At 42.3% G+C, this 266450-nt stretch overlaps 9 protein-coding genes across 14 annotated transcripts in view; 1 reads left to right on the top strand and 8 right to left on the bottom strand.

Annotated features, from left to right (window-relative positions):
- Positions 1 to 6142: 6142 nt before the first annotated feature.
- Positions 6143 to 18094, bottom strand: rhbdl2 (rhomboid, veinlet-like 2 (Drosophila)). 4 transcript variants are annotated; one of them, XM_021595363.2, is made up of 8 exons: positions 17985 to 18094; positions 16376 to 16630; positions 12857 to 13005; positions 9017 to 9129; positions 8513 to 8613; positions 8350 to 8410; positions 8161 to 8222; positions 6143 to 7400 (listed from the first exon to the last, which is right to left on the bottom strand). In XM_021595363.2, exons 2-8 carry the CDS (start codon positions 16610 to 16612, stop codon positions 7224 to 7226), a joined length of 900 nt encoding a protein of 299 aa, XP_021451038.1. In that variant the 5' UTR covers positions 16613 to 16630; positions 17985 to 18094; the 3' UTR covers positions 6143 to 7223. The 4 variants fall into 4 exon arrangements, with proteins under 4 accessions (XP_021451038.1, XP_021451021.1, XP_021451027.1 ...); XM_021595346.2 differs by having other exon boundaries at positions 17858 to 17985; XM_021595352.2 differs by lacking the exon at positions 17985 to 18094 and adding an exon at positions 17639 to 17978.
- Positions 18095 to 19703: 1609 nt separating this feature from the next.
- Positions 19704 to 36833, bottom strand: akirin1 (akirin 1(1a)). Its single transcript, NM_001195161.2, is given in 5 exon segments — positions 19704 to 19768; positions 19958 to 20029; positions 20685 to 20813; positions 22016 to 22159; positions 36606 to 36833. Coding segments are annotated over 5 exon segments (564 nt in total). The 5' UTR covers positions 36814 to 36833; the 3' UTR covers positions 19704 to 19757.
- An 8372-nt stretch (positions 36834 to 45205) lies between these two features.
- On the bottom strand, positions 45206 to 54285 carry LOC110517126 (cannabinoid receptor 2). Of its 2 annotated transcripts, XM_021595327.2 has the most exons (4): positions 54026 to 54283; positions 47962 to 48004; positions 47357 to 47459; positions 45206 to 47163 (listed from the first exon to the last, which is right to left on the bottom strand). In XM_021595327.2, exons 3-4 carry the CDS (start codon positions 47427 to 47429, stop codon positions 46064 to 46066), a joined length of 1173 nt encoding a protein of 390 aa, XP_021451002.1. In that variant the 5' UTR covers positions 47430 to 47459; positions 47962 to 48004; positions 54026 to 54283; the 3' UTR covers positions 45206 to 46063. The 2 variants fall into 2 exon arrangements, with proteins under 2 accessions (XP_021451002.1, XP_021451011.1); XM_021595336.2 differs by lacking the exon at positions 47962 to 48004 and having other exon boundaries at positions 54026 to 54285.
- A 6660-nt stretch (positions 54286 to 60945) lies between these two features.
- On the top strand, positions 60946 to 65256 carry LOC110517114 (proline-rich nuclear receptor coactivator 2). The gene is made up of 3 exons (XM_021595321.2): positions 60946 to 61100; positions 61656 to 61874; positions 62314 to 65256. The coding sequence occupies exon 3, from the start codon at positions 62340 to 62342 to the stop codon at positions 62808 to 62810; it is 471 nt and encodes a 156-aa protein (XP_021450996.1). The 5' UTR covers positions 60946 to 61100; positions 61656 to 61874; positions 62314 to 62339; the 3' UTR covers positions 62811 to 65256.
- Positions 65257 to 71180: 5924 nt separating this feature from the next.
- On the bottom strand, positions 71181 to 75432 carry LOC110517101 (serine/arginine-rich splicing factor 10). The gene is made up of 6 exons (XM_021595314.2): positions 75170 to 75432; positions 73814 to 73918; positions 72775 to 72878; positions 72316 to 72499; positions 72134 to 72184; positions 71181 to 71962 (listed from the first exon to the last, which is right to left on the bottom strand). Exons 1-6 carry the CDS (start codon positions 75232 to 75234, stop codon positions 71734 to 71736), a joined length of 738 nt encoding a protein of 245 aa, XP_021450989.1. The 5' UTR covers positions 75235 to 75432; the 3' UTR covers positions 71181 to 71733.
- A 9081-nt stretch (positions 75433 to 84513) lies between these two features.
- On the bottom strand, positions 84514 to 85872 carry LOC110517089 (fatty acid-binding protein 10-A, liver basic). The gene is made up of 4 exons (XM_021595306.1): positions 85627 to 85872; positions 85149 to 85321; positions 84833 to 84922; positions 84514 to 84629 (listed from the first exon to the last, which is right to left on the bottom strand). The coding sequence occupies exons 1-4, from the start codon at positions 85691 to 85693 to the stop codon at positions 84579 to 84581; spliced, it is 381 nt and encodes a 126-aa protein (XP_021450981.1). The 5' UTR covers positions 85694 to 85872; the 3' UTR covers positions 84514 to 84578.
- Positions 85873 to 87001: 1129 nt separating this feature from the next.
- Positions 87002 to 165183, bottom strand: myom3 (myomesin 3). Of its 2 annotated transcripts, none has more exons than XM_021595286.2 (37): positions 164899 to 165183; positions 160798 to 160924; positions 144014 to 144118; positions 133396 to 133555; positions 132623 to 132780; positions 131958 to 132050; positions 130743 to 130831; positions 129916 to 129960; positions 124152 to 124292; positions 123001 to 123162; positions 120321 to 120462; positions 113871 to 114070; positions 113424 to 113477; positions 112118 to 112245; positions 109244 to 109427; positions 108760 to 108934; positions 108331 to 108452; positions 106526 to 106713; positions 101156 to 101282; positions 100081 to 100265; positions 99837 to 99951; positions 99502 to 99658; positions 99118 to 99224; positions 98991 to 99035; positions 98587 to 98723; positions 97425 to 97569; positions 97030 to 97089; positions 94699 to 94766; positions 94450 to 94557; positions 91244 to 91331; positions 90413 to 90451; positions 89840 to 89945; positions 88716 to 88879; positions 88388 to 88424; positions 88143 to 88165; positions 87969 to 88024; positions 87002 to 87632 (listed from the first exon to the last, which is right to left on the bottom strand). In XM_021595286.2, the coding sequence occupies exons 2-37, from the start codon at positions 160902 to 160904 to the stop codon at positions 87366 to 87368; spliced, it is 4287 nt and encodes a 1428-aa protein (XP_021450961.2). In that variant the 5' UTR covers positions 160905 to 160924; positions 164899 to 165183; the 3' UTR covers positions 87002 to 87365. The 2 variants fall into 2 exon arrangements, 1 of the variants encoding a protein (XP_021450961.2); XR_005042478.1 differs by having other exon boundaries at positions 87275 to 87632; positions 88313 to 88424.
- A 12465-nt stretch (positions 165184 to 177648) lies between these two features.
- On the bottom strand, positions 177649 to 188609 carry LOC110517041. The gene is made up of 7 exons (XM_021595273.2): positions 188191 to 188609; positions 183809 to 183929; positions 182129 to 182295; positions 181646 to 181833; positions 181371 to 181515; positions 180395 to 180519; positions 177649 to 179775 (listed from the first exon to the last, which is right to left on the bottom strand). The coding sequence occupies exons 1-7, from the start codon at positions 188237 to 188239 to the stop codon at positions 178741 to 178743; spliced, it is 1830 nt and encodes a 609-aa protein (XP_021450948.2). The 5' UTR covers positions 188240 to 188609; the 3' UTR covers positions 177649 to 178740.
- Positions 188610 to 249586: 60977 nt separating this feature from the next.
- LOC110504004 (mannosyl-oligosaccharide 1,2-alpha-mannosidase IA) overlaps positions 249587 to 266450 on the bottom strand; it is a 203201-nt gene continuing 186337 nt past the window's right edge. Inside the window, exons 7-12 of the mRNA XM_036973737.1 lie at positions 266136 to 266229; positions 264635 to 264750; positions 263182 to 263401; positions 255452 to 255624; positions 253041 to 253156; positions 249587 to 251336 (exon numbers count right to left, since the gene is read on the bottom strand). Coding sequence (XP_036829632.1) covers positions 251192 to 251336; positions 253041 to 253156; positions 255452 to 255624; positions 263182 to 263401; positions 264635 to 264750; positions 266136 to 266229 — 864 coding nt within the window. The 3' untranslated portion in view covers positions 249587 to 251191. The remainder of the gene's footprint in view (positions 251337 to 253040; positions 253157 to 255451; positions 255625 to 263181; positions 263402 to 264634; positions 264751 to 266135; positions 266230 to 266450) is intronic.

Genomic DNA, 266450 nt, shown 5'->3' with positions numbered 1-266450 from the left:
AGTATTTAACAATACATCTTAAAATATGTAAATGTTATTTTCTATGCAGTTTGTTTTAAAAATATTATTCCACAGACTATTTTAATCCCACAAAGGTTGATTTACCAATTAAAATAATGCATCAGTCCTTTCAAATCAATACATATAATTAAAACTAAACATGGTTAAGTCATTGACATACAAATAATGAATTGCAACATACCTTTATCAGAAAAAAAAGGAAATGTACATCGAAGACAGATTTTAAATGTATCATGAATATGGAGCATCACATATTTGTAAAGCATATCAAAATGTACGAATAAGCAAGCAGTCGGTTAGCATCATGTTTATTATTTTCCTCTCTTGCTCCTTTCGGTAGTCCTGTTTTACCAAAAGTAAAGGCATTCCCCTCGGTGATTTAACTTATAAGCAATGAGAGAAATCAATGAGAGTCATTTCCATTTACCTTGCAGCAGCATGGGCAGACTGTCTGTGATTTAAATCCCCTTGGGTCATCCAGCCGTGATGAGGCCACCAAAAAGCTTTAAAAAAAATTGTTTGTGCCCCCTCCACATCTGTTGATGCGCATCACCTGAACTTCTGTGACCCGAATGTTACCAGGGTTGCCAGTGTCAGCAATAGGGACAGTACACTACGTACGACTGAACAGTTGAGACAGCTGCCAGTGCCAGATTCTGGTCAGTCAGCGAGATGATAAAATCAATAATCAGAGTTCCAATACAGTACAAGATAAATCATAGCCACACAGCAATTGTTTCAGCCTATTCATGCTTGCCATTTATTGATTCAGGGTTATAGGTTAGTTAAGTAATATGTCCTTAATTAAAAAGAAACAGTAGAATTAGTCCTCAAAAAATGACTTTGTTAAAAACATATTTGGCTTCTCCTAAAGGACTAGCTGAACTTAAATTTGAACAGTCTAGTATGGCTTGAATGTATAGCCAGGAATCTAAGAGTGAAGCATGGGAAGTTGCTGTACTGGACAGATGGCTTACTTACTAGGTTCCCGCTTGTCTACCGTCTGAAGATACTATAGGCTGTTGTTGGAGACTCCATAGCCCCCATGAGAGATGTTTGGTGCAGTTAATCTGATTTTTGATGATCGTGTTATATATAGGCAATGTGATGGGAGTTTATTTTGAAATCAGTTACTGGTTCTGGTATCCCCCAAACAACATAACGCCATGGCACACAACTCTTTCAGATCTATGTTTTTTTTTTACTCTTGTAATGCAATCAATGGGTCATGTCCGATTTCATACTCTGGTGCTTCCCCTCTGTAATTAAGTTATCTCTGGCAGTTGACAACATTTGTATCCATTTACAAGAAATCAATTACTCTGGCTTGTGGCAATTGAAGTCAGTCAATTCAGGAAGTGATATGAATTTTTAAAATCCAAACTTGTCACATAAATAGCGTCTCCTTTTCAGAAAATAGATTCCCTTTTTTCAATCATTCAATTGGAATTTCAGTTAACTTCTAAATTGACTGCCTCAATTTGAAATGAGCTCAAACCTGATTACCACAGATGTTAAGGGTACAGTTGAAGTCGGAAGTTTACATAAACTTAGGTTGGAGTCATTAAAACTTGTTTTTCAACCACTCCACATGTTTCTTGTTGACAAACTATAGTTTTGGCAAGTCGGTTAGGACATCTACTTTGTGCATGACACAAGTACTTATTTCAACAATTGTTTACAGAATTATTTCACTTGCAGTATAATTCACTGTATCACAAGTCCAATGGGTCAGAAGTTTACATACACTAAATTGACTGTGCCTTTAAACAGCTTGAAAAATTCCAGAAAATGATGTCATGGCTTTAGAAGCTTCTGATAGGCTAATTGAGATTATTTGAGTGAATTGGAGGTGTACCTGTGGATGTATTTCAAGGCCTACCTTCAAACTCAGTGCCTCTTTGCTTGACATTATGGGAAAATCAAAGAAATCAGCCAAGACCTCAGAAAAAACATTGTAAACCTCCAGAAGTCTGGTTCATCATTGTGAGCAATTTCCAAAGGCATGAAGGTACCACGTTCATCTGTACAAACAATAGTACGCAAGTATAAACACCATGGGACCACGCAGCCATCATACCGCTCAGGAAGGAGACGTGTTCTGTCTCCTAGATATGAACATACTTTGGAATGAAAAGTGCAAATAAATCCCACAACAACAGCAAAGGCCCTTGTGAAGATGCTGGAGGAAACAGGTTCAAAAGTATATCCACAGTAAAACGAGTCCTATATCAACATAACCTGAAAGGCCGCTCAGCAAGGAAGAAGCCACTGCTCCAAAACCGCCATAAAAAAGCCAGACTACGGTTTGCAACTACACATGGGGACAAAGATCGTACTTTTTGAAGAAATGTCCTCTGGTCTGATGAAACGAAAATAAAACTGTTGGCCATAATGACCATTGTTATGTTTGGAGGAAAAAGGGGTAGACTTGCAAGCCGAAGAACACCATTCCAACTGTGAAGCACAGGGGTGGCAGCATCATGTTGTGGGGGTGCTTTGCTGCAGGAGGGACTGGTGAACTTCAAAAAATTGATGGCATCATGAGGATGGAAAATTATGTGGATATTTTGAAGCAACAAGTTCATCAGTCAGGAAGTTAAAGCTTGGTCGCAAATGGGTCATCCAAATGGACAATGACCCCAAGCATACTTCCAAAGTTGTGGCAAAATGTCTTGGCAAAGTGGGTGGGGTTATATCCTTCCTGTTTGGCCCTGTCCGGGGGTGTCCTCGGATGGGGCCACAGTGACTCCTGACCCCTCCTGTCTCAGCCTCCAGTATTTATGCTGCAGCAGTTTGTGTCGGGGGGCTAGGGTCAATTTGTTATATCTGGAGTACTTCTCCTGTTCTATCCGGTGTCCTGTGTGAATTTAATTATGCTCTCTCTAATTCTCTCTTTCTTTCTCTCTCTCGGAGGACCTGAGCCCTAGGACCATGCCTCAAGACTACCTGACATGATGATTCCTTGCTGTCCCCAGTCCACCTGGCCGTGCTGCTGCTCCAGTTTCAACTGTTCTGTCTGTGATTAATTATTATTTGACCATGCTGGTCATTTATGAACATATGAACATCTTGGCCATGTTCTGTTATAATCTCCACCCAGCACAGCCAGAAGAGGACTGGCCACCCCACATAGCCTGGTTCCTCTCTAGGTTTCTTCCTAGGTTTTGGCCTTTCTAGGGAGTTTTTCCTAGCCACCGTGCTTCTACAACAGCATTGCTTGCTGTTTGGGGTTTTAGGGTTTCTGTACAGCACTTTGAGATATCAGCTGATGTACAAAGGGCTATATAAATTAATGTGATTTGATTAAGGACAACAAAGTCAAGGTATGGGAGTGGCTATCACAAAGTCCTGACCTCAATCCTATAGAACATTTGTGGGCAGAACTGAAAAAGCATGTGCGAGCAAGGAGGCCTACAAACCTGACTCAGTTACACCAGCTCTGTCAGGAGGAATGGGCCAAAATTCACCCAATTTATTGTGGGAAGCTTGTAGAAGGCTACCCGAAACGTTTGACCCAAGTTAAACAATTTAAAGGAAAATACTAATTGAGTGTATGTAAACTTCTGACCCACTGGGAATGTGATGAAGGAAATTAAAGCTGAAATAAATCATTCTCTCTACTATTATTCTGACATTTTACATTATTAAAATAACGTGGTGATCCTAACTGAATCAAGACAGGGAATTTTTACTAGGATTAAATGTCAGGAATTGTGAAAAACTGAGTTTAAATGTATTTGGCTATGGTGTATGTCAACTTCCGACTTAACTGTATATTCAAAACTTGCAATCTGTTTTTTTGTCCAGGAGTTGGCATAATCTGGGTCCTGTAACTCGACCCGAAAGCAGTGTTTATAAAGCAGTTACAAATTGAAATGCAGTTATGATCATTGTACGTATTAGCCTACATATAGTCTCATGTCATGATCAGAAAACACAACTTTCTTTGTGGTTTTCCTTTCACCAGATCATACTATCATTATTTCCAAAGAATATATGTCAATGAGATTTTGATAATCGACTGGTCAATGCACAGTGCAGTTACATGGGTCTGTTATTTGGTCTATCAACAAGTAGACTAACACCAATTGGAGTTGGCCAATCTGTGTGATGTGCAATTGATGTCTATTAGGGATGGGCTTGAGTACTCGATAAAAGGTTTATATTCTATTACTAATAATCAAATTCCTGTACACTAAATTTACAAAATGTAACTATACTGAACAAAAATATAAATGCAACATGTAAAGTGTTGGTCCCATCTTTCATGAGCTGAAATAACAGATCTCAAAGTTTCCGTACGCACAAAAAGCTCATTTCTCTCACATTTTGTGCACACATTTTTTTTTACATCCTTGTTTGTGAGCATTTTTCCTTTGCCAAGATAATCCATCCACCTGACAGGTGTGGCATATCAAGAAACTGATTAAACAGCATGAGGTGCACCTTGTGCTGGGGACAATAAAAGTCAGCTCTAAAATGTGCAGTTTTGTCACACAACACAATGCTACAGATGTCTCAAGTTTTGGCATGCTGACAGCAGGACTGTCCACCAGAGCTGTTGCCAGAGAATTTGATGTTCCTTTCCCTAAAATAAGCCGCCTCAACTTCGCTTTAGAGAATTTGGTATTACGTCCAACCAGCCTCACAACCGCAGACCACTTGTAACCAGGCCAGCCTAGGACCCCCCATCCGGCTTCTTCACCTAAGGGATTGTCTGATACCAGCCACCCAGAAAGCTGATGAAACTGAGGAGTATTTACATTTGTAATAAAGCCCATTTGTGGGGAAAAACCCATTCTGATTGGCAGGTCCTGGCTCCCCAGTGGGTGGGCCTGCCTCCCATTTTTGTTCAGTATATTTAGCAGGTTAAATGTATGCGCACTGCCACAATTTCAAACTCTGTTTATAGTTTGTGGTGTATCAAGTGCAGTGAAAATACATTATGTTTTGTTTTCAGAACAACCAGTAATTGGAACAACCAATAGCATACAGGATTTTTCCCCCTTCAAACTTGTTTAACTTAAAACTAATATGAAGTACTCAAAATCATTTATCAGAGTACTCGAACACAGACATTCTTTCAAATGCTATCCCTAATGTCTCTCTCAAACACTTTCTAGCTTTCCAAAGCACCTGCCACTCATTCATGTTAAATTTGGCAGAATAATCAATTACATTTACCCACTGACCCAAATTCAATTATTTTCTACTAGTATCTCCCCACGATGAGTAAACCAGATTGTCATTCTCTAACTAAGGGAAAATGTGGAAATATTGGTTCTCAGTACGAAACCTTAACCCCAAATCCTGGGTGGATTATTGCTGGGTAGACGGTGTGCCAGTCTGGTTCTGCTTTACTCTACTTTAATACAGGAGCTAACATTGTTTAGGATTGAACAGTCTGGTACCCAATATAGACGGACTATACCATTCACCTGAGATGGTCTCTCTTTAGAATACAAGTCTAATCATTTGGCAACACTAGAGGGATTGAGTCACTTTCCAAATTAGTCTGATTCAAACACATTTATAGTCAGGGGTTCACATTAGGTGAACCTTGTTTAAGGATTTTATTTAGCCTAGATTCAATCAGTTTGGTGAATGTAATACTTATTTGCAATGACAACTTGGCCATTACTAATTCATCAGTATTTCTGAAGTTCATTACCCCTCTTACCCAATAGCTTAAGTGTCCACAAAGCAAACAAGCACTAACTAGCACACAATGAAATAAATGGCACTGTATTGATGTTCCGAGTCTGGATCTATGGAATGTTCCACATAAACTGGCTAGAGTGGTGGCTGTCATTGGGGTACGATCAATTGTCTTTTTTTTTTAAAGCCACTGTCGGCTAATGAGAGCCATAGAAGCGAGGCTGCTTGGCACCCTGGTTCAGGTCAGACATCTGCCAAGCAAATATCCTGCTCCATACCCATTCACTAACCCCCATGTCTGGCTTGCTGAAGGCCAGATGAATTAAAATAGTTTTGCCAAGATTAACGTATTAGTCATATAACACCAAATAGAGTTTAAACAACAAAAACTCAATCTAATAATTTTCAGAGATTGGATTATGCATGGCTTTGTCAACACACACGATCTGAAGGGATTTTGGAAATGTATGTAAAATATTTATTTAATGTAAAAGTGATGAAGATACAGTATCAAGTCTGGTGATTTTTTTTTTAAAAAGCAGAAAAAAAAAGCTTCAAATAAAAAACAAGTAATTTACATTTGGAATGTTATGCTATCTACCTAAGATTTACTTGGAAAGTACATGGTAAAGTTGTAATTACATAAATACCTAAAGTATGTATTGTTTTTTTTAACCACCATTTGGTTTCAGATACCAACTAACAAATATCACCACAAATAAGTTTAGGAGAAACATTTGAAGATATCTTCAATAAAAATGTGCCACCCAGATGGCCTTAAATTGAGGCCTTTTCATTTTACTAAAAAGATTATGTAGACTAATACACACTGGTACAATTGAAATGATATAGAAAATGCCTAATATACAATGGAAAGTGCTGCCCTCTACTGTTCCACTGTACACAAACATCCTAAAACACCCAAAGGACTAACAGACAAATTACAAACTGCTGGCAAGTAGAAGAGGAAAGAGGAAAACAAATTAAAAATATGTGTTCAATAAATTATCATTGAAAGAGGCTTAGCCAAGGATGTGTGAGCAGATTTACATTGATATGTACTATTGGCAGACAGCGTCTCATCCTGTCAACAGGGAAGTGAAACAATAACCTGGCATTGGGCCATTGTCATGGCTTGTTTATGAATTGACACTCCAGTCACCAACAGATGTTACACTGCTCCTGATGGCTTGAAAATACTCACTTGTAGGCCAATCTAAAACTTGGAGGAAAGGACCTGCTTGGGGAAATAATGTCCTACCTCACTGACCAATCAGGACAAACATCATGAAAAAAAAAGACCTGTAACACCAACAAACAGATATATTGAGTTCAGATCATTATCAACATCACTAAAATAAACATGTAACAAAGAGAATTTGTGCTGTGTGTAATACTACACTTCAGCAACAGGGCGTCCCTCTTTCCATTTAAATCTCTTCTCTCCTGCAGTAGAGATTTACATTTTTTGGATAACCTTCCAAGTCCCTGAAATGCCCTATTTCCGTTATTCAAAACGCATTCATTCGTGTAGTGTGGAATTATGCAGGGGAAAGGAAGATGTTGAAGAGCACAGCGAACAAGAGGAAGACTACATAGCCGACTATGCAGAGCCAGAAACGCGGGTCCTTCAGGAGCTTCTGGTTGTAGGCGCTGAAGAACACGTAGCCAATGGTCATCCCAGCCACCCCTCCTCCGATGTGCGCCACAAACGAGACCTGAGGGAGACCAGGGTGGAGTCTCATTTCAGTCGCGTTTTCCCTTCAAACCAACAAAGACATGCTGTGCTGCAGCCTTACCCTCTGCCCTCTGCCCTCTCACTGTGCCCTCTGCCCTGTCACTGTGGTTAGTATGCAAAGGGTGGACAGCCAGTAAAACTAGCAGGACCAGTTTGAAAGCAGCCAGTGAATGTGAAACTGCACTTCTCACAAAGACCAAGAAAACAGGAAATAAATGCAAGATGAGAGAGGGGAAGCAGGTGATAGATTAGTAGTCTATAGGCCAGTCAGTTAGGCTGCTGGAAAGACAAACAGCTGCAACCCTTATCATGCTCTCAGCTTCTAAAGCAGAGAGAACAGAATCAAGGATCACACTCAGTTCTAGTGACAGGAATGGTTTGGGTGCAATAATTCAGGGGGAACAGACAGGTTGTGTGTGTGACACAGTGTGTGTAGAGGGCAATCTGGTTTAGATATTAGTCAGTCCTGTGTAACTGTAACCTGTATAATGCAGCTGGGTGGTACTGTTTTGTCTCTAGTTTTCTATTTGCATACACTGATAAAAGCCAGATCTATTCACAGTTATATTGGTCTAAGGGACTTCGCATAAGAGCCTCTCCAGCTGTGAACTAAAGACTGTTCTAAAAAAAAAGCATTGCTCTCTGCTGAAACAATACTTATCTGTTTGTGGGAAATATTTCAATGCCAAGCATTTTAAGAAGAGAAAGGGCATGCGAAAAAAAAAAAAAAAATGTCTTACCTTCAAGCCAACGTCGTGAGTTAGAAATCTTCTGTAAAGGGCGAATCCGACATCTGTCCCGACTTGAGAAAGAAAACATTGAACGTTTAGCTACTGAAATACAACCACAGAGGCGTGGGCGCTGCTGGAACAGTAAACCTTGAGGCACTGGTGGGCAAACAAGAAGAGTGGATCTGAGAAGAGACCTACCAATAATTACAATCACTCCAATACGAAACACTCCAAGGACAGGAATCATCTCTCTGAAGTTCTGTAGGCCAGGGTGTAACACAAGAGGAAGGAAAAAGGAAATAATGAGAGAGAGAAAAACAATCTGCTAAAATAGTAGAATCAGCAGTTAGCCAGAACTCACCACAACAGCATTCATGAAGTATCCCCCTATGAGGGCATATACCCCCCCAGAGGCCCCTACCAGAGCACTGAGAGGATCAAATATGGAGCTGGCCAGGGAGCCTGAAGAAAACATGCATGAGAAGGTCATCTATAGCATTACAGACATTTCAGCTATGAAACCCAAACAGGAAAACTAACTTTTGAGAAGCGAAAGAATTTCAGACTTAAGTGTGAAACGTGAATACCATCTACACAGCTCTGTGGCTGTGAGTTGCTAGCATTGTGCAGTCATGATCAGGAAAAATCCGGAGGTGGTATGTAAACAAGCAAGCTAATATTAACTAAGGCAACCTGTCGCGCACATTGTGTTGGTTAACCAATCTAATGCTATACTATTCATGTCACTAACCAAAACAGAGTCAACTTAAAAAGCAACTTTATTCAGTCATAACAAACCTTTGAAGACAACTGTGTCTAATTGACTGTACGTCAATGGAAAAGGTGGGTGTATGTGGATGCCCACCTGCTAGGACGCCTGCCATGTAGACCATGCCCACTTCAAAGCCTTTGTGGACCAGCTCCAGCGGGATGCCCAGCAGTAGCTGCATCACCAGGTTGCCCAGGATGTGCTCCACGCTGTGGGGGAGGATGACAGAGGGGAGATGGAGACATGGGAGTTGGGACTTGGGAGTACTTTGGTGGCGCCAGGAATTTTTCACTGGGGTAGCTTGGTCATTGCAAAGGGGTTCTTGCAATCTATGAAGTACGCACGCACACACTAGCTAAAATCCAAGCTAGTTAGATACTATTTCGACAATAGTAGCCTCTTTGCCCCAGGATACTTGTACACTGGGGCCAGTGTCAGAGAAGTTCATAAATCATTGAAGCCACAGAAATTATATCAGAAGCATTAGTGTCAGCTGGTAAACTTGCCAACCAAAGTGAAAACAACTGTGCATTCTAGCATTCAATATTTTCAAGCTAGTAGTAGCTAATAGCCTCAAGGCGGATTTCCACTATCAGCGTTAAATCAGATAGCCACGCTAGCGTCGCCCTCATGTGGCTGCTAGAAAAACTAGAAAGCAAGCATCAACAGCCAATCCAGCAGGGGCTAGAAGCTATAGTCAGCTTTTATTGGTCGAAATTGACGCGAAATCGTGGAGTATATGGATAAAGTTCAGCTTTCCACAACTTTGGTCCCGTCCTGTTCCCATGTTTGCAAGCAAAGTACATTTCAACACATCCTAAAAATATTATTTTACCTGAGAAGATACTCAAATTATTTCTGGTAAAAACTCCTTATGGGGTAAATTCCACAGCATAATTTAGCCCACTGGCAAGCTAACTAGCTAACATATTCAACTCAAGGGCAACGATTTTGAATGGACATCAAGCTAATGTCGTCAAATTCATGAAAATGGGGTCCTTTTAAGTTGCTAAATTATATTAGTAGATTTACTGTATTAACCTTTACCCAATGCCTTTTATAAAGGTTTCCAAATATGAGAAAAAATGCAATCCAAAACCTTAATTAAAAGGCATCAGGTTGAAGTAAATTAAGCCATGAATAAGAATATAATTGTACATATCTTAAATTACCACATTTTCATGAATTTGATCAAATAAGCTTGAAGCCCATTCAAATACAGTACAGGTCATGCACCAGAAGTACAGTGGCTTGCGAAAGGATTCACCCCCTTTGCAATTTGTCTATTTTATTGCCTTATAACATGGAATTAAAATTGATTTCTTGGGGGTTTGTATCATTGTATCTCCTAATATAATTTAGCAACTTACCTTCAGAAGTCACATAATTAGTTGACCCAGAAAATATTAAAAACTATCGGCCTATATCGAATCTTCCATTCTTCTCAACAAAAAAAAATGAAAAAGCTGTTGCACTGCAACTTACTGCCTTCCTGAAGACAAACAATGTATACAAAATGCTTCAGTCTGGTTTTAGACCCCCTCATAGCACTGAGACTGCACTTGTGAAGGTGGTAAATTATTTTTTAATGGCGTCAGACCGAGGCTCTGCATCTGTCCTCGTGCTCCAAGACCTCAGTGCTGCTTTTGATACCATCGATCACCACATTCTTTTGGAGAGATTGGAAATCCAAATTGGTCTACACGGACAAGTTCTGGCCTGGTTGAGATCTTTTCTGTGGGAAAGATATCAGTTTGTCTCTGTGGATGGTTTGTCCTCCGACAAATCAACTGTAAATTTCGGTGTTCCTCAAGGCTCCGTTTTAGGACCACTATTGTTTTCACTATATATTTTACCTCTTGGTGATGTCATTCAGAAAAATAATTTTAACTTACACTGCAATGCGGATAACACACAGCTGTGCATTTCGATGAAACATGGTGAAGCCCCAAAATTGTCCTCCCTGGAAGCCTGTGTTTCAGACATAAGGAAGTGGATGGCTGCAAATGTTCTACTTTTAAACTCAGACAAAACAGAAATGCTTGTTCTAGGTCCCAAGAAAGAAAGTTCTTCTGTTGAATCTGACAATTAAGCTTGATGGTTGTACAGTCATCTCAAATAAAACTGTGAAGGACCTCCGAGTTACTCTGGACCGTGATCTCTCTTTTGATGAACATATCAAGACTGTTTCAAGGACAGCTTTTTTCCATCTACGTAACATTGCAAAAATCAGAAACTTTCGGTCCAAAAACGATGCAGAAAAATGTATCCAGGCTTTTGTCACTTCTAGGTTAGACTACTGCAATGCTCTACTTTCCGGCGACCTGGATAAAGCACTAAATAATCTTCAGTTAGTGCTAAACACGGCTGCTAGAATCTTGACTAGAACCAAAAAAATCATATTACTCCAGTGCTAGCCTCTCTACACTGGCTTCCTGTTAAGGCAAGGGCTGATTACAAGGTTTTACTGCTAACCTACAAAGCATTACATGGGCTTTCTCCTACCTATCTTTTTGATTTGACCCTGCCGTACCTACATGTAAGCTACGGTCACAAGATGCAGGCCTCCTTACTGTCCCTAGAATTCCTAAGCAAACAGCTGGAGGCAGGGCTTTCTCCTATAGAGCTCCGTTTTTATGGAATGGTCTGCCTACCCATGTGAGAGACACAGACGCGGTCTCAACCTTTAAGTCTTTATTGAAGACTCATCTCCTCAGTAGGTATTATGATTGAGTGTAGTCTGGCCCAGGAGTGTGAATGTGAACGGAAAGGCACTGGAGCAAGGAACCGCCCTTGCTGTCTCTGTCTGGCCGGTTACCCTCTCTTCACTGGGATTCTCTGCCTCTAAACCTATTACAGGGGATGAGTCACTGGCTTACTGGTGCTCTTCCATGGAGGGGTGTGTCACTTGAGTGGGTTGAGTCACTGACGTGATCCTCCTATCCGGGTTGGCGCCCCCTCCCCCCTTGGGTTGTGCCGTGGCGAAGATCTTTGTGGCGAAGATCTTTATACTCAGCCTGGTCTCAGGATGGTAAGTTGGTGGTTGAAGATATCCCTCTAGTGGTGTGGGGGCTGTGCTTTGGCAAAGTGGGTGGGGTTATATCCTGCCTGTTTGGCCCTGTCCGCGGATATCGTCGGACGGGGTCACAGTGTCCCTCGACACCTCCTGTCTCAGCATCCAATATTTATGCTGCAGTAGTTTGTGTTGGGGGGGCTAGGGTCAGTCTGTTATATTTGGAGTATTTCTCCTTTCTTATTCGGTGTCCTGGGTGAATTTAAGTATGCTCTCTCTAATTATCTCTCTCTCGGAGGACCTGAGCCCTAGGACCATGCCTCAGGACTACCTGGCCTGATGACTCTTTGCTGTCCCCAGTCCACCTGGTCGTGCTGCTGCTCCAGTTTCAACTGTCCTGCCTTCGGCTATGGAACCCTGACCTGTTCACCGGACGTGCTACTTGTCCCAGACCTGCTGTTTTCAACTCTCTAGAGACAGCAGGAGCGGTAGAGATACTCTGAATGATGAAAAGGCAATTGACATTTACTCCTGAGGTGCTGACCTGTTGCACCCTTGACAACCACTGTGATTATTATTATTTGACCCTGCTGGTCATCTATGAACATTTGAACATCTTGGCCATGTTCTGTTTTAATCTCCACCTGGCACAGCCAGAAGAGGACTGGCCACCCCTCATAGCCTGGTTCCTCTCTAGGATTCTTCCTAGGTTCTAGCCTTTCTAGGGAGTTTTTCCTAGCCACCGTGCTTCTTCACCTGCATTGCTTGCAGTTTGGGATTTTAGGCTGGGTTTCTGTGCAGCACTTTGTGACATCAGCTAATGTAAGAAGGGCTTTATAAATCAATTTGATTGACTAAAAAGTTTGGCCAATGGAGAATCTCCAGTGGGCTTGGGCATCTGTGTGAGGTGAGGTGACCCTTACCCAGCGTGGACAAACATGTAGGAGACAAAGCGCCACGCCTCCTCCCGCCGGTCAGACTTGTAGGAGAGAGGGCTGTTCCAGATGCCCTCGCCCAGGGTGACCCACTGCTTCTGGGGCTTCCACACCGCATAGTAGATAAACACTGCTAACTGTCCAGACAGACACAGGGTAGATCAGTGACTAGTTACATAATGACAGGAGGGGTCCTGAAAGGCTAAAACAGTTGCTTTAAAAATGTAGCCATTCGTCAGCCTTTCATAAAGGGTTTGCAGTATGGGCAGAGCAGACCATTACAGCAGCATACAAACATGTTTCAAACTGATAAAACACAATGGAAACAAGGCACATTTTTCCACTCACTTCACCTTTAACATAAAAACCCACATCTCAAGGATTCTGCCATAACAAGCTCACCATACTACTACAATATCAGTGAAATGTCATGGACAAAGTGTACAGTTGTGTATGATTACAGTTTTTTTCGATTGCTAAACGACAGTGGACACAACTGGAGTCACATGTGCAAAACTCTAACTACAGTCTGCACAGCAGCAGTTCACGTGGACCAAACTCTAGTTCGTTTTTCATTGCTTGAACACAGTTTTCAAAACTCTACACACTTATCCCATGACTTTAACCACAACCTGCACAACACTGTGGATTTACAGCACTTTGTTCAAATGCTAACACACTGCTGTCAAAACTGTGAACCACACATTCAAAACGGAATAGATTTCAGCCTTGTGCCTTTCAAACACTGCTGATTGCAATTTCAGCTGAAAGGCTAAGCAGGTGTCTTGTTTTAGACTTGTTAGTGAACACACACATATTACAGTATATATAGGTAGAGCTCAGAAAGACTCATTTTGGAAATGGAACAAGGAAGATGGGTGCGTGGAGGAAGACAAAGAGCTGTTATTTCAGATGAAATAAGGGCTACACTTATAGACCATGTCGTGAACCATGGTCTCTCATTGAGAGAGGCAGGGTTGAGGGTGCAACCCAATCTGCAAAGATCCACAGTGGCATCTGTAATGCGAATTTTCCATCATGCAAACAGTTGAGAGTTACATCCTTACAGTAAATGAAAACATTACAGGAATCTATTTTGTATTGCAATTATAGAATATTTACACAGATATATATTACAGTAAGTTTGACCCGAAAATGTATTTTTACAACAGGACCCAAAGGCTGCCCCCAACAGGGGGAAGAGGAAAAATATTTTCAGATGCGCAGGAAAATGCTATTGTTGACATGGTTGTTGTCGACAATGCAATAAAACTGCGGGAGATTCAAGATAGAGTGCTGGCTGATAATGATATATTTGAAAATGTTAATTCTGTCAGCACAACAACTATTGCTCGAGTCCTAAAGAAACACCAAGTTACAATGAAACAGTTATACACTGTACCGTTCGAGAGAAACAGTGAACGGGTAAAAGAGCAAAGATACCAATATGTCCAGGTAAGACGACTGAGGTTACGTACACAGCTATACAAAATATTTACAGTAAAAAAAAACACTAGCATTTCTACAGTAAAACTGTGCACTTACTGTTTTACAGAGAGTAATGGAGGTGGAAGCACTGGAAAGACCACATTCATTTGTATTTATCGATGAAGCTGGATTTAACCTTGCCAAAACACAGCGCAGAGGAAGGAATGTTATAGGTCAAAGGGCCACTGTGGAGGTTCCAGGCCAAAGGGGGGGAAATATCACCATGTGTGCTGCAATGGCCAATGATGGTTTGCTTCTCAACACACCACTCATTGGCCCATACAACACAGAAAGGCTTATAGCTTTCCTAGAACAGCTCTATGCTCAGCTAGTGCCAGCAGAACAGGGGGAGCCAGTAAGAAACCCCCAAGTTTTTGTCATAGTTTGCGATAACGTTGCTTTTCACCACTCTGCAGCTGTCACAGATTGGTTTGCAGCACATCACAGATGTATGGTTTTGTACCTGCCTGCATATTCACCCTTCCTCAACCCAATAGAGGAGTTTTTCTCTGCCTGGAGGTGGAAAGTGTTTGGTCACCACCCACATGACCAAATGTCTCTTTTGGAAGCCATGCGTGCCGGATGTGAGGACACGAGTCCAGAGGACTGCCAGGGATGGATAAGGCACTCCAGAAGGTTCTTCCCCAGGTGCATGGCAAGAGAAAACATTAGATGTGATGTTGAAGAAAACCTGTGGCCTGATTGATGCTAGAGAGAGGCAGGATTAGCCCCTCAATTATTTGTTTGAATTACAGTATGTACTTTTAGTTTCTACCTTTTTTTTCTCATTACTGTAATTTCGTAAATTATTGAAGCAAACTGCTAATTTTCATTTACCTTAAATAATTGTTATGTTCTAAAAAAAATTATAAATCATGTGAAAGAATGTCACTCTTTTCTTTGAAGAAAATAGTACTTTGTATGAAGTCACTGAAATTGTTCAAACTGTAATGATGAAAAGTTTGTATTTTCTGTATTGGTGTTTGATGCTAGTGTTTTTACTCTCAGTGTGTTCTGAGTGACAGTGTGTGTTATCTCAGTGAGGGTTGTGCATAGTGTTTGGCTGCACTGAGCGTGTTTTGAGCCATGTGTTAAGAGTTGTGTTGCTTGGAATGAGTTTTGCAGGTGATGTGAACTGTTTAGCTCAGGTGACTGTTGGTAGTGCAGACTGTAGTTAGAGTTTTGCACATGTGACTCCAGTTGTGCCCACTGTCGTTTAGCAATCAAAAAAAACTGTAAAAACACATTCCTTAAACCCTGGTCCCAATGTCAATTGTGCTCACTCTATTTTCATTGAGCCAACGCATAGGTCTATGGAGTGCTCTAAGAACCTTGGATGAATTCAGACATTGAGATGGAGAAGCTGGCCGAGACCTCCCACAGCAGAAGGAGAGAGAGGAATGTCAGGTACAAGAGCTCTACAGTTCAGACCGTAGCCGCATCCAAACTCAGTGTTTGAATACACAAATACCAATGTTGAGCCATTTTAATAGAGCTCGCCAGCTTGTAGTCCTAAAAAAACAGAAATCTGTTACCTCTGGTTTGTTCAGCCATTCCTATGGGGAAAATTAATGGGGAAAGAATAGGGTTTTGGACATAAACATCGAAAATAAGGTCGGAGGTTAACACAGGCTTAGGAGAGTTTATACTTTTTGTTCTAATGAGATATCAGTCAGTTAACATGACCTTTATTACTTATAAAGCCTTTGTGCTTTATAGGCTTCAAAATTCAGACAAAAGTGGCGTTAGCGGATAAAGATTATCTCATAGAGCAAAACGTATAAGATCTCCTAAGCCTGTGTTTACCCAGACCTTATTTTCAGCATTTATTTTAAAATGAACCATGGTGGAGGTACAATATCAGCTGCACCTCTCTCTTTAAATACTACGTCCAGAGCATTTCCTAAAATTGAAAATTCACCCAGGTATAACACAATCATCATAACGTATGCAGATGCATTAGAGACTACTTGTTGTCAGTGCTGTGCTGCCATTAGTATGATGCGTATCAACCCTCACCTCTCCGATGCTGATGAGGATGATGAAGATGGGAGGGGGGCAGCAGTTGGCTCGCTCCAGGTACTGTTCGTGGAGTTCTTCCGGAAGCATCCACTTGGAGATGGAGCGATGGAACCTCTCACAGCATCCAACCTTCCTATTCCCGTCATCATCACCTCCCGTATCCCCCATCCGTCTCCCATCTCGGTCAACAGGGTCTACGGCGAGGGGGTCCTGCTCTTCAATGTCTCTGTCCATCACTCCTCAGATTGTAGCCTAGACAAATAAAGTGGATGAATCAAATGAATTGACAGGAAGAACATGCTACATTTCTCCATTTTAGATCATGCATTCCCTATGAAAGTATGTCAATGTCTTTTTAGTATGTGTCGATAGACATACAATGAGGGCTGGTTTCCTAGACACTGATTAGATTTTACTTAATCGGTGTCTGGAAAACTACACCATAGGCGGAGGATTTATTTGGACTAAAACCATAAAGGTCAGGGTTTCGCCTTTCAAAGGAACCGTAATTGATTTGTTAGAGTGTATGTTGTGTTAAATGGGTTGGGTTTACGTCAGATTAACAAAACTAAGGGTGAGATATTGGCTTCTGAATTACGGGTTGAGTAGATAAAAGGGTTAACGACACATTAGTGAGGTATTTGATACTGTGATAAACATGTAAAGTTCGGCTTTGATGTGTAAAATTGTTGTCTCTGGGGACAATTAGAGCAGTTACGCAACACAGAGCGGATGCTTTCGGGGGCCAGAAAACTTACCGCATGAATCCCAAACAGATATAGAATTTGGCAAAAACAATTTGAAACCTTGATTACATTGAGATACAATCACATATGCATCTATATGTGTGGGAATACTTGGGTTTTCCCCAAAAAAAGGTTTTACTAATATATATGTTTATTTTCTCCGAAAACTTAAGCGGGGAAATAAATTCGGACGGCTCATTAGGTAACCCTGGCCAAACACATCAATGGCTGATATATTGGGCTACTTTGGAGTCTGCCACTGTAGGGTCAATATGAATGAAATAAATAGAAGCGCGGGCAATACACGTGAATTTCCCTAAACCCCTTTTCGATTACCTGGATTTTTTTCAGTTTACCTATATATGAACCATGAGCCTATGTAAACTTAACCCACACACACTCATGTCCCATTCAGTACAGAAGTTGGTCTGCACATTTTCCATAATAACAGCGGCTTTACTCTGTAGGCCTATATAGAATGCAATGGTATTTATAAAGTTTAGAAGTAACTTACGTACGGACTGAAAGCGCTGCCGTGAAAAATTATTCAACTCAACGTTTCCACTAGCATCTTAAAATACATAAATTGTGGAAGTTCTCAAATACTTTTGTTTTTATATTTTCACGCAATTCTAAAACAGTCCGGACATTCCAAGGCGTGTAAAATCCTCACAACTGCACATTTGGGAAAATGACGGTCTATTCTGATAAATGACTTGAGATAATTATAGACCTGGCTTAGCTTTTCCTGCAGCGGAACTTCCTTTTTCCAAGCAAACCTCTGAAGCGGCACTACTTGAAAAGCAAATCTAAAAAATTGAATGTAGCGCAAACTTGGCAGGCATTTTGCAACAACTTACCTGCGCTTCCGGTAACACCTGATATAGGTGATGTCGTCATGGGCTTTGGCTGGAGGTCCCCATTTATATATATATATATATATATATATATATAAAATACCCTTATTTAACTAGGCATTTTACCTGCATAATGTCCATCAACAACTGGTCATAAAAATAGTGATATGCATCGTTGTTTCGTGAACCACAGACAATCAACGACTCTGGTGTCAACATATTTCAATTATTCCGAAGGAAAAGACTGCTGTACTGCCAAGCATCCCATTTCTGCACAATACGAGTTGTACCAGTAGAGGGTGTAAGAGACCATTACAAAAGAATACCCATAATAATGACTCGCCTCAAAAAACACGTTTTACATGTACTGAATTTATTGGTCTGCTTGTTGATTTTCACATATACAACAATCCTCTCAGATCTTCATAAGTGCCCATGGGGGGGAAGTAGTGTTAAATTAGACATTGTTACAAGAGTTAACTAGTCATTCAGAAAGAATTCAGACCTAGACTTTTTCCACTGTTACATACAATTTAATCAAATTGATTAAATTGCCCCCCCCCAGCTACACACAATAATAATAATGTAATAGTAATGACAAAGAAAATAAACAGGTAAAATCACATTTACATAAGTATTCAAACCATTTACTTAGTACTTTGTTGAAGCACCTTTGGCAGTGATTATAGCCTCAAGTCTTCTTGGGATGACATTACAAGCTTGGCACACCTATAATTGGGGAATCTCTCATTCTTCTCAAGCGCTGTAAGGTTGGATGGTGAGCTGCACAGCGATTTTCTGGTCTCTCCAGCCATGTTCGATCGGGTTCAAGTCCGGGCTCTGGCTGGGCCACTCAAGGACATTCAGAGACTTGTCCTGAAGTCACTCCTGCATTGTCTTGGCTGTGTGCTTAGGGTCATTGTCCTGTTGGAAGGCGAACCTTCACCCCAGTCTGAGGTCCTGAGCACACTGGAGCAGGTTTTCAATCAAGGAACTTCATTAAGGGAGCCGTCCCCTCGATCCAGACAGGTCTCCCATTCGCTGAAAAACATCCCCACAGCATGATGCTGCCACAACCATGCTTCAAAAATGCAAATGTCATCCATTTCAGAATAAGGCTGCAAAGTAACGAAATGTGGGAAAAGGGGTCTGAATTATTTACGGAATGCACTATAACAGTCTTAAATTTACTGAATTCAAGGGGGTTATGCAACCTTAAAGCACATGTACTGCACAAATGAACCTTCCTTTGACAAAAGACTAACTTTGTCATGCATTTACCAAAACAGTTGGTTATAACAGTTTGTTCAACTGAATGCATAACAAAAAAGTAATTGAGGGAAACCATTTTAAATCACAGAACTTTTAATTTCAAAAGAAATCCACATCCTCAGTTCGAGTTGGAAAAGATACAAATACACTGGGTGGATGAGAGGCCAGGGAGCTTTAGTAATACAGCTGCTGCAGAGGGGCAGTGCTGGCAGGTTATAATACACAAGGATCAGAGAATAGCCACTACAGCGCTGGGGAGAACGAAATAACTGCTTTCGTCAACAACAAAAAAATCCAGAGAGCAAGCATATAATCGAATCTTTACATTTCATTCCGATCCATTAGCATTTTATAGAAATCAGTTTTAGATTAAAAATGTGGATAAACCATGGTACCCAAATAGCATGAAAAAAAGAGAAATAAAAATCAAATTCTAGTGGAGGAAGGGGCAGTAGAAGAGCAGCCATCTTGTGAGAAAAGCTGGTACCTCATCCATGGGGGAATTCAAGAGACATCTGAAACAGATGGATTGAATAATGGATGAAAACAGCATGAAGACAGAAATGAGATGCCAAGGTAATGCATTAAAACTCTGAACAGAGATAAAAATCTATTATTTTATGTGGCTGTAGGGATTGCTTTGTTTACTCTTCAAAAGCAAAATGGTGTATGAACAGAATGTGAAAACTGAAACGAATACTTACAACTAGCAGGCCTGGCGCCGTATCTTCGCATGATCTGGTCTTGTGTGAATTTCACAAAAGATTCGTATTGTTCTGCAACAGACGATTAAAAAGCCAATGGATTAGTACAAAACTGTGAATGTGCAGATTCACGTACCAGATAAGACCCCAACATGTGTTGATACATTTGATGCAAAAAAAAAATGACACTTTGTGCTTCAGCCTTTACTAAACATCAGCTAAAAGGTTGATCATATTAATCATTCCAGTCAGAGCAGATGTATATTCTAGAAACATTAGCAGTCCTGGCTAGTAGTGTCTAGTACATAAATCCATATCTGCCAAGAGCAGCCCCTAAATAAACAAGAACAATCAGCAGGACATTAGGTAAGTCATTAAAAAGGTGTTCGGGGGGGGGGGGGGGGGGGGGGGGGGGGGGGGGGGGGGGGGGGGGGGGGAGAGCAGCAAATAGGCCTCTCCTATTGCACACAGGGTGCCATTTGTAGAAGTATTTCTTCATTGCTGGTGCTAAAGGGTGTGAAAACATTTAAGATTTTCTTGAGACCAAACAAACTAAAGCCATTTTCACACGATCGTGCTGACCCGAACCACTGTGCAAGCTGACATTTTCCAACTTTTTACATGGTTCCCATCATCTACAGTGGATGCATAACTATGCCAGCTCAGCTTGTTTCAGCGTGGCTCAGTAATGTGAAAAGCCCATTTGACTGAGGTTTACTGTCCGTACCTGCAAGTTTTGTGTTGAGGATCTGTTCATACTCCTCCCGGATCTTCTCCTCGTGGTCTTTGAGCAAGCGCTCGCACAGGTAGCTCACCTGCCTCAGTGTGAACGACGGCTGGTCCTTCCTCGAGGCACCTGAGACACACAGTAAAATGTTATGTAGACTGACACTGCCCATGCAATCTATACATACACTACAGGTCAGAGTTCACAATGTCCTCTCTAGGAATAAATGTCTGCGCAATAATTTATTCATTTCCGTTTGTCGCCTTAGCAGCAGCCTAGACCAATGGTTCCCAACCGATGTGCTGCGTGCCTAGAACTCAGGTGTTCACATGACTGGGCAGGGGTGCAGCTATGGGTGGGCATAGGCACACCCACTGGGGAGCCAGGACCTGCCAATCAGATAGAGTTTTTACCCACAAAAGGGCTTTACTACAGAGAGAAATACTCTTGAGTTTCATCAGCTGTCCAGATGGCTGGTCTCAGATGATCGCGCAGCTGAGAAGCCAGATGTAATTTATTTTTATTTTATTTTTATTGTCACAGAAAATGTATGGTTTGCGGAATTAATCAGATGATATGCGAGGTCATTACCACTAAATAAATTAGGGCCATTTTAGGTGTGCCGCAGAATTTAATATCCCATCAAGATGTGCCACGGTTAGAAAAAAGGCACAAAAGTGGCACTAACGAGGCCCGGTCGCCAAGTCTCCTGAGCTTGGAGCTGGATCCAGGGGAAGGCTGAATGATTCATGCCCTGAGATTTTAAGTGTACTTTGACCCATTCTGAATTTCTGACCAAAGCTTTTAAAAGCTAAATTCCAGGCAATAGTCTCAGAACTAGACGAGAAGTATAATTACTAGAAAGAAGTGACAGATATTCACATTCAAGTCAATGGTCTCCCGAGTGGCGCAACAGTTTAAGGCACTGCATCGCAGTGCTAGAGGCGTCACAACTGATCCTGGGCTGTATCACAACTGGCTGTGATCGGGAGTCCCATAGGGTGGCGCACAATTGGCCCAGCGTCGTCCGGGTTAGGGGAGGGTTTGGCTGGGGTAGGCAGTCATGTAAATAAGAACTTGTTCTTAAGGAGAGGGCACTGACTAGCTATACTTGAGCCAATGGGAGCTATAAAAACATATACCGACTCCAAGCATCCTTATGTAACGTCTATGGAGGCTGAAATGTTTGGGGTTTGTATTACCACTGCATGCTCACACTGAACACCATATGAGTGGTGACGGGGTTTGGCAGGTGACTTAGTTGGCCCACCTTGCACAACATCAACAACACCCCCCCCCCCCGTGTGCGCACACACACACACACACCTCACCTGGTGGGGAGCTGGGGGCGGTGAGGGAGGAGCTAGGGGCATCGGTGGAGCTACAGGCAGCCTCACTCTGGTTGAAGGCCCCCTCCAGCTGCCGCCGCCTCTGGTAGCGGCTGTACTCCTGACGGATGTTCTGGAAGATCTGCTCTGTAGAGGGGACAGAACACAGGGGACATGGTCATAAACAGGGCTGGAACAACCAGCACTCAGAGGACAAATAAAGCCTGGCGCACCAATATGAAGATGGTGCCCGTCTAGTTGATTTTAGAAGACAACTAGCCACAGCCTGCCTTGATTACCCAAACATTAGAAAAAGGTGACCAGTTTATTTTTAGATGGTCTCTGATCATCGCAAACCAGCCATGTCAGATAGCTAAGAACATAGGCATTTTCAGAAGCTGAATGTGTTCCAAAATTGCATGTTGTTGATCACTACAAGCTAGTCATGCTATAGGCCTAGTAGGTGTAGTGTTCAATGATAGAATGTTTTCCTCAAGCCTCAATGAAGGCCCACAGCTATGCACACAACCTGTGAGCTGCAGTGTTCAGCTGATGTGGTTTTCAAAACAAAACAAATAAAACGCACTAACAGGAAGGAGCGCTTTAAAGCTGGGCGAGACTAACGTCAGCGACAAACACACACCAGCTGTGTCAACCCCCACAGCACACTTGCGTGCACACACATACACTTCCTCAGAAAGAAACCACCCCTTCTGAGATCCCGTGAATGGCGAGAAGGGGCGAAGGAGTTCGTTTCACTTCTTCCTTCAAATCTTTCAGGAATTGTGATTCATCCATAGCTGACTAGGAGACAGTCAGGCTTAACAGGTCTTCATGTCTGTGAGAGGCCAACTAAGCCAAGACAAAAATGGTAGATTGGTTGTCTTGTACCAGCATGTCTGGCAATAACACAGCAAGAAAACTACCTGAATAGCAGTGATTTATTTAGATAGATCTGGGTGACATCTGACTGCAATGCAGAGGGCGGGAAGGAGTGTGAAACAGGGCACCGGTCTGACATGCTACAGCCTCCTTTCCAGAAAAACTGGGTTGGGTTTCATCCTCCAAGGTCTTTGATCACTGCAGAGCTGGGCTTCAGCCAGGCTGCATCCCTAATGGCACCCTATTCTCCATGTAGAGCCCTGGTCAAAAGGTAGGGCACTAGGCTTTAAAAAGGGATTATGGTGCCATTTGGGATGAGGTAATCTAACGTAGCAAGCGTAAAAGACAAAAACACCCGAGCGGAGTTCCCACATCCGGTTCTCAACGGAAAAGGAAGCTAGGTAGAATTAGCGTCAGCCCTGAAAACCGGATGCATCCGGTTGTTGGCAACACCGCTAAGCCTTGGGACGAGCCTAGAGACCTGTGGGCAGAGCTAGGCCCTACATGTGCTCAGGCAGTGGTGGTACCCACTCTTCTTAGCCTAAGCAGTGGGACTGCACCTAAAGCCTTTTGACTTCAGTTCAGGGCCTATTCCAGTATTCAGCAAGCAATCCTGGAGGAAATTGCTAGCCCCTAATTGGTAAAGACTTTTCTTGGCAAGGAGTCCATATGCCACTGGAAACCTTTTCAAATCAGAGCCACTAAGACCTGGCACCTCACTTGCAAGGTTTCTGACTAGGCCATGTTCAATAAGAGCATTAGCAAACATACAAAAGACAGCTAAACCCATCAACCTGGTACTAAATTGAAAATTCACAGATTGGGTGTAAAGTTAAAAATATATATTGGGAGCCAGTGTTGATAGCCAGAGTGTGAAAGGAGGACTTATCCTTATTCTGCCTCGAAGGGTGAAGGGCTTGTGTGCACCATTCTAGGGAGGCCTGCCTCATTTATCTTGGGTTGAGAGAGCAACAGCCATATCCAGGTAAGAGCAAACATGGGGTGTGGGGGCGGCAGGTAACCTAGTGGTTAGAGCGTTGGGCCAGTAACCGAAAGGTTGCTAGATCGAATCCCCGAGCTGACAAGCTGTCTTTCTGCCCCTGAACAAGGCAGCTCATGGAGACATGCATGTTTTACATTTTATTTAACTTGGCAAGTCAGTTAAGAACAACTTTGTATTTACAAAGACTGCCTAGGAACAGCTGTCTTTGTATGTTTGCTAATACTCTTATTGAACATGGCCTAGTCAGAAACCTTGCAAGTGAGGTGCCAGGTCTTAGTGGATCTGATTTGAAAAGGTTTCCAGTGGCATATGGACTCACTGTTCCTAGGCAGTCTTTGTAAATACAAAGTTGTTCTTAACTGACTTGCCAAGTTAAATAAAATTAAAAACATGCACGTCTCCATGAGCTGTTCTGCGGGGGAAGCTAGCTTGCCAGCCTAGATGGGCACGTTCTCAATTCAGACTTCCTCACCTTCACAAAATGCATCATAAGCAGCAGTAGTCCGCGGGGAGGGACATATGAAATATTTGCGTCCAATGCACTCTGTAGAGGCAACAAGAGAACTGAATCTAGGCAAGATCAATTGAAAACTAGCCTTTTTCAGATGTCATTTTGAGAGTGAGATTGCCAGTCAGTCACATGGCTAGCTCTGTATTATCAAGCTTCAAATTAGCAGAGTACATGACAAAAGCAGCAGAGGGGTTGATGAGCTGAAGCCTTCTTGTGTTAATGCAGCTCTAATATGACAGGCTTTGTTTATTTAGCCACTGCTAAACTTTCCTAACTTAATAAAAAGCTGTACTTATCCCAGAGACAGGAGTATATGAAGGGGGCTAGACTAGACCTGGATGGCTTCCTCCTTGAAAAGTTCAGTTGAGGCGTGACTCAAAATGTTTCACGATGCTGCATGAACGGACTAGTTGAAAGGCCACTGTGTCAGAGTGTCTGCCAAATGCTACCCCAAACAGATTGGTGCAATGAGCTATTAGCTTGAGCGTCTAATTGTTTATCTAAATAGCTTAACTACAATGAGGCTGAAGCCCAAATCATAAGTCACTCCCTAACATTAAGTAGTCAAAAGGTTTGATTCTTTATGTCGGTGCTATGACAGCAAAAGTCACCAGCATCTCAATCTCCATTCCCGTAGGCTACATTGAGACACACCATTTGATACATGGGTTTCTTCCCAGTACGGGACTTTCTATGAGTGCACGAAATTAAATAATTGAATTAATATTGGGATTCTATGTAACTAACGGATCTCTGCAGGCCTCGACGTAAAGATTCATTTAACTTTTGAGATGCAAGACCTTTTATTGTAGCATAAACATGTTGTGATATTGTCATCTGATTGTCAAACAAACCACTTCAAAAAGGGCTCCTTTACTAGGCTACACACACACACAACATATTTCCAGCATCCAAACAGTGGTGAATGGAAATAGACATCTGTTAGGAAAAAAACAGAGTGTAATGACATTTTGTCGATTGTCATTAGGCCAGAACTCAAGCATCCACTGCTGTCCGAGCGTCAGCCATTCATCTCTGCCGTGGCAAAATGTCAGTGTTCTCATCGAACCACATTGAATTTGAGCGTAGGCTATACCACCCATTTTAAAGGACGTTCTCATTTTTCATGCCTCTGACATGCAGATGGCTAATGTTAAATAATGGTGTAATAGCCTCGTGTTCTTGACATTGTTTTAATTATTGTAATAGGCAATGTTTTACCCGTATGGCATACCGCCACTATTTATTTGGCTGGGACGCCATACTGGACCTCCTTAATTTCACCGCCTGATTTGATCAAACGCATTAAGTTGACAAGAGACATCCTTTTCCAAATCAGGGCACATCTGGACTTGGGTGTCTGTGCTGAATGATCTCAGAGCTCCAGGGTAACATTTTGAGTGACAAGTGAAATCCCTCCCCTGCTGCCAGTCACTGCCAGCCAGGCCAGCACTGCCAACCACCAGAATACCAATCTTAGGGTGTTGCCTAGCAACAATGACCCTGTCACGGCCAGGCCAAAGCAATCAATCACGGAGACTTCCTGCGAGAGGGAAAAGCCTCAGCTAAAAGGCTTAGGGAGAACAAACAAAAACAGTGTATAAGGAAAGAGATTGGCCAGATAAGTTGGACGTGGGGGACAACGGTTGGCGGTGGAAAAAAAAAGGAAAAAAAGAGAAAAAAAAGTCAGTCCGACTCATTTCACCCTCCATTGCTGAAGTATAGTGGGGGGACTTACGGACTGCAAAGCCGCCAGGAAGCAGGCTGTATTGTGGGTCAGGCCAAGTTGATGTAGCAAAGACCCTGTTAAAGTATAGAGACATCATTGGTTGCTACTAGAGCATGACTATGGGTGGGAACTGGCCACAGGGCTTACTAACTGCCGGGAAGTTGGGGTATAATGAATTGAAGGAAAATTCTGGCGACAAGTACCAGGCTAGCTAGGCTCACGCTGTGCTGAACATTAGCACAGAGAAGTAGGTCAGGTTGCAGTATTCTTCAAAACACAAACCAGCTTAATATATTGCACAAGGTAAAAACCTGGAAGGTATTAAGAAATTCTGCACATAGATTTCAATCCAACATACCCCAAATCAGTGACCCACTGAAGACATCTGAGCTGATGCAGTCCGTCATGACAATACAGCACACACAAGTAGGGATGTGAACGTGTTCAGTCGTGTGTAGAATATTCTAGCCAATTCATTGATGGTAGGCCCTACTTTACTGAAGTTACGAGCCACAGCCTGTCTGGTGGTCGACCTGCCTATACTGTGTCCCACTCCGTCCCTCGCTAGGAAAGACGTGTGTGTGTGTGTGTGTGTGTGTGTTCGCAGAACTACGGCAACTAGATCAGTCTCCTCCATTCCAAAAATACTGATTCTTAGGAGTCGATTCCGAATCTTGACACTCAGAAATGGGAGTGAACTTATTGGACGGTGTCGTGAGATTGGTATTATTAATGCAATGATTGCTATTTGTTGAATTATTAACAATTTATAATTCAGTGATTAAATTAAACAGGTAACCATTAACTCAGTAAAATGTGGCAACATGGGAAAAGTTTAATGTTACCGTTTCCCAAATTACCTCAAAGAATGAGAATATCAATTTCATAGCAGTCACTAATTCATTTCCTAATAAGTCTCAATCTGAACATTGCATAATTTGTAAATCTGCACAAATCCAGGTCTCACTAAATCATTCTGTACCGCACAAATTGAGTTTATCATTTACTTACTAACAAGCTAAACGATAATATAAAGAAAGTCTAGGTTATTGGTTCGAACTTAATACAAATGGCAACAGGTCCCTAGCGGACCAGCACAATATAACACGTTACACAAGATGGAGATTTAAAGAATGAATAAGTGCATGAGAAAAACACACTTCGATACATTTGTAGACTGTTTAGTTTAACCTTAACACCTTACCATGAACTGCCACTTTTATGGGTCAGAATTATAATGAACGTATTTACTTGAAGGTCTCCGTTGGGTATCTACTTATGTAACCGAGTTCCGCTTAGTGGGATAGGCTTGGCCAACACCCTTTTCTTTCGATGGCCGCGTCTCCTTCGTTAGCCGGTTGAATTATCTGATTGTGAGATCTTGTGGCTAATTTCTTTCTCTTAGTCGTCTGCTTCCTTGCGCTCGGACTGTGAGAGTGGGTTTCTGAGGAGGCTAATCAGCAGTGTCGACGCACCCAGCTTGGGTTGGAGGGCTGTGGAGAGAACGGATGACTTGAAGAGAAATAACCGGTTGGTTCTTCTTGAATTCACTGTCTTAGATAAAGTAACCAACAATGGCCTTGATTGTTAAGAGGTTTCTTTGGTCGTCCTCCTCATGCGTTTTGGAGTCACGGCTAATCTAAATCGGTACACCTTAACCAAACACATTTAAACTCAGTTTCACAATTCCTGACATTTAATCCTAGTAAAAATTCCCTGTCTTTGGTCAGTTAGGATCACCACTTTATTTTAAGAAAGTGAAATGTCAGAATGATAGTAGAGAGAATGATTTATTTCAGCTTTAATTCCCAGTGGGTCAGAAGTTTACATACTCTCAATTAGTATTTGGTAGCATTGCTTTTAAATTGTTCAACTTGGGTCAAACGTTTCGGGTAGCCTTCTACAATAAGTTGGGTGAATTTTGGCCCATTCCTCCTGACAGAGCTGGTGTAACTGAGTCAGGTTTGTAGGCCTCCTTGCTCGCACACGCCTTTTCAGTTCTGCCCACAAATTTTCTATAGGATTGAGGTCAGGGCTTTGTGATGGCCAATTCAATACCTTGACTTTGTTGTCCTTAAGCCATTTTGCCACAACTTTGGAAGTATGCTTGGGGTCATTGTCCATTTGGAAGACCCATTTGCGACCAGGCTATAACTTCCTGACTGATGTCTTGAGATGTTGTTTCAATATATCCACGTACTTTTCCTGTCTCATGATGCCATCCGTTTTGTGAAGTGCACCACTCCCTATGACGGCTGCGTGGTCGCATGGTGTTTATACTTGCGTACAATTGTTTGTACAGATGAATGTGGTACCTTCAGACGTTTGGAAATTGCTCCCAAGGATGAACCAGACTTGTGGAGGCCTACAATTCTTTTGAGGTCTTGGCTGATTTATTTTGATTTTCCCATGAAAATCACTGAGTTTGAAGGTAGGCCTTGAAATACATCCACAGGTACACCTCAAATTGACTCCAATGATGCCAAGAAGCCTATCAGAAGCTTCTAAAGCCATGACATAATTTTCTAGAATTTCCCAAGCTGTTTAAAGGCAGAGTCAACTTAGTGTATGTAAACTTCTGACCCACTGGAATTGTGATAGTGAATTATAAGTGAAATAATCTGTCTGTAAACAGTTGTTGAAAAATGACTTGTGTCATGCACAAAGTAGATGTCCTAACCGACTTGCCAAAACTATAGTTTGTTAACGAGAAATTTGTGGAGTGGCTGAAAAACTAGTTTTAATGACTTCAACCTAAGTGTATGCAAATTTCCGACTTCAACTGTATTAAGAAAACTCTTCTTCAAGTTACAATGTTTACGTTATAATGTCATCATTTAACATAAAACGACATTCATTTTCAGATAACATCTATCATTGTTAACACCATTTTGGTTGATGAAATATAAAAGTCCATTTATTGCATGTTACAGTTCTGAGGTAGATTCTCCATAAGGCCCACACAGACATTCCAGTCCCAAACACTAACAGGACAAATGCCTTAAGATTCACAATGGGCGTGGGGCATCAGTAAACCCCCCCACACAACAACAATCCCCTCTATACCTCTCCCCCTCTGAGGGAGGGAGAGATCTCCGTAGAACTGTGATCCATTGTAACCTTATCCTCACAGGCCAGTCATGACAACAGGGAGAATACAAGTCATCCATCTATGGAAAAACAAAAAAATAAGCACTTTACAATTTGAATATACAAAATTGGTCTCTCAGCTGAAGTTGTTTAATCTTTTTTCTATACCAAGAAAACATATTTTGAGTTGTGACAAACCATATAATTACTGGCCAGACAACTTTGAAAAACAGAATGACTGAATTCAAAGTAAAAATGTATAACTAGGGAATTAAGCTCTTCTCCCAAGGACATCAATGACAGATTCAGTAAGTTTTACGAGAGACTATATAGGCACATCTAAAGCAGATCCGAACCCTTTAATCATGCAAAACTTTTGGAAAGACTGATCTCCCTGCCCTGAACCAGGAATATTCTAACTTCCAGAATAAGAAATCTGAGAAATTCGAGTAACAATTACATCTGTAAAAAGCGACAAGACCAGGCCCAGATGGATTCCCTGGTGAATTCTATAAAACATTAAGCAACATTCTCTCCCTACCTGTACAGGCCAATGAGGATGGAGCTCTCCCACCTACTTGAATGTGGTAGTTATTACAGTTATACATAAGAAGGGTAAAGATCCGGAAGAAGCAGGGTCATCCAGTCCAATATCTCACCGCAATACAGACCAGAAGATCTTTGCAAAAACTCTGGCTAACAGGCTTAGCACTTTAGTGGGCAAATTGGTCCAGCAGGACCAGACCGGTATCATGCCCGACAGAAACAAATTCTTCAATCTCAGGCGCCTCTTCAACATTATGTATTCTCAGGTTACCCAACATTGACCTTGCCTTTACATCTCAACGCTGAAAAAGCCTTTGACCAAGTTGAGTCGTCCTATTTGTGGTTCTACAGAAATCTAATATTGGAGACACGTTCATAAAAAAAAAAAAAAAAAATGGAGCCAGCTTCTATATAGGAACCCCATGTGCAAGAATAATCAACAAACCAATCAGTCACCCTGATTTAACCTTTAGAGGGACAAAACAAGGTTGTGCGCTGTCGCCTCTGCTTTTTGCTCTAGCCATTGAACCCTGCTCAAGAGGTCAGATCTCACAACAATACAAGGCTATAATACTAAAGACGTTGTAAATAAGATCTCTATACGCAGATGACGTTCTCTATGTAACAGAACCACAATCCAGTATTCCAGTTTTTTTATTAACCTGTTTGGTACCGTCTTGTGACATAGAACCAATTGGAACAAGAGCAAACTAATGCCCAGTCAGTTGCAAAACCCCTCTTGGTTAGAACATCTTCCATTTAAGTGCACTCTTCAGAAATGTTTTCCTATCTAGTAATTGTAGTTACCAAACAACACTCCTCTGTATTTAAAATAGAATTTCCCACCTATGATGCAAAAATTCAAGGCAAAACATAAATTTTAGAGAACTCTCCCAATTTCCCTGCTCAGAAGAATGAATGCCAGCAAGATGGTCTTCCTCCGGCAAATGCTTTACCTAATCCAAAACATCATGGTATTCATACCCAAGTCCTTTAACGAACAACTGGACTCGATTATAAAAAACAGAGGTTGTTTTTTTTAAACACCTTAGTAAGTCTAAGATTAGTTTCTTTTTTTTTTTTACCTTTATATAACTAGCCAAGTCAGCTAAGAACAAAATCCTATTTACAATGACGGCCTACTGACTGACTCTTCCAAATGTTATATTTTCCTATTGGGCCGCTAACCTCTGTGCTGTTACGTTTTGGCTGCTCCCTTAGTATGGATCGTGAGGATTGCCACCCCTTTATTGGTGCTGTGGTTATGTCCTGTCAATTTGTAGTAATAATCATATTATACATACCACAGTCCATATCTGGAAGCAATTATTATTATTTTTTTTTTTTACCTTCATAGGAATGATATTGGCCTACCTATAGTGCCCGCTTACCTTGATAACAACTGAGCAATGGGGAGAGCTAGGGATCAATAGCATAGGGAATCTATATATAGAAGGGACCTTTGCTTCATTTGATTTGCTGAGGGAAACCTGTAATCTACCCAAAAGTATATTTTTCAGATACCTACAGAATAGAGGCCAAGTTATAGAACATCTTCCTACATCTGGAACTGCTAAACCTTCCATATACACCATTCTTATGCGGGTTCAATAAAAACAATATTTGGGCAAAGAAATGGGAGTCAAAGTTGTAAAGGTCAAGGAATTCACTCTCAACCAATACGGCATTGGATTGACAAAGACTTCATGTTTAAAATACATGGATGAGCTAGTTAAAAATTCAAAATTTAAAGCAGGCCTCTCTTTTGGATATAGATCTCCCTAAATAGCAGAAAACAGATTGTACAGACAAATTCCCTGCCAGTTGTTGACACTATTTACCAGATTGCAGCAGCCACTACTCTTAAACCTTTGGATGCCTTCTACCATAGCACCTACCTCCGCATCCTGATTGAAAAAGGTTGTCTGGTCCTCATTAAAATCCCCGTAGATCAGTTAATTATTCCAATCAAGTGGGCTGAAGAGGGAGAAGGAGGAGAACCCGTCCATGTGCCCTGGGAACTACAACAAAGGAAACCCGACTGGTTTGTAGGGAATGCCAATAAATATGCGCGGGGGGGGGGGGGGGGGGGCTGGACAGAAGAAACTGCCTTCACTGGCAAACCAATGTCTGCAGACACACCAACATCTTACATTCCTTTCCCCTCTGCAGTATGTAATTCAGCAAGCGAGGCGGATACTGAGTAAAATGCCAGTGTACATTGAGGATAGCTGGCCTGTACATACACAAAAGCCATTAAAGTGGTGAAAGAAAACCCAACTAATCAAGAGAAAGGGGCTAAATTTCAGAAGGAGATTGTGTGCACTGCACACAAGGGAGACAAACACCTCTTCTTCCATCTGCCCGTTACACGAGCTTCTTCAGCTGTTGAAACCTGCATGCGTGTAAACCTGCCAACACCCTTGTGACGTTGCTAGATTTTCTGCTTCGTGCATCAAAAGTGCCATCAGCCTTATCTTGTGATGGATCAGGTTTTTTTCTGGATCAAAGAGGGGCTTAGGTGGGGGCTGTGGTGGGTCCGTTGGCACAGCCGAATGAGAATTCTAGAGGCCCCCTTAAAAGGGTTGCATTTTTAAGCCAATTTCTTGCAATTCTACAAAATGTCTCCATGGAGCTGAGATAAACTGGACAAATTTAAAGCTAATTTCAAAAAAATTCTAAAACATTTTGCAATTGAGTGGAGAATATTTTTGGGCAGTTTAAAGCAAATGTCCTGTGATTCCACACATTCTGCCATTGAGATGCTATTTTCAGTACAGGTGCATCAAAGCTGGGACCGAGAGACTGAAAAACAGCTTCTATCTCAAGGCCATCAGACTGTTAAACAGCCACCACTAACATTGAGTGGCTGCTGCCAACACACTGACACGGACTCAACTCCAGCCACTTTAATAATGGGAATTGATGGGAAATGATGTAAATATATCACTAGCCACTTTAAACAATGCTACCTTATATAATGTTACTTACCCTACATTATTCATCTCATATGCATACGTATATACTGTACTCTATATCATCGACTGTATCCTTATGTAATACATGTATCACTAGCCACTTTAACTATGCCACTTTGTTTACATACTCATCTCATATGTATATACTGTACTCGATACCATCTACTGTATCTGCCTATGCTGCTCTGTACCATCACTCATTCATATATCCTTATGTACATATTCTTTATCCCCTCACACTGTGTACAAGACAGTAGTTTTGGAATTGTTAGTTAGATTACTTGTTGGTTATTACTGCATTGTCGGAACTAGAAGCACAAGCATTTCGCTACACTCGCATTAACATCTGCTAACCATGTGTATGTGACAAATAAAATTTTATTTTGATTTTTTCCTGCATTTTGCCATTCCTGCATTTTGCCAAACATAATAACATGAATAAAAGGTATTGTTTTAGAATTTTCAATTCACGCCTAGACTTTATTTCAGTGATTGTTAGTTCACAAAAGACAAGATATCTACATACTTTATATCTGGTTTCAGTTGTTTAATTTTACACAAAGCGCTATTCCCCATCCAGAAAATGAATACAGCGTTTGGACTTAAGCGTCTCGAAAAAATGCTTAGGTGGAGCCCCTAATGATTTCACTGGCAGATAAACCCTGGATACACAGCTTCTCCTTTTCAAAAGAGAGAAAAAATACAAATGTAGCTATGAAACAAGTCCTTGTCCAAACAAACAGGCTTAGGACTAGCCTACATGTCAGTTGCGCAATCTGATTTGGTGCGAGGGGCTAGACTAGACAGGACCAGGCCAACTGTCTTTGTTTGGCTTTGTCCAGAACTGGGAAGCCAGTCACACAGTTCCCATTTCACTTCCACTATCAGCAAGTCATAGCTTATGTAGGAACCCACAGTTCATGCCAAGCACAAATATCTCAAGGACAGAACATTTCAAAGCTACTGCCTAATATCCGCTCACCATTTTTGATATCAGTCATTTTGGAGTAACATTGTCAGAGGACAAAAGTGGTTGGGGAATGTTAAGGTATTCACTCTGTGGGCATTCAATTAGGTACATTCCAGAGGAGCGCTCACCCCTTTCAAAAGGTCAATGGGTGCCATGAAGAAAACCAATTCCCGAGTGGTACAGCGTTCTAAAGCACTGCATCTCAGTGCAAGAGGCATCACTACAGTCCCCTGGTTCGAATCCATGCTGTACCACATCCGGCTATGAGGGCAGCACACAATTGGCCCAGCGTCGTCCGGGTTTGGCCGTCATCGTAAATAAGATTGTTCTTAACTGACTTGCCTAGTTAAATAAAGGTTAAATAAAATACAAATAAAAACCACAGGTGGGGCGCAGGAAGCCGGTGGCCATGGGAGTTCAGTGTGTGCCCAGTTCAGTGTGTGCCCATTTTCAGAGTGAGGTTGTCACAATGCCAACATATTACTAATAATGTGATACTTGGCCTTGTATCACAATACCAAGTAGTATCATGATACCACAGAGTTTGCGCCCCCCCCCCCCCCCCCGCCATTACGATACTAAGGACACCTGTTCCCATTCTATATGTTCAGCACGTGTGCTGCACAAAAACTTGTCCCTGACATTCACACCTCTACTCTATCCAACACATTAAATGCTATTTATCCCTTTTTCCAGTGCCATCCACATTTTTGCATAGCCAGTGTATGTTGTTAGCTAGCCAGCCAGGTAACATGACAAAACAAGACAGTTTGTTGCGGGATGTGGTAACTTCGGTAACATGGGGGATAACTTTTGAGTGGTTTTCAGTGATATAAAGGCATGACTGTTACTGTGGTCCGCTTTTCCTCTATGGCTGTGGCACTCTGACGCTGCGTGACAGCGATGCCTAGTCAGACGGGCCTGCTTGTTACAGGCAAAATGAAAAACATTAAATGCGAGCCACACCAATAATTAAACAAATGTAACAAAATAAAGTACTGCCTGCACACCCCAGCTAAATAACATTTTAAAAACAGAGATGCACAGAAAGAACAGATGGAGAAAAGCAGCTGAGTAGAGTAATGGCTGGTTAAGGATTGCGGCTGGCTGCTTACAGCTGCCACACGTGATATTGGATGAAGCTCTCATTCTGATATGCCATATCTGGCATCGTACTCTGAACTCTGATATTCTAGTTGTAGGACACGTAGGGATGCATTTTGCAGGCAGGCAGACAGAGAGGTAGTGATCACACCAGGGGAAGGTCTGTTTGAACTGCTCTTTTATTGCGCAGTGGGTAATATACTGAGTCTGCAAACATGGTCAACCCCCCCTACGGATCTAAACGATTCACATGGATTACCTATATTGAGATCAATCTGGAGGTGAAAGAAACACCCGTTTAGGCAAGGTGCTGGCTAGCGGAGTAGAACACTTGAAAAATAAAAAAGGAGAGCTGCACAACAGGAACTCCAATGCAATGATTTTATAAACAACATTTTGACAGAAATAGCCATCTTCATCAGGGTATAATGGTGAAGAGATCAAAACAATGAATAAGTTGGTATCCATGCAAATATGTAAAAAAAAAAGGTGCAACCACCAACTGCCTTGGTTAGGGGCTGAAGGAAAAGCAGTCAACAATTTAAAGAGACAGGCCAGACAAAGACAAACCAGGGGGGTTAACCAGTGCCCAGTCCACCCTACACTCTTAGGTTTTTGAGTCATTGAAATTATCTTTGTGACAGGAGGAGCTGCCCAGCCATTGAAACTGCAGCAGGATGCAGGGCTTGAATTAGGGTTACACTCAGCTAAATTTGAGTCTAGGAAAAGACAAATAAAACAAAATTTAAAAGACATACTGGTGTGCACCAAACTAAATTTAAAAGAAATTCTGCATGAAACAAACATGGGGTTCAAAATTAAAGATGGGGGGGGATTGTAATCCTCCAGTTAACATATTATACACACACCTCAACAAAGAAATACTATCAAATTGTGCCAAGTGGGAGCAGGGTTTTAATTAGGGTTTAGACAGCTGTGAAGATTAGATGCTGTCAAATAGCTGGCCTCTACCCCGGTGACGGCACATTCAATGAGCTTTGTTGGATTGCAGTCGAGATATCCAGGTAATTATCTTGCCACCCCTGCAGCCCCCACACTGGCTCAATTCTCACAGGGGATAACCTTTTCAGTCGGGTGGGCAGGATAGGTGCGAGCATAAAGGAGTAGAACAATGCCCTCTCAGCCCAGGGAAAAGCGAGAAGGTACAAAAAAAATTACCTGCGTTCCCACACTTCTAAACGAAAAGGCTTGGACGTTTCAATGCAGCGTTCTACTGCATAAAAATGAAGTCTGCTCATAGAATAAAGTGGGTTAAATTTACAGCACTAAGTACCTAGTTAGCTAACCTCAACTGGCCATTGCTAACGTCGCATGTTTTATTTTAGTCACACGAAAATAATCTTTGATTGTGGACAATGCAAAGAAGGCATGTAATGTTACGTTAGCTAACTAGCTGGGTTGGGGTTGTTATGCAGCTAGCTTAGCAAGCTGACTACAAAACATGCCTTTTTTTTGCTTTGTGTCATAGATAGTGCTAGCTAGCTAACATGCCAGGCAATTCAAATTCATTCCTTAATATATTAGTTAGCCAGCTATGACGTTAGGTTAGCTATCTGACTGAGTTTAGTTAACGTTACAGAGCAAATGTTAAGCTAGCTACTGTAACGTTAGGTACCTAACTAGCTAACGTTAGCTTATACACCAACCCCCATTCTCGAGAACCACCCATTCCACTCCACCCTAACCCCCTCCCCATATCACCCCCCCCCCCCCCCCCTCCCCCTGAAATGCATCTAAATCCAACTTGACAATTACTTACCTGGAGTTAGCCTGTGCTCTCCTCCCATAGCCGGGGGAGACATCGAGTGTGATGATGGGCAGTCAACTGGCGGACGGAGGTTGCACCTTTGAGGGGACGGGGTGCTTGGAGCCCCCGGTAGTGCATTGCACCTTCTTCGCTTAGGAGACTGAGGACTGAGTAGGGCCTCAAACTCCATCGAGCGCTTTAACGTAGCTCCACACGCCATGGTGCCTGCTCAAAAGAGACAACGAAGAAAAATATATTCTAAAAATGCTTTAGTCGATTTTCTCTTTTCTGTTTCCTTCTCTTCACAACAACGGTTTGCCGAAACCGGGATAGTGAGCCAACCAACTGCGGTGCCTATCGACTGAATTTCTAAAACGTCACAAGGGCCGACCGTACCATTCTACAAAAATAGGGAGAACTTAGATTTCGGAAAATAAATTACTCCCGTAAAATGTTTCGTATAGAGCATAATTGTGATATTTAGATTTTATTTTAGATTGTATCCATTCACCATACATGGGTGGTAAATTTGGTTAATGATGTACTACTTTACACGTTTATTGTTGTCATCCGCCCCTTTTCTTTTATGACGAGTATTTTCAGTTTAACTCAAATTTGAGGTTAACGAGAGCACCGGATTGTTTTTTAATCGGTTGACGAGAGTGGCTTTTCTGCTCCTTTTATCAGGTAGGCCAGTTTGTATCTGTTGTCTATCATGTAAAAACACTATATTCCCTCTTTACAGACATCAATGAAAACCAAAGTCATTTCAAATGTCCCTTCACTTCCCATCAATGATGTCTTTTTAAATTAATGTTGAGCAACTCATGCAAGAGCACCAGCATCTGTTGGTGCTCTTTCCAACTACATTGTTTATTGCCAAGCCAAACATGACAATGAGTGACGGTTAAGCATGATAGCCTGAGTGCCGGTCTGTTTTTGCTGTCTCTAGATGCTCAATTTAATTAGTTCTGGTTACTTTGCAGTCTCACCTCCCTTCTTGCTTTTTGCCCTCATATTATTTCATCCATGTTTTTTTCAATATTGCAAAGAATATCACAGGGGAAACCTTTGAACCACAAATTAATAGATTTGGCTAAGGCTCCTCATATGCCACTGTCTGCAAGAATACAGCCTAAACATTTGCTAATTGTGATGCATTTAATTAGACACTGTGAGTCCTTTGTGACACTACAGGTGAAATGCGTTGTGTACAATGTAGCCTAGAGCCCACTGCACAGGGGAGGCTTCTTTTTGCATGATGGACGTTAGCATGTCATGTCATTATAGGTCTCTCCCCATGACTTTTCTCTCTACCATTGTCTATTAGAAGTTCACACAGTCTAAGTGATCCTCAATGGTCACTGACACTGAGGCAATATGTAGTAGCTGCAAGCTTCATACTTGTCGCCAAACCCACTGTCTCCAGGTCATCTACAAGACCCTGCTAGGTAAAGTCCCGCCTTATTTCTGCTCGCTGGTCACCATAGCTACACCCACCCGTAGCACGCGTTCCAGCAGGTATATCTCACTTGTCACCCCCAAAGCCAATTCCTCCTTTGGCCGCCTCTCCTTCCAGTTCTCTGCTGCCAATGACTGAAACGAACTACAAAACTCTCTGAAACTGGAAACGCTTATCTCCCTCACTAGCTTTAAGCACCAGCTGTCAGAGCAGCTCACATATCACTGCACCTGTACATAGCCCATCTATAAATAGCCCAAACAACTACCTCTTCCCCTACTGTATTTATTTATTTATGCTCCTTTGCACCCCAGTATTTATACTTTGCACACTCATCTACTGTCAAATCTACCATTCCAGTGTTTTAATTGCTATATTGAATTTACTTCACCACCATAGTCTATTTATTGCCTTTACGTCTGTTATCTCACCTCATTTACTCACATTGTATTTTAGACTTATTTTTCTACGGTATTATTGACTGTATGTTTGTTTTACACCATGTGTAACTCTGTTGTTATGTGTCGAACTGCTTTTCTTTATCTTGGCCAGGTCACAGTTGTAAATGAGAACTTGTTCTCAACTTGCCTACCTGGTTAAATAAAGGTGAAATAAATCACATTTTTAAAAAGCTTACTGTGTGTGGATAGAAGGGGTGATACTGCAGCTCAAACCAGACACATTTATTCATGTGATGCACAGTTGAGGAGGCTCTCAGCTAAATTAATCAAGTTGACATTTTAGCACTTCACCCTCCACAAAGTGTTAGTTGGGCCTGGCACAATGTAGATCTACAGGCTTTGTGTTCTTTTTCTGCAGAGCAATTGACTCTGTCCTTTTTAGATTCATATATCCTCATATTTTTATTCAGTGTAAAATCAAATGTGTGGTTGCACATAAACATTGAAGTCAAATCATTAGCGAGTTATCCATTGTGTTTCTGGTCCCTAGTACCTGAGAGGGTCGTGCTTTATGTATTGACATGGGTTTGTTATCCGTGGTCATCTTTTCTGCCACCTTGCCTTAAAGGCCCAGTGCAGTCAAAAACTTGATTTCCCTGGGTATTTCATATATATATATTTCCACACTATGAGGTTGGAATTGTTATAATTATGATAATGCCCTTTTAGTGTAAGAGCTGTTTGAAATATATAGTTTTGGCCTGCCTGCATGGTGACATCACCAGGCAGTAAATTAGTTAATAGACCATTAAATGGGTTGGTTGTTTAGCAACGTGCAACTATGGGGCAAAACAGACGGGGTAAACTATATTTCGTCACCAAATGTTTATTGAAAACATAATTATATTTGCACAATGAGCACTTATTCTCTCTCAAATACATTGTTACAGTTGTTGGTTAGCTAGCTGGCGAATTTGAGCCATATTAACATTGACATGAAATGAGTCAAAACACTGCAACGCAAGACATGGTATCAAGAACAAGATAGAACTTGCTGAAATGAGCCACCTACGATTCCCCACATGGCAGCTTCTTGTCATTGTTGCTAGCTATCAGACCGTTCATAATCATAACAAAACAGTGCTTCAACTCAAATGTTCTTTGTAAACAACAGGGGTAGACTAACAGTGAAATGTTTGAGCTTGGAGGGGACTATGGTGTTGAATGCTGAGTTGTAATCAATGAACAGCATTCTTACATACAGTAGGTATTCCTTTTGTCCAGGTGGGTGAAGGTTGTGTGGAGTGCAATAGAGATTGCATCATCTGTGGATCTGTTGGGGTGGTATGGAAATTGGAGGTGTCTGGGAAGATGATGTTGATGTGTGTCAAACCAGCCTTTCGACGTGGCTATAGCTGTGAGTGCTATGTGGGCAGTAGTCATTTAGGTAGGTTTTCTTGGTGTTCATGGGCAAGAGGACTATTGTGGTCTGCTTGAAACAAGCAGTGCGAGATCACCCAGTCGTTTCTGCTACAGAGCGAGATCACCCAGTCGTTTCTGCTATGGAGAGCAATATCTTCCAGTCGTTCTGGCCACATCAATGCCTGCGCATAATTTGTGACATTGTCAGACAACCCATCTATAAGAAAGAGAGTTTGAAACCTCTCTGCCAATAAGAGCTAGTTTTCAGTTTTCCCCTTCCCACCCAGACAGTCGTTGCAAAAGTCTTGCTTGAGAAATTGTTCTTTGGTAAGAAGCCATTTGTTTATTTTCAATTAAAATGGTCGAAAATAATCACAGTAAGGTACTTAATTGTTTCCCAGAAATGACTCAGTATCTCTCAATCTAGTCTCTGCCATCTCACCCCCTCACATAAACCATGCTGTCTGTCCTTTTTTTCCACTGTTCTCTGACCTGAAATGGCAGACTCCCTGTCTCCAGGCTGTCATCTGTGTTCAGAAGGATTGTCCTCTTGAGGGAGGTGGGACTATAAACACACAACACTTTGTTTCAAAGGCTGCAAAGTAAACACAATTGTCTTGGCAGCAGTGCAGTTTGTCACTTTAACAGGAGACTGGGAGCTGAAGAGAAGAAATCGATTGACTATTTAAGGGATATGAAGAAAAAATATATATACGTGTATATATATACAGCGGGGAGAACAAGTATTTGATAGACTGCCGATTTTGCAGGTTTTCCTACTTACAAAGCATGTAGAGGTCTGTCATTTTTTTATCATAGGTACATTTCAACTGTGAGAGACGGAATCTAAAACAAAAATCCAGAAAATTACATTGTATGATTTTTAAGTCATTAATTAGCATTTTATTGCATGACATAAGTATTTGATACATCAGAAAAGCAGAACTTAATATTTGGTACAGAAACCTTTGTTTGCAATTACAGAGATCATACGTTTCCTGTAGTTCTTGACCAGGTTTGCACACACTGCAGCAGGGATTTTGGCCCACTCCTCCATACAGACCTTCTCCAGATCCTTCAGGTTTCGGGGCTGTCGCTGGGCAATACGGACTTTCAGCTCCCTCTAAAGATTTTCTATTGGGTTCAGGTCTGGAGACTGGCTAGGCCACTTCAGGACCTTGAGATGCTTCTTACGGAGCCACTCCTTAGTTGCCCTGGCTGTGTGTTTCGGGTCATTGTCATGCTGGAAGAACCAGCCACGACCCATCTTCAATGCTCTTACTGAGGGAAGGAGGTTGATATATGGCCCCAACCATCCTCCCCTCAATACGGTGCACTCGCCCTGTCCCCTTTGCAGAAAAGCATCCCCAAAGAATGTTTCCACCTCCATGCTTCACAGTTGGTATGGTGTTCTTGGAGTTGTACTCATCCTTCTTCTTCCTACAAACACGGCGAGTGGAGTTTAGACCAAAAAGCTCTATTTTCGTCTCATCAGACTATATGACCTTCTCCCATTCCTTCTTTGGATCATCCAGATGGTCATTGGCAAACTTCAGACGGGCCTGGACATGCGCTGGCTTGACCAGGGGGACCTTGCGTGCGCTGCAGCATTTTAATCCATGATGGCGTAGTGTGTTACTAATGGTTTTCTTTGAGGCTGTTGTCCCAGCTCTCTTCAGGTCATTGACCAGGTCCTGCCGTGTAGTTCTGGGCTGATCCCTCACCTTCCTCATGATCATTGATGCCCCACGAGGTGAGATCTTGCATGGAGCCCCAGACCGAGGGTGATTGACAGTCATCTTGAACTTCTTCCATTTTCTAATAATTGCGCCAACAGTGGTTGCCTTCTCACCAAGCTGCTTGCCTTATTGTCCTGTAGCCCATCCCAGCCTTGTGCAGGTCTACAATTTTATCCCTGATGTCCTTACACAGCTCTCTGGTCTTGGCCTTTGTGGAGAGGTTGGAGTCTGTTTGATTGAGTGTGTGGACAGGTGTCTTTTATACAGGTAACGAGTTCAAACAGGTGCAGTTAATACAGGTAATGAGTGGAGAACAGGAGAGCTTCTTAAAGAAAAACTAACAGGTCTGTGAGAGCTGGAATTCTTGCTGGTTGGTAGGGCTGTGCGGCCCCCCAAATAAATGCCACCACACACCATGACTGACCCACCGCCAAACCGGTCATGCTGGAGGATGTTGCAGGCAGCAGAACGTTCTCCACGCCATCTCCAGACTCTGTCACGTCTGTCAGGTGCTCAGTGTGAACCTGCTTTCATCTGTGAAGAGCACAGGGCGCCAGTGGCGAATTTGCCAATCTTGGTGTTCTCTGGCAAATGCCAAACGTCCTGCACGGTTTTGGGCTGTAAGCACAACCCCCACCTGTGGACGTTGGGCCCTCATACCACCCTCATGGAGTCTGTTTCTGACCGTTTGAGCAGACACATGCACATTTGTGGCCTGCTGGAGGTCATTTTGCAGGGCTCTGGCAGTGCTCCTCCTTGCACAAAGGCGGAGGTAGCAGCCCTGCTGCTGGGTTGTTGCCCTCCTACGGCCTCCTCCACGTCTCCTGATGTACTGGCCTGTCTCCTGGTAGCGCCTCCATGCTCTGGACACTACACTGACAGACACAGCAAACCTTCTTGCCACAGCTCGCATTGATGTGCCATCCTGGATGAGCTGCACTACCCGAGCCATTTGTTTGGGTTGTAGACTCCATCTCATGCTACCACTAGAGTGAAAGCACCGCCAGCATTCAAAAGTGACCAAAACATCAGCCAGGAAGCATAGGAACTGAGAAGTGGTCTATGGTCACCACCTGCAGAACCACTCCTTTATTGGGGGTGTCTTGCTAATTGCCTATAATTTCCACCTGTTGTCTATTCTATTTGCACAACAGCATGTGACATTGTCAATCAGTGTTGCTTCCTAAGTGGACAGTTTGATTTCACAGAAGTGTGATTGACTTGGAGTTGCATTGTGTTGTTTAAGTGTTCCCTTATGTTTTTGAGCAGTGTATATGTATACCCAGGCATTACTTTAAATGGCTTAGAACTTAGACTAGTACCCATGCACATTGACTCATTGTAACTCGTTATTGTTATTCACTGCGTATTTATTTCTCGTATCAATAAAATAAATACAAATAAAAAAAGAAAAGAAAGAAACTGCATTGTTGGAAAAGGACCCGTAAGTAAGCAAAAAACGTTAAAATGTTATTTTGGATTTTATTTTACTTAGACTATCTACAAGACAAAACATCTACATTTGTGTTTGATTGTTTTGTGATCGATCTACTGAAATGACTTGTGAACTGTAGTTGCCATTTGTAGTGTTCTATAGAAAAAAGTGTTCTAGTCTCTGTGTTGTGTAAATCTATCTTTCTGACCTGTGCCCCACTTATCTCAACCAGTGGCGTAGCCAGAAATTTGTTGTTGGGTGGGCCTGCAGAAATTTGTCTGGCCCCCAATTTTATTTGATACATTTTGCAATGGAACAGAGACAAATGTGCAGTTTATAGCTAATCTCATGCTATTCTACACATTTTGGCATGTTGCTGTTTTAAAGAAAATTTCCTGCAATTCTACACATTTTGCCATAGGATAGAGAGGAACATGTGCAGTTTTTTTTAGCTCATCTCATGCTATTCTACACATTTTGCCATGAAGCTGAGAGAAAATGTAGGATTTTTAAAGCTAACATATAGGTGTGTTGACTGTGATAAAGGCACTGGATTATGAGCTGTCTTGTTTGCTAAATGAACAAATGAAATACAGTGCCTTGCGAAAGTATTCGGCCCCCTTGAACTTTGCGACCTTTTGCCACATTTCAGGCTTCAAACATAAAGATATAAAACTGTATTTTTTTGTGAAGAATCAACAACAAGTGGGACACAATCATGAAGTGGAACGACATTTATTGGATATTTCAAACTTTTTTAACAAATCAAAAACTGAAAAATTGGGCGTGCAAAATTATTCAGCCCCCTTAAGTTAATACTTTGTAGCGCCACCTTTTGCTGCGATTACAGCTGTAAGTCGCTTGGGGTATGTCTATCAGTTTTGCACATCGAGAGACTGAAATGTTTTCCCATTCCTCCTTGCAAAACAGCTCGAGCTCAGTGAGGTTGGATGGAGAGCATTTGTGAACAGCAGTTTTCAGTTCTTTCCACAGATTCTCGATTGGATTCAGGTCTGGACTTTGACTTGGCCATTCTAACACCTGGATATGTTTATTTTTTAACGATTCCATTGTAGATTTTGCTTTATGTTTTGGATCATTGTCTTGTTGGAAGACAAATCTCCGTCCCAGTCTCATGTCTTTTGCAGACTCCATCAGGTTCTTCCAGAATGGTCCTGTATTTGGCTCCATCCATCTTCCCATCAATTTTAACCATCTTCCCTGTCCCTGCTGAAGAAAAGCAGGCCCAAACATGATGCTGCCACCACCATGTTTGACAGTGGGGATGGTGACAGTGGGGATGGTGTGTTCAGGGTTTTACGCCAAACATAACGTTTTGCATTGTTGCCAAAAAGTTCCATTTTGGTTTCATCTGACCAGAGCACCTTCTTCCACATGTTTGGTGTGTCTCCCAGGTGGCTTGTGGCAAACTTTAAACAACACTTTTTATGGATATCTTTAAGAAATGGCTTTCTTCTTGCCACTCTTCCATAAAGGCCAGATTTGTGCAATATACGACTGATTGTTGTCCTATGGACAGAGTCTCCCACCTCAGCTGTAGATCTCTGCAGTTCATCCAGAGTGATCATGGGCCTCTTGGCTGCATCTCTGATCAGTCTTCTCCTTGTATGAGCTGAAAGTTTAGAGGGACGGCCAGGTCTTGGTAGATTTGCAGTGGTCTGATACTCCTTCCATTTCAATATTATCGCTTGCACAGTGCTCCTTAGGATGTTTAAAGCTTGGGAAATATTTTTGTATCCAAATCCGGCTTTAAACTTCTTCACAACAGTATCTCGGACCTGCCTGGTGTGTTCCTTGTTCTTCATGATGCTCTCTGCGCTTTTAATGGACCTCTGAGACTATCACAGTGCAGGTGCATTTATACGGAGACTTGATTACACACAGGTGGTTTGTATTTATCATCATTAGTCATTTAGGTCAACATTGGATCATTCAGAGATCCTCACTGAACTTCTGGAGAGAGTTTGCTGCACTGAAAGTAAAGGGGCTGAATAATTTTGCACACCCAATTTTTCCGTTTTTGATTTGTTAAAAAAGTTTGAAATATCCAATAAATGTAGTTCCACTTCATGATTGTGTCCCACTTGTTGTTGATTCTTCACAAAAAAATACAGTTTTATATCTTTATGTTTGAAGCCTTAAATGTGGCAAAAGGTCGCAAAGTTCAAGGGGGCCGAATACTTTCGCAAGGCACTGTAGGTAGTGGCATGGTGCACGTAGCCATAAAAGCACAGTGACATATGCCTCAATGCAGTCATATTCGTTGCTCATTGGGGGTGTGGCTTTCAGTTCTTTTTGGCATGTGATGTCATTCCATGTCATCTGTTCCGTTATATTTAATCAAATCTGACTAACCCAGTGTACTGCTTGCTATGAATTCTGATTGTCTTTTTACCTAAATATGCAAACACTATGTTCCATTTGGAACACTGAGAAGTAAATAATACAAAATCTGAGTGGACTTCTTTTTTTCTGATTGGACCCACCCAGGCTCAGCCTTTCTTACACCTCTGATCTCAACACTGCTTGCAGTCACATGTGGAGGACATTGTTTACAACCCACAGGGCCTCTATTCAGGACAGGTATTTATGTGCAGATGGGAACCCGTCAGGATCCTCTTCTGGACGCTAAAGGACAGACACTCAAGCGAAAACAAGCATAGGATACACATAGCTATCTACATTTACACTGCCATCCCCAACAATGCTGTTGTTTTCCCAAAGGTGTTCATTTGGGATATTTCACATTGTTAAAAAAAAAATCTATCATGTACCTTGGACAAATAATAAAATAATATTATCTCTGATTGACTTGGCTTGTAGGTGGGTCAGCACAATTCATGGTAACATGGTCGATATCTTTGTTTTAGTCCCTGTTATCACAGTTCATTTTAGAGACATTACCTCCTTATCGCTATGAACACAACAGAAGAAACACAAGTTCACAACACTGCTATAACCCTGATATATGGTAAGCCTCTCAACCCTTCTCATATTCCAGTCATGTCCAGCTGCTGCTTGCCAACCATTTCTGAGACTGTGTTCGGTCGGCAGCTAACGAGTCTGGGCACCTCACTCTCGGAGTGAGCGCTACAGCTGTTGCTCTCGCCTAAGGGAAGGGTAGTGGTCGTGTCTCCCCCTACGTGCCTCTGGCAGCACCCCAGCCTGTCACTCAGGCCCCCCAATAGCCGCATCAGTGCCAACCTCAGCTCCCGGCAGCGCAGGGCATACAGCAGTGGGTTGACGGCTGAGTTGACCAGGCACATGGTGCTGCAGAAAGCAAAGGCCCTCTGCTGGATGCGCGTGAGCTGCACCGAGACGTCTGCCAGCATGAAGGAGAGGGTCGGCAGCCAACAGCCCACCATGATGAGCAGAATCAGGCCCAGGGTACGTGCCAACCGAATGTCCAGCCGCATGCGGGCCTGACCACGGGTAGGCGCCCCCTGGTGGCCCGTCATGGATGCCTCATGCCGATTGGCCCTCCACAGGATCAGGGCGTAGGCGCCCAGGATGAGTGACAGCAGCACCAGGATGAAGCTGACCCAGCAGGCCAGGTAGCGGTGGTCGATGTATGGGAAGAGGCGCGAGCAGGGCGGGCAGAGCCCTGTGGGGCACCTCCAGCCCATCAGAGGGAGGAAGGAGATGAGGATGGTGGCGCTCCACAGGGCAAGGAGAGCCAACAGGGCCCTGCGGCGCGTCAACACCACTTTATAACTCGACGCCTGATGTATACACAGATAGCGGTCCAGAGCAGTCAACAGAAGACTACCCACCGAGCCGGTGAAAGCCATCGTCACCCCGCCCAGCTTGAAGAGGTAGGCGTTGTGGCCGTCAAGGCGGTGGAACAGGTGGAAGTCCAGGAAGCTGGTGGTGAAGAAGCAGCTGGCAAAGACGTCGGCCAGGGCCAGGCTGCCAATGAAAAGGTAGGAGGGACGCTGGCGCAGGGTGGCGGTGGCGGCGATCACACCCAGGACCAACGCATTCTCCAGGAAAGTGAAGGGTCCGGCCAGGAAACAGATGGAGCCGATGGCTGTCTTCTCCGCCTCATGCAGAACCATATAGCACTTCCGGTCCGCACAGGACTGGTTGACTGTTGACACAGGAATACAATTCAGACATCAGTGATTGGCTTATGTTGTATGGCAGCCAATGTGAACTCACATTACCAATCATCATAATATGTCATATTTATTTTTAATATCAAAGAATATTTAAGGAGCCGCAGTTATTGTATTATAAGTTATCCTATTTAAAATATGATGACAATATTCTAATATACATACCCAGAGGTGATGTGGGGGTGCTGCCATTGTCTTCGGACATCATGGCCCCTACAGGCTTGTCCCATCCATCCATCTCTTATAGGTCAGGGGTTAGCTCTGAGATCTACTTAGAGGTGCAGAGGGGAAATGTATGAACATTGTTATCATACTGTATTTACCCATAGAAATTCAGATGGGTCACAAGTCATCAGACAGTACCACATATGACCACTTGATGGAGACATTATCTGATCTGATTATCTGGTCTCTTTATGGCGAAAATGTGCTAATAAATGGCTTGTGAATGTGTTTATTGAAAACCAATTATTGTCCTATTTTTTTATTTATTATCATTGATATTTTTTTTCTCTGCTGTAAATTGACAGAGTATTGTTTTGAGGTGATGAAACAGGTCAGTGTGTTCAAATATATTCCTATTAGAAATTGAAATCCACCAAAAACAAGCTTCAGACATTCTGTGGAAACAACCATTTAAACAGGGGGACCTGTTTGATCACCTCAAAACAATACTCTGTCTATTTACAGCAGAGAAAAATCCATCCCTTCTAGCCCACCTCAAGAGGCACGGTAAAAACAAACGCATTTATCAGTAGACATAAACAGACCTTGAGGCTCTCACTTGAAGTGAATGAATTGGGTGGTGACTTCCTGAGAAAAACAAATACATATTTTTATCATTAATGGAGACAACGATGTGATTCATAGTAAACCGCATGAGTGGGCTTGGTGGAAAGAGCCGTGCAGATGGCTTCTGGTCATCATTTCCAGCTGTTGATGGAAGTACATTAGGTTAGAAAGACAGTGTTGAGTTGGGCCTCACCAGGCCATGGTCATTAAGGTCTAGTACAGTCAGACTGAGCTTGGAAAGCATATCCTCATCCTCTCTATGCACTATAGCAAGGGTCCCCAATTACATTAAGCCATGGGCTGAATTTCTTCATGAGCGGATGGTCGGGGGTCCCGAAACACAATTATAATTCATTTGTACTCTGCAAATTGACCTCAAGTAGCCCAAATAGATACAGTATTTGACAAAAATAAAATCATTTCAAACCTTGATAACATTGGGATATGATCGCATACACTGAGTGTACAAAACATTAGGAACCCCTGCTCGTTCCATGACTTAGACTGAGTGCCATTCAGAGTGTGAGTGGGCAAGAGAACATTTCTAAGTGCCTTTGAACTGAGTATGGGGGTAAGGTGCCAGGCGCACCGGTTTGAGTGTGTCAAGAACTGCAACGCTCCAGGGTTTTTCGAGCTCAACAGTTTCCCGTGTGTATCAAGAATGTTCCCCCAGAGGACATCCAGCCAACTTGACACAACTGTGGGACACATTTGGCCAGCATCCCTGTGGAACACATTTGGCACCTTGTAGAGTCCTTGCCCCGACGAATTGAGGCTGTTCTGAGGGCAGAAGTGGGTGAAACTCAATATTAGGAAGGTCTCTATATATGCGTGGGAATACTTAGGAACATATTTCCAAAATGAAAATAACTTCGAGCTGATTTCCTAGGGATTTTACGGGTCAAAGTGGAAATATTGCAGCGTTAATCAAAGCTCAGAATGCTTATATTCTTGATCTGACTGAGTTCTAATCGCGCTTGCGTTTATGGGAACAAGTGGAATAATGTTTGCCTGCGTCACCCTGGATTTGCCTCCCTGAAGTGAAACAAACTACCCCAGCTCGCAGTCGGCTCAATAGGCAACTAGTCTAGAGATTCTGCTGACATTGTGCAAACTCACTGCACACCCCTCTACTCCTCAATGCAGAAGTGCAGAATATATCATTTGTTTCCTGTGTACACACTTTGTCTCCTGAATACAAACCTACATGCTCCCTTGAGAACCTTTAGGATCTCGAAATGAAGTCAGTCGGCGCTCTGAAGTTGAGCCAGACCAGGAGGAAGTGGGCCTACCTGCTGCGACAGGTGTGGTAGAGACTTCCAGCGTTTGCTCTGTGAATCCTGCCGGAGATGATTTTGATCCGGTCAGGAGTGAGATTTTTGGAAAAAGTGGATTCCTGCTTTTTGGCTGTTGTGCCAAGCTGGGTAAAGGACAAACTGGGAACGGTTAGATCTGTGAAAGTTGTGAGAAGTGGATATTATTATTTTGTGCATCCTCAGCACAGAGGAAGCGGGCGCAACCTGTGTAGTGCTTTGCTCTCTGGAGCAGGGCATCGCTAAAAGGAGTGATCAGTGGGGTAACGTTGATTGTAGAGGTGGATCAAATGAAAAAATTATATTCCTGGTGTTTGCGATACCTGTCATTTGGTGCGACGTAGACCCGGTGGAAATGGCGAGACTGAGAATACCTTGTCTGTCTTGTTGAGCTTTGACACATAGGTTAAGTTATAGTTGCTATTCCATGAGGGCCTATGTTACGAACCCGCTACAGTGATTTAGGTGCCAAGAATTTGGACGTGTTGTAGAAGGGAGTTCCCACGATGTGAGAAATGTTTAGGAGGACATAGTCAGAGGAAGTGTACAGTTGGGATAAAGAAGGCATCGTGTGACAACTGTGGGGGTGCCCACGCAGCAGGTGATCCAAAGTGCCCTGTGTAAGAGCGACGGGTTGAGATGGCCAGAGTTATAGTGGGGCAGAAAGTGTCCTATGTTGTGGCAGTGAAGAGAGTAGAGGAGGGTGAGTGACTCGACTGGGAGCCCGCCAGTGAGTAGGCCTGAAGAGAGGGATCCAGAGAGGATGAGTAAGGTTGGATTTCTTGCGTTTTATAGCCATGGTGATCAACTGCGCTGCGCTGATGTAGATAGATCGAGTAGTTGCAGCAGCAGATTTTAGAGCAGAAGATCTACATGAGGTTTTCAGAGAAGGGGTTCCATCCTCCCAGGTCAATGTCCCGGTGTACGATCGTTTAGGGAGAAAGCAGTAGGATGGGGTGGTGGGTTTTGGGGATAGTGTAAAGGTGCAGGGTTAGATGGTGGTGTCTTTTAAGTGTCCAATCTGCACTCTGACCTGCGAAAAGACGGAAATATGAAACACAGCATCTAGTCTGCCAGATAGCCACACAAAGATGAAAACACTATTTGCGAGATGCTGGCTGAAAGGCAATTTTGTCAACTTGACCATCCCGCTACACCTGCCGTGTCAAACAAAAAACTGACTCTTGGAGAAGAAGTGCACAACTGGTAAATACGCACTTCCAGACAAACTATACAGTTCATTTGGAAAGTATTCAGGCCCCCTGACTTTAACCATATTTTGTTACGTTAGACTTATTCTAAAATTTATTCAATTGTTGTTGTTTTCCTTCATCAATCTACACACAATACCCCATAATGACAAAGCAAAAACAGGTTAAGAGGTTTTTGCAAATGTATAATAAAAAAAAACTGGAAATATCACATTTACATAAGTATTCAGACCCTTTACTCGGTACTTTGTTTAAGCACCTTTGGCAGCGATTACAGCCTCAAGTCTTGGGTATGAAACTACTAGCTTGGAACATCTGTATTTGTGGAGTTTCTCCCATTCTTCTCTGCAGATCCTCTCAAGCTCTGTCAGGTTGGATGGGGAGCGTCGCTGCACAGCTATTTTCAGGTCTCTCCATAGATGTTCGATCAGGTTCAAGTCCGGGCTCTGCTGGGCCACTTGTCCCGAAGCCAGTCCTGCATTGTCTTGGCTGTGTGATTTGGGTCGTGGTACTTGTGGGAAGGTGAACCTTAACCCCAGTCTGAGGTCCTGAACGCTCTGGAGCAGTTTTTCATCAAGGATCTCTCTGTACATTGCTCCGTTCATCTTTCCCTCAATCCTGACTAATCTCCCATTCCCTGCCGCTGAAAAACATCCCCATAACATGATGCTGTCACCATGCTTCACCATAGGGATATGGGCCAGGTTTCCTCCATACATGACGCTTGGCATTCAGGCCAAATGCAAACAATACCGTTTTAAATATGTAATACTTTTTGGTTTCATTACTGATGCTATGTGTCAGTGTGAATCATTTCTCATATTTCTCCCTATTTTAAGGGTATAACATTACAATTGCATAGCTAATATGCTGTGTTATTCTTGTATTGTTTATTTTTATTTTAGCCAGGTAGATCAGCTTTAATATTACAGATAGATTGTGACTTCTATCAATATAACTGTCTGAATCATTTCAAATCCCCTATATACAGTGCATTCGGAAAGTATTCAGACCCCTTCACTTTTTCCACATTTTGTTACATTTTTAGAATAAGGCTGGAATGTATTTAAATTATTTTTTCCCCTCATCAAATCTACACACAATACCCCATAACAACAAAACAAAAACAGTTTTAGCAAATGTATAAAAATTAAAAACAGATACCTTATTTATATAAGTATTCAGACCCTTTGCTATGAGACTCTAAATTGAGCTCAGGTGCATCCTGTTTCCAATAATCATCCTTGAGATCTTGAGATGTTTCTATAACTTGATTTGAGTCCACCTGTGGTAAATTCCATTGATTGGATATGATTTGGAAAGGCACACACCTGTCTATATAAGGTCCCACAGTTGACAATGCATGTCAGGGCAAAAACCAAGCTATGAGATTGAAATAATTGTCCGTAGAGCTCAGAGACAGGATTTTGTCGAGGCACAGATGTGAGGAATTGTACCAAAACATTTCTGCAGCATTGAAGGTCCCCAAGAACACAGTGGCCTCCATTATTCTTACATAATGGAGGCCACCAAGACTCTTCCTAGAGCTGGCTGGCCGGCCGGCTGGCCAAACTGAACAATCTGGAAAGAAGAACCCAATGGTCACTCAGACAGAGCTCCAGAAAAATACATCCACAGGTACACCTCCAATTGACTCAAATTATGTCAATTCGCCTATCAGAAGCTTCTCAAGCCATGACATAATTTTCTGGAATTTTCCAAGCTGTTTAAAGGCACAGTCTACTTAGTGTATGTAAACTTCTGACCCACTGGAATTGTGATACAGTGAATTATAAATGAAATAATCTGTCTGTAAAAATAGTTGGGAAAATGACTTGTGTCATACACAAAGTAGATGACCTAACCGACTTGCCAAAACTATAGTTTGTTAACAAGAAATTTGTGGAGTGGATGAAAAACAAGTTTAAATGACTCCACCCTAATTGTATGTGAACTTCCGACTTCAACTGTATATATTATTGTAAATATATGTTTTATATTTTCCTGTATTAATGTTTCCCCCCTAAACCTACCACCCCTTCCCTTCTTGGAGTAAACTAATGGACAACAATACTTATGCTTCCACTTCCAGTTAATACATACTATATACATTTCAGACAGTATATTTTACATTAATTATCTTTTTGTTTTTTTCGTCCCAGCTTTCAGCATCCCATCCCTCTAACCCTCCCATCTGTCTTTGAAGACCATCCAGTTGATTTCTAGCTGCCATATATTTTTACTCTGTGCTGTGATGTTTCACAAAAGGTTATGAACCTTTCTATTCTCATAGTTTCTACAGGTTGTACATTCAAAATGATCACCTTTTGCTAAGAATATTATTATGTTATTGATCGATTGACTATGACTCATTAAATCACCCAGCAGTGCTATTTGCAGAGTTAGCTCTCAGTAAATGTTGGATTGGTGTTTTTTTGTATATCGACTTAGGTAAATGAACCTACAGCAGGTGATAATGGCTGGGTTAATTTGTGTTCGGTTTTTTTTTCTGTTCTCCAAATAGCCTTTTTAAACGTTTTTTAAATTGTACAGAAATGCAGTCAATGAGCTTCAACTTTCAAAAAGAACCTCGCTAAAACTCTAACTCTATTTACGGCCCTGCTGTGTCTATAGAAATAGGACGTTCATAACCACACAAATAGAGCACTTTTTTACGGCATTGCACCAGTGCCCCACTTTTTGCTTACAATTTGTTTTCATTTTATGAGGTTCTGAATGATCATCATTCCTATTTTTTCCCGTCACAAATATCTGCTTTATGAAAGTACATTTTGCAATATGGGGGCTGGAGAAATAGGAAGTAAATTACTTTTTACAGAGACCCTTATTGACTTTAGTGACAATATTTCTAAATCTGCTTGAGGGAGATGACGGAATATATGCACTCTGCTTATTACACCACCTTAGGCTTCCTCTCTCTGTGTGGACCTGAAATATTATTTGATTGACAGTTCACAGTAGACTACTTTTCTGTTCCTCGAAGGTACTTGGACCACTCATACATATCTTAATTAATGCAAAGTACACAATACCTGTTACTGAGTGGGTAATATCTTAGATTTACAGTATGACCACAGAGACATTTCAACACATGTTGAAATATAGTGTGTCAACTGAGTTGTGACACTGCAACAAGGCAAGAAGACTTTCACAGACTGATGTTTTAAACAGTCACTTTAAAACATGCAATGAGGTACCAATTCATAAATGCTATTAAAAACAGAACACATGGGTCACAGACTGATCTGGGTCACAGACTGAACATCAGACAGCATCATGTAACATCTGTATACATGCAAAATCCTAAGGAAGAGCATGCTTTGTGCTTCAGAACCTAACAATCATGCTCTCACGTTCAGCATTTCAGGTTTCAAACATATTGTGCAAATAATGATTTGCTCTATGATGCTCAGAAACCACAAGGTAGTGTTTTTGCCCTGTGTGGGGTGGACTGTATCGTAGTATAAAATAATACAAGAATAAAGGCAGGCGCTTACCTTGTGTGGATGCTTTTCTGTCAGTTATGTTGTGGTGTAGGAGGAAGACAGACCAAACTGGTGACCTCGGCTACAGCGCCACTGAGTTCCATCTAACTCCACTCCCCAGAACCAGTCGGTGACTGAATGAGAGTGAGTGAGGGAAAGAGAGTGAGAGAGACTGATGTCTGACCGTTTGCAGTCCCTGAAGTACTAACATGTTCATGCTTTTTGGGCTCATTCTAATGGCTGGAATGGAATCAATGGAACGGTATCAAATAGATCAAACATATGGAAACCACATGTTTGACTCCGTTCTGTTTATTCCATCCCAGCCATCCTCCTGTAGCTCCTCCCACCAGCCTCCACTGGTCCACAGAGACATTGGCATAAGTGTCAGCACAAATGTTGAAACATACTGTGCCAACTGAGTTGTGACACTGTAACAAGGCAACAAAATTTACACAGACATATACGTTCTAAACAGTCACTTTAATCACTTTAAACATGCAACGAGGTACTAATTCCGACAGCATCATCCCTTGACTTTTTCCACATTTTGTTATGTTACAGCCTTTATTCTAAAATTGATTCGTTTTTTCCCATCAATCTACACACAATGTTCCATAAAGACAAAGCAAAAACAGGTTCTTAGACATTTTTTGCAAATGTATTAAAAATAAAAACGTGAAATATCACATTTACAAAAGTATTCAGGCACTTTACTTTGTTGAAGCACCTTTGGCAGCGATAAGAGCCTCAAATCTTCTTGGGTATGACCCTAAAAGCTTGGCACACCTGTATTTGGGGAGTTTCTCCCATTCTTCTCTGCAGATAATCTCAAACTCATTGGATTGGGAGCGTCGCTGCACAGCTATTTTCAGGTCTCTCCAGAGATGTTTGATCGGGATCAAGTCCGGGCTCTGACTGGGTCACTCAAGGACATTCAGAGACTTGTCCTGAAGCCACTCTTGTGTTATCTTGTCTGTGTGCTTGGAGAAGGTGAATCTTCACCCCCAGTCTGAGGTCCTAAGCACTCTGGAGCAGGTTTTCATCAAGGATCCCTCTGTACTTTTCTCCGTTCATCTTTCCTAAATCCTAGTCTAGTCTCCCAGTCCCTGACGCTGAAAAACATCCCCACGGCATGATGCTGCCACCACCATGCTTCACTGCAGGGATGGTGCCAGGTTTCCTCCAGATGTGACGCTTGGCATTCAGGCCAAATAGTTCAATCTTGGTTTCATCAGCCCAGATAATTTTGTTTCTCATGGTCTGAGAGTCTCCATGCGGGCTTTACTGAGGAGTATCTTCGTCTGGCCGCTCTACCATAAAGGCCTGGTTGGCGGAGTGCTGAGAGATGGTTGTCCTTCTGGAAGGTTCTCCCATCTCCACAGAGGAACTCTGGAGCTCTGTCCAAGTGACCATCAGGTTCTTAGAAACCTACCTGACCAAGGCCCTTCTCCCCCGATTGCTCAGTTTGGCTGGGTGGCCAGCTCTAGGAAGAGTCTTGATTGTTCCAAACTTCTTCCATTTAAGAATGATGGAGGCCACTGTGTTCTTGGACCTTCAATGCTGCAGAAATGTTTTGGTACCCTTCCCCAGATCTGTGCCTCGACACAATCCTGTCTCGGTGCTCTATGCACAATTTCTTCGATCTCATGGCTTGGTTTTTGATCTGACATGCACTGTCAACTGTGGGACCTTAATAAGACAGGTGTGTGCCTTTCCAAATCATGTACAATCAATTGAATTTATCACAGGTGGACACCAGTCAAGTTGGAGAAAAATCTCAAGGATGATCAATGGAAACAGGATTCACCTGAGCTTAATTTCGAGTCTCATAGCAAAGGGTCTGAATACTTATGTAAATAAGGTATTTTTTTAAACCGGTTTTTGTCAGTGTAGGGTATTGTGTGCAGATTGAGGAATTATTATTATTATTTTTCATTTTAGAATAAGACTAGAATATTTTCTGAGTACGGTTGCACACCTCATTTACCTCAACTACCTCATACGCATACGCATTGACTCGTTAGCGGTATTCCTTGTATATAGCCTCATTATGATTATTTTGTGTTACTATTTCCTTTTTTTATTTAGCAAATTTTTCATACTTTTTAAACTCTACATGATCGGTGTTCCCCCCGCGGGATGGTTGAGCTAAAGTGCGCTAATGTGATTAGCATGAGGTTGGAAGTAACAAGAACATTTCCCAGGACATGAACATATCTGATATGAGCAGAAAGCTTACATTCTTGTTAGTCTAACTGCACTGTCCAATTTTCAGTAGCTATTACAGTGAACAAATACCATGCTATTGGTTGAGGAAAGTGCACAAACCAATTAGTCACATTTGGGCAGACTTGATAATTGAACATTTTGAACAGAAATGCAATGGTTCATTGGATCAGTCTAAAACTTTGCACATACACTGCTGCCATCTAGAGGCCAAAATATAAATTGTGCCTAAACTGGAATAATACATTGTGGCCTTTCTCTATGTATTTCAAAGATGATGAAAAAAAAGTTTTTTCTTTCTTTGTATTATCTTTTACCAGATCTAATGTGTTGTATTCTCCTACATTTATTTCACATTTCCACAAACTTCAAAGTGTTACATTTCAAATGGTATCAAGAATATGCATATCCTTGCTTCAGGTCCTGAGCTACAGGCAGTTGGATTTGGGTATGTCATTTTAGGCAAAAAAAAAAAAAAAAGGGTCGGTAACGCTATATTGTTGGGAATGGACTCATCATGGTCTAAAAGAATAAAGGCAGGTGTGGGTTCTTTGGTGTCAGTTCTGCTGTGGTGTAGGTGGAAGATGGACCAAACTGATGACCTCAGCCAGTGAGTTCCACCTATCTCCCCTCACCAGAAACAGTCAGTGAATGAGTGAGTGAGAGTGAGACACTGGTCTACGATGAGAACTGCTTGGGGAAGGATGAAGTCAAAAAAAAAAAGGGAAGCCATACCTGAAATAGATTCAACATTTAGGAGCTGAGCATTACATTTTACTATCCATGTTTACATTTACAAATTCCACTGGTTCTAAAGTCATACAGGCCATGATTAAAGGTCATAAGAGATTTATTTCAGGGCAGGCCATCACTCTGTAATGTCTTAAATAATGTCCTCCTAACACATACAATACTCATGAATGGAAAGGTTGGCTACCCCCCCCCCCCCCCCCCCCCCCCCCATCTTTCCAACCTCACCTTTCCATTTCTCCAATATATTTAGACATTTATGCAGTCCCTGAAGTACTAACACGTTCATGTTTTCTGCCTTTTTGTCAATCCCATTTGCGCATTAAAAGTTAAAATGGTGCCTCGGGAGGAGACCGAGCACTCACTGTGAGAGTGAGCTGTGTTTCAGGATGTGTGAGGAAACAAGGTTAAAGAACAGAAAAGACTGAGACTGTGACCTCTGGCGAGCCATAAACCAGCCAATAGTGATGCAGAAATGGCCTGTTAAGTGCAATGAAATATTGTGTTTACTCCACAGGGGTTGATAATGATAGACGTTTCACTGATTCTAAAGTACTGCAGCCTTTATTCAGTATGGTACCATTGTTTTTTTTTATACAACTGAGAGCTCGAAACCCCCAATTGAATATGATCTGTTCTTTATGCTCGTCCCTTGTGGCATGATTGGGTCAAGATTCCCTCGTTGTGCAAAAGTTGTATTTCCTGCATATTACTCAATACAGATTTTTTTTTTTTACTATGACCACATCATCTAAATGATGGTCATGCACGATGAGACAGCCAGGATGTAATGTTTTTTTTAAGCAAGAGGGGGCGACACTAACTAACAACCAGTTAGTTTTTCTTCACAATCTGTAACAACTACTATACCAACTGGGGGAACTCAAGAATGGTAAAAGTTTTGTAGGGGGAAGTGGCATGATTGAGGCAAGCAGAAGTTTGTTGCGTACTGTTGCCTAGAAATAATAAATTTTAAAAATCCCACAGGGGAGGAAATTACAATACTTTATTAGCCTATCAAAATTAAGAAACTGTCGTTTAGGACATATTAAATTAATAACGTGTTAATATATTCTAATCAGGTTCTAAGAGCTAATTTGCCCATATGCAATCTGAAATAATTAATGTTTTACTATTTTAGCTTTACAACACACACGTTATACAATACATTGAACACATTTGGATTGAAAAAGATGGTCTGGTCCGACATTGACCCACTCATTAGAGTCGACCATGTCTGATTTAAAGGCAGTATACTATCCTCCTCTTCACTGCCCTGTCGGTGACCTGACCAATTTGGCTGGGCAGAGGGAGGAAATCTGATTACAAGCAGGCAGCTAAGCTCCTCCACTTTTTCATTTCTGTCATTGTCTCAACAGGTGCACAAGCTCAGCATTTGGCACCTACTATACATTTTATGGTTATTAATTGAATGATTTTAAATGTTATACAATAAGCTAAATAACATCGGTCTCCGAACCCAGAACCAAATACAAAAAGTATCCTCTCCTTATACATTCAATGAGAAATAGCTTCAGGCCAGGTTTCATACTTTTATGGCCATAATGCTGAGTGCTGTCTCAAGATCAAATTTCCTCCCACTCTCCCACCGCCTCTCTTAAAGAGAGAAAAAAAGGCACTGATATGACCCCTCACTTAAAGTGTAGTCTGACCGTGTCCTATTCCCTCCTTTCAGATGAATGGAACAAAGTCAAAGTCATTGTGTTACAGTTAGTTATTTGCTTACAACAGATTACCTAATGTAAAACGCAATTGCAACAGCCTGTTGGTTTTCCTTTCAGCTCTTTGTATGTATCACAAAACAATATATTTGTAGTCATTATTAATTCTACACAAACACACCCAACCTCTTGCCCAAAATAGGTTGAGAGGGATTGCTTGTGTTCCCATGTCAGGAGAGTTTGACAACTTGGGTTATTTGACATCCTGCGTGTACCACCTCTATACTCCTGTGTGACCTAGTAGAGCCTCCCAATGACCTAGATTCCATACATAGCTTCTGGCCTGAGGAGGCCCAACCTTTGCAAGGACTTGTCACAGGGGTGTATAGTACATACTGGGTACTCACTCAAGGTATACGGGTTGATAGACAGGCAAAATGTTGCAACAACACTTTTTACAGTGAGAGACACAGATGAGTGTTAGACGTTGGCGAGCACAGTTGGAATTCATCCATTGTAACCATTATGCAATTGTTTTATCCCGTAGACTTGGACCTGCTATAAATATTTAACACGTAAACCCAGTCTTCAAAATCTAGAACAGTAGGTTCTATAATAAGTCACAGACTCCGTGTATACTGTCATCACTGTACTATTACCACAGATTAGAAACATGCTCTGATGTAAAACATGGAAGCTGAAATCAGACACAGGCGAGACATATTTATTGTCCTCATAAAGGTTTGTTGTTTGAGGTCTGGTCTGAGGTGCTGCTCTCGTCTCTGAAAACAGAAGATATCCTCCTATAATTGTGTAATATGATCAGATCTCCTTACGTGTTCTGAAATAAACCTCCACTGTCGGGCGGCTGGGAGAGCGCTCCATGACAATGGCAAATGCAATTACCCCAAACGAACCAGACACTGTGTACAAATGGATAGTATATTATCAGAGAGGATGCAGCACATTGACAACTAGTGGTTTATAAATCCAAGCTTTGTGGTTTCTAGTGTAACATGTTAGGACTTGCACTATTGTTGTTCTATGTTCCCAGCCAAGTTAACGTTAGGTAACATTTGCAACGGTAAAATTAGGTCAGGTTTAGGGGCATGTCATTTGAGTATCTTATTAAACAACAGAGACAAAATGGAACACACAGATACGGAGTGAGAAAATACTGTTAATAACAGACCTACATCTTGACAGTGGCTGACTACAGAGCCCCAAAACAAACAGAAAATGATATATACATATGGGCCACCATAGTGATGCAGTTAGGGGTGGGGTTTAATTGAGAGTGCAAAATTGTTTAACACAATCAAGTAAAATGTATTTCACTTTATGATCTATGGTCAATAATCCTGAACCCTAAATACACAACAACAAACATATAAAGGGAATAAGCTATGGGGACTTTTTTTTACCATCTTGAGAAAATATCTGAGAAATTACTGTGACGTAGGCCCATTGTTAGCAGGTAACTGATGACAGTAATTTGCCCAGTCTTGCAAAAGCCTGTTGCTGCTGCTCACTTCCTTTCACATGAATCACCACCCACCCACTACTACAGGAAATCCGGTTAAATGTTTTATTTTTATTATTATTATATCGTAATAAAATATAAATACAAAACCACTATAAATATATTAAGAAATGATGTTATATTCAGGAATATACATTGTCATGGCTGATATTGAGTTGGATTACATAATACTGAACCATTTTAGTAGGAATTGATCTCTGACAGATTCTCTCACAAACTAGGTTTCCGTCCAATTGGCAACAGAATTTCATGCGAATATTCTAAAACCTCCATATAAACAATATGCGCATTTCCCCACGAATCCTGTTTCCATCAGATTGACTTGTTGTTGATAAAAGGCTGTGCGTAATGACGTAGTGCACACAAATTACATTTGCTGTTCAATTCCCATGTATCGAATAAAACATATTTTAATGGGGTTCCATCGCATTTCCAACTCTACTGATGGTTTTGTCGCAACACATTTTACATTACATAGCGAATGTGCCCACTCTGGTCGTGGCAAGTGCACTCTAGCCAACAGTTTAGCATACAAATGTTGTATGGAAACCTGGTTAGTGTAGGCTACTCAAATGATCAAATGAAGCCTAGGGTGGGAGGTTTGTCTTTTCGCGTCAACTGTCTGGCAACAGACGTGAATGCGTCTGTGTATCGCCTCTCCGATTGGTCCTTCGGTCACAGAGCTGTTGTGATTGGTCAGAGCTCAGCTTGCGCAGCTACATATACCTACCCCAGCTTCCATTTTGTTGCAAATCAGACAGTCGAGAGGGAATAGAGATATACACACATTTCTAGATATAGAAATTTCTACATTCAGAGAGTTCAGACGTCAATTCAACAATCTCTGACAAAGGGTTTTTACCAACTAAGCCTGAGGAAGTCGGTAAGAGCCGGTGTTTAGCTAAGTTAATTTAGCTAGAATTTTGTGACACCATATGACTTATGAGTGGCGTTCTTTGTTTTGTTGCCAAAGAAGTGACCTAGATAGACGGCCTTTACTTACAATGATGATAACACTGAATACATCTAACTTTAGTAATGTTAACAAGCACAAATGATGGCTAATCTAGGTGTATTTAAAAAAATTATTCAGTTAAAGTGAACATCAGTCGCTCGATTTCTCCACCAAGCTAACGTAACGTTATCTTCCACGCCAGTGAAAGCATTATTCGTTGTTTACGTGGTGGCTTTACATAGCTAAACATGGACGCTAGTTGGCTACCTGCTTTATTTTCCAGTTAACCAATATGTATTATGTTGCTACCAGTGTATGAATTTTACCAGACAGTTTGTAGAACGTAGTTAGCTTTGTGAAGATGCATGTTTGTCACATGAGAACTGGGCCCATTCTCAATTTGTAACATCCAACAGTTTACATACTTGGAGCAGTGTTCTATTTTACTCGAAGTATTTCTAAAAAAAATAATGTATCGTTTAGATCGGCTTTGAGCATATTCGTGCGCTGAAGTGAATTGATGTTCTACTCGGCTTCACGGGAAAACGACGCTCATTGGCACATGACAACTCCAGATCTTGCTGGACCTAAAAGTGCAGCGAGAAGTAGACCGAAGACTATTTCGAGGACCTGGAGCCCAATTGGAAAGGAGAAATTAAGAAGGAAGCATCTCTGCACATTCAACTTTCTAATAACAAAGAGGTAGGCATTGGCTGCTACAGTATTTTTTTGCTGTCGGGTGGGGGAAGGGCTGATCTTTCGCACGTAGCCCAATTGAGCTCATTGAAGTAACTTCAGTAATGCACATTTGTTCCAGCAGTTCTGTTAATTATATTTTGCCCGTCTTAAATATAAACTACTCATATATTTTTTAAACCATATTGGTAAAGCGGTGTTGTCAACCGGGGACAATTGTCATGTTTAATTGTTGGGCAGCAGGTAACGTTAACTTAGCATTAAGAGCGTTGGAATGCCGCTGGTTCGAATCCCTGAGTTGCCTGAGTTTAATAGGTGAAACACCTCTATGCCCTTGAGCAAGCCACTTGTAAGTTCTGGATAACTACATTGTAAATGTTAGAAATGAGTTGCTTCAATTTCTTTTTTAGATTTGTTTCTTAATATAAATGTATTCCTCCTTCAGGTGACACATAGTCTAGGAAGTACAGTATGGGAGGTGGAGAGAGGTACAACATTCCAGTGTCCCACCCAGAGCGCCCATTGCCCAAGAAGAACCATCAGCTGGGCCGGGCCAAGCAGAGAGTTGTCCGCGATCAGAATGGAGTGACAACCGTAGCATCCTCGGGGGCGGCGCGAGGTCCTCACCAACATGGCCACCGCAAGGGCGCAGCCTACCCCTGGTTCCCAGAGGCGCGGCTGGCCGCGTCGGCTGAGAAGATAAACACTTCTGTCCGTTTTGCCAACGCCTACGATCAGAATTGGGAGGGCGCTGTGTCCCACCTGAACACACTTCTGGCCGCCCAGTGTGGCGGCCCGAGCTATGCAGGGGCCAAGTTCAGCGAGCCACCCTCCCCCAGTGTGCTGCCCAAGCCCCCCAGCCACTGGGTCCCCATGGGTATGCGTGACAGCAGGGAGATGATGGCCTTCCAGCTGAAGAGCCTCCTCAAGGTGCATGCCTAGAGATGGACTCTCATAACCTGACCTTTCAAAGCCAACGTGTGAACGAAGGCTCCTGCCTGCCTTGAACGCCCCAGCGCTGTAATATACTTTTGGCTATTTTAGGTTGAGGTGTTCGAAGGGTGGTAGGCATGTTGTAGGGATGTCTCTGCAGCTGTTTGTCACCCTTTTTTCTCTCTTTTTTGAGAAACACAGGTATTACAGCGCTGCAGCCTTGTTGGTGGGGGAGAATGCTCTCATTGGAGTCTGTTTCTGTCACTAACGATGAACTGGATATCATTCGTATTTGTGCTCTGTTTTGTTGTTTTTTTTGTTGGCCGTTATAGCAAGTCTGTGGGCTTTTCTTCCCAAACGGTAAGGTTGGATACAGTTAGTAATAACATGTTAATGCAGTCTCATTTACAGTCCATTTTTGTGGACCGGTAATTCTTTGGCACGTTAAGTTCTGTTAATCATTAAGGATTTCACCTCTGACAACCTGGTGCTACCTGAAGCACAATCTACAATAGTAGCATTTTCTTTCGTTTGACTTACTGTTTTCCCTCTGGTTTGGGAGGGGGGGGGGGGTGTAAAAATCCACTGTTCTGCAGGGAAACCAGAGCTATCTTTCAGGAGGGAATCCGCTGTAGTAGTGAGTACAGGTCACAAGTATAACCTCAAACTGAAGTGTAGAGGCCATGGCACACAGGCCTTGGACGTTCAACTCCTGTACTTTTTTATTGCGCTGTGCGCTCTGCACTATGGCAGTTGTTCTGGTCCAAGGCCTGCAGCTCTATCATACAATTATTTTGTCTATTTGTGATGTGGTTATTAATCAATGAGTCAGTTTTGTCTTAACCAAACGAATGTCTTTTGCTGTCATTTTTTTCACCATCTCTCCCTTGTATGTCTGACGTGGTTACCAGTGCCATATCAACCACGTTGGCTTGCGTGGCACAGAGAATTTGGTCCTCTGGGTCACTTTTTTTCCCCCAACGCAATCAGTACTGCTATTAGCCACTTTCAAACTATCTCGTTCCCTACCGAAACCCCACACAGTAAACAATGCAGAGGCGGGCCAGATTCAACAGGAACGTGGAACTAAGTTTCACAACCTCAATCTCCTGTGCCATGGCCCTGTTTGCTGTGTGGCAGTTTCTTACGAGGAAGTGCAACGTTGAGAGACGTGCGTGGCACAGAGGACGTTCGGCGCAAGGCCCGTGTGGATCTGTTTACATTTAAAGTCTCCAGCAGCAATCTCCAGATACTCACTGCTTTTGGCACCCTACTCTTCTTGCACTGCAATCAATAATTTTTTTATCTCCCTCTAGGTTCTAATTTCAAGGGAGGCAGTCTTTTCTTTTCTTTGCAGAATGGGAACTGTAATGGCCATCTTAGAGACGACAAAACGGAGCTCACAAGCTTGAAATAAGTTAAAGAAAAAGAGCCATGTAAATAATGAAATGTGTAAAAAATACTTGCAGCATATGTACATTTAGCAGTGTGTTTTTAAACCTGCTTGATAAAGTATTTTTAGTAATAACACTGAATGTATAAGTCATGCTAAGGACATGTCTTGACTTCAAATACGGAATATTTTTGTAAAAAAGAATCTGCCTATAGCATTTGTCAATACCCCTTCACTGTGTAATGTCTAATCTTGCACATGTTTTTTATTATTTTTATTATGCACAGTGGATGGCAAAAAAATGCATTGTGCAAAAGAAACTTGGCTTACATTTGACCCTTTGAGGAGACTTGGATATGTATGAATTGTTATATTATTTTAGTTTCCAGGTGTGCTACAGCCTGAAGACAGCTGCTGGGGACTGGTTTCCCAGACAGATTGACCCCAAACCTGGATTAAAACAACTATTTCAATGGATAGTCTCCATTTGAATGTTGTTTTTTCAGGACTACTTATGATCTGTCTGGAAAACGTGCCCTGAATTGAGTTGTTCTACTTGATTGTGCCTACATTTTAACCCAACATTACAAAATTATGTTGTTGATCGACATTGATTGATATTTTGTGATTAGGTAATGTGATTCATTGACCAAAAAATGTTTTATCTAAAAACCACCTTCAGTTATCTGCTGTTCTTCTGCCAGAAGATAATTGAATTTGGCCCTATGTTATTGTCAACCTGGTTTCATCTGCCTTTGTTTTGTTCTGTGTGTTTAAATGCATTGTCTTTTTTTTTTTAAGAACATGTGTTCTGTTGGTTTCTGTTAATGATTCATACATGTATAAGTCTTTGTCCTAAATTTGAAACTCAAGTGTTTCTCAACAAATTGGCTTTTAATTTGTCCCATTTTGTTTACTGTCACCAATGAATATGAAATTATGCCACATGTCCAGACTTGATTGAATTTGACTTAAAAAAAAAAAAGAACCCAAAGCACTGCTTTTATTGGTCTAATCAAAAAGTAAATCCCAAAAAATAAAATCCCTTCCCTTTCCCCCCTACTTTGTGTCTTGTCTTTTTCTGTATGCACTCATTATTCCAAATCATTTCCAACATTTTAGTACAACTTACTGTTGATGCTGCCACCACCATGCTTCACCGTAGGGATGGTGCCAGGTTTCCTCCAGATGTGATGCTAAAGTCAGTTTCGCTGAAATTTTCATGCACCGAATGCAAATCTAAAGTTCAATGGGTTTCCAGCGCATTTTCAACTCAACTGATAGTTTTGTTCAATAGCAAATGCGCCAACACTGGGCTTGGCACGGTTTGTGCGTTGTCTAGTCTACATAATGAGTTTATGGATGAGAGTGAGAATATTTTTACTTGTCAAATGGCAGTCAAGTCCGATCATCTTGTCACCAGAATAAGACCCTCCATATTTATTGGAAAGCAGCATCAAGCTCATCACCGTGCACTTTCACCACCCTGTGAAGTTCATCATTTATTTCATCTGTTGCCCAATGATATGGACCACACGTGGATCATGGATCATCACGTGAATCCAAATTTACTTCGATATGAGTTATTATAGTGATATAGTGATTCTTTGATCCACCTCTACACAAACGACACCATTCTGTATACTTCTGGCCCTTCTTTGGACACTGTGTTAACTAACCTCCAAATGAGCTTCAATGCCATACAACTCTCCTTCCGTGGCCTCCAACTGCTCTTAAATGCAATTCAAACAAAATGCATGCTCTTCAACCGATTGCTGCCCGCACCTGCCCGCCCGTCCAGCATCATTACTCTGGACGGTTCTGACTTAGAATATGTGGACAACTACAAATACCTAGGTGTCTGGTTAGACTGTAAACTCTCCTTCCAGACTCACATTAAACATTTCCAATCCAAAATTAAATCTAGAATCAGCTTCCTATTTCGCAACAAAGCATCCTTCACTCATGCTGCCAAACATACCCTCGTAAAACTGACCATCCTACCGATCCTCGCCTTCGGCGATGTCATTTACAAAATAGCCTCCAACACTCTACTCAACAAATTGGATGCAGTCTATCACAGTGCCATCCGTTTTGTCACCAAAGCCCCATATACTACCCACCACTGCAACCTGTACGCTCTCGTTGGCTGGCCCTCGCTTCATACTCGTCGCCAAACTCACTGGCTCCAGGTCATCTACAAGTCTCTGCTAGGTAAAGCCCCGCCTTATCTCAGCTCACTGGTCACCATAGCAGCACCCACCCATAGCACGTGCTCCAGCAGGTATCTCTCACTGGTTACCCCCAAAGCCAATTCTTCCTTTGGCCGCCTCTCCTTCCAGTTCTCTGCTGCCAATGACTGGAATGAACTGCAAAAATCACTAAAGCTAGAGACTCTTACCTCCCTCACTAGCTTTAAGCACCAGCTGTCAGAGCAGCTCACAGATCTCTGCACCTGTACATAGCTCATCTGTAAATTAGCCCATCCAATCTACCTCATCCCCATACTGTATTTATTATCTTGCTCCTTTGCACCCCAGTATCTCTACTTGCACATACATATTCTGCACATTCTACCATTCCAGTGTTTAATTGCTATATTGTAATTACTTCGCCACCATGGCCTATTTGACTTACCTCTCTTATCCTACCTCATTTGCACATGCTGTATATACATTTTTCTACTGTATTATTGATTGTATGTTTGTTTATTCCATGTGTAACTCTGTTGTTGTATGTGTCGAACTGCTTTGCTTGTTCTTGGCCAGGTCGCAGTTGCAAATGATAACTTTTTCTCAACTAGTCTACCTGGTTACTATCCTACCCGTTTCCCGTATAATTTATTTTACCGACACAAAAATATCCCATCATGTTGAACAAACAAATGAGCTGTCAGCGTTTATAAAATGACACACGAAACTTCCAGTTTCTACTTTACTTGCATAAAAGCTGGATGGAAACATGGTTAGTAACTTTCCATCAATATAAAAATATCCTTTGCACCTGCCTGTCTGTACAGCAGTGGAAGTCAGGGCCTTAATTCTGAACAGGGGGCCCACAACCCATATTATTTATTATTTCCGATGGGAAAACACCCAAAAGCACAAGTCAAGGCAAAATATGTAGAGGTGGCAGGTGGTTTGCTTTAAAAATACAAAATGTTCTCTGTCTCAATGCAAAATGTGTAGAAATGCACTATGACCACTGGTAGTCATTGCATAGCCAAAAAGTTAAAATTAGTGGTAGAAAATAGGGTATTTTATGCATCACACTCTCGAGGTAGTTAGGATATGCAAAAAAACTCATTTCCAATTCACACATGCGTATTAATATACACTTGTACATATGTGAAATAGGACTAATTTAAGCACCCACCCGTGCGCATTGACCAACATTTATCCATTCTAATATGGTGTCCGTTCTCCACGGATCAGTCTGGCGTCGACCTACAGTGCCTTGCGAAAGTATTCGGCCCCCTGAACTTTGCGACCTTTTTCCACATTTCAGGCTTCAAACAAAGATATAAAACTGTATTTTTTGTGAAGAATCAACAACAAGTGGGACACAATCATGAAGTGGAACGACATTTATTGGATATTTCAAACTTTTTTAACAAATCAAAAACTGAAAAATTGGGCGTGCAAAATTATTCAGCCCCCTTAAGTTAATACGTTGTAGCGCCACCTTTTGCTGCGATTACAGCTGTAAGTCGCTTGGGGTATGTCTCGATCAGTTTTGCACATCGAGAGACTGAAATGTTTTCCCATTCCTCCTTGCAAAACAGCTCGAGCTCAGTGAGGTTGGATGGAGAGCATTTGTGAACAGCAGTTTTCAGTTCTTTCCACAGATTCTCGATTGGATTCCGGTCTGGACTTTGACTTGGCCATTCTAACACCTGGATATGTTTATTTTTGAACCATTCCATTGTAGATTTTGCTTTATGTTTTGGATCATTGTCTTGTTGGAAGACAAATCTCCGTCCCAGTCTCAGGTCTTTTGCAGACTCCATCAGGTTTTCTTCCAGAATGGTCCTGTATTTGGCTCCATCCATCTTCCCATCAATTTTAACCATCTTCCCTGTCCCTGCTGAAGAAAAGCAGGCCCAAACCATGATGCTGCCACCACCATGTTTGACAGTGGGGATGGTGTGTTCAGCTGTGTTGCTTTTACGCCAAACATAACGTTTTGCATTGTTGCCAAAAAGTTCAATTTTGGTTTCATCTGACCAGAGCACCTTCTTCCACATGTTTGGTGTGTCTCCCAGGTGGCCTGTGGCAAACTTTAAACGACACTTTTTATGGATATCTTTAAGAAATAGCTTTCTTCTTGCCACTCTTCCATAAAGGCCAGATTTGTGCAATATACGACCGATTGTTGTCCTATGGACAGAGTCTCCCACCTCAGCTGTAGATCTCTGCAGTTCATCCAGAGTGATCATGGGCCTCTTGGCTGCATCTCTGATCAGTCTTCTCCTTGTATGAGCTGAAAGTTTAGAGGGACGGCCAGGTCTTGGTAGATTTGCAGTGGTCTGATACTCCTTCCATTTCAATATTATCGCTTGCACAGTGCTCCTTGGAATGTTTAAAGCTTGCGAAATCTTTTTGTATCCAAATCCGGCTTTAAACTTCATTTATACGGAGACTTGATTACACACAGGTGGATTGTATTTATCATCATTAGTCATTTAGGTCAACATTGGATCATTCAGAGATCCTCACTGAACTTCTGGAGAGAGTTGGCTGCGCTGAAAGTAAAGGGGCTGAATAATTTTGCACGCCCAATTTTTCAGTTTTTGATTTGTTAAAAAAGTTTGAAATATCCAATAAATGTCGTTCCACTTCATGATTGTGTCCCACTTGTTGTTGATTCTTCACAAAAAAAATAGTTTTATATCTTTATGTTTGAAGCCTGAAATGTGGCAAAAGGTCGCAAAGTTCAAGGGGGCCGAATACTTTCGCAAGGCACTGTAAATGATCAGTAACAATTTAACAGGGACAGTGTTTTAGACTTTTCAAACTAACAATTCGTGGTGGGCCGGGATCATAATTAATAATTTGGAATGATATATTGTTTGATATTGATGCCAGCAAGGCTTTTTAAATTGGGTTATTCTTCCTGTTAATCTATATCGCTATGTAAAGCACACGACTGTTCGTGCAGGCACAAAACTCTCACAGACCTCTTAGCAGCCTGCTGATGGGCCATCAACTGGATGTGATTTCCCATTGTATTCAAGCTGGTTGGGTAGGTTTATGCTAGAACATTCACACCTGGCCCAAAAGGCAATCCATAAGTAGTTATCTGGACTTCAGAGCCGTGGAAGTGAACAGAAAAGTTAACGTTCACTGGGTTGCAAATTGCAATGTATTTTATACAAACCGATAACAATATCAAATGGAAAAATGCAACTTATAGATTTTCCATAATGGTGCCCATCACTAGTAAATATATATAGAGAAGTATGTGGAAACCCCTTCAAATTAGTGGATTTGTTTATTTCAGCCACACCTGTTGCTGACTGGTGTATAAAATTGAGCACACATCCATGCAATCTCCATAGACAAACACTATTGTGAAGTGGAAACGTCTAGAGGTGCTGAAGCACATCTGTCCTATGTTCCAAAATCTCTGGAAGCAACGTCAGCACAAGAACTGTTCGTTGGGAGCTTCTTGAAATGGGTTTCCAGGCCGAGAAGCCACACACAAGCCTAAGATCACCATGCGCAATGCCAAGTGTCTGCTGAAATGGTAACGTTCTCTGTAGTGATGAATCATGTTTCACCATTTGGCAGTCCGGACAAATCTGGATTTGTCGGATGCGAACTGCCAACTGTAAGGTTTGGTGGAGGAATAATGGTTCTGGCTAGGTCCCCTTAACTCCAGTGATGGAAAATCTTAACGCTACAGCATACAATGGCATTCTAGACGAGTCTGTGCTTCCAACTTTGTGGCAACAGTTTGGGGAAGGCGCTTTCCCATTCCAGCATGACAATGCTCCCTTGCACAAAGCAAGATCCATACAGAAATGTTTTTTCGAGGTGTCGATGAAGAACTTGACTGGCCTGCAGAGCCCTGACCTCAACACCATTAAACCTGGGGATGAATTGCAACGCTGACCGCGATCCGGGCCTAATCACCAAACACCACGAATGCTCGCAGCTGAATGGAAGCAAGTCCCCACAGCAATCTTCCAAAATCTAGTGAAAAGTCTTCCCATAACAGTGGCGGCTGTTATAGCAGCAATGGAAGGGCGACCAACTCCATAATTCTCTAATGAGATGATCGACGAGCAGGTGTCTACATACTGTCTTATTACCAATAAGGTACATTAAAAGGTAAAAAGTCAGATGTTGAACAGAATTAAACGTGTCTACAATACCAGTTTATTAGGTACATCAGGCCACACGCATTTTTTAAAATTTATTTCTCCTACAGACCGTGAGTCACATAACTGTGGCTTGCTATATAAAGCATGCAGGCATTGAGACATTGTTATTGTTCAATTGAAAGTTAGAAGAAAACAAGAGTGACCTAAGCGACGCAGAACGGCATTTCAGAACGCACAACTCGATGATGCTTGTCACCGATGGGCTATTGCAGCAGACAACCACACCGGGTTCCACTCCTATAAGTTAAACACAAGAAGAAGCGGCTCCAGTGAGCACACAATCACCAATACTGGACAACCGAGTAGAAAAACATCACCTGGAAAAATGACCGCGAGTTCAGTTTACTCAAGAGCATCTTTGGAACGGCCGTTTGCAGTAGGAACATACCGCCCGCCGTCCAATCTGCGTGATGCCATTGCACCAGCATGGTCCATTATCGTTGTGAAACACTTGACACCATGTAGAAAAGCCCGAAGAATAATGGCTGTTCTGGAGGCGGCCCTGGTAATAGATAAGTGTACCTGACAAACTGACCGGTGTCTCGCCTGTACTTTCAAGGGAGCGATATCTTTGTGCAACCCAAATGATTGAGAAAAGTTAAAACGTAACATGTTTAATCCACAGAGAAAACACTGCTGCAAGATGAACAAACAAAATAAAAACGGATTTAAAAAAATGCAGACTTTAGTTACATCAAATGTACAAAAATAATAGCAGTAAACTTGATGGCTAGATATCACTGCAAACTCCAGATGGATAACTTATTTTCTTATAAATGGGTTTTTGCACTCAACTTCCGTAGCCAGAGGTTAATACTTGTTAGCTCAAAACAAGCAGTACCTTGACATTTCATAGTTGACCAATTCTTATGCGCTGAACTTAATTCCATTGGGTTCTCAAATAATAGAAATAAACCGATATGAAGGTAAATAAAAAAAACAGCCAATTTTCTTCAGAGGTGAATGCAACTGAACTAACAAAAATGACTATCCATCTGTAGGGACGACCAGCTCTGTTGAATGGTATCAGCCCAGAGATATCATGATAACTTAACTAATGAACCGAGGTGGGGTGTGCAATAACCACTCACTAGATACCATATTCAAAAACATTTAGCTACAGAATAACAGGGTTTGAGGGTGGTGGGGTCCTAGGATCTGGAGCGAGATCGGGACACAGATCTGGAGTAGGAGCGTCGACAGGCCTGTTTCTGGGAGCCAGAAGAGGTGTGGAAGTCCTTGACGGGGCTGGGGGATTTGGACTGGGACTTTGTGTCTTTGGGCCTGGATCTGGGATGAGAGGGGGAGCGGGAGGCGGAGCGGTTACGAGACGGGGGTGCGTGGTGCATCCTGTGGTGTTCACGTGGAGGGCCCCTGTACCTGGTAGAAAAAAGGAAGGTGGGATATGAACAGGACAATCAGTCAACACACTATTGAATACACCGACTTGACAAATGGTGTTCTGAAAAACACTATGCAGTATAAATGCAATCTTATTGCACTGTGCAGTGTTAGGTAAGTCAGAATACGGAGTCGTATACATTGGTCTACCTGTTATTTTCATGGCTTCTGCTTCGCCTGTGCCTGCCATTTGACCGAGAGCTGTAGAGAGAAAAGTGAAAGTAAGAACCAGTCTGCATACGAAGGCATTTCGGTCTGCAATGAATGCCCCTTGGGAAGATCACTTGACAAGTGAAACACAGTGGTTTCGTTTCAGTGTCAGAGGAACTCACTCTCTGGGGCTCTCCGACCTCCGAGGACGGCGGTCGCAGGAAGGGCTGCGCGACCGGTGCCTTTCGTAGCTGCGACTGCGTCTGCGTCGGCCATCGCCGCGTTCGTAGTCATCGTAGCGGGAGAAGGAGCTGCTGCGGGACCCTCTGCGAGGAGAGCTCTCCTTAGTCTTCATCTGGTTGGGGGCTGGAGGGACAAGAGTCATTCAAATTAAATACTGGGCACAAGGAGTTGAGCAAGAAGGGTTTTAATTATAATTTTGCATGCAGGTTGGCAATGACTTCACTAGTCTGAGACTCGAGTCAAGATATTACCGCTAAAAGTGATGTAGGCTTAGTTAGACTCTCCTTAGATTATTGGGTAAACTGTTCAGACAGTGAAACTTACAATTCACGTTGAATTGATTGGTAGGTAGTAAATAGTGCACTCATACAGGGCACCTAAATAAAACCCATTCTTACTTTTTCGGTCACCCTGTGCAAACTGGATCTCGATCTGTCGACCACACACCCACTTGTGGTCCAGGTTGTGGAGGGCATCCTCTGCATCTCGCACGTCCTCGAATGTGCTACAGACCATTAAGGCTTTTTACTTTTACTTGTGGAAAGGGGTGTGGGAATGGGGAGACATGTACTTTAAGTAAAGAGGCTGGGACCTTTAATTGTTCAGTCAATTGTGTGCCAACATGGGATAATAGTAACCTAAAAGATTAAAAACAACATGAAGCTGAAACTTCTTTTCAAATTTCGGGGAGGTAATGAGAACAAAGGCTATACAAATACAACATTGAAATGTTATTTCAGTAAACATATATACACTTAAAGGTATCATACAGATGTGATTTTCTTGCCCTTTTGTACAGAGAACACACAGAGCAATATATTTGGAGGTGAAGAGCAAGGGTTCTATTTGGTAGGATACAAAACATTAAGCTTGTTACCTTTAACATGCTTGACCTTTGAGCTTCACCTTGACCATAACGCTCTAACTGCTTGGCAGAAGAACTTGATTTCCGGCCTGTCTTAGCCCAATACATCCTTTTATTTTCTTCGGTAGACAAATGGAAGCCTTCGTGCCCTCTTTTCTCCTCCTTGTATCTTCATGCTTTAACTTTGCTCGGTGTTCTTTTCCCACTATTTCGTGTCGCCCGAAATCATTGTAGTCCCTTTGGCTTGAAGCTACTCTACACCAGCCTTTACATTCTTTGTTGGGGTTTCTCCAGAACTGTATGTCTAACATTTCTAGGGTAACAGAAGCAATTTATTTAAGAGAGGAGATGTTGATTAATGTCTGTACACATTTTACTATGTTTGAATGTTAATGTTCCCCTCCCATGAACCAGTATAGCCTATTTTTATGACAAATATACAATAATTACTTCAAAACAGTAGGCAAACTCAAGACGCGTGACATCGTCAACATGACCCCCACGTGTGGATAATAATAATGCCCCGAATGAAAGACAGGTTCATTAATACATTACATCAGTATAAAGGATATTGAATGTAAGCAAATCCTCTTGGTCGCCGTGTAGAGAAGTCAAGTGGAATGTAGACATCTACAATAGGCCCATAACGACCAAATTCACGGCGTAGTTCCTCTGGCCTAAAGTGTTATGAAATGACATGACATTTAGTGTAATGGCCAGTAAAGTACAACCCTTTTAGGCAAATATTAAACCAGTGTGATTCGAAGTTCAAACCTGCAACTGTGGCCAATAAGATAACCTTCAGATTCAACTAAATTGGCTTAATACTTACCATAGAAATTTGGGTATAAAATGTGACATCGGACAAGAGGTATTTCATGCACTACAAGCCAGGTAGATGGTAGCCTGAGTGCCAGTCTGTCTGTGCCATCATGCCAACTCCTGTCACTCATTGTCATGTTTGGCATGCATGCAAGTTAAGCCCAGGTACTGGTTCTCCATGATATGGAGTTGGCAAAAGAGCAGAAACAGACAGTCGTACTTTATTTTTACTTAAGTCGTTTTGGGGGGTATTTATATTTTTACGACTTTTACTTCACTACATTCTTGAAAATTAATTTTTTACTTTTTCCCCTGACACCCAAAAGTACTAGTTACATTTTGAATGCTTAAGCAGGACAAGAAAACGGTCTAATTCGCGGACCTAAAGAGAAAATCCCCGGTCATCCCTTATTGCATCTGATCTGACAGACTCACTAAACACAAATGCTTTGTAAATTACGCCTGAGTTTCTGTGCCCCCCTTGCTATCTGTAAATTAATTATTTTTTTAAATATTACAATTGTGCCGTCTGGTTTTCTTAATATAAAGATTTATATTTATACTTTTAATGCTTACTATTTATGGAATTACATTTCCTTTTGATACTTACCAATTTTTTTTTATAAAAAAAAACTTTTACTCAAGTAGGATTTTATTGGGTGACTTGAGTCGTTTTCTATTGAGGTATATTTACTTTTACTATGACAACTGGGTCATTTTTTCCACCATTGCCGGCAACCTGGCAGGTAGATGGATGGCCAGCTAAATTAGGTTATTCACAGTTGATTCAAACAACTCTCCTGTTTTTGTGCACACCACTATATTTGGTGCAAACTCATGTGCAGCCTAGCAGACATGCTAACGTTAGCTTGCTAAGCTTTGTATCAAAGCTATAAGTAGATCAGCGAACTTTTTCAGATAACGTTAGTTGGATAGCTAGTTTAATTTTGTATATGGTGAAAAACGTTAAGGCAACTAGCAACAGACAACACTTAGCTACACGTTTTCATTGTAAATGCTAGCTAGCTAAAATCAGTAAACAACAGTTTAGCCACCTAGCTAACGTAGCTGTACCTCGCACGCCCGAATGATTCGATCATAGCTACCTGGATTCGTCGGAGATGTTTCTAATGAAGAGTGATGGGTTAGGTGGTCTCATGTACCTAGCCATTGTAAAATATTGTTATTACGGTTGAAATTTCTAATCTAATTTAATATCTGTAAATTATAGGACTTGTTCTAGCTGTAGCAAAAAGCAGCGAGGTAGTCTCATCAATCGGCAAACAGAGGCCAGCGCGCAGGCTCAAATACCATTATTTTAGCCCAGCCCACCAGGGGTGGCCTGGGCATCTGGTATTTTGGGTAAGGAGTGTTTAGATGTTAAATGATGAGTAACCACGGCCAGCCCGCTAATTAGGCAAGATTATGGCGAGTGGGCACTGCAGTCCCTGGTTCGAATCCAGGCTGCATCACATCCCGCCGTGATGGGGAGTCCCATAGGGCAGCGACACTTGGCCCAGCGTCGTCCGGGTTTGGCCGTCATTCTAAATAAGAATTTGTTCTTAATTAACTGACTTCCTTAGTTAAAAAGGTTCAATAATAAAAACAACACACAACCTCACATAGGGTGTGTTCGTAAATTCAACCTGGAGTGCCAGAGGTGCTCAGAGTGCGCCCTGGGCATTTGTAAATTCAGAGTAATGTCAGATTCTCCGAATTTATGAATGGACAATTTCGCTAAGAGTGCACACTGGACTCTGTGGCCGAGGAGTAGGGTTGATCCGAGCCGTTCTGACCACTCAACCTGTTTTTGCTTTGTCATTATGGGGTATTGTGTGTAGATTGAGGGGGGAAAGGATTTAAGTCAATTTCAGAATAAGGCTGTAACGTAACAAAATGTGGAAAAAGTCAAGGGGTCTGAATACTTTCAAATACACTGTATATGAAAGTTAAGTTCCAGAGGTTTCCAAAACCGTATCACTAGGGATAATTAATAATGCTTATAAATGTTAAAACAGTGTCGATAGTTCACATGTATCCAGCTGTCCTCCATACCATCAATTGAGAACCCAAGACAGGCACTGGCTGTAAATCACCTTATGCACCCTTGGGTTCGAGAGCTAAGGTCACTGCTGAAATTATTTAGACTACTATCTAAAAAACATATAGGAAAATGACAAAATTAGAGTTTTGCATGTTTGTGGTAGGCCTGGTTTGGGAGAGTTGTGTGGAAGGGTTGAGGTATTTCTGAACTGGATTTAGCGTCCAACGTGGTCGACCGTTGTTTTCAACGTAATCTACTCACATTCGCATACTCCGTTTCGGGGTCGCTGCAATCTGCTTCACAGAGTCAATAACACCTTAGTGCACGCTGGAACAAGCATGAGCATCAACAACGTCGTCCAGAAGCATGGCAGACATTGGATGAATATTAAGTGTTCATATCTTCGGCTGTGAGTGATGGAAGGAATCAGCTTTGAAGACAATTACTGGAAAATATGGATATTTTTGGCACAAAGGTGAGAGGTTTCCACTAGATCACACAGCCCAAACAAGTTGAAATTGGCTATATCGTAAACATGTATGAAAACAAAAAAATGCTTTTTAGGGTTAAGTTTCAAATCAGATTTTAAGACGAAATGTAGAAATAGGTGGGGTGTTGTCTTTGTGCCTGTGCTAACTAGTGTTAGCCCCTGGTATCCAGTAATCTGAAGAGGTATGCAGCAGTGGCAGACTGGGACTGGAAATCGACCTTAGAATTTTTCTCAAAGCCACCAGCCCATTTTATTTAGCCTCATACGAATCATTCTGTTTTGTTATGCTGATATCCGTGTAGTGAAACAGAACGTAAGCTCGCAAGATCAGGATGACTCGTATGACGCTACCTATTTTTAGCCAAATAATGCAATGTCGACAGGCTGAAGACCTACATTTGATAGGCAGGCCCACTGGGCTAAAAATGGACCCGCCCTTGTTATGGGTGTATAATGGCACGTTGATGCCATCTGTTGGTAAATGTTCATTACTGCAACACCAGTGTTTTACCAGTGTGCTTGATATATACACCCTGATGTATTGCAATGTGTTAAACATAACTGGTTACTCGCAGGGTCGGTCCTTGCCGTTCTGCCGCCCTAGGTGAGACCAAAAAAATGAAAGTTTTTTTCCCCCCAGGACGTTGAAAATGATTATTTTCTGAATGTTGAAAAATAGGTACTGTATGTGGTAAGCCTACCATTTGCTAAACACAAAGGCTGTAACGTAACAAAATGTGGAAAAAGTCAAGGGATCTGAATACATTGTATGAAAATTATGTTCCAAGTGTTTCCAAAACTGTATCGCATGCGAGACATATTTGCGTTTAGACAGAGCATTTGGGAAGCATCGGGTCATTTGCCTCACAAGGTTAAAGGGGAGGTCCAATGGCTCATTGTAATGCAATGGAATTGGAGTCATGAATAAGGGTTACAGTAGAGATATGGATATAATAATGAGATACTTATGTCTCCTCCCTAATGATGGGATTTGTAGTCCACAGTTTCAGAAGGCGGGCCTTCCAAAAGCTTCCCATAATAAGTTGGGTGAATTTTGGCCCATTCCTCCTGACAGAGCTGGTATAACTGAGTCAGGTTTGTAGGCCTCCTTGCTCGCATATGCTTTTTCAGTTCTGCCCTCTAATTGGCTATGGGATTGAGGTCAGGGCTCTGTGATGGCCACTCCAATACCTTGACTTTGTTGTCCTTAAGCCATTTTGCCACAACCTTGGAAGTATGCTTGGGGTCATTGTCCATTTAGAAGACCCATTTACGACCAAGCTTTAACTTCCTGACTGATGTCTTGCGATGTTGCTTCAATATATCCACATAATTTTCCTCCTCGTGATGCCATCTGTTTTGTGAAGTGCACCAGTCCCTCCTGCTGCAAAGCACCCCCACAACATGATCCTGCCACCCCTGTGCTTCACGGTTGGAATGGTGTTCTTCAGCTTGCAAGCCTCCCCCTTTTTCCTCCAAACATAACGATGGTCATTATGGCCAAACAGACCAGAGGACATTTCTCCAAAAAGTACGATCTTTGTCCCCATGTGTAGTTGCAAACCGTAGTCTGGCTTTTTTATGGCGGTTTTGGAGCAGTGGCTTCATTGCTGAGCGGCCTTTCAGGTTATGTCGATATAGGACTCGTTTTACTGTGGATATAGATGCTTTTGTACCTGTTTACTCTAGCATTTTCACAAGGTCCATTGCTGTTGTTCTGGGATTGATTTGCAGATTTTGCACCAAAGTATATTCATCTCTTGGGGACAGAATGCGTCTCCTTCCTGAGCGGTATGACGGCTGCGTGGTCCCATGGTGTTTATTCTTGCATACTATTGTTTGTACAGATGAACGTGGTATCTACATGCGTTTGGAAATTGCTCCCAAGGATGAACCAGACTTGTGGAGGTCTACAATGTTTTTTTCTGAAGTCTTGGCTGATTTCTTTTGATTTTCCCATGATGTCAAGCAAAGAGGCACTGAGTTTGAAGGTAGGCCTTGAAATGCATCCACAGGTACATCTCCAATTGACTCAAATGATGTAAATTACCCTATCAGAAGCTTCTAAAGCCTTGACATAATTTTCTGGAATTTTCCAAGCTGTTAAGGCACAGTCAACTTAGTGTAGGTAAACTTCTGACCCACTGGAATTGTGATACAGTGAATTAAGTGAAATAATCTGTCTGTAAACAATTGTTAGAACACTTACTTGTCATGCACAAAGCAGATGTCCTAAACGACTTGCCAAAACTATAGTTTGTTAACAAGACATTTGTCGAGTGGTTGAAAAACGAGTTTTAATGACTCCAACGTAAACTTCTGACTTCAACTGTATTTACACAAGGATGTGTCAGAGGAAGGTCCCCCCAAAAAATAGTCAAAGACTCCAGTCACCAAAGTCATAGACTTTTCTCTACAAGCAGTACCGAAGCGCCAAGTCTAGGACCAAAAGGCTCCTTAACAGCTTCTACCTCCTAGCCATAAGATTGCTGAACAATTAATCAAATGACCACCGGACTATTTAGATTTGAGTTTGTAGTGGTAAATAGACAGCTACGAAGAACATAGAAAAACTCTCTTGGTAAAGTGTGGTTTACAGCTTATCATGAGATACTCTACCTCAGGTGAGCAAAACCTAGAGACCTCCTTACTATTAGATTTCGTGCACCAGCTGTTGTTAACAAATATACACAGACCGCCACCCCTGTTCTATCTTGCTGATGCAGCGTAAAAACCCACCAGCTGCATCTTATTCATGTTGTCGTTCAGCCACGACTCGGTGAAACATAAGATATTACAGTTTAATGTCCCGTTGGTATGACATACGTGATCGTAGTTTGTCTAAACACACAATAGCACAATTGGTTAGGGGACCGTAAAACGGCAGCCATCTTCTCCGGCGCCATTGTATAACTGTTCAGAGACTGTGAATCAGGCCTTTATGGTCTACTTGCTGCAAAGAAACCACTACTAAAGGACACCAATAAGAAGAAAAGACTTGCTTGGGCCAAGAAACATGAGCAATGGACATTAGACTGGTGGAAATCTGTTCTATGGTCTGAGTCCAAATTTGAGATTTCTGGTTCCAACCGCCGTGTCTATGTGAGATGCAGAGTAGGTGAACGGATGATCTCTCCATGTGTGGTTCCCACCTTGAAGCATGGTGACACTGTCAGTGATTTGTTTAGAATTCAAGGCACACTAAACCAGCATGGCTACCACAGCATTCTGCAGCGATATGCTATCCCATCTGGTTTGCGCTTAGTGGGACTATCATTCGTTTTTCAACAGGACATGACCTAAAACACACCTCCAGGTTGTGTAAGGGCTATTTGACCAAGGAGAGTGATGGAGTGCTGCATCAGATGACTTGGCTTCCACAATCACCCGACCTCAACCCAGTTGAGATGGTTTGGAATGAGTTTGACCGCAGAGTGAAGGACAAGCAGCCAATAAGTGCTCAGCATATGTGGGAACTCCTCCTCCTTCCAAGACTGTTGGAAAAGCATTCCAGGTGACTACCTCATGAAGCTGGTTGAGAGAATGCCAAGTATGTGCAAAGCTGTCAAAGGCAAAGGTTGGCTACTTTGAAGAATCTCAAATATATTTTGTTACTACCCGATCCCATATGTTTTTTTTCTTCATAGTTTTGATGTCTTCACTATCCTACAATGTAGAAAATAGTAAAAAAAGAAAGAAAGAAAAACCCTTGAATGAGTAGGTGTCCAAACTGTTGACTGGTACATATTATTATTATTATTATTATTATTATTATTATAATAATAATAATTTTGATTCATCAGGGGGTGCTGCAGCACCCTCACCACCAGTACTTCCCACAGCTATGAACACATCACTTAGGGTAGACAAATTACAGAAGGCTGATAAAGAACATTTATATACACCTTTCAAAATAACCGCTTTGTGCTAGTCTAATAAATTAAGAGTTGACAACACTACTCTATATGTATATAACACGTTTTAGCATGGACATTGCCTTTGAGGGCTTCAGCTATTTTAAATTAGTCATCTGGGTGGGGATTCCTATGGGTTGGGAGTGATCAGCCAATGAGCAAAGCATTGTCTTCTTCAAATTGGGTTGCACATGGTTAGTAAGTTACTTTAAACTATATCGTCGCCACCTATTGGCTGCAATAAATAAATCACAAGATTTGGTTCAGTTCTCCGGCATTGCAGGTGGCGGTAAACCAATATTAGGTATACACTTTAATCGCACAGATACAGTCCTCTATCTAACTGTATGAACCAAATACAAAAATTATGTGAGTTGTCAATGGTCGCGTTCTACTGCTCAGACGTTTCATGCGTCAACCAATGGTTGCGTACTACGTCACCAACTGTGTCATCGACTGACAGATCGCTATAACATATGTCGTTAGCGGATTCTTAAAACAACTATCCAGGCGTTGTAAGATCTGGCATGCGTCTGGGCAGAGGAACACGCCCAATCAATTACAAAAAACTTGACCAATATGTAGATTACATGTCCAATTGACCAATCACGTTGTTTAGTTGGAGAGAGTAGAAAAACCCTTCTTTGGTGATGCATGAACGGGGCAGAGAGGTATTTGGGTATACCAGATTTTACTTGAATTAGAGTTACAGGGTGTGTTGAGTGATGGTGTCCCGTCCTCCCAGGCCATTGGCATGGTGCAGGCATACAGTGCCTTGCGAAAGTATTCGGCCCCCTTGAACTTTGCGACCTTTTGCCACATTTCAGGCTTCAAACATAAAGATATAAAACTGTATTTTTTTGTGAAGAATCAACAACAAGTGGGACACAATCATGAAGTGGAACGACATTTATTGGATATTTCAAACTTTTTTAACAAATCAAAAACTGAAAAATTGGGCGTGCAAAATTATTCAGCCCCTTTACTTTCAGTGCAGCAAACTCTCTCCAGAAGTTCAGTGAGGATCTCTGAATGATCCAATGTTGACCTAAATGACTAATGATGATAAATACAATCCACCTGTGTGTAATCAAGTCTCCGTATAAATGCACCTGCACTGTGATAGTCTCAGAGGTCCGTTAAAAGCGCAGAGAGCATCATGAAGAACAAGGAACACACCAGGCAGGTCCGAGATACTGTTGTGAAGAAGTTTAAAGCCGGATTTGGATACAAAAAGATTTCCCAAGCTTTAAACATCCCAAGGAGCACTGTGCAAGCGATAATATTGAAATGGAAGGAGTATCAGACCACTGCAAATCTACCAAGACCTGGCCGTCCCTCTAAACTTTCAGCTCATACAAGGAGAAGACTGATCAGAGATGCAGCCAAGAGGCCCATGATCACTCTGGATGAACTGCAGAGATCTACAGCTGAGGTGGGAGACTCTGTCCATAGGACAACAATCAGTCGTATATTGCACAAATCTGTCCTTTATGGAAGAGTGGCAAGAAGAAAGCCATTTCTTAAAGATATCCATAAAAAGTGTTGTTTAAAGTTTGCCACAAGCCACCTGGGAGACACACCAAACATGTGGAAGAAGGTGCTCTGGTCAGATGAAACCAAAATTGAACTTTTTGGCAACAATGCAAAACGTTATGTTTGGCGTAAAAGCAACACAGCTGAACACACCATCCCCACTGTCAAACATGGTGGTGGCATCATCATGGTTTGGGCCTGCTTTTCTTCAGCAGGGACAGGGAAGATGGTTAAAATTGATGGGAAGATGGATGGAGCCAAATACAGGACCATTCTTGAAGAAAACCTGATGGAGTCTGCAAAAGACCTGAGACTGGGACGGAGATTTGACTTCCAACAAGACAATGATCCAAAACATAAAGCAAAATCTACAATGGAATGGTTCAAAAATAAACATATCCAGGTGTTAGAATGGCCAAGTCAAAGTCCAGACCTGAATCCAATCGAGAATCTGTGGAAAGAACTGAAAACTGCTGTTCACAAATGCTCTTCATCCAACATCACTGAGCTCGAGCTGTTTTGCAAGGAGGAATGGGAAAAATTTTCAGTATCTCGATGTGCAAAACTGATAGAGACATACCCCAAGCGACTTACAGCTGTAATCGCAGCAAAAGGTGGCGCTACAAAGTATTAACTTAAGGGGGCTGAATAATTTTGCACGCCCAATTTTTCAGTTTTTGATTTGTTAAAAAAGTTTGAAATATCCAATAAATGTCGTTCCACTTCATGATTGTGTCCCACTTGTTGTTGATTCTTCACAAAAAAATACAGTTTTATATCTTTATGTTTGAAGCCTGAAATGTGGCAAAAGGTCGCAAAGTTCAAGGGGGCCGAATACTTTCGCAAGGCACTGTAAATATACTTTATATTTGATATTCTTCAAATAGCCACCGTTTGCCTTGATGATAGCTTTGCCTTGATGACACACTTGGCATTCTCTCAACCAGCTTCATGAGGTAGTCACCTGGAATGCATATCTATTAACATGTGTGCCTTCTTAAACGTTAATTTGTGGAATTTCTTTCCTTAATGCGTTTGAGCCAATCATTTGTGTTGTGACAAGGTAGGGTGGTATACAGAATATATCCCTAATTTGGTAAAAGACCAAGTCCATATTATGGCAAGAACAGCTCAAATAAGCAAAGAGAAACGACAGTCCATCATTACTTTAAGACATGAAGGTCAGTTAATACGGAACATTTTCTTGAAGATTCTTCAAGTGCAGTATCAAGAACCATCAAGTGCTATGATGAAACTGGCTCTCATGAGGACCGCCACAGGAATGGAAGAACCAGAGTTACCTCTGCTGTTACCTCTGCTGAAAAGTTCATTAGAATTAGAGTCAGCCTCAGCAATTGCAGCCCAAATAAATGTAACAGACACATCTCAACATCAACTGTTCAGAGGAGACTGTGTGAATCAGACCTTCATGGTCGAATTGCTGCAAAGAAACCACTACTAAAGGACACCAATAAGAAGAAGAGACTTGCTTGGGCCAAGAAACACGAGCAATGGACATTAGACCGCTGGAAATTTGTCCTTTGGTCTGGAGTCCAAATTAGAGATTTTTGGTTCCAACCGCTGTGTCTATGTGAGATGCGGTGTGGGTGAACAGATGATCTCCCCATAGGTATTTCCCACTGTAAAGCATGGAGGAAGAGGTGGCTTGGGGGTGTTTGCTGGTGACACTGTGATTTATTTACAATTCAAAGGCACACTTAATCAGCATGGCTACCACATCATTCTGTAGCGATAAACCATCCCATCTGGTTTGTGCTTAGTGGAACAATCATTTGGTTTTCAACAGGACAATGACCCAACACACCTCCAGGCTGTGTAAGTGCTAATTGACCAGGAAAGAGAGGGATGAAGTGCTGAATCAGATGACCTGGCCTCCACAATCCCCAAAACTCAACCAAATTGAGGTGATTTGGGATGAGTTGGGCTGTAGAGTGAAGGAAAAGCAGCCAACAAGTGCTCAGCAACTCCTTCAAGACTATTGGAAAAGCAATCCAGTCGAAGCTGGTTGAGAGAATGCCAAGAGTGTGCAAAGCTGTCATCAAGGCAAATAAAATACAATAACATTGTATTGGTCTCATACACATGGTTAGCAGATGTTAATGCGAATGTAGCGAAATGCTTGTGCTTCTAGTTCCAACCCGTGCAGTAATATCGCAAAGGGTGGCTATTTGAAGAATCTCAAATATAAAATAGATTTGTATTTGTTTAACACTTTTTTGGTTACTACGTGATTCTATATGTGTTTTTTCATAGTTTTGATGTCTTCACTATTATTCTACAATGTAGAAAATTGTGAAAAGCAAGAAAAACCCTTCAATGAGTAGTTGGTAGTTGGACTTTTGACCGGTAGTGTAGATTGAATACTTTTCTGTTATCCAATCAGTGTTTACTGTGTATTAGATGATGCACAGCAGCATGTTCACAGCACACGTAATAAACCACACGTTTTACGTCAAGCAAGTTTATTTAAATAGCCAAGGACTGCCCCCCTGCCTGCCACCATTCCAGGTTTACAACTTTTTGCTCCTCCTGATGAGTGACGTAGAGCCCACTGTCAGCGTCTGAAATGGGGGAGGTAGTGAAAAGTGTTTAGTTACTGTGGTCAGGTCACTATTATACAAATAAAACCACCTAAGGAAGAAATAGCCAGCTTGTTTGACCTGTGCCCCATATGTCACAACTGTATATGCTGATATTTGACACACTGTACTGACAGATGTGTAGTGTGTTATTCTTCAGTGTTACCAACATTAGGTCAAATTACCTCAACCATCTCTCCGCCTTTGAGCTCCTGGATGTGTGTGAATTTGTCTGTGTTGCACATCAGCTTCCCTCCCGCCAGTCTGACCGTGCACTGTAGGGGCCAGAGAAGAGAGAGGCGATCAGTAATGTGTAGCAATAATGAGTGACCCCCCTCCCTCATAAGACAGAACATCCATAAGACAGAACTTTTAAACTACCAAGCATTGCTGGACTTCAATTCAAAGATGAAACCTGTCGATTTAACAATATGTCAGTGAATCAATCAATACTTTTATATGTATAGATTCACCACAGACAGGTAAATTGGGATTGCCTACCTTGAGCTTCTTGCCATCCATGGTGGTGATGTCAGCCTCTTTGCCGATGGTGAAGGAGTTAGTGATGGACTTGCCAGGAGTTTTGGAGGTGATGACGAAGTCATTGCCGTTCTGCTGGATCTCAGTCACGGGCTTGATGTCTTTGGCCAGCTTGATAACGTCTTCTGGGAGTGCTGATGGATGGGCAGGAGGTTGACTCATTAGCTTAGGATTGGACCCATGGAGGCAAACCCTACCTTTTCATTTTGGGTCATAGTTGCGAATCTATAGTCGAATCTCTCTTGTATTTCCTTGATTCCTTACATCCTCTCTCCTTTTCAAAACTCATTAGATGAGAAGGTCAGAGGGGAGGTACCATTAATCTTCTAGCCTCCAATGAGTTTTGAGAAAGAGGACACGAGGAATCAAGCACATACATTTCAGATTCAGCCCTAAACAACCCTATAGGTGCAATGTAATGAATCTTTAGGAAACTCACAGATGGCCCTGAGGAACTCCTCGTAGTTCTCCTGAGCATACACCTGCCACGTTCCACTGAAGGCCATGTCGTCTGTGTCTGTACCGGTCCGGTTTCTCCTCCTTCACCAAAATGGGCAATAGGAGCCTGAGACAGCTGTGCGAAGCTCAACACAAATGTAGAAACGGCACTGTGTCCCCCACAGCTACTTATATCAGCAGGTAGAAGGGGCTCCGCTCTGTGCCTCTGTGTCTAATCAGTAACACAGCCTCTGAAGTAATGTTCCTCATTGTTTGAACAACCCAGAGTTCACTTACATCTCTGTCTGGCATGACCCCAACTTCCAGTTGTCTTGGGATGGGGAAGAGTACGTTATGTCCGAACTGTGCTATCGTATAGCCATAAAATATAGTCATAAAATGACATATGCATGGGTTTTACTCATCCCAATAGATTCTGAAACTTCTGACACACAGATCTCAAGTTTGTTTCGGGGGAGCCCTTCTTGCAATACTGTCCTAAATGCAGACCTGGGTTAAATTGCTGTATGAAATCATTTTGAATACTTTAGCTGGGCTTTATCGAGCGTGCCTAGTACAATGGAACCGCTAAAATCGTTGCAAAATTGCAAACCAGACCATATGGCACTCCGGGCAGGCTAAAGCAAACTCTGAAACTGTTTGAATAGTATTCGAACCCAGGTCTGATGTCCTGTGGAATCTTCCTAAAAAAACAATCTACTCCACTGTTTAACCAGGCGATGGGTGAATGACACCTTGGACAAAATCTCTTCTATCAGTTCAGAAGACATGTTGTAGCTACTATTTGCTCGCATAATAATTGCCCACACTTGTACGAGATGTTTCTAATAATCATTGAATGACGAATCCCTCTGGCAGACGTCTCAAACAGTGCAAACAATAACAACATCAGAAGCATGTTGTGGTGAATGAAACTGTGTCAAGCCACCAAGATCAAATGACTTTATTAGCAGCACACAAGCGATTGCAGAGACGCATGAAATGACAAATACTGTATGTGGAGCGCTAACAGGCTAATAGACCTACTTAAGCTGCAGGTGCAGACTCTGAATGAGCGAGATTGTTGCCTCATTACACGGAGGTCAAAGCAGGAATTAGATTGATGTGGAAAAACGCACTTCACGTGTCGTTGCACCTCTGTAATCTGCTCCATGTGCATGACTAACATGACACGTCTAGTGAAGTACAACATGGGAGATAATTGGAATTCGGATCAAGTCTGCTGCTGTCAAGACATGGAATTAACATTTAATGTGTTCGCCTTGGCCAATGAATCCTACTTCCGAGCTTTCTCGTCCCTGCTCACAGGTCCTATTATTTAATTGCTCCAGAAAGAAAGGGGCGACATCATAAAATTGTAGCTGACACTCTTGGGATATTTATTGGTAGTATGATGACACAAGAATACAGGCTGTTGCAGTTTTGACTGGGCCACAAATTGACCGCATTCCCTCTTGCACATGTAACTTCTTAGTCATTGCTACATCCTAATGCCAGAAATGAACTGCTTCTTGTATTTCACTCCTCAGTAACTCTAATTTAACCCCATGAAAACTAACTGGCTGAACCACCATACAAACACAACCCACTGGGCACACACTGGTCGAATCAACGTCGTTTCCATATCATGTGGAACCAGCGTGGAAAAGACATTGAATTGACGTCTGTGCCCAGTTGGAATCCTCTCTTAGGGCAACAAAACCAACACTCCTTCCTTCCTTACATCTCCACTGCATCGGGCGGAGGCTTCTCGCCGTGCTTGTACACGCTCACGGTCACGTTGACCGTCTGAGTGCCGTACTGGTTGCGCACAAAGATGCTGTAGTTGCCCGTGTCCTCGCTAGTCACGTTGTTTACAGTCAGAGTGCTGCACTTATTCTCGTTGGCGATGTTGAACTGGCCCCCCGAGACGATGCCTTTGTCGTTCCTCAGCCAGAACATCTCTGGGGCAGGGTCACCATCAGTGAAGCAGGTCAGACACAGAGACTGAGGAGGAGAGAGGGAAATAAAGATGACATGATTCACAACAGTTAATGTAAATAGGAAAAATTACCAAATATCACTTATCACTGTTGACATGGGCAGGTAAGGTTATTTTAAAAAAAAAAAACGTATTGGAGAAGATGCTGATCTAAGATCAGTCCACCTTGTCCATTTAATTGTATTCATTATGATCTAAAAGGCTAAACTAATCCTAGATCAGCACTCCTACTCGTTGGTCTAACCGTACAATCACACAAATTGGACGTAAAAGGATAATGAAGTACTGGTGAACATGGTAACCACGTAATAGGACAGTATTATTTCCCAAAGTTAGCCTACCTTATTCTCCATGATAGCCACCACATCTGGGAGCCCCTTGGTCACCCTGGCCCGATCTAAAGCAAATGAGAAGGACATTGACTCCCTTTTAATCATCCACAGGAAGCTCATTCAATCATTCCAGTGTACAGAAAATGCAATTATTAAGAAACAATGAAAGAGTAGGCCACTCACTTTTCTCAGCAACCGCCACTTGCCTTTGTAGCAAAAAGCAAGGGTAAAAACTGGTAAATACATTTGCAAATGGTTTCATATCCATTGCCATACTATATGTCAACTCATCAATATTGAATAAAGAACCGTTTTCTGTTTGTCCATGTGAGAACAGTGATAGCAAATAGTACCTGCAATTGTTTGTGTTAGTGTTTACCACTGCAAGCCATGCTGGGCACGCACCATCAATATGGTACTGCACTTACTTCAACCTCTGGTATTCCAACAGAGCATCAGCAAAGGCTTTTTAAAGAGAGAAAGAGAGAGATAATTCAATATAGATTACTGTAAAAGTATTTAGGAAGAGTGTAATATTCATTAACTGCCTGTCTCGGAAGATGTGAATGTAGATCAAGATTGCAGACACATTGAATTATAACTGAGTAATAATAGTCCAATTCGGAAGTTTACATTCTAGCTCTGAAGACATTGACATGAATCTGAAGCAGTAAAACCCCCTGTAATGAAGCCTATTTCGCTTAACTGCTTTGAGACGATAGTGCTTTTTGAGTGAATCAGACTGGTCAGACTAACCTTGTCCAGATAGGTCTAGTGAGCGGGTGTGCTTTTCTTGACCATCAAACATCTCCAGAGTGTACTTCCCCTTATCGTTCTCCGTGGGCGCAAAGACCTCGACCCACAGCTTCTGCATACTGCTGCCAGGCTTACACCTCTCCAACTGGTCAATCCTACTCTCCCTGGTACACAATGAAATAGAATATGGTAATAAAATTCAATAGAATATAATATTGTTTTTCTAAAAATCCAACAAAAGATACTTCCATTCAAGGCCATGACTATTTATGTCTGAGGGCTTTACTTGTTCAGTTCTAAGTTTGTTTGTAAAAGCCTGTACTATGTTTGGTCTTTTTCAAAGTGGTGAGATGAGATGGATTTGGGATTAAGGGCTCAGACTGTCTCACTAAGGAAGCTGTGGGGCGATGTGAAGAAAAACACAAATGCTAAAGCAACTCGAGTTAAAATTAGACAACAAACCATGTCGCTACAGCAGTGCCCTTACAGAAAAAATCACGTGAAAAATCACGATTTCACATGTGTAGTTTTGTGTTATCACATGTCGAGTTACATGTTGTCACATTAACTTCACATAAGATCACATGTGTTTTTGGAACACTCCACCTGTGTTCAGGTGAAATTCATGTGTTTTTTCCATGTTGGGTTGTCACCAGCTCTCATAATGGAGAGGTACAGGATGTGCAGGCTCTTGCTCCAGACAGGCACCAACACAGCTGATTCAACTAATCAAAGTCTTAATGATTAGTCTATTATTTGAATCAGGTGTGTTAATGCTGGATTAGAACAAAAGCCTGCCTGCTCCGTAACTCTGTAGAACCAGGGTTGGTGGTTGGTGCTAACCATAAAAGCTGCCAGCAGATGGTGATAAAAGTCCAGTCCCTGTTCCCTGTATGATGTTTCCCATAGACACAGATTTAGGATCAACTTCCCCTCCCCCAATCCCAACCTTAACAATTAGTGGGGAAAATGCTAAACTGACCCAAGCTCAGCGCCTAGGGGCAACTTCACCCTACTCTGTATAGCATAGGCTGACTGTATAATGTAGACAAAGTGGATACAGTAGGCCTGGAGCACAGCCCGTGTGGCAGGGCAGAGTACAGAGGCCAGACCAGGGAACTCACTTGAAGTGCCAGCTGGTCTTCATGTAGCTGATATAGTACTTGAGAGAGCAGTAGAGCTTGAAGCCCATAGCAGTGCATTGAATCCTCACTGGGCCTGCAGACAGCGCTGTGCCACAGAGAGAGGAAAAAGTCAAATTCAGAGAGATGATACTCTGTGACAGAATGTCATTGTTGGGATATTGACAGTTGACAGGGCAGGCCCAGTATGGCCTTTTTCTTGCATTTGAAAGACGGTACAAAAAATACTAAATAACGGTTGTTTTTTTCTTTATTATCTTTTACCAGATCTAATGTGTTATATTCTCCTACATTCCTTTCACATTTCCACAAAATTCTAAGTGTTTCCTTTCAAATGGTACCAAGAAAATACATATCCTTGCTTCTGAGTTCCAGGCAGTTAGATTTGGGTATGTCATTTTAGGTGAAAATTGAAAAAAAGGGTCCGATCCTTCATCATTTAATGACTTCGTTGTTCCTATCCAAAAATTGTTCATAAGAATGCTTGAGAAGTCACTCCTGTTTCGGTACTGAAATGTTGCCGTAATAGTATTAGGAAATCCATGCTGAACTTACCACACTGTTTGCTCAGGAGTTGTAGGAGCTTGTCATACTCTGTAAATAAAGACAGAATAATTATGTCTCCAGACGTTGGGCTCTATTTAAGCGATAAGGTCTGTGGAGGTGTGGTACATGGCAAATATCCCACAGCCAAGGGCTGTTCGTATCAATGATGCAACGTGTGAGTGTTCCCCTATTGGCCCCTGGTTCACCTCTGACCTCTGGGCTGGGTCTCTAAGCGCTGTGATTGGTCTACAGTGTTCCTGCCGGGGCCAACAAGAGTCAACAAAAGTGTCTCCCATCCGGCTGACCAAAGTCCATATAGGACATTCTATGAACGCCTGGATGCAGCCATTAGCAGTGGTATATTGGCCATATACCACAAACACCCAAGGTCCCTTATTGCTATTATAAACTGGTTACCAACAGTAAGAAGTAATTTTTTGTCATACCCGTGATAAATGGTCTGGTATTCTACGGCTTTCAGCCAATCAGCATTCAGAGCTCCAAACACCCAGTTTATAATGTTCATTAACCTCTATGCATAATATTACACTATGTGCAGTCTCAGTTTCTGCATCTTCAGAATAATCATGAGACATAACAATAATGCACTTTGAAATTGCCTCATAACAATGTAACTTGAGAGACTAAACATTTCCCTGATATTTCGGCTAGACCGGGGCCCGTACTCACAAAGCTTCCCAGAGTACTAGTGCTGATCTAGGATCAGGTCCCCCCCAGTCCAAGTCATCATATTCATTAGGATCTATGAAGCAAAACTGATTGCTTTACAAACATGGGCCCATGTCTGTGGTTGTCCATGACAGTGCCATGACGTCTCACCTTCATCTAGTAACTCCAGTGTGCTGACATCCTGTCCTCTACCATCAGACGCCACGGCTTTGTAGTGGCCTGCCTCCTTCTTAGTCACCTGAGATTCACCAGAGAGAAAACAGTCAATCATTATGACACACACACACAGGCACGTCAGCACGCACATACACACAGGGTTTGAGAATACCCAAAACACATTTGACTTTCTGTACACAGACAATCCTACCCACAGGGCACAGACGTCAATTCAACGTCCATTCCACATTGGTTCACCGTAATTTCATTGAAATGACGTGGAAGCAACGTTGATTCAACCAGTGTGTGCCCGGTGGGTAATCATGCAATGATCTATAAACACTCATACTGTAGAGACACTCTGACACACTCTGTGTGTGTGTGATGATCACTGATCAAATCCAATTGTATTAGTCACATGCGCCGAATACAACAGGTGTAGACCTCAGTGAAATGCTTACTTACCAGCCCCTAACCAACAATGCAGTTAAAAAAATACAAATAAGAATAAGAAATAAAAATAACAAGTAGTTAAAGAGCAGCAGTAAAATAACAATAGCGAGACTATATACAGGGGGTACTGGTACAGAGACAATGTGTGGGGGAACCAGTTAGTCGAGGTAATTGAGGTAATGTAGGTAGAGTTATTAAAGTGACTATGCATAGATAATAACAGAGAGCAGCAGCTGCGTAAAAGGGGAGGGGGGGGACGCAAATAGTCTGGGTAGCCATTTGATTAGATGTTCCGGAGTCTTATGGATTGGGGGTAGAAGCTGTTTAGAAGCCTCTTGGACCTAGACTTGGCGCTCCGGTACCGCTTGTCATGCGGTAGCAGAGAGAACAGTCTATGACTAGGGGGGCTGGAGTCTGACAATTTTTAGGGCCTTCCTCTGGTATATAGCTCCTGGATGGCAGGAAGCGTGGCCCCAGTGATGTACTGGGCCGTACGCACTACCCTCTGTAGTGCCTTGTGGTCGGAGGCTGAGCAGTTGCCATACCAGGCATTGATGCAACCTGTCAGGATGCTCTCGATGGTGCAGTTGTAGAACCTTTTGAGGATCGGAGGACCCATGCCAAATATTTTCAGTCTTTTGAGGGGGAATAGGTTTTGTTGTGCCCTCTTCACGACTGTCTTGGTGTGTTTGGACCATGTTAGTTTGTTGGTGATGTGGACACCACTCTCAACCTGCTCCACTACAGGCCCGTCGATGAGAATGGGGGTGTGCTCGGTCCTCCTTTTCCTGTAGTCCACAATCATCTCCTTTGTCTTGATCACGTTGAGGGAGTGGTTGTTGTCCTGGCACCACACACGGCCAGGTCTCTAACCTCCTCCCAATAGGCTGTCTCGTCGTTGTCTGTGATCAGGCCTACCACTGTTGTGTCATCGGCAAACTTAATGATGGTGTTGGAGTTGTGCCTGGCCGTGCAGTCATGAGTGAGCAGGGAGTACAGGAGGGGACTGAGCATGAAATAATATCTGCAAAACACTTGTCTCAACGTCAACAGTGAAGTGGCGACTCCGGGATGCTGGGCAGAGTTGCAAAGAAAAAGCCATATCTCAGACTGGCCGATTAAAATAAAATATTAAGATGGGTAAAAGAACACAGACACTGGACAGAGGAACTCTGCCTAGACTGCCAGCATCCCAGAGTCGCCTCTTCACTGTTGACGTTGAGACTGGTGTTTGCGGGTACTATTTAATGGACCTGCCAGTTGAGGACTTGTGAGGCGTCTGTTTCTCAAACTAGACACTAATGTACTTGTCCTCTTGCTCAGTTGTGCACTGGGGCCTCCCACTCCTCTTTCTATTCTGGTTAGAGCCAGTTTGTGCTGTTCTGTGAAGGGAGTAGTCAAATCAAATCAAAGTTTATTTGTCACGTGCGGCGAATACAGCAGGTGTAGACCTTACAGTGAAATTCTTACTCTCAGGCTCTAACCAACAGTACAAAAAAGGTATTAGGTGAACAGTAGATAAGTAAAGAAATAAATACAACAGTAAAAAGACAGTGAAAAATAACAGTAGCGAGGCTACATACAGTAGAGAGACTATAACAGTAGCGAGGCTACATACAGGCACAGGTTAGTCTGGCTGATTGAGGTACAGTAGATCTCGTACAGCGTTGTATGAGATCTTCAGTTTCTTGGCAATTTCTCGCATGGAATAGCTTTCATTTCTCAGAACAAGAATAGACTGACTGTCACGACTTCTGCCAAAGTCGTTGCCTCTCCTTGTTCGGGCCGTGCTCGGCGGTCGATGTCACCGCTCTTCTAGCCATCATTGATCCATTTTTCATTTTCCATTGGTTTTGTCTCGTCTTCCCACACACCTGGTTTCAAATTCCATTCATTACCTGTTGTGTATTTAACCCTCTGTTTCCCTTCATGTCTTTGTCAGAGATTGTTTTATGTCAGTGTTGTTTTATTGGTTGTATAGGTGCGCGACGGGTCCTCGTACACATGTTTATTTATGTATGTACATATTAGTGTTTGGAGCATGTTAATTGGGCATTTATTAAAAGCCTCCATTTACACTCCGTTTGACTCTCCTGCGCCTGACTTCCCTGCCACCTATACACACACGACTCTGACACTGACGAGTTTCAGAAGAAGTTCTTTGCTTCTGGCCATTTTGAGCCTCTAATTGAAACCCACAAATGCTGATGCTCCAAATACTCAACTAGTCTAAAGAAGGCCAGTTGTATTGCTTCTTTAATCAGAACATCAGTTTTCAGCTGTGCTAACATAATTGCAAAAGGGTTTTCTAATGATCAATTAGCCTTAATGATAAACTTAGATTAGCTAACACAATGTGGCATTGGAACACAGGAGTGATGGTTGCTGATAATGGGCCTCTGTACACCTATGTAGATATTCCATTACATGTCAGCCGTTTACAGCTACAATAGTCATTTACAACATTAACAATGTCCACACTGTATTTCTGATCAATTTGATGTTATTTTAATAGAGAAAAAAACGTGCTTTTCTTTCAAAAACAAGGACATTTCTAAGTGACCCCAAACCTTTTGAACTGTAGTGTACATTACTATACTACAAAAATTAGGTGGTTAGGAGCTTAATAGTTAGAGGGGCGGATCTGTAGCCGGAAGGTCACCAGGTCAAATATCCAGTTGTGCGCTAAATAGTGGGGTTGATCAAAGTGACATGTGACATTATGGGACTGGATGTGGTATGTGTACCTGTTGCACAGTCATGGTGCTGACTCCAGTCTGCTGGTCATACACAGCTGGAGTCTCCACGCCGTCCTTGAACCACTTCAGAGTCGTATCCTTGCTTACGTTGGTCACCTGGACCCAGAAAGACAGAGGATTCTAATGATACAGTAACACTGTGCACGGAATACATTCATAACGATGCATATCAGAATCCAGAATCCATGTGATTATTCCATAACAAAGATAACAACATATTGGATATTTCTAAATTACCTTGCATTTGATTATAAACTCACAGTCCTCTGTCACGGTCCATGACAAAAACTCCAGGAAATAGGGTCCTTGAAAAACAGAGCGAATGATTAACTGCGTCCACTGGACCGGAGATACAGCGGCTGTCTTTGCTGGCAGTCAATCAATGAAGCTCGCCATATTCTGGTGTGTCAGCATTCTATATTATGTTCTAAAGTTATAGCTGCCTATTTGACAGGAGCATTTTACGCAGAAATCGGATCTTTATCCACTGTTGGCAGTAAATAAAAACACATCCTACATGGACTTTGGTCAGCCGGATCCGACACTTCTCAGATTTGACTTTGTTAGTTCCGCCACCTATTTGCCCGGATCCGGTACCTCTCGCGGCATGATTTATTAATTGTTTCGCTGTTCGCACTGTAGACATTCTAATAAAAACGATCAGCGTTAAATCAAGTTGCCTTCTTGTTATTTCTCCCACCCCCCCAAAAAAACACCATCACATAAAAGCGTGGTTCTGTGTAATCATCTTATCCTGCCACACTGATTCCAGACCTGCTCTCTTATTTGTACGTAGAGACATGGGGAGGGGCCTTGTGGGGTAAGTAACTGATCTTGACACAGGTCTTGGTAGTGGTGGTCAGCTGGTGAACAGGTAATCACGTTACATAGCCTAGGCTGGTCGTCTCCCTACTGAATTTGAATCGTGGGAGGCCACATAAAAAAATGGAAAAGAAAAGGCAATCGAGTTTGACGTCATTTTTTCAAGTCCAAAAATCCAGAAAAAGATGGTGAATCGAACCCAGAACGAGCCAGAGAACTATCGTTGCCGGAGGAGAGGAGTGAGGGGCAAACGGTTCCTGATGTCAATGCCTTAGCTAGCAGCGCTGCTAATCCCGCCAGTTCAGCATCACCACCGGCACCTCCACTAGCTTGTAGGCCTACTAGCGAGTCAGACTCAGCAGGAGAGTGAGACGAGGAGCTGGGGGGGAGGGGGGCAGTGCATCCACCGACGAAGTGCTCAGAGCAGGTGCAATTTGCAGTTCAAGAACAATCAAACATATAACCCCTGGCTTGTCATAGAATTAAAAGTTGGGCTGTACAACATGAAAAAAGGTAGGGAAATTGGGTCTAGAAATCACTGGGAGGGATGAAACTCGCAAAAGAGTGGGTGGGATGTACAATCATTTAACATCCTATGCCTCCGACATTAAAAAAAAATATTTTTGAACATGCCCGAACCAAGGCACATCTGGTGGCAGCAAGCCTTATAGACAAGGCTAAAGAGGATACCCAGGTAATAGTTTTTAGGGCTCCCGAGTGGCACAGCGGTCTAAGGCACTCCATCTCAGTGCTAGAGGTCTCACTACAGACCCTGGTCCACACCCGGCCGTGATTGGGAGTCCCCATAGGGCGATGCACAATTCGCCCAGCGTCGTCCGGGTTAGGCCATCATTGTAAATAAGAATTTGTTCTTAACTGACTTGCCTAGCTAAATCAAAGTTAAATAAAAAACAAATATTTAACACTCAAAATGAAGTAATAGACACTACAGCCAGAGTCTTCAGAAAATCCTTAGAAGGAAGCTAATTGTCCCAGCCACAGGCCCGCTCATGGCTTTGAGCAAGAAATGGACTCTTAGGGGTTCAATGGACATGACATGGGGAGAGTCATTGTGGGAGGTTCTGAAAACTAAGGTAGGACATTTTTTTCCCTTTACCTTCACAGTACTGGACAAGTTTGTAATCTGAATAGGTGCTTCATATTATCACACAGGAAGGCCTATATATTGTCATATGTGTGTTCTGCTGTAGCGTACACTGATTTATCTTATTTGAAGTTATATTCCAATATTGTGATATTTGTTCAACTGCTACATTTGATGTGTTGAAAATGATATGAAATGCTGGTCGTGTCAGCCCCACAGCTGAGCATGTGTGCACAATGCACAATGTGTTCTGCAGTGTAGTCTAAACATTTTGCTGTACATTGACGTCTGGAAGATGAGGCTATAATAAATTCAGACTTGTGTAGGCCCCGCAGCTATACTCAGGTATGTGGGCCTACTGCATTGACGTCTAAAATGCTTTGGAGAGTGCTGTCCGTTTCACCACCGTAGACAGTAGGCTACTTGACTGTTTACTTTGTGACACTCTGTTTGCGCTGACACTTTGTGTTTGTCACTTTTTTCTCATTGTGTTCCGGTACCTCAGAGCCCCCCGGATGCCCCCCCACCCCCACCCCTCCTGCACTCACTATGTGTTCCAGGACCTCCCGATTTACAGAATTAAGCACTGGATCCAGCCCAGAGGTCAGGGGTGAACTAGGGGCCAATGGGGGAACACTCACCTGACTTTCTCTTGTAGTCCATTCTGTTGGCTATGGACTGAGCCAGTGTCTGACGGAACTCTGTCAAAGACACAACCACAGGGTCACTTCCCTACTGGCACACCGAGGATATGTAGTAACTACCAACAATAAGACAGTAACATTGACTGCAATAACCAAATCGATTGGAACAAATCTATATATCAGGCCATGCCAAACATTTACTGATCTTTAGAGTTCACAGAAATAGTAAGCTGCCCTTTTCACACTATTGTGCCGATCTGAAGCAAACTCAGCACTTCCAGCAACTATGGTGGATGTGAAAACAGGCCAGCTCATCACAGCTTGGTTTAGCTCAGCTCGGTTCGGTAGTATGAACATCCTGGTAATGAGTTTGGGTGACCAGATGGACTCACTCTCGTCCACGAGCACCAGGGTGAACTGGTTCTTGGCACGGCCGTCGCAGAGCTGAGCTGTGTAGGAGCCCTCGTCCTCCTTAGACAGCTGGTCAAACAGGATCTCTATCAGCCCACTGGCCTTGTCAAAGTTAATCTTGTGGGCCTAGGGAGAGAGAAGAGAGAGGACACACACAAGCACATGAATGTGCACGTATGTACATACATGTGCACGCAGACACGCGCACCTCACAGAAACCACGTTTCTACAATAACTTCTACAAGTGTGACTTGCATGTTGATTTGAGCTAATCAAGGCAAGGGGCTAAAATGGGGGAAATGGGGTTTGGTTTATTCACAAAATCCTCATCTGTAGTCATTTAGTAATAAACCCTTAGCAGTGTTGACGTTCACGTGAACACACGTGCATGGATGCAATCATGCTATTCCATACCGAGTAGCAAGACACGGAGTCCAAAAACATGCAAGTTGTGTAATATTAGTTTCACCCCATGGAAAATCCACATCTGTTGCAACAACCTCTGCCGACAGTAGTCTTCCAACCTGTGGTTATTTATTTTTTAGGTACATTTCATAACAAATCAACATTGCTATGATGTTGCTACGCACATTCTGGTGAAAATCTTTATGAAGGTGATTTGTGTTTAAATGAAATTGCAAGTATGATGGTGAGGGTAAACATGTTTTATTGTGATTGTTTGTGTGATTACTTTCTCTTTCTATACAGTCAATACCTCTTACTAATGCAAACTTGAATGGGGAACTATCAAACATTTAGCTATTTTGTGGCACATCTAGATTTCGTTGATTTATGGAGATTTTCACTAGAAATGAAAATGCATCCGGGAACAAATAACCATCTGCATATATTCAGAAGTAAATGTGTGTATGCAAAATGCAGTAGCTTATGCTTTATGCACACCACCAGTAGACATGCTATAACTTGCCTGGTTCGGTCTATTTCTGTTTTAACCAACTTGTCATCGCCTTCCTATTCATACAACACTGCACCATCGATTAAAGCAGGAACATTCTGACACGCAAGCTATTTTTAGTATTCATTTGAGACATACACACTCTACCGACAGACCAGTAGGCACAAGATGTAGTTCTGGGTTCTGAGATTAGAACACATAGCCTGTGTTTTTAAAGAGCTCCTTACTGCAGTACTGGAGATCTCTCTGTCGTTGAGAATGAGGCGGAGCTCTGCAGCGTTGCTCAGGCTCTCAGTCTGCATCCAGAGACGCACGTTCCCTTTCTCTGACACCTCCACCTGCCACTTGGAGCGCAGGGCTATCACTGTAGGGGGAGAGAACAATGAAGAGGGAATAGGTTACGGGTTCAGGTGTGCCTCCAAGCTTCCGCAAACAAAATCATCTCGGAAGGGTGCTCAACAACAATGGCAGGAATTGAAAAATAGGGCTTACCCAAGAAAACATCTGAGGGAATAGCGTGTTGAAATTGGGATGTTGAACAATGTATGATGCCTGTTTCTATTTGAAAAGGAGTACTATCGACTGTTTTAGCTCGATAGAGACTTGTATTATTACAGAGACTAAGTCTTACATGGGTGGCAGATGTGCCAGCCGAGCTCAGTCAGTCTGTCCAGATCTATGGGAAAAGAGAGAGAGGGAGAATTACAGGGAACAGCTATCTTTTGCGCAGGTCTTCTTTAGCTTGGAGTATAAAGTACCTTCCGCGGTAAAGGTGAAACTGGAAGAGATGTCTGGGTTGTCACTCATCTCTGCTGTGTACAGGCCCAGGTCCTCTTTAGTGGCGTTTGTGAAGGTTAGGATGGACCTGGGGACGGACAGAAGGACAGTAGGCTTAAAGGACAGACCAGGGGACTCAGTAGGCCTGAATGGGACCATAGTGCTCAGTGAAAAGGGAGTACATTTAGCATTGTAGTGTGAGGTGAGGAAGAATCTCCACTGAGTCTGACCCTTTGGTGACCTCTTAACATTAAACAAGTCTTTCATGGGTTACATGCCCTCTCTCAACTCTACAGGTCACTTTTTTCTTTCTCTGTAAAAGACACACACACACACACACACACACACATACAACATTGCAGTACCTATTGTTCTCCCACAGTACCCTGGCTCTCCCAGCTTCAATAGCCTCTTTGTAGTTCTTGCGCCAGACAAACGTGCTCTTCTCCGTAATTTCAGTGGCCTCAAAGGCCAGGAAGATGAAGCCATCATTGTCCACACCAATCTCTATGTCTCTGGTGCCTGATGGAGAAAGAACATGAATCAAAAGTAATTCTGGTGATATTGTTAATCAGGGACCTGGTATTGCTAAAATCAAGCCTGGTCCCAGACATGCTCTTTGGCCAACTCCTATGGTCATTGTTATGTCAAACACAAACAGACCTTGAACCAGGCTAACTAAAACCCTAAAATGACTCACCTGGTTGAGTCTGGGCTCTGATAAGCTCAGAGGGCAGAGAAGGGATGCCCATTCCAGCCTTGTTGAAGGCACACACTCTGAGACGATAGGTCCGACCTGCCTGGAGACCTGACACCTGGGAACACAATCACACCAAAATGAAATATTTGATACATTTTATCATTTTATCAAAAACAAAAACATATTAACTCTATTTCAATGTATCTATATCCTTATTACAATAAACCAAGTATATCTCACCAACCTTCAAAAAGGTATCTGCAATTGGCTCGTCATTCACAGCAGTCCAGCTCTGTGATTGGTCGCCCTCGCTCAGCTCCACCAGGTACCCTGTGATTGGTCCTTGCTGTCCTTCGTAGAGAGGCACTGCCCATAGGAGGACCAGAGAGTTATGCCTCACCTCCCTGAATTCCAGGTCATACGGGCAGCCTGGGGGGGATGAGTGGGGTTAGCATAGTTAGTATAACACAAAGAGAGAAATATGGATCAAGCCATACAGTCTTTCATTCTATACAGTACATGGATTGATAAGTGTCTACTGTGTTAGAAAAATACCAACCAGACCTGGGTGCAAATACTATTTGAAATCAGTGTTTGGTTCATCCTGACTGGTGTGCTAGGTGGGCAGGGTCTGCACTTTTTGGAATGTTCTATTGGTTACATTGCAACATGCATGCTTATTCAAGCAGAGATAAAGTATTTGAAATGATTTAAAACCAGGATAAAACAAGGTGAATATTGATATTTATCTTTTTCCCGGTGTTCTATAATCACCCATAAACAGCCAAGTTGTCCGTGACAGAACAGGCCATCATAAAGAAATGAACAAACAATAATAATAACGTTTAAAAAACAAGTCAAGTGATTTTGCTTAATCTACCCCTTCGTTCTTAGTGCCAGTGCACGGTAGTTCATTTGCTTAACGATTTTTCAGTCGCATTTAAATTATTTACGACGCGGGGAGAGGCGGCTGGATTCAGCTGGATTAATGGGCTGTGTGGGATAAATGGTGTGTGGCTCTCTCCATTTCCAATATGAATATCACAACAGGCAGCGTTATATGAGAAACACAGCTGGCCACGGCTGTGCACTGAACTGCTCCATTACCGAATGGCAGAGTGAGTAGAGAGAGACAGAAAGAGAGAGAGAGAGTGTGTTTTAGAGAGCAAACGTGTGAATGTGTGTGTGTTTTAGAGAGTAAAAGTGTGTGTGTGTGTACAGAGACCATGTGTGTGTACAGTGACCATGTGTGTGCATCCGTGTGTATGTGCATGCGTAAGTGAATGTGTGTGTTTTCATGATGATTGCATCATTCTCACCTGGCTCAGGCATGGTCCACTCCTCACACAGGAAAGCCTCACTGGGCTCAGAGGGTTTACCAACACCAACCACGTTGGCAGCAAAAACACGGAACTGATAGTAATGCCCCCCATCCAGATTACAGACCTGTAAACAAGACACCATAAAATGAATACAGTTACTGCACAAATTACAACCAGGGTTGTGTTCATTCGGACACACCCAGGAAAAACATTTCAAAACATTTTTGCAACAGAAATGAGCATTTCTTATTGGTCAAGTTTTCTGCTTGGTGCCTACTGAACAATACTCTGGTCATTGAAAAAACAAGGGTCAGCTAGCTTTGAGTTTCAGTACGTCAGCTCTTGCATGGACAAACCGTGGACAAAACAAAAAAAGGTTCCTTTTAAAGATAATGCAACACAGGGTCTGGATTACCTCGGGCATATTCACAGAGATTCATCTTGAATCTGAGGTTGTGTTCTCACGTCCTAATTTAGCTTGGTTTCTCAACTCCACACATATGGACATGACGGTGGAGTTGGGTTGCGACGACTGTGGAAGGAGTGTACCTCCAACTACATCGAGGCGCTGTCAGTCGAGATGAGGAAACAGTCCGTGGTTGCATTTGATTAACGTTTTGTTAAAAAATGATGGATTTCAGCAAATTAAGAAAGGCACGGAGGTGCAGAGGACAAACATAGGTACACGGTAAGGGTTTCCGTATTTACATTCCGCAGTCCGCACACTCTCTGCACACTCTCGTCTCTACTCAACTCCATTGATTTGATGTGCACTACCGGTCAAACGTTTTAGAACGCCTACTCATTCAAGGGTTTTTATTTATTTGTACTATTTTCTACATTGTAGAATAATAGTGAAGACATCAACACTATGAAATAACACATATGGAATCATGTAGTAACCAAAAAAGTATTAAACAAAGTAGCCACCTGTTGCCTTGATGATAGCTTTGCACACTCTTGGCATTCTCTCAACCAGCTTCACCTGGAATGCTTTTCCAATAGTGTTGAAGGAGTTCCCACTTATGTTGAGCACTTGTTGGCTGCTTTTCCTTCCCTCTGCGGTCCAACTCAACCCAAACCATCTCAATTTGGTTGAGGTCAGGGGATTGTGGAGGCCAGGTCATCTGATACAGCACTCCATCACTCTCCTTCTTGGTAAAAAAAAGCCCTTACACAACCTGGAGGTGTGTTAGGTCATTGTCCTGTTGGAAAACAAATGATAGTCCTACTAAGCACAAACCAGATGGGATGGCGTATCGCTACAGAATGCTGTGGTATCCATGCTGGTTTAATGTGCCTTGAATTGTAAATAAATCACAGACAGGGTCACCAGAAAAGCCCCACCGCCATACTATAACACCTCCTCCTCCATGCTTTACGGTGGGAAATACCCATGTGGAGATCATCCTTCACCCACTCCGCGTCTCACAAAGACGCAGCGGTTGGAACCAAAAATCTCTAATTTGGACTCCAGACCTAAGGACAAATTTCCAGCGGTCTAATGTCCATTGCTCGTGTTTCTTGGCCCAAGCAAGTCTCTTCTTCTTATTGGTGTCCATTAGTAGTGGTTTCCATTAGTAGTGGTTTCTTTGCAGCAATTCTGAAGTTGAACAGCTGATGTTGAGATGTGTCTGTTACTTGAACTCTGTGAAGCATTTATTTGGCCTGCAATTTCTGAGGCTGGTAACTCTAATTAACTTATCCTCTGCAGCAGAGGTAACTCTGGGTCTTCATTTCCTATGGCAGTCCTCATGAGAGACAGTTTCATGATAGCGCTTGGTGGTTTTTGCAACTGCACTTGAAGAAACACTCAAAGTTCTTGACATTTTCTGTATTGACTGACCTTCATGTCTTAAAGTAATGATGGACTGTCGTTTTCTCTTTGCTTATTTGAGCTGTTCTTGCCATAATATGGACTTGGTCTTTTACCAAATAGGGCTATATTCTGTATACCCCCATACCTTGTCACAACACAACTGATTGGCTCAAACGCATTAAGAAGGAAATAAATTCCACAAATGAACTTTTAAGAAGGCACACCTGTTAATTGAAATGCATTCCAGGTGACTACCTCATGAAGCTGGTTGAGAGAATGCTAAGTTTGTGCAAAGCTGTCATCAAGGCAATGGGTGGCTATTTGAAGAATCTCAAATATAACATTTATTTTATTTGTTTAACACTGTTTTAGTTACTGCATGATTCCATGTGTGTTATTTCATAGTTTTGATGTCCTCACTATTATTCTACAGTGTAGAAAATAGTGGAAAAAAAAAAAAAACTTGAATGAGTAGGTGTTCTAAAACTTTTGACCGGTAGTGTACACTTGTAAGGTTGAGAACAACTCGGCTAATCCTAACTGAGCCACATACTGTAAAGCAAAGATTAAATTCTGCCAGTGTCGTTTGCATGGCTTTAGGAAGGGGATTCAGATCATTGATCCCAACCACTTTATTCACAGCCACTTAGCCTTTAAAGTCCTTATCGCCTATGAAGTTATTCTGCTTTAGGGGGACTGAGCCATGGGACAATGGCTATCAATAGACAAACCTGAGGGGCTTATTTAAGTGTGATAGGAATCACACCATCGAAAGACTATGCCTCCTTTTTTATAGATTGGTCACTAGGCTAGCCCTAATTAGGTACAACAAAAGCCTCTTCATCAAATCAATACCTAGACAGTGCTGCTTGGAGCTCTGCAGTGAAGTATAGCGGGGGTAGGGGATAAGGGGCGTTTGTCCCAAAGTGTCTGTCGATTCAACTTATTGCCACCAGATGGCATCAGTTCACCTGATTCTGAATCAGTGGAAGTAAAGGCACTGCGGTCGAAATGGAGGTGGAATTCCAAACTAAGCGAGATAACTAAAAATCCTAAGGATTCACATCTCAGACATTCTTCTAAGGAGGCTGGATAGGTGGCATGTCTGCCTGACTGCTAAACCAGTGGTGGTGGAAGGAAAGGATTCAGGGGGTAAAGTCATTTACATTGGCTTACACAAGCAGGAAGACCAAAGTGTCCCGAGCATGACGCCTCCGTTGGATCAATATTCTAATTTATCTCATTTACATGACGGCAGCAAGTGAGCAGCTTGTAAAAATAAGAGCAAAAAGCGAACTCAGAGATGGGAGGAACTATTACTGGAAGAGACTGGGCAGTGGCAGGGGCTGGAGTCGCCCAACAGAGGGCACTGCATGTGGCCACTGTTTTCATTAATGCCTGAAAGCAGATCAATGGCTTTATATGTTAAATAACTTGGACATTAGGGCGCACCGTAGCATTATGTTTTGCAATAGAAAACAAAAACAAGCGTTTCTTAATGGACATTGCATCCCTGTTTCGGTCTGCTTTCTTCTGCCTCCTGAACAAGACCCTGGTTAGTGGAAAAGCACGGTTTGCTCCAAACTTCTAAACTATTTTGCAGTATGGCAGACTTTGAATTGCTTTGTTCTGTTGAGTCTAAAAACAACATTATAAACTGGGTGGTTTGAACCCTGAATATTGATTGGTTGACAGCCGTGGAATATCAGACCGTATACCACGGGTATGACAAAACATTGTTTTTCCTGCTCTAATTACGTTGGTAACCAGTTTATATTAGCAATAAGGCACCTCGGGGGGTTGTGGTATATGGCCAATATACCATGGCTAAGGGCTTTGACCAGGCACTCTGCTTTGTGTTGTTCCTAAGAACAGCCCTTAGCCGTGGTATATTGGCCACATACCACATCCCCCCCCCCCCGGGCCTTTTTGCTTAAATATAACTCTTTTGCACTCCATAAAATTACAGGACACCTGTCATTTCCATTGCAAAAAGAGACAGGTGACAATTTCCATTAGTCTCCATTGGCACCACCACTCGTTGCCTAGTAACACAGCTAAGGTAGTAGAGGGAATGTGTTTTTTTCCTCCAGTGTCCCTCCACCGAATGAACACCGCTAATTCTGTTTTCTACGTAGATACAAAGTTCTAATGGTGTGTATTCCAGAGGAGACAAAAATGCAAGTTGTGCCCCTGTTGGTTATTACATTTTAGTTATACCACGGCATTGTTGAATAATTAGCTAGGAAGGCATTCTAGACTTGTCACACCCTGACCTTAGAGATCCTTTTTATTCTCTATGTTTGGTTAGGTCAGGGTGTGACTTGGGTGGGAAAGTCTATGTTTTTTATTTCTTTACTTTTTGCCGCGTGTGGTTCCCAATCAGAGGCAGCTGTCTATCGTTGTCTCTGATTGGGGATCACATATAAGGTGTCATTTTCCTTTTGGGTTTTGTGGGATCTTGTTTTCTGTTTAGTGTTTCTGCCTGACAGAACTGTGCGCTTTCGTTTTTGTTTGAGTGGTTTTGAACTAAAAGAATCATGAACACTTTCCATGCTGCGCTTTGGTCCACTCTTCCTACCACCAACAAGAGCCGTTACAAGAGTGGGCATTACATGTAGATATACAGGACAGTTGGAAAAGATATAGGACACCTCTGAAGTAGTTCCAACAATAGGCGCCTTTTTCCCATTTTAAACCACTGCACCATGCAGGCCATACTTGCTACAAAGTTACAGAGAGCCAAAACAACAACCATGCAAACCGAAATAGGATACAGTGTAAACGCAGGTCCAGCGAGGGAAAACTTAGCTCGCTAGATAGCATTAATTAGCTTTTGCATAGAATTTCTTTTGCAGCATCTGATGACCTAACGTGGTGAGTGATGGACATGAATTTCTCCTGTTCTTCAAGACGCAGTTGAAGCTATGATTTCAAATCCTCCCACGTGTTTGTAGTTTGACCAGCTGTTTTCAGCAACTGGTATTGTTGAATTTGTTTGTCACATTGGCAGATTTGCTAGCAACAAACTATTTAGCCACAGTAGCTTCTAGCCTAGAGTTTGATATGCAATGCGATCTCCTCTACTGTAAAGAACAGTGTCTCCTTAAGGACAAAGCTACTCTTCAATGCCAGTCAAAATTGCAAAGAATGGACAACTGGGTCATGTCTTTGGCAACCTAGCCTTAGTGGAGTTGCCAACAAGCAGATGTTCTGAAAACCGGATGTGGGAACTCTGCTCAGAAGTTTGTTCCGCCTGCTATGTTGGCTACCTAACTGATAGAACTAATGACCAGGTTTGGTGGGAGGATGAAAATAATGATTTTACTTATCAAAAATGTAAATATCAATGAAAACATGTCATTTCTACCAGTAAATATTTGCTTCTGTATTGTTTTCTCTGTCAGTTATCTACAAGATAATATACAGAGCATCAGCATTTATCCCTTACGTAACGTTACTCTGGTAGAGGGCCTTTGTAATGTCAAATGTGACCCAACATTCTAACAGCACTGACACCTGGGTACTGGCACCAGATCCTTCCTCACCTTGTGCTGCCTCTCCTTGGCAGGCTTGGTGTTGACCTTTCTCCAGGCATCCAGCTCTTTGTCCTTCTGGTCCAGGTAGTAGCCTCGTACAGGGTCTCCTCCATTGTTAGCAGGGGCTCTCCAGGTGAGAATCATCTCCGAGCCAGTGCAGAGCAGCAGGGCGATGGCAGAGGAAGGGGATGGGGCGACTGGGAAGGAGAGATGTATTTGAAAAGAAAGTTTGGGCATGCTATACTTTTCCTCAGCCTGCCCAGAGACCAACAAAAAAAGTATTGCATTTAGATAGTTTAGATGGATAGTGTTTTGAATAAATAGCTAATCAGCTTCTATTCTTCTGTATTCCATTCGATTCTATTCTATTCTGGCCACTTCCATGTATCAGGTCAGTTAATGTAAGGCCACACAGGGTTCCAGACACAAAGTCCTGGATTTCAGCCATAACATCAACTGATCCGAGTCCAGATTTGGAATCTGGCATCACTTTGAGGGGCAGCTAAAATGAGCAGTCATTACAATGTAGCAGCCTGCAGAGTGCATGTTATTATTATCAGACATGCTATTATAGAGTGAGACAGCAGTGAGAGGGGTCAGCAGTTATTGATCAGGTTCCTGCCTCATCACAAGTCTATGTATTTCACTGTGTTCGTGGACAAACCAAAATAAATCAGGAGCCTACCCATTAGATTTAATACCTGTCATCATGTAATGGGTTCATGAGGCTGTTATGAACTAATGGTGAATCGAGATCAGGAATAGATTGATGAAGCCCACCACAGGTTTTACAACGGTCATAAATTCCTAGGAGAAACTCCCTTCGCTGCCATGGAGTATTGAGGGTGTGTGAAGTGGTTTAAACTACAACTCCAGGACAAGACCAGAAACCATGGAAACTGTCGCTTCATGTTGAAACGGTTGGCAACTCTACCAAAGGACAAGACCAGAGAACATGGAGATCATTCCCACGTTGAAATGGCTAAGAAATCTACAAACTAAAGAACAATTATTCAAGCACAGCTGTTTAAATACTTTAGTCTGGTAAACACATCTGATCTGAGAACATTTCCAAATGGTACTCTGAAGTATCCATGGTAACAACCTACAACAGCCATTGATCTCTGGTGGACAAACCAGAGGCTTTTTGTCAACTGACTATCCAGCAGGTGGACCAGCGATCGCAGAGGGGGACAGCAAAGGCATACACTCGTAAATATGAAATTTGCAATTTCATTTTGAATCAGTGGTTGTTCATGTTCAAAGTATTAGCAATTTCTATGAGTGTAGTTATCAACTGTATAACAGTGAATCATCTCAGAGCTTCCCACTCTTGAACTGTTCCCACCCCTTTCCTTTGTCTACCAAGCTGCCATATCGGCTTAGCCCACTAGGGACTTATTGTGTGTGTGTGTGTGTTTATGTAATTCTGTGATTAAGTTAGTAAATAAATAATTAAGCCAATTTGTATATCGCTGATTCATGATCTATGCTAGAGTTCGTGCAGATATCCAAGGGTTTGCGACATTCAGAATATGACTGATAAGGTAATAATACATTCATTGAAGACTGTACTCGATAAGATATGATATATTCGTGAAATTGCCATTCTAAAAACAACATTTGTCCGTGGTGCCCTGACTTCCTAGTTAATTACTATTCTGTGATTCGTTGAAAACAGACGGGGGAAAAAGGTAGTGACTATCTGAACTAGTTCTATATTTGTTTCATTATTTCAGTTTGCCCTAATGACTATATCCCAGGAGCATGTCCAACATTGTGGGCCAGTCAGCAGTTTTTTGTCTGGTACTCACTGAGTGCTGCTTTCACCAGGATAGGGGGAGACTCGTTGGAGTAGATACTGTTCCCAGCTCGCCCCACAGACTTCACTCTGAACACATACTCCTTCTTCGACTTCAGACCATGGACTGTAAACCTGAGAGGAAAAAACAATACATTTAGGCCTAGGTGTTGCAATGTCAAATTCGACTATTCATATAGCCCTAATGCCTAAGCATTTCTTTTTACATTGGGATGGTTCTATGGACTAAAAAGCAATTTAACTGGAAATGTCAATGGAGCAGGACTAGGCTTAATCTGTGTCCTGGAAACTGTCCAATCATGTTCTGTTGTAGAATTAGTGGCAAGAAGAACTACAACATTTATCCAATGCACAAAATAAACAGCTTTCAAAAAAGAGGAGCTCAGTTCATTTAAATGGCACCGTGAGTTCAGTACTGTACTTGGTGTTGGTGGTTGGTTTGTTGTTGACCGTCCTCCACTCTTGCTTCCCAGCCTCGCTGTAGTACAGGTAGTATCCCAGAATGCCCTCTTTCTCCTTGGGCTCCTGCCACTGAAGCAGGACAGCAGAATCTGTGTCTCGGATGGCCAAGACGGAGGTGGCTGGAGCAGGAGCAGCTAACAGGATAACACAGTGAGCTCAGCTGAATGGCACACTCTTAGGAAAATAAAAACATTCTATCTGAAGCCATCCCTGTAGGAGAACCCTTTATGGTTCAAGGTAGAACTGTTTTAAAAAAAAAATCTTCCATAGAGAAGGTACTGAAGGAAGAACCAACCTGGATGGAAATGGTTAACTGAAGAACCACTGTCCCCGTAGAATAACCCAAGAACTGTTTTTTTTTTATTTATAAGAGAAAACACAAATCCATATCAATGGAACTAGTATAACATTAAAGAAATAATACGTTTATCCCTCTCCCTCACCTTGGGGTTGTCCCAGTGAGATTGGCGGGCTCGGCTCTGACGGTTCGCTCACGCCAAACTTGTTGACGGAGCGCACCCGGAAGCAGTAGGACTTCCCCTTCTGTAGGTTAAACATGGGGAACCTGGGAGAGCCCACCGTAATGTCCATGCTGGCCAGCTGCCAGCTGTTTTTACCTGCAATGGACTGATGGACAGAAGGAAGTACGAACAGAGAGCGAGACAGGCAGGCAGAAAGAGACACAGAGGTAGATGGAAAGAGAAGTAGGCAGAAAGACAGACATACACATAGTGATTAATCAAAATGTTTCTCACTATTATTTCTCATTTCTGCTCCATTAACTTGACTCCCATATCTTTAAGTCCTTTTTAAAATGTACATTTGAATAAAACCCAGTCTTTAAAAGGAGATCAGCGATTATATAGCGCATGCCCAAGGGCGAGCCGAGGATATTTGAATATTCCTGGGCAGAACAGAAGCGGGAGATCTTGGCAATTGCAGATGCTTTTGATGGATTGGACAGTTTTATTACAGAGTTACTTATAAAAGTCCAATAAAGCAATTTCCTGTGGCAGTTTGCCGCTTTTCTTCTCATTATTGTAATTGCAAGCTGTTGGGCATCTAGTATGCAGAGTCCTGGTTGATATTGAAGAACTGGGGCACTTTGGGGGAGATGTAAAATGAATGATCCCCCCCCCACCCCCAGGATTTTGATAAACCAGAACTTTGACAAACTTTAGTCATTGTAAGACATTCATCAAAATAGGAACACTTGTGTCCTTTATAGTTTGGTGGCCATGTACGAACACACCCACAACCTGTACTATAAATCCTCATTGACGTTAAAACTAAACCAGAACAAAACTGTGGCTAATTCACAACCGTGAACCTAGAAAACCAAGAGTTATGCTTTTAACCACCCCCAAAGCCCAGAGAGAGCTTTGACCCAGCTAACAATTATGGGGAGAGAGAACATTTTTGTAATATTACAGGTAATGTCCAGTTGTCCAGTTTTCAGTTAGTTAGAATGTTCCCCTATCTATGTTAGCTAAAACCTTGTGAGAAACGTTTTCACATGTTTTGGTGTTAAGGTTAGGAGAACATTCCCTTAATGTCAAACATTACTGTTCTAGACGTGTTTTATGGGACATTGCAAGAACATTAACGTGTCCAGTTTGAGGGTTAGGAGAGTATTCCATCAACGTTTCAATATCTTTAGGGCATGTGCTTATTGGGCCAGAGGCCCTGGCCAGACTAAACCCTAATCCCCCTCCCTAGGCACTTGTGTAGATCTCAAACAACCGGTTTGGTGAATACACTTTGAAGTAAATCTCAGCTCTGTTAAAAGTACACTCAAGAAAACATTTCATTGATCATAGTGATTCAGGGCTATCATTAAAACAGGCCATTAATATGTGAGTAGGTTAATATGCCCCACCAATATTAGACAGCTATACAGAAAGCCTTTAAATCGCTGAAATAAGTCAATAAATTCAAGGATGAGAGAATAATCAGATTAACTGACACCTGACGCGGACATGGTGGCGCATCGGGAAGATCGAAGTACTGTGAACTAAGGTTGTGAGTTCAAATCCCAGGTTAGGACATGTTGAATAATAATTACTGTATAAATGAACATGCACAATATAATCATGTGTGTTAAATGTGTCAGTTGAAAACACTAAATGTTAAAAGCACTGGTGTGAGTGAGTATCTCTAACATTGCCAACAAGAGCTATGAATGGGTCAGTGGTTCACCAATCAGGGCCTTGATTGGCTCGGCATCAATAAGTGATGTGTAATACTTTTTTTTTTTGGAGGGCACATAAATGTTCCTGCAACGTTCTCATTTAACTTGTCTAGAACGTCTTATGTTCTGTGTATTCTTGGTGGGACTTTGATGGAATATTGTCCTCACCACAGACAACGGGACACCTAAATATCTTGCAACGTTCCAATGAAATGTGTCTAGAACATACACAAAACATTAGGAACACCTTTCGTCAGGGCATGGACTGTACAAGGTGTCAAACGCGTTCCACGGGGATGCTGGCCCACGTTGACTCCAATGCTTCCCACAGTTGTGTCAAGTTGGCTGGATGTCCTTTGGGTGGTGGACCATTCTTGATACACACAGGAAATTGTTGAGTGTGAAAAACCCAGCCACGCTGCAGTTCTTGACACACTCAAGTGCACCCTGCACCTACTACCATACATCGTTGAAAGACACTCAAATATTTTGTCTTGCCCATTCAGCCGCTGAATGTCACACATACACAATCGTCTCAAGGCTTAAAAATCCTTCTTTAATCTGTCTCCTCCCCTTCCTCTACACGGATTGAAGTGGATGCAACAGGTGACATCAATAAGGGACCATAGCTTTCTCATGGATTCACCTGGTCAGTCAGTCAGGGAAAGAGCAGGTGTTCCTAATGTTTTGTACACATAATATCTTAAGTTCTGAGAACATGGTAACCGCGTTCTGGGTAAGTTCTATTTGACATTAGGGAATGGTCTCTTGGAATCACTCCTTGCACATCACAGGAACGTTTGTTGTTAGTTCATGAGAACGCAAATTAACTAGCGGCAAGAGAGCAACTTCCAGGTCTCTCAGTTTTTAATGAGTGCACCGATGCCCACCTAAACTGACACCGGCAACCGTATGAGTGTTTTTCTGCCGTCCCTTTAATCTTTAATTATCATAGTGGTCAGAGCTCTTCATTCATTTGGCTCCGAGTCTACAACAGTAAAACAGGTCAATGGGCAGCGGCGGGCTGACGCTACACACACTAAGATGGCCCGGGTTGAGGGTAGCTGGTGTGTGTGTGTGTTTCTCTGTATTGTGTGTATGAGTAGGAGCACAGGCCTTAACTCACCCGCTCCACATAGAAGGTAAGTTGCTCCTTGCCTCTGGGCTCCGGCTCAGTCCAGCTAAGCACGGCGTAGTTGTCACTCATCTCACAGGCATGGACACCAGTGGGAGGGAATGGGACTTTCATCTGACCTAAGGTCAGAGGGAAGAAGGGAGGATAGGTGTAGTAGACAGTAAAGACAACCGGGTCATGGTCAGAAGGAGAAAACATTTTGAGACGGGGAGACGGGGACTATTTTCCATTGCAAATAGTTTTGCTACGGTGTACCCTGCTAAACAAGACCCAGAGCATTGTATCACATGACCAAGCAAGGGTCAGATATAAAATGTTTTTTTTTATGAGAAAAGCACAGACTGTCATGACACACACACACACACACACACACACACACACAGTTATTGATTCATTGAAACCTAAAGTTGTACCAGGGTGCCTCGAAAAAGAGAGAGTGCTTTATTTTTCATAATAGTACACCATTCCCTGGTGTTTCCATGGTGTTTGCCTCCTCCTCCATCTTTGAGCTACATCAGGGTCATGTTATGATCCCTGTTCAGAGAGAAGCACGCTGACTACCCTGGGCCATAATAGGCATTTACTAGGACACCATGGAGAATAGTCCACCTAATGGAACAAAGTACATTGCTTTCACAAAGCTATTACATGATGGAAGATATGAAGAAACATGACGTTGTTATATTGAGTATCATTGGCAAAATTGCCACTGGGGTTTTGTAGTAAAAAAAGATAGTGAAAGATAAGTGTTTCCAATGACAACAGTGTCCACTGTGTGATTTTGACCAATTGTTAGTAGGCATTCCCTGTCCGCTAATTGGTTGATGATGTCATTGGAAACGCAAATCTTTTTTTACTACAAAACATAGAAACGCGCCATTTTCATATATGTTGATGTCGGGGTGGTGCTGGAGATGAATATTTAAAATGTTAAACTGCAACGTTTTCTTTCTGCCCCATGATTAAAGTGTTGAAGTTAATTGTTTCCACACCACACCAAAAAAAATGTTTTTACCAAAACAAAAAAATCACTTTCCACTTCCACTTATACTGTGTTTCCAAAATACCCCCCCCCCCCCCAAAAAAAAAGTAATGTTAAACTGTATAGAATTGCAGAACATGTGTCTTCAAATGTCAAAAGAATACAAAGGGAAAAGCAGAAATATGCAGTGGCACTGTATCGTAAGTATTCTGTCTAGGGTAAGCCGCTGGGGGATACCATTGAAAAGGCTGTAGTGCCATAGCTACGAACACTGTTAGTAATAGTAATACAACGATGATGTATGTGGTTTCTCACTTTCCAGCTGGTCTTTGGTGATGGTGATCTCTCTACCTCTGTCCACCTTGATAACTGATTGAGAAGAAAAAGAGAGAGAGAGAAAGAAGGAAATGAAATGCATGATAGCACAATGAGTAGATAACATGGAAGAAACCGTCTATACGATGCCAGCATGCCAGGGCTCGGCAGAGAGAGAGAGAGAGAGAGAGAGCTGGGGGAAACAGTCAGAGGCAAGCCAACCTCCTGGCCGTACTTCATCTGTGCCTAATGATCCACAGCATCTGACCAGCGCACCCATCTGTCCTCTCTGCTCCTCTCTCTCTCTCTCTCTCTCTCTCTCTCTCTCTCTCATAGCCCCCACCACACACACAATGTATTCTATTTAGCCTATGTTATGTCTCTCTCTATCTAATGACCTCTACCCAGAGTGTGTTCGGTGTGTGTAAATCTGAGTGTGCAGATTACCCATAGTTCTGGTGTGTTCTAAAGGGTCGGTGGTGATGACAGGCTCGGTGGCCTTAGAGGGGCGTCCTACACCTGCCTGGTTGACGGCACACACCCTGAACTGGTAGATGGTGCTGTCACTCAGACCTCTCACAGGGTAGTGACATGCCTTCTGAATGGTGTCATTACAACGCACCCACTGCCCACTACCAATGTCACACCTAGGATTAGGGAGAGAGAGAGAGCGAGGGAGAGCGAGAGAGAAAGAGACCATATGAGAAGGGAAAGGAAAATAAAAATTGATTTCACTTTATGACTTTCAAAATAGTTTTTAGCTCAACATTCCCCAATTTTGTTATTTCTCCATGAATATAATTTTGTCACTATAAAATACATTTTCGATTGTATAAAAGAGAAACACATTTCGGCCAACAAAGGACAATCATTTTTCCACCCAAGTACATCACCTCAAAATAACAAGTCTCACTACTAATTCATAAGAAAATGTGAAGAAAAGCAGCCGTTGAATGCTGATAAATCAATACTGAACAAGAAGCCACCTGGGAAAGCAAACAAAGAAAGCAAATAGCTTGAGGGAACATTAAGCTGTGTATGTGTTGCTAGGCGACTGGAAGGCTAGGTGTCTCTGATGTTAGGTCTTTCTCTGATGCATGTAATATATATATCATATAATACATCAGAGTGAGACCTAACATTAGTATTTTAATGTGCCCTCTGCATGCTAAATAGAGAAGATGTGTAAGTATGATGAAAGTACACACACACACGCGCGCATCGATCAGCTTCAGTGATTAGTGAGCACCTGTTACCCATGGGAGGGCTTTGATTGAGTTAACGTTGTGTTCCATGTTGAATTATTATCACGCAGATCATCCATCTTCTTTGGGCTTTGCCAAATGGATATTACATCAAAGTTGGCAGGGGTTTTATCTCCCCGATCCAATTTGCTCACACTCATCTGAGTAAGTTGTGGCCCAACAGTTTAGTTTGGTTTGCTGTGTGTTGTTGATTTGGAGTCAACAAAGATAGCTTATGTCTAAGATAGCTCTTATCGTTTAGACTGAACGTACAGGTAAGCAGGCCAGGTTCAAATCAAATCAAATGTTATTAGTCACATGCGCCGAATACAACAGGTGTAGACTTTACAGTGAAATGCTTACTTACGAGCCTCCAACCAACAATGCAGTTTTAAAAAATACGGACAAGAATAAGAGATAAAAGTAACAAGTAATTAAAGAGCAGCAGTAAAACAACAATAGCCAGACTATATACAGGGGGGTACAGAGTTAGGGGGGTACAGGGAGCAAAAGTCAGGGGGGGTACAGGGGGCACAGAGTCAGGGGGGTACAGAGTCAATGTGTGGGGGCACCGGTTAGTTGAGGTAGTATGTACACGTAGGTAGAGTTATTGAAGTGACTATGCATAGATGACAACAACAGAGTGTAGCAGAGGTGTAAAGAGGGGGAGGTGGGGGGGCAATGCAAATAGTCTGGGTAGCCATTTGATTAGATGTTCAGGAGTCTTATGGTTTGGCGGTAGAAGCTTTTTAGAAGACTGTGATGACACTATGGTGTTGAAGGCTGAGCTGTTGTCAATTAATAACATTCTCACATAGGTGTTCCTTTTGTCCAGGTGGGAAAGGGCAGTGTGGAGTGCAATAGAGATTGCATCATCTGTGGATCTGTTGGGGCGGTATGCAAATTGGAGTGGGTCTAGGGTTTCTGGGATGATGGTGTTGATGTGAGCCATGACCAGCCTTTCAAAGCACTTCATGGCTACAGACGTGAGTGCTATGGGTCGGTAGTCATTTAGGCAGGTTACCTTAGTGTTCTTGGGCACAGGCACTATGGTGGTCTGCATGTTGGTATTACAGACTCAGACAGGGAGAGGTTGAAAATGTCAGTGAAGACACTGGCCAGTTGGTCAGCTCATGCTCGCAGTACACGTCCTGGTAATCTGTCTGGCCCTGCGGCCTTGTGAATGTTGACCTGTTTAAAGGTCTTACTCACATCGGCTGTGGAGAGAGTGATCACAGTCCTCCGGAACAGCTGGTGCCTCTAAGCAAGCATAGAAGAAGTTTAGCTTGTCTGATAGGCTCATGTCACTGGGCAGCTCTCGGCTGTGCTTCCCTTTGTAGTCTGTAATGGTTTGCAAGCGCTGCCACATCCAGTGCTGCCACATCCAACGAGTGTCAGAGCCGGTGCAGTATGATTTGATCTTAATCCTATATTGACGCTTTGACTATTTGATGGTTCGTCAGAGGGCATTGCAGGATTTCTTATAAGCTTCTGGGTTAGAGTCCCACTCCTTGAAAGTTGCAGCTCTACTCTTTAGCTCAGTGCGGATGCTGCCTGTAATCCATGACTTCTGGTTGGGGTATGTACGTACGGCGAGGGAGAGCTTTGTATGCGTCTTTGTGTGTGGAGTAAACGTTGTCCAGAGTTTTTTTTTTCTTCTTTTTTTTTCTTCCCCTGGTTGCACATGTAACATGCTGATAGAAATTTGGTAAAACGGATATAAGTTTCCCTGCATTAAAGTCCCAGGCTAGTAGGAGCGCCGCCTCTGGGTGAGTGTTTTCTTGTTTGCTTATGGTGGAATACAGCTCATTCAATGCTGTCTTAGTGCCAGCTTCTGACTGTGGTGGTATGTTAATAACAGCTACGAAAAATACAGATGAAAACTCTCTAGGTAGATAGTGTGTTTATCATGAGACACTCTACCTCAGCTGAGCAATGGCTCGAGACTTCCTTATATATTGTACACCAGCCGTTATTTACAAAAATACATAGTACGCCGCGCTTTGCCTTACCAGACGCAGCTGTTCTATCCTGTCAGTATAGCGTGTAACCAGCCAGCTGTATGTTGACAGTGTCATCGTTCAGCCACGACTCCATGAAGCATAAAATGTTACCGTTTTTAATGTCCTGTTGGTAGTTTAATCTTTTGCGTAGCTCGTCGATTTTATTCTCCAAAGATTGCACGTTTGCTAGCAGAATAGAGGGAAGTGGGGGTTTATTCGATCGCCTATGAATTCTCAGAAGGCAGCCCGCACTTTGGCCCCTTTTTCTCCACCTCCTCATTACGCAAATCGCGGGGCCTGTTCCCGAGGAAGCAATATATCCTTTGCGTCAGGCTCGTCAGAGTCGTGAAAGGAAAAAACTATTCTGCTAGTCCGTGGTGAGTAATCACAGTCCTGACATCTTATTTTTGGTCATAAGAGACGGTAGCGGCAACATTATGTACAAAATAAAGAAAACAATAAGTTACAAACAACGCAAATAAACAAACAAAAAAACACAATCGGTCCGGGACGCATTAAACGTCTGCCTTCCTCTCCGATGCCATCAAAATGACGCCAACAGAGATGGTCGCCTCGCTTCGCGTTCTTCTATGCAGTATTTGTTTTTTTATGTATTATTTCTTACATTGTTACCTCAGGAAATCTGAAGTATTATTACATACAGCCTGGAATAACTATTGGATATAAGAGCAACGTCAACTTACCAACATTACGACCAGGAATACAACTTTCCCGAAGCGGATCCTCTGTTCGGACCACCACCCAGGACAATGGATCTGATCCCAGTAGGCGACCCAAAACAACGGCACCACATAAGGGGCAGACGGAGCGGTCTTCTGGTCAGGCTCCGTAGACGGGCACATTGCTCACTGCTCCTGAGTATACTACTTGCCAATGTCCAGTCTCTTGACAACAAGGTAGATGAAATTCGAGCAAGGGTTGCCTTCCAGAGAGACAGATTGTAACATTCTCTGTTTCATGGAAACATGGCTCACTTGGGATATGTTATCAGAGTCGGTACAGCCACCCGGTTTCTTCACGCATCGCACCAACAGAAACAAACATCTCTCTGGTAAGAAGAAGGGCATGGGGTATATGCCTTATGATTAACGACTCGTGGTGTCATCATAACAACATACTTGAACTCAAGTCCTTTTGTTCATCTGACCTAGAATTCCTTACAATCAAATGCCAACCATGTAATCTACCAAGAGAATCGATTCTAATCACAGCTGTGTCAGACAGAAACTAAAAGAGGAAACGCCCGTACTCATGTCTGTTCAACCCTGGTCCGACCAATCGGATTCCACGCTTCAAGATTGCTTCGATCACGTGGACTGGGATTTGCTCCGGATAGCCTCAGACAACAACATTGACGCATATGCTGACTCGGTGAGTGAGTGACTATTAAAACCGTCCCTTACCAGAAACCGTGGATTGATGGCAGCATTCGCGCAAAACTGAAAGCGCGTACCACTGTATTTAATCGTGGCAAGGCAACCGGAAACATAACCGAATACAAACAGTGTAGCTATTCCCTCCGCAAGGCAATCAAACAAGCTAAGCATCCGAATAGAGACAAAGTAGAGTCGCAATTCAACGGCTCAAACACGAGACGTATGTGACAGGGTCTAAAGTCAATCACGGATTACGAAAGAAAACCAGCCCAGTCGCAGACACCAACTTCTTGCTCCCAGACAAATTAAACAGCTTCTTTGCTCGCTTTTAGGACAATTCAGTGCCACTGACACGGTCCGCTACCAAAACGTGTGGGTTCTCCTTCACTGTGGCCAACGTGAGTAAAACATTAAAACGTGTTAACCCTCGCAAGGCTGCTGGCCCAGACGGCATCCGTAGCCGTGTCCCCAGAGCATGCGTAGACCAGCTGGCTGGTGTGTTCACGGACATATTCAATCAATCCCTATCCCAGTCTGCTGTGCCCACATGCTTCAAGAGGGCCACCATTGTTCCTGTCTCCAAGAAAGCTAAGGTAACTCAGCTAAACGACTCTCACCCCGTAGCACTCACTTCTGTCATCATGAAGTGCTTTGAAAGGCTAGTCAAGGATCATATCACCACCATCCTACCTGATACCCTAGACCCACTCCAATTTGCCTACCGCTCCAATAGGTCCACAGATGACGCAATCGCAATCATACTGCCCTAATCCATCTGGAAAAGAGGAATACCGATGTAAGAATGCTGTTCATTGACTACAGCTCAGCATTTAACACCATAGTACCCTCCAAACGCGTCATTAAGCTCGAGACCCTGGGTCTCGACCCCGCCCTGTGCAACTGGGTCCTGGACATTCTGACGGGCAGCCCCCAGATGGTGAGGGTAGGAAGCAACATCTCCACCCTGCTGATCCTCAACAATGGGGCCCCACAAGGGTGCGTTCTCAGCCCCCTCCTGTGCTCCCTGTTCACCCACGACTGCGTGGCCATGCATGCCTCCAACTCAATCATCAAGTTTGCAGACGACACTACAGTAATAGGCTTGATTAGCAACAACGACAAGACAGCCTACAGGGAGGAGGTGAGGGCCCTCAGAGTGTGGTGTCAGGAAAATAACATCACACTCAACGTCAACAAAACAAAGGAGATGATCGTGTACTTCAGGAAACAGCAGAGTGAGCACCCCCTTATCCACATCGACGGGACAGTAGTGGAGAAGGTGGAAAGTTTTAAGTTCCTCGGCGTACACATCACGGACAATCTGAAATGGTCCACCCACACAGACAGTGTGGTGAAGAAGACGCAACAGTGCCTCTTCAACCTCAGGAGACTGAAGAAATTTGGCATGTCACCGAAAACACGCAAACTTTTACAGATGCACAATTGAGAACATCCTGTTGGGCTGTATCACCACCTGGTACGGCAACTGCTCCTCCCACAACCATAAGGCTCTCCAGAGGTTAGTGCGGTCTGCACAACGCATCACCGGGGGTGAACTACCTGCCCTCCATGACACCTACACCACCCGATGTCACAGGAAGGCCAAAAATATTATTTAGGACAACAACCACCCGAGCCACTGCCTATTCACCCCGCAATCATCCAGAAGGCGAGGTCAGTACAGGTGCATCAAAGCTGGGACCGAGAGACTGAAAACAGCTTCTATATCAAGGCCATCAGACTGTTAAACAGCCATCACTAACATTGAGTGGCTGCTGCCAACATACTGACTCAAATCTCTAGCCACTTTAATAATTAATAATTGGATGTAATACATGAATCACCAGTCACTTTAAACAATGCCACTTTATATATTGATTGCATACCCAACATTACTCATCTCATATGTATATACTGTGCTCTATACCATCTACTGCATCTTGCCTATGCCGCACGGCCATCACTCATCCATATGACTATTTGATCTTACAGCTTGGCTCAGTAGTGTGAAAAGGTTATACGAGTCCTCAACCTATGTCCTTGTTACGGTATTCATACGAAGCCCTAAAGGCCTCTTCACATTTAAATAACAATGGCTAACTGAACGTTAACACCTTCTCACAGAGTAATTGTTTTGATTATGCAGTGGCTCTTCACAAGTCCTGTCAGCCCTAGCTATGGAAACACAATTTCCCTAGTATAACATAACGGTGTATACACTAGTGAAACACTGGTGTTACAGTCGAAAAGTACCTCTCCACAAAGTAACCCTCCACCTGGTAGGCTCCATCAGCACTGGGAGGCTCCCAGGTGAGGAAGACATAGTCCTTTTGTACATCAGAAACCTTCAGGCCCAGAGGAGAGCCTGGACCACCGGACACTACTGCAGACGCATCTGAGTAGGGGAGGGAATGGGGAAGGCGTGAGAAGAGGGGAGGAAGGGGGAGAGAGACAGCAACACAATTAGACCAAACCAAATCATGAGAAAACAGAAAGATAATTACTTGGAAATTGGAAAGAATTTATTTTAAAAAACAGAACAAACTAGAATGCTATCTGGCCCTAAACAGAATACCTGACTACTGTGACTGACACAAAATTAAGGAAATCTTTGACTATGTACAGACTCAGTGAGCATAGCCTTGCTATTGAGAAAGGCCGCCGAAGGCAGACCTAGCTCTCAAGAGAAGACAGACCATGTACACTGCCCACAAAATGAGGTGGAAACTGAGCTGCCAAATGTATGACCATATTAGAGACACATTTCCCTCAGATTACACAGACCCGCAAAGATTTAGCAAAAAACGACTCCAATTTTGATAAATTCCTGTATCTATTGGGTGAAATACCACAGTGTACAATCACAGCAGCAATATTTGTGACCTGTTGCCACAAGAAAAGGTCAACCAGTGAAGAACAAACACCATTTAACAGCCAAACCTATATTTACTATTTTCTCTTTTGTACTTTAACAATTTGAACATCATTACAAAACTGCATATATATATAATACGACATTTGAAATGTCTTTATTATTTTGGAACTAGTGTGTAATGTTTACTGTTTTGTTTATTTCGCTTTAGTTTATTATTTATTTCACTTGGTTTGGCAATATAAACATATGTTTCCCATGCAAATAAAGCCCCTTAAATTGAAATTGAATGAAAAGGCTGGAGAGGGAGAGGACACGGAGAGAAGGAGAGGGAGACAGGGACATGGAGAGAAACGCAGAGGGAAATAGAGATGGGAAAAAGGAGAGGGAGAGAGGGACACGGAGAGAAGGAGAGAGAGACAGGGACATGGAGAGAAACGCAGAGGGAAATAGAGATGGAAAAAAAGGAGAGGGAGAGAGGGAGGATTAAAAGCCAGCAAGGTAATGTAATCCACAGCAGTTCAATTAAACCCTCCCACGATGTCTGTCTGGGGCAGCCATGTGAAAGCAAGGTGCGTTGTCTGGAGGTAAGATTAACAGGTCCTCAAATCTGCATTAGTTATAAAGACAGCACAAAGGAGAGCACTAAACAGAGACTCAGAAAAATAGAGAGAGAGAGATAGAGACAGAGAGATAGGAGAGAGAGAGAAGGAACGAGGGAATTATGTTAAGAGGATTAAAGAGATAAGATGTGACATGTTTTAGACCCGCTTTCTATTCTCTGAGGCTTGAGAGACTGTTGCTTTGGCACCAACACAAGAGTAGGGAAATGTCAGGCAAAATGTCTTTCCAACCTTCTTACAGTTTATGCATGCAGGTGTGAGACATTGAAGTTGGAATCCATTGCGGTGAAACTGCCGTTTGCGATATTACAACAACCAAATACATCATTGCACGTGCCATAGAACAGCGGAGTAGGTACTGTGATTTTATTTTAACACGCCGCTGGATGGGCATCTCTTCCGTTTGTTAAACAAAACAATAACAAATGTGCCGTGGGCGACCAGTGGCGCTATTTCACTTTTCCTAGATCTCAGCTTTAAGGCCGTGACCAATTGCCTAGGTATCAGTATGACTGTTCATAAATGTCCTTGCGGTCAAATGTCAGACATCTCACTATTTTGACGTATTCTATTGAGACCATGTTGAACTAGTAAACACCCTCAGTCTGTCATTTTACTTTGCTGTACTCGGTGGTGAAGAGGTCCCTCTGTGTGTCTCTCTCCCTCTGCCCTCCCTCCCTCCCTCCCTCCCTCCATCTCTCCCTCTGATAAGCTAAAAGACTTAACCAAACATGGCCCTTGTCTCTTCTCTCTTACCACCCATTTGTAATGCAAATTCAGAAAGAAAAAATCCACTTCCACTTCCACTCCCTAATGACTCTAACTCCAGCAGGAGTTAAGGACCAAGATTTTTTAATAAGACAGAAAATACAATGCAGTGCAATGGTTGTTAATTATATTGAGGTCTTACTCTGGCTGGGAGTTTGCAGTGGTGGGGATGAGGGAGAGAGGAGGGACAAGGGGGTGGGGAGGTGTGGGTGACTGGAGTCATGAGACATTCAGTGGACGTGACTGTGAAGTGATTGTGAATCTGGTGGGTTTCAAGTAAGTGTGGAAGTGTTAGGTTTGTTTCGAAACACACTACTGCTAAACCCAACCACAGACACCTGTGGGACCCAGACGTATCTCAAGGCCTCCAGGCAACTTTGGGAAGAAGCGACTTGTAATTGTAGTGTTGGCTAGTTGCTTGAAGATCATAACATGTCAGCTGGCAGCTGCCTTGCTCTTGGCATTGTGTTTTCTTATTATTGCCTTAATGTTGGTATAGTGCCCCTGCTGGCACCAAAATCCCACCACTGCCACCGAAGTAATGGTGGCCACATTTTCACCAGAAAAACTAGAAACACTCCAAACTCAAGAGCTGCTATTGTGAATGTTATAGGGAATATGCAACCTCACACCAGACCCACAGATACACACAAAACATCCCAGAACCTACCTTTGACAAAAATGTAGGCTTTATGCTCTTTGACCCCCTCCCAGGTACGCAGACGCACCATGTACATGCCCTCCTGCTCCTTGTGCACGCCCTTCAGGGTGAGGGAAGTGGAGCGAAGGGCGGTCTGAAGCTCCACCCTGCTGGACTGGCGCAGTTGAACTCCTGTGGGAGGGAGGTGGCATTCCTGTGTGCGGGTCCTACTTCATTTATACCAGTTTTCTTGGGCCCAGCACCCTCTCGCAAGTGACGTGCATCAGAATAATACAAAGAAGCTGAGGCAACAAAAAACAGCCCACTGGGCACACATTGGTTCAATCAATGTCATTTCCACGTCATTTCTGTTGAACGAACGTGGAATAGATGTTGAATTGACATCTGTGCCCAGTGGGAAGGCTCTTGGAGATTCACCTGAATTAACACTGAGTGTACAAAGCATTAGGAACACTTGCTCTATCCATGACATAGACTGAGGTAAATCCAGGTGAAAGCTATGATCCCTAATTGGTGTCACTTGTTAAATACACTTCAATCAGTGTAGATGAAGGGCAGGAGACAGGTTAAAGAAATATTTTTAACCCTTGAGACAATTGAAACATGGATTGTGTATGTTTGCCATTCAGATAGTCAATGGGCAAGACAAAAGATTTAAGTGCCTTTGAAAGGGGTATGGTAGTAGTTGCCAGGCACACCGATTTGAGTGTGTCAAGAACTGCAACGCTGCTGGGTTTTTCACGCTCAACATTTTCCCATGTGTAGCAAGAATGGTCCACCACCCAAAGGACATCCAGCCAACTTGACGCAAATGTGGGAAACATTGGAGTCAACATGGGCCAGCGTCCCTGTGGAACGCTTTCGACACCTTGTAGAGTTTATGCCACGACGAATTAAGGCTGTTCTGAGGGTGAAAGGGGAACTAAATTTAAGGAAGGTGTTCTTAATGTTTTGTACACTCAGTGTATAAAGTATGGCATGTATACAGTTCAGATGATACAACCAACAATGCCAATGCCAGTTGATATTGGGTAAGGATTCATACTAGCCTGGTCCCAGATCTGTTTGTAGTGTCTTGCCAACTCCTGTAGTCATTGTCCATAAGAGTTGACAAGACCGCACAAACGTAACAGACAAAGCTAATATCCACTTCCACTCACCATCTCTGAACCAGGCCACGTCCTGTTGGAAGGGCAGCAGGGCCGAAGAGAAGGCACACTGCAGGGTCAGATTCTCCCCCTCTTTCGCCCAGGTCGGAGGGAAGCTGAACTCAAACAGAGCCTCCCGCTCCATCATTGCAACTACAGAGAAAAGAGGAGGAAGATGGGTGGGGGGAGGAGGAGGAAGAGTAAGACGAAAAGAAAGAGGGAAAGGGAGGTGGAGGTGGGAACGTTGGGGCGAAGAAGAGGAGGAGAAGGCAAAAAGAAGAAGAGAAATAAGCAAGAACAAACATATAGATGGGGAAATAATCTCGTTTTCCCAACATCTCCAGCCTCATGATGACGTTATGTCAGATGAAGTTGAGATTTGCCATCAGCGTACTATGGAGGACACTAGTGTGATCCCATTATTCTCAGCAAGCAATGAGTAAGTAACAAGCTTTGCTCTCCCTCAGATTCTCTCACTTGTGGCAGCAGAGTGAAAATGCACAAAGCAAAGAGGAACCTTAATTAACTGGACGAAGGCCCAGATACGCCAACTGGCCTGTATTAGTAATGGAAGGGGGGATATTTTTCATCTTCAGGAATGCATGCACGCACGCACACAAGCACAAAGGACACACACACAGACTTACTCCCTCTCTCGCACACATGCACCCTTGTTCCTGAAAAGGCCTCCCTCACAAGGGGGTAAACATGGGATTAATGAGAGACATGCGATTGAGAGAAACATTTGACAATTTCTGAAAAGGTTTTGAGAGACATTATATGTATTTAGACCCCTTGACTTTTTCCACATTTTGTGATGTTACAGCCTTATTCTAAAATAGATTAAATGCATTGTTTTACTCATCAATCTACACACAACACCCCATAATGAAAACAGGTTTACATTTATTTTTTTAAATACGTATTTACACAAGTATTCAGACCCTTTGCTATTAGACACAGGTGCATCCTGTTTCCATTGATCATCCTTGAAATGTTCCTACAACAAGACTGGAATCGACCTGTGGCAAATTCAATTGATTGGACATGATTTGGAAAGGCATACACCTGTTCATATAAGGTCCCACAGTTGGCAGTGCATGTCAGAGCAAAAACCAAGCCACAAGGTCGAAAGAATTGTCCGTAGAGCACCAAGACAGAATTGTGTCAAGGCACAGATCTGGGGAAGGCTACCAAACAATTTCTGCAGCATTGACGGTCCCCAAGAACACAGTGGCCTCCATCATTCTTAAATGGAAGAAGTTTGGAAACACCAAGACCCTTCCTAGAGCTGGCCGCCCAGCCAAACTGAGCAATCGGGGGAGAAGGGCCTTGGTCAGGGAGGTGACCAAGAATGCGATGGTCATTCTGACAGAGCTCTGGAGTTCCTCTGTGGAAATGGGAGAACCTTCCAGAAGGACAACCATCTCTGCAGCACTCCACTAATCAGGCCTTTATGGTAGAGTGGCCAGACAGAAGCCACTCCTCAGTAAAAGGCACATGACAGCCCGATTGGAGTTTACCAAAAGGCACCTAAAGACTCTCAGACCATGAGAAACAAGATTCTCTGGTCTGATGAAACCAAGATTGAACTCATTGGCCTGAATGCCAAGCTTCATATCTGGAAGAAACCTGGCACCCTCCCCATGGTGAAGCATGGTGGTGCCAGCATTATGCTGTGGGCATGTTTTTCAGTGGTAGGGACTGGGAAACTAGTCAGGATCGAGACGAAGATGAACGGAACAAAGTACAGAGAGATCCTTGATGAAAACCTGCTCCAGAACGCTCAGGACCTCAGACTGGGGTGAAAGTTCACCTTCCAACAGGTCAACGACCCTAAGCACACAGCCAAGACAACGCAGGAGTGGCTTCGGGACAAGTCTCTGAATGTCCTTGAGTGGCCCAGCCAGAGCCCGGTCTTGAACCCGATCGAACATCTCTGAAGAGACCTGAAAGTAGCTGTGGAGCGACGCTCCCCATCCCACCTGACAGAGGTTCAGAGGATCTGAAGAGAAGAATGTGTGCCAAGCTTATACCGTCATACCCAAGAAGACTCAAGGCTGTAATCGCTGCCAAAGGTGCTTCAACAAAGTACTGATTAAAGGGTCTGAATACTTACAGTGCCTTGCGAAAGTATTCGGCCCCCTTGAACTTTGCGACCTTTTGCCACATTTCAGGCTTCAAACATAAAGATATAAAACTGTATTTTTTTGTGAAGAATCAACAACAAGTGGGACACAATCATGAAGTGGAACGACATTTATTGGATATTTCAAACTTTTTTAACAAATCAAAAACTGAAAAATTGGGCGTGCAAAATTATTCAGCCCCTTTAAGTTAATACTTTGTAGCGCCACCTTTTGCTGCGATTACAGCTGTAAGTCGCTTGGGGTATGTCTCTATCAGTTTTGCACATCGAGAGACTGAAATGTTTTCCCATTCCTCCTTGCAAAACAGCTCGAGCTCAGTGAGGTTGGATGGAGAGCATTTGTGAACAGCAGTTTTCAGTTCTTTCCACAGATTCTCGATTGGATTCAGGTCTGGACTTTGACTTGGCCATTCTAACACCTGGATATGTTTATTTTTGAACCATTCCATTGTAGATTTTGCTTTATGTTTTGGATCATTGTCTTGTTGGAAGACAAATCTCCGTCCCAGTCTCAGGTCTTTTGCAAACTCCATCAGGTTTTCTTCCAGAATGGTCCTGTATTTGGCTCCATCCATCTTCCCATCAATTTTAACCATCTTCCCTGTCCCTGCTGAAGAAAAGCAGGCCCAAACCATGATGCTGCCACCACCATGTTTGACAGTGGTGATGGTGTGTTCAGGGTGATGAGCTGTGTTGCTTTTACGCCAAACATAACGTCTTGCAAGTTCAATTTTGGTTTCATCTGACCAGAGCACCTTCTTCCACATGTTTGGTGTGTCTCCCAGGTGGCTTGTGGCAAACTTTAAACAACACTTTTTATGGATATCTTTAAGAAATGGCTTTCTTCTTGCCACTCTTCCATAAAGGCCAGATTTGTGCAATATACGACTGATTGTTGTCCTATGGACAGAGTCTCCCACCTCAGCTGTAGATCTCTGCAGTTCATCCAGAGTGATCATGGGCCTCTTGGCTGCATCTCTGATCAGTCTTCTCCTTGTATGAGCTGAACGTTTAGAGGGACGGCCAGGTCTTGGTAGATTTGCAGTGGTCTGATACTCCTTCCATTTCAATATTATCGATTGCACAGTGCTCCTTGGGATGTTTAAAGCTTGGGAAATCTTTTTGTATCCAAATCCGGCTTTAAACTTCTTCACAACAGTATCTCGGACCTGCCTGGTGTGTTCCTTGTTCTTCATGATGCTCTCTGCGCTTTTAACGGACCTCTGAGACTATCACAGTGCAGGTGCATTTATACGGAGACTTGATTACACACAGGTGGATTGTATTTATCATCATTAGTCATTTAGGTCAACATTGGATCATTCAGAGATCCTCACTGAACTTCTGGAGAGAGTTTGCTGCACTGAAAGTAAAGGGGCTGAATAATTTTGCACGCCCAATTTTTCAGTTTTTGATTTGTTAAAAAAGTTTGAAATATCCAATAAATGTCGTTCCACTTCATGATTGTGTCCCACTTGTTGTTGATTCTTCACAAAAAAATACAATTTTATATCTTTATGTTTGAAGCCTGAAATGTGGCAAAAGGTCGCAAAGTTCAAGGGGGCCGAATACTTTCGCAAGGCACTGTATGTAAATGTGATATTTCCATTTTTTTATGTTTTTGCTTTGTTATTGTGGGGTATTATTTATTTATAATCAATTTTAAATAACAAATCAAAATGTGGAAAAAGTTGAGGGGTCTGAATACTTTCCGAATGCACTACATGAATTATTAACTATTTTCAAAACGCTATATCCACAATTGTTTCACATTTGTGTTTTTTCGTCCTAAATGATTGCTTATGGGTACCTTCATATGTGTGTAAAATATTACTGTTCTCAGATTTTAGATGAGTATGAATGTTTTTATTGTTTTGCAAAACGCTATACATCCACTTTGTAGCTTGAATGGAATGTTTGTATCCTGTATAGTTTACTGTGATATGTAGTTGTCTCACCTAGCTATCTTAAGATAAATGCACTTACTCTAAGTCACTCTGGATACGAGCATATGCTAAATGACTAAAATGTCAAATGTAAATGTTTTATATACAGATCTCATATTACTGTATTGATTAATGTTTTTAAAAACATGTTTTGAATATTGTATGTGTCATATGTACAGTAATTTAGAAACAATTGAGTTTTTTTGTTACATTTGACTGTGTAAAACCTATCAGTACTAATTACATATCTTGAGAGTGAGACGGATGTATAGCATTTAGCAAAAAAAACATGATTATTTGTCTCTTTGAAACAAAACAATCAAGTGATAGATTTGAAACAAATACATGTCTGTCACTGAACAACCCCATGCCGTGCTTAAATAGTGAAAAACACACCAATCTCTTTCACAATGTATTTTAAACAACAAAAGCTCATTTACAAACATGAAACTCTTCCTTTTCGGAGCTCCCCTTTTCCGTCGACAGATAAGACTGAAAACTACCAGGCCTTGTCAGATCCCATTCCCACCAACAGATCTGAAAGGTTGCCGACGTGTTTCCATAATGATCTTTGTCTAAATAACAGACCAGGACAGTCACTTGGATGCGCATCAATTTAATAACTCCCCATCTCTCCCCATCAATCTCTCTGTTTCAGTCATTCCCTGCATGTCTCCGTCATGATTATGATAAATGTGCTGGGGTTGCCCTTTGTTCTAGGGAGTAATCCACATCGGCTAATAGTATCCGTCTCCCTGCTCCACATGACAAAATGAGGTCTCAGCACCACACTAATGTCATTCTGCTATTCAAATCCCATTTTCTCCTCAGCCAGTGTGTATGGATGGCATTACATGCTGATAAAGCTTCATTTGGAATGATTGCTATTTCGTTTCAAACATGCAGAGGACACCACTGTCTGAGTCCATTGATTGTGACTTGCACACCACTTTAAACAGTCTGTGATACAGCGAGTTTGTTATTGTCAATAACAGTTTGATCCAGTTGTGTGTGATGCTGACACGATCTAGGAAGAGCAAGTCATTTACTAAGGCAACAGAGCAGTGCTAAACAATCTATATAAATAAGCTGTTGGTTATTAGTCAGTGTCTAATCACTACTCTGCATGGTCTCCCTGTGGGTGCAACCAGCCTCTCTACTTGCTCAAACTCTGGAGAATGGCTTAGGAGCATTATACATATAGGCCAAGCTGCCAGCAAAAGTGAACAAATTGCACACTCTCTCTCTGTGCTGAAATATACATGACTCTGACTGGCGCTGAAATGGCAGCGATTTGTTCACCTACCCCTCCCATTCAACCTCTTCATATACAGGCACACACACACACACACACACACACACACACACACGACACACACACACGACACACACACACACACACACACGACACACACACACACACACAAACGACACACACACACGACACACACACACACACACACACACGACACACACTCCGATGAACCATAAGCATCCCCTTGCCATTCAATCCATCCTTGTATCCAGTCAGCCAAACCATTTCAGAGCACATGCAGCAGAGCCTCAGAGTTGTCAGTGTCTTCAAAGGCTCAGTCTTAGCGGAAGAGACGAGAGTGAACTTCAAAAGGCGGCAGAGAAATTAAAAAGGACATTTTTTCATTAGATGCTGCATGAAACTTACTTGGGGTCCAGGATTGCTTGATTGCGGCCTCAGCTCCTTGATATGCTGAATCGTGGAGTGGGGGGACAAGGAGGAGAGCGAGGGGGGTGTGGAGAGTGCAGAGAGATGGAGGGAGAAAGAGAGACAAATCAATCCTGGTAAAGCCACTTTTATACACGTCACAACTAATATTCCCTTGAGCCTATTTCAAACAATCGAAAGGAGAACGTGAGCAGGTGAAATATGGACGATAGGTGAATAGGAGTGCTTGCCCCCCTATTATAGGGGCAGTGAAGTGTGTTGTTTTACAGTGTCAGCCATAGCAGTACAGCGACCCTGGAGCAAATTAGGGTTAAGTGCCTTGCTCAAGGGCACATCGGCAGATTTCTGACCTTGTCTGGTAGGGTATTCAAACCAGTGACCTTCCAGTTACTGGCCCAAAGCTCTAAGTGCTAAGCTACACATGGTTTTTCACTCGTAATGGCATGTAATGTATTGCACTAATCAGTTTAGATTGAAGGTGTAGGCTATTGATATGGTATAGAACGCCAGTCATCTAGGTGCAAACCATCACAGCAGATGGAACTGGATCAAGATGAATTGGAAATAATTGGTACGGATGAATGGTGATTTATATCCCATAGAAGTATGAATGAGCATCCCCTTAGGTTGTCTCACTTGAGTAAAACAAGTATGGACTAGTATGGAGCAGGAAAGGGGGAAATGTGACATGGTTACCAATTTAACATGATCTATCTGAATTTGAGGCAGAGGAGCAATCTGTCTGTACGGTGTCCATATTAGGAATACCATGTCCATGACAGTTGTCAGAATCAGCAGCTACTTACAGTTGACCACCAGAGTGGCAATGGTAGTAGCTTCACCCAGAGAACTCCTGGCAACCACCTTGTACTCCCCAGCATCCTCAACAGAGCACCTGGGGATGGGGAAGGGTGATGACTCATGTGTTTGTGCCACCATCTTGGCTCCAGGCTGAGCCCAAAGCTAAATCACAAGACATGCCAACATTCTCATGTACAGTGCCTTCAGAAAGTATTGTTACAACCTGAATTTAAAATGGATTAAACATAAATGTTTTGTCACTAGCCAACACACAATACCCCATAATGTCATAGTGGAATTATGTTTTTAGAAATGTGTACAAATTGATTAAAAATGAAAAGCTTAAACGTCTTGAGTCAATAAATACTCAACCCCTTTGTTATGGCAAACCTAAATAAGTTCAGTAGTAAAATATGTGCTTAACAAGTCACATATAAGTTGCATGGACTTACTCTGTGTGCAACAATAGTGTTTAACATTCTTTTTGACTACTTCATCTCTGTACACCACCCATACAATTATCTGTACGGTCCCTCAGTTGAGCAATGCATTTCAAACACAGATTCAACCACAAAGTCCAGGGAGGTTTTCCAGTGCCTTGCAATGAAGGGCACCTATTGGTAGATGGGTAAAAATAAAAAACAGACATTGAATAACCCTTTGAGCATGGTGAAGTTATTAATTACACTTTGAATGGTGTATCAATACACCCAGTCACTACAAAGATACAGGTGTCCTTCCAAACTCAGTTGCTGGAGAGGAAGGAAACCGCTCAGGAATTTCACCATGAGGCCAATTGTGACTTTAAAGCAGTTACAGAGTTTAATGGCTGTGATAGGAGAAAACTGAGGATGGATCAACAACATTGTAGTTACTCCACAACACTAACCTAATTTACAGAGTGAAAATAAGGAAGCCTGTACATAATAAACAATATTCCACAACATGCATCCTGTTTGCAGCAAGGCACTAAAATACAAGGTATTGTGTGTAGATGGGTGAGAAAAAAAAAACATATTTAATCCATGTTAAATTCAGGCTGTAACACAACAAAATGTGGACTAAGTCAAGGGGTGTGAATACTTTCTGAGGACACTGTAGTTCACTCTCATATTCACTCAGAAGGAAGGAGGAGGAAATGGAAGAGGGGAGTGGAAGTAACTACAACGTCTTGAACAGCAGGGTGCTAAAGGCACACATATGAAAATCCTTTCGGTTACCTTCTGATTTCCAGCGTGTTGAGGCCAAACTTCTGCTTCAGACTGTGGTTCCAAGCCTGGCCAAAGGCACTCAGGGGTACCCCGTCCTTATACCTGGGAAGGAGAGAGTTAATAACAGTCCAAATGTCTAGGTATAAACTAACAAAAATCCCAATTAAATGTAAACATGACCACTGTTATGCTTTCAATGTTCATGCCCGGTGCTAATTATGCTAATCTATGCTACGCAACAGTTAACATGACTCCTTTAGCATATAGATGGCTTTTGATCTCACATTTCTTCTTGAGCTCCGTCTCAGTCGAGTCAAGACTCTCGGAGCTCATTGGGATGCATGCGTCCCATCTGGGATTGTTCAACTCATAAGCCGCTGGTCATCTGGTCCACAGCTCTGACTGTGCTCAGGCATGAATACTGAACACATATTCTTTTCATCCGCTAGTCTTTTAGTGCATCTGCTTATCAAGGGTGACGGTTACACACATTGCCAAGGCTAATATCGAGGCAAATTAGGTAATTTCACCCACAAATATGAGAGTGATATTCCAATTCAGGAATCAAAGGTTGACATGGCAAAACCTGTGTAGCTACATAATAAGCATACTGTAACCTATCCGTCTTCAGAGATTTTCAATGGAGGTCATTAGCCTTAAGTGTGAGTGCTTACCAGGTGGCCCTAGGAGGTGGGCATCCCTGGATGGTGCAGGAGATTTTGACCCCCATGCCCTCCCACACCATGTGGGCTCTCAGTGGGATAGGGAAGTCTGGGGCCTTTTGACTCAGGTCCTCCAGATACTTCAAATGGATGGAAGCCTTCTGCTCAGCCTGGAACACGGATAGACACAGCTGGTATTCAAATACACTTACAGCTGGTATTCAAATGCACCCCCCTCCATTTGTTTTGTACACTGCTGCTACTTGCTGTTCATTATCTATGCATAGTCACTTCCCCCCCTAATTACCTCAACTAACCTGTACACTGACTCGGAACCGGTACCCCCTGTACATAGCCTCGTTACTGTTATTTTATTATGTTACTTTTTATTCCATTTTTTTTCCTTACTTTAGTTTATTTGGAAAATATTTTCTTAACTCTTCTTGAACTGCACTGTTGGTTAAGGGCTTGTAAGTAAGCAGTTCACGGTAAGGTCTACACTTGTTGTATTCTGTGCATGTGACAAATAAAGTTAGATTTGATTTGATTACTGGTCAACTGACATAAGGCAAAGAAACTTAATTCTCAGTAAGCCATGGGGAAATGTAGGGATGTCAGCGTTGGCGACATAAAACCTCAATGGTTAAATGAGACCATGTTGATTTTCAACTGGGCAACTGTTTTTATACATTTGGCCCTACTGAATTCACAATACCGTAGGCCTATAATTCAGTGTCCGGAGTGTCCGTGTATCCGTGTGGGATGAGATCAGAGCAGACTCTTACCTGCCTACGCAAGGCCATGCGGTCACAGCGTTGGCGGACATAGCGCTGTTCCCTGAGCACCTCCACCTCTACTTTCTCAGCCTCATTTCCAAACAGGGTCCACTTCTCTCCAGTTCTCAGACCCTGTTCATCCGCTGCCATGGTCTCCTTCAGGACATCCCTATTGGACCAGAGAACCAAAAGATTCCCTGTTAGAAAGCTACTGAGAAAAGGCCTATTGGAAAACGTGCATACAGTACATACACCAACTCCTTGTGACACTGAGGCTGTCCTAATCATAGAAATAGAATTAAGCAATAAGGCCCGGGGGTTTGTGGTATATGGCCAATATACCACGGCTAAGGGCTGTTCTTAAGCGCGACGCAACGCGGAGTGCCTGGATACAGCCTTTAGCCGTGGTATATTGGCCATATACCACAAAACCCCGAGGTGCCTTATAGCTATTTTAAACTGGTTACCAATGTAATTAGAACAGAAAAAATAAACGGTTTGTCATACCAATGGTATATGGTCTGATATAGCACGACTTTCAACCAATCAGCATTCAGTGTTCGAACCAACCAGTTTATAATGATATTTTTATGGTCCTAACATGGCTTGGCATTTTTCCAATTTTGTTGACTTACAACCTGGACTAAAAATAGATTTTTGGGGTATTTTGTATCATTTTACTTACACAGCATGCCTACAACTTTGAAGATGCAAAATATTTTTTATTGTGAAACAAACAAGAAATAAGACAATTTAAAAAAAACCTGACCGTGCATAACTATTCACCCCCCGAAATCAATACTTTGTGGAGCCACCTTTTGCAGCAATTATGGTATGTCTCTATAAGCTTGGCACATCTAGCCACTGGGACTGTTGCCCATTCTTCAAGGCGAAACTGCTCCAACTCTTTCAAGTTGGATGGGTTCCGCTGGTGTACAGCAATCTTTAAGTCATACCACAGATTCTCAATTGGATAGAGGTATGGGCTTTGACTAGGCCATTCCAAGACATTTAAATGTCTCCCCTTAAACCACTCAAGTGTTGCTTTGGCAGTATGCTTAGGGTCATTGTCCTGCTGGAAGGTGAACCTCCGTCCCAGTCTCAAATCTCTGGACGACTGAAACAGGTTCCCCTCAAGAATTCCCTGTATTTAGCACCATCCACCATTCCTTCAATTCTGACCAGTTTCCCAGTCCCTGCCTATGAAAAACATTCCACTGCACGATGCTGCCACCACCATGCTTCACTGTGGGGATGGTGTTCTCTCTGATTAATGTCCTCCTTGCCTGGTCCGTGAGTTTTGGTGGGCGGCCCTCTCTTCGCAGGTTTGTTGTGGTGCCATATTCTTTCCATTTATTTTAATAATGTATTTAATGGTGCTCTGTGGGATGTTCAACGTTTTTAATATTTTTGTTATAACCCAACACTGATCTGTACTTCTCCACAACTTTGTCCCTGACCTGTTTGGAGAGCTCCTTGGTCTTCATGGTGCCACTTGCTTGGTGGTGCCCCTTGCTTAGTGGTGTTGCAGACTCTGGGGCCTGTCGGAACAGGTGTATATGTACTGACATAATGTTACACTTAGATTGCACACAGGTGGACTTTGTTTAACTAATTATGTGACTTCTGAAGGTAATTCTGAAGGTAATCGGTTGCACCAGATCTTATTTAGGGGCTTCATGGCAAAGGGGGTGAATACATATGCACGCAACACTTTTCTGTTTTTTATTTTTTTGAATTTTTTGAAAGAACTACTCCACTACTACCACATGTCTACAATACAAAACCATGTGTACATGTGTGTGTATACATGTGTCTGTGCCTATGTTTGTGTTGCTTCACAGTCTCCGCTCTTCCATAAGGTCTATTTTTAACAGTTGTTTAATCTAATTGTACTTCTTGCATTAGTTACTTGATGTATAATAGAGTTTCATGTAGTCATGGCTCTATGTAGTACTGTGCGCACCCCATAGTCTGTTCTGGACTTGGAGACTGTGAAGAGACCTCTTGTGGCATGTCTTGTAGGGTATGCATGTGTGTCAGTAGTTCAAACAGACAGCTCGGTGCATTTAACATGTCAATACCTCTCATAAATACAAGTAGTGATGAAGTCAATTGTTCCTTTACTTTGTGCCAGGAGAGATTGACATGCATATTATTCATGTTAGCTCTCTTTGTACGTCCAAGGGCCAGCTGCGCTGCCCTGTTCTAAGCCAATTGCAATTTTTTTGCAAGTCCCTTTTTGTGGCTGAACAACTGAACAGTAGTCCAGGTGCGACAAAACTAGGGCCTGTAGGACCTGCCTTGTTGATAGTGCTGTTAAGAAGGCAGAACAGCGCTTTATTATGGACAGACTTCTCACCATCTTAGCTACTGTTGTACCAATATGTTTTTACCATGACAGTTTACAATTCAGGGTTACTCCAAGCAGTTTAGTCACCTCAACTTGCTCAATTTCCACATGATTTATTACAAGGTTTAGTTGAGGTTAAGAGTTTAGTGAATGATTTGTCCCAAATACAATTATTTTAGTTTTAGAAATACTTAGGACTAACTTATTCCTTGCCACCCAGTCTGAAACTTTGTTAAGTGTTGCAGTCATTTCATTCGCTGTAGTAGCTGACGTGTATAGTGTTGAGTCATCCGCATACATAGACACACTGGCTTTACTGAAAGTAAATAATCTATGTATGTACCTAGGCATGTAGTTAGTAAAGATTGAAAAAAGTAAGGGGCCTAGACAGCTGCCCTGGGGGATTCCTGATTCCCCAGCCTGCTGGAGAGGCTTCCATTAAAGAACACACTGTGTGTTCTGTTAGACAAGTAACTATTTATCCACAATATAGCAGGGGGTGTAAAGCCATAGCTTTCAGCAGCAGACTATGATCGATAATGTCAAAAGCCGCACTGAATTGTAACAAAACAGCCCCCACAATTTTACCTTTATTTAACTAGGCAAGTCAGTTAAGAACAAATTCTTATTTTCAATGACAGCCTATGAACAGTGGGTTAACTGCCTTGTTCATGGGCAGAACAACAGATGTTTACCTTGTCTGCTCAGGGATTCGATCTTGCATCATTTCAGTTACTAGTTCAACGCTCTAACCACTAGGATACCTGCCACCCCAATCTTTCTATTATCAATTTCTCTCAGCCAATCATCAGTCATTTGTGTAAGCACTGTGCTTGTTGAATGTCCTTCCCAATTAGCGTGCTGATAGTCTGTTGTCAATTTGTTTACTGTAAAAAAGCATTCTATCTGGTCAAGCACAATTTTTTTCCAAAAGTTTACTAAGGGTTGGTAACAAAATGTACAATTAGTAATTGGTCGGCTATTTGAGCCAGTAAAGGGGGCTTTACTATTCTTACTGTAGGTTGCGGAATGACTTTTGCTTTCCTCCTGGCCTGTGGGCACACACTTTCTAGTAGGATTAAATGGAAAATATGGCAAATAGGAGTGGCAATATCATCCACTATTATCCTCAGTAATTTTCCATCCATGTTCTCAGACCCCGGTGGCTTGTCATTGTTGATAGACAACAATATTTTTTTCACCTCTTCCAAACTCACTTTATGGAATTCAAACTTGCAATGCTTGTCTTTCATAATTTGGTCAGGCATACTTGGATGTGTGATGTCAGCATTTGTTGCTGACATGTCATGCCTAAATTTGCTAATCTTGCCAATGAAAAGATCACGAAGGTAGTAGGCAATATCAGTCAGGTTTGTGATGAATGAGCCATCTGATTCAATGAATGATGGAGCTGAGTTTGCCTTTTTTCTCTCTCCAAAATGTAATTTAAGATGCTCCAAAGCTTTTACTATCATTCTTCATGTCATTTATCTTTGTTTCATCGTGTAGCTTCTTCTTTTTATTCAGTTTAGTCACGTAATTTCTCAATTTGCAATACGTTTGCCAATCGGTTGTGCAACCCAGATTTATTTGCCATTCCTTTTGCCTCATCCCTCTCAACCATACAAGTTTACATTTCTCATCAATCCACACAGATGGAATTGTTTTTACAGTCATTTTCTTAATGGGTTCGTGCTTATTAGTAACTGGAATAAGACATTTCATAAATGTGTCAAGTGCAGCGTCTGTTTGCTCCTCATTACATACCACGGACCAACAATGAAAACCACAACACACATGAAACAAAAACAATAGCAGCAATGCATATATAAATGCATCATTGCAGAAGTACTACAAAAGCATGTTTCGACTCAACAGTAGCCTGGGAAAATATCCTGGGGTTGAATAAAAAAAAATCTGACAAACTCTATTTCTGCTTATGATCAGTTTTTTTTTAGATAGCATATGTCAGATCCTGGAGATTCAGCGAGAGATTGGCCTCTAAAAATCAAGCTCAATAAGAAAATTATGCTCAACGTCCTGGATGTACACTGAGTGTACAAAACATCATGAACAGCTGCTCTTTCCTTGACATAGACTGACCAGGTGAATCCAGTTGAAAGCTATGATCCCTTATTAATGTCAATTGTTAAATCCACTTCAGTAATTGTAGTTGAAGGGGAGGAGACAGGTTAAAGAAGGATTTTAAGCCTAGAGGCAATTGAGACATGGATTGTGTACGTGTGCCATTCAGAGGGTGAATGGGCAAGACAAAATATTTAAGTGCCTTTGAACGGGGTATAGCAGTAGGTGCCAGGCGCACCAGGTAGTGTCAAGAACTGCAACGGTGCCATGTTTTTCAAGCTCAACAGTTTCCCGTGTGTATCAAGAACGGTCCACCACCCAAAGGATATCTAGCCAACTTGACACAACCGTGGGAAGCATTCGAGTCAACATTGGCCAGAATCCCAGTGGAATGCTTTTGACACCTTGTAGAGTCCATGCCCCGACGGATTGAGGCTGTTCTGAGGGCAAAAGGGGTGCAACTCAATATTAGGAAGGTGTTCTTAATGTTTTGTACACTCAGTGTATAGCCTTTAGGTCTATAGCTTTAGTTCAAGAAAATCACTACTGAGCTGTGCTGCAGTACAGTCAAGACGACAAGTAACATATAAAAGCCCCCAATATCTAACAGATACCGTACACTTGCACAGTATAGTGGTTAGAGCTTTGGGGATCAAATCCCTGTGCTGGCAAGGTAAAAATCTGCCACTCTGCCCCTGAGCAAGGCAGTGAACCCACTGTTCCCCAGGTACCGAAGATGTGGATCCCCCCCCCGGTTCAGAGGGGTTGGGTTAAATGTGGAAGACACATTTCAGATGAAGGCATTCAGTTGTATAACTGCTGTGTCATTGCCCTGGTTCTTATGCAATGTTGATATTCTTTGATTGGTGGCCCATCCCGCCCCACACATGCCCCAATCATGGTCTCCATCTGCCTTTTATTACACTCCTAGGCTCTCTCTGATCTATAGAGGGGTTTCCATCCCGGTGTCCCATTGCCTGGCCGACTGACTGACAGTGATAGTCCTCTGAAATTGGTAGTGTGAACACACACACACACACATTGCTAGACTTCACTTATTCTCACATGCATGATTAGAGAAGTGGTCATTTATGCATGCATGCATATACACTGAGTGTACAAAACATTAAGGACACCTTCCTAATATTGAGTTGCACCCGCACCCCTCACCATTTTGCCCTCAGGACAGCCTCAATTTGTCAGGGCATGGGCTCTACAAGGTGTTGAAAGCATTCCACAGGGATGTTGTTCCATGTTGACACCAATACTTCCCACAGTTGGGTGGATGTCCTTTGGGTGGTGGACTTTTCTTGATACACACGGGAAACTGTTGAGCGCGAAAAACCCAGCAGCGTTGCAGTTCTTGACACAAACCGGTGTGCACACACGTGCCACACACCCACGTGCCACACACCCACACGTGCCACACACACCCACGTGCCACACACCCACGTGGCATACACACTCAGTGCTGCAGGAATGATTTTGTGTGGTTGTCAGTCAGGGCTGGGCTTACTCTGCTTCAAATGGACATTTCAAGATCATTTCACACTGTTGGAAGTGTATTGAGCTCCCCACAAAAGAGCTAAGTCCTATGAGTCATCCAGTGAATTTGCATACTGTCCTGAATTTACACTATCCTCCCTGATAGGAGGGTGGGATTTGTAGGAAAGAGCGAGGGAGCGAGGGAAATAGAGAGAGGTGAAACAAGAATAAACAAGAATCTCACACCTCTAATTGGGGGTTAGAGACTGAGAGATAGAGAGAGAGAGCATCGTGTTCACATTGTTATCGAATCAAAACAAAATGTCATGCCAATCCCATATCCCCGGGGTGTTCGTTCAGGTGTCCCAGAAATAGACTCAACGAATCCATGAAGGGGTTTAGAATCCATCCCACATATCCTTCCAAATTCACTCAAGGAGGATTTCATCAGTCTCTACTCTCTCCTCCCAAAAATATCCCCTTTCTATCCGGCTCCTCTCCTGGGTGGAACGGCTTTAGGTTTCCATGCAGCAAATATACTTCGGAAGGGAGAAAGACCTTGTTAATGTATGAGCGAAAGGGATTACTAGGCAGAGAAATAAAAAGGTGAGCCCGGGCCTTGGAATTAGAGCTAAGCACGTTAGCAGGCTGAGGTCTGGTTGGCACTCCAGTTGATGGGAGGACAAGAGGGCGTGAAAGAGCCACTCAGATGACAACGAGATGCAGGCACGTCTGCACAGCTGAGGCTTATTACTGCTGTCAGATGCATGGGCTTTCTCTCAAGTGATCCACAACTTTCCTTTCTTTTTAACTCTTCCTCTCAGTCCGCATATCTTCCTGCTGCCAAACACTTGTCCTCTTTTCTAAAGGAGAAAAGGTCCTCTTCACTCGATCTCTCTATTCATCACTGCCAGTGACTGGCAGATTGCTTCTTAATCTTTCTTGGCTTTCCTGTTAGAGAGGAACCAGAGTTCATAGCACATTGTAAGAGTTCATTTCAGTGCGTTTACTTTTCATGGTTCGTACTGCTTTGACATGCTTTGAATAGATCAAACAAGCATTTTTATGTTGTCACAGATCAGTTATTTCATACTCTTAACTTTGTACTGTGATTGCATGTTGTGTCTTTGGCTATGCCGGATTAAGTGATATGACATGCTATTCTATAAAATCCTTCCTCCGTAATTAATATTACCTGATTGAGCTAATCATGTAAATGTAATTAACTAGAGAGTTGGGGCACCACGAAATAATATTTATAGAGCTGTTATCTTCCGGATAAACTCTTAAAGACCTAGTAATATTATACATCAATAGAAGTCAATATTAATCGTCACCTTAATTCAGTCTCATCTGAAAGTTGTAAACTCTTGGTTATCTTCCGAACCCTGGCTAACAAGTTGAATCAGCAATACAAGATTGGGTTTAATTATTTATTTACTAAATACCTAACTAATCACACAGAATTACATATACACAGAATTAATTATACCTTGATTACATATTATGTCATAAAGGAAAACGTCCCTAGCGGGCGGAACAGATATGACAGCTGGTTACACAAAAGAAAAGGGGCTGGGTTTGAGTGAAAGAGCGGGAAGACTGAGGGACAAAGGGAGAAGCTGTGCTATCGTAAATACAGTATCTTTTGCATTCTAAATTTCCGCCCATTTGGAAAAGAAAAATGCAATAAATATTTACTCTAAGCTGCGCTTCGGTAGGTTGGTGGTAGATGGAAGACCGTGTTGCCAAACCGAGTCCTTTGTCCTTTGAAGAATGTCTCTGGTGGTCAATTGGATACGTTGTAGTAACGTCGTTGTGTGGTAGACGGGATACTCTGTCTGTTCTTTCCTAGCCCGCGTTTGCAGCTGCTGTGGCTAACTCAACGGCTAGGAGGTATCACTTCTGTAGTGAATAAGATTTCAAAGTTCATACCATTCGCAACCAAAGCTCATGCTGAGGTTGGCTTAGTTCTGTAGTTGACATGTTAGTCCTTTCAACGCAGAGGCTGCAGACCTCACGTACTTGGAACAGGAAGATACATTTTCGTCAAGGCTTGATATAGCTTTTGGGCTATATATAGGCTTTTTCCAGAAGCATACCACCCTGCATACCACTGCTGGCTTGCTTCTGAAGCTAAGCAGGGTTGGTCCTGGTCAGTTCCTGGATGGGAGACCAGATGCTGCTGGAAGTGGTGTTGGAGGGCCAGTGGGAGGCACTCTTTCTTCTGGTCTAAAAAAATATCCCAATGCCCCAGGGCAGTGATTGGGGACACTGCCCTGTGTAGGGTGCCCTCTTTCGGATGGCACCCGAAAGACGGCACAAGTGTCCTGGCTCTCTGAAGTCATTAAAGATCCCAAGGGACTTATCGTAAGAGTAGGGGTGTTAACCCAGGTGTCCTGACTAAATTCCCAATCTGGCCCTCAAACCATCACGGTCACCTAATAATCCCCAGTTTACAATTGGCTCATTAATCCCCCTCCTCTCCCCTGTAACTATTCCCCAGGTCGTTGCTGCAAATGAGAACGTGTTCTCAGTCAACTTACCTGGTAAAATAACAGATAAATAAAAATAAATAAAAATATAGTGGAGCGAGAAGGGTGTGTCTGAAAAGTTTCATAACCCATGCCTCTTCACAGGGGCGGGCCACTGATTGAGCAGAGCCCTAACATTATGAAAACCCAAATCTCAAATTTGGAAGCTAAACTTACGTTTCATCTCTTCACCAATAATTTTATATTCAAACATTTAAATTGAACAACAATTCCATGTGAATCCGATAACTCTGATGTGTAGACTTTCCACTGTAGAGTTTATGTCATCCAATCATTGAGGAGAATGTCTCAGATGACAACCAAACTGACATCATATTCATTAAGTAACACCGCATATGTTATTTAATTGGTCGGATTACAAGAATATAGTTCATTTTCGCCCCACCTTCTGATGTTCCCAGACTCTCTATGTTAACCAAGGGGTTTTCAAATTTCACATCAGTAGGGTAGAGAGAGGAAAAAGGGGGGAAGAGGTATTTATGACCGTCATAAACCTACCCCCAGGCCAACGTCATGACAGGCATGACCTGATTGGTTTTTAGGGTTGAGGTGCCTCAATGACCGAAAAGGTCTTGATGTTTTGTTTCAACCATTTTTTTCCAGTTACATTATACTTGGAGATGTCAAATCTAACTCCTTTTGGATTGGCTTAGCAAAACCCCCAGCTTCAAGCTGAAGTAAAATAGTTGAGAACAAATTCTATTTACAATGACGGCCTACATTGAATCACATTATCAGCCACATGAACAATAGGGACAGGGCAAGGTGTCCCTGGATAAGGGTGTTATGAGATGCCACTTTTCCCCCTTCCCATCATGTTTACTGTGACCTAAACCTTCCAGTCTGGAGCCCTATTTATTTTGAGATGTATAACACTCTCTACAATGACAGCTGGTTATGAAATCCCCAAGCTTGTGATATAATCTTTAAACAAAAGATGCACCCTACTTCATCACATTCACCTCCTCCGCAGCCCTTTTCTCTTCCCTCCCTCCTCTATAACGTCTTTGCTCGTTAATAAGCTTGTGTCATCAATGATTACTGTTTAGTTTATTGGCATCACATATAAACTTATTGAGCCAGTATATGAGGTCATAGAGCAGCTGGAGTTTTAAATGACAGTGAAAAAGAAGAGTGAAAATCCAAAAAGAGACATGAATGGAATCTTTGTTTTAACGTCAATCTCTGATGCTTCAGAAGGATGGCCCTTGAACTAAGGGCCAGCACCAGTGGAACTTGATCTCATCTTGTCGTGGATGGTGGAGTGGGAGGATGCAGAGATTGCTTTGGCTTTGGCGTTTCATGTCGTCCCCATTGATATTTATAGCTGACGTTGCTGACGTTGCTATGTTTCATACAGATAGCTCTCCACAGAGAGTCAGAGACTGTGCTGACTGCAGAGTCATGTTCTGAGTCTATTCTCTATTTGATTGGATGTATATTTTTTTATTTAACCTTTATTTAACTAGGCAAGTCTGTTAAGAACAAATTCTTATTTACAATGACGGCCTACCAAAAGGCAAAAGGCCTCCTGCGGGGATGGGGGCTGGGATTTAAATATAGAAGTGATTGCAACAGGAAAAGTCGAATGAAAGAGTGTGCAGTGGGTCAGATTCAAACCCATGTGAGCAACGGTACATGTATTCTGAAGGCAGTGACCTAAACTGCTGGACTACCCCCACGCCTCACTCTGGGTGTGCTCTACACAGGAGAGATAAGCCTGGAAGCACTACCAGGCAGGGATGAATTAGTCAGGAGAAGATGCAGCAGAGATGTCTTTGCTTTGTGCTTCGCTGAGGCGTTGCAGATTGTAGACAGTTCAGTTTGAACGTTGCCTCAACTCTGACTTTGCCATCAATTTGACACATTGTTTCACAATAACATTCATTGATCTTACCTCAGGGTGCTCCTGTTACAACGGGCCGTTGCTGGTGCGTGAATGCATTTTAGAAGCATAATTTAGTTACGAATTGTACCAATCGTATTGTATTGACTATGCAGGGGGGGTGTGCTTGTACATGAAGCTACCTCACGCTACAGAAATAGGACATAGAACCATGCCCTATGGGCCATTCTGGTTCGGACAAGGCTTACTGTATTACTGTATATATCAGACACCCTAACACCTGAGTAACTCTTCTCAACATACCATGTCCTGTGCCGTGGGAATTTGCCGATGTTCAGGATCTCCTTGACCGACATCACATCACCGGGAATGATGGGATAGAACTCAGAGTAGGAAGCCTCCTCATCACTGGTGCATCACAGGGACATAGAACAAACAACAACATATTAGATTCATTGGGTATTTTAATCAAAGTAGAAATCAGATAATTCAATAAATGATCAATTAATCATGAGGAGGTTGTTTTGTCCGACAAGAGTTGTGGGACAGGGCTTGTGTATCTGAAGCTAGATGGTGTCATTTCTACGAGGGTGTCAGACATCTACAGGAAATCTCAGCCCCAAGTCAAGTGTAGTTACAACTGTCCTGCTATTCTGAATCTGACCACCAGGGGAGGCCACACAACCTGAGGGAGTTCCGCTCATAGGTGACCTTTAAAGAACAAAACTAAATTACAAGCACAGTGTTTTATTCAACCATTTTTACTGGGGACATGGCTTTGGCTTTTAAAATGACAATGTCAAATGAAATGCGGAAACATTGCTTACATTTGCCTTTATTATTTCCAATTCCTGTGACACTCAGCAATTGTCAAAGTGCTCTGGAGTCTGATTTACTTACCAACAGAACAAGCTGTTGAGAATAACAACTGAATAGAAACAAAGGCAATATTAACAGCTGAGATAGAGCTGGAGTTCAGCATGATAATAGAGACGGATAACCTCTGTGAATAACGATGTCAATGTCGCTGTCCAAACTAAGACTACTTGACTAGCTCTACAGCTTAGAGTGGACTACAGGCCTTTATTTGGATCAGCGACTAGATACAGGATAAAGGTAGAGAGGGAATTAAGAGGCAGCATTGTATTCACTAGTCAGCAGTCACTATTGAATGGTTTGTAAAATAATTTGTGATATCACCTCCGGATGCATTGTGTAAGTCTGTTCAATGTAAGATTTGAAGTCGTTATCTCTTGCTTTTAAGTAACACGTACAAGGCCTTTCGTCATATCAATTTTAAGGGAACACAGCAGTGCAACACCTGGGAACCTCCAAACCAATGTAAAACGGGTGTAAAGATAAGAGCAATAAATCAGTTGTGTGATGAATTATTACCATGTTAACATTCTAACGAGATTATACAATATTCGTTTTTTGCAATTATCCCCCATTTTCTTGGGGGGTAATAGTCACTTTACCCCTGCCTGCAGTGCATTACATAATACCTCAATTACCTCGATTAACCGGTACCCCCTGTATATAGCTTTGTTATTGTTATTTTATTGTGTTACTTTCTTTTTACTTTAGTTAATTTAGTAAATATTTTTTTAACTCTTATTTTTCTTAAAACTGCATTGTTGGTTAAGGGCTTGTAAGTAAGCATTTAATGGTAAGGTTTACACCTGTTGTGTAGACCTTACAATTGGATTTGATTTGATTTAGCATGGCAGCTGTAGCAATTGTGCATAAATCTTCTCTGTGGCCTTTTCAGTTATGACAAATGAGCATTATGTTGAATCTTTAAACATCCCTGCGAGTTCATCCTGTTTTTATGGATCGTGAATTAAAAAAGTCCCACAAAACACCCACCCAGCCAGTAACTGCAGCTGACGTGATATCTGGTTGAGATAGGTGCTCCCATGTGGGGTCCTAACCGAGCTGAAATCTAGTCAGGCAATGCTGTGGCTGACCTGTTTTCTCTCAACTGAGAGTAATGTTATAATCACCTGCTGCCTTCTGTTCTGCTAGTTCTAACCGGCTTTGTTCCTCTTTTTCAGTGGTGCATAAAGCCATGTTGTTTTGTTGTGGGGAGGTTGTAGAGCCAGGAGGAACGAACGGCCAATGTTTTGACCCCAGGGTCATATTCATTTGGCAATTAACAAAAAAAATAAAAAAATGAAACAGGAAGGGACAACCAGAACTTGTCCAATAGGAAAAGCTTTTTTTTTTTAGTTTTCTGTTTCAAAACACTTTGATACGGTGTGGACTAATGAATACAACCCAGCTCTTAACAATTGCAACAGGGTCACTAATCATAAGGATTGTTTGTTGACCTCTGGCTATGAATCCAGTGCATGTTGTGTAGACATGTGCTTAATTAAGACGCAGCAGCATTGTATTCATTTGCTGTTGCATGATCACATGCCATCATTTCCCATGTAACAATTTTTTCTTTAAAAAACAAATGGTGTCATGGACCTTCAGGGGACGCACCAGTAGCCATGGCTCTGTGCCTGTTTGTGACAGAAGCACGCAGTAGTGGTTCTAATTCAAAAGTGCATCTCTTGTGCCTCTCAGCTATCTCGAGCTAGGCCAATGTCATTCTCACACACACACACAAACACACACACACAAGGACCAATACAGTGAGGGAAAAAAGTATTTGATCCCCTCCTGATTTTGTACGTTTGCCCACTGACAAAGAAATGATCAGTCTATAATTTTAATGGTAGGTTTATTTGAACAGTGAGAGAATAATAACAACAACAACATCCAGAAAAACGCATGTCAAAAATGTTATAAATTGATTTGCATTTTAAAGATTTCTGGCTCCCAGGTGTCTTTTATACAGGTAACGAGCTAAGATTAGGAGCACACTCTTAAAGTGAGTGCTCCTAATCTCAGTTTGTTACCTGTATAAAAGACACCTGTCCACAGAAGCAATCAATCAATCAGATTCCAAACTCTCCACCATGGCCAAGAACAAAGAGCTCTCCAAGGATGTCAGGGACAAGATTGTAGACCTACACAAGGCTGGAATGGGCTACAAGACCACCGCCAGGCAGCTTGGTGAGACGATGACAACAGTTGGTGTGATTATTCGCAAATGGAAGAAACACAAAATAACTGTCAATCTCCCTCGGCCTGGGGCTCCATGCAAGATCTCACCTCGTGGAGTTGCAATGATCATGAGAACGGTGAGGAATCAGCCCAGAACTACACGGGACGATCTTGTCAATGATCTCAAGGCAGCTGGGACCATAGTCACCAAGAAAACAATTGGTAACACACTACGCCGTGAAGGACTGAAATCCTGCAGCGCCCGCAAGGTCCCCCTGCTCAAGAAAGCACATATACAGTGGGGCAAAAAGGTATTTAGTCAGCCACCAATTGTGCAAGTTCTCCCACTTAAAAAGATGAGAGAGGCCTGTAATTTTCATCATAGGTACACTTCAACTATGACAGACAAAATGAGGAAAGAAAATCCAGAAAATCACATTGTAGGATTTTTTATGAATTTATTTGCAAATTATGGTGGAAAATAAGTATTTGGTCACCTACAAACAAGCAAGATTTCTGGCTCTCACAGACCTGTAACTTCTTCTTTAAGAGGCTCCTCTGTCCTCCACTCGTTACCTGTATTAATGGCACCTGTTTGAACCTGTTATCAGTATAAAAGACACCTGTGCACAACCTCAAACAGTCACACTCCAAACTCCACTATGGCCAAGACCAAAGAGCTGTCAAAGGACACCAGAATCAAAATTGTAGACCTGCACCAGGCTGGGAAGACTGAATCTGCAATAGGTAAGCAGCTTGGTTTGAAGAAATCAACTGTGGGAGCAATTATTAGGAAATGGAAGACACACAAGACCACTGATAATCTCCCTCGATCTGGGGCTCCACGCAAGATCTCACCCCGTGGGGTCAAAATGATCACAAGAACGGTGAGCAAAAATCCCAGAACCACATGGGGGGACCTAGTGAATGACCTGCAGAGAGCTGAGACCAAAGTAACAAAGCCTACCATCAGTAACACACTACGCCGCCAGGGACTCAAATCCTGCAGTGCCAGACGTGTCCCCCTGTTTAAGCCAGTACATGTGTAGGCCCGTCTGAAGTTTGCTAGAGAGCATTTGGATGATCCAGAAGAAGATTGGGAGAATGTCATATGGTCAGATGAAACCAAAATATAACTTATAACTCGTCGTGTTTGGAGGACAAAGAATGCTGAGTTGCATCCAAAGAACACCACACCTACTGTGAAGCATGGGGGTGGAAACATCATGCTTTGGGGCTGTTATTCTGCAGAGGGACCAGGATGACTGATCCGTGTAAAGGAAAGAATGAATGGGGCCATGTATCGTGAGATTTTGAGTGAAAACCTTCCATCAGCAAGGGCATTGAAGATGAAACGTGGCTGAGATAAACTTTTATTGACCAAATAATTATTTTCCACCATAATTTGAAAATAAATTCATAAAAATCCTACAATGTGATTTTCTGTATTTTTCCCCCTCATTTTGTCTGGCACAGTTGAAGTGTACCTATGATGAAAATTACAGGCCTCTCTCATCTTTTTAAGTGGAAGAACTTGCACAATTGGTGGCTGACTAAATACTTTTTTGCCCCACTGTACATGTCTGTCTGAAGTTTGCCAATGAACATCTGAATGATTCAGAGGACAACTGGGTGAAAGTGTTGTAGTCAGATGAGACCAAAATGGAGCTCTTTAGCATCAAGTCAACTCGTCGTGTTTGGAGGAGGAGGAATGCTGCCCATGACCCCAAGAACACCATCCCCACCGTCAAACTTGGAGGTGGAAACATTATGCTTTGGGGATATTTTTCTGCTAAGGGGACAGGACAACTTCACCGCATCAAAGGGACGATGGACGGGGCCTTGTACCGTCAAATCTTGGTTGAGAACCTCCTTCCCTCAGCCAGGTCATTGAAAATGGGTCATGGATGGGTATTCCAGCATGACAATGACCCAAAACACACAGCCAAGGCAACAAAGGAGTGGCTGAAGAAGAAGCACATCAAGGTCCTGAAGTGGCATAGCCAGTCTCCAGACCTTAATCCCATAGAAAATCTGTGGAGGGAGCTGAAGGTTCGAGTTGCCAAACGTCAGCTTCGAAACCTTAATGACTTGGAGAAGATCTGCAAAGAGGAGTGGGACAAAATCCCTCCTGAGATGTGTGCAAACCTGGTGGCCAACTACAAGAAACGTCTGACCTCTGTGATTGCCAACAAGGGTTTCGCCACCAAGTACTAAGTCATGTTTTGCAGAGGGGTCAAATACTTATTTCCCTCATTAAAATGCAAATCATTTTATAACATTTTTGACATGCGTTTTTCTGGATTTTGTTGTTATTATTCTCTCACTGTTCAAATAAACCTACCATTAAAATTATAGACTGATCATTTCTTTGTCAGTGGGCAAACGTACAAAATCAGCAGGGGATCAAATACTTTTCCCCTCACTGTAAGTATACGTTTCACTGATTCACTGATAAGTAAGTCTACACCTGTTGTCTACGAGGCGTGTGACAAATTGATTTGATTCGACACTGCAGTGGCACAACAGTGGGCAGAGGAGTAGCAGTTCCACATGAGCACACAAAGGCCCTTAATACCCAGCAGATACCAATGAGGGTTTAGTAGGGATCACAGCCAGCCACCCTCATTGTCTCGATTCAAATCTGCCTTCATATTTAGCAGGGCCCGATTTCTACTGTTCCTGTTTCATCTGGAGTTATTAAATTAGACTAACCTGCAGGTCTGCAATCTGGATGGACGAACAAAAAGATTGAGATCAAATTTGTCCTTGGGGTACTTGTGTAAACAAGCTATTATTCCATAGACTTGCCTTAGGCTGGTTGGATAGCTCATTTTCACCCTGTTACAGGGAGGTGTGAAACCAGGTGCAGAGGGTGTATTTGTCTCGGTACAGCCAACAAGACATTGTTAAATGTCTCCGAGGCGTGAAGGGAAAAACAGTGAAAGCCATTGGGTAGATCTCTAAGACAGGGCAGCTAATGAATCCATACAGTAGGATCGTCATTTGATCACTCTTTTGTTGCTGAGAATTTTCCTGCATGGCAGGAAATGTAAACATGTAGTGTACTTTGAGGTTTACAAAGGCTTCTAAAGTTAATAATGTCCACCCAAAAAAATCTGACTTAATCTGACCAAACAAAAAAATGTATCAACCCCTACAATTTTTTAAAATTAATTATAATCCACAAAATAATTCACATTTCCTGTTGCTGCAAGATTGTTTTCATTCTGTAGCAAACTGGCTCAAATTAAGATCCTACATCTTTTTACTGGTATATTTTACGTAATAGGATGTTCTTGTGGCTTGTTCTATGTTGGAAAGACTTACTTGACTACAGCTATTTACTTGTATTTTTTACATGATTATGTTTATAGAAAAGTATGTGGACACCGCTTCAAATGAGTGGATTCGGCTATTTCAGCCACACCCGTTTGCTGACAGGGGTATAAAATCAAGCACACAGCCATGCAATCTCCATAGACAAACATTGACAGTATAATGGCCTTACTGAAGAGCTCAGTGACTTTCAACATGGCACCGTCATAGGATGCCACCTTTCCAACAAATCAGTTCGTCAACCTTTTCTGCTCTGCTAGAGCTGCCACGGTCAACTGTAAGTGCTGTTACTGTGAAGTGGTAAACGTCTAGGAGCAACAACGTCTCAGCTGAAGTGCTGAAGCGCGTAGCGCGTACAATCATCTATCCTCGGTTGCAACACTCGCTACTGAGTTTCAAACTATCTCTGGAAGCAACGTCAGCACAAGAACTGTTCTTTGGGAGCTTCAAGAATTGGGTTTCCATGGCCAAGCAGCTGCACACAAGCCTAAGATCACCGTGCACAATGCCAAGCCTCGGCTGGAGTGGTGTAAAGCTCGCCGTCAGTTGGACTCTGGCAGTCTGACGGACGAATCTGGGTTTGGCGGATGCCAGGAAAACCATAGCTACCATAGTGCTAACTGTAAAATTTGGTGGAGGAGGAATAATGGTCTGGGGCTGTTTTTCATGGTTCGGGCTAGACCCCTTAGTTCCAGTGAAGGAAAATCTTAACACTAAAGCATACAATGACATTCTAGATGATTCTGTACTTCCAACTTTATGGCAACAGAGCGAGGTCCATACAGAAATTGTTTGTTGAGATCGATGTGGAAGAATTTGACTGGCCTGCACGGAGCCCTGACCTCAACCCCATCAAACACCTTTGGGATGAATTGGAACACCAACTGCGAGCCAGGCCTATCGCCCAACATCAGTGCCCGACCTCACTGATGCTCTTGTTGGAAAGCCTTCCCAGAAGAGTGGAGGCTGTTATAGCAGCAAAGGGGGGACCAAATCCATATTAACCACATGATTTTGGAATGAGATGTTGGACAAGTAGGTGTCCACATACTTTTGGTCATGTAGTGTATCTCATAGGATGCCCATGTATCCTGTTCTATATTGGAAAGAGATGCATTAATATTGATCCCTTTGAAAGCATATCATCTATGCATTTACACTATAACTCTGTAAAGATTTGCTAGTGTGTTTTCTCCCCCCTCGTGTTGTTTTTCAGCAACATTTTGGGGAGTAATGATATCAATATCGAAACCACACACTTTTCTGAATGAGCAGGCCTCTATTTACTGTGTGTGCTTAGTGGACCAGAGCCAGAGTGATATTGTCCAGCCTTAGGCTCCATGCTACATTATTCAACAACACCCTATCACTCTCTCTCTGCACGCTGCGGAACAGTCCAGGAACCAAACAAAAGAAAAAGCAGAAGTTGCTCTCTCTGAGCTCTTTGAAAAAGGGGAACTGTCCCAGCAAATAAACAAAATAAAACGGGAAGTCACAACAATTTGCATTGTCATCACAAGTAGTCTTTCTTTCTGAAAGGAGTGCCTGAAGCAATATTGCTACATAAATTAGCTGGCTGTATTCACTTTGTGGGGGAAATAAACTCAGACTTTCAGAAATGTGTTGTAGCGTGGGGCAATTCAAAACCCCGAAAATAGGCCAAGCAGCCCACATTAAGACCTGATACAAGCATTATCTCTCAGAATATCTCCTGGATGCAGCGGTAGTTGCTCTTGTTAAAGTGTAATGGACCCTTGTGGATAAAAGTTGAGCAAAAGTTAGCACCTCTCCTATTACTTTAAGATGCCTTACAACTTTATTGTCTCGACTTGCCTCCCAAACAGCAAGTGTTCTCCTTACTGTTTATAGGGGTATAAGAGGGCACTTAACAGAGAATGTTGACTTGAATTGGAATGTCTGTTGTTTTAAATTATACTGTCAATCCTCCACAAGAAACCTATTGAAATCATAGAAATATAGATAATAGAACAGAAATGGACATTTAATGGTGGGTGGACCGGATGCCATATTTGTGGTAGTAATTAGAAGTGAAATGTTCAATTCAATTTACATTTCAATGGTGTACCAGCTAAACTGCAGTGGTCTGAAGGGACAGGATATATGAATTATATTTCTACGATTGAAATGACCCACCCTATATTCAAGAGCACTGTCTGGTGTCTGTTGTTGGTCTTATATGTTAGCTTAGAGTTCTGTTGTTTTGTCCTTGTCGATTCCTTCATTATTTTCTGTATCTTGTATAGTACTAAACCATCTTTGAAAGTTTATAGTCCTTTTTTAAAGCTTTTTTATTTTAATGGTTGCTCTCAATGCAAAGAACTTTGTGATTTACATCTGTTAATGAAAAGCATTCGACAATTGTAATTTATTATTATTATTATGATGATGATGTTGTGTCTCAACTGCAAAAATATTGTATTTTACACGGTTTGAAGCTGGTGTAAAAAAACAAAAATAAAAGCCTCAAAAACAAAACTTCATAATGGAAGCATAGAAATAGTGCACATAGAACAGATCTGCTGCTTCTTAGACTTGCTTTCAAAGAAACAGATCGGGTCGGGTCGCCCTAAATGTACATATTGCAGCTTTAAGCACCAGTCTCAACGTCAACAGTGAAGAGGCGACTCCGGGATGCTGGCCTTCTAGGCAGAGTTGCAAAGAAAAAGCCATATCTCAGACTGGCCAATAAAAAGAAAAGATTAAGATGGGCAAAAGAACCGACACTGGACAGAGGAACTCTGCCTAGAAGGTCAGCATCCCGGAGTCGCCTCTTCACTGTTGACGTTGAGACTGGTGTTTTGCGGGTACTATTTAGTGAAGCTGCCAGTTGAGGACTTGTGAGGCGTCTGTTTCTCAAACGAGACACTCTAATGTACTTGTCCTCTTGCTCAGTTGTGCACCGGGGCCTGCCACTCTTTCTATTCTGATTAGAGCCAGTTTACGCTGTTCTGTGAAGGGAGTAGTACACAGCATTGTATGAGATCTTCAGTTTCTTGACAATTTCTCGCATGGAATAGCCCTCATTTCTCAGAACAAGAATAGACTGATGGGTTTCAGTAGAAAGTTCTTTGTTTCGGGACATTTTGAGCCTGTAATCGAACCCACAAATGCTGATGCTCCAGATACTCAACTAGTCTAAAGAAGGACAGTTTTATTGCTTCTTTAATCAGAACATCAGTTTTCAGCTGTGCTAACATAATTGCAAAATAGTTTTCTAAGGATCAATTAGGATTAATGATAAACTTAGATTAGCTAACACAACGTGACATTAGAACACAGGAGGGATGGTTGCTGATAATGGGCCTCTGTACGCCTATGTAGATATTCCATTAAAATCAGCCGTTTACAGCCACAATAATCATTTACAACATTAACAATGTCTACACGGTATTTCTGATCAATTTGATGTTATTTTAATGGACACATTTTTTTGCTTTTCTTTCAAAAACAAGGACATTTCTAAGTGACCCCAAACTTTTGAACAGTAGTGTATATCTCCGGATGTGTATATAGGGAAAGGGGGATACCTAGTCAGTTGTACAACTGAATGCCTTCAACTGAAATGTGTCTTCTGCATTTAACCCAACCCCTCTGAATCAGAGAGGTGCGGTGGGCTTCCATAATCAACATCCACGTCTTCGGCACCCGGGGAACAGTGGGTTAACTGCCTTGCTCAGGGGTAGAACGACAGATTTTTACCTTGTCAGCTCGGGGATTTGATCCCCAAATCACTAACCACTATTGTCACACCCTGACCATAGTTTGCTTTGTATGTTTCTATGTTTTGTTTGGTCAGGGTGTGATCTGAGTGGCATTCTATGTTGTGTGTCTAGTTTGTCTGTTTCTGTGTTTGGCCTGATATGGTTCTCAATCAGAGGCAGGTGTTAGTCATTGTCTCTGATTGGGAACCATATTTAGGTAGCCTGTTTGGTGTTGGGTTTTGTGGGTGATTGTCTCCTGTGTCAGTGCCACACGGGACTGTTTCGGGTTTACGTTTTTGTAGTTTATTCATGTATAGTTTTCTTATTAAAAACAAACATGAATTTCAACCACGCTGCATTTTGGTCCTGCTCTCCTTCGACGGAAAAATCCCGTAACAACTATACTGTGTATGTGTACAGTATCTGTTAGATAGTGGGAACTTTTCTACAGTGCCTTGCGAAAGTATTCGGCCCCCTTGAACTTTGCGACCTTTTGCCACATTTCAGGCTTCAAACATAAAGATATAAAACTGTATTTTTTTGTGAAGAATCAACAACAAGTGGGACACAATCATGAAGTGGATCGACATTTATTGGATATTTCAAACTCTTTTATCAAATCAAAAACTGAAAAATTGGGCGTGCAAAATTATTCAGCCCCTTTACTTTCAGTGCAGCAAACTCTCTCCAGAAGTTCAGTGAGGATCTCTGAATGATCCAATGTTGACCTAAATGACTAATGATGATAAATACAATCCACCTGTGTGTAATCAAGTCTCCGTATAAATGCACCTGCACTGTGATAGTCTCAGAGGTCCGTTAAAAGCGCAGAGAGCATCATGAAGAACAAGGAACACACCAGGCAGGTTCGAGATACTGTTGTGAAGAAGTTTAAAGCCGGATTTGGATACAAAAAGATTTCCCAAGCTTTAAACATCCCAAGGAGCACTGTGCAAGCGATAATATTGAAATGGAAGGAGTATCAGACCACTGCAAATCTACCAAGACCTGGCCGTCCCTCTAAACTTTCAGCTCATACAAGGAGAAGACTGATCAGAGATGCAGCCAAGAGGCCCATGATCACTCTGGATGAACTGCAGAGATCTACAGCTGAGGTGGGAGACTCTGTCCATAGGACAACAATCCTATGGATATTGCACAAATCTGGCCTTTATGGAAGAATGGCAAGAAGAAAGCCATTTCTTAAAGATATCCATAAAAAGTGTTGTTTAAAGTTTGCCACAAGCCACCTGGGGGAGACACCAAACATGTGGAAGAATGTGCTCTGGTCAGATGAAACCAAAATTGAACTTTTTGGCAACAATGCAAAACGTTATGTTTGGCGTAAAAGCAACACAGCTGAACACACCATCCCCACTGTCACATGGTGGTGGCAGCATCATGGTTTGGGCCTGCTTTTCTTCAGCAGGGACAGGGAAGATGGTTAAAATTGATGGGAAGATGGATGGAGCCAAATACAGGACCATTCTGGAAGAAAACCTGTTGGAGTCTGCAAAAGACCTGAGACTGGGATGGAGATTTGTCTTCCAACAAGACAATGATCCAAAACATAAAGCAAAATCTACAATGGAATGGTTCAAAAATAAACATATCCAGGTGTTAGAATGGCCAAGTCAAAGTCCAGACCTGAATCCAATCGAGAATCTGTGGAAAGAACTGAAAACTGCTGTTCACAAATGCTCTCCATCCAACCTCACTGAGCTCGAGCTGTTTTGCAAGGAGGAATGGGAAAAAATGTCAGTCTCTCGATGTGCAAAACTAATAGAGACATACCCCAAGCGGCTTACAGCTGTAATCGCAGCAAAAGGTGGCGCTACAAAGTATTAACTTAAGGGGGCTGAATAATTTTGCACGCCCAATTTTTCAGTTTTTGATTTGTTAAAAAAGTTTAAAATATCCAATAAATGTCGTTCCACTTCATGATTGTGTCCCATTTGTTGTTGATTCTTCACAAAAAAATACAGTTTTATATCTTTGTTTGAAGCCTGAAATGTGGCAAAAGGTCGCAAAGTTCAAGGGGGCCGAATACTTTCGCAAGGCACTGTATATTATTGCTATGAGAACGAGTTAGCTTGCATGCTCTAATTGTATTGGTCACATTAGCTCCCTGCTAACTCAGTTATTTCCATGCTAACAGACAAATCACAAATCTACAACCATCAACAGACTGTTGTCCTGCACATCTAATGTGCTTCCTTGTGTTTATCGTCAGGTTTTATTGTATTGTGTAAAATGGTTGTCATTGTTATGATGTTTGAAAACAAAATACCCAGTCTGATATTGACATGCATGCTTTGAATCACAAATCTACAACCATCAACATTATTATTATTATTATTATTATTTACCTTCATTTAACTAGGCAAGTATGAATTCTTATTTACAATGACAACCTAAGAACAGTGGGTTAACTGCCTTGTTCAGGGACCTGAACAACAGATTTTTACCTTGTCAGCTCAGGGATTTAGATCGAGCAACCTTCCAGTTACGAGCCCAACACTCTAACCACTAGGCTACCTGCCACCGCAACACACTGTTGTCCTGCATATCTAATGTGCTTTCTTGTGTCTATCATCAGAGTAAACACCAATCAACTGGGACCACTGGCTGGTTATTCCTTTCGTTAAAAACACCACACAATAGTTACGAAGTATGATCACATATACAACAGGATTTCACCTTGCAGTGAAATCCTTACTTTAAAGGCCTTATTAACTAACAATGCAGTTTTAAGAAAAACAACTGTTAAGAAAATATTTAAAAAGAAAAAGAGAAAATAGAAAAATAACAAATAATTAAAGAGCAACAATAAATTAACAGTAGCCTTATGCAGGGGGTACCGATGCAGAGTCAATGTGCGGGTACACAGGTTAGTCGAGGTAATTGAGGTAATATGTACATGTAGGTAGAGGTAGAGTGACAATGCGTAGATAATAAACAAAGAGTAGCAGCAGCGTAAAAATGGGGGTGGGGGGCTCAATGCACATAGTCCAGGTAGCCATTTGATTAGATGTTCATGTGTCTTATGGCTTTGGTGTAGAAGCTGTTAAGAAGCCTTTTGGACCAAGACTTGGTGCTCCGGTACCACTTGCAGTGTGGTAGCAGAGAGAACAGTCTATGACTAGGGTGGCTGCAGTCTTCGGCAATTTTTAGGGCCTTCCTCTGACACAGGCTGGTATAGAGGTTCTGGATGGCAGGAAGCTTGGCCCCAGTGATGTACTGGGCCTTACGCATTACCCTCTGTAGTGCCTTGCAGTCGGATGCTCTCGATGGTGCAGCTGTAGAACTTTTTGAGGATCTGAGGACCCATCGCAAACCTTTTCAGTCTCCTGAAGGGGAATAGGCGTTGTCGTGCCCTCTTCACGACTGTCTTGGTGTGTTTGGACCATGACTAAACTTACTCCACTACAGCACTGTCCATGAGAATGGAGGTATGCTCGGTCCTCCTTTTCCTGTAGTCCATGATCATCTCCTTAGTCTTGATCATGTTGAGGGAGAGGTTGTTATCCTGGCACAACATTGCCAGGTCTCTGACCTCCTCCCTATAGGCTGTCTCATCATTGCCGATGATCAGGCCTATCACTGTTGCATCGTCAGAAAACTTAATGATGGTGTTGGAGTCATGCTTGGCCATGCAGTCATGGGTGAACCAGGAGTGCAGGGGGGGACTGAGCACGCACCCCTGAGCCCCCCCCCCCCCCCCCGTGTTGAGGATCAGCGTGACAGATGTGTTGTTACCTACCCTTACCACCTGGGGGCGGCCCGTCAGGAAGTCCGGGATCCAGTTGCAGAGGGAGGCGTTTAGTCCCAGGGTCCTTAGCTTAGTGATTAGCTTTGAGGGCACTATGGTGTTGAACGCTGAGCCGTAGTCAATGAATAGCATTCTCACGTGTTCATTTTGTCCAGGTGGGAAAGGGCAGTGTGGAGTGCAGTATACATTACGTCATCTGTGGATCTGTTGGGGCGGTATGCAAATTGGAGTGTGTCTAGGGTTTCTGGGATGATGGTGTTGATGTGAGCCATGACCAGCCTTTCAAAGCACTTCATGGCTACAGACGTGAGTGCTACGGGTCCGTAGTCATTTAGGCGGGTTACCTTAGTGTTCTTGGGCACAGGCAGTATGGTGGTCTGCTTGAAACATGTTGGTATTACAGACTCAGACAGGGAGAGGTTGAAAATGTCAGTGAAGACACTTTCCAGTTGGTCAGCGCATGCTCGCAGTACACATCCTGGTAATCTGTCTGGCCCTGCGGCCTTGTGAATGTTGACCTGTTTAAAGGTCTTACTCACATCGGCTGCGGAGAGCGTGATCACACAGTCTTCCCGGAACAGCTGGTGCCTCGAACCCAGCCAGCTGTATGTTAGCCATGTTATCGTTCAGCCACGACTCGGTGAAACATAAGATGTTACAGTTTTTAATGTCCCGTTGGTAGGATAGTGTTGATCAGAGCTCATCCAGTTTGTTATCCAATGACTGCACATTGGCTAATAGGACTGATGTCAGAGGTGGAATACCCACTCACCGTCGGATCCTTACAAGGCACCCTGACTTACCCCCCCGATATCTCCGTCTCTTCTTTATGCGAATGATGGGGATTTGGGCCTTGTCCGGTGTCTGAAGTACATCCTTCGCGGCCGACTCGTTAAAGAAAAAAATCTTCGTCCATTACGAGGTGAGTAATCGCTGCACTGATATCCCAAAGCTCTTTTCGGTCATAAGAGACGGTGGCAGAAGCAGTATGTACAAAAAAATACATTTAAATTAACGCAAAAAAACACACAATAGCACAATTGTTTAGGAGTCTGTAAAAAGGTAGCCTAACGGCGCCATGCACATAATGGTTTGGTGTGTGTGTGTGTGTGTGTGTGTGCGCGTGCATGCACGTATGCAGTGTGTGTGTGTGTGTGCGCGTGCATGCACGTATGCAGTGTATGCGTGTGTGTGTTAAGATAGTTCAATACCGTGTGACAGGGTTTAAAAAGACACTAAGAGGCTTCATCCAAGGCCATTTCTTTGTGTGCCGGTTTGGGGGGTTATTTAAAGCATGTGTGTGTCTGTGAGTCATCTGTCTGTACATGTGTGTGCAGAATTTGTGTGGGCAGCCTTTGAGTCAATGTTGGTTGGTTGGTGTGTGTTTATATGAGCATGGGTGACTCTGTGGTGAGTTAGGGCTGTTCTGGGGATTGAAGGCTGACTTTGGCAGGGAGAGGCAGACAAGGTTGACTGCCCATCCGTAGGTAAATCAATAGAAGCGGCAACGTGTCTCTCTTTCTGGAGAGGGTCTCAATGACATGTGTATGTGAATGTGTATGCCTGCATACAGTATATTAGTGTAATGCAAAGGCTACTTTCTCCACATGGACTTGTGTGTACCGCGTGTTTGTGCACGTGAGTGTAGCTCTAATACTGCCCTTAAGCGAACACACACACACACACACTCCCGGACACACACTGCGTCACTGCTCTGCTGTCTCAATGACCTCACAATAACTGCCCGACTGGCTACATGTCCTTATTTAAAAGCTCTAATGTCATCCCACAACCCACAACAAAACAGGGCTCCATTATATACAGAGCACTTTTCATCTGTCTAGCTATGCACATATCCGGTAACATACAGTAATACTTGGATGGTGCAATATTGACTGTACTTTACTCCCATGCAAGCCGTTTTCCATAAAGTAAGTGTATGATACACTACATGACCAAAAGTATGTGGACACCTGCTTTTTGTACATCTCATTCCAATATCATGGAGTTGGTCCCCCCTTTGCTGCTATAACAGCCTCCACTTGTCTGGGATGGCTTTCCACTAGATGTTGGAACATTGCTGCGGGGACATGCTTCCATTCAGCCACAAGAGCATCAGTGAGGTCGGGCACTGATGTTGGGCGATTAGGCCTGGCTCGCAGTTGGTGTTCCAATTCATCCCAAAGGTATTCGACTGGGTTCAGGTCAGGGCTCTGTGCAGGCCAGTCAAATTCTTCCACACCGATCTTGACAAATCCTTTCTGTATGGACCTTACTTTGTACACTTGCGCATTGTCATGCTGAAACAGGAAAGGACCTTCCCCAAACTGTTGCCACAAATTTGGAACCACGGAATCGTTTAGAATGTCATTGTATGCTGTAGAGTTAAGATTTACCTTCACAGCCCCGGACCATAATTCTTCCTCCACCAAACTTTACAGTTGGCACTATGCATTGGGGCAGGTAGCGTTCTCCAAACCCAGATTCATCTGTCGGACTGCCAGATGGTGAAGCATGATTCATTACTCCAGAGAACGCGTTTCCACTGCTTCAGAGTCCAATGGCAGAGAGCTTTACACCACTCCAGCCAACGTTTGGCATTGTGCATGGTAATTTTAGGCTTGTGTGCGACTGCTTGGCCATGGAAACGTATTTCATGAAGCTCCCGCCAAACAGTTAATGTGTTGACATTTCTTCCAGAGGCAGTTTGGAACTCGGTAGAGAGTGTTGCAACCGAGGACAGATGATTTTTACACACCACGCGCTTCAGCACTCAGCACTTAAATATACTGGTGCCGTTCTGCTGCTCCTAGACGTTTCCACTTCACAGTAACAGCACTTACAGTTGACCTGACTCGTTGGAAAGGTGGCATCCTATGACGGTGCCATGTTGAAAGTCACTGAGCTCTTCAGTAAGGCCATTCTACTGCCATTGTTTGTCTATGGAGATTGCATGGCCTTGTGCTCAATTTTATACACCTGTCAGCAACGGGTGTGGCTGAAAAAGTCGAATCCACTAATGTGAAGGGGTGTCCTCATACTTTTGTAAAATATAGTGTATATACAGAGCACCATATTCAACTAGATATCTTCTGGAAATTCTTTATTCTATCTAATTTTTTATAAAAAGCATTGGATGAACATGATCTATGGTATGATGACAAAGCAGGGTGTGTGTGCCAGGGTGCCTTTACCTGGAGGTGAAGGTTTTCTTCTTGATCTGCGAGGCCAGTGCCATGCTATGGGACATTTGGTGGGACTGCTCTTCCTGGACCCGTGTCATCAGCGTCTTGGTTGCCATGGTGAACCCCTGACCAACACCTGTGGAGGTAGGAGGTAGGAGAGATGAGAGAGGGATGAAGGGAGGAGGATGTATCATCTAACATTGCACAGTAGCCACGCTCAAGGTCCTAAACGATATCTTAGCCGCCATCGATAAGAAACATTACTGTGCAGCCGTATTCATTGATCTGGCCAAGGCTTTCGACTCTGTCAATCACCACATCCTCATCGGCAGACTCGACAGCCTTGGTTTCTCAAATGATTGCCTCGCCTGGTTCACCAACTACTTCTCTGATAGAGTTCAGTGTGTCAAATCGGAGGGTCTGCTGTCCGGACCTCTGGCAGTCTCTATGGGGGTGCTACAGGGTTCAATTCTTGGACCGACTCTCTTCTCTGTATACATCAATGAGGTCGCTCTTGCTGCTGTTGAGTCTCTGATCCACCTCTACGCAGACGACACCATTCTGTATACTTCTGGCCCTTCTTTGGACACTGTGTTAACAACCCTCCAGGCAAGCTTCAATGCCATACAACTCTCCTTCCGTGGCCTCCAATTGCTCTTAAATACAAGTAAAACTAAATGCATGCTCTTCAACCGATCACTACCTGCACCTACCCGCCTGTCCAACATCACTACTCTGGACGGCTCTGACTTAGAATAAGTGGACAACTACAAATACTTAGGTGTCTGGTTAGACTGTAAACTCTCCTTCCAGACCCATATCAAACATCTCCAATCCAAAGTTAAATCTAGAATTGGCTTCCTATTTCGCAACAAAGCATCCTTCACTCATGCTGCCAAACATACCCTTGTAAAACTGACCATCCTACCAATCCTCGACTTTGGCGATGTCATTTACAAAATAGCCTCCAATACCCTACTCAACAAATTGGATGCAGTCTATCACAGTGCAATCCGTTTTGTCACCAAAGCCCCATATACTACCCACCATTGCGACCTGTACGCTCTCGTTGGCTGGCCCTCGCTTCATACTCGTCGCCAAACCCACTGGCTCCATGTCATCTCAAGACCCTGCTAGGTAAAGTCCCCCCTTATCTCAGCTCGCTGGTCACCATAGCATCTCCCACCTGTAGCACACGCTCCAGCAGGTATATCGCTCTAGTCACCCCCAAAACCAATTCTTTCTTTGGCCGCCTCTCCTTCCAGTTCTCTGCTGCCAATGACTGGAACGAACTACAAAAATCTCTGAAACTGGAAACACTTATCTCCCTCACTAGCTTTAAGCACCAACTGTCAGAGCAGCTCACAGATTACTGCACCTGTACATAGCCCACCTATAATTTAGCCCAAACAACTACCTCTTTCCCTACTGTATTTTATTTATTTATTTATTTTGCTCCTTTGCACCCCATTATTTTTATTTCTACTTTGCACATTCTTCCATTGCAAAACTACCATTCCAGTGTTTTACTTGCTATATTGTATTTACTTTGCCACCATGGCCTTTTTTGCCTTTACCTCCCTTCTCACCTCATTTGCTCACAAAGACTTGTTTATACTGTATTATTGACTGTATGTTTGTTTTACTCCATGTGTAACTCTGTGTCGTTGTATCTGTCGAACTGCTTTGCTTTATCTTGGCCAGGTCGCAATTGTAAATGAGAACTTGTTCTCAACTTGCCTACCTGGTTAAATAAAGGTGAAATAAAAAAAATAAAAAAAACAGTAGGACCACTCTGTGAGTTGACATGTCGGAGACTCGCAAAGGAACGCTACAGAGATCTCTTTTCACTTTCATTGTGAGGAATATGTACATTTATGACCATAGTAATTATGCTCATGGTGGATCTCAAATAGCCAGGTGTCAATGGAAATGCATCCAAAACCTGTAATATCGTATTAGCACAACAACAACACATATCCAATGCGTTGTTTTGTGTTTGAAGTAAAGACAGGTGCAGCTGGCATTATGAAAGGTGTGCTTCGGGCCTCTGTTAAATGAACTGGCCCTTTGTGGGCCATTGAGCGAGTTATAATTCATTAGTTCAGGTCTGCCACCATGCCGCTGCCTGCCACCCAAGCAGTCATTAATCACTCCCTGCTCTGGGGGAGGCCGACAGTGCAGCTCGCCCAACCAACAGAACCAGGCCAGAGCCTGAGTGATAACTTCCTTCACCCACCCCCACAAGCAACTGTCACCAGTGTTAGCGCGTTAGCATTATAAACACCCTCATTTGTTTTTCCTTCTGGTCTGTTCAAATTACATTGGACGACCTGGGCTAACGTTAGCGAGTGGCTAGTGTCTAATGCTTTAATGCTTTGAATGACATTGCAGTGAGCCTGCTGGTCTGACGTTAGCAAGCGGCTGATGGCAAACGCTTCAGCAGGATAGCATCCCCACTGGTTTCCCTTCACAGCTCATTGTTGTGCAAAACTAAAGGGTTGTTTGTGCACAGGTGGTAAAAAGGTCAACCTCCAGCGTATTAAAATGCATCTGTCTTAGCTGGTGCGTGCCTGGATACCTGGACCCCTGTGGAGAAAGTGGAGAGTAATGTTCTTTCTGCTCACAATGCAATTGCCCCTATGTCTTGAGTAGACTGCACAGTCCAACTCTCTGATGAGAAAAGACAAAGTAACATGGGGATGAATTATTTGTTATTTGGTAGATCATGGATTGTCTGAACAACACGTGGGCTTTACCTAATCGTCCTGAGAGAGTAATTTCAACTCATATCCATGAAGGCTGCCAAACGTAGAGACTCTTTTGACACTCAACCAGCTTGAGATATGATTGGAGTATCTGTCCATAGGACCACTTTAAGCCATACACTCCACAGAGCTGGGCTTTACAGAAGTGTGGCCAGAAAAAAAGCCATTGCTTAAAGAAAGAAATAAGCAAACACGTTTGGTGTTCACCAAAAGGCGTGTGGGAGACTCTCCAAACATATGGTAGAAGGTACTCTGGTCAGAGAAGACTAAAATTGGGTGAATAGTTATGCACTCTCAATTTCTGTTTTTTTTTTGTCTTACTTCTTGTGGAGACAAAGGGAAATGTCCTAGACTATGCAAAGCTCAGCATAATAGTAACATGAATTATTTGCATATGGAGGCCGTTGAGGCTACTCCATGGAGGAAGAGGATGACTTTCAACCACCTGAATTTGAGGAAAAATTAAGAAATAATACAAACACTGAAACATAGTCAAACATTTTTGTAAACACATATGCCATCCCATTGGCCAGTGTTGGAAAAAGTACACTTGAGTGAAAGTAAAGATACTTTAATAGAAAATGACTCAAGTAAAAGTGAAAGTCACCCAGTAAAATAATACTTGAGTAAAAGTCTAAAAGTATTTGGTTTTAAATATACTTAAAAATACTTAAGCATGAAAAGTAAAAGTATAAATAAGTTCAAATTCCTTCAAATAAACAAACCAGATGGCACCATTTTCTTGTTTTGTTTAAAATGTATGGATAGCCAGGGGCACACTCCAACACTCAGACATCATTTACAAAAGAAGCATGTGTGTTTAGTGAGTACGCCAGATCAGAGATAGGGATGACCAGGGATGTTCTCTTGATAAGTACGTGAATTGAACCATTTTCCAGTCCTGCTAAGCATTGAAAATGTAATGAGTACTTTTGGGCGGCAGGGAAATTGTATGGAGTAAAACTTACATTCTTTTCTTTAGGAATGTAGTGAAGTAAATGTAAAAGTTGTCCAAAATATGAATAGTAAAGTAAAGTACAGATACCCCAAAAAGAAACTTAAGTAGTTCTCTAAATCATTTTTACTAAAGTACTTTGCACCACTGCCATTGGCTTATTTAAAAGTCCATCATTCTCCCTTACTCAATAAGTCACCAGACGCTAATTGTCATTGGGTTACTTTCCCAGTACTGGTTTTCACTATATATTCATGTGAAGTTTATGACCCTTGCAATGTATCCTTAACACGTCCTTGTGGATGAGACTCCGTTGGAAAGAAAATAGGAAGTGATTACATCATGACATCACGGTGTACCGTAAGGGTGAATTAAAAAGCCACTTACGTTTGTCTTTGAAGAAAGGGTTATACTCCACAGGCCCTCAAGATGAGCATGAAGGACACACGTCTCTCTCTCTCTCTGTCCCCTGTCCACCTTTCACTGTCTGTCTCTCTCAATTGCTGTCTCTCTCTCTCTTAATCTCCCTGCCTCACCTGTCTTTACAGTACCTCTATTCTTTCTCTCCGGTGCTCCTCGTTCTGCCTCTCCCTGTATGAGCAGTGAAGGTGAACCTGGACACAAAGTGTCCTTCACGAAGAGAATGTGGCCAAACACAATGCACTCAAGGTGGTAAATATAGACTACTGACACGTCCCCTCCGGTGCCCCCACCACCAAACCCCGAACCCCCACCCACACCCACACCCACACCGGCCAATGCCATCCAGCCAGATAGACTTACAGTCAGCACTGCAGACCTGCGGCCAAGGATGCCACAGTAGCAACAATAGAACAACACAATAGGGTTGAGGGTTGAGTGGACTGTATGATCTAGGCAGCTGAAAGCAGCAGCTGGAATGACCACAGGGGAAACGATGCCTAAGGTATTCCACCAACTGTCTGATCAGTATCTGTCAGGTTGGCATGAGTGTGAATATATGGTTGACTTTATGTGGTGAACGTGTCTATAAAACAAAATCATCTTAAACCTATTGGTAGTTGAACATTCACAGAAAATGGGGGGTGGGGGCTAGTCCATTCTCTGTGTTCCTCTTCATCTGGCCCCATAATGGCCTTGCCTCATAATTGAGACCAAGGGCGAGATGGGTAAAGACAGAGCCTAGATAAAACAGCCTGGGTCTCTTCTATTGAAAGACTGGCTTTGAACACCCTCTCAAAGAACAAGGGTTATTAGTGTTTTGTATTCGCACCTGAGATCCAGTCATGCCATTCCTCCTTTCAAACCTCTCCCTTTATCTCGCAGACTACTTTTCTGTCCTTGATTTCTTTCTCTATCAACCCCCCTCTCCTGCCTGTATCTCCCTCCCCTCTCCACTCACCCTCCCCTCTCACTCACTTTTGTCTCTCCCCTGATCCAAGTTCCTCTCTTTCTTCCCCTCCTCCCTCACCCCCCCCCCCCTTCTCTGTCTCCTTTTATCCTTTTACAGTGATCTCTGATTAGTCCTTGAAGATTGCACACTGTTCTACACTATTAAACATGGAGCTCAGACTGGCCGGAGAGAGAGAGAGAGAGACGGCAGCTGGGTGATATGGACAAAAAATCTATTTCGCTATAACATTTGACTGCTGAACGATATCAGCAAAATGCCTGTGATCGCTATGGTCGGTGTCGATCATTTTTTGGTTTATCATCCCAGCTCTAGTGTGTGTGTGTTTGCGCGTGCATGCACGTCTGCATGTGTTTTAGTGTATGCGTGTGTGTGTTAGTTCAATGCCGTGTGACAGGGTTTAAAAAGACACTAAGAGGCTTCATCCAAGGCCATCTCTTTGTGTGCCGGGTTGGGGGGTTATTTAAAGCATTTACTGTCCACACCTGCCTCTGGTGTATCAGTAAACAATGCAAGCTGGACTTGCCAGCCCCCTCTTCTCATCATATACCACCAGTGACAGTCTGACTAAGAATAACTGGACTGCCCCTGCCAGAACAAAGCAGCTGAAGAGACCAGCTTTATTAGTTCCTGTTGTAATGGAGAATCTAGCTCCACTTACCGTACAAATCAGTGATCAGTCAGTCAGTAATGTTATAAATACACCATTGTAGTGACATACAAGTGACACATCAATTTAGGTGACACTTAACTAACATGTCAGCTTAAAGTGGCATGCTGTATAGCTACAATGGTTAAATGCCACTATTTGGACATTCTAATGAGACCCCTCTTTTACAACTCTCTCCAATATGACACCCACCCGCTGTCGACATGGCACTCCACATCCTCAAGCCCGCTGGTGTAACTGCTTACTGACTATAAACTGTAACGTTACTGCATGATTGTAGCGGGTTTACTAACACATTAGTTATATTAGCTATGTTGACTAGGACGTTACTTTAGCTAACATGGGGACAACGACGTAGGCTGTGTGTAACGATGTAGGCTGTGTAAGTTTTTTTCCGCCTGGTCACGTACAGCTGATGTGTTGTTCACTGAAGTCTACAAACGAAGGGAAAAGGTGAGAGGAGGAGAGTGCATAGAAGTTAGAAGGAATACAATGTGGCTGTTTTGATCAGGGGTGTATTTATTCCACTGATTCTGTTGAAAACGTTTCTTAAACGGAAGCAATCGAAACGGCGATAAAAATACCTGAATTTGTCCAATCGAAACTCTTGTTTGCAACTGTTGGACTAATGATTACACCCTAGATAAGCTAGATGCAGGTAAGAGTGTGAAAGACGGTATTGAACGTGTCACTATCTGTCCATGTGTCACTGTCTGTCATCTCAACTGTTTCAATCGACCTGTGTGAACCTACGTTGTAAATTCATAGGATAGGTTGTAGCGACCTCATGATGGGTATAGGGAAAACTAGAGTATCATGTAGTAGCCTAAACCTCTCGATGTTACGTTGAACTGGGTGAATGGAATATGAATGACAGTTATCCAACATGCTGTAATAGAAATAAGGCCATGCTCATGGAAAACATTATTGTCGTCCCTCATCGTAAACGGCACTGACTGTCAGTGCAAAGACCCATTTCCCCGCTACGTCATGAAAAGTTGCAAGCACAGTTCCGAATCAGAAAGCGGTTTGTTTGCATGGCAGTAAATACGATCACATCCAAATTCAGATGCAGTTCATGGAAGTCAGAAAACGGGTAATCAGATGGTTATTGTCAACATTACAACATCGCAGATGTCTTTTGAGGGTTGATTACCTCGCAAGCTAACAAGCCAACGAGGCAAGGTAAAGTATCACAAATGGAGCTACTTAAACCAGAAGAATAATATACTTGTTGAGCATAGCTATAGCCATCAGTCTTGTGTGTTTTCATGGTCATGACTCACTCACTGCTACGTTTGTCAAGATCCCGGCATCCGTTTACAGCTATCTGCTTGGGGGCTTTTAGTTGAGAGGGTGCACGAACATTACTCGAACATGTCTTTTTCGCTTGTAAACCAAAAATTGCTCTGTATCTTCAACCTAATAAACTTACCAAACATGGGCTACCAGACATGAAGCTTCTCATCCTGTGTGTTGGTTTTTGTAGTTGTTGAAAGACATCAATTTAGCATTAGCATTATATTTCATGGGCAAAGTTGGCATCTTGCCATCATATCAGGCAACTGTGTGAGAAACAGAGTCCAGCTTGCTCCTCAATCAAACTGTCAGATCAGAACAAAACTTAATTAGCGACGAGCCATGCATATACAGTGCCTTGCGAAAGTATTCGGCCCCCTTGAACTTTGCGACCTTTTGCCACATTTCAGGCTTCAAACATAAAGATATAAAACTGTATTTTTTTGTGAAGAATCAACAACAAGTTGGACACAATCATGAAGTGGAACGACATTTATTGGATATTTCAAACTTTTTTAACAAATCAAAAACTGAAAAATTGGGCGTGCAAAATTATTCAGCCCCTTTACTTTCAATGCAGCAAACTCTCTCCAGAAGTTCAGTGAGGATCTCTGAATGATCCAATGTTGACCTAAATGACTAATGATGATAAATACAATCCACCTGTGTGTAATCAAGTCTCTGTATGAATGCACCTGCACTGTAATAGTCTCAGAGGTCCGTTAAAAGCGCAGAGAGCATCATGAAGAACAAGGAACACACCAGGCAGGTCCGAGATACTGTTGTGAAGAAGTTTAAAGCCGGATTTGGATACAAAAAGATTTCCCAAGCTTTAAACATCCCAAGGAAGACTGTTCAAGCGATAATATTGAAATGGAAGGAGTATCAGACCACTGCAAATCTACCAAGACCTGGCCGTCCCTCTAAACTTTCAGCTCATACAAGGAGAAGACTGATCAGAGATGCCGCCAAGAGGCCCATGATCACTCTGGATGAACTGCAGAGATCTACAGCTGAGGTGGGAGACTCTGTCCATAGGACAACAATCAGTCGTATATTGCACAAATCTGGCCTTTATGGAAGAGTGGCAAGAAGAAAGCCATTTCTTAAAGATATCCATAAAAAGTGTCGTTTAAAGTTTGCCACAAGCCACCTGGGAGACACACCAAACATGTGGAAGAAGGTGCTCTGGTCAGATGAAACCAAAATTGAACTTTTTGGCAACAATGCAAAACGTTATGTTTGGCGTAAAAGCAACACAGCTGAACACACCATCCCCACTGTCAAACATGGTGGTGGCAGCATCATGGTTTGGGCCTGCTTTTCTTCAGCAGGGACAGGGAAGATGGTTCAAATTGATGGGAAGATGGATGGAGCCAAATACAGGACCATTCTGGAAGAAAACCTGATGGATTCTGCAAAAGACCTGAGACTGGGACGGAGATTTGTCTTCCAACAAGACAATGATCCAAAACATAAAGCAAAATCTACAATGGAATGGTTCAAAAATAAACATATCTAGGTGTTAGAATGGCCAAGTCAAAGTCCAGTCTCTCGATGTGCAAAACTGATAGAGACATACCCCAAGCGACTTACAGCTGTAATTGCAGCAAAAGGTAGCGCTACAAAGTATTAACTTAAGGGGGCTGAATAATTCTGCACGCCCAATTTTTCAGTTTTTGATTTGTTAAAAAAGTTTGAAATATCCAATAAATGTCGTTCCACTTCATGATTGTGTCCCACTTGTTGTTGATTCTTCACAAAAAAATAGTTTTATATCTTTATGTTTGAAGCCTGAAATGTGGTCAAAAGGTCGCAAAGTTTAAGGGGGCCGAATACTTTCGCAAGACACTGTATTTCAATGGTGCAAAGCTAAAGTAAGTAAGATGGCGCCGGAGAAGAAAGCAGACGTTTTACGTGCCCCCAGCTGATTGTGTTTTTTTGTTTGTTTATTTTAGTTGTTTGTAACTTATTTTTTTACTTATTTTGAACATAATGTTGCCGCTACCGGCAAAATTGAACAGCGGCATCTGGTAAGACAAGGGGCGGCGGACTATGTATTTTTGTAAATAACAGCTGGTGCAAGATATCTAAGGAAGTCTCGAGCTATTGCTCGCCAGAGGTAGAGTATCTCATGATAAGCTTTAGACCGCACACCTACCGAGAGAGTTTTCATTTGTGTTCTTCATAGCTGTTTACATACCACCACAGTCAGAGGCTGGCACTAACACCGCATTGAATGAGCGGGACTCTAACCCGGAAGCTTATAAGAAATGCCACTATGCCCTCTGACGAACCATCAAAAAGACCAAGCGTCAATACAGGACTAAGATCAAATCGTACATCACCGGCTCTGATGCTCATCGGATGTGGCAGGGCTTTCAAACCATTACTGACTACAAAGGGAAGCACAGCCGAGAGCTACCCAGTGACACAAGCCTACCAGACGAGCTAAACTACTTCTATGCTCGCCTCGAGGCAAATAACACTGAGACATGCATGAGAGCATCAGCTGTTCCGGAAGACTGTGTGATCACGCACTCCGCAGCCAATGTGAGTAACCTTTAAACAGGTCAGACCTTTAAGCAGGTCAACATTCACAAGGCCGCAGGGCCAGATGGATTACCAGGACGTGTACTGCGAGCATGCACTGACCAACTGGCAAGTGTCTTCACTGACATTTTCAACCTCTCCCTGTCTGAGTCTGTAATACCAACATGTTTCAAGCAGACCACCATACTGCCTGTGCCCAAGAACACTAAGGTAACCTGCCTAAATGACTACGAACCCGTAGCACTCACGTCTGTAGCCATGGAGTGCTTTGAAAGGCTGGCCATGGCTCACATCAACATCATCATCCCAGAAACCCTAGACACACTCCAATTTGCATACCGCCCTAACAGATCCACAGATGATGCAATCTCTATTGCACTCCACACTGCCCTTTCCCACCAGGACATAATGAACACCTATGTGAGAATGCTATTCATTGATTACAGCTCAGCGTTCAACACCATAGTGCCCTTGAAGCTCATCAATAAACGAAGGGACTAAACACCTCCCTCTGCAACTGGATCCTGGACTTCCTGACGGACCGCCCTCAGGTGGTAAGGGTAGGTAACAACACATCCGCCACGCTGATCCTCAACACAGGGGCCCCTCAGAGGTGCGTGCTCAGTCCCCTCCTGTATTCCCTGTTCACTCATGACAGCACGGCCATGCACGACTCCATCACCATCATTAAGTTTTCTGCCGATGACACAACAGCGATAGGCCTGATCACCACCAGCGATGAGACAGCCAATAGGGAGAAGGCCAGGTGATTGTGGACTACAGGAAAAGAGGACTGAGCATGCCCCCATTTTCAGCAATGGGATTGCAGTGGAGCATGTTGAGAGCTTCAAGTTCCTTGGTGTCCACATCACCATCAAACTAACATGGTCCAAGCACACCAAGACAGTCGTGAAGAGGGCACAACAAAACCTATTCCCCGTCAGGAGACTGAAAAGATTTGGCATGGGTCCTCAGATCCTCAAAAGGTTCTACAGCTGCACCATTGAGAGCATCCTGACTGGTTGCATCACTGCCTGGCATGGCAACTGCTCGGTCTCCGACCACAAGGCACTTAGAGGGTAATGCGGACGGCCCAGTACATCACTGGGGCCAAGCTTCCTGCCATCCAGGACCTCTATACCAGGCGGTGTCAGAGGAAGGCCCTAAAATTTGTCAAAGACTAAAGCCACCCTTGTCATAGACTGTTCATAGTCATAGTCTAGGTCCAAGAGGCTTATAAACAGCTTCTACCCCCAAGCCATCTAGTCAAAGAAAATATGAACATCTAGCCACCTCCCCCTCTTTACACCACTGCTCTCTTGAAATAACTCTACCTACATGTTCACACCACCTCAACTAACCGGTGTACCCGCACACTGACTCTGTATCGGTACTCCTCTGTATGTAGTCTCGCTGTTATTATTTCACAGCTGCTCTTTTAATTACTTGTTACTTTTATCTCTTCTTCTTATCCATATTTTGGGGGGAATCTGCTTTGTTGGTTAGGGGCTCGTAAGTAAGCATTTCACTGTAAAGTCTACACCTGTCGTATTCGGCGCATGTGACTAATACAATTTGATTTGATTTTTTTTTAATTGGTCCACCTTATCTGAGCGGAACCTAATGTGCGGAAGTAGAAAAAAAGATAGCCACTACCAAGAGAGACTATTGGGGTGATAGTGTGTTGTAAAAGATACCAAAATGTACCCGTTCCCCTTGTTTAGGCCCATCAAAGTCTTCAAACGCTAGCTGATAAGATTTTCATTACTTCAAAGGAAATTGAGTTTGCCCACCCCGTCAAGCTGTATCTTCTTTGAGAGGCTGCCTTTTGCCTCAGATCAGAGAATATGCTAAGTGAGCCCATCAAAATTTGGAACAAAAGGTTTGAGTTCAACTCCCAAAGGAACTATTAAGTAATCTTTATGTAATATGTAAGAAGTTATGAAACACCAAAGAGCAAAAAAAGTATTAGGAACTGTATTTCTCTTAGATAAACTCTTTATTTTCCATCCATCGTCTCCTTGTTGCACTTTTTGAAAAATACAATGCTGGCTTTTCCACCTGGCTGTTTCGTTTGTGAGGAGAGGTTGATGTAATCATTATCCTTCGATAGGGTCAGTACGAGCTAACATCAGGTTATTAATACCTGAAAATAATTTCTAAGTGAGTAAAACTCTCACTGCGTCAATTGATCGAGAGCAGGCGGTGACACTTTTCAATTCAGTTTGAAATGCAATTTGCACTTTATTCAAAAAACAATTTTGGGATCCGCTGAGAAAGTTCATGGAGATTCGGGAATACTGTATGTTAGATGAGACCAGAGGGTCATCACTGCAATTCTCTCTCTCTTCTTCTTGGGTATGGAGAGAAGAAGGCAGGAGAGGATGTGTAGAGGGAATGTCTGACAGATAAGGTGGAGTTTATGTCTGTAACGATATCCCTCGTCATCTGAGGAGGAGTAAGAAGGATCGGACCAATATGCAGCATGGTAAGTGTGGGTCATAATTTAATTGAAGAAACTGAACACTACACAAAATAACAACGAAGCGAAAACAAAACAGTTCTGCCAGGTGAACAGACACTAAACAGAAATTAAACACCCACAACCAAAATGGGGAAAACAGGCTACCTAAGTATGATTCTCAATCAGAGACAACGAACGACACCTGCCTCTGGTTGAGAACCATACTAGGCCAAACACATAGAAATACAACATAGAAAAAAGGACACAGACCACCCACCCCAACTCACGCCCTGACCAACCTAACACAAAGACATAAAAAAGGAACTAAGGTCAGAACGTGACAATGTCAGAGTGTTGTTGCAAGTGAACACAGCTTCAATAGTCTTGACATCTGTTCAAAGGGAAACAGTCAAATTAAGAATAAAAGTCTGCAATACCCGCCAAGGGGCTGGACAGTTTCCCATATCCTTACTCCACCTCTCGCATTGTCAGGATGATTGCAGTCTCTTTCACTACATTTTCACTACATTTTTAATTTGTATACAGGCTGTGGTTTAAAGAAAGAGGATAGTCTAAGTTTGGAACCGTGCTAAAGGTCTCTAACAACTGTAAAAAAAAAAATGTAGCTCAACAGAACCAGTTACAACTGAAGTATCTGATCATCAACGAATTTAAGAAAAAGCCATTTGTTTTTTTAACACAGCAGCTGCATATCATCAGGTAGGCCTGCATGTACTTGTATGCACACCGCATGATCCTCAAACCAGATACTGGCCAAACTCGTGTTTCTAAAAGTGAATTCAAAGGCAATGTACTGTATAAGGCATTTTTATGTTTAATTATTATTTAACTCTAAGTATTTTTCACCTTTTTCCCTTAATTTTGTAGAGCCTAAATGCTACATTTATAGGCATGCTGTTGAAGTGCTGTTGGTGATGTGTTGTTGAAATGCTGAACACTCCTGCCAGCCTCTAGCGTGTCACAAATGTTTCACAATGTATATTTTAAATGGCAGGCTATAGCCTTGAAATAATAATAATAATAATAATAATATAGCCTAAATAACACGTCCGTTCCTTGTTAGGCTACCTGGCTTGCTCCTGACTGATTTGGAGTTAGTATGTTGTTTAATAGCCTATTGAAATGTTGAACATCAATTGATAGTGACAGAATCACACATTACTTCCCATGCAAAGTAAATGTTTTGTGTGGTCGGCAATAGAAGGTTGTAGCGCAGCCTCTGAATGTCAGAGAGCTAAATCAAAGATATCCCATATGCATCGGAGTCTTTCCCTGCATTTTACACGTTGTTTCTAGCATTAAGAATTGCGGACTAAAGCGTAGTAATAGATCGGTTTATATAATCAGGTCCATAATTTATTTTTTATCTTAAAGTAACAAGCGGTAGGCCTATGCTTTCAGCCATTTTCTTTAACATAAGAGGGGGGGGGGGGGGGGTTCTACTAAGCTAACATATGGAATTGTTTTAGGATGGTCATACCATGGATCATTTACCATTTTGATTTGGAATTTTAGGGCCAGTGTAGACGTAAAACTATACATAAATTGAATTAGGCATTTACTACTAGTCCATAGAAACACATTGAATAACACATTCATCAATGGCAAAACAGTTAGTCAAAAAATGTATCATAATGAATAAGGTGTCCTATATCTAGGAGATTTTAGAAAGCTCTGGAAATATTTTTGTGTTTTGACACATTTTTAAACCTTTTTTTTTGGCACAATACTACGAAACTTCAATAACATTTTTCAACCGGTACCGGGTTACCGGGTGGGGGGGGGGGAGTCGTAGAGCAAAACGGGGAACACCATCATGCTCCTGAGTCTCATATTTCCACAGGGTGGTCATGTTAGTTAGTAGGCCAAACCGTTCGGACGCTACAGACGTTTTTGTGACAAGACCAATTATCAGGAAGTCTTGTGGATGTGGATGTGGTGGATTGAGACTCAGCCTATGCAAAAAAAAAACGATATCTCTAGCTTAAACTGACAGATTTTGATGTTTTTTTTTTAAATGTGTTAATTAGACTCTTAATTAACACACCAAGCCTTTCACTGACACCGATGGATTTGGCTGACAAAATCTATGGATAGTAGACTATCATTTTGTCTGTCAAACAGGTAGGGCTACCTCTTGTGTTTTGAATAGGAAGAAATAGTCTCCAACACAAAGCCCTATCGTTGTTAGTTGCCTAAAGTCAAATTATAATGAAGACCGTTAATCTTAAGGATCGCCTAAAATGACACACCCAAATAAAACTGCCTGTAGCTCAGGCCCTGAATCAAGGATATGAATATTCTTGGTACCATTTGAAAGGAAACACTTTGAAGTTTGTGAAAGGAATGTAGGATAACACAATAGATAATACAAAGAAAAAAACAACCGTTCTTTTGTATTTTTTGTACCATCATCTTTGAAATGCAAGAGAGAGGCCATAATGTATTATTCCAGCCCAGGTGCAATTTAGACTTTGGCCACTAGTAGGCAGCAGTGTATGTGCAAAGTTTAATTCTGATCCAATGAACCATTGCATTTCTGTTAAAAATGTTGTTTCAAGTCTGCCCAAACGTGCCTAATTTGTTTATTAAATTAATTAGGCCTTCTCAAATTAACCTACTTTCAGCACCTATGTGCTTTCCATCTCCGTGGTTCCCACTTCATGGTAATGTAAGTTGTAAATTAATTGAAAATGTAAATTACTTGAATATGGCTTATTGTGAGGTCTATAACTCTGATAAATAGCTTCATTATGGGCAATGAACCATATTGTTTCTATTCACATCAATTATAACAGTAGCAAGCTTACCTCCTGTCCTCCTTCTCATCTTCCTGCTCTCCCTATCAAACTGACCTGGACATCGACAGGCCTAGTCTGCGCACACAGATTTTTAATATTTTGGAAAATAAAGCATCATTTTTGGAAGAAGCCTTTGACTTCCTGAAGTGTCCCCATACACAGCACAGCCATTGGTTAGGCAGCACAAAACGTGTTTACATCAGCAAGAGCAGGGCAGGCCAGGGCTCATGATTGTGATAGCCTATCCATTGTAGTGTGTAATGCTACCTGCTCTCACAGTCTCACGTCAGAATTAGACATTAATCTATGTTTCTCAAACATCACATTTTTTATTTATTCTAAACCTTTAAAGTTAAGTTCAAACTCTGAATTTTTAAGGTTAGGGTTAAGTTCAGGCATTACCTCCAAATTCTTAAGGTTCGGCATTAACCCCTGAATGGTTAAGGTAAGGGTTAAGGTTTGGGATAGGCTTAATTTAAAAAAATTGAAAGCAACTTTCTATCCAAAGGATTCAAACATGCAACCTTTGGAATCAGAGGCAGATGCTTATGACTGCTTGAAGTTAAGAGCACTCATTGTTGCCCCTAGTGGCCGGTTTCCACATCATCTCCCGACATCCTCAGACATGGATGGACGTCGAATACTGACTTGTGTTACGGGTGACCAGGCTGGTACTGCAGTGAAGCCTAGTTTTATATACACCATCCCAGCAATGCAAAACCTCAGGAAGAAAGTACATTTTCTCAGAAATATAACTTTGCCCTGTACTTCTCCGAGCATGCACTTCGTATAGCCTAAGTCTATAGCCTATAGTATGTGTGCGTGTGCGTGTGTGTGTGCGTGTGTGTGTGTGTGTACACGTTTTACTATACTTATAGTTGCACGTTCGTTTTGTTACTCTTTATTGTTTTGTTGCTGGTTCACATTAATAAAGATGGTGAACGCTTTCCATGCTGCACCTTGGTCCAATCCTTCCAACAATGAACGTTTACAACCCCCTTCTGGACAGCAGAACCACATGAATAAAGTTCCCCTCCAGTCCGGTCACCAACTTTATGCTTATGAGCAATTAAATCCATTCAATTATTCCAGTGATGTTTAACCTCTCCAGTTTCTCACTGCAGAAAAGCTGGTGTCAAATTAGATTTCCGACTCCAGCTTAGTTAGGAAACTCCTGGAAATAAGTTCCCCTAGATCAGCCAGCGAATTCATCTCTTAGCAGTATGACACGTTTGAATGGAACGTGCTGCACAGCTACTGTATGATATCATACAAGTTCAGGGCCCATATTCATAATGCATCTCAGAGTAAGAGTGCTGATCTAGGATCTGCCTTTTAGATCAGACTGAACACAATATTATGGACTGAGGGACCTGATCCTAGATCAGTGCTTCTAATTCGAGATGCTTTATGAATATGGGCCCTGAACTTCTCCTAATCTTACCTTTTCCCTAGTTCGACAGTTGGTTGTACAGAAACCGTAACCTGGCAACTGGCAGCCACACTGTACCTTGGTACCTTTGTTCAATATCCCACCAGCCGACACTTTCTTGTTTGAGTCATCTAATATATATGGATGGAGGAGGACACACTGCATTTCTTTCTGTGCCCTTTGGCTTGTTTGCATAAACCCCATCATGGGTTGACATGGCAGTGAGGGAGGTGATTCTGATGTGTTTGGTTAAGACCTCATGACAAGGAATAACATGCTGGAGCCTTTCAGTGAGACAGCAGTGAAACGTCTTGTTATTCACACGGGCACTCATCTAGACTGATCAATAATATTTGTAAAAGTAAAGAATATTCATAGAAAAAGCACTTGATATGTCAGCCCATCAAGACTTCCCTCAACTTCCCCTGCTTACTAATGCTACTGAAGCTCATGTTTGCTGAAGTACTTTTTGACAGCAGTGATGGATCAACCAATTCAGTAGCACAGTAGTTACCTTTTTAATGAAAACATTAAATTCACAGTCATATTAGTTATAAAAGTGACCCATATAAAAACCAATCAGTATTATACTGTACATATATGCTGAATATGTGATACACATCACACCTGACAGTTTTAACAGCTTATTACCCAAGCCGTTTGTCTCCCGTACTGTAGTTTCATCACCTCAAAAGAGCAACAAACAATGACAGGACGTTATTGAGGTCACGTACTCTGAAGACAAAAAACACACAACAAAGTTATTTGACACGTTTCTTGGGTAACTCATGCTGCCATGTTTTGTATTTCTGACAATACTATTTTAGAAATGTATGCATCACCTTCAATGCTAATATGAATTTCAATTGTTTGCGATACATTTTTTTTTTCTCCAGCATTGTGATGCATATAATGTGGAGCACGATAACACAGATAATATGACAAACGAGAAACAATAAATGAAAGAGACAAAAGTACAGATATGCTGAAATGAAAGCTTTGTGCCTATGGCATTATGACACAAGAGGACAGGCTGTTTACTACCTTATGCCACCCAGATTCAACCCTGGATGTAAATTGAATTTCTTCAAATGATACAGAAACTTCACAGTCATGGTTTAAATGAACATGTTAGTGTAACTAGCCTATTTCTGGAAATGTTGCAAAACATGCAAATGAAAGAGAGCGTCACAATCAAATGTACAGAATCTATTTTACAGCATTTTATCCTATATTCTTGATCCTACATTTTACAGCACTTGATCCTACATCCAACATTTGTCATAATGTAAAAAAGGGCCAAAATTCTAGCATTAATTCAGTAGGATTCCATTGAGGGGGGCATGTGTCCTGGATACTGGAGTACTGCTCTTGTTTCTGAATCATAAGCTCCATGGCAGGCAGGAGAGGGACCCGTGAAAGCCCCACTCTGCACTGCCACCAAAACCCTCTCTCTGCTCCTTCCATCTTCTCTCTGCACTTTGTGAAGGCTCGCTGAGACGGAACTTGTCTCTGGCGTACATTGGAGACACAAACAGAGCGAAGAACAGGCACAGAGGCCCTTAAGATTATTTTAGGGATCTAAAAAACGAAAACCAATCATCCTAGAATTTGTACCACCCAACCTCCCAGAAAGAATTCACTGCCTCTTTCATCCCCCCCTTCCTCTCCTTCTTCCTCTTCTTCCTGATCAATCCAAGTCTGTTGTGGAGCATATGAGGAAATCACAAAGTTATCCTCTGCTGTTAGACCTTGAGGGGCAAGGGGTACCCAGTGTTGTTTGTAACCAGACAAGAATGTCATTGATGAGGTATCGCAGTCTGCAAGGTTGATGGGAGGTATGGAGTGAGATGGTGAGTCATTGGAGTTATTGAAACACATTGGAGAGATCGGGGTGTATATTGTTCTCTCCTCCTCTCTCCCTGTACCAGGGCCCAACCACTCTGTCTCCCCCGTGGTGACCAGATCAGACAATAGTGATGCCCCTTGCCCAGTGTTGTCTAGGTCCCACAAAAGGAGCTGCCCCTTAGTGTCTGTAGGCAGTGCCATGCTGGCCATGGCACTCTGTCTCTGGCTGGAGCAGCAGAGTGGACAGAGTGGCAGTTGGTTATCAATATGCCGCAATGTGGGCAGTACCAGGGGGTGCCCTGTTGAGTCCCTGTCTCCAACACACTGGTTCGGCTCAGGTGGTGCTCCACACGAAAACAAAACTGGACCACCTTGAACCCAACTGGGTTTGTGGTCACTGGATTCAGATGACCATGGAGAGTTGATGTTGTCTTTGCTGTCTGGATGGTGATGGCATTCTTCCTTCACACCTTCATTGGATACCTGCACTACGACCATGCTATAGTTGATGGAGGACTGGGTGCTGTTGTTGGAGTACTCTGGGGGTGGACCCTGCTGGCCCATGCAGGTGTCACAGTGCCTGGGCTGGGCAATGGAGGAGGGTCTGTCCTGGGGGGAATAGGACCCAGACCCACTGCTGGTGAACTTTGACCCCATCTGGAGTTTACCAGTCTTCAGGTTACCATAGGAGAACCCCACAGGGTAATGATACGGCTTGGCAGTGGAGATAGTGATGGCTTCTGGAGGGTACCACGATGGAGGTGGGATGTTGCTTGTTGTCAGTTTCTGTGTAGAAGAGAAAGAGGATTTAGTTTATGTAACTTACTAAAACACCTCTATGACCCCTTCTACATTCCACCAAACCCTTGGAATCACTGAGTGGTTACAATGTATGTCAAACCAAAATGAACTTGTTCAATTATAATTCTGAACAACTTTCATGGCAAGAATGAAATGAGCTCAACTGAAACAACACTGCTGTAATCTTTTATAATTGCTTTCAGTTCTTGGCATGAAATGCAAATTACAGTGATACAACTGATTAAACAGGAATGATTTCTCAGCATATGAGAGGAGTTGGAATAAAACAGATACAACTTTGGGAAGATTGGTAAAGATTGGTAAACCTTTAAAGAGAAAATGAATGATGATAAAGTTAAATAATTTCCTCATAAATCAGTGCGTTTGTAAATTGCAAAGAGATAACATTTTATCGTAACTACTGTTACACATTGTGCCCTCTTCCAAGTTAGGTGTTGCTCCAGATGAAACTCAGGTTCGGTTTCACCCTATTGAGGCCTCTCATACACATGTTACTGTAAGTTTGGCCTGGAGGCCTGTTTTTCCAGTAACAGGAACTGGCACTCCTTCATATATGGGCAAATCTCCAATCAACATTTCTTACCAAGGCGTCTGGCATGTTACTCTTCTTTCTCACATAGTGACGACACACCACCACCGGTAGCAGGAGAGAACCAAGTAGCAGACACCCTAAGAGGAGGAACCAGGGGAACAGCAGCCAGGGGTCACCTAGATGGGGGAAGATTGTTTCTATTACACCTCAGTAATGGCAATACAGCTGCCTCACTCTCAGAGCCTATTGTAAATTGCCAGCGCTATAGAGCAAGCGTGGGCGTGTCTGTGAGGTCTGTCAGTACAGTAGTTTCAAGGATGCATAAATAAGAGGCTCCATTCAGTCTTGTCACCAGAAAGTGAGCCTTTATATAATCTTTGAAAAGGCAGCAGTAATACCCTTAACATTGTGAAACTACAGTACAATGCATTTGCAGTATGCCTTTAAGTTCTTTATGGTAACAGTATGGTTACTCAAATCATTCACAGATGATTCATTCAACAAAACTAGCAAAGGCAAAAAGGAAAGGCATTACCAGCCTGGTCTCATAGACTAGACGTAACATAGTAAATGTAAATCCGGGACAGTCAAATTAGTATGATATGTACCGTTTGGTATGGTTACAAAAGACAGATGGTTACTTAAAGCAAAAACGAAAGTTGGGTGGTTGGTCGGGGTGGATGGGTGGATGTATAACCAAAGGATGCGAGTTCAAATCTCATCACGAAAAACTTGAGAATTTTAACTAATTAGCAACTTTTCAACTATTTCCTACTTTTTAGCTACTTTGCAACTACTTAGCATGTTAGCTAACCCTTCCCCTTCCCTTAACCTAATTCAGAACATATAATACAAATTCCAATTCGTAACATATCGTACGACATGGGTGATGGACAACCACAAATGAATACATACAATACGAAACGTAACATGGAGCGTCTCGGATTTACATACAAAATAATACGAAATGCTCTGAGACCAGCTTGTGCATACATGCAGAGCCTTGAGGGACACCAGATGACCTCACCTGGTAATGCCACACAGAATGTATGGCTCTCACTGGGATTTCGGTGTATTTCTCTAGTTGGGATGTACACTACATAGCCACAGTACTCTACGTTGATGTTCTTTAGATTGTTGAGGACAAACTCTCCATTTGTGTTTTTGTGGACCTGTGAAAAAAAGAGTCAGCAGTCAGAACTTGTTTTGTGTATCTAACGTGTGTGTGTGGGTGGGTGTGCGTGTGTCTGCATGCATATTGTGTGAGCAGTACGTGTGTGTGTGGGGTGGGGGGGTTATCACCTGTGCTGCCCAGCTAGGACGAGTGATGTTGAGGGTATAGAAGGTTGGAGGGTCATGGTAGGAAAAGCCGGTACTGTTGAAAATCTTCTCAATGGAAGTCTTATTATCCGGTCCTAACGGTAGGGTGACAGTCACTTTTAAAGATGACGTTGTGGGTGTCACAGACACATTGGCTGGCCCAAGGACAGCTGACGTGTAAAAGACAAATTAAGGGTGAGAATAAGACTAAGGAAAAATAACGAATTAGTGACAATCTGAAGAGAACAGGATAAACCCATTCAGTATGGGCCAAATGCTAACTGGACGAATTGGTGAGTAACAGAAGCTTTCATGGAAACATACTCTGATGTCATTAGAGAAAATGAACAGACAATTGGAGCGATGTGTATGTATCACAGCTACGGATTCTGCCCTCTGAGCCAACACGTACTCCAAAAACATCCCAATCTAGAAAAAGTATGATAAAGAGAGGAAATTGCTTACTGTCTCTCAGAGGTTTAAACAGTGCTGTATGGCCTAGCGAGTGACTGTTGGCGAAAACCTGAGCACAGTATACATGTTGATAGATGTATGGTGTCTCTGCAGTGAGGTCACAAGAAAGAGTTGTGATGTTCTGGCACGCCATATTCAGCTGGTATGGCTCTCCGTATCTATAATGAACACAAAAAACATGATCAAACACACTATGTTTTTTTACCTTTACTTAACCAGGCAAGTCAGTTAAGAACAAATTCTTATTTTCAATGACAGCCTAGAAACAGTGGGTTAACTGCCTGTTCAGGGGCAGAACGACAGATTTGTACCTTGTCAGCTCGGGGGTTTGAACTTGCAACCTTCCGGTTACTAGTCCAAAGCTCTAACCACTAGGCTACCCTGCCACCCCATATGTAAGGAACCCTTAGCCAAAATTGAATGTTGCATTTTGTAATAAATATTGAGTAACACTTTACTTGATGTCTGCAGGTACAATGCTTAAAAAAAATTATAAGCATGTATGAGCATTTATGAGCCTTTATCATGACATATCACATGTTGCAAATGTATTGCCTTTCAGGGTGTGCGTGCGGCAGCCTAGCTGCTAGACCATAAATAGCACAACAGAGTTCTGAAATAGGTGTGTTATTTAACCCCTTACTTCCTCATAGAAAAATAACTGAAGGATAGTGTGTCAAACAGGGAACCGATATTCAGCGGGGATGATCAGGGCCAATCTTTTTCTGAACTGATTTGATGGTGGAGCTATGAGGCATTGAATAAGGACATGCAAGCCATTCCAGGTGACCGTCTCGGAGAAACAAATCAATGCGATTGGTGTGGCACTTGGCATTTGCCCGTCAGACCGTGTCATGACCAATTAGATGAGCTGACGTTTCCACTTTGTAGCAATATCTCAACGAGGCAGTAAGACAAAGTGATTGAGACGAAAACGTGGCCTTGCATAGCCACAGGTGAACTGAGTGCCGTTTGTAAAGTTAAATGTTACATTTTTACAGGCAATTATTTTTACAGATTTATCCCTGTGGTGATGCACAGACCACAGCCTGTCTGCTAAGGCTTGCCCCAGCCAGTGGAGCTCAACCTGCAGCATGGAGAAGTACAGTAGCACCACGGTTTCAAGGCTGATGGCAGTAGGTGGAGCAGCAAATTGAGCAACCCACCATATCCAAAACAATGGGGACAACAATGGGGACAATGATGGGGACATCAATGGGGACAACAATGGGGATAACGATGGAGACAACAATGGGGACAATGATGGGGATAACGATCGGGACAACAATGAGGACAACAATGGGGACAACAATGGGGATAACGATGGGGACAACAATGGGGATAACGACGGAGACAACAATGGGGACAATGATGGGGACAACAATGGGGATAACGATGGGGACAACAGTGGGGACAACGATGGGGATAATGATGGGGACAACAATGAGGACAACAATGGGGACAACAATGGGGACAACAATGGGGACAACAATGGGGATAACGATGGGGGACAATGATGCTGAAAAGGAGCATGGTTCCGTCTTTCAGCACACAGCTTTAAAATGTTGTTGACATAAGTCACATGTCGCCCTAGGTCACCCTAGCCTGGGCACATAAATATGTTGTTGGGTTGAAAGGTGAAAAGGTGACCACTGTTTTCCTGTCTCTCACCTTTTGTAATGGACACTGTAAAGGACCCCTTCATCTGGGCTGTCGACCTTGTTCCAGTGGAGCACAGTGTTGAAATTCCTAGAGATGAAGTATGGCTTCCCTTCACCAATGGCGGAACAACCTATAGATAAAGAGAAAGACGGTGGGGAAAGTGAACTTGAGACTGTCCATTCACCAATAGCATTCGTAGCATAACGTCTCTCTAGTCAGTACACAAAAAGCATTGCTCTATTATTCAACATTGTCACGACCTATGTGACATGCTCACAGCAACAGCCTCTGTCAAAGGATCTGCCTCCCTCGGGACACACTTGCTCCGTTTTCACTCATAGCAGCTGTGGGCCAAACTCAAACAGGGCTTACGTAAGCTGGGCTTTGTTTCATTGGCAGCAGGAACTAAAGTGTGTAATTGTTCCAGGGCTACAAAGGAGGGAATATAAGCAACTGAACATGTGGAAGCAAGCCAATTGTTTGATTTGAGTGCGAATAGGATGAAACAAAAGCCACAGTTTGGGTCTGTAGGGCCCATCCACAAAGGACTCTATAATAAGATAGAAACTGTAGTGGAAGAATAATAGAAGGTGATAATTGCGATGAGCGACTTGCAGGCGCTGAGGCCCAGCGTGATGACATGAATCATGATTTATGATGGCTGACCATCTGTGGGGCTACCACGGGGTTTAAACACACCTTATGTGTGGACTTCTCTGTGGAGGGACGTTCCCACAGAACCCTGCGAGTACAGAGACCATTGGAGGTGTGAAGACAGATGAAAACGTGAAATCGACTACATGAATGTGGTTGGGAGTTAAACTATCATGTTTGAATTGTTTCAAGAATTCATAAAGAGCAATGGATATTGATATGTTTCATTGTGCTGTAAGTGCTATGGATTTATTGTTACAGGGAAAATGCGGCATTCTATCAATCGGACGGCTGATAGTTCAAAGAGGGAGCTATATTCTAAATTGAGTTGATTAGATTAGAATCTGGGTGTGTTTTTCTGTCTTTTGTTTTTACTAGCAAAGTGCAAAGAAATGTTCATTCAGCTTGAGTGTGTGTTCATGCTTGAATTTGTTTAAAGGACAGTAAATTTGTTCATATGAATTGAAGGCAAGTGTAACCACGTTAAGTCTCATTTACGCTGATTAGTCTGTAATGTATGTATGTCACGTACACTGCAATTGTTTGAGTGTTAATTATTTCATGACTGGGACATTCTACTAGTTGAATTAAGTAAATGCGTTCCTCCTTCTACAGAGTAAATCTTTGATTGACTCTACTCTTACAATTTAGCAGGTCTATTGGCAGTTGTTATATACAGTAGGGCAAAATAGTATTTAGTCAGCCACCAATTGTGCATGTTCTACCACTTAAAGAGATGATAGAGGCCTGTAATTTTCATCATAGGTACACTTCAACTATGACAGACAAAATGAGAAAAAAAATCCAGAAAATCACATTGTAGGATTTTTAATGAATTTATTTGCAAATTATAGTGGAAATATATTTGGTCACTATAACCAAATAGTTTGGTCACCTACAAACAAGCAAGATGTCTGGCTCTCACAGACCTGTAACTTCTTCTTTAAGAGGCTCCTCTGTCCTCCACCTGTATTAATGGCACCTGTTTGAACTTGTTATCAGTATAAAAGACACCTGTCCACAACCTCAAACAGTCACACTCCAAACTCCACTATGGCCAAGACCAAAGAGCTGTCAAAGGACACCAGAAACAAAATTGTAGACATGCACCAGGCTGGGAAGACTGGATCTGCAATAGGTTTGAAGAAATCAACTGTGGGAGCAATTATTAGGAAATGGAAGACATACAAGACCACTGATAATCTCCCTCGATCTGGGCAAGATCTCACCCCGTGGGGTCAAAATGATCACAAGAACGGTGAGCAAAAATCCTAGAACCACACGGGGGGGGACCTAGTGAATGAGCTGAGACCAAAGTAACAAAGCCTACCATCAGTAACACACTACGCCGCCAGGGACTCCAATCCTGCAGTGCCAGACGTGTCCCCCTGTTTAAGCCAGTACATGTCCAGGCCCGTCTGAAGTTTGCCAGAGAGCATTTGGATGATCCAGAAGATTGGGAGAATGTCATATGGTCAGATGAAACCAAAATATAACTTTTTGGTAAAAATAAAAATATAACTTTTTGGTAAAAACTCAACTCAATTCTTTGTTTGGAGGACAAAGAATGCTGAGTTGCATCCAAAGAACACCACACCTACTGTGAAGCATGGGGGTGGAAACATCATGCTTTGGGGCTGTTATTCTGCAAAGGGACCAGGACGACTGATCCGTGTAAAGGAAAGAATGAATGGGGCCATGTATCGTGAGATTTTGAGTGAAAACCTCCTTCCATCAGCAAGGGTATTGAAGATGAAACGTGGCTGGGTCTTTCAGCATGACAATGATCCCAAACACACCGCCCGGGCAACGAAGGAGTGGCTTCGTAAGAAGCATTTCAAGGTCCTGGAGTGGCCTATCTCAACCCCATAGAAAATCTTTGGAGGGAGTTGAAAGTCTGTGTTGCCCAGCAACAGCCCCAAAACATCACTGTTCTAGAGGAGATCTGCATGGAGGAATGGGCCAAAATACCAGCAACAGTGAGTGAAAACCTTGTGAAGACTTACAGAAAACGTTTGACCTCTGTCATTGCCAACAAAGGGTATATAACATTGAAGTATTGAGATAAATTTGTGTTATTGACCAAATACTTATTTTCCACCATAATTTGCAAATAAATTAATTTAAAATCCTATAATGTGATTTTCTGGATTTTTTTTCTCTCATTTTGTCTGTCATAGTTGAAGTGTACCTATGATGAAAATTACAGGCCTCTCTCATCTTTTTAAGTGGGAGAACTTGCACAATTGGTGGCTGACTAAATACTTTTTTGCTCCACTGTACACAATACCCATAGCATATGCCTGAGTATCACCTTGACATCCCTGATCTGCTTGCTTCAGTAAATTAATGCTAGTACATTGGACGCCAGGATTAGCTATTCGTATCTCTTAATAATTGAATAACGGTGCAAGTTAGACATGTTCATTATAGTCATTCTTAGAGGTGATGCAAGTCTCACTACCTTGGCTAGATCCTCTAGAGACTTACAGGGCCTGTCGCATTTATTTACATAATGTTGGAGTCAGATTGATAAAGGCAGTTTATTATTATGCTCAACATCATTTCTACATAACGATTGGATAATTTCCATCCAACTACATAACGTTTGGATAATTTCCATCCAACTACATAACGTTTGGATCATTTCCATCCAACTACATAACGGTTGGATCATTTCCATCCAACTACATAACGGTTGGATCATTTCCATCCAACTACATAACGTTTGGATCATTTCCATCCAACTACATAACGGTTGGATCATTTCCATCCAACTACATAACGGTTTGATCATTTCCATCCAACTACATAACGGTTGGATCATTTCCATCCAACTACATAACGTTTGGATCATTTCCATCCAACTACATAACGGTTGGATCATTTCCATCCAACTACATAACGTTTGGATCATTTCCATCCAACTACATCCAACTACATAACGGTTGGATCATTTCCATCCAACTACATAACGTTTGGATCATTTCCATCCAACTACATAACGGTTGGATCATTTCCATCCAACTACATAACGGTTGGATAATTTCCATCCAACTACATAACGTTTGGATCATTTCCATCCAACTACATAACGTTTGGATCATTTCCATCCAACTACATAACGGTTGGATCATTTCCATCCAACTACATATAGGTGGGATTTTCACTACACTACAATATAGATACACTAGGAAGAATTCATACTTAATTAACCTTTCCTTTTTTTAATGTCAGTTACGTATGTAGAAGCACTTACGTCACAGTGCATCTGGTCATGTCTCGTGCAGAATACAGGTTACGCGATTCACCAGAATATGATACACAGCCTCGACTCCCTTCCACATCAGCATTTTGATATGCCCTATAATAATGTAGTCAATATAATAGACCACTCAAATTAACTTGCCCTGGGGATCCATTTTCCATTGATCGCTATAATTTAGTCCACATAGGGTTCACTACTCTTTGTCCACCAGGATCTTGATTAGAACTGTGGGGAAATCTCGAGAGACTCACATCATCTAATTCATTACGACCTCATATTAAAACAATGACTGTCGTGATGCGTCCCAAATGGGCCCCCTATTCCCTATATGGCGCAGTGCTTTTGTCCAGAGCACCAGTGCACTGTTTAGGAAATAGGGTGGCACTTGGGACGCAACCTAGGTTTATACCTACATGGAGTGCGCTCATCCAAATCAAACAGGAGATCCGTAGTGCTCCGTTAAACTCACCATGGCAGTACAGGAGAAGCACCACGACCTTCCTAGGCCACAGATCCATTGGGCTTGAGGAGTCAGAAGAGTGAGATTAAAATTCCGTTCTCACAGTCTGTACTCCTTTCTCCTGATTTCCTCAGGGAGAACCCACCATGTGATGTGTAGTAAATACGACTCCAGTCAACAACAAAAAAAACAGTAATGGTCCAGGCCAAAAAAATCAATGAAGACACAAGGAGAGACCAAGTCCCAATCCACCGGGTATCGGAGAGCAGATCTGGGATTCATAGGATATCCTATCCACGACCTGAACCTTCTCTGACCAGTTTAGGGAAAGGAGCACCCATCCCCAGGTGAGCTGCAGGTGAACTTTGGAACCGTCTTATCAACTTTGTTCCTGTTTTTGTCTCCCTATGCTCAACCTCCCTCCCACAAAGTCTCGACTACTGTGTTGGTTGTCCTCTCTCTCTCTCTCTTTCTGTCCCTCTCTCTCTTTCTATTTTTCTTTCTCTTTCTATTTCTCTCTCTCCTGTTCTTGTCTTTCAGGTTTTATCTGAAAATGTATCCTAAATAAATACAAAGGCGATAGAATGTGCAATCTGTCAACACATCTCACCGCCACATGAGAATACTGTTTAACCTGTTTTCAGTTTCACCAGTGTTCTACTTCTGTGTTTAATGGTTTTCAAACAATGGTATGTTACATACAAGTAGTGTGCACAGAAATGGAACACCTTTCTGTGCACAACCATGGTGTGTACAGAACATGAATTATTGCATCGGAATGAATGAAGGAGACTCCAAGAAATATTGCTTCAATGGATCTTTGTAGGATAATTATGGAAATCTGATTTTATAATGGAACCCATATTGTTGCCCACGGGAGTCTATGCATAGTCCCTGCTATCCACCACCATATCACATAGACTTTGTTTTAATAGGGTAATAACATGGAACATCAAGCATTTTGATTCTCGATCCAGAGGGTATAATACACACTGAATGATGTGTCTATTATCTATTGTCTACACTGGTGTGAAGAGTTGCTCAGCAGTTTACAACAGGAGGAAGTGTCACGCCCTGATCTATTTCACCTGTCTTTGTGATTGTCTCCACCCACCACCCGTTTTCCCCCATTAGTCCCTGGGTTTGTCTTGTCAAATCAAGTCAACCAGCGTGGTTTCCCGTGTTCCTGCTTTTTCTTCTCTCTCTTTTGCTAGTCCTCCCGGTTTTGACCCTTGCCCGTCTTGACTCTGAACCCTCCTGCCTGACCATACTGCCTGCCCTGACCTTGAACCTGCCTGCCTGCCTGCCACTCTGTACCTCCTGGACTCTGACCTTGTTATGATCTTTTGCCTTTCCACGACCATTCTCTTCCCTGCCCCTTGGATTGTAAAACATATCAGAGTCTCGAACCATCGGCCTTCCGTAGAACCAGGTAGAACCCTTTTTGGTTTCAGATCGAAACCTTTTGGGTTCCATTTAGAACCCTCTGTGGAAAGGGTTCTTCATGGAACCCAACAGGGTTCTAACTGGAACCAAAAAGGGTTCTTCAAAGGGTTCCCTTACAGGGACAGCCAAATAACCATTAGGTTCTAGAAATACCTTTTTTCTCTAAGAGTGTAGTGTGCACCCAATAAATTGCTCTATCAAAAAGTTATTGAGGTTTATTGTATTTATAAATCCGACCAGTTTCTTATTTAGAACTTTTGATCCAAGGCTGTTTGCCGAGAACTTTGATATGAGATTAAGTTTATCTTTGAGAAGTGTCTCAGAGTTGTCACCATATTCTCAGGAGAGAAGTGCACACATAGATACAATAAAATGCAAGGTTTTATATTTCATTATGTGAGTCCACGCACCTCTTCCTCCATTCTCTTCAAAAGCAAATGATAAAAAAAGTAAACAAGGAAGGCCTTGGAGAGATTAAAAAACATGGCCTTATCTGCTCCCTAGCCGACGCGTTTCGTACACTGCTGGCAGTCCTCTCATCATTACATGATAAATTCATTAGTCTCTCCACAATTAACTCGTTTTACCTCCCACTACTCACGCTCGCATCTCACCCTTGTTCAAATGCAAATGAGAAAAGCCAAAGGTAGACAAAGAGGATCGGGGAAAATTACACCGTACAAAATGGATGAAAGGTCCCATGGTGCAACAGTGCTTCTGCTGCCTTTATTTGGCATTCAGAAAATGAGTGTGAAAAAGAAAACTGTTTGGCGTCAAATGAATTGCTATAATGACTCATAATCATAGCCATACTGCTGCCAGTCCAGCCATGCAGTCCCACAGTACACTGTGTGCATCTTGGTAATAAAAACATAATAAAACAAAAACTGTTATGGCCACAAATGTACTGATCAATCATAGCAAAACAGATGGCCTTAAAGCAAACAGAGGGATTGAAACTTTCTGAAGAGTGTCCTTGCTTCAGCTGCAGAGTTAACTGTGCAAAAATTCAATAATTGCTTTTGTGAAAGAACAGATTCAGCTCAGCAAATGAATCATCGATGGGCTCCAAGCACAAATCACTTGTCGCTCATAATTGCAATAGGCATCATGATGTTCTCTTTCAAATTGGCTCCCCTTTATGATTCTTTGCTATCCTCACTGGTCAGACATATGGAAGTTAATAAAACTACTCTACATGAGCTACATTTTCAATGGTTTACTTTTTTTGTATGGTCTATAAACTCGTAAAATATACACAAACATGCTGATAGCGCTTCGATCCAATTACCAAGTTTAATTAACTGCTGTTTGACTACTGTGGCAGAGCCACTGCCACCTGAATATGACAGCTGGCCACAGGCTGATAGAGGAGTTGGCCAACTTACAAGACGCTGTGTTCTAACAGAAAGATAATGGAACAGCCACCTCAACCTGGCAACAAAATGATCTGGCAACCCAGCAACATCAAGCTCAAAATCCACAGCATCTTAAGGTACTGCTTTATGGGCTACTCTATTTAACAATGCAGAGAGGCCCTAATGTTCTTTCCAGTATTCCTTTTCCTCAGGACTTGTGAAAATGTGATTATTTTGGGGGAACTTTAATTGTCTGTCTGTTCATTCTGAACTTTTCATGAGGCATGAGATGAGACATCTGCCCATTTTACTGACTCCATTTATTGGGCCTAGTAACAAAGAAATCAATCACAAGATGAGACTATTATTTAAAAAGAGAACAAATGAACTGAAAGGGGGATGTTCTGTTAAATACTGTATATTGGACAGTGTGTTACTATGCTGACCTCAACTTCTACTCAAAGTCGTCTGACTCCCTTGTGAAGCCCAAAGTTCATCCTGTCGCCAAGTTTTTTTGATCAGCATGTCACCAGAGAAATCTATACGCTCCTGTGATCCCTGGCTGTTTCCAATTCCTACTTTGCTGTAACAATGTGCTCGAGTGGATTCGATACGAGAATCTATCTCCTTTCTCCTTGTCACCAAATCAATTCACAGCCAAGGCACCCTTGAGAGAAAACAGCTTTGAAGTTGGACACAGACTGAGTGAAGAGAGAGAGAGAGAGAGTGAGAGCAGACCAAGCCTTGTGCTTCAGGAGCATCATCAACACTGATTCTTCCTGCCTGTTCGCCATCACAGCCAGTCAAACATGACTCACACCTTTCACCTGCAGCTAGCTAGTCTACAGAAGTAGTGGAATGAGTCAGTACCTTTGATCTGGCCTTGGAAACATATGTTGGTCTGAGATAACACTGTCCCCTTTAGGACCAATCAGTGCTCAGTGCAAGAAGGAACAGAGGGAGCCGGTACTGCGGCCATATTAGATATTTTTCCTGTCAACTGAGGGACTTTCTAACATGGATTCTGTGAGACAAGTGGGTGTTCAAGCATACATCACCTTACATTGCTGCGTCTCGTCACGCTAGAAGATGTATCGCCTACATCAACTGACATACATAGCCAAGGATTGTCTGTACGTCTCTGACTTTGTGTGTAACTATCCCACATGTCTTTCTGGGCAGAAAGCAGAGATGACTGAATACTGAATCGCAGCCGTCCTTCGCATATAGAGTAATACATCACGAGCAGACCACAAATGGATTCATAAGGGAGAAATAGAAACACAAAATAGAATGCGGGCCCATTGAAATGATACGTCTTAGAATGTGTGTAGAGCATGGAACCAAGGTGTTCTGTCTCTGCTGGGGAAAAGGAGCTAATTACTGGCTGCTGACGGCAGCGGTCGATAGGCCCTAGTTCCCTGCAGGGCCGTATCCATTGGAAACAGGTCTGAGATCGAGCTCGCTGCGGGAATGGGAGAAGTGATCACCCACCGCCTCCCTGGAAAAGGTCTCGGTGGTATTTTGAGGCTCGGGAGGGGGGCCACGACAAGCCTCCACTCAATCTAATGAAAGCTCACAGGTACCCTGAGCAACTCTGACAGATCCCTCTCAGGCAGAGAGAGACAGAGAGAAGGGCAGAAGGCAGATCCACAGAGACTTGTGGACTGAGAGAGTGTACACAGAGACATTGACAGTCAGACAGACACATGAACATGAGGGCAGGCAGGCAGGCAGACAAACAGGCAGGCATGCAAGAAGGCAGAGAGGTCAACATGCACAGCAAGGGGTCACATTTCAACCTGAATTCACAGGAATCTAATTTACAATCTATTACAAACCGTATTACTGCCTCCTAAATGTCCTCAAAGAATTTGTTCTCGACACAGTCATAAACTGTCATGTGTGTGGCACAATGGGCCAACGTGACAATGAAAAACTATTATTTGATTGGGGCGAGGGACGAGAAGAGAAGGTGAGCCATGTCTTATGTCACAGTAACGCAAGTATGGATGGAGTCAGATTGTTCATCAGTGTCAATTCATTCACCAATGGCCTCAAAATAACCCTCTCAAAAGAGGTGCCTTTTTCCGACATGAATGAGAAACTATTATAACGAGACAATAATGTACTATTTGTCTCCAGGCAAAGACATTTGATTTTATCATTAAAGTATGCGGCACGTAGCTGGGCTAATGGTGTGGCATTATCAAAACCAATCAATTTTGCCTCCATCATTTTAATTTGTGGACGACCAAGATGTGTAACTTCGCAAACAACTGGATACTGTTCGTTACACCAACAGTCTTGCTTTGTTGTTAGGTGGGCGGAAAAATACTGTAGTATGACTAATGAGAGTTAAGCAACCAGACTTTCTTACGCTCCAATCCTTGATGGCGCTTTTGCTGTTGTAGCTTTATCCAAGTACTTAACCTGCATTATTCCAGGAAATGAATAATTCAATACAACCACATTCTTATCGCTGATCCCCACATCAATATGAATAGGGCCAGGCAGACTAGCTTTACATTCAATATTTCATTCTGCCAGGAGCAGTAGCATACCCAGCCAGGCGCCAGAGCCCACAAACAGCAGCCATATACAACGCTGAGATGCTGCTCTAGACATCTTCTCGCAGGTCGGCCAAATTAGAGCAAGTTGGAAGCAAGTGTATCTACAGAATGATGAGGAAATTATTCACATGGAGAATGATCACATCATCCGAGATGTGCAAATCAACACAAAAATGGCGAATTTTGAAGCTTCAAAGCCATGGTCGGTGTTACTAAAGTGAGGGAGAGTGTGGCCGCCATGTTGGACTTTCCATGCACAGATAAAAGACAGGCCGCTTCATTTATAAAAGAGTGAAAGAGACCCTTTGGGCATGAAACATTAACAATCAAAAGACATATATTAGATACTAAAGATCTGGCCTTGGGCCACGTGAGTACCCACACACATTCAACACATCCAAGCATCACCTTGGGGAATAAGAGGAGTGAGAGAAAAAAAACACTGAATGACTGTGTCCTTCAAACCTAGAGTCCATTTATTCTGATTATTGGATTCTCTGAGATGACTCTGAATTCACAATGTCGGCATTTTTTTGCTCTTCTTACATGTCAGCAGCAGCATACAGGACCATACTGTCAGCGTTAGTGTGCAGTGCCGCTCTCCTACATTGGGGACATTCCACAAAGCGTCAGACAAGGCCTGTACCAGAGGACATTACACTTTTTTGCTGTGGGATATTTTAATTAGGGACAGTTCACCATTTTTGCTGGTCATTTAAAGAAATGCACCTGACCCTCCCTTTGTACTGTAAAATAAATTGCACCCCCCTCATAGAATAAACTCAAAATAATGTTACCGACCACAAATAACAACTGTAGCGACCCTGTGTTTATAATGCCACTTCAACATGCTTTTGTGGTACAGACGATGCCACGCAGGGCTACGGGCCAGAATGTTGAGGGTTTGACCCCCTCCATGGACGAGCTCACTCTCCCTGCCTGACTCATTACACTACGATCAGAGCCGGCTGTAGACAATGATCAGCTAGGGGGAAATCAGATTTTCAACATTTTGATGCAATATTTATAATGATATAAATATATGCAACACATTTTTCATCAACAGCTTTCTGTGCCAATGCACCACACAGCCAATAAATAAAGCATACCTGTCACGCCCTGACCGTAGAGATCCCTTTATTCTCTGTGTTTGTTTGGTCAGAGTGTGACTCGGGTGGGAAAGTCTATGCTTTCTGGTTCTTTGTTTTTGGCCGGGTATGATTCTCAATCAGGGACAGTTGTCTATCATTGTCTCTGATTGAGAATCATACTTCGGTAGCCTTTTTTACTTTTCTCATTTGTGGGTTGTTGTCTTTGTTAGTGGCATGTATAGCCTTACAGAGCTTCACTTCATTTGTTTTGTTGTTTATTGTTTTGTTGGCGACATTTAAAATAAAAGAATGAACACTTACCACGCTGCACCTTGGTCCGGTCATTTCCTTGACGACGATAGTGTTAATACCGACTTCGGGCACCTCCATGTCATGGTTTGCATTCTGCCATGTATCTTAAATAATACCACAGCACCCGCCCTTGCATCACATCCTCACCCCGACCCCACAAGTAAAAATAATTATAAGTAAATGCATTTCATGAACTAACAATTGCACTTGAATTGTCCCCTCCTTACTGGCGCTGACTTTGCTGACAGCTACTTCATTGAGAAAAAATGTACATACTTGAGATGAATGCACGAACAGTAAATCGCTCTGGATAAGAGCGTTTGCTAAATTACAAAAATGTTTTTTTTTTTTTTATGTAGGCTGCTGCTATCGAATGCTTGGCTTGACAATCTCCAAGTCTTAAAACCTTTTGTGTAACAGATGTCTCTTTACATTCATCAATGGAAAGAGACACAGTTTGTATTGATTTATTGGCTGATTTTATTTGTCAGTAAAAAAAATACATATATACACAATCAGTGGCGACCTGTCATTCAGGGCAGGTGGTCTCTTTTTTTGTTTTCTTGAGTAAGGCAGCTCCAAAATGCAGGTGTTTCAGCCTAGCTTAGTGCTTTCTGTGGTGTTGGGGTAAGTCAGCCGAAAGTACGGAGTGTTGCTTCGTGATTGGCTCAGTGTTCTGTCACTTATGGGGACTCTAAAATTCTAGGCCCTTGGGTGCTGCCATAGTTACATTAGAAGTGCCCATCCAAGAAGGCGTTATATCTACACATTATATCTAGAGTAACTTTACTTATGTCAACATCATACTTGAAAAATCTTAGACATCTTGGACATAAAGATTACACAACAAGTTAGAAATCGCAAATTCAACAATGAGTGGTTTGGAAAGAATCCATGGCTAACTGCAAGCATTGAAAAGTAATCATTCACCTGCTATTCAGTGGAGTGGCTGTGTGGTCCCAAGTCTAAGATTAAGGGTCTCTTTTCCTAGTTTAATTAAAACATTTATAATAAATTATGAAACATTCAAAATTGGCCATGGTGTCAATTAAGCATGATTTGTGCCACACTCAAAATAATTGTTAACTCGGAACTGCAAAATCTGTTCAACTGGGAACTCGTGAAAAATAAACCACGACTGGGAAAATAAGTGTTGAACTTTCATCCAACTCGGATTCTCAGGCCTCTTTCTAGAGCTACAACCTGAAGATCACCTTTTTTCTCTCTTTGAGTTCCCAGTTGTCTTGAAAGCACCATAAATCCAGAGAATGGCAGACTTCATGACAAAATTTGCCCACGAAGGACCGCCGCACCACTTCCTGTTCAAGTGAGCACAACACAACAAGGTGAGTCCAAAAACGTCTTGCATGCTGCTGCATAAATTATGTAATATGCCAGGGAGATATGTATATAGTAGCTAATAAAGTAATACTAAGTGCATGTTGTGTAGTAAGCTGTTAGTAGCCTGTGTGCATCACCCTAATAATTTGGTCTACTTTCACCAACTGACTTGGTGGTGCACATGTAGCCTATAACCTGTTTTTGAGAAATGTAATCATTAAATATTGTAAGAGCTTTCAATTGTCTGCTTGTATGCCCCCTTTATTTATCCTACAGTTCTGACTTGGTGTACAGGGAGAACACTGTAAAAACGGCCCATGTTTTGAATTCTGTCGCTGTACATTTCAAAAGCGCTGAACAAATAGTTATATTGACTACGTCCGTCCTAGCTCTCTTATTAATTAATCGTTCTCTTTATGCCATAGTTTGTACATCTCAATTGTCAGTAGAAACCATATTTGTTTAAGCAAGTCAGCCATATCAGCTATATATTTTTTAAAGGCAGTAAATGAAGCTGAATGAACTGTTTCGCTGCCAGACAAGGCTCCGCTCATAGCCAGGTGTAGCAGTATTAAGGTTTTGGGACTGCTGTTGGGACTTTATGTAGTTTCTGGGCACCATTTGTCACCTTTATAGTGCAATTAATGTATTGTTTAGTGTTGTGTGTCTTTGCTGGCATGTATCCCACATAATTTATTGTTGCCCCACAAAGATTTAAATGCTAAAATCACCAATGTACTGCCACGACTCCCACCGAAGGTGGCTCCCCTGCCTGTTCGGGCGGCGCTCGGCGGTCGTCGTCGCCGGTCTACTAGCCGCCACCGATCCCTTTTTCCTTTTCTGTTAGTTTAGTCTTATTAGTTGCACCTGTTCCTTTTTGTGTTTCTTGATTTTTGTCTATTTAAGCCTGTTAGGCCCGCTTAAGTTTGTGCGGGATTATTTTTGTTCTCTGTGGGTTGTGGATGTGTTCTCATTGTTGTTTTCTCCGGACCGTTTGTCCTGTGTTTGGGCCGGTCAGTGTTATGCGCCCTGTAATTTGGCGTGACCGTTTTGTGCTGGAGAATAAATATTACAAATCACCGAACCCTCTGCTCTCTGCGCCTGACTCCTACCCACCACTCCTAGTAACCTGTGACATGTACACAATACAAAGATTTTAAAAAAGTGACCAGGATTGCACAATAAAGTCAGGGACTTATTTCCTTTGTGGTCACATTTTTTTTAACATAACTACGTATACAATTACATAGATAGACACACTACAGAGATACAGACAAAAACATCCTAAACCTCCAGATGAGTATCAATGGGGAGTTTAAGTACAATTCTCACAAGCTTATTTTGGCTGGTCTGTAGCTCATTGTTTAGATGTTTTGGGGCTGTTGGTGAACCATGATGTGGAGGCATAATCAAAGAGACATGGACTAGCGCACTAGAGTCTTTAAGGTGCCTATAGCTAGGTTTCCGTCCAATTGACGACTGAATATTCTAAAATCTGCATATCATATAAGCAACATACAAATGTTCCCATCAGAGTTGTGTTTCCATCAAATGTACTTGTAAAGTATGTGCGTAAATACGTAGTTCACATAAAAATAACTTTTGCAATTAAATTCCCATGTACTGAATATTGCCAATACCATGTACATGCGCTGTAGTCAACAGCTCGCTTATACAGTACAGTGCAGGTATAGCCTACTACATAATACAATTACTATGGACAGAAGTGTGAGATTATTTCTATTTGTCGAACAACAGCCGAGCTTTGATCATCGTATCACCAGAATAAGACCCTCCATATTCATTGAAAGGAGCATCAAGCTCATCACCCTGCACTGTCACCACCCTGTGAAGTTCATCATCATTGATTTCATCTGTAGCCCAATAAACTGCATGCCTTCCCATGATGTCGTGACATTTTTTATCCGACATGTACTTTACTTGCATAAAAAGGTTGGATGGAAACCTGGTTAATGTCAAGACATTCTCAGGACTCTGGAGTTACATTTTGGATGAACGTGCACATGCGATTTTTGAAGGAGCCTAATCAGATTCAAAGATTGGGACTGGTTGTGTTTATGCCACATATACAAGAGAATACATTTTAAAAGTGAAATAATAAATATTTAGGCTTCATCGAAGCATTAGGTTCTAGATGTGCAAGGAACAGGCACTCCGTTTGGAGGGGAGGCAGAGCTCAAGTTAAGCTTTCCTGAATATCGGGGCCTGCCGGGAGCGTAGGGGTCCACATTATTAAAGAACGACTTGGGAGAATAATGATCTGCAACAGACAGTTCATCTCAGTGTCAGAAGTAAAAATGCAGCCCTTCTGGCCTGCTACTGTGCCTTTCTAGACCTTATAAACTGTTGAGAGTAGACCCACAACCGATCCAAATGGAATGAAACATTCAAATCATAGGGCTTTTACACTTTTATTCAAATGACATGTTCACTGTAGCCTATTTTAGAATTTTGTACTCACTTAAAAAACACTAATGCAATTTTATTCATTGCGTTATGGTGTTGTAGGATAGTCTAGGCAGGATAATTGTATTGTCCCTGAACAAGATCAAAAGCTTTTTGAGCAGAGTGTCTCGTGTCTTTCATGCTAAATGAGGCACCTGGCCTCTCCACTGCCTATCAGCTATTCCTATTTGTTCTTGAGGATTCATATTGAAAATTGATGCAGCTTTGAATGCTTTTATGTGTGGTACGATTGCAAGTTAGCCTATCGTAGATCTGGACAAATGATTCACCTACCACTATTGTCACTATGATTGGTGGATGAAGGGCAGGATAGACAGTTAGACTGGTAGACTAGATTGATCTGTGGTATAGTTAAGCAATAAGGCCCGAGGGGGTCATACTGTAGCATTCACCTGGTCAGTCTATGTCATGGAAAGAGCAGGTGTTCCTAATGTTTTGTACACTCAGTGTACAATGTACTAACTGATGAAAAGGCAATTGAGAAGTGAAGAAGCTCTGAGATAACCAAATTTCCAAATTCATCCCTAAATTAACATACTTTTGGGACACTGCCTCCAGTAAATAACAGCAATTGCACTTGAGTTAGCCAACTGGCACTTTCATCTACACAGCCTTAGGAACAGCTAAGGACTGTTCCTACACACGACGCAACGCGGAGTGCCTGGACACAGCCCTTAGCCATGGTATACTGGCCATATACCACAAACCCCTGAGGTGCCTTATTGCTATTACAAACTGGTTACCAATGTAATTAGAGCAGTAAAATAAATGTTTTGTCATATCCATGGTATGTGGTCTGACATACCACAGCTGTCAGCCAATCAGCATTCAGGGCTCAAACCACCCAGTTTATAACAAAAGTTGACGCGCAGAAAAGCAGAAGAGGACATTTGGCTTGGAATGAAGAAATTATATAGTAAAATCTGCAAAAGAGTGAATGTAAAGGAGGGAAAAAACTCCCTACCTTCCCCTTCCCCAATAAAAAAACACAACCCTCCCCATTTCGATCTGTCCCTTATATACAGTTGAAGTCGGAAGGTTACATACACTTAGGTTGGAGTCATTAAAACTAATTTCTCAAATTTCTGGTTAACAAACTATAGTTTTGGCAAGTCGGTTAAGACATCTACTCTGTGCGTGACACAAGTCATTTTTCCAACAATTGTTTACTCTCAGATTATTTCACTTATAATTCACTGTATCACAATTCCAGTGGGTCAGAAGTTTACATACAGTAAGTTGACTGTGCCTTTAAACAGCTTGGAAAATTCCAGAAAATTATGTCATGGCTTTAGAAGCTTCTGATAGGCTAATGGACATAATTTGAGTCAATTGGAGGTGTACCTGTGGATGTAGTTCAAGGCCTACCATCAAACTCAGTGTTTCTTTGCTTGACATCATGGGAAAATCAAAAGAAATCAACCAAGACTTCAGAAAAAAATTGTAGACATCCACAAGTCTGGTTCATCCTTGGGAGCAATTTACAAATGCCTGAAGGTACCATGTTCATCTGTACAAACAATAGTAAGCAAGTATAAACACCATGGGACCACGCAGCGGTCATACCGCTCATGAAGGAGACGCATTCTGTCTCCTAGAGATGAACATACTTTGGTGCGAAAAGTGCAAATCAATCCCAGAACAACAGCAAAGGACCTTGTGAAGATGCTGGAGGAAACAGGTACAAAAGCATCAATACTCTTAGTAAAACAAGTTTTATTTTGACGTAACCTGAAAGGCCGCTCATCAAGGAAGAAGCCACTGCTCCAAAACCGCATAAAAAAATGGTTTCCAACTGCAACAACTTCCAACACATGGGGACAAAGACCGTACTTTTTGGAGAAATGTCCTCTGGTCTGATGAAACAAAAATAGAACTGTTTGGCCATAATGACCATTGTTATGTTTGGAGGAAAAAGGGGAGGGCTTGCAAGCCAAAGAACACCATCCCGAATATGATTCATGGGGGTGAAAGCATCATACTGTGGGGGTGCTTTGCTGCAGGACGGACTGGTCCACTTCACAAAATAGATGGCATCATGAGGCAGGAAAAGTATGTGGATATATTGAAGCAACATCTCAAGACATCAGTCAGGAAGTTAAAGCCTGGTAGCAAATGGGTCTTCCAAATGGACAATGACCCCAAGCGTACTTCCAAAGTTGTGGCAAAATGGCTTAAGGACAACAAAGTCAAGGTATTGGAGTGGCCATCACAAAGCCCTGACCTCAATCCCATAGAAAAGTTGTGGGCAGAACTGAAAAAGCATGTGCGAGCAAGGTGGCCTACAAACCTGACTCAGTTACACCAGCTCTGTCAGGAGGAATGGGCCAAAATTCACCCAACTTATTCTGGGAAACTTGTAGAAGGCTACCTGAAACGTTTGACCCAAGTTAAAGAATTTAAAGGCAATGCTACCAAATACTAATTGAGTGTATGTAAACTTCTGACCCACTGGGAATGTGATGAAAGAAATAAAAGCTAAAATTAATCATTATCTCTACTATTATTCTGACATTTCACGTTCTTAAAATAAAGTGTGATCCTAGCTGACCTAAGACAGGGAATTTTTACTAGGATTAAATGTCAGGAATTGTGGAAAAACTGAGTTTAAATGTATTTGGCTTAGGTGTATGTAAACTTCTGACTTCAACTGTATCTTGTAATGCTACTGAACTCTGACAGTTTCAGGACCTGATGGGAAACCAGGGGATCGCACTGAAACATATATCTCAGACATGATCTGAAATATTTAATGCTTTGCTCCAAAAACATCTATACGGACATAAATCTCAGTATCGGCCAGATACACCAGTTTCAATGTTTTAAACATTGCCTATGATGTCCAAATAAATGTTTCAACCTTTCAAAGATGCATAGCCAAACCTCCCAGGCACACCAATACACACTCATAAAAATGAAAGCCTATCAAATGCTCTTTAAAACTATAAGTGCCTATTTCCCAGGCAGAGATTAAGCCTAATCCTGGACTAAATGCTCTTTCAATGGAGAATCGCCACTGAGAATGCCTTTTAGTCTTGGACTGGGCTTAATCGGTGTCTGGGAAGCCATCCTTAACAGTTTCCACATGGTAACTGCAAAGGTATAGCTAAGCCCTCTCATGTCGTTATTAACTCCTCTGGTACTTTCCAAAAATAGGAGAACTGGATTTAAATGTCAGTTCCCTAAAATACTTACACACAATGAAATCACTTGAACAGTGCTTTGCTTTCACCTTTCACCCTGTTCCTTTTGGTCAGGGTTATTACAGTACAGCCAACTGACACCTAATTAGAGCACCATCTGTCTGATTTTTCCCACCATATTTAAATCTCAACAGCCATTTGATATTTTCCACTCCCTACTTCTTTCTGTGGGAGAGGGATAGGGATAGAGAACGAGAGCAAGAGAGAGATGCACACGCACACACACGCACACACAAACACACACACGCACACGCACACACACACACACACACACACACACACACACACACACACACACACACACACACACACACACACACACACACACACACACACAAGTCACCTACACACAAAGTCAGGCAGGCTTGGGGCATGTGTTTTGCAAAATAAAGTGGTGGTGGAGTAATTTAAAATTACAGAGTCAGTGATCTGTTAACAGGGAGGCCTCCAGTGATGTCAAACCCAGCATAGTGTTTGAAAGCTGGGCTACTGGGGACTTGCTGTCCCCCTAGCATAAACAAACCCGGTTGTCACCCAACCACAACAACACAACTGAAGAGGAGAGCAGGCATAGCTTAAGAGTAGCTGTAGGGTCCTAAGACTGTGTCGATGAAAGTGCCAGGTGGCTAACTCAAGTGCAATTTATTTTATTTACTGGAGGATGTGTCCCAAAAGTATGTTAATTTAGGGATGAATTTGGGAATTTTGTTTTCTCAGAGCTTCTTCACTTCTCAATTGCCTTTTCATCAGTTAGGACATTGTACACTGAGTGTATAAAACATGAGGAACACCTGCTCTTTTCATGACATAGGCTGACCAGGTGAATCTTACAGTATAATCCCTTATTGATGTCACTTGTTAAATCCACTTCAGTGTTGATAAAGGGGAGACAGGTTATTAAAGAAGGACTTTTAAGCCTTGAGACAATTGCGACGTAGACTGTGTATGTGTGCCATTCGGAGGGTGAATGTTTAAGTGCCTTTGAGCTGGGTATGGTAGTAGGTGCCAGGTGCACCGGTTTGAGTGTGTCAAGAAGTGCAACGCTGATGCGTTTTTCACACTAAACAGTTTCCTGTGTGTATCAAGAAACATCCACCACCCAAAGGATATCCAGCCAGTTTGACACAACTGTAGGAAGCATTGGAGTCAACATGGGCCAGCATCCCTGTGGAACGCTTTCGACACCTTGTACCGTCCATGCCCTGACGAATTGAGGCTGTTTTGAGGGCAACATGGGGTGCAATTCAATATTAGGAAGGTGTTCCTAATGTTTTGTACACACAGTGTATATCTTTCCGTCTATTAGACCTCTGACAACTTTGAGTGTGTAGATGAAGTTAAACTTGAAGGCAAGAAATCTCAATATACAGTACAAAAGTGAATGGCTTTGTTATGTAGATTACAGCAGTTAAGGCCAACTATGCCAATGGCAATAAGTACACCCCAACTGACAGCTTTATTCTGTGTGTTCATTATGTTAACTTCCATCTCTTACCTTCCCAGTGGAAATTATCTCTTTGATAAATCCAATGGGAAATTCCAATTAGAATATCTAATCCTTTCAACAAACACAGGGGATACAAACTAGGTGGAATGAATGTGTAAATGATGTGAGAGTGATGCGCAGTATGAGCAGTCCTCATCTAGGATGCCAATTCTAATGACTCATCTGACTCGAGAGCAGCTATCTAACAGCAGGGAGAACATCTCAGTTTACCAGACAAGTCCACATCCAACTCTAGTGGTTTATCTCTTTGCTGGAACTCGGAAGGGAAATCGATCAGTCGTCATGGGCCTCCCGAGTGGCGCAGTGGTCTAAGGCACTGCATCGCAGTCTTAGCTGTTCCATTAGAGATTCTGGGTTAGAGTCCAGGCTCTGTCGCAGCCGTCTGTGACCGGGAGACCCATGGGGCGGTGCACAATTGGCCCAGTGTTGTCTGAGTTAGAGGAGGGTTGGGCCGGCAGGGATGTCCTTGTCCCATAGTGCACTAGTGACTCCTGTGGCGGGCCGGGCGCAGTGCACGCTGACACGGTCGCCAGGTGTACAGTGTTTCCTCTGACACGTTGGTGCGGCTGGCTTCTGGGTTAAGTGAGCATTGTGTCAAGAAGCAGCTTGGTTGGGTTGTGTTTCGGGGGACACACGGCTCTCGACCTTCACCTCTCTCTCGAGTCCATACGGGAGTTGCAGCAATGAGACAAGACTGTAACTATCAATTGAAAAAGGGGTTAAAAATAAGCTGTCATATTGTCAGTCCGCTAGGGACTTTCTTCTCATATATTTAGTGTGTTTGTTATCCTGTTTTCTAATTTTAGCTAGCTAGTAAATAAGTAATTAAACCAATTGGTGTAGTACTGAATCATGTGCAAAGCTGGGTTTTTTGCAGATGCATGACATTACGACTGTTCAGAATGATGATATGATAAGAGGTAATGAATGATTAATAAGATGACTGTTTATCGATGAAATAGGTAAAGACCTTATAGAGTTTAAACAACCTCTTCCATGGTGGCCCAAATCCCAACGAGTTAATTGTTACATGATTCATTTAATCGGGTAACAATTAAACATAGTTAGTGGATTAAATAAATAAGTCGTCAGAATAATGAAAGTAAAGTATTCGTTTTAGCCTATGGATCATAAACACACAAGAAATGACATTATGGGTTCTCGATGCTTGCCCACTCTGACGCACACTTGCATGCCTTTAGACATTTTTGTCCAATATGAGTGTGGATCCTTATTGCAATAATGAGAAAAACGAGAGGTTGAGGTATTTTGTAGTCTCAGGACACCATTTGCCTACAGCATTTGCCTAACACTAATCCTGGAGGCAGCACTGAACGATTATCAGATTGATGTGCCAAGTGCAAAATCAAAATGGTCTGGTATTGTACAAATGCATGATGTTTTTTGTTGTTGTTGCTTTTAGGTCTTGATTTAAGGTTAGGGTGATGCATTAGGGATAGCAGTGTGGTTAAGGTTAGGGTTAGGTTTCAAATCTGATTTTAGGAATTTGTGGCGGTGCCAGCTAGTGGCCACTGCAGAGCTGCCTCCAGCACATGAGTCCTCCCAATAAACACTAACCTGCCAACATAGCATGGTACCATGGAATACCATATTACCATAATACCATAGAATATGTAAATGTTCCGTGGAGGAAGTAGAATTCCCAGCAAGACCATATCATAGATAGTACAGTATGAAGATATGTAGAAACTGCTTCTCCAATAGAAATCCTTGATCTCACTTGAAGACGATGTGATGGCTACGTTAGCTAACATAGCTCATGCGCAGAAACACGTCATCGGGCCTAACGGGGTTATGTCTGAAAAGGATACAGCTTTTGTCAAAAAGTACTTTTCGTTACAGGTTTGGGAGAACTTACGCAGCAGGTTACAGGAATTAATGTAGAAGGTTAGGAGAATTAGGTTTAGGTTAGGAAAAGGTTTAGGTTGGGGTTAGCGAAAAGATCTTTGTGGGCTGTACTTTGGTATGGTGGGTTGGGTTTTATCCTGCCCGGTTGGCCCTGTCCGGGGGTAACTTTGGACAGGGCCACGGTTTCCACCAACCCGCCGTCTCAGTCTCCAGCATCTATGGTGCAATAGTCTATGTGCCGGGATGCTAGGCCCAGTCTGTCATATTTGGTGCAATTCCCCTGTCTTATCTGGTATCCTGTGTGATCTTAGGAGTTCTCCCTCTAATTCTCCCATCTCTCTCTCGTCTCAGAGGACCTATTATTTAACCCTGCTGGTCATCTATGAACATTTGAACATCTTGAAGAACGAACTGTCCTTAATGGCCATGTACTCTTATAATCTCCACCTGGCACAGCCAGAAGAGGACTGGCCACCCCTCAGAGCCTGGTTCTTCTCTAGGTTCTTTCCTAAGTTCTAGCCTTACTAGGGAGTTTTTCCTAGCCACCGTGCTTCTACATGTACATTGCTTGCTCTTTGGAGTTTTAGGCTGGGTTTCTGTATAAGCTCTTTGTAACAACTGCTGAATTAAAACGGGCTTTATGAATACGTTTTGATTGATTTGATTGATTGTAGTGAAGACACGTTTAGCTACTTAAGACATTGGCACAAATCTAGGTTTTGCCTTTAGAATTTGAGACAATTAACAACTAAGGATACTTTTCACTTCTCCCATTGACTTGCCAAACCCCAGAACTGGTCTGTCGAGTCTGTCAAGTCCACTTCTCAACCCGTTGACGGAAGTATCGCTATGATGTGCCTCTGGGTTTGAAAACTATGCGACCATATTGTGTATGAATCTATCAAGGCAGTATGATCTTGGTATTAAGAAAAAGTGAAAGGAGAGCTCATCATGAATGCTCATCGTTCTTATACTCTCTCTCCCTCTTCCTCTCTCTGTCCATCCTCTCAGCTGTCTTTTTCTGCTGCTCCATTTACCTTTCTCTCCTTCCCTCCCCCTCTATCTCTCTCTCTCCTTCCCTCTCTTTCTCTGTTCTGTTTTGTTTAATTCATGGAGAGAAAGGGGTGAAGGGAAGAAATAACCTTTAGCTAGCAACTGACTGTAAATAATGTTCTTGTCCGTCCGAAAGCCTCCAATAAAATAATGATTTTATTAATATGTCTGATCCTAAAATCTCTGCACCAGTTTTGAAATCCAGAATCGTCATACCAAGTGAACCGAGCCCATTGGCCCTACTCAGTGCTTCATGTTTTATTGCTGGACGGGGAAAGAAGAGCCTGGGGGGAGATAATGCTCTGTGGTCTTTTCTTGGAATTATTCTTGTTTTTGTCTTCACTTTTTTTTTTTTTTTTTTTGAATCGTGTTCAGCTTCCAAAACTCTCTGGTGGTCACAAGTTGCAAAAATAATTTGTCCTTCTGGCCAGCCCTGTTCCTATACCTTTCTTACTATGTTCACACCACAGTCATCCTATTTCTCAAGCCTTTGAATGACCAAAACGTCACCCATAATATTTGTGCAACATTAAAACACTCAGAATTGAAGACATTTGACCCTTTCTCTCGTCTTTAACTATCAGGAAGCCTGAAAGAACAGGCTGAGTGGGCGGAGAGCTTATCTTCATGATCTCGCCTTGATTGACAGCTCTGAAATGCACTTGTGGTCGTTGCCAGGTAGCAAGGTAAACAATGGGCTACAGGATGTAGATTAAAACAGCAGAAAGCAGATGTACTGGACAATTTGAAATATGCAATATTTGGTTGTGCACTTTTTTGTGAAACTTTTGAATGTTTGTATTTGGAAATGTGTGTCTGCCTGAAATGCTCAACTGATGTACAGTAGATTTTAAATGAATGACTATAACTCATATATGTTTTCACAGGCTTCACAGCATAACCCCTCGTTCTTGGCTGTGGGAAAGCTGATTTTGTATCACAGCATTCCTGCTACAGTGGTTGCCTGGGAAGCTGTGCAGATAGACATTTTAGAATGTGCGGATAGACATTACTGCCTGATGGTAGTAGAAGGACAAAAGGAGATGGAGAGTGAAATGATAATCCCACGGGTTACATTTGAAACACTATACACACCGCAACTCCTTGTGTGGACAACGTTCCTGTGTGCTGGCAGTTTTCAGACTCGATGTAGGGGGCTGATGGATGGGGTGTTACAGAAAATATCCCGTTCACAAGTCAAAACAGCCACTGCTGTATCATCTGAAGTCCCCCCCCCCCCCCCCCCCCCTCTTCCCCCCGATCCCCCAAAATGTTGGCTACCGTGTCAGACTCATCAAACTCTGATACTTACATTATGGTCACCGCTTGCAAGATCCGCTGTCAGTGATGGTACAGCATCCATCTTCGGGATTAGCTTCCTGGCAAGACAAAGCAAATGTGCTTCCCAATATATAAAGGAACTTCGCTTGAAATGTGCACTGCATGCGCATGACATGATCATAACTTTTGGTGCAGCCTGTCCACCCTGAATGAAATGTCAGATGTCTTCATTCTTCAGAAAATAGTGCAACGTTAAATCTACACTCTCGCATCCAGTCACAACACAGTTTGCTCTAGCCGGCATGCTGGTTAGTAGCTTGCTAGCTAACAGTCACACCACAGATGAAAGGTTACCGATATCTTCTGTAGTACTAATTTACGGTTTGTAAATAAAGCCAAAGCAAGGCATAAGCGCAAATGTGATCAGTCAAGATGAAAAGACGCTGCCATTGGTGCATTACATTTCCAGCTTTATGTGACGTTGCATAAAGCCGGAATTACATCCTTAGTAATAACTGCCTCCTGAATCCAAGTGTTTGACAAGTGGGAGGGGACCAGTAACTTTATGATCAAACTTGGTCAATGTACAAACTACAGTCATTTTACATCTCTTGTGTCACCCTACTTTGAACTGGTTTCATCCAAATATCATCCAATTTGATGAAAAACCTGATTTTCACTGTTCAATGTTTCACTGTAAGATACTGTTGATACGATGTAAGACATTGCAGAAATCCCTAAATTCATCAAAATACAAAACTATTATGTATAGGTACCCGTTTATTTGAGAGAACCCGTAATTGTGATGATTACCAACATAATATATCACAGTAAAACCCCTACAACAGACTGTGGTCCTTAGGTAAATGATCTCTTGGGACAGACACGTTTATTGATTGTCTTTCCAGAGCTCGTTATTGTCATGTGGGATAATAATCCAACCCTTATCGTTCATGTAGAGGAAATGAGTAGGCAGCAAGATGGTTATAAACATTTAATCAACTTCATACATGTTTGTTATTTTTCTGGCTTGGGGTTTGCAGAACTCTGCAGCTCTGCAGGCAGTACAGCAGCCTTGCATAAATCAATTTCTCAAAATAATTTAAATCCTCAGCTTGGGCTCGGCCGCATCAAATTGGTCCAAGTCCAATTCGGGCTTTGGGTGACACACATCCCTGATATTCTTCTTCCACTTTGATAAATGAGAGTTGGGCTCCAGTGAGTGTGGGACACTTAGAAGAGCATGAGAAAGAGTGAGAGAAAGAGTGAGAGAGAGGTATACTTGAAAATACCTTCGGTAACCAAAAAGTTGCATTAAAACTTTCTAGTCAAATCACTGCATGTACAAAACATCAGGAAGACCTTCCTAGTATTGAGTTGCACCCCTTTTTGCCCTCAGAACAATCTCAATTCGTCGGGGCATGGACTCTATAAGGTGTCAAAAGCGTTCCACAGGGATGCTGGCCCATTTTGACTCCAATGCATCCCATAGATGTTTCAAGTTGGCTAGATGTTCTTTGGCTGGTGGACCATTCTTGGTACACACGGGAAAGCAGCATTGCAGTTGTTGACACACTCAAACTAATGTGCCTGGCAGCTACTACCATACCCCGTTCAAAGACACTTAAATCTTTTGTCTTTCCCATTCAGCGGCTGGAGAAAGAGGAGGCAGAGAAAGAGAGGCAGAGAAAGAGAGGCAGAGAAAGAGAGGCAGAGAAAGAGAGGAAGAGAAAGAGAGGCAGAGAAAGAGAGGCAGAGAAAGAGAGGCATAGAAAGAGAGGCAGAGAAAGAGAGAAAGAGAGGCGGAGAAAGAGAGGCGGAGAAAGAGAGGCAGAGAAAGAGGAGGCAGAGAAAGAGAGGCAGAGAAAGAGAAAGAGAAAGAGAAAGAGAAAGAGACAGAGGAGGCAGAGAAAGAGAGGCAGAGAAAGAGATTAAGTGAAAGAGAGGCAGAGAAAGAGAGAAAGAGAAAGAGAGGCAGAGAAAGAGAGGCCGGAGAGCAGGCTACCTTCTGAGGATTCGGAGACGATCTAATAAAACATCCCTCAATTCTGCTAGCAGACATGCAATCTTTGGACAATATAATCAACGAGTTACGCGGAAGATGAAACTACCATAAGACATTAAAAACTGTAACATCTTATGTTTCATGGAGTCGTGGCTAAACGACAACAATATCAACATACAGCTGGCTGGTTATACGATGTACCGGCAGGATAGAACAGCGGCGTCTGGTAAGACAAAGGGCGGCGGACTATGTATTTTTGTAAATAACAGCTGGTGCATGATATCTAAGGAAGTGTAGAGCTATTGCTCACCTGAGGTTGAGTATATCATTATAAGCTGTAGACCACACTAATAACCAAGAGAGTTCTCATCTGTATTCTTCGCAGCTGTTTACATACCACCTCAGTCCGAGGTTGGCACTAAGATAGCATTGAATGAGCTGTATTTCGCCATAAGCAAACAAGATAACGCTCACCCAAAGGCAGCGCTCTTAGTAGCCAGGGACTTTGTAGGGAAACTGCAGGGAAACTTAAATCAGTTTGACCAAATTTCTATCAGCGTGTTAATGTGCAACCAGAGGGAAAAGAACTCTGGACCACCTTTACTCCACACACAGAGCTTGTTTACAAAGCTCTCCCTCACCCTCCATTTGGTAAATCTGACCATAATTCCATCCTCCTGATTCCTGCTTACAAACAAAAATTAAAGCAGGAAGCACCGGTGACAAGATGAATAAAAAGGTGGTCAGATGAAGCAGATACTAAACTACAGGACTGTTTTGCTAGCAAAGACTGGAATATGTTCCTCCAATGGCATTGAGGAGTACACCACATCTGTCATTTGCTTCATCAATAACTACATAGATGACGTCGTCCCCACAGTGACCGTACGTACATACCCCAACCAGAAGCCATGGATTACAGGCAGCTTCCACACTGAGCTAAAGGCTAGAGCTGCTGCTTTCAAGGAGCAGGACTCTAACCCGGAAGCTTATAAGAAATCCCGCTAAGCAAAGCGTCAATACAGGACTAAGATCGAGTCGTACTGATGCTCATCAGATGTGGAAGGGCTTTCAAACCATTATAGACCAGCTGTTCCGGACTACTGTGTGATCACGCTCTCTGCAGCCGATGTGAGTAAGACCGTTAGATAGGTTAACATTCACAAGGCCATAGGGCCAGACAGATTACCAGGACGTGTACTCCGAGCATGCGCTGACCAACAAGTTTCTTCACTGACATTTTCAACCTCTCCCTGTCTGAGTCTGTAATACCAACATGTTTCAAGCAGACCACCATAGTGCGTGTTCCCAAGAACATTAAGGTAACCTGCCTAAATGACTACTGACCCATTGCACTCTCATCTGTAGCCATGAAGTGCTTTGAAAGGCTGGTCATCGCTCACATCAACACCATCATCCCAAAAACCCTAGACCCACTCCAATTTGCATACCGCCTCAACAGATCCACAGATGATGCAATCTATATTGCACTCCACACTGCCCTTTCCCACCTGGACAAAAGGAACACCTATGTGAGAATGCTATTCATTGATTACAGCTCAGCGTTCAACACCATAGTGCCCTCAAAGCTCATCAATAAGCTAAGGACCCTTGGACTAAACACCACCATCTGCAACTGGATCCTGGACTTCCTGACGGGCCGCCCCCAGGTGGTAAGGGTAGGGAACAACACATCCCCCATGCTGATCCTCAATACAGGGGCCCCTCAGGAGTGCGTGCTCAGCCCCTTCTGTACTCCCCGTTCACTCATGACAGCACGGCCAGGCACAACTCCAACACCATCATTAAATTAGCTGATGACACAACAGTGGTAGGCCTGATCACCAACAACAAGAGGCAGCCTATAGGGAGGAGGTCAGATGATTGTGGACTACAAAACAAACTAGCATGGTCCAAGCACACTAAGACAGCTGTGAAGCGGGCACGACAAAACCTATTCCACCTCAGGAGGCTGAAACAATTTGTCATGTGTCCTCAGATCCTCAAAAGGTTCTACAGCTGCACCATCGAGAGCATCCTGACTGGTTGCATCACTGCCTGGTATGGCAACTGCTTGGCGTCCGACCGCAAGGCACTACAGAGGGTAGTGCGTACGGCCCAGTACATCACTAGGGCCAAGCTTTCTGCCATCCAGGACCTCTATACCAGACGGTGTCAGAGGAAGACTAAAGCCACCCTAGTCATAGACTGTTCTCTCTGCTAACGCACGACAAGCGGTACCGGAGTTCCAAGTCTAGGTCCAAGAAGCTTCTAAACAGCTTCTACCCCCAACCCATAAGATACCTGAACATCTAGTCAAATGAATCCCCAGACTATTTGCATTTCCCCCCCCCCCCACCCCCACCCCCTTCTCCACACCACTGCCACTCTCTGTTGTCATCTATGCATAGTCACTTTAATTAACTCTACCTACATGTACATGCTACCTCAACTAACCGGTGCTACCTCAACTAACATATTGACTCTGCACCGGCACCCCCCTGTATATGTTGTTATTTTTTACTGCTACTCTTTAATTACTTGTTACTTTTATCTCTTATTCTCATCCGTATTTTTTGGGAAACTGCACTGTAGGTTAGGGGCTCGTAAGTAAGCATTTCACTGTAAGGCATTCGGCGCATGTGACTAATACAATTTGATTTGATTTGAATAGCACACATACACAATCCATGTCTCAATTGTCTCAAGGCTTCAAAATCCTTCTTTAACCAGTCTCCTCCCCTTCATCTTCTCCCCTTCAGTAGTGGATCATAGCTTTCCCAGTGGATTCACCTGGTCAGTCTGTGTCAACCAAATAGCAGGTGCTCATAATGTTTTGAACACTCAGTGCATACTGGATTGTGGCAGTGTATGCATCAAGACAAAAAAGAGAAGCATTTTCAGAAACTAATTCTAAATAAAACCTCTGCCAGTTCTACGGTCATTTTCATCAATGAGGTAATATCACAGCAAATGTTTTTTTGGCTTAACATAACATTTCCCGCAGTCTTGGCTGGTGCAATAGAAAGGATATTGGATTCAAACGTACAAGTTTTACCATCCATGCTATTAATTGGCTAATTAACAGGGAGAGCACAGGGATAAGGCTTATGATTATTAAAGATGTTGTAAATCTGCTGTCTCCCTTTGAACTCTGAATTAAAATACTTGAAATAAGGCATTACAACACTAAAGGTATGATTTAGGAAACTGTTTAACCACATTTTAACATCTAAAAACCACAAAAGCTTCATTCTGTCTCGTTTCAGTCATTTCAGAAAACACTGTAAACGTCCTGCTGAGACTAAGGCTGCTGTCATACTGTTTTTAAACTGCTAAAGGAATTGAACCATGACTCCATGAAAATGAACTGGACTGAAAACACATGAGTCTTCAGTGTTCATAAATCCCCCACGTTCATTCTTATCTGTATATCCACATCCAAAATCCAGCCATATTCATTCAAACGTTGGCTTGACAAGAAGATCTCCAGGACACCTACACCACCTGATGTCACAGGAAGGCCATAAAGATCATCAAGGACAACAACCAACCGAGCCACTGCCTGTTCACCCCGCTATCATCCAGAAGGCGAGGTCAGTACAAGGTGCATCAAAGCTGGGACCGAGAGACTGAAAAACAGCTTCTATCTCAAGGCCATCAGACTGTTAAACAGCCACCACTAACATTGAGTGGCTGCTGCCAACACACTGACTCAACTCCAGCCACTTTAATAATGGGAATTGATGGGAAATGATGTAAAATATATCACTAGCCACTTTAAACAATGCTACCTAATATAATGTTTACATACCCTGCATTATTAATCTCATATGTATACGTATATACTGCACTCTATATCATCTACTGCATCTTTATGTAATACGTGTATCACTAGCCACTTTAACTATGCCACTTTGTTTACAGACTCATCTCATATGTATATACTGCACTCAATACCATCTACTGTATCTTGCCTATGCCGCTCTGTACCATCACTCGTTCATATATCTTTATGTACATATTCTTTATCCCCTTACACTTGTGTCTATAAGGTAGTAGTTTTGGAATTGTTAGCTAGATTACTTGTTGGTTATTACTGCATTGTCGGAACTAGAAGCACAAGCATTTCGCTACACTCGCATTAACATCTGCTAACCATGTGTATGTGACAAATACAATTTGATTTGATTTGATTTGATTTGCTCCAGCTTCTGAACGTCGAAACGTTCCTCTCTTATCCTTGTCACTATTTCCTTCAAAAGGAGGACATTTTGCAAGCTATCAAAACTAAGCCTAAACATCATCTTGTAGAGGTATTATTTTATGAATGAATAAGAAGGTAAAGCGTGATAAATTGACTGCCAGTGTTTGGGTTGTGTGCTTATAGCGCAAACGCATCTTTCCACCAAGGTTTAATAAGTCATACAAACTTCACCCGCACACAGTGCACTGCACAGCCTCCCCATAATGAATACATGCCAGATCTTTATCTTGCTTTTCGTACTAGCTGCCATACTTGTAGTAAATATTGAATCAAATGGGAATTTTTCTGACAATAGTTTCAGTCAAGGAGGTCACAGAAATATGACTGCGCATAACAGTGAGAGTGACCCTAGAGCTTTCAATAGTCAATACAAAACCGAAGTGGCATTCGTAATCTTGAAAACAGAAAGAGTGTTTTAAAGATTATGAAAAGTATAGTCACCATTTCAGCGAGCAAGAGATCAAACCATGAAACATAGGACTGCAGTTTGCAATAGGAAAAAATCTGAGTTCTGGTTGAAACTGTGCCTTCAACTGTCTTTGTCAAAGGTGATGACTTGAAAACCCGACACCGCCTCACAATAGTTCATTTTTGTACTAAATTCTCTCAGTGAGCCTTGATATTGGAGAGTTCAGTCAGCCAAAGTGAGATCCAAAAAACGTTTCCCTGTGGCTCGGACATAAAATGCCAACTCATGATCTGTGAAATCCTAACTTAATAAAGATTGATTTGGAGCTCTATTCAATCCGCATTGCGGAAGTTCAGCTTTAAAGTCTGCTGTAAAGCTGAACTTCCGTGAAATCTAAAGGCAATGAACTTCAGTGAAAATGAAAGACAATTTAAAGGCAAAGTTCCCGCTTTAGCTGCATATCTTAGCTCAGTCGGAAATTACCTTTACATTTCTGTTGCGGATTCTGTAACGCTTCAGCTTCACAGATTTAAGTAGAGCCGTTGATCAATTGATTGGATAAGGCAGGTTCATGTCTCAGTAAAGTAACGAGGTTCTAAGAGACATTGCTTTGGACCACCACCAAACCCAGTGAGATGACGTCAATAAAGACATCAGGGCTAATGTTAGTCGACCAATCGTTCAGCGCGCTGTTGATGTCTGACTGCTGACATTTTCGGTAATTCTACATGTAAAATCGGGTTGCACTCTTCTCTCTAAAGGGAAAAAACTATTGGTGTGTTCGAGCCCTTACTCGAGCCAAAGTGCATCTCAAACAGTACCTACTGTATGTTGACGACATGTCAGAAACTCCACTCAAAAATAATATTTTGGTATTTTTTTATTAGTCCACTGTTGATGCAATTCCAAAATGGAAAATGCATCATATGATGGAAAACACATCATTGGGATGATGTGGCAAGTGACACTTTGTTTCTTGAAAGTCCAATATCTTGAAAACTTGACTGCATACTAATAAAAAATATATTTATGCTGTTTATATTGTTTTTGAGTGGATTTTTCCTTTAAGAGATCAGGCAACAATAGCAGCCATGCCTGTGCCTTAGTGTGGTTTTTAAATTACCCTTCTTCATGCCTTGTAATTTTTTACTACCATAAAACCCTTACTTACTCATATCTTACTTGTATCTTTTTGGTTTTGTTCACGGTACACCATATCATTAATTAGTCATTCCTTCAGTATTTAGCATATACTCTATCTGGTGCAATGGTTTCAACAGTGAATCATCTCACAACCAGCTATTAGAACAAAATAGGAGAAAACACCCATTAATAAAAATATAAAAAAAGCATGTAGACAGACAGGGGTGGGAGATAGAGTGGGAGACTGGGAGTGGGGGGAATGAACGAACGAACAAACGCATTATGAAAATGAAACACCAGAGTTTTAGGCTGTCTGGTGTGACCTTTAGCAAATTGATTTCTGTAAACTGAAAGAAACGAAAAATAATGACTGTGACATTCTGATTAGGGAGTTATATTTGTGTGGCCTTGGAAAATGTAACACACGTGCAGACACTCATACACACACAGGCCCAAACTTGTGCAGGCGCAAGCGGAAGTTGCCGCTTCTGATTGAAGAGGGCTCTTGTGAACTCACACCACGTTATCATGGTCACTGTCATCACATTTCCTGGTAAAGGTCAAGAAAGGATGCAGTGTTGACATTACAATTAGCCAAAACTCAAGGACCTAGATTTTAAAAGGTATATTTCTTGATTGCTGACATGCAAAACATTTTGGGACTATATAAACAATGGACTAATGAAACAAATACCAAAAGATAGTTTTTGGGTGGAATTGTCCTTTAAATCAGTTCCATTCAGATCTTGGTGGTTCCCTCCTGCTGTGTTTTGAAGAGCTCATGAGAGAGAGAGAGCGATGCAGAGACCAAAAAAGAGACAGAAAGAGAAAGAGAGGGAGGGTTAGAGAGATAAGGAGAGAGAGTGTTAGAGAGAGAGAGGGAGCGAGAGAGAGAGAGAGAGAGAGAGAGAGAGAGAGAGAGAGAGAGAGATAAAGAACGAGATAAAAAGAGAGATTGCTCACAGGCACAAGACAGACAACACTTGACTGGAAACAGCGGGAGCCCTGGGAAGATGTAAATAGTAGTGACATTACACAGGGGACGGCTGCCAATCTGTCAGAGACTTTGTCTGTCTTTCTGTCCTCCCTCGCGTCTGTATGTATGATAGAGAATCTGTAATAATGTAATAATATGAATAATACTAAAGGCCCATAACCAGTAATTCAATAGCTCTCCAACGCAGATCTATTACACTTGGTATCTAACTTCTTGCGATACATGTCTCAGACCACCCCTCCGCACCCTCCGCTCCTGGCTGCCTTTACCATTTAAACTAGCCTGGCAACTCATGGTGGCATTGCTGCAGTGACCACAGTGACAGTCCCATTGACTGACGGTAGCTGTGGATTCACCAGGCTCAGTGGAGTGGACATTTTTCCGCTAATGCGCCAGAGTCCTGGTCAGAGGGCGGCCTACTCCAGCCTCTCTATTACATTAAGTGGATTGAAGTGGGCTGCTCAGAGGAGCCCATCTCGTAGCGCTCTTTACGACTCCGCCAGGACCTGGGAGCATTCCAGCGGCTGCAAACAGGCGGAGAGAGAGGCGCATAAAGAATTCTTAACAAGACCCAATTATCCTGCAAGAAAAACTTCCTCCAGACTTACATACTTACCTTACCTACAACTACATGAGCTCAATGTACCAGCACTCCTTTATACCCACGTTGGCCCCGTATTCCCAAAGAGTTTCAGAGTAACAGCACTTATATGGGATAAGATGTCCCCTTTTATATCCTAATGAATAGGATTATATTGGACCTGATCCTAGATCAGCATTCCTACTCTGAGACTGCTCCTCTGTGAATAACAGGTCATTCTCCCTAGAACTGAGTTCAGTGTAAACCAGCACTCCTGTATACCTTCATGCTCAGATGCTATACGAGTACAGTATACCTTATTGGGTGAAGAAGTGGGAACTGGAGAATAAGACAATCTAGGTAAAGAGAGGGACATTGATGTACAGGCATGGAAGATCAGGGAGGATATTGAAGAATAGAATGTAGTAGATAGTACATTTTCATGGAGGGCAAGTGTGTTGGGGGGTGGGGGGGGGTCTTATAAGGGCTTGTGGGGTCATGTGTTTACCTATGTGTGTGATGTTATCACACTATGTGTCCGGAGAGAGGATCAAGTTCCTCGTCAAGCGGAATTCTAAGTATGTATGGCATGGGAGAACAAATGATGATGCTCTCTATGAATAATGCAGCTCATGAGGGAGGTGCCGTGTCTCCTCCTTAGCATTTGCTTTGCTGACACCTGCTGGTGCATCAATAACAAAAGCAATTAGAGCCGTGGTCCTCTAGGACATCCTGGCACGGTCTCAAACCCAGTCAAGCAGCGTTTTGTGTCCTCGTTCTCTCTCGCTCTCTTCTCCTCTCAGTGAATGTCTCTCTGTCTTTCTAACTCACACCCTGTGTTCCTCTCTCTCTCTCTCTCTCTCCATCTCTCACTTTCTTCTCTTTCTCTCTCTCTCTCTCTCCAGTTCTCTCTCTTTGTTCCTCTCACAGAGTTTCACGGACACAACTTTCCCCCAAAAGATTTCCCTGCGGTCTGTCCCCCTTTTGTTGTTTATTTGATTGGTGGAATCGAGAGACCATCCTGCACTCATTTCACCGCTGTCTCTCCTAATTCAATTCCGCGCTGTTTCCCCCAAAAACAAACATTGCCTAGAATCTTAAACTTCTCTCATATATCCATAATATGGTGGGATTCGTGTTCACCTTGTAGACAGGATTACTGTAACATGAGGTCATGGTCTGCATTTACTACAGGCTCTTTTCTATTATCTCAAGACTGATAAAGATGTTATCATCTTCTCTCTTCACCTCTTCTACTAACATCTTCTGACCTCTCAGTCAAATCTTCTCTACCCAGAAATTGGGTAAATAGACATGTTTCCAAGTGCGTACTTGTTGTCCTTGGCCATTTAAAAACTTTGGAATAGACTGTTGGATATGCAATTGCCAATTGCCAGAATAGCCAGCAACGTTTTTCAATGGGATCTCTCCATAGGGGTAGCTGGGCAACTGACATGCCTGACCTTTTCCAACAGGGAGACATACAGTGCCTTGCAAAAGTATTCGGCCCCCTTGAACTTTGCGAACTTTTGCCACATTTCAGGCTTCAAACATAAAGATATAAAACTGTATTTTTTTGTGAAGAATCAACAACAAGTGGGACACAATCATGAAGTGGAACGACATTTATTGGATATTTCAAACTTTTTTAACAAATCAAAAACTGAAAAATTGGGCGTGCAAAATTATTCAGCCCCTTTACTTTCAGTGCAGCAAACTCTCTCCAGAAGTTCAGTGAGGATCTCTGAATGATCCAATGTTGACCTAAATGACTAATGATGATAAATACAATCCATCTGTGTGTAATCAAGTCTCCGTATAAATGCACCTGCACTGTGATAGTCTCAGAGATTCGTTAAAAGCCCAGAGAGCATCATGAAGAACAAGGAACACACCAGGCAGGTCCGAGATACTGTTGTGAAGAAGTTTAAAGCCGGATTTGGATACAAAAAGATTTCCCAAGCTTTAAACATCCCAAGGAGCACTGTGCAAGCGATAATATTGAAATGGAAGGAGTATCAGACCACTGCAAATCTACCAAGACCTGGCCGTCCGTCTAAACTTTCAGCTCATACAAGGAGAAGACTGATCAGAGATGCAGCCAAGAGGCCCATGATCACTCTGGATGAACTGCAGAGATCTACAGCTGAGGTGGGAGACTCTGTCCATAGGACAACAATCAGTCGTATATTGCACAAATCTGGCCTTTATGGAAGAGTGGCAAGAAGAAAGCCATTTCTTAAAGATATCCATAAAAAGTGTTGTTTAAAGTTTGCCACAAGCCACCTGGGAGACACACCAAACATGTGGAAGAAGGTGCTCTGGTCAGATGAAACCAAAATTGAACTTTTTGGCAACAATGCAAAACGTTATCTTTGGCGTAAAAGCAACACAGCTGAACACATCATCCCCACTGTCAAACATGGTGGTGGCAGCAACATGGTTTGGGCCTGCTTTTCTTCAGCAGGGACAGGGAAGATGGTTAAAATTGATGGGAAGATGGATGGAGCCAAATACAGGACCATTCTGGAAGAAAACCTGATGGAGTCTGCAAAAGACCTGAGACTGGGACGGAGATTTGTCTTCCAACAAGACAATGATCCAAAACATAAAGCAAAATCTACAATGGAATGGTTCAAAAATAAACATATCCTGGTGTTAGAATGGCCAAGTCAAAGTCCAGACCTGAATCCAATCGAGAATCTGTGGAAAGAACTGAAAACTGCTGTTCACAAATGCTCTCCATCCAACCTCACTGAGCTCGAGCTGTTTTGCAAGGAGGAATGGGAAAACATTTCAGTCTCTCGATGTGCAAAACTGATAGAGACATACCCCAAGCGACTTACAGCTGTAATCGCAGCAAAAGGTGGCGCTACAAAGTATTAACTTAAGGGGGCTGAATAATTTTGCACGCCCAATTTTTCAGTTTTTGATTTGTTAAAAAAGTTTGAAATATCCAATAAATGTCGTTCCACTTCATGATTGTGTCCCACTTGTTGTTGATTCTTCACAAAAAAATACAGTTTTATATCTTTATGTTTGAAGCCTGAAATGTGGCAAAAGGTTGCAAAGTTCAAGGGGGCCGAATACTTTCGCAAGGCACTGTAGATGCTAAGATTTTCACGTAATCATAGTGGTGGTGCTGAGGGTGCGGCAGCACATTCTGAAAAAAAATATCTATATATACATATATATATATATATTTTTTAATCAAAATCAAAATAACAAAAGTAGTGTACTGGGCCTTTAATAGTCCTGTATTAACAGACCGATATAGCCGTCTGCAGCGTGAGCAAAATTGTATTCAATTTTGAGTTTGCACTTTATTTACATCACAGGAGACTAAAATATAACGCAACTATTTGACATAGAAACACCAAAAAAACCTTGATTGATTACGAAAAACATTAATAATGTTCCACCCATGAGGCCAATGAGGGTGCTTTTTGGTCATTTTATTTTTTTATTTTTTATTTTACCTTTATTTAACCAGGCAAGTCAGTTAAGAACAAATTCTTATTTTCAATGACGGCCTGGGAACAGTGGGTTAACTGCCTGTTCAGGGGCAGAACGACAGATTTGTACCTTGTCAGCTCGGGGGTTTGAACTCACAACCTTCCGGTTACTAGTCCAACGCTCTAACCACTAGGCTACCCTAGTAGGCTACCCTACTGACTGCAGGAAAGGGCTACAGGAAATACGGTTGAAGTCAGAAGTTCAAATACATGACCAAATACAATTAAACTCAGTTTTTCACATTCCTGACATTTAATCATAGTAAAAATTCCCTGTCTTAGGTCAGTTAGGATCACCACTTTATTTTAAGAAAGTGAAATGTCAGATTAATAGTAGAGAGCATTATTTATTTCAGCTTTTATTTCTTTCATCACATTCCCAGAGGGTCAGAAGTTTACATACATTCGATTAGTATTTGGTAGCATTGCCTTTAAATTGTTTAACTTGGGTCAAACTTTTCAGGTAACCTTCCACAAGCTTCCCACGATAAGTTGGGTGAATTATGGCCCATTCCTCCTGACAGAGCTGGCGTAACTGAGTCAGGTTTGTAGTCCTCCTTGCTCACACACGCTTTTTCAGTTCTGCCCACACATTTTCTATGGGATTGAGGTCAGGGCTTTGTGATGGCCACTCCAATACCTTGACTTTGTTGTCCTCAAGCCATTTTGCCACAACTTTGGAAGTACGCTTGGGGTCATTGTCCATTTGGAAGACCCATTTGCGACCAAGCTTTAACTGATGTCTTGAGATGTTGCTTCAATATATCCACATACTTTTCCTGCCTCATGATGATCATGTGAAGTGCACCAGTCCCTCCTGCAGCAAAGCACCCCCACAACATGAAGCTGCCACCCCCGTGCTTCACGGTTGGGATGGTGTTCTTCGGCTTGCAAACCTCGCCCTTTTTCCTCCAAACATAACAATGGTCATTATGGCCAAACAGTTCTATTTTTGTTTCATCAGACCGGAGGACATTTCTCCAAAAAGTACGATCTTTGTCCCCATGTGCAGTCTGGCTTTTTTATGGCGGTTTTTCTTCCTTGCTGAGTGGCCTTTCAGGTTATGTCGATATAGGACTCGTTTTACTGAGAATATTGATACTTTTGTACCTGTTTCCTCCAGCATCTTCACAAGGACCTTTGCTGTTGTTCTGATATTGATTTGCACTTTTCGCACCAAAGTATGTTCATCTCTAGGAGACACAACGCATCTCCTTCCTGAGCAGTGTGGCGGCTATGTGGTCCCATGGTGTTTATACTTGCATACTATTGTTTGTACAGGTGAATGTGATACCTTCAGGTGTTTGGAAATTGCTCCCAAGGATGAACCAGGCTTGTGGAGGTCTACAATTTTTTTCTGAGTTGTTGGAAAAGTTATTTGTGTCATGCACAATATAGATGTCCTAACCGACTTGCCAAAACTAAAGTTTGTTGTGGAGTGGTTGAAAAACGAGTTTTATTGACTAAGTGTATGTAAACTTCCGACTTCAACTGTGTGTCTAACATTTTATTGTGTGACTGCAATCCACACTTTGATCTTGTTAGAAAAGTAATTGCCAAGAAACAATTATGTTAGCATTTTCGGACTATGTTCAGATGACATGAAAATAGATCACTGGTGGGTTTTGTGTTGAAAAATAGAAGTACAATATTCAGAAAAGTACCTCATACCTACGGTAAATTATGGTGGTGGTGGTGGATTTTTGATGTTATGGGGCTATTTTGGTTCCACATGACATTATAGCCAAACAACTGGCTGGAAGTGGGATCTAACCAGAAAAACCACGACCCCAAGCACCAATCAAAATCCACAAATACATTTGATTGATCACGAAATCAACATTTTCTCAACACTTAGTCTCCGGATTTGAACCCCATTGAAAACCTGTGGTTGAATTGAAGAGGGCAGTCCATAAGAGAAGATGAAGGATATCAAGGATCTGGAAAGATCCTGTATGGAGGAACAGTCTGTATGGAGGAATCCCTCCCAACGTGTTTCACAATCTCATAAAACATTTAAGAAAAAGGCTCAATTTTTGTATTACTTGTTAAACAAAATCTGTTCCTCTGATTGATTGTATTACTATAAAATAATATGATTTCCCATTTTTTTGACTGCAATATAGCGCAGTATTTGTATTGCATTGTATTTTGACTACAGTATTACACAGTATTTTTTGGCCATCTTTATCAAGGGTACCAATAATTATGGACCTGACTATATTGAATGTGAAATTCAAACACTAGCGCTGACACAAAATTGTTGACACTCCAGACAATTATGTCTCCCTCTTTCTGCCCTTCCAAAACATTGGCTTGTAGTTGAAAGCAACGCCAATGTCAATGCAGAGGCAAGGAATCCTTCAAGTTTGGACCCCTGAGCAATAAACTAAATGCATCCCATCCATTTGATGATAAGATCGGTTTGTCCCAGCAAGCCTGAAGGGTTTTATTTTCTCTGCGTAATTAGCTCAAAAACATCCCGTACAGTCTGACCCTCAACAGCTCCCACCGCATGAGATAAATGCTTGTGGGCTGTGGGAGTAAGACCTAAGGCCTTTGAAGATTTTTTGCACTCTAATGGTTTGACCCAAAAGGGAAATACCCCATGTAGATACAGTGGTATGCCCCAGACTAAGAAAGCCTATGAGAACAGTGAAGAGAACAGCGGAGACACTGATAATTATAGTTAATAAAGCCCACTGGATTAAGTAATGGGTTTTATGTGTGTGGTTGGGTGGTTGGGTGGGTGGAGTGGACTATACGTTTCCTAACAGATCATTCATCTACCCTCTCTAATGATGGGTGCTGGTTCAATTAGAATTAGTTGAATGTGTGCTTGAGTTTATTCAATTGAAATGTGATAAATTTGATACCTACCCAGTTGTGAATGATTCATGATTCATGTTGGTTTTTTTCTAACCCAATGAATTAGAGTGAAAGGAAAGGACATGAAACACTTTCCAATTTCAGATACTGATCTGCGGTCTGTTACACAACGATCTAATTTGAAACACCACTTCAACATGATTGACCATAATATTCCTAATCTAAAGTTGTTTTTACTGTTGAGCTCATATGAACAGATACATGTTGACTTGATGGCTCAATCAGACCAGAAGTGAATTACTTTTTGTCAGCTGGACGGTAACTCATTCAGAGTAGGCGCCCTTAGACTAGGGCTTGGAAACAGCGCTTCAGGGTCTACTTAAGTGCACACAGTATGAGTAGAGAGATGGGAGCGTCAGGCTAGTGGGTGGCAGCCTGGTAGAAGCCTTATGTTGAGGCAGCAGACACAGATGAAGTCCTTCAGTAGGTATTTCGAGACCACAGGGCACAATGAGCATTACGGGAAGGTGTTCTCCTCTCAACGGTGTCCAACATAATCAAAGGAACAGCAATTAGGCGGCAAAATAGAAACCAAATCAACAAACAATCGCCCTCATCCCAAATCAAATAAATCACGTTGTGTTGAAGAAGTCACCATGGTGGATAAGGGGACTAGACGAGTGGATTGAACACGAAGAAGAAATCATTACTTACTTCCCATTGGCTATACCGTGGCACTGTGCAATTTTAAAAAAGTCCTTTAATTCCCGTCCTCTCTCAGTTTCCCAGGGCCCAAGTGAGAGAGTTCCTTTTCTTTAGAGGAAAAACTGTCTGAAACAAACAACAACAAAAAAAAGGTTCCGTTCGCTCTGCTCAAAGGCTCCCTGAGGAAGGTGCAATTTAGTTCCCCCCTTGGCAGCGCGTGTTTCAAAAACGGTATTGCTTGTTCATTTTAATGCTATTTACCTTTTTTTAAATGTTAATTGCTTTTTGTCCTTAAAGGACTTGGTGGCATGACAAGGTTGCTCTGCTCACCTTACCGTGGCTTACCGTGGCTTGCTCGGTTGCTTTTATTCCACAAAGGCCACATCCTGTTGTCACGCTTTTGAGAGACTTACAGTACTACAAGCTGGTGTTGATTTAGCTTTCCGAACGTCAGATAAGGAACAAATATTGGGGTCAGAGAACCAGTGGTGTCTGCAATATTAAAATGAATAAGTGAACAGCAGGTGGCTTTAATCAGATTAAAGGCTTGTTGAAGCCTCCTTCTGTGTGACATTTGATTGGGTTTTTGAAGAAGTTCTGGAATTGGCATTTGTTTATGAAGGAGGCTTGTATTTATATTTTGTTTTGAGAATTGTGTGCTCTTGTTATAGAATTGTCCTGTGGCTAATTACTATCTGAACGGTATGTTATGTTCGTACTCGCTACGGTTTATTAGAGAGAGCACATCATGACCATGTCTTATGAAAGTGTGTGTTTGCTAGTAAGACACGTATAATGGCAATGAAAGCTATGAAGGCTGGTGCAGTCTTGTGCCCAATACCGAAACATGCAGAGACGTTTGTCAAGACATTGAGGAGTACCACGCCCAACGATCAATAAGACTAAATCCTTAGATAAGGAGGGCAATGAAGGACCTTACTGTCTCTTCCCTTGCCAACGTGCCCAGTAGGTGCCCACTGCCCAGGCTCCCTGTTGGCTTTGGGGACTTGGAGAGAAGTATCAGAGGGCTTTGAGAGAGTCCCACTCAGGCCCGTGGGACAGTGCCACTTTAAAGTCCACATCACAGACCGGATCAAGCCACCATCAAGCCTTTGATGAAGGTTCAGTTCTGTGGTGCTAAGTCAAGATGACACCACTCAAAGCACAGCAGGACACCTCCATGAAAAGCACTAAATTGATCCTTTCCCCCCGCACTGATGAAAACTCAGGGAAAAGCTCAGTTTAGATAAACAGCCAAAAGGCACAGTGCACAACCCTTAGTGTTCCACACAAGCGCTCCATAAAATAAACTCTGTTCTTTCAGAAGTATCTGATGTCTGTTGTAGCAGAATCAGAATGAGTTAGGTAACATTGATAAATAAGATGTTACTTTCATAAATATGCTTATGTGGGAAAGTCACTTGGGGCCCAGAGAGGGGAGAGGTCAGGATTGTCTTCATATGTGAGGGTATCTGTTAAACCATGTTAAGGGCTCCACTATGTCTGTACTCCAGTCACTCCCTACTTTTCCCATTGGGGGGAGGAGTATGGCAGTGTCTGGAGCCATTGTATGTCCCCTCTGATGTCGAAACTTGTCTTTCATGGTATATGACCTAGAGGGTCACTCCTCTCCGTGAGCTTGTCCAGGGGGGGTTGTAATTTGAGATGGGAGTACAGTGGGGCAAAAAAGTATTTAGTCAGCCACCAATTGTGCAAGTTCTCCCACTTAAAAAGATGAGAGAGGTCTGTAATTTTCATTATAGGTACACTTCAACTATAACAGACAAAATTCGATTTTTTTTCTCCAGAAAATCACATTGTAGGATTTTTAATGAATGTATTTGCAAATTATGGTGGAAAATAAGTATTTGGTCACCTACAAACAAGCAAGATTTCTGGCTCTCACAGACCTGTAACTTCTTCTTTAAGAGGCTTCTCTGTCCTCCACTCGTTACCTGCATTAATGACACCTGTTTGAACTTGTTATCAGTATAAAAGACACCAGTCCACAACCTCAAACAGTCACACTCCAAACTCCACTATGGCCAAGACCAAAGAGCTGTCAAAGGACACCAGAAACTAAATTGTAGACCTGCACCAGGCTGGGAAGACTGAATCTGCAATAGGTAAGCAGCTTGGTTTGAAGAAATCAACTGTGGGAGCAATTATTAGGAAATGGAAGACGTACAAGACCACTGATAATCTCCCTCGATCTGGGGCTCCACGCAAGATCTCACCCCGTGGGGTCAAAATGATCACAATAACGGTGAGCAAAAATCCCAGAACCACACGGGGGGGACCTAGTGAATGACCTGCAGAGAGCTGGGACCAAAGTAACAAAGCCTACCATCATCAAGGGCATTGAAGATGAAACGTGGCTGGGTCTTTCAGCATGACAATGATCCCAAACACACCGCCCGGGCCCGAGTGGCCTAGCCAGTCTCCAGATCTCAACCCCATAGAAAATCTTTGGAGGGAGTTGAAAGTCTGTGTTGCCCAGCAACAGCCCCCAAATATCACTGCTCTAGAGGAGATCTGCATGGAGGAATGGGCCAAAATACCAGCAACAGTGTGTGAAAACCTTGTGAAGACTTACAGAAAACGCTTGACCTCTGTCAATGCCAACAAAGGGTATATAACAAAGTATTGAGATAAACTTTTGTTATTGACCAAATACTTATTTTCCACCATAATTTGCAAATAAATTCATAAAAAGTCCTACAATGTAATTTTCTGGATTTTTTTTCTAATTTTGTCTGTCATAGTTGAAGTGTACCTATGATGACAATTACAGGCCTCTCTCATCTTTTAAGTGGGAGAACTTGAACAATTGGTGGCTGACTAAATACTTTTTTGCCCCACTGTCTCTAGAATTGACAATTGATATATGCCATTGGATGAGGTAATGTTTTGGAAATAGGAAGTACCAAGAACGAGAAGTAGAACCTTGTCTAAGAGAGCAAACTGAACAATAATTCATAGCTAATGCTGTCTGGCTATGGGATACTCCTCTCTCAAGTAAAAGTCTTACGTTGTACAGTTTTCCTAAGACCTGTGGTTGTTCATTGTGAGTTGAGAGGGGTGGATCTTTGCTATAAAAGATCTCAGTTGCCATTATGTTGACACTCTCAGAATTCATTTATAGACACTGAATTGATCTGAGAGTCACAGGGCTATGGTGAAGCTCATATTATTAAAATATGAAGTTTAAAGTATAACTATGACTTGTGTGTAGTTTTTAAACTCTCCTTTCACTTAGTAATACAGGAAATTCCCACGACATGTCCTTGTTTGATATTTGGTTCTCGGAAAACGAAATAGATTTAACTATAAAGGTTGTAGATGAAGAGTTTGAAAGTGCCTGTGGATGGGGTGTGTGGGCTGCTCCATCGGTTGGCATCATTGATGGGGTGCTGGGCTCATTAAATCCCCAGATGGCGCATGCACAGGCATGGTGCAACAAATGGCATTGTCACCCAGCGGGGTGAGCTAAGGACCACATGGGACCCTGGTCTAGCAGATGACCACTGACCACATGGAACCTGTTCTTGCTGGGAGCTTATCTGTTGTGCCGGATCAACAGAAATAGAATGACAAAGGGCTGGCAGTATCTTTATTAAGTTTCTTAAAGCAATAGCCTAATTAAGCATTGTGACAGCATAACTAAGTGATTATTTTCTGGCAGTTTGTACACACATAAACACATTTGGGTGCACTATTCAAGGAAGTATCATATTTATTTTAAAAAACTTTGCTTTAAATGTAGCTGTGATTATAGAGTAAATTGTGTACCCTCGTTAGAACTAATTTCACCCGGCATCCCGCACAGCGTGTTTTGGATGTAACCCCCCCATTCAGACTGCTGAATCAAAGAGGATGATATGATCACATTTTACAGTTGTGGTCTGTTAATGACTGAATATCATCCAGAAACACAGCAGTTTCCCTCCTGACTCACTTCCCACTTAACACGCCCTCCTACGAACAGACAAAGGTATCAATCCGTGATCAGTGGTCTAAAGAGATGAATGACTAAACGGATATATTGAAATAATGCAAAGAGTCTATTTCAATATCAACTCCAAAAGCCTGCAGTTTAACTCACTTGTGGACTTACCTACCAATGACAGTTTCCCCAGAGACAAAAGAGCCATTCTGAATGAAAACAAAGGAAACATAAGATTGTTTTCCATTTAAAAGTCTCTCTCCCAGCTCATTACCGTGGTTGCTCAGATTGAGAAGAGATGTGTTTATTTTACACACCGTAGACCCTCTCTGCCGGAGATGAGAGAGAGAGAGAGAGAGAGAGAGAGAGAGAGAGAGAGAGAGAGAGAGAGAGAGAGAGAGAGAGAGAGAGAGAGAGAGAGAGAGAGAGAGAGAGAGAGAGAGAGAGAGAGAGAGAGAGAAGAGAGAGAGAGAGAGAGAGAGAGAGAGAGAGAGAGAGAGAGAAGAGAGAGAGAGAGAGAGAGAGAGAGAGAGAGAGAGAGAGAGAGAGAGAGAGAGAGAGAGAGAGAGAGAGAGAGATTTTCTTACTCCAAGACGAAACTCAGGGAAAGCTCATAAAACCAGGGTAAATTATATTTGGCTTCCTCTTTATCTGTGGCAAGCAGGCAGTCTGGGAAGATTGAGTGGTTTATGGGTAATGGAAAGAAGAGAGCAACCGTGTGGCCCGCCTTTATGAACAGGATTAAGCCTGAGTCGTCAGGCTGTAGGACAAGTGAATGGGTCTGGTCTCACACATTCAGTAACTGTACAGCAGGATTGGCTGTCACTACTCTCTCTCTCTCTCTCTCTCTCTCTCTCTCTCTCTCTCTCTCTCTCTCTCTCTCTCTGGTTTTGAGTATGCTGCACAGGGAATCATCCTAATTGATGTTTGCAGATGTTACCTCATCATCTTGGCTTGAATCTTTTGGTGTATGTCTGATTTTGTTTATTCTGTCTGTCTGTCTGTCTGTCTGTCTGTCTTTCTGTGGTGAGTGGGAGGGTCCCTGCTGTCAGTTATCAGCCACACCCTCTTTCTCTTGGAGTATCACAGGGGCTGCCTGTGTGGCTGTTTCATTGCAACACCAGCATGAGACACCAGGATTGAACTGCGGTGGCACTAATGTAGTTGTCAGGAACTGCAGACCTCCTGGTGACATCCACCACCATGAATACTGCCGCAATACTGCCAGGCTAGGAGAGTATATCATATTTCCATATTGAAAATACATAATTAAGTATTGAGCAATTGGCTTAGCTAGCTAAATTGATGTCGGGATATCATTTGATTGACTGTATCACACCATCAGACATCGGTCTTAAGTGAAAGGAGGTTTCGAGATGTTGCCACCGAATGTGTTTCCTTTAAATGCTGAACAGCACTGAATATATGGTGACAGGAGCGGTGTAATTAGTGGTGGCAGCTCATCTACTGTTTCCCTTTCACTCTCTGGCAACTTCACTATATCTGCATTCCTGTCATACACCTGGTGAGACAGCAGTTACTAGGAAACAAAGCGAGACAGGCTGCTATATTAATTAACCAACTAGATCGATGAACTTTGTCAAATCAAATTTGTTTCATAAACGTCTTCATGAGCTTGCTGCTGATGCTGGACTATGAAAGGAAGTGAATGAGCAACAAAATGTTGTTATGGAAAAGCAACTGATTTGAAACTCGTGTTCTAATTTGAAAGCAACGGCACACATTTTGGGAGGGAAAAATGTATGTCAACTCTGGTTACACAAAAGAACATTGAACAATGTCATAATTGTTCAATGGGCTCAAATTGTACTGGTATGATTGAAATGTGAAATAGACTCTTTGCATTATTTCAATATATCCGTTTAGTCATTCATCATTTGTCTTGGCATATTGTGCAACTCAGTGTCTGCTGAATGTTCCTCTAATGATAGAAAGAGAATGTGATAAGGTAATAAAGAACTCTAAAGCATCTGTGCACAATGTGTATTGTTCTTTGAATCCAGTGTGTTCTGCCTGTTGCCTCAGTTCTGTCCTCTAAACTGCGCCAAGCCGGCAACCACACACATACACACACTAATATACCAAGCCCTCAACCACACACATACACACACTAATATACCAAGCCCTCAACCACACACATACACACACTAATATACCAAGCCCTCAACCACACACATACACACACTAATATACCAAGCCCTCAACCACACACATACACACACTAATATACCAAGCCCTCAACCACACTCATACTCACACTAATATACCAAGCCCTCAACCACACACATACACACACTAATATACCAAGCCCTCAACCACACACACGCGGGAACCACCTGCTGTAAAACTGATTAGTAAAGCATTGTACCCCTGGTCCTGGAATAAATGGCTGATTGGATGCTTAATGAGAAAGGGAGGGAGGGCATGTAGAGGTTAGACAACTGCTTCTATTGATACTTCTCCTTTCATGAACTAATTTGTACTTTTTCTCCGTTTAAAGATACATTTCCCTTCCCTGAAATAAAGACAATGGAACATTATTGAGAAATTATCATTATTACATGCCTTCTGTTATCAGAATGTTTGATTGTGGAAATCCTCTCTGCTTCTCTTTGAATGCCACCCAGTAATAGTAAATGCAAGTCTCACCACGTACCAATAGCTCATGGTAGAATAACATACGTAGTTTGAGTCGGCTCCACTAGGCCTGTCCAAGTGTCAACCTGTTTGAGTGACCTTTGTAGGCCTGCCTCTGGAGGGAGCTGATGTTGCAAAGCAAACAAACACTATGTAACAGACTAGGTAGAGGTAGATGAAATAGTAGGAACCTGGTTTTCAACAGATGCTCACCATCCATCTGTTATGACAAGCTGCACTGCTAATTACGCTAGCGGAGATGTCTATTGCGTTTTAATGGCCTGCACGCAGCTGATCTTCAAGGCCCTCTCGCACACGTGTTACAAGTGAAACCCCCGAGCCTTGACTTGTGAATAAATCAGAGGAGAAACAGCCCTGACAGCCGTGCCCTCCACTCCTTTCACAGGAAAGACAGCCCTGGGAAAAGCAGACAGCGTAGCCTAGAAATCTTATATGGATACGAGAGTTGGCAGAGAGAACATGAGCCAACACAACATACTGATAAGGGGCTAAGAAATGCAAAGAGTGGGTGGAAGAGAGAAATCGAGAGAGGTTGGAGTGGAGATAAATTGATTGTGGGAGAAAGATCAAGTGAGAGAAGAGGGGAACAGGGAATGGAAATGAGAGAGAATGTGAGGGAGAAACAAAAAAGAGAGTGAATGAAAATGAGAAGAGAGAGGGTGAGAGACATGAGGAGAGAGGCATGGAGCAACAGAGAAACAACAAATGCCTGTTCCACTTGACTCCAGTTCTTCTCTCCCCACAGTGATTTAATGGTGGTGTCGCCTGCTTTCCCTTCTATATCCCAACAGTCAGCCCAAAGGTGATGAACGACCTGTTGTGGTTAGATTGCTGGCAAGTCTGCAGCTGGAGCCCCTCAGAGAACAAAGCATTACCTACCCAAACAACCATCCCCAGCACAACACAGACAGATAGTAAAACAACCATAGAGCTCTGATAGCCAATACATCAGGCATTTTTTCAACTTTTAATAGTTGCTAACTGCATGTTTCACTATGTAGTCATGCATTTTCATAAAACATATGTCAATAGCCATGTACTCCACAGCATCAGCGTTGGACTCTGACATAGCCCCTATACATATGTTTTTTAAATGTACCAACCATGTAAAATATTTGTAAGGTTCAATTAGGTAGGACAAGATGGCCTCCACAATCCTAATTAGAACCACAATTGACTATACAGTCAGGTCACCACAACATACATCCCCCTTATTTTTTTTATTTATATTCTATGTGTGCCTGGCAGTTCCATAACTTTGTTGAGATGGATTGTCATTTCAGTTATAGGTTCAGACAACTTTAATTCAGAACATTCATGACCCCATCAATATGAGATTCCAATTACAACATGTAATGTAAATAGATTTTTATTTGGATTTCATGTAATGGACCTACACTAAATAGTCTAAATTGATGAAGTTAAATTTAAAAAAAGACTTGTTTCAAAAATGATCAAAAATTATTAACGGAAAGGTGCATATGTATTCATCCCATTTGTTATGAAGCCCTTAAATAAGATTTGATGCGACCAATTAACTTCAGAAGTCACATAATTAGTTAAATAAAGTCCACCTGTGTGCAATCTAAGTGTCACATGATCTGTCACATGATCTCAGTATATATACACCTGTTCTGAAAACCCCCAGAGTCTGCAACACCATTAAGCAAAAGGCCCCGCCAAGCAAGCAGCACCATGAAGACCAAGGAGCTCTCCAAACAGGTCAGGGACAAAGTTGTGGAGAAGTACAGATCAGGGTTGGGTTATAAATAAATATCTGAAACTTTGAATATCCCACAGAGCACCATTAAATCCATTATTAAAAAATGGAAAGAATATGGCACCACAACAAACCTGCCAAGAGAGGGCCGCCAACCAAAACTCACGGACCAGGCAAGTAGGGCATTAATCAGAGAGGCAACAAAGAGACCAAAGATAACCCTGAAGGAGCTGCAAAGCTCCACATTAGAGATAGGAGTATCTGTTCATAGGACCACTTTAAACCTTAAGTTCCACAGAGCTGGGCTTTACAGAAGAGTGGCCAGAAAAAAAGCCATTGCTTTTTGCCATTAAAATAAGCTAACACGTTTGGTGTTCGCTAAAGGCATTTGGGAGACTCCCCAAACATATGGAAGAAGGTACTCTGGTCAGTTGAGACTAAAATTGAGCTTTTTGGCCATCAAGGAAAACGCTGTCTGGCATAAATCCAACACCTCTCATCACCCCGAGAATACCATCCGCACAGTGAAGCATGGTAATTGATCAGTTCAGTGATTGCCTACATTCAACACACCTCATCTTCCAGGTTGGTTGAATCAAAAACATGAAGTGCGAGATGGTTTATCTGACTGTTTGTGTTCCGTCAAGTTTATCCCTTTTGTTTCTAAGGCATTGGAAAGTCCTGGCTTCTCCAGTGACTCTGCTGTTAGCATGTTCTTGTTAATCTGACAGAAAGACAATATTTTCTCCTTTGACTGCTGCGCTAACTGGAAAACAGTTGGAAAGCAGTAGTCCAGGTCTGTGCTGCTTCCTCGATGGAGATGCTGCTAAAAGACCTTAGAGCTATGTCTTTTATTATGGTCATTATGATCTCTCCAGAGTATAGGAGAGAAGCTGGATTGCCTCCTCGAGCACAATGGGATATTATTTTCACAGACACCAGATGTGCTACTTTTTCAATAATAAGAAACTGCCAAGCTACGACTGCAGCCGGTGAATTGTACCAAATATTGAAAAATGTGGGCACAGTGCTTCTCCATAAGGATGCATCCAGAATTGGGCTTTAAAAACTATGCACAAGTCTCCAAAGTATGGAAACTTTCATAAAACCCCATGTGGATTAGGCATACAAGGTTCGCAAAACAGCACTATAGGTATTTCTCACAAAGAGCCAAACAGAATCAAAAATTGTAACATTAAGCCAGTACTACGGCGGCTTGCGAAAGTATTCACCCCCTTGGCATTTTTCCTATTTTGTTGCCTTACAACCTGGAATAAAAATGGATTTTGGGAGGGTTGCATAATTTGATTTACACAACATGCCTACCACTTTGAAGATGCAAAATAAATACAAATTGTGAAACAAACAAGAAATAAGACAAAAAAATCTGAAAACTTGAGCGTGCATTACTGTTCACCCCCCCAATGTCAATACTTTGTAGAGCCACCTTTTGCAGCAATTACAGCTGCAAGTCTCTTGGGGTATGTCTCTATAAGCTTGGCACATCTAGCCCCTGTGGTTTTTGCCCATTCCTCAAGGCAAAACTGCTTCAGCTCCTTGAATTTGGATGGGTTCCCCTGGTGTACAGCAATCTTTAAGTCATACCATAGGTGCTAAATTGGATTGAGCTCTGGGCATTGACTAGGCCATTCCAAGATATTTAAATGTTTCCCCTTAAACCACCCCAGTGTTACTTTAGCAGTATGCTTACGGTCATTGTCCTGCTGCTGGAAGATTAACCTCCGTCCCAGTCTCAAATCTCTGGAAGACTGAAACAGGTTTCCCTCAATAATTTCCCTGTATTTAGAGAATCCATCATTCCTTCAATTCTGACCAGTTTCCCAGTCCCTGCCGATGAAAAACTGTGGGGATGTTGTTCTCGGGGTGATGAGAGGTGTTGGATTTACGCCAGACAGCGTTTTCTTTGATGGCCAAAAAGCTCAATTTTAGTCTCAACTGACCAAAGTACCTTCTTCCATATGTTTGGGGAGTCTCCAACATGCCTAATCAAAGGCCTGTGCAGTCCATTTATAAAATAGGTCAGGGGTAGGCAACCCCGTTCCTGGAGTGCTGCAGGTGCTGCAGGAGTTTGTCCCAACTAGGCACCACACATAACCAACTGAGCTAATTGATCAGTTCAGTGATTGCCAACATTCAACACACCTTGTCTTCCAGGTTGGTTAAATGAAAAACATGAAGTGCCTGCGGCACTCTAGGAGCAGTGTTGCCCTAAGTCATCCTAAACACAATGCAATATCAGAATATTAGTACCGCAAAGACATCCTTGGCTGGAAAAGCATACCAATGTGTCTCTGATCCCATTGTGCTTCAAATATGAAAATGCAAGACACAGTGTGAGAGCTGAAGCAGAAAACAATAGGATACAATGTGGTCAGAGCTCCAATTGAGCACATCATTGCTTAATTGACTTTGCTCAATGTCTTCGTAACTGTCCATTCCAACTCACCCAAGTGCTTTTTAGCCAGCTACTGCGAAAACAGGATTTGCCAAATGTGGCCTATGGAAGTTTGAGACTTTGGGAAATAAATTACAGTGGGGAAAAAAAGTATTTAGTCAGCCACCAATTGTGCAAGTTCTCCCACTTAAAAAGATAAGAGAGGCCTGTAATTTTCATCATAGGTACACTTCAACTATGACGGACAAAATTAGAACAAAAAATCCAGAAAATCACATTGTAGGATTTTTTATGAATTTATTTGCAAATTATGGTGGAAAATAAGTATTTGGTCAATAACAAAAGTTTATCTCAATACTTTGTTATATACCCTTTGTTGGCAATGACAGAGTTTTCACTCAAAATCTCACGGTACATGGCCCCATTCATTCTTTCCTTTACACGGATCAGTCGTCCTGGTCCCTTTGCAGAGAAACAGCCCCAAAGCATGATGTTTCCACCCCCATGCTTCACAGTAGGTATGGTGTTCTTTGGATGCAACTCAGCATTCTTTGTCCTCCAAACACGACGAGTTGAGTTTTTACCAAAAAGTTATATTTTGGTTTCATCTGACCATATGACATTCTCCCAATCTTCTTCTGGATCATCCAAATGCTCTCTAGCAAACTTCAGACGGGCCTGGACATGTACTGGCTTAAGCAGGGGGACACGTCTGGCACTGCAGGATTTGAGTTCCTGGCGGCGTAGTGTATTACTGATGGTAGGCTTTGTTACTTTGGTCCCAGCTCTCTGCAGGTCATTCACTAGGTCCCCCCGTGTGGTTCTGGGATTTTTGTTCACCGTTCTTGTGATCATTTTGACCCCACGGGGTGAGATCTTGCGTGGAGCCCCAGATCGAGGGAGATTATCAGTGGTCTTGTATGTCTTCCATTTCCTAATAATTGCTCCCACAGTTGATTTCTTCAAACCAAGCTGCTTACCTATTGCAGATTCAGTCTTCCCAGCCTGGTGCAGGTCTACAATTTAGTTTCTGGTGTCCTTAGTGGAGTTTGGAGTGTGACTGTTTGAGGTTGTGGACAGGTGTCTTTTATACTGATAACAAGTTCAAACAGGTGCCATTAATACAGGTAACGAGTGGAGGACAGAGGAGCCTCTTAAAGAAGAAGATACAGGTCTGTGAGAGCCAGAAATCTTGCTTGTTTGTAGGTGACCAAATACTTATTTTCCACCATAATTTGCAAATAAATTCATTAAAAATCCTACAATGTGATTTTTCTGGATTTTTTTTCCCCTCATTTTGTCTGTCATAGTTGAAGTGTACCTATGATGAAAATTACAGGCCTCTCTCATCTTTTTAAGTGGGAGAACTTGCACAATTGGTGGCTGACTAAATACTTTTTTGCCCCACTGTGCCTTCACTTTATTGTTGCAAATTTGAGATTTCAGGATATAATATTTCATCTTCATTTTCTGTTTTGAATATCTGTTTCAATAAAATGATATGCCTGTGAGCTACCTGTTCTGTTGGCCCTAAGATACTTGTTCGATGAAGCATTGAATTCAGCACACGTCTGTCCTTATTTTGGCCCCTGGGTGCAATTACTCAAAGACACTGTGCTCATTTGATTAGTCCTGTGTGACAGATAGGGCCCTCCTCAATCAACGGTGCCACATTATTTATGGAAATGACTTCACGGGCAATTAACAGCAGAAATTTGAATGTGGGCTGCAAGTCGTCACAATTATTTTTGTTTTTGTGATTCCTAATTATGAAAAATGTCTAATATCTAATAAAAACATGGAATCGAGTGTCGTTCAGGCATGTCGTGCCTTTGTTGTTTGTTCTAACAAGCTTGAAAAAACAGGGATAATTACCCCTCTTAACCTTATAATGATGTATGGCTTGCATATGCTTTTAAAAGTGCCATGAATAAACTGTAAAGAGTCATTCTTTCACATGGAACTTCTAAACAATTACATTTCCATGTTTGCCCCCAGAAAGCACGGCCATTAACTAGGTCTACGTGCAAAATGGAATCATTTTATTGCCATACCGGGTCAAAAGTAGTGCACTATAAAGGGAAAAGGACATCGAAATACTCCGTATGATTTTATTACAAGTATGCAACGCTAGCTGTCATTATATTTTACTTAACCTTGTAAAATATGTAGCACTATACATTCCTTTACAATTCATCAGATGAGATGAAGCACTCCAGCTGTGGAACAACATGTAATCACAAGCTTTAGTACAACCACCATAGAGACATCAGCTTCATTATAACCACCATAGAGACATCAGCTTCAGTACAGCCACCATTGAGACATCAGCTTCAGTACAACCACCATAGAAACATTAGCTTCAGTACAGCCACCATTGAGACATCAGCTTCAGTACAACCACCATAGAGACATCAGCTTCAGTACAGCCACCATTGAGACATTAGCTTCAGTACAACCACCATTGAGACATTAGCTTCAGTTCAGCCACCATTGAGACATCAGCTTCAGTACAACCACCATAGAAACATTAGCTTCAGTAAAACCACCATTGAGACATTAGTTTTAGTACAACCACCATAGAGACATCAGCTTCAGTACAGCCACCATTGAGACATTAGCTTCAGTACAACCACCATTGAGACATTAGCTTCAGTTCAGCCACCATTGAGACATCAGCTTCAGTACAACCACCATAGAAACATTAGCTTCAGTAAAACCACCATTGAGACATTAGTTTTAGTACAACCACCATAGAGACATTAGCTTCAGTACAACCACCATAGAGACATTAGTTTTAGTACAACCACCATAGAGGCATTAGCTTCAGTACAACCACCATAGAGACATTAGTTTTAGTACAACCACCATAGAGACATTAGCTTCAGTACATCCACCATAGAGACATTAGTTTTAGTACAACCACCATAGAGACATTAGCTTCAGTACAACCACCATAGAGACATTAGCTTCAGTACATCCACCATAGAGACATTAGTTTTAGTACAACCACCATAGAGGCATTAGCTTCAGTACAACCACCATAGAGACATTAGTTTTAGTACAACCACCACAGAGACATTAGCTTCAGTACAACCACCATAGAGACATTACATGTAGCTTCAGTGCAACCACTATAGAGACATCAAAACATCAGCTTCAGCACAACCACCATAGAGACATTAGCTTCAGTACAACCACCATAGAGACATCAGCTTCATTATAAACACCATAGAGACATCAGCTTCAGTACAACCAACATAGAGACATTAGCTTCAGTACAACCACCATAGAAACACCAGCTTCAGTACAACCACCATAGAAACATTAGCTTCAGTACAGCCACCATTGAGACATTAGCTTCAGTATAACCACCACGGAGACATCAGCTTAAGTACAACCACCATAGAGGGATTAGTTTTAGTACAACCACCATAGAGACATTAGTTTTAGTACAACCACCATAGAGACATTAGTTTTAGTACAACCACCATAGAGGGATTAGTTTTAGTACAACCACCATAGAGGGATTAGTTTTAGTACAACCACCATAGAGGCATTAGTTTTAGTACAACCACCATAGAGGCATTAGTTTTAGTACAATCACCATAGAGGGATTAGTTTTAGTACAACCACCATAGAGGGATTAGTTTTAGTACAACCACCATAGAGGGATTAGTTTTAGTACAACCACCATAGAGGCATTAGTTTTAGTACAACCACCATAGAGGGATTAGTTTTAGTACAACCACCATAGAGACATTAGTTTTAGTACAACCACCATAGAGGCATTAGTTTTAGTACAACCACCATAGAGGGATTAGTTTTAGTACAACCACCATAGAGGGATTAGTTTTAGTACAATCACCATAGAGACATTAGTTTTAGTACAACCACCATAGAGACATCAGCTTAAGTACAACCACCATAGAGACATTAGTTTTAGTACAATCACCATAGAGACATTAGTTTTAGTACAATCACCATAGAGGGATTAGTTTTAGTACAATCACCATAGAGACATTAGTTTTAGTACAATCACCATAGATACATCAGCTTCAGTACAGCCACCAAAGAGACAACATATATTTAGATGCAAATTAGTCATACAAGTTTATCATTACTGTTAGCAGGTGTCATGCAACACAACGTGCTTCACCACTATTAGAGGGTGTGGTTTTCTATGCTAATTGAATTTGTGAGTCCAACATCAGACGTTGCTGTTACTATACTCAGGAGCAACCACAGAGCACAAGTCTTACTGAGGTCAAACAAAGGAAGAAAATATAATATTGTCATTCAACAATAGACAAGTCTAATAAGGGATCAAATATGTTCTTCTAATTTGGAATCAAACGCTTTATCTAGAAAGCTGTAGGACAACATTTCACAAGATTAACATCCCTCCCCTCATTAATTATTCGCACAATAAAAAATATCTAGTCAGTCCCACTTTGTTTGCATAGTCTGGATGTTCAATCTGTAGATGCTCCACAGATGGTCATACTGCCAACAAACTATCTGTTGATGAGCAACTGCTTGCTAAGGTTACAGTTAGGGTTAGGTTTAGGATAAGGGTTAGGATTAGGGTTAGGGTAAGGGCTAAGTTTAACTTTACACAGTTAGTTGAAATGTTACTGATAGTCTGTAGAGCATCTACAGATGGAGTATCCAAATAGTGTTCGCATGTCTTATCTTGAATAATACATCATTTTGTTATTTGGGCTGCACTTGCTTCCCGAGTTAATAGACAGATTGGCAATGAAAAAATGTATATCAGGAAGGAGCACAAGAGAAAAAGCTGTTAAAGGGGTGTAAAAGTTATTCGCGCAATAAGACATTGTTTGGAACGGTACCCAGCTGCCTCTCAATTACAATTAGCTTAATCGAGGCCCTTTTTCTTAATGAACTGAGTGTTTCAATCACTCCAAAGTGTGGCGATTGAAAGAGCCCGGCTGTCAATCAACAGTGGCGGCCCATAATTGCCGTCTGCTTTCGCACAGAAGAGTTTTCCTATTATTATTCCCCTTCATCAGGAATATACTGCTTTCAAAGCACTACCTGGCTCTTTCGATTAGCACACTCTTGTTTTTCAAACCGCGCCGGCCTTCTCCACCCACTTCCGCAACAAACTCCCAGAGCTGCGTTAAATGATCTACAAACTCCCTGAGACTTACACGCAAACGTGCACGCAACTGCACTAGCACCAGAAGATTGTTTTGAAGCCGCTTGAAGCAAAAAAATCAAGGAAAACGTTCCAAGGTACAAATGTGATCTGACTTCGTTTCGTACCCGTGACTTCACCATCTGCATTGCAATCTGCTGTGTACAGTTAGCCATCTAGAAATCAACGATAACGACACGAAAATGATGGATAAACATCAAATCACAGCTGTGATTCAGGTCTGAAGAAGGATAGTCCTCATCACACTTTGGCCATTGCGATATGCAAGAGTGATTAAAGTAACATTAAAAAGCAATAATGCCAGCTCTTTGGCTTTGCATGATACGATATGTATTATGGACTTTAATAATAATGAAGGAGAGTGGCGAATCGTAGGCTCACCATAGAAGCAGCAAGTATTCCCCAGTCCTCGTCTAGCTTTAATTAATCAGTGGTATCACTTATACAAATGAACAAAGCACAATAACAATGAATCTGTCTTGATGTTATAACACCACCGATCATAATAGAACAATAAGCAGAACGTTACTTCAGCATATTGCTACAGATGGGCTTGATAACGCCACACTGAAAGTAAACTGCAAGCGTGTCCTCACAATATACTGGGAATCCCTTTGTGAATCGTACCTATTTTGATTTTTGAATTCAAATCATATTTAGGATAAACAGGAAAGTAGACATGATAGCGCTCCGTTCACCTGATCCATCATCAAGGTGTCTAGGGCAGAATTAATTCTCTGCGTATTACGGTGTCCATATAAGGACGCCACGTCCATGGAAGTTGTGACTCTGTCCTAATATGGACACCGTAGAAGAAAAACCTCTGACTGATGAACTCAGGTGGGTGACAGAGCCAGAGAGCCTTTCAACACAATCAGCAGTCAATAGGTCTCCTGTATTTGGACTATAAAATGTTCTGCCCCCCCCCCCCCCCCCCCCCCCCCCCCCCCCCTTTGTTCACTAAACACTAAATCAAGCCATTCTGAAGGTTTTTCCTCCAGGTATCAGCTATTCATAAAGTAGCACACAAGTGCAAAAAATAACTATTACACCTGTAGATGCAGGTGAAATGATGACCTGCCAAATGAACAACTCTCAGGTGGCTGCTATTGGACGGTAACGGAAGCAGGTGGAGGGCCATTGGTCAAACACCGGGGGGAAGAGGTCCTTGGAAAAGAAGCTAGACATGAATCTAGCAAATGTTTCTTTCATCAAATTGCCACCGGAGAGCAGGGGAGTCCCAGGCACGGGACAGCTTGGAGCCTCTGAAGGGCTGGCGTCGGGCCCAATGTCCACAACTAACTCTATCTATCCCATCTCCGGAGTTGTCTGGTTGGTCAAAAAGGTTGGGATGCAGAACTGATATTGTTATGGTCGCAGTAGGAATTTGTGTTTGAATGGGAGTTCACTGACTGTTTGGGTTGAGATTCAGTGCATTGTGGCTGAATTTTGTCACAGGGAACTGGGCAACAGATGTACAACTACAGATCCAGAATGACAACCATTGAAAATGCAGTGCAATGGCCTCCCATGTGTCTAATGTTGTATGAATGTCTTTTTAGGTACTGCACAACTGATTTCTAGATGACTGTGGGTATTGAAGTGGAACTTCACTACAGAAACAAACTGTACCCCTTTGGAGGTAACTCAAAACAAAAGGTTTCAACTCTAGACCAACCTTGGCGTTTATACTTCTGTAGAACTCTTTTACATTTTGTGGGGAAACGTTTAACCCTCAAACTACCAAACTAGACACTCTAATGTACTTGTCCTCTTGATCAGTTGTGCACCGGGTCCACTCCTCTTTCAATGCTGGTTAGGGCCAGTTTGCGCTGTTCTGTGAAGGGTGCAGTACACAGTGTTGTACGAGATCTTCAGTTTCTTGGCAATTTCTCGCATGGAATAGCCTTCATTTCTCAGAACAGGAATAGTCTGACGAGTTTCAGAAGAAAGTTATTTGTTTCTGGCCATTTTGAGCCTGTAATCGAACTCACAAATGCTGATGTTCCAGATACTCAACTCATCTAAAGAAGGACAGTTTTATTTAGTCAGAACAACAGTGTTCAGCTGTGCTAACATAATTGCAAAAGGGTTTTCTAATGATCAATTAGCCTTTTAAAATGATAAACTTGAATTAGCTAACACAACGTGCCATTGGAACACAGGAGTGATGGTTACTGATATTGGGCCTCTGTACACCTATGTAGATATTCCATTAAAAAATCAGCCGGTTCCAGCTACAATAGTCATTTACAACATTAACAATGTCTACACTGTATTTCTGATCAACTTGATGTTATTTTAATAGTTGAGACGTTTTAAAAGTTGCTTTTCTTTCAAAAACAAGGACATTTCTAAGTGACCGCAAACTTTTGAACGGTAGTGTCTATACTTATTTTTATTGACAAAAAGTTATTAATTGACCCTGAGCGACAATTAGCATTAGCAGGATGCTTCTAAAAGTATGCCCAAATCCTCAGTCACTTCAAACCAAATGTTATAGCAACCAAAATAACAAAGCAAGTTGCACATATGGTATATTGGAGGGTGTTATACGAATTCAGGTATTTATATAACACTTCCCAATGAATAAATATTTTGTGCGTAGGTTGTTTTGATCCTGGACTGATTGGTTGATAGCAGGGAGTTATATCACCACAATCCCTGTATTCTCCGGCTAATGCCTGCCATAGATCTAGCAGTACCACAGCACTTCAGGTGAATATTTTTTTCATTGCATTGTATGAGGTTATTCTTCTCATCTAAACTTGGGAGGTGAATTGATGTTGTGCAAGGTTGTAATGTCTTCAGATGTTTTTGTATTGTTTCCTGTTTTACGGCTTCGATGCTCTGGAACCTGGTGTTGTTGTCGCAAAAGGAGTGTTCGGACTCAGTCGGGACCAGGTTTCACCTGCTGCGCAACGCTGACATCCTTCATCCCATAGATGGTATGCCTGTACAAGCAGCACCAGGACTTGGCATAACAATGTCAGGGAGTTTTGTGATGAAGAGGCTATAGACATCACATGCCCTGCACCAAAGTCAAGAGCTCTCCGAATATAGATTCCCTTGTTCATGCGTGGTTTGGACGGACCAGTCATCAGCACTATCTGCAGTGCCTCTATTCACATGACTCTCTCCTAACACACGTTGCTGCTACTGTTTATTATTTATCCTGCTGCTCAGCCACTTTACCCCCTGATTGTATGCATATAACTACCTCATCTATCACTGATATCGTTATTCATATTGTTCGTGTACATTCTGTATATTATTTTATTTCTATTGACCATTTCTATTTCTGATATTGCTACTGTGCAAGTAACAGTTTGGCTGTACACTTCTGTAGAGACCCATCCACTTAGCAAGACTTAGCAAAATATTTATATATAAAATGAATATTGAAATGTGTGGTCGTAACATGATTTTGTGACATACCTCACAGACTCACTAAACACAAATGCTTCATTTGTAAATTACATCTGAGTGTTGGAGTGTGCCCCTGGCTATCCGTCAATAAAAACATTTTTAAAAAAATTGGTCCGTCTGGTTTAAGGAATTTGAAATAATTTATACTTTTACTTTTGATACTTAAGTACATTTTAGAAATTCTATTTACTTTTGATACTTAAGTATTTTTAAAACCAAATACTTTTAGACTTTTACTCAAGTAGTATTTTACTGGGGGACTTAAACACTTTCTGTTTACCTGTCATTTTTCCTTATTGTAGGCTACTATCACTTTTAGTTTTAATCTTTACTACACTACTCACTGTTTAGCACATGATCTCATGTGAATCCTTAAAGAGATGGGTGGGGCTGGTTTAAGAGGGTGTGAACAATGCTGGATGGGTGTAGACAAAGGAAAGCTCTCCAGTAGGTATTTCAAAGGCCATTTTCTCAAAAGTGTGTTTACAAGTGTATCAATTTTCAAAGCAGAATGACTTTCCCATTGTTCCTCAAAAATGCAGCATACGATATATCACTTTGTAGCTCTGAGTCTCTACTTTTAACCAACATTAAAAAAAAACACAAAAAAACATTTTGCTACATAAGACCGAATCCAGGTGGTGAGTCACATATCTCTATAGATGATCTGTCTACCTGGTCAAAGTCACTGATACAGACCCCCCCCCTCCATGCATTAGGAACAAGTTGATTGAAAAAGTCATGACAAATTTAAAGAATTGAAGAAACCACCTTTGGGCTATGAAATCTACAATATGCCTGTTGTGTCAAAATGGTCCCAGTCGATAGTTTGAGAGTTATAAAAGATGATACGATTTCTCCAGAGCTCCACTCAGGGCTCAGCATCTGTACATTGATTACTGCTGCTCCTCAGTTGAAGAGGTCCATGTAACTATTTAGAGTCTAGGCATAATGCCAGCACACAATTCAAACTAACCCTGCAAATGTTCATGTAAAACCATGGGTGAGTGTTATTCTTCTCAAGGATGTGGTACTTAATGCTCTTCAACCCTGGTTGAATCATTACAATTGCTCTAATGGATTGCAACAACCTTTAAATCAAGCATAGCCTGCCTATTATCCTGTAAAACACAACCGAATCTCAGAGCAATGAGATTCATTTCAATCTTCAAAAACAAAAACACATTTGAGATTAAACAATTATCCTGCAAACATATTTGTATTCTATTAGCGTCGTCAGTCTATGTGGCTTCCAAAAAGCTTTAGCACCTTCCCATCAGAACACACATAATTGAGATGTGTTAAAAGCACAAGGCAGGTTTCCCTTAACAATTGTTATGGCTTGTAATAAACTAGTCAAAACTCACACCCATGTTTATTTTAGTATACTGCTGTTAAAACAAAACAATGGTATGAAGCCCATTCAAAAGTACCTGCAGAATAACAAGACAAAACTATCTCCTGTATGAAAATACATCATATCTATAGAGAGGGAGAGAGAGAGAGAGAGAGAGAGAGAGAGAGATAGATAGAGAGCCCTCAAACCATTGTCAGAACACCACCTGCTGAGAAAATAGGGCTTGTTTTTTAATGCCTAAAATCTCTCCAAACTGCGGCCACTGTAATGTCACAGAGAGGGCGATATGCATAGTATACTGCGGTGTGAGTGACAACTGGATATAAATTTACAATGAACATGGTAGAAAATTTGCGTTAGATTAATCAGGACAGACATTCTGAAATAGGCTCTCTGATTATTCAAAGCCTCAGGGGGGGAAAAAATGCAACATTAATTGGCATAAGAGCCTGCTTCACTCTGGCAACGGCTGACAGACCGCAAATCACCAGCTCCAAACACAGCATAAACAATCATTGACGTTTACTGAGGCAGAATAATTCGCCATTGTTGTTTCGCCCATTGTCATTTTAACCCTGAACCGTGTGACCTTGAATTACCATGCAATCCTGCAAACTACAGTAGGAATCATACAATAGTTCACTGAATAGACTTTTGAACAGATTCCTTTACTGGACGTCTTCTTCTGTTGAACTCAGTGTTCATGAGGGTTGTGTTCACTAGTAATAAAGCGGAAGGAAACGTTCCGAAACGAGGAGGTACTATCTGGAATTGTCCAATAAGAAAGGTTTACTTCTGTTTCCGTTGTAAAATATTTTGCTACACTGTGCTCTAATGAACATGAGGTCCCAGTGCTATTGTGGATGTCTGTGTTAGCAGCTGTGATTGCTCCCTCTCCCTAACAAGGTGTTGGTAGCTGGGTGACCCAGGACTATTGGACCTTGAGAAGTGCTGGCGATGCAGTTTTCTGACAGACCAATCAGCACCCCGTTGTCTGGGGTAATCTGCTTAACACACACACACATGCAGAATCGTTGGGCCAGTAACTGAAAGGTCGCCGGTTCGAATCCCCGAGCCGGCATGGTGGATTAATCTGCTGTTCTGCCCTTGACTATGGCAGTTAACCCCCAACAACAACTGGTGCCGATGATGTGGATGCCGATTAAGGCAGCCCCCCACACCTCTCTGATTTAGGTTAAATCCAGAAGACACACTTCGGTTGAATGCATTCAGTTGAGCAACTGATTAGCTATCCCCTTTCACATGCACACAGTTGGGGAAAACACAAATCCTTGTCTCCTCTCACAAGCTGGGTGCATTGGAAGACACCATGGAAAATTCCATTCCATTATGATAATGTTGAACAGCAATGTGAGTATGCCTGTATGCCCTGGAAGAATAGGATCATTTCCCAACATCATACAATCTTGACATTAAGATTTGATAATCATGAAATTGGACAAAAACATCCGTTTTCATTAGCAACGTAATCTAATCATGAAACCTTTAAATGTATCAAATAAAGTGCAATTTTCTCCTAGAGGTATGTATTTCATTCTCTTGGCAATGCATACAAATCAGTATCATTCTCACTGAATGTAGCCCTGTCTTCCAAGCAACAGCAAGCATCAGGTTTCCCCACCCAAATAAAGCAGATTTAGAGTAGAGCAACGCTTGTATCCAATGCATCAACAGGTGCTATACTATAAATGGTGTGCTCCATTTTCATCGTACTGTAGCAAAAGCAGCCATTTAACTGCTATATCTCCAACTGAGGGAAACACAAGAACGGAAAGAATATAATTGAGCGAGGATAGAGACTAATTGAATCGGACAGGAAAGAGGTTCATTAGAATTTGATAATGCTTGGGGAAATGCCTAATGTTTCTACTTCCATTGTTTGACCTTTGGTCAGTCATATTCAGGCCTGCTCTGTTTCTTCCATCTTTTTCTATTGAACAATGGCACGGAAATGTCTGCCTTTGGAGTCTGCCTTTGGAGTCTGCCTTTGGAGTCTTCCTTTGGAGTCTGCCTTTGGAGTCTGCCTTTGGAGTCTTCCTTTGGAGTCTGCCTTTGGAGTCTGCCTTTGTAGTCTGCCTTTGTAGTCTGCCTTTGGGAAATCGGCCTTTCACCGCAAAGAGCTGTCAAAAACAAAAACAAACCCGTCCTTTCACAAGATTAGATATGGGCAGTTTCTTATTTTTGTTGTTGAGGTATTATCCTGAAAATCTTTAAATTGTTTCTCTTTTTTTACTCTTCAAAACCCTGAGAGAAAATAACCACTTAACAAACCATGAAAGCGCGCACAGACGAGAGGGCAGGGGGTAAAAGCCATTGAGCATGAAGTCAAATCTTGATCTTAATTTCATCCCTTGAAGAGGGAGGTTGAATAAGGAAACAGCCTTGAATTATAGTCTGTCTCGCTGCCTCCCTGGTCATCGGAAGAGACACAGGGAAGTGAGCAGGCATATGCTAGTACAACACATCGCCTCACCTCTTCTTTACAGTGCACACATACGATAATTTAAATCCCCTGCCATTCCCCTTTGTTGTCCACACACACACACACACCAGGTCCACGCCAAACGTTGTCGGGCCTTCCTCTGCAAGGTCGGCCATATTGACGGCAGTACATGCACATAGAGCTATGGGGGCCATACGTGAGCCGTGTGGGGCCGCCGAGACCAAGCTGTGAGAGGAAGATAACAATGGCCGCTCACTAAGCAGTGGTGACTGGCCCCCACCGTCTCCTCTGCTCTGTTTCACTGGAATTATTACGGGGGGGAAGACAGGACGGATTATCAGTATCAGTCCCAGGTGCATTCAAATGTACAGTAATACCCCCCATCCGTAGCTCCCAACACCGAACAGGGCTGCTCGTGGATGCACACCATGCTCTCATTGCTCTCAGCTTCAATCTTTCTCAGACCTTAAAGCTAAGGCATCTCTTAGTATGTCAGCATGTCTTTGTCTCCGTTTGACTCCAAAAATATTGTGTAAAGGTAAGAAAAGGGGAGAATTACAGGCATTTCTTACAAAATACTATTGTCTGTTTTTTTTTTTGTCTGCTTGACTTAAACCATTACCTAAACAAGTACATTTGCTCTGTTGACAAAATATAATACAATTCTAATAACTTGATTTGGATGAGCCCTTCTGGTTACATGTGAAGGTATACTTTTTGCAGCAGAATGAAATTAAATTGTCTCTCCTGTGTTCCATTGGTGAGATGACTAAACCCACATGATTCATTTTTGATTCCTAATTGCTGGAACCTTACCTATCTTGGAGACTTCCCCCCCCATCAATTACATCTGTAATGAACTTCCCCTGTGCCAACAATTAATCAAATGTCTTCACTCAGTGAGCACCTCATCTCCTCTCATGAAAATCAATGAGGAAAAATTCCATTAAAACGCAGAGTGATATACTAGCAATGAATCCAAGCAGCACAAAACCAGTGTTGGGGAAGATATTCTGAAAATATAGTTTACCAAGCTACCAATTACTTCACACGGGAAGAAAGGAAGCTACATTAAAGCTACCCTGAAGAATATGCAGTTTACTCAAAGTTACTTTGAAAGAGTTCATTACATCCAACTATTTTGTGAAAATGTTCCTATTTAAATGTCATAGACAACAAATGGCAAGAACCAATCACTTTGGGGTTATATGTTAACAGAAGGTGTAGTTTAGCCTATTAAACAAAAAACGATTTTTCAAGTGAAGCTTTTCCAGGTCTAATTCCAAAAAAGAAAGGGAATTATTTCCTACTTCACCCATATTTGTTTTTTTTCCCCAAAAAAGTAGAGTGTAGTTCCAGAAGTTAGCTATACCGCTACATTGTGAAAAAGTGAACTACTGAAAACACTACCTAGATTTGAAATGTGTTCAACTATCACTAAGCCACTGCAAAATGTAGTCAAATTACTAGTTGAACTGCATGTAGTTCACTACTCCCCAACACTGCGTAAAACTATGCATTTATGATATTGAATAAGTTGTTGAGTCTTTGAGACATAGATGGCATAAAGTATGTCTAGATGTTATGCAAAGAACTACCTTCACAAGAGTTGTACTCAATGTACAGACTGTTTGAAGGCTTAGCTGGCGTGCCCTTCTATGTTCTGATCACTCTTTCACACTATACCTTCTGGCTTCACTTAACCAAACACCCACTGACTTCACTCAACCAAACACCCATTCCCCTGCAGTGTTTTGTGTACCTGGGCCCAGATTCACAAACCACTTCTTACGCAAAAAAAAAAAGAAAACGTTTCTTAAGAAGGTTTTGTGAATGTGGGCCCTGAACGACAACGTGAACAAGAGCTAAGAGCCATGTACATATTTGTAACCTTGATGTCATTGGAGAGTGATCTTGTCTGATATCGATGTTGACAGCCTTGGGTGCTAAGGTATAGGAGACGTTGTATTGGTAGACCTGGAGCACAAAGCAACAGAAAGCAGAGCTTTGCCAATTGCAGCATTGGTGGTACAGATACGTGATGCGGTTTCATACGTGAAGTATGGCGAAGCTCTTAGGTCTTCCATATCAATAGGTTAAGTTGACAGTTGTGTATTCAGGAAATACACTCAGTCAATGTGTTGGAAGTTGAGGTCAAACATAGATTTAACATACAGTAAAAACCATAAGCAGTAATATTAGGGACAGACAACAACAAAAGAATCCAGACAAAGCAAATGAATTTGCTTTAAATGTACAAAGTTGCACAGGTCTTTTATCAGTATTTGAAAATATTCAACAATGAAAGATAAGTAATAACAATAATTCATATCAACCAGAACTATAATTAGTCAAACGTTTTTTCCTCTTTTACAGAAACACCTGAGGGAAGCAAAATGAAAAAGCAATGAAAATAATGACATAATCAAGTCAAATAAATCACAAAGGAAACTGAAGACAAGCTAATACAGGGGACCCTTACATTCATCCAGGTATGTACAGCACATTCTCTCTGCATTGGACAGCAGTGATGATACGAATAAGGATGAAATAGGAAAGCGCCATTCACATTCCCCTCTACGAAATACATTTTTAGGAAACCCTTAGCTTCAAGCCTAACTTTCCCCACTGCGGATTTGAGAGAGCTGGAGCTCTCGATGAGGGCTGATAACTTTGGCAAGCATATTTGAGCCCAGTCATAGTAAGCGACTGAGACTAGCTGTGGTGATCTTGCCTCTGGGATGGTTGTGAGTGCTTGTATTACAGTAGCAGGACTGTCACTTGTTGGAGTCACAGGACTGACACTCGTTCTACAGTGCTGCAGTAACAGGACTTACACTTGTGTTACAGTGTTACAGTCACAGGACCGACACCTGTGTTACAGTAACAGGACTGACAGTTGTGTTAAAGTCACAGGACTCACACAATGTGAAGCTACGCTCTGAAAGAGGGTAAGGAGGATTCAACGCAGACTTGCCCCGATGAAAATATGTCACCAGTATTGTACTCGAAACAAATTATAAAGACAAACCATTTATAAAAATGGTCCCTGGACATGTAAGACACTCCAACAACCTCTTCCGTTTTCAATTTTTCCCCATGCCTGTTATTATTCAATTAACCTGTTTCTGCCAGGAAACTCTGAATAAAAAATCATTTTCAAGGTGGATTTTGAGTATTACATTTCACAATTGTCTATACATTTAATATTCAACACCATTCATCCCTCCCTATTCGTCTGTCAAACCTCACCACAAAAAGGATGTGTTAAGGGAATTGTGAGGGGGTGAACAAAACAACAAACAACTTTGGTCAAAGAGACAGAGAAGAAAAGCCATGACAAGATCAGGTGAAATCATTAATTGATTGCGGTGAAAAACGGAATCAAAGCAAAAGCTCAGTGGTTCTCTCTCTCTCTCTCTCTCTCAATATGGCCCATAATACAGCACTCTTCCCATTACATTTGGGTCTGCAAGATACTCTTGGTTTCCTCACAGAGGAAAGAAGGAAAGAAAAAAAGGTGCTCTTTTCATGAAAATCATGTTCGTCCTGATTGTCCACAGAAAGTAACGCCGGCAGGAAGTAGTCCCGACCCGGCTCAAGATTATACAATCACAGCGTATACGACAAGATCCTTTACTGGAAAGGAATTGAGAGTCTGTAACAGGGCCCAAGGGACGTGGGCCCTGCATTTTGTTGTGTTGTTGTTACCTGTGTGTAATGCTGTCCTGTGTGGGTCTGTGTGTGTGTCTATGTGTGTGTGTTGTATGCATGTGATGTAAGAATACGTGTTATTCAGTGTCTGTATGCAGGTGAGTTGTGCAGTGGTTATACAGCAGGCTGCTACTCCGAGGTTGTCTTGTCGTGTGTCCCTCCCTCCCCCTGTAGGCAGCTCTTGCGGACGACGGGCAGGGGGTGAGCTTCCGTGTTGAACACCCAGTCCTCCAGAGGCAGTAGGTCATCGTCAGAGAAGAGCAGGTATAGATACCTGAGAGGGACAAACAGAGTCAGTGTCTGGAGGAAGCGAACGGCATGAATAAAGGATTCGCACACCGGCTAGTTTTCTCCTAGACTACGGGTATCTAAACAAATGCATCATGGCTATAATGCTATTGTATGAGCCAATAAAACATGTTTTAATCATGGTTGGGCAGTGATAGATGAACTACTGATGTGACGACATGACATTCTTTGCTTTCGTAAAACAAGTCTCTTTGTAATGACTATTGAATGAAATAATTGAATTATTGACGCATACAATAAATGATGAACAACAGCAAGGTGAAGCGGGTGCTTAATTTAAAGCCTGTCTGGAGATCGCCCCCCCCCCATTTTTTTTATAAAATAAATAAATTATAACTCATCTTATCTCTCCTGAAAAGATTTAGTATAAAACACAGCTTTCTCCATTTTCCCACCAACGTTTTTTAAGGGTTCTTTATCTAAGGGGGCCCAGACGACACTCACACGTCCCTCACGGTCTGAAGCAACATCACTATGTGGATTGTCCACATCACTTAACCAGCCCATCACAAACGGAATCTGAGAGGGGGCGAGATGGAGTCTTTCAGCTGAATCTAAATGGGAATTCCTCCATTTCTATTCCTTTCACGATAAGGTTTGTCTGTAAATGTTGAGATGAAGATACTGTGCTCGAGTGCACTCAACATATTGTGTGAATATCTTAGACTAATGTGAGTGTTCTCGCGACAGACAGACAGACCAGTAAATAGGGTGGAAAGTGTATACCATAGCTAACGAGAAAACATTTCTTCATGCTTTAGAGTCTAAGCCAGGGAGTCTAAGCCAGGGAGTCTAAGCCAGGGAGTCTAAGCCAGGGAGTCTAAGCCAGGGAGTCTAAGCCAGGGAGTCTAATCCAGGGAGTCTAAGCCAGGGAGTCTAAGCCAGGGAGTCTAAGCCAGGGAGATGGGGGTTCCAAGCTAACATATGGAATTGTTTTAAGATGGTCATACCAAGGATCATTTATTTATTTGATATGAAGTTTTAGGATCCTTTAAGGTATAAAAATAAAACTATTATTTGACGAAACGTTGAATTTAGCCTTACTGCTATTAGCCCATAGAAATGCATTGAATAACAGCTTCGCACATGGATAAACAAACAGATATTTCCCCCAACAATCTAAAGGAAGTTTGTTCTGAACAGTCTATCCTATATCTGAGAGATAAAAGGAAGGTCCGGAATGATTTTGTTTTCTTGTGAGGCTTGTGGGCGTCCTAGAGCAAAATAACCAACACGTAGTCTCATCTTCCCATAGAGGGGTCAAGCTACCACAGACGTTTTGGTGAGGAGACAGATTTCTCGGGATGTCTCGTGGTCTGATAAACCCCGCTCTGGCTCTGTCACCTTTCACCGCAGACGCGGAAGGGCAACATCGGTGGATGCGGTGGATTGAGAAGCAGCCAGTGAAAAAATATATCTGGAGCTTAAACTAACGGATTTTAATGGGGATTTTTGTATTATGCTAATTCGACCAACTCTAGGGGGATTTAAACTGCAATTGCCATTTACTTCTTACTACTTCTCAGAAACTGTATATGCTACTTACACTTAGTGGAAGAAGCTCTAGGGCCGTTTACAAATCAAAAAAAGCTAAGTGTTTGCTGGTATATTCTCAGTAGGTGGAGGGGGGGGGGGGGGGGGGGGGGTTGACTGGCCGTGTTAGACTTACTTGAGTGTCTCGGAGAGGAAAAAGCTTTGTTGCATGTTATCGTGGCTGACTGTCTGGGCGTACACGTCTCGGATCCCAGAGAAACCAGCTTCGACTCTGCAGTGTTGCTCCAGAGCCTGGGGAGAAGAATAGAAAGAAGAGCGCAGGAGGGATGTTCATGTCAAAATGGACATGTACTATACCAGCAGTTAGCCAATGGGCACAGACAGCATCTCCCTACCTATCGACGTAATGACGGCAATTCCTATCAAATCAAACTTCCAGTAGTAGGACTGCAGCGCTCAAGTACTGGAGTAGCGCAACGCTGATACGGGAACATAAGGTCGTTTATGGAGAGCCAGAGACAGATGCGTCAACCTGGTACCATGACCTCAAACACACTATTTTGCCTCACAGTACACCAAACATAAAGCCTACTTATATTAAGGTCTTGTCCTGGGGCACCTTATACAATATTCCACGGCATCCAGTAGCACGAGTGAGAACAAGAGCTTGGGGTTGAGGTGGTGAATGGGGGCAGAGCTAATAGCGTGGCTCGCAATCCCCTTAGCCATTGCAAACGGGGGGTTGGGATGATAGATATAGCATTCATCCTGTGTGATCAGACTGACACGTGCATTAATTATGGGGCACAAAGGGTTGTCAAACCCCACACTTTGCTTCTTCTCGTGCAGATGCAACAGTAAGAACAGGGGTCTGTGTTAATTATGGTGCATTAGTCTGCTGTTGTCAAGGGGCAGTAATATGCTAATCAGCCTGGCTAGTTCTGCCCTCACACTGCCTTGTTAGACGTAGCATCGAAGGACCGTGACCATGTTCAATTATATGTACTGTACATTAGTTCCTCGAGAGAATACGCATGGACAGAGACCAGTATAGATGTCAGATCTCAATTTGAACCCTTTCGTCGCAGGAGGAAAACTAGATTTTTAAAAAACTATTGTTTTATGATATGTCGAAGGAACGCAACAGGTATAATAAATGGTTGGTTTTCTCAGTGCCTATGTGGTCCAACGGTTACAGCCACTAACCCCGGCACACATATGCCAGAGTCGGCATGGCTTCGAATCCGGCCCACTACCCTTTGACTCGTGGACGAATGTATAGTTTTTTTACGCATTCATTCCACGTGTTTACAGGATTCATTCCGGCAGGGGTTACAGCACAGGTGTCAAACTCATTCCACGGAGGGCCGAGTGTCTGTGGGTTTTCGCTCCTCACTTGTACTTGATTGATGGATTAAGGTCACTAATTAGTAAGGAACTCCCCACACCTGGTTGTCTAGGGCTTAATTGAAAGGAAAAAACTCAAACTAGGCCCTCCATGGAAGACCAGGTGTGTTGAATTTAGTCATCACTGACGTGATCAATTAGCTCAGTTGGTCAATTCAGTGATTGACTAAATTCAACACACACGGTTGGTATTGTCATCAGAACAACTTAGTCCTTTTTGAGCAGAAGGGCGATTTATCTCTTTGGCAAACATTCCGTGCAATAGAAAGGAAGTTTATAATAATTTACCATGGCAAATCTACTATGGCCTATGTAGCCTATTGTTATTATTATATTTGTTTCCTATTTATGTTCTCCTAAAGTGTCTGGTATGGTCATGTCTTATCAAGATCAGGGGTAAAATATCCCTGGAATAATATTTGAAATGTGTAAATAAATCAAGTCAATCGGGGGATTGAGTTATTTGTGCGAGAAAGGTGTGGTAGGCCTGCACGGTAGGCCTATATGTGAGCGCTGAAGGCAGCGACCCTAACAGCTAGATCACCTCAAGGCCACGACTGAACTCAATTTTGACCTTAGGATACACTTGTATGGTCGTAACCTAATGTAGACCAATATTTATATTGTGTTAAGCTATATAAAACGATAAAACGACAGTTAATGCGTATGGCTGCATTTCAGATACATTTTTGTACATTTGAATGTTGCAGTAATAGGACCTAGGCATAGCATTTAAGCGAGTGAGAGAGAAAATGATTTTGATAGCAAGCCCTGATCCAAGTGACTCGACTGCCCGCACATGGAGAAAAGATAACTGCTATTTTTCAGGGACTCGTTTGAATTTCCTGATGCAGCAGGAAAATGCTCTGCCACAAGAGTGATCAAGTTAAGATCCGCCATCTGTATGTGGAATATGATTGTCTCTATTGAGGTTTTTAATCATATTTCAACAACATATTCTAGAATCACGGTTTTATTGTTCTTTACACATCCTTGTTAAATGCACTTTAAGGATAAGAGCCAGATCTCCACTCAGTTTAAACTCATTGCTAATAAAAATGTAACAAATATAACCAGAAGATATTTTGCCGATAAAGCACCAGAGTTATAAGTCATTACTTTAGTGACATTATGGCTGCATCATGAAGACTGTGAAACGTTAACGTCTGTGTGACTCACCTCCACTGCCTCCCAGCCCCACTCCCGGTACTTGGGGTCATGGGTCAACCTCCACATGTACATGTAGCTCTCGATGACCTCCGGCCGCAGGATGTAGTATCTGTCACTCAGTCTGGTCGCCGTGGCTTCTGCCCCGCCGTCGAATCGGAATGCCTCGGGCCCTAATTTCGTAGCTAAAGGGAGATTCGAGAGACACAGAGTGAACAGATTAAATGACGTACTTAAAACAAAAACATGAGAGATGAGGAATTTTATTTGAGTCAATTTATTTTTAAGTTAATAGTTTGTTCAATCAGTCTTCTGAGGTACTGAAACAAATCAAAACAAACCACATAGCTGTGGGTGAATTAGCAACGCACTATAAATACTATTGCCCTGGCACAGAATCAGGATTCCGACATTACGCTCTAAAAAGTCATGGAAAATGAGCTCTACAATAAAGACCTGTTCCCCAGTTGGTCTTGTAATCCAGATGGTCTAGACATTCTGTCTCTGTTAGCCGGCTGCCACTCTGGAAGGCCATAGCGACAGCATGTGAACAGGATTCCCATCTACAGTAGCCCAATGGTTGCTATTCTGGGTAGCAATTTATTTTACATTTACAGTTCAGGGTAAGTCCATTGGCATGGCAACATTTCACATTTTGAATCTCAATCAGGATGATTGTGTATTACTACGTATGTCACATGACGCATGTTTCACATAGTGTTTTTTCCCCCCAAAACCGTTGTAGGTTATTTGCCAGGTCGTTTGCAGACAACAAAAAAAACACGTCAAATTTGCATTTTCACATGTGAAATCACACACACGTTGAGCTTAAATTTCACATGTGAAACCATCTTTTCACATGCATTAAATGTAGCGTTCACATGTTCACACGTGAGGAGAATAACACGTTTCACCTCACATGTGAATTGCAGTTTGTGAATATCGGATATTGCAGTTATATTTCACATGTGGAATTGCAAGTTCACACGTGGGGTTGAAATAATGTTATTCCCCTCACATGCGAAAAGCTGGTGTCACATGTTGCAGTAGCAAAGCCTCCACTGGTGGAATTAGGGTGACCACATGTAAAAAGCCCAACTGTGGGACAAGGGAACGATTTAGCAGGACAGTCGCAGAACAGTGGACAGAATAAAAAAATCATTCTTACAGGTTAATGGATCGCGTTCAAATGGGGACATAGTTCTGCTGTATGAAGGTCACTTGCCTGTTAAAGGGGCAATCCTTAGTAAGTACATCCATTGTTGTACCTACTCACTGCAGTCACTACATCCATCTGGCAGGAAAGGAATGAGAGCAGCAATGGCAGCAGTGGCATTTCACTCCTTGACATCATCTCCTTTCTATTTCAGCACACACAACCGACTCCAAATTTCTCAACTCTTTTTAGGACCGAGAACCCATCTGCCTTTTGAACTATTGACTGTTTTATGTTTCTATACATCAACCTTCCTCTCCTCCCCAACAGCGAGGCACACTAGCCAATGACGGAAAACCTTCAGACATTTTCCCTCATGTCTGAATCCATTTGGGATGTAAAGTTTGTGCCGGAGGGTAGGGCTGCCGTCTTAACGGCTCTTAACCAACCGTGCTATTAACAAAACAAAAAAGTGTTGTTTGTAACTTGTTTTGTACACCATGTTGCTGCTACTGAAAATAGCTTCTGGACATCAGAACTGAGATTACTCACCTCAAATTGGACGAGGATTTCTTCTTCAATGAGTCAGACGCGAGGGATATACTACAGATACAGGACCAGGCCCAGATCCTCGATATTCGCTGGAAAAGGAAACGTAGGTTTCGCGGAAAGAGGTCAGGATGCCTTGTGAGGATCAGGCAACGAGTGCTTAATCTGTGCCTTACGTTCCGATAGCTAACGTTCAATCGCTGGAAAATAAATGGGACAAACTGAAAGCACATATATCCGACCAATGGGACATTAAAAACTGTAATATCTTATGTTTCACCGAGCCGTGACTGAATAACAACATTAAGAACATACAGCTGGTGGGTTATACACTCTATCGGCAGGACAGAACAGCAGCCTCTGGTAAGACACGGGGTGGGGGCCTATGCATATTTGTAAACAATAGCTGGAGCAGTCTCAAGGTTTTGCTCGCCTGAGGTAGAGTATCTCATTATAAGCGGTAGACCACACTATCTACCTAAAGAGTTTTCATCTGTATTTTTCGAAGCTGCCTACATTCCACCAAAGACCGAGGCTGGCACAAAATCCACACTCAATGAGCTGTATTCCGCCAACAGGAAAACGCTCACCCAGAGGCGATACTCCTAGTGGCAGCAGACTTTAACGCAGGGAAACTTAAATCAGCTTTACCTCATTTCTATCAGCATGTTAAATGTGCAACCAGAGGGAAAAAAAATGTACTCCACACACAGAGACTCGTACAAAGCTCTCCCTCACCCTCCATTTGGCAAATCTGACCATAACGCTATCCTCCTGATTCCTGCTTACAAGCAAAAATTAAAGCAGGAAGCACCAGTGACTCGGTCTATAAAAAAAGTGGTCCGATGAAGCAGATGCTAAACTACAAATCTGTTTTGCTAGCAAAGACTGGATTATGTTCCGGGATTCCTCCAATGGCATTGAGGAGTACACCACATCAGTCATTGGCTTTATCAATAAGTGCATCGAGGACTTCGTCCCCACAGTGACTGTACGTACACATCCCAACCAGAAGCCATGGATTACAGGGAACATTCACACTGAGCTAAAGGCTAGAGCTGCAGCTTTAAAAGGAGCAGCTTATAAGAAATCCCGCAATGCCCTCTGACGAACCATCAAACAGGCAAAGTGTCAATAAAGTACTAAGATCGAATCATACTACACCGGCTACGACGCTTGTCGGATGTGGCAGGGCTTGCAAACTATTACAGACTACAAAGGGAAGCACAGGCGAGAGCTGCCCAGTGACATGAGCATACCAGATGAGCTAAATAACTTCTATGCTCGCTTCGAGGCAAGTAACACTGAAACATGCATGAGAGCATCAGCTGTTCCAGATGACTGTGAGATCACGCTCTCCGCAGCCGATGTGAGTAAGATTTGATTGGATTTGATTTAAACAGGTCAACATTCACAAGGTGGCTGGGCCAGACGGATTACCAGGACGTGTACTCCGAGCATGTGCTGACCAACTGGCAAGTGTCTTCCCTGACATTTTCAACCTCTCCCTGTCTGAGTCTGTAATACCAACATGTTTCTAGCAGACCACCATAGTCCCTGTGCCCAAGAACACTAAGGTAACCTGCCTAAATGACTACCGACCCGTAGCACTCACGTCTGTAGCCATGAAATGCTTTGAAAGGCTGTTCATGGCTTACATCAACACCCTTATCCCAGAAACCCTAGACCCACTCCAATTTGCATACTGCACCAACAGATCCACAGATGATGCACTCTCTATTGCACTCCACACTGCCCTTTCCCACCTGTCCACATCACCATAAAACTAACATGGTCACCAAGCACACCAAGACAGTCGTGAAGAGGGCACGACAAAACCTATTCCCTTTCAGGAGACTGAAAAGATTTGGCATGGGTCCTCAGATCATCAAAGGTTCTATAGCTGCACCATCGAGAGCATCCTGACTGGTTGCATCACTGCCTGGTATGGAAACTGCTCGGCCTCCGACCGCAAGGCACTAAAGAGGGTAGTGCGTACGGCCCAGTACATCACTGGGGCCAAGCTTCCTGCCTTCCAGGACCTCTATACCAGGTGGTGTCAGAGGAAGGCCCTAAAAATTGTCAAAGACTACAGCCACCCTAGTCATAAACTGTTCTCTCTGCTACCGCACGGCAAGCGGTACCGGAGCACCAAGTCTAGGTCCAAGAGGCTTCTAAAGAGCTTCTACCCCCAAGCCATAAGACTCATGAACAGTTAATCAAATGGCTACCCAGACTATTTGCATCCCCCCCCCCCCACCTCATGCTGCTGCTACTCTCTGTTATTATCTATGCATAGCCACTTTAATAACTCTACCTACATGTACATAATTACAACAATTACCTCGACACCGGTGCCCCCGCACATTGACACATTGACTCTGTACCAGTACCCCCTGTATATAGCCCCGCTATTGCTATTTACTGCTGTGCTTTAATTATTTGTTATTCTTATCTCTTACTTTTTGGGGGGGATTTTCTGAATTGTTGAATTGAATTGTTGGTTGAGGGCTTGTAAGTAAGCATTTCACTGTAAGGTCTACCTGTTGTATTCGGCGCATGGGACAATTAAACATTTATTTTATTTGGCTAGAAGACGGGGGCCAGCCGGCCCTGTTGTGTTGATGGCACAGATCCAGACAGCAGAGAGGTGCAGCAGAAGGAGAGACCCTTTTAACCTCCTTTCTCACTCCAAGGGCATCCAATCCAACAAAAGCTAAGAGGCTCGGAAGTGAAATATTGAGCAGCCCTCTAATGAGAAGGGGAAAAAATGAAGAAAAAGCAGAGGATGGCCATAAAAAGGAGGAGGTGCCTTTTGGGTGGAGAGATCAAAAGTCTTCTAAGTATATCAAGAAACCTGTTATGCGATGAGTCGCATCAGCTGTATTTTCAGGATGAAACCGGTCTGCTCACCCTGTGGTGAAAACACACAAAATTGATTCCCTAATAATATATTTCCGGAAGTTTCAAGGCCGAGAACGAGAAATCAAGTTCAAGCAAGTTTTTTTCTGCCAAAAGTGTACACAACTCATCTTTTTTTCCCTCAGTCTTTTAGATTCCCTCGAGTTCATTCTCCATCCAGACAGAGCACAGTAAATAAAGGATAGTTGAAAAATGTTGGGTTGAATTGACTCTACTGGGAGTTTTCTTAACCCTCGGTAGTGAGTAGTGATACGCTCCCTGCAGTTAGTGTTGATAACTGGAGTTGATTGGGACGCAGTACTTTAACCTCCATTATGAGTAACCATAATGTGACACAATAAATATTTAAATAAGGCTTTATACCCTTATAACTCAAAGGAAGTAAACTGAAAGAGAAATGTACTCTGCTGGAGTTGATTATTAATTTTAAACAACACAGAAAATTGAAAAATGGCAAAGGAGTTGATAAAAAATGATACTGAAAATAATAAAATGGCAATTAGAGTTCAATTTAACCAACTCTTTGCAAGTTGGATATTTACTCCATTTAGTGTAATTTTAACTTCAAAAATATGAACACCATGACCAGAATAGTTAACAATATGAATAGTTTTAACAATATATATATACCATATAAACCCCAAAATAGTGTAAAATGAACTGTGTGTGTGGAATTTCATCAAGACTAGATGATCTTGGTCTTGTTTGATCTTTGTCCTCTCCAGGTTGAGTTGTGCTACAAATAATTTGCCTGTGGTCTCTGTGAGACTCTCATTCTCTGTTTATTTTACAAATAACAGACATCTTGGTCTTTCTCTCCATTCTGAATCACCACTGACTGCCTTCAAATGATTACTCCTTTCAAAGGAGGTCTGGTAGGACAGCATGAGTGCACATTGAAGTGTCGAAAGATGATAAAGAATAATTTGGAATAACTTTTTTTTAGCTAACATAATCATATGTTGTGCTTTCGCTGTAAATCATTTTTTAAATCGGACACCATGGGTAGATTAACAGGATGTTTATATTTCATTTGTTGTATTGGATTTGTTAATGTTACATATTTCAAATAAATATTTTCGAATTTCGCACGCTGCCTTTTCAGCGGAATGTGGTCGTGGGGTCCCGCTAGCGTAACGCCTGCCCTAGAAAGGTTTTAACAAGTCCAATAGAGCAAATGAAAGATAAACATCTTGTTAATCTACCCATCGTGTCTGATTTAAAAAATGCTTTACAGCGAAAGCACAACATATGATTATGTTAGGTCATAGCCAAGTCAAAAAACACACAGCCATTTTCCCAGCCAAAGATAGGAGTCACAAAAAGCAGAAATATAAATAAAATGAATCACTAACCTTTGATGATCTTCATCAGATTACACTCATAGGACATCATGTTACACAATACATGTATGTTTTGTTCGATAATGTGCATATTTATATCCAAAAATCTCAGATTACATTGGCGCGTTTCGTGCAGTAATGTTTTGATTCCAAAACATCCGGTGATTTGGCAGAAATACTCATAATAAACATTGATAAAAGATACAAGTGTTATTCACAGAATTAAAGATAGACTTCTCCTTAAATCAACCGCTGTGTCGGATTTCAAAAAAACTTTACGGAAAAAGCATAATCTGAGAACGGCGCTCAGCCCAATCCAGCCAAAGAAATATCCGCCATTTTGGAGTCAGAAGTTAGAAAAAACACTATAAATATTCACTTACCTTTGATGATCTTCATCAGAAGGCACTCCCAGGAATCAATGTTCGACAATAAATGACTGATTTGTTCCATAAAGTTCCATAAAGTCCATCATTTAGCCACTTGTTGTTAGCGTGTTCAGCCCAGTAATCCATCTTAATGAGGCGCGAGCACTTCATTCAGACAAAAACTCGAAATGTTCCGTTACAGTTCGTAGAAACAAGCAAAGCGATGTATGGAATCAATCTTTATGATGTTTTTAACATAAATCATCAATAAGGTTTCAATCAGAGAAAAGCACTGGAACGAGAGCAAACTCTGTCGGGAGCGCACGTTACAAGCCTGAGACACCCTACCAGTCCACTGACTCAAAGAGCTCTCATGAGCCCCTCCTTTATAGTAGAATCCTCAAACCAGTTTCTAAAGACGGTTGACATTGAGTGGAAGCCCTAGGAAGTGCAACTTCATCCATATCTCACTGTGAATTCAATAGGGACTGGGTTGAAAATCATCGACCAACCTCAGATTTCTTACTTCCTGTTTGGATTTCTTCTCAGGTTTTTGCCTGCCAGATGAGTTCAGAGTATTTTCTATCCAATACTAATAATAATATGCATATATTAGCATCTGGGACAGAGTAGGAGACAGTTCACTCTGGGCACGCTATTCATCCAAAAGTGAAATGCTGCCCCCTATCCCAAAAAGGTTAAACATCGTTTGACATGTTTCTACGAACTTTGTTGTACTTTTTAAAAACTTTTCGTCTGGATTTAGTGCCCGCACCTTGTGCATTCGGATTACTGGACTAAACGCGCAAACAAAAAGGAGATTTTTGGTCATAAAGAGGGACATTATCGAACAAAACAAACATTTATTGTCTAACATGTAGACATGGGAGTGCCACCAGAAGAAAATCATCAAAGGTAAGTGATCCATTTTAATGCTATTTCTGACTTTTGTGACACCTCTCCTTGGTTGGAAAATGGCTGTATGGATTTCTGTGACTAGGCGCTGACCTAACATAATCGTTTGGTGTGCTTTCACCATAAAGCCTATTTGAAATCGGACACTGTGGTTGGATTTACGAGAAGTTTAATTTTAAAATGGCGTATAATACTTGTATGTTTGAGGAACTTTAATTATGGGATTTCTGTTGTTTTGGATTTGGCGCCCTGCAATTTCACTGGCTGTTGTCGAGGTGGGACGCCAGAGAGGTTAACAAGATAGTCTAACAGCATTGTAATTTCACTGACTTGATAATGTCCTGCACAATAACAGGAAATGCTCTAATTGCTCTGAATACACAGAGCAACATCCAGCCATTGGATATCCAATATCCTTAAATACTCATCTCATACCTGTCCTTGGTCACACAGATGTCCTATACTCAATGCCTTCCCAGTCCTACTCACCAGATCTACTGTAACTCTCATGGCAGGTGTGCGTAATCTCTGCAGCCAGGTCCAGGTAGTGCTGTCTCTTCTCTGGAGCTCCGTCGTCCGCGCCGATCACCACCATGCCCCCGGAGAAGCAGGCCAGGTGGCCCATCTTGTGGTCCAGGATGCCCCCCCTCCACTCCGCCATGTAGGTCAGCCCACCAGGGGACTTCTGCACCAGGTTAGCCTCGATGGCCTGGGGGATGATTGACATTTATAAATGGGTGAGACACAGGTAAATCTATATTAATTGACTGCATACTGAAGCATTTTTTTCAACTCAGTGTTGCTTTGAATCCTGCTGGTACTGTGATGGGGAAACATGGTTAGCATTTATACTAGCCTGGGGGTATTCTACATACATACAGTAGAATACAGCTTTCTACCTTAGAAATAGAATCCAGGCTTTTTATTCTAGTCATTCTATACGTATGATTTCAACTCTGTGGTTTCTGAATGCTTCTGTTACTCTGAAACTGAGACGGCGAAACACTGTCAATAAAAAAAGACCGCAATTCTTTTTCAATTTAAATCTGATTTAAAGACGAGATACTGGAGAAGCAATTGGAAGGTCTGGAATACATTTCTATCTACAGCACAGGTGCCATGGCAGTACTGGGATGTCAGCTGCTTCAATTTGTGTGTACCCAAGTTGTTGTTTGGCTTGTTCTATCCACAATGCTCTGTGGATGCATGTTCTGTAGACATACTATCTATGCACATAGCCAATGTGAACAACGTGTCCATATTGGTATTTATGTATGGGATTATTTTTACATCCTATAACACATTCTATTCTGATTCCAGGAGAGAGAGAGAGGTGGAAATCTGGTGGAAACAAAGGAGAGATAGAGGGATGGAAAGAGAGAAACAGAGATAGAGAAACACCCCTGTTGCAGAGTTTGTCTTTCTTTGGAAAGTCAGGAAACAGAGTTCTCTCTCTCTCTCTCTGTCTCTCTCTCTCTCTCTCTCTCATCAGTCTCATCAGCCTAAAAGACAAGTGTCAATAGTATTTAAGGAGAGGATATTGTGCTAATTGATGGCTGAGGGATTAGGTGTGTGGAGGAGGTTGTGTGTGTCATGCCATGTTTGTGAGTGTGTATGTGTGAGTGTGTGTGCACGTGCATGCTTGCATGTATGCGTGTGTTAGCTCATGTGCATGTTTGCGTGTCTGTTTGTGACTTTGTGTGCACACTTGCACGCGTGTGCATGTGTCGTGTGTGTGTTTGTGCATCACGGGTTGCTGATACTTGTTATGATGTACTGTAAAAGCATACTGAATTCTAAAACTACAGCAATAACAGACTCCAGTCCTCCTTTCCTTTGTTCCCTCCATCCGTATATCCTTCCATATTGCCTGCTGAGACCGAGCGGCCCCCTGACGACAGCAGTAGGTCCCTCGCTGTGTGCTACATGGAAGTTCTCCTACCTCCAGAGCACTGTAGTACATCTTCTTAGCCTCCTCGTCCGTCTTGTCTGACATCAGATATGATTTGATCAGATACTCGTAGAAGCTATCCCCCAGGCCGCCAATGGAAACATGATCTGGGAGAGAAAAAAGAGAGACATCTGACATTATCTCCACACAGGGGGGGGGGGGGTCTTTTTCACAAACATTACTCTGCAGTCTCACAACGGGCGAAACCCAACAACCAATCAAATAGAGTCAAATAGAATCAGGGTATACGTGGGGTATGACAGGCTGACTGATTTGTAGATTCATACTCTGAGTAGTCTTAGCAAAGAAAATAGCATTGTCATTATGGCTAGCTTTATCACGTACCCACACAGTTGTGGTTTTAATTTAAATAAAAATGATAATTGGTTAGTACAACTTCAGATATATATTTTTTTCCTCCCACTCAATTTCATGCTAATTTAACAACTCTGGATAAGATACCGCGTTGGAGACGTTTTTGTGCGCTCACACATCCACACACACATCCATGCAGGCACGCCCGCCCGCCCACCCTCCACCACCACACATTCCTACACACTGTGAAAGGTTATCACGCAGCGTTCTGCTAGCCCTTGACAACAGAACACCAGAGACTGTGGGAGAGGTCTGTGTGAATCAGTGCTTTCTGCTCTGTGCCTCATGTGCCCATGCTGACAAAAACACAGGCCGGACTGAACACCCATCCCCCTCTCCTTCCTCTCCTCCTTATCTACCTGCTTCATTAACCATTTGCCCACAACAACAATTATCCCCATAATCAGCCAGATTAGGACTTCCAGACCCACATCTTCAGAGCCCGTCTTGGCATCTCCCATTCCACTGCCTTTCAGACGAATCGGAAAAGATTCAATTCCCCGACGTAATTGGATTCATTATTATTTGAATAACCCAGAGCGAGGCGATTTTACAGCCCTGCTTGAGACTGACGTTGCTACAGAAAGAAAGAAAGAAAGAAAGAAAGAAAGAAAGAAAGAAAGAAAGAAAGAAAGGAAGAAAAAGGGATGGATGGATGACAAGGAGGCTCCAAAGGATTTAAATCGGAGCGCTCCTGCAAGGCCGGAGGAGTGTGTAGAAAGATCAGTTCACGGACGACTACAGGGTAATAATATGGAATTCCTGTACAGTTTTAAAAAGTCTACGGTTTGCCTGTGACCGGGTTAACCAAGGACGTTCTTTACTGCTGTACTACAATTACAAAGGAGGTGCTTGTATAGTGGCAAAGGCTTTCCTGTGGATACAGTGTGTGAAGTGTGGTGAGGTAAACTAAGCTAGCCCGCTAGCCAGATAGCACCTTTCAGACCAGGCTAGTAGAAAATGTGGCGTGGCACAAATGTTGTACCTTTGGCTAGTAGAATGCCACTCAGGCTGTCTAGTAGACATTCTAGTCTACTAGTGTGGCTGGCCAGTGCCCTTATGTTCCATGATAATAACATAATAATGTGTATCTCCTTCGGTGGAGACCAGTACTCACGTTGGACCCAGTTGCCACTGACGGGACTCAAGAAGTTGGGATAGAGACCGTGAGGCTTCTCGATTTTGTTCAACAGCTTTCGGATATTCATAACCTGCAACACCACACAGTAAAAAAACAAAAAACAAAACAAAAAATCTTTCTGTAAACTAAAAAGAACTGTAGAGAGGAATTCAACTTTGGCATCACACGTGCTTCTAAATGGATTTAAATGTCCTTGGCCCCTGAAGTTGACACTCACAGACAAATTAGAAAGGAAACGTAGTCATCCAAGGAGAGTTGCCATTATGTTCAGTATGCCCATTAAAAGCATTC

This window comes from Oncorhynchus mykiss, chromosome 3 (assembly GCF_013265735.2).
Source record: "Oncorhynchus mykiss isolate Arlee chromosome 3, USDA_OmykA_1.1, whole genome shotgun sequence".
Taxonomy (NCBI): domain Eukaryota; kingdom Metazoa; phylum Chordata; class Actinopteri; order Salmoniformes; family Salmonidae; genus Oncorhynchus; species Oncorhynchus mykiss.
This window is presented reverse-complemented; position numbering and strand designations above follow the sequence as displayed.

Excerpts from the sequence above, each read along its gene's own strand:
- rhbdl2 (XM_021595363.2), bottom strand. The coding sequence starts at position 16,612 with ATGGACAGAGACATTGAAGAGCAGGACCCCCTCGCCGTAGACCCTGTT. Across the intron at positions 9,130-12,856 it reads TACATGTTTGTCCACGCTGG|CGTGGAGCACATCCTGGGCA; the intron begins GTAAGGGTCACC and ends CCTCCCCCACAG. Across the intron at positions 7,401-8,160 it reads CTCACGACGTTGGCTTGAAG|GTCTCGTTTGTGGCGCACAT; the intron begins GTAAGACATTTT and ends GGTCTCCCTCAG.
- LOC110517126 (XM_021595336.2), bottom strand. The coding sequence starts at position 47,429 with ATGGATGGATGGGACAAGCCTGTAGGGGCCATGATGTCCGAAGACAAT. Across the intron at positions 47,164-47,356 it reads CACCCCCACATCACCTCTGG|TCAACCAGTCCTGTGCGGAC; the intron begins GTATGTATATTA and ends CTGTGTCAACAG.
- LOC110517114 (XM_021595321.2), top strand. The coding sequence starts at position 62,340 with ATGGGAGGTGGAGAGAGGTACAACATTCCAGTGTCCCACCCAGAGCGC.
- LOC110517101 (XM_021595314.2), bottom strand. The coding sequence starts at position 75,234 with ATGGCTAGGTACATGAGACCACCTAACCCATCACTCTTCATTAGAAAC. Across the intron at positions 73,919-75,169 it reads AACATCTCCGACGAATCCAG|GCCAGAGGAACTACGCCGTG; the intron begins GTAGCTATGATC and ends ATAACACTTTAG. Across the intron at positions 72,879-73,813 it reads AGAGGATTTGCTTACATTCA|ATTCGAGGACGTGCGAGATG; the intron begins ATATCCTTTATA and ends GGTCTGTAGCAC.
- LOC110517089 (XM_021595306.1), bottom strand. The coding sequence starts at position 85,693 with ATGGCCTTCAGTGGAACGTGGCAGGTGTATGCTCAGGAGAACTACGAG. Across the intron at positions 85,322-85,626 it reads GGAGTTCCTCAGGGCCATCT|CACTCCCAGAAGACGTTATC; the intron begins GTGAGTTTCCTA and ends CCCATCCATCAG. Across the intron at positions 84,923-85,148 it reads TGGATGGCAAGAAGCTCAAG|TGCACGGTCAGACTGGCGGG; the intron begins GTAGGCAATCCC and ends TGGCCCCTACAG.
- myom3 (XM_021595286.2), bottom strand. The coding sequence starts at position 160,904 with ATGGCAACCAAGACGCTGATGACACGGGTCCAGGAAGAGCAGTCCCAC. Across the intron at positions 144,119-160,797 it reads AAGAAAACCTTCACCTCCAG|TGATGAGGAGGCTTCCTACT; the intron begins GTAAAGGCACCC and ends GTGATGCACCAG. Across the intron at positions 108,935-109,243 it reads CTCACTGGGACAACCCCAAG|CTGCTCCTGCTCCAGCCACC; the intron begins GTGAGGGAGAGG and ends TTATCCTGTTAG.
- LOC110517041 (XM_021595273.2), bottom strand. The coding sequence starts at position 188,239 with ATGGATCTGTGGCCTAGGAAGGTCGTGGTGCTTCTCCTGTACTGCCAT. Across the intron at positions 182,296-183,808 it reads TACAGTGTCCATTACAAAAG|ATACGGAGAGCCATACCAGC; the intron begins GTGAGAGACAGG and ends TGTTCATTATAG. Across the intron at positions 180,520-181,370 it reads ATTCTGTGTGGCATTACCAG|GTGACCCCTGGCTGCTGTTC; the intron begins GTGAGGTCATCT and ends TCCCCCATCTAG.